General features: G+C 40.4%; 2 protein-coding genes across 8 annotated transcripts; one reads left to right on the top strand and one right to left on the bottom strand.

Annotated features, from left to right (window-relative positions):
- Window positions 1-46,290: 46,290 nt before the first annotated feature.
- Window positions 46,291-208,448, bottom strand: LOC139462289 (tRNA (guanine-N(7)-)-methyltransferase non-catalytic subunit wdr4-like). 3 transcript variants are annotated; one of them, XM_071243909.1, is made up of 11 exons: window positions 208,363-208,448; window positions 203,501-203,592; window positions 188,429-188,503; window positions 164,487-164,621; window positions 68,051-68,207; window positions 60,999-61,111; window positions 57,388-57,445; window positions 51,956-52,125; window positions 50,486-50,684; window positions 47,694-47,772; window positions 46,291-46,484 (listed from the first exon to the last, which is right to left on the bottom strand). In XM_071243909.1, exons 2-11 carry the CDS (start codon window positions 203,572-203,574, stop codon window positions 46,321-46,323), a joined length of 1,224 nt encoding a protein of 407 aa, XP_071100010.1. In that variant the 5' UTR covers window positions 203,575-203,592; window positions 208,363-208,448; the 3' UTR covers window positions 46,291-46,320. The 3 variants fall into 3 exon arrangements, with proteins under 3 accessions (XP_071100010.1, XP_071100008.1, XP_071100011.1); XM_071243907.1 differs by lacking the exon at window positions 208,363-208,448 and adding an exon at window positions 205,921-206,099; XM_071243910.1 differs by lacking the exons at window positions 203,501-203,592; window positions 208,363-208,448 and adding an exon at window positions 205,921-206,099.
- Window positions 208,449-208,598: 150 nt separating this feature from the next.
- LOC139462287 (one cut domain family member 2-like) lies at window positions 208,599-245,286 on the top strand. Of its 5 annotated transcripts, none has more exons than XM_071243904.1 (5): window positions 208,599-209,780; window positions 232,102-232,191; window positions 239,630-239,707; window positions 240,896-240,941; window positions 241,288-241,494. In XM_071243904.1, exons 1-5 carry the CDS (start codon window positions 208,757-208,759, stop codon window positions 241,400-241,402), a joined length of 1,353 nt encoding a protein of 450 aa, XP_071100005.1. In that variant the 5' UTR covers window positions 208,599-208,756; the 3' UTR covers window positions 241,403-241,494. The 5 variants fall into 5 exon arrangements, with proteins under 5 accessions (XP_071100005.1, XP_071100003.1, XP_071100004.1 ...); XM_071243906.1 differs by lacking the exon at window positions 232,102-232,191 and adding an exon at window positions 218,855-218,927 and having other exon boundaries at window positions 209,552-209,780; window positions 241,288-245,286; XM_071243902.1 differs by lacking the exon at window positions 240,896-240,941 and having other exon boundaries at window positions 241,288-245,286.
- The last annotated feature ends 7,072 nt before the right edge of the window (window positions 245,287-252,358 follow it).

The raw sequence follows: 252,358 nt of genomic DNA, 5'->3' as shown, positions 1-252,358 counted from the left end.
AATGTGTTCACAGCCTGAAGTTACTTGTTGAAGAACTGAGGGTGAATACAGAACAAAAATGAAAATGACATATAAATTGAAAAAAATGTATTGTGCTTGTTCGTTTGCTTTTTCTTTTTGCCAGTTTGTTGAGTATACGAGTGGATATGTTGGTTGGACGGTTTGTTTGTTGTTTAACGCCAAACTCAGCTATATTACAGCTACATGACGGCGGTCTGTAAATAATCGAGTCTTGAAAAGACAATCCAGTTATTGAAATCATATACATTGATCTACGCAATGGGGATACGATGACATGCATCAACCAAGTCAGCGAGCCTGACCACCTGATCCCGTTAGTCGCCTCTTACGACAACCATGGGTTGCTGAAGACCTATTTTTATCCGGATCTTCAGGAATAAACAAACTGAAGTGAGTGAGTGAGTGAGTTGGGTTTAACGCCTCTTTGAAAAGTATTTCAGTTATATCAGGGCGTGTCATGGTACAGGCGAGTGATTCTAATTTAAGCTGCTTGTAATAGTATTTCAGTTTCACGGCGTTTCAGACAGGTGGAGGAAACGCCGAAGTGATTAAGTTCTTAGAAATTTATGTCTGCACGGGTATGGTGCCGACAAACCAAAGACCCTTATAATTAGGGTTACAAATCAAAATATTATGCAGCTAGGGACATGTTTACGTCAGTCAGTGGATGAACTCGATTTACTGCTTTTTTGGCGGCCATATTGGAAATCAGATTCGACCTCTTCGATACAGCAGGGTGCCATCAATGGCGGAAGCAAGCATGTGATGCTGCAGCTTCATTGGTCCAGAGATTACAGATGAGGCCATGAGCGCATACAGCGGCGACGGCCGCCATACAAGCAGGACATGACACAAGTGCACTTGACTTTCAGTCAGGTGAGCTAATACGAAGATTCCTGACAGTAACTGTACAATCTCGTAAAACCTCACTCATTCACATTTCATGGAATTGCCATAATTGTATCACAGAAAAAACAATGTTCTGTAAACAAAACAATAAACTGTATATTATTCGACTTTATTATGTTTCGGCATTCTATGTGACTTTTGTTTGCTTACCTTAAGCACCAGTCGTGTGTGTGTTTATACCTTAATGTAAACATCGGCTGTAAATGAAGGACATGTTAGTGTTAACTTAAAAAGGAATGTTGAAATAAATAACATATTTATGAACGTTTCCGCGCAATAACGGGGCGGTGGCGTAGCCTTGTGGTTAAAGTGTTTTCTCGTCACGCCGACGATTTGGGTTCAATTCCTCACATGGGTCCCATGTGTGAAGCCCATTTCTGTTGTCCCCCGCCGTGATATTGCTAAAAGCGACATAAACGTGTACTCACTCGCTCACTCCAAGCAATAACGTGTACCTAATTGTGGTAAAACACTCCTCTATCGCAGTTAACATAATATAAATTTTGGTGGTTCGAGTACAAATCATCAAAGAAAGCATTTTTGCCGGAAACATTTTTATGCTTTTTTTACGTGTGTGAATTGCATAGGTTTACTCTTTATATAGCGTGTTTGCGTTTCATGTTTTATTGACTACACAGGTCACCATGGTTACAGTATCATATCATGTTGTCATGGTGACAAGGCAACCTGAACACTTGGGGGAATGTTGATTTAAGAGGACAATCATTTAAACAAGCATCAACCGTTACTCAGCAAATCCGTCCTTAAATGTTGTCGAAGCTGATTGTTTTCCGGAGATGCTTTTGACGAAGCTACTTTAACGCTTTTCTGCCACCGGTGATAGAGAACAAACAGTAGATAAGAAAAAGACGTTCCACCGTTCCAATTAATTATAAATCTGCCAACGATCACTGTAAACATTAGACTGCTGTTTGATGACTACAAGTCACAAAAACTGAACTGTCATTATTTTTACCGTGCTGGTTTCAAGGACGACATTGCTAGGAACAACTTTGATGGTTTCGATAATCACGATAACAACGATAATCAATACCGTTTTTTACAATGACATGTCGATTGACTCTACCTTTATTGACACAACGCTGATATGCCAAATTTAAATATTGATGGATTCGATTAAGCTCGACAGATATCTGATGAAAACATAACAGTGTGCTCTTCTACTGTTAAGGACCATATTCATTCAACTGTCGTCATCCCAAAATAAAATAACGTTTGTATTGTTAAAATTATGGGGGACATGTGTCGGTAGCGTTTGTATTTGAGACAAAGTTTGTTTGTTTCTTTGTTTGTTTGTTGTTTAACGCCGTGACATAGAAGAAAGATTATATATCCAATGCGGGAACCTTGCTTAGAAAGAATCCTCAAGATGAAATTATTTTGAAACAAATTACAGCATATATAATATAATACAACATATTTGTAATTCCAAGCTAAACTGTCGGGCAAAGTACTGGTATATACACTTGAAAATTTGACTTGACAAAATAATTACAACGTTATCAAAACGCTTCTAGGCTTAAACAGTCGCCGAAACACATCTTCCCGAGGCAAGGGAGTTAAATGACTATAAAAGTCCATTCGTCACCACTGGTCCCTTTTCGTAACCTGCAAGAAGACTCGTCCCCCCTATCGATGAACGTTATGTGCGAAAATACGACAAACCAATCAGAATGCGCGCATAATGTCAAGTTTTTCGTCAACGAATCCCTCAGAAATAATTGTTGATTTTACATACATGTATGTCTTGCATTAAAAATATACCCAAGACACAGTTACATGTGTTCAATCATACTGTATAGTTCTGCACGTCCCGATGTGCTTTGAATTGCATCTGTTATATATATAACACATGGGGAAATATATGTAAACCATTACGCAACGAGTTGACAATTGTTTTAGGTATGTCCATTTGCGCAAAGACGGAACCCGGTCGCAAAATTGGCCATGAGAGGGGCACGAGTCTCTATTCGGCTTGTCCCGGAATAACACGAGTTGGTCACGAATGTATAAAAGTCCAGTCGGTAAACTCTCGTGCCTCGGGAAAATGCTGAAACGTTGCAAACCTAAGGTCTAAAACACAACTGGGGTACCTGTATCAAATAATCATTTCTTGCTGCGGCCGAACTTTGGTTGCTGGCGATCTATAACCCGTTTTTATATTGTTTTGTTGAATTGTTCCATTGTTCTTTTATATACTCTCAAACTAGTTTTAACTAAAATCTGTGATACTCTAGTTATTGTACTGTCCTTTGTCGACAGGTTTTATAGTTCATTTTTTGTGTTTCATGACTATATAACTTGATTTAGTCACGATATGGCTGAAATATTGCCGATGTGACTATAAACCATAACTCACTCACTCACTCACTCACTCACTCACTCTTGCTGGCCTCCTTTTCAGCCGCTATCAAACATGGGTGTGTACTCTCGTTTGACCGGCAGCTACACTGACCATGTAATGCCAACATGAACCATATTTTCTACTTTGATAGCTTAGTTATATATTAGCTACTTTCACTAAACATACATCCCGAATTTCGACATGTATATGTGGTTGTACGTGGTCCTGCGTACAGTGTACAGATTCAGACCAAGCTAAGCAACGATGGCTCGGCAGCTTGACCCCAGATAGTTTCTGAGGCTTCGGTCCTGTCCCACACTGAATCATGGGTTACCTGTTGTGTCTCCCTAGGCTTGTGCTTTTGTTCGAAATATGCCATCCAGCAGTGTGTCTGTGGGTGGGTGTCTGTGTGTGTGTGTCTGTGTGTGTCTGTGTGCATGTGTGTCTGTGTGCATGGGTGTGTCTCTCCCTCACAGAATATCTGATTTTAACCCATTAGATGATCCCCTCTTAACGGAGTCCTTTGACAGTGTTTGGTTCATGGTGAACCTCTCTCTCTCTCTCTCTCTCTCTCTCTCTCTCTCTCTCTCTCTCTCTCTCTCTCTCTCCCCTCTCTCTCTCTCTCTCTCTCTCTCTCAGGAGCGACAGAACTGTGTTAAATTAGTGATAAGTGAGTTGGAGTTGGTGACGTCACTTCCGTAGCAACATTATGGTGGCGAATGGGCGTATTTATCATACAAAGAAGGGAGATAACACAATATGATAATCGAGGATGCTGACGACATTGCAAGGGAGGTGAGAGGAGCCGTTTAATACATTTTACGGGCGCTTCTTTAAACATACTCTTTCCGTTTCATTTTGTTGTTTATGATTATATATATGAAAATATGGTCAAAGATTAGGGAATAAACCCAAGATCAAGGGACAGTTCCGTATGTTTCAGTGTATGATTCGTAACTCTGTCTGTGATATTTGTGCCGTATGTTTCAGTGTATGATTGGTAACTCTGTGATGTTTGTGTCGTATGTTTCAGTGTATGATTGGTAACTCTGTCTGTGATGTTTGTGTCGTATGTTTCAGTGTATGATTGGTAACTCTGTCTGTGATGTTTGTGTCGTATGTTTCAGTGTATGATTGGTAACTCTGTGATGTTTGTGTCGTATGTTTCAGTGTATGATTGGTAACTCTGTCTGTGATGTTTGTGTCGCATGTTTCAGTGTATGATTGGTAACTCTGTGATGTTAATGTCGTATGTTTCAGTGTATGATTGGTAACTCTGTGATGTTTGTGTCGTATGTTTCAGTGTATGATTGGTAACTCTGTCTGTGATGTTTGTGTCGCATGTTTCAGTGTATGATTGGTAACTCTGTGATGTTAATGTCGTATGTTTCAGTGTATGATTGGTAACTCTGTGATGTTTGTGTCGTATGTTTCAGTGTATGATTGGTAACTCTGTCTGTGATGTTTGTGTCGTATGTTTCAGTGTATGATTGGTAACTCTGTGATGTTAATGTCGTATGTTTCAGTGTATGAATGGTAACTCTGTGATATTTGTACCGTATGTTTCAGTGTATGATTGGTAACTCTGTGATGTGTGGATTTCATACAATGTATATCGTCTTGTACATATTGTATTGCTTAAGAGGTGTTAGATTAATGCAAAAGTAAAGTAGTTATTTCAACTATCAGTACAGTTTGTTGTATGTGGAATTTAATTCATTTAAATCTAAATTGTATCGTATTGTATCTATACAATATGTTATCTAGTTAATACTGCATTACCAGTACACACTAAATTATTATTTAAACATTTTCTAAACCTATAACTGTCTGAATGCGGTATGGAATAAGAACGTATGTATGGGACATCTGTTGTTTTTATATCTTTTTTTATATGGCCATTATAAGTATTGTCAAGGTTTTATTTCAAGTTTTTATAGAATGACGTGACCTCAATCAACCTTGAACGTGACTGCGTGTCTAGAGTTAAGCTCATTGCCACACAGTGCAGGTAAGTGGGGAACATAATTGTATATTTGCAATTATATTTATTCATATCTCATATCTACTATTTGTCTTGGTATTGGGATAATTATGGGTAATCAGGGAATTGATTCATTTGTAACTTCATGGTCATAATTATCCTCCTAAATCCTTCTAAATCAATGTTTTTTGTATGAATGTATTGTATTCACAGCGTATTTACAAATGGAAATTTTATAAAGTTATTCAGAAATAGTTACCAACCTGCTATTTATATTTAAGGATTTACTCATGCTACTGCTTATGCGCTAGCTGATAAGATGAAGTCATATAGTTGTGTGTAATCCCTACGAAAGCTATATTATGGGGTTTTTTTCAAAATTACTTATGATGTTTATATTATATTTTCAGGGTTTATTATTATTACGATTATTATCATTATAATGCATGTAATGAACGTGCAGCACGCTTTCTTCAAGAAATAAATATACGTCACATGGGCAAATGATGATCTTTCATTGGACAAGAGATGCAGCTGTGCGAATGTTGTTTCAGATTAACGACAAGTTATGTTTTGTTCTAGAACTTAAGTTAGTGAGTAAGTTGAGTATTACGCCGCTTTTAACAATATTCCAGCTATATTACGGCGGGTGATACTAGAAATGTTTATTCTTGGAAGAAAGGCTCATTTATAAAAAGAAATTGGTTTCTTGTTGACGTTTCAAAATAACGGTAGTGTTTATTTTTTATATAAGATGAGCCTCAAACGAAAAATGACATTTAACCTCTAATGTTACACAACTGACGCATAAACCTACTTTTCATTGGAAATAATACCTCAAATACAATTTGTTAGATTGGCAGTGTATGGGACTCGAACACCATCTGGCAGTGTCACGACTGTGAGTGTTTTATGAAGCTGACAGAGTTACGTCCCTTTGACTAGAAACGTTCAACTGTCGGCAAAACCTTTCAACTTAACACTTTTAAGATTGACTGTGCATGATAATCATCAACCAAGCACATTGATTGTGAGAGAGATGCACACGCGCGCGCACACACACACACACACACACACACACACACACACACATGACAAGCATATTGAAAATGACAGTGTCAGGTGCCATTTATGAAATTGTTATATTTCATGACAAAAATCGAAATTGATCACGAACATTTAGTCTTTTTTAACTAAATACAGTTAAGAGACAAAGAACATGTAGCTTTTTAAGAAAAAAACATCCGATTTTTATAACGCTTCTCGTTCTGCACAGTTAGAATACGGGCAGTGGGGACACCATGACGTATGATATGGATGTGCGGTCACGTGCCGACGGCCTAAACGATTCAAAAAGCGTGTATACAGTCAGCAGGCCGTTTTGGTCGTGTGGCTTCGCGTCGCTGTTTTTAAGTCTGGGATAAATGGGATCAAATCTGTTTTTGTGGCTAGTGAAACATATGGCACTGCATGCATGATGCATTGTGCATTATTGAGCAATAAACTTCTGTTTAAACTTTTGATTTTGATCGAGTGAACGCTGGATGCATATTCCAAATGGCATTATTTTCAAAATGGCTGATTGATGTTAGAGATATATATACACTATGATTTTACCTCATTAAAACGTCGGCCGGGTTTACTTGATCGAGGTTTATTTTGCTACATGCACTTAGTAATATTCCAGTTATATCACGGCAGCCTGTAGGTGGGTCGGTGTTAACAGTGCATCAAAATTTATTGCACCTATATCGCCACGAGCACGCGTGTGTGTGTAATGTCTATTTGAGCGTGTCACATACCATACCGCAGTTTAACACCGCTACCCAATTCAAACACAGTATACTGACTCCGAGCAGACCAGTCCTTGTTTTTTCGAGCCCCGAGCAGGGTAGCAAGTACCATCTTTCAACGTATTTTGGTATGATCGGGGATCGAACCGCCGATCAGTTCTCCGGAAAGACGCTCTATCCACTATACCACAGAGGCAAACAATAAAACAGTATCAGTCCGGACTTGTACAAATACAAAGACGCACGCACGCATGCACATACAAGTCGCCGTGTATATGCAATATATTTTTATTTATTTTTGGAGTACACAAACAGTGTACTTACAGAATATAGTTCACACGCAATCTTAACTACATACAAGTTACAAAGTATGTCTATGGTTAATGATAAACAAAACTTTTCTAGTGTCCGGATGGCAAGAAAGCATTGTTATTGTATAAGATTGGGGGTTAATCGAATAAATAGTAACATAGATAACGAATTACATGAACTGTGTGTATTCACATACGGAATATGATACAATTCTGTCGATGTATGAGCTGGTTATTTCTTCTTTGGTTGGGATTCGGAAATGTTTGGTTTGAATAGGTTTTGTTTATTTATAGTAATGATGCGAATTAAAACACCATTTCTTTTTTTCTTGATATCCGAATAAAATTGTCAATTTTTAAAATTATAATTCTATTCTATTTCTGTCTTGAATCCATTTTGCAAGGTTGTTCCAAATATGTTTTACGATTTCGCACTATACCACAGAGGCAAACACTATAAAACCGGCATCAGTCCGGACAAACACACATGCAAGTCGCAGTACATATGCGTAGCGTTGCTTGTTTGTTTGTTTGTTTGTTGTTTAACGCTGCTCTATTCCAGCTATATGACGGTGGTCTGTAACTAATCGAGTCTGGACCAGACAATCCAGCGATTGACATCATGAGCATCGAGCCAGGTCAGCGAGCCTGACCACCCGATCCTGTCAGTCGCCTCTTACGACAAGCACCGTCACCTTCTACAGCAAGCATGGGTTGTATTCTATCCCGGATCTTCTCGGGTCCGTAGCGTTGCTAACCACTATAATTTATTTTTAGATAAAACACTGCAAAATGAACAAAGGTTTAAAAATATATATTTAATCCATTCCAAATTTGAGCAAGTCGGTCGTGTATAAGCGTTGGATATATTGCATCGGCTACACACGGAAGTACAAATGACATGGGGACAAAATGATTGGTGACGCTAACACGGATCCGGGTCGAAATTGATGCTGTTAATAAACCCACGTTGTAAAATATAGCAGCATCATTCTGGGCGTTACCAATCTGTTTCAAAACACGTGATGCAGCAGCACATGTTTCGTTTTCGTTTTTACAATAAACACTTTCCGCTGAATAAAAAATCAAACTTGTTGATATATTTTTCATCAAAAGTCAACACTATCCCAATACCATCAATAGTCTCAAGAATGTGATCTGGAGGTTGGATTGTTAATTGGGATATGGTGTTTCACATGTTTATTATACTCTCAACATGCGCTAAAACGATGTGCCAATTCATGGAGAGATCAGGCGCGAGGCGTCTCAATGTCATAACGTAAATGAATTTGAAATATGCCATTGATCGAGGTCAGAATAGCAAGGCTGTCACTGTAACTTGAGTAGCGATACAAGCACTGTGTTGTCGTCAATATTCCGCCCTGTCACCTCTCGCATCTCAACACGCAATAAAAAATAGTTCTCATTCATACTGCTAGGTATGTGACGCCCGAGCCGAAGGAAAGTCGACCGAAGATAATGCCTAAGAAATTGAGCTCGTAAATATCTTGCACGGCACAAATGACCAAGAAATAGAGACGAATTGTCGCCATAAATTAATCCTGCTTTTCCCCGTCAGGACCAGCTGGGGTGCGTGCTCCACGTGCAACATGACGTCAGTCGCGTGCTCCGCGCGAGACCACTTTACTGTAGTCGGGCGTGTCGTCTGCAACTCGTTTAATCTTTTAAGTAAAATAGAAGAATTATGGCCCGAATGTTTTCAATGAAAAATATTGCCCAAGAAGATTTAATTTCTCGTTTCTTTTACACAAGGGAATTTAATCTAACTCTTTCCCCGTATAACACCTTTCTCGATTTTTTTTCAATTCTTCGTCTCACGTGTCCAACCTTATTTTAATTTCCACTCCCATCTGAGCTGAATAAGTGACGAATTATCAACATCCCAATGTAATTCCAATCAGATATTGTAATTTGTTTAGAAACAAACAACACACAGCGACATTGACAGTGGGGTGTACTGCTTTTATTGAAGCGTAACCAATTTTCTAATACAGTTTAATAGTCACTGAAAAAAATTATCCACTTGCCATCCTGGCCCCCATATGTTTGCCGTCGTGAAAAGTTCCATTTTGAAGCGTGAGTTCGGGATGTGGATTTGAATTAGGAACCCGTGTTCAAAACAAACACAGGATACTCTTGAAATATTCTTGCCACCAAAATTCTTCGAGGAAATGTTCAACTTGTATCCTGAACCACGTTTGGGTATTTTCATTGCATTAATTAAATCCAGTTGAATTTGTTAAAATGGAATTAACCACTTTAAATATATAGACGTACCCAGTCTGGTCCTAAAAATTAAAAATATTTTATGATCAACATTTTGGAGGGATAAACTTTGATAACTCGTTTGTGCGGACTTGTTAATAAGGACACCTCACATTCCGAACATAACAAATAGGAACATGATTCGTTAACTCGATAATCCAGACCTATTTATCGGGACACCTCACATTCCGAACATAACAAATGGGAACATGATTCGTTAACTCGATAATCCAGACCTATTAATCAGGACACCCAACCTTCCGAACATAACAAATGGGAACATGATTCGTTAATTCGATAATTCAGACCTATTAATCTGGACACCCCACCTTCCGAACATAACTACTGCGAACATGATTTGTTAACTCGATAATCCAGACCTAATAATCTGGAAACCTCACATTCCGAACATAACTACTGGAAAAGATGATTCGTTAACTCGATTGTACGCCCCCGTTAATCCGGACACCCCGCATTCGTTCATTATGAAGTTTGTCAATCAGGATGTAATGCTACCTTTCGTATTAAGGGGGCTTGCACTGTACACACAATTCTAAATAACTTTTTTTCTCCCTATTTCATTTTGATTCTGAACTTTAGATTTCGGTAAGTCCACAATTACTTGCACCGCAAACCTCTAGTCGATTGTACGTGTGTACACTTTCGCGAGATAAACCAGCTGTTTCTAAGCTAGTCACTGCAGTTCAATAACCTGCGATTGCGGAACACTGCGATTTACGTGTGTTCGTCGTATACTTAACGATTATGACTGAAATCGTTTTCTGCTTATTATAACTTGTCGATTATTAAACATGCATGAGATATTCTGAAGGTCGATGTTAAATTAACTTGATACTTTTTTAATAACGCAAAATACAGATATGGATCGCAAAGGTGTGCATACGGTCGCATCGGTGCGAGACTGTGACGTCATGTAGTAATAATGTTTACAGTTCAGGGACAGGTACAAATAACGTTGTATACAGTTTGTATGATTCATACGAGCCAAAACAATAAAGGCAAATATTATAATATCGACATATTTGCACCGAAACTACGGATCATTCGGAAATAAACCTCGTGGGTTCGAATCCCGTTTCTAGGTTTGTCAGCACCATACCAGCGGTAAACGTCTGAAACCTGCATCACTTCAGGCTTTCCTCCCACATTATACTGACACACCGTGATATAACTGGAATACTGTTCAAAGCGGCGTTAAACCTCACTCACTAACTCATTTGGAAAATACATCGCTCGTATAAAAAAGACATATTGCGTATATTTCAATCAAAGAAATTGTATACATGACGTCATTTGGTTGTGCAAGTGAAGTATCAAAATCAATTTTTGGACCTTGCCAATATGGTGTGAGGTGTAAAAAATATGCAGATGGCTGGTAGCGTTGCTGTCTCTCTACACATTGTTGTTTAAAACTCACTCACTCACACATATTTACTCACACTGAATAATGCGTCATTTTCAATGCATTGTTACATTATTTGCACATATCATGGTCGTATAGTTTTATTTGAATAAGTATTTATTTCGGTGTTTATTAAATAAAAATTTAATTACACAAATTACAAAATAATGTTGGTCAAATGTCCCGTGCTATATTTTTCAATAATTATAATTATTTATACCAGTTTTTCACAACACATACTTTTCAATTTATATGTCATTTTCATATTTCTCCTCTGTATTAATTTTCAGGGATGGTCCTGCGGTATAGCCGGGGGTGTCTATATACCCACTTAAAAACGCGTGTTTCAACATTGTCGAATTGTAAATCAAGTTGAGAATTACTGACACGCTTCAACAATTAAGCGATACGAGCATTCTCAAGTATTGACAAACTTTCAGAAATGATTGATGGCGGTGTGGATTTTTACATATTTCAGTAACATGTCAAGCTCACACGGCCGGCGGGTATTTAACCGCGACGCTAAAGTAACCACAAATTTATACGGGACAGGATATATATGTCAATATTTGTGAACATTATTTACACGTCCAGAGACAAAAACTATGTGTCACGTGATGAGCTATGTAAACGTGTATAGTACACGGAACACCAGAGTTTCAACAGGGTTAATGTACATGCAGTGTTGCCTTGCCGGAAACATGCTTGGTAGATTCTGCCAAACAATCACACACACCAGGAAATATTTTATTCATAACTACACGAATATGCAGTTATTGTACTATTGAGAACTGATTGTTTCAATGGCAAATGGTGGGCTGAATAAAATGATCCTTTTCGTTACAGTCCATGGCCAAGTGACAAACGGGTCAGTGAAAATTAATTCGTATAGCTTTTCTTACAATGTATAACACGGGACTCATACCGTATGTCTGTTCAAAGGTGTTGTGTTAGTTGTGTTGTGCTGTGCGACGCCTGTTATTTCTTTGACTTCACTGAATGGAGAAAATGGCAAAATATCGTAGAGTCGCATGTTCATGATAAAATATCGCCCGTGTTAGAATTTGTCTTCAGCAACCCGTGCATGTCTTAAGAGGCGACTAACAGGATGGTGGTCAGGCTCGCTGAATTGGTTGGTGCATGTCATCGTATCCCATTTGCGTAGATTGATGTACATTATGTCAATCACTGGGTTTCCTCGCGCAGATTCCATTATTAACAGACCGCCGTCATACAGCTGGAATATTGCTGAGTGCGGTGTTAAACATCAAACAAACTAAGTAAGGATAAGAATTTATGGATGAACAACTTCTTATTACAATTTCATCCATAAATTCTTATCCTCACTTAGTACTACAACTTCTAAATGCCTATCAAAGAAGTTAAACAAACAAACATTCACAAGAGGCTTGCTATGTTCCTGTCGATCTACAGATTCCCAAAGGGATAGACAATGGTGTTAAATTGTCAACATTGAACCAGGCCATAGAAGCGTGTCCTCCACAACAGATCTGAGCTGGATCTTGCTTTCTCTCATGCATCCACCAGTGCTCACAGATCAAAGCAAAATATACATTGATATGCAAGAATTGTGATAGAAGGACTTCATGTAAACTCTTCTCAAAAGACATAAATGCATCGGTCTCGGTGACCAGAACAAAATAACAACCAAATACCGAGCGATTGTATTTAAAGTACCTATTAAAACACACCCTGTACAACTCGACAACGGAGAAATAGAGGACACTGGTGACTGCAGCGTAAAATAACACCCACCCACTGAGGCTTTGGTTTGGTTGGTTGGTTTGTTGTTTAGCACCGCGTTCAGCAATATTCCAGCTATATGACGGCGGTCTGTAAATAATCGAGTCTGGACCAGACAATCCAGTGATTGATATCATGAGCATCGTTCCACGCAATTTGGATCAATGACATGCATTAACCAAGCCTGACCACCCGATCCCGTTAGTCGCCTTTTACGACAAGCATAGTCACCTTTTACGGCAAGCATGGGTTGCTGAAGACCTATTCTACCCCGGAATCTTCACGGGTCTCCACTGAGGCGATCATTCTCTGAAATATCTAATTTCTATGATGACTACCGTGGTCTGATGGTACAGCTTCTGCCCAGAGCGTGGGAGGTCCGCCTTATACCAAAAAAGTCAATTACCCTGCCTTTGCGCTTGGCATTAAGGGGCTAAAACAAGGACTGGTCGGCTCGTAGTCAATATACTGTGTCGGAGTGGGGTATCCATGTGAAAACTGCGGCATGATATCTCAGTGGGCTTGCAATATAAAAACGGCATTACTCCGGACTAGTACAAGCACACACACACACACACACACACACACACACACACACACACAAACCCCATTTCACCTCACCTCGCATTCCTGTGAGCATGGTCAAAAGGACAGAACTTTATACTGTTCAAATCGGCGTTAAACCAGACTTACTCTAACGATATTGTGGCTTGTGGTTAAAGCGTTTACTCGTCACTCCTAGAGTCCGGTTTCGACTCCCATATGGGTTCAATGTGTGAAGTCCATTTTGGGTGTCCACGGCAGTGATGTTGAAATGACTGAAGCCGACGTAAAACTCGCTCGATCCAAAACGGGGCAAATCTATACTGCCCATATGCTACAGGCTGTGGTATCAAATCGTTTGTTGTCAATCGAACTTCGTGTGGATCACATTAGCACAGTGCCCCTCCCCAAAGCCCCAACCCGGACAACGTCGTCAGTGTGAGCGAGTGGGTTGGGTTTAACGCTGCTTTTCAGTCTTATCGCATGTTTTCTATTAATGTGACGAAAGTGATGAAGCCAATAGCAGTGGCGTTATGCAAACAAACCCAGGACCACAATCAGGGCCGATCTGAGATTCGAACCTGCTGTCAGCGGATTCTGGCAAAACAAAGGGACACAACTCTATATAGCGAATCGCGATGCCTTAGACCGCTGTGATTCTACTGCCACCAGAACAGAATTCGCGAAGGGATTTTGACATACACAAACTCACAGAACCGAAAAGGGGAAATTACATGTAAGTATGTTTTAAATAAAAACTACATATACTGAAACACTACAAAAATGTTAATTACGATTGTTCAGAATTGATTTTGATCTCTGATTCTCTGTCGCGCATCTGTATCGTAACGTCATATTGAGGAGTCTGAATGCTGTCACGTGAGCAAACACAATAGCAAAAGTCCCTGTTTTTCCTTGTTGCTATAAACAACTACCTATGGAAATCGTCAATGTTTCAAACAATTTTCCTCAACTTGCTTTGTTTTCATAAAAAAAAACAGTGAATCCATCCATATATTGCCAGAGCTGTGTGAATGAATCTACGTTTATTCAATATAGATAATCATTGAATTATTGAAACAGATTTTTTCAACGCCGCGTGTGTGTCTTTGTTTTTTTATGTAATGCAGTTAAACAGCCTTTGATATCACAGGATCAGCACATATGTTACTTGTCAAGTACAAAAGCATCCATCTGACGCAAATCGATGCATCATGCTGTACCTATCTGAAAGCTTAATACCTGCTCCGTACTGTTCTTCCATGGGGCCAATGTGCAAAACATATTAACAGTACAATTGGCTTAAATACAAATCATCGACCCCTTTACCAAATGAGTAGAGAAATATATTAAGTTCAGTTTCGCCCCGAGTTATATTTCTGTAAGGAACCTTTCGATATATATGACAGAAAAAAACGTACATAACATTGAAATGTTTATGCGAATGCTCCTTTCAAGGAGAGCCCTTAGGACAAATTGAATTTCCGCGAACAGTGTGTGCACACTTAAGAAAACACAACAAAAGCTTTCGGCAAATACATCCCCGATCACTTCTTTGAAAACATATCGATGCGAAGTGTCTGTTAAGTATTTTTACCCAATTTCGTTGTGCAGGGCCATCCATGAAATGGGTGTTAATTTGGCGCTAATCAAATAGCTGTAGAAAAAAAGAAGTAAATATTTACGATTTGGAGAGTACTGAAAATCAACAAATTATTGATTACCACCCGCTGCTCGTTGATTTTACTTTATAAAGAATAGATCAATGTATCGACAGCTTCATAAAACGTCCCAAAACGCAAATATGATTATTGACAGATGATTGGAAAGAGAATAGGGACCGTCTCCTTCTGCGGCATAGGGCGTCATCATGACATCGCGTCACAACAGCGTCACATCGATAGCACGTAGACGCTCAGCGTTAACTGCTCATTAGGAATACGAAAGAAGTCTGAACTGTTTAACCACAATCCATATACCGATAACAGGGTAAATGATGTACACACAAGGAACACCTGAGCCGCGAATTATGAACAGAAGTAATACCATGGACGTACATTTCTTATCTGAACGCGTCCTTGGTTTGAAGGGGGCACGGGTGGCCGGCCCAGTCGTCTAAGGCGCCGCGATTCGCTGTGCAGAGTTGCGTCCCCTGGACACGCCAGAAACCTATGATTGTGGGTTCGAATCCCGGTTCGCCCCGATTATGTTTCTCGGTTTGTCAGCACCATACCCGTGCTCGTGGGTTTCATCGAAGTGGTAAACGTCTGAGACCTGCATCACTTCGGGCTTTCCTCCCACATTAAGCTGACACGCCGCGGTATGACTGGAATACTGTTAAAAGCGGTGTTAAACACAACTCACTCACTCACTTGGTTTGAAGGGGGTTCATTCAACACGTTGAACCGTTATTGGGTTTTTTAAACCTAAAACGAAGGTAATTATTAGATATGTTAATTAGGCTGGTCAGTTTGGTTTTAATACATGTATCATGAGGTATATATTTATTTGTTATTGGAGTGACATGTGAACATGAATACCTGAACGGGCTGTATAGCCATATCTAAAACTATATTTTAAACTATATACGTGGCCTTTCCTTATTCTAACAGCATCGTTTGTTAGATTGGTGGGGCGGTCGGGTAGCCTAGTAGTAAAAGCGTTAGCTCGTCACGCCGAAGGTCCGGGTTCGATTCCCGACATGGGTACAATGTGTGAAACCCATTTCTGGTGTCCCCCGCCGTGATATTGCTGAAATATTGCTTAAAGCGGCGTAAAAACGAACTCACTCAATCAATCAATGTTAGATTGGTTCCTTCCTAACCAAGGGATAAAGGCAGGGGATTATGTGAATGAGTTTATTTGTTTGTTTGTTGTTTAACGCTCACTCGGCAATATTTCAGCTATATGACGGCGGTCTTTAAGTAATCCAGTCTGGACCAGACAATCCAGTGATTGACACCATGAACATCGATCCACGCAACTGCGAAACGATGACATGCATCAACCAAGTCAGGGAGGACACATAATTAACCTGTGTCTAGGAGAACCATTTTATCAACCAGTGTCATGTGGGTTAATTAGAATTTGAGTTTGTGTTCCTATGTAGCTGTCTTCATTTATTGAGTTTAATATTAAAATAACATGGCTAATGTCAAGATAAATATCGTGTTCATTAATACTTCTTGTTTTGCAAAAAATGTTTTGTTGTAAAAGTATTTCAAATAATAAATAATTGAGTAATTGGTTCCCAAAACTGCAACGTCATTTATGCTTTTTTGTAATGTAGAAGGCATATTTACTGGAAATAATTTTAATAATAATTTTATTATTTGTTATATTATTACAAGTGTCACCAGCGTCATCGTTGTCTTCATCATCAATATAAGTATTATCATTAACGTCATCGTCGTCGTCATCATTCTCATCATTAGCGTCATCGCCGACGTCATCATCAATATAAGTATTATCATTAGCGTCATCGTCGTCGTCATCATCCTCATTTATTAGCGTCATCGTCGTCATCATTTGCGTCATTATCAGCGTCACCATCATCATCATTATCATCTTCGTCATCATAAGCGTCATCGTCATCATTATCAGGTCATCGTCGCCATCATCATTAACGTCATCCCCGTCGTCATCTTCATTATAAGCGTCATCATTCGAGTCGTCATCGTCGTCGTCTTCATCATCAACTTCATCATCTTTATCATTATTAACGTAATAATTTTAATAGGATGGTTACAATGTGTGACATAGTATATTGCGTGTCAGAGAGTCCCGACACCGTTGATCGTTCACTGATTTGCTGGTCGCGGTGACATTGCAAGAATATTGCGCATTGCGGCGTAAAACGACAATCACCCATTATCTCCCATCTGTTAATGGTAGTGATTCCTTAACCGTCTTTGAGTAGGCCATGTAGATTCGATAGGATGGAAATGATCCACACATGGTACTACAGACAGGAGTGTTAAACGCCTTTATAAAACGTTGACACAGATTACATAATAATGACGTGATAATAAAATCTTCATTTGAAACATCATTTGCTTCAGGATGTTGTGTTCTGTTCGTCCATCTACAAACCATTGGCCCGTCTCCCCCGACCCACATTTGAAAATAACAACCGTGAACAAAGAAAGATGGTTAAATTGTACTTTTTAAATCCTTTTCCCCGGAATTACCTTTATCAAAATGTGGACAGCTGTTTTAAAAACTGACGCTAAGGCTTGTTAATGTTGGTAAAGGAAGTAGGGAGAAATACGATCATAAAACTCCATTCACTGAATGTGAGATAAGCAGGAATGCCTAAAAAACTGAACCCATATAGCTTTATCTAAAACGAACGATGTGTGACTATTACCACAAGGTCACAAGAAGTTCTTGTCGGTGTGAAAAGGCTTTCATAAATTCGAAATATGATAGTTCGCCAGCCGGTGTTCACGTAACGCAAAAACCCACCGCTAGGCGGATTAGCGAATACAGTAAACCCGCCTCATATTGTTAACACCTAATTACTGAAAGGTGGATTATATATGACGAGCGTCGCGAGCTGTCATTAATAATATAGCACTTCCGAAATATTCAACAATGGCTGCTTATTTTCGGCTGATCGGTACTCTCAAGTGCTTCCTTTTTCGTCATTGATGAAAAGGACCTTTTATTATCCTGACCTGGTCCTTTATTGTCCCCCTGTGTTCTGAAGGGCCATTTTTCACTTGGCAATTATGCGCACACAACCTATTAAAAGGCAGTGCATGTTTTAACGTCATTCTCGTCGGATGGGTGACTTGCCGGAGAGAAAGCCTAAAACAAGGGAAGTACGAGGCAGGAAGTCTTAATCGGGGTCTCGGAAATTCGGATTGTTGGGTACATCCGGAAAACACTGGCTCCGGTCGTTAACGAACCCCGGGCTACTCTAAAACGGCAGTGTGTAACTAAGACGGAATGCAATGAAACTGGTAAGACGAAAATCCTAGCTAAGGTAATTGAAAAGCGCGTTCAACAGTGTCTTTCGGGAGAGGCAGCATCTCACGTTTGAAACTCATTGATTTCTGATAAAACTTGGGGCTAATTAGAAGCAGAACATTTAACACTTAATACAGGATCGACCCGACAACCACTTGTAGTGGGGTGAAAAGTATTCCGAGTTCGGTCGATACCCAGGAACGATTTTTACTGCTCCCCTCATCCGCCATCTTACCAGCTGAGGGTTTACAGCTACTAATCGCCATATTAACACCGCGGCACAAAGATGGGTCACACTTAGAACATCAGGGTGTCTTCTAGTGTCTGCAAAGATTGGAAAGTGTCTCTCAACCCAAATATGGAATCTGGATGAATGTCCATTAAAAGACACTAACAAATCGCACAGGGGATTTATAGCCCCGCCATCTCGCCATAAAAATCCCATAGAGAACTGCGATTCTAATTCTCCTCGGAGAAAGTCTTGTTAAGAAATCTGTTTTAACAAAACGCCACAAATAGGCTTTAATAAACCGAATTGTATCATTACGAGTTTTAAAACCGATGCTATATTTTTTGTTTGATTCTATGTGTCATCTTGAAGTTGGACAGATATCCTCCGAGTTGATAACAGTAGAAGACAAGGCGCTCTTCTCTGGGGCCATTAAATTGTTGGATTAAGAAACGCTAAGGGTCTTACCGCATTCCTCACGTATCACCACAAAGCCACCACCAGCTCTGACGCTCTCCCCGCACAGATGCTGGGTGTCACACATTAACGTTTTGTTCAAACGGAGCAAATGGCTTCCTAAATATCATTTAAACTCGCATAAACATTTAAAAAATCCACCAGAACTAGATCTTTATTGCGTGAGTACAACACTATAAAAAATTTCACCGGATGCTTATAATGTGAATAATGTGTAGAAATCTTGACGAGAGGCATTTTATGTCACGTGGATTGTGTTTGGATCACACACTAGTTTACGACAATACTCTCGACTGTTAAACCCCTTTTCACCTCATCAGAACTAAACGTATGAAAATGCCTGGGCCATATCTAACAATGATCGATCATTAACCATGTGGCACCGCGGCACAATCGTTTGCTCATGACGTCGAGAGACCGGGTTCGGTACTCCACATGTAGGGCGTAGTGTGTCACGTACCCTGGGGAGACTCCCTTGGTTAAGTGGTGTGTTGGTGTAATAAAGAATTACCCATGTAGACAAACACTTAACGTATAAACTCGCGAAGATATATCAATACAATGTATATAAGGGTCCCTAAGGATTACCAGAAATCTTAAAGATCCTGGTTCGAATCCCAGATTCGTCTTATTATGTGTCCAGGTTTGTCAGCATAATACCCGTGCTCATCTAAGACCTGCATCACTTTCGCCTCTCCCTGACCCACCCCCACCCCATCCCATCCCATCCCCCACCCCAACCCAACATCAATCCGTCTGATGTACGAAATACTGCTCAAAGCGGCGTAAAACACAACCCATTCACTGCTTTGTTTACAGGAAAACAGCGCGTTACAGTCCCCCAGAATCTCACAAGGTAATTTAGAGAATCGGAGAACTCCGCTGACCAGCTTGTTCGGTCGTTCGTTTCAGTCCACCAGCAAACACTGATAATCTGTAATCGTATCCTATTCTCACAGACTGAAAAGTTCTATAAAATATTTAAAAACGAAGCCAATCTTCAGTGTGGGCAATTACCCAGAAGCATATGCCATTGGTGTTCGGGTTTTATAGGGAAATAATTCCAGTATTTTCGAAAAATGTCTCCCTTTTCATAAAGACCATCAAGTAAGACTGATTTGAAATGTGATGGTTTTTCACAGGATGAAACGATTTTACCACTGTCATCGTTTATGAATTTAAGTTCAATATGGAATCTTTGAAATTACGACTTGTTAGTGGCTAACCGCATCTCGTCCTGATCATCCAAGTGGATGCTGCTGCTGATGCTGATGGTGATGCTGCCGTTGCCTGTGCGTTAACAGTTTCAGAACTCTGGCGTCCACCACGTGAAGCCGTGCTCAAGGCTAGTCGTTCTAGCGTTGCCGTTACGTTAGACCAAGTACAAGGAACGGTAACGTTTCATTAAGCGGGGAATTAAGACGAGCACTGGGAACAGAAGCTGGACTGAGTGAATTGTCACTGGTGCAGTTCTAAATGGCAGAACGGCGAACTACACTTCCAGGGACCGACCTTGGACTTTTTGGGGAAGTTTGAAAACAAGGCTTTGTTAAAAAGATACTGTCTCTCGCTCATGGGTGTAATATGATTGGACGACTATTTTTCGCGTCAAGTTTTGTTTCGGAGCTGTAACGTTTCTATGCTGTCAAATGGATCCTGGGTATTTATCATTTTTGTGTCTTCGTTGTTTAACGCCTCACTCAACAACATTCCAGCTGTTAATAATCAAATCTAGACAAGACAGTTTAGTGAGTGAGTGAGTTTGGTTTAACGCCGCTTTTAAAAGTGGTCTAGTTATATCACGGCGTGTCAGCTTAATGTGGGAGGAAAGCCCGAAGTGATGCAGGTCTCAGATGATTACCACTTCGGTGAAACCCACAAGCATGGGTATGGTGCTGACAAACCTAGAAACATAATCGGGGCGAACCGGGATTCGAACCCACAATCATAGGTTTCTGGCGTGCCCAAGGGACGCAACTCTGCACAGCGAATCGCGGCGCCTTAGACGACTGGGCCACCCGTGCCACCGACAGTTTAGTGACTGATATTATTAACAACGATCCATCCTGTCGGAGCACGATGATACGTGGACAACCGAGCCAACGAACCTGATCATCTGATCAATGTCGACTCCTCTCACGACAGGTATAGGCTGCTGGGGGCCTATATTCATACTCGGAATCCCCAGAGGATATAAACCAAATAGAAATATGTAAATCCCTGGACATTAGAGGATGGCATGGGAGATGACGCTCGCGTTCAGGTCGAAAACCGATCTTGTGCTGTCGCCATGCACTCATATCGAAAACATTAGGTAATTTTGTACCCGGACCAAGGGCGGGTAACTCTAAACATATATACATACATATTTAAGCCATTTCTTATAACATATTTAAAGAAAGCTGTTATCGTGCGATTTTTTTCATACCAAACAACGAACAAGCAAATGACTTTATTCCTGGTATTAGGGACCAGACGAATTTTCAAAGCAGTAAAAACAAACTTAACTTACTGTATGAGGCTAGTCAAGAACTAGGTTTTGCTGTCATTTGCTGAGTCGATAAAATAAATGGAAATAGGAAAAAGTGCCCATATATAGATCCTAATTTGCATCAAAATATATAACTGGCAGCATAAATAGATACTAGGTAATCGATCAGTTTTATGACCCAGAATCGTCACCTACAAACCCTCCCCGCCATCATTCCCCAGCAGCTCAATATCCACATCAAACACGATGTTCCTGGTTTGAATCAATTGAAACAGCATTGATGCTAAAGTAGAAATGAAAACCTTTTTCAAAAATTGGAAAACGTTTCTTGTTTCTCATCCCTTTTTGAAAAAAAGTGTAGGCAGGTCGAATTTTAATTTTTAATTTTAATCTCCCAACCACTCCAAGCTAATTTCATTATTTTGCCAGAACGCCTCCAAGGCTTGAAAACCATGCAGCCTTTGCCTTATTTCCATAATGACGATCATGAATGACGCTGCTTGACGTCAGAACTCGTTAGAATAGGTGCCCAGCACCCTATGCTCGGCTTGTCGTCAGAACTCACCGTAGGGATTCCTGGCTAGAATAGGTCCCTAGCAACCTGTGCTCGGCTTGTCGTCAGAACTCACCGTAGGGATTCTTGGTCAGAATAGGTCCCCAGCACCCTATGCTCGGCTTGTCGTCAGAACTCCTCGTTAGAATAGGTCCCTAGCAACCTATGCTCGGCTTGTCGTCAGAACTCACCGTAGGGATTCTTGGTCAGAATAGGTCCCCAGCACCCTATGCTCGGCTTGTCGTCAGAACTCACTGTAGGGATTTCTGGCTAGAATAGATCCCCAACAACCTCTGCTCGGCTTGTCGTCAGAACTCACCGTAGAGTTTCCTGGCTAGAATAGGTCACCAGCATCCTGTGCTCGGCTTGTCGACAGAACTCACAGTAGGGATTTCTGGCTAGAATAGGTCACCAGCAACCTCTGCTCGGCTTGTCGTCAGAACTCACCGTAGGGATTCCTGGCTAGAATAGGTCCCCAGCAACCTATGCTCGGCTTGTCGTCAGAACTCACCGTAGGGATTCCTGGTTAGAATAGGTCCCCATCAACCTACGCTCGGCTTGTCGTCAGAACTCACCGTAGGGATTCCTGGTTAGAATAGGTCCCCATCAACCTACGCTCGGCTTGTCGTCAGAAGCGACTGAATGAATCGTGAGGTCAGGCTTTGTGGCTTTTGTGTCATCGTACCCGACGGGTAAATCGTTGCTCATAATATCAATCACCAGATTTTCTGGACAAGACTCAATTATTGAAAGACAGCTTATATAGCTGGAATATTGCTGAGTGCGACGTTAAACAATGAACAAACAAACAAACAATTGCCATCGTTAAATAAAACTATACTTTTGAATGAAACAAAACCCAGTTAAGGGTAGGGTCGATTTTAAGAATCGATCATGGGAAACATTTTTTACGTGTCGTTCTTCAAATAAACTCACTCAACAATACAGTTATGTATCGACCTCAACACGTATTTCGTTGACATCACAGGTGTTGCCCACATCGACCCTTCCCGAAGTAGGTTAATTCTAGGTTGTGTTTCTGAGACCATATTTGATCTCATCGCTTGACATATCTATTACGGGTAGAAACATCTGAAGCAAAGACCGAAGGCCATGCTCGTAATTATCATTATCCGAGGAGACAGAACACACGCTAATAACAGCACAAGCATGACGGTAGTCCTGAAAGGGCCATTTGTTCATCTGACACCAAACATGCAATTATAATTAGCGGAATGGAGCAAAACACCCAACTGCGAAGAAGCCTATGACGGAAGGAACGGTCGGGGCACCCGAGTACCGGTTGGCCTGCCACAATTACACGCTTACTTTAAATCTGCCAGCTTTTCTCTCAAATTATCGACGAAAATCAAGGAAAATTAGTGATGCTCAGCTGAAACCTAATGTTGCCTGTCGTGGGAGATAATTTCTCATAATTAGGTTTCCGTCGCTTTATATGCCTACAAATAGCACCCACATACAGAAGGAATTCATCAGTTGCTTCTAATGCCCCATTAGCTGAGGAATACCATGCTTCACGCGCCGTATTCAGTCTTTACTCGACCCCAATCCACGATAAAGCACCATGTGCGAGTTTTTTAATACATCGGTCGAGATGAAAAGAAAACACGTTTTTTGCGCTGTGGAACAGTGTATTTCCTGTGAACAGCTTATTGCAACCGGGGCGACTGCTTGCCATGTTCTTACAAACCTTTATGAAACAGAGCAAACGACGGCGAAGGAATTGGACGTCATTTAAACCGTCAGATTTAGGTGAATTTATTACAACAGGCGAAGATGTATGAATTTCATCTAGTTCAGATCCCCGGTCTCTGATAGCTACCAGATGTTCCCCCGACCATTCTCCGCGTCCATTATCTCTTATGAGTTTTATACTTTTCAGTGATTAGAGACATGTGTTCTAGCCGGATCGGGAGGGATAACGGTAGATTTTCCTTCGTCAAGTCAACTCGGGGACCCTCGGTGAGTAGGCAGGCCGACCTTCTCGACAGCTTGTTCACAATCGCCCCTTCATCGATCACTTACGGTTCCTATCAGAAGATACCTTCTAACTTATTAGCATCATCCGATAAGCTCCGATATATGCTATATGCTCCGTCTGTGGCAGACGTGTACTGCTTATGATATGAGACGATGGAGTAGTCTAGTGGGTAGAGTGTTCACTCGTCATGCAGAGCGTCTGTGTTTAATTCTCGATGTCGGTACAATGTGTGAAGCCCAATTTTTTTGTGTCCCCGCCGATATATTGCTGGAATATTGCTGAAAGCGGCGTTAAACCACATTCATTCTCTTCATTCTCCTATGGGCCAGCCAAACAAGGTCCTGAAGAGCACTTGACATAGTTGCTTCCCTTAGTTGCCGCGTGAGTGTGCGTGTGTGTGCGTGCGTGCTCGTGCGTGCGTGCGTGCGTGCGAGCGTGTGTGTGTGTCATTGAAAAACACGCAATGGTACGATTTGTTTTACTTTCTGAAAATCAACGACATTCTGTTATCACATTTGTCGCAATTAACTTTAAGCGGTGCTGGGTCGTGTCCCAAAACGTTAGGAATTATTTTTTCATCCGAAATAGAAAGGTTGAACTGCTCCCTAATAATTCGTGGTTTTCACCAAAGTGGTTAATGTAAATGGCCTGCGTTACGCTCCTCTAACGTCAAGCTGACACGGCGTGACATGGCTGCACTGCTGCTAAAAGCAGCGTTAAACACAAAGCTGTTAATTAAATCAATCAATCCCTTGATTATCATGGGTAAACCTTTGAAGACAGTAAATTATCTGTGTCCCTCTGCATGATTGTGAATATTAATATTTGAGTGAGTGAGTGTGGTTCACGGCGCCTTGTACGGTTTTACAGATGTATCACGGCGTGTCAGCTCAATGTGGGAGGCTAGCCCCAGGTACTGACGTTTGCACGGGAACCAGGTAATGACGTTTGCACGGGATTGGTGTTGACAAACCTAGAAATAATTGGGGTGCATCTGGGATTCGAGCCCACGATCGCAACTAAGGAGCCCTCCTCCCACGTATGATTTGAGTGTGTGTGTGTGTGTGGGGGGGGGGGGGGGGGGGGATGTAACCCGTTGGTTGAAAGCCCAGGTCAGATGCAAGATTGACGACGTGAGGTTAAACCGCAGTGTAGTGAATTGAACGTCTGCCTGGAGAGCGAAGGGTCGGTGGTTCGATCCTGGACCACGTCATATCGAAAGGCGCTAAAAATGGTACTTGTTTCCCCGCGGTTATGGCCCGGGAAGGCGAAAATCAATCCCTCAGAGTTAGAAATTACGTTCGCCCTCCCGGTCATCACAAAAATTCTTATTATGGCAGATGATCGCCTTCCCGGTACTTGTTAATTACAAAGAAAACACCAATGGAATGAGGACACTATTTAATCTGGGCAACAAAGTCAATATATAACAAGTATAGTATAGCATATCATATATCATGCATGTATTTGAAGATGTATATAGACATACATTTGATCATTTATGTAATAATTCAGTTCATTCCCAGTGCAGTAGATCTGCCACATCGTCGGTGTAGTCCATTGTTGTCGTCAATTGGTTCAACAGATCTTCTTTCAAGGCACGGAGTCTAGAGTCAATCACTCGGTATTTTCTCTTCCGAGCAGGTGCTCTTGGGTGAGCGCCTAGCTGCTCAACCCTCACTTCTGTTAGAGATTGTTCAGAAGATTCACTACCTCGAAGATGTTAGGGTGAGTCTTCTGGGCGCTCTTGTTCAGGTGATGATGCCATCCTTCAAGGTTGTTGTTTGTTCTGCGTCCCTGGTTTCCGAAGTGATTCCACAGGTCCTTGCTCCAAGATCCTTCTACCCATGTAGTGGTAACATAGCCCACGAAGTGCAGGCGTGGAACAGTCTTGTGACGCTGGCGGTAAAGGATAGTCTTCATCGCTGCAAAGGTCGGGATCTCAGCCAGCACACCTACAGGTACAACGTCATGGTTCTTCCTCAGGTTGGCGATCCTATCATCGTAGATCCTGGGTATAGGAGTCACCTCGGTCTTGGTACGATGAACTAGTTTCGATTTGGAGGCATCAACGTTGTAAACATAACGAGGGTACACATCACTGATCTTTTCATTCGCCTTCCCGGTCCCCAGTCCCTTACCCCTCCATTCGCCTTTCCGGTACTACTGGTAAATAGATTTTCGACTTCCCGGCCCGACACCCTCCCCGCCTTCCGCTCAGCATGAATGACATAAAAGAACCGGTCAGCTCAGAGTCAGCATAGTGTGTCTCAGTGGGGTATCGATGTTAAACTATGGCATGGTATCTCAGTGGGCTAGCACTATAAAGCACACACACGTGCATGCACGTCGCTTTAATAGTGCAATAATATTGAACGTGACGTTAATTCCATTTTACCTCACTTCTCCCATTGCAATATGAAAAGACCCGTGAAGATCCGAGTTAGAATTTATCTTCATCAACCCAGTGGCCGTAAAGAGGCAACCAACCGAATTTTGTGGTCAAGATCGCTGACTTGGTTGATGCGTGTCATCGTATCCGAATTGCGTGTCTCATGGTGTCACTCACTGGATTGTCTGGTCCAGACTCGATTATTTACAGACTGTCGTCATATAGCTGGAATATTCCTGAGTGCGGCGTTTCCAACAATGTCACGGTGGGGGCCTCAGAAATGGGCTTCACACATTATACCCTTGTGGGTATCGAACCCGGGTCTTCGTAAGTAAGAGGACTTAATGGATCCGGTGGTCAGGCTCGGGGTCTTGGTTGATTCCGTGTCATTGTACCCCGAGGCATAGTTGTTCACAATATCAATCACTGGATTGTCTGAATGCGGCGTAAAACAACAAACACTCGAATACTGGATTTATCCTGATAATGTTTCTTGGTTCGTCGGCTCCATACCCGAATATAATATATAATAGTTTTAGACCTGCATCACTCCGGGTTTTTGTCCTACAAGAAGCAGACACTGTGACATAGTCGAAAATTGTTCAAAGCTTCTGCAAACCCAATTCGGGGACACGGGTGGCCCAGTCGTCTAAGGCGCCGCGATTCGCTGTGCAGAGTTGCGTCCCTAAGGGCACGCCAGAAACCAATGATTGTGGGTTCGAATCCCGATTCGCCCCGATTATGTTTCTATAGGTTTGTCAGCACCACACCCCTGCTCGTTAGTTTCACCGAAGTGGTAAACGTCTGAGACCTGCATCACTTCGGGCTTTCCTCCCACATTAAGCTGGCACGCCGTGATATGACTGGAATACTGTTAAAAGCGGCGTTAAACACAACTCACTCACTCACTCACGGGTATGATACAGCAGACCACTGTCGTAAAATGACAAATGCATCTGAGACATGTCGCTTTGGATTTCCCTCTAACATGAATGTAGCATGGCCCGGTGCTGTTAAAGAGGTGCTATGCCCGGCCAAATTGCATTCCGAGCAAGCTTGAATCAGGTCATCCCAACACCTCTTTACTCATCTGTTAACTGAGTTTTATATCCAGTTTAACAATAACTGATCACCCTAATTACGTGGAGAAAATGTCTCAATTGCAGTCGGGGCACGAATTACTGTCTGGGTCTACCATGGAGCTGAGGATCTATGCTGAACACCGGACTATGGAGCCGAGGGTCTATGCTAAACACCAGATCGTGTAGCCGAGGAGCTATGCTAAACACCAGACTATGGAGCCGAGGGTCTATGCTAAACACCAGATCGTGTAGCCGTGGAGCTATGCCAAACATCAGACCGTGTAGCCGAGGGTCTATGCTAAACACCAGATCGTGGAGCCGACGGCTATGCTGAACACCAGACCGTGGAGCCGAGGATCTATACTGACCTCGAGACCGGCATCAGTCCGTAGTCCCGACAGAATCTTCCGGCCATGGGTTCGAATCCCAGGTAAACACTGATTTTGATTGTTGGTTTGTCAGCATCATACCCTCATTTTGCACGACTGGAGCACGTCCACTGTACATTCTGCAGACGCGCCTTGATGGAAATGCAATGAAAGCTGGTTGGTCCGGACCCCGTTATTTCGGAAACCCCGCTCACCGGAACGTTTACGTGTATATCCAAATGGAAATACTATATAATAACGGTGTCATAAGAGTGACGGGCGACTAATTGGATCAGGTGGTCAGGCTCGTTGACTTGGTTGTCTGTGTCATCGTGCTCCGACGACGTGGATCGTTGCTAATAATATCAATCACTAAATTGTCTGGTCCAGATTTTATCATAAACTGGCCGCCGCCACAAAGCGGGTTGTCGTTTAAGATGCCGCTGTGTGGAGTTGCTCCCCTTGTCACACCAGGATCCGCTGGTTTATATCCATGATTAGCAATATTTAGGATCCTAACGTTGTCGGCACCATACCCGTGCTCACCAATTTCACAGTGGTAATATGTCAGACATGTAATTAATGTACGTTAAACTATTAACTTCATTAATTATATTCCTTATATATAATTAACCGATGTATGGTGATTAACCTCAGCTGGCCATTACATAATTACAAACATATCCCGCAAGACAGGATAACTGCTTTCTCCAATGATTTGCAGCAGATTGACACACAAATTCCCCTTTTATTTGAACGTAAATCTGGAATTTATACCTTTCAGGCATTAACTCCTCATAAAATTCGAGATACGTTGTGGTGATCAATCTTGCTCGTGTCAAGAGATATAAAGACTGAAACCACAGATTGTTTCGGTGTTTAAAAAATCAGGTACAACGACGTGGCGACACTGGAAGCCAGCAGCAGCTGATACGTGGGAGTATCACCTCTCGGATTGGAAATACATGCACAGTGGTTCGAAACGTTCGCGTGCCTCTCCCATAACGACATCCCAATATATCACTCCCTGCCTCAGGTCGGGACACCGCTAATACCCTTAAATGCCATTCGCCAGCACACGTCAACTGCATGCCAGCAGGTTATACCGGCCAGCTGGCACAGAAATAAAAAAAATCCGGGCCCAAAATGACAAATATCACGTGACTTCGGAGCGTGGCAGACGACACAACCTGGCGCGTGCCAGTAGGTTTAAGTCCGTTTACGTAGGTTTGGTTTGTCTGCAATGACACGCATGCACCGTGACAAATACGAAGTTAAGTACCGTATGCCCGCTTTAACCCACGGGTGGATAAAAGACGGAAACCTGTTGACTGACAATACGTTTGAAGACGCTGGGCTCAGGCGCGTGTGGCTATAGAGCTGTCAGGGAGGACGGACTGTTTAATGAGGCTGTGGACACGGAACTGGTGGAGTTATAGCCCAGGAGAGTATTGTTAGCTCGTAATAGTCATGTTAGCGTCACGAATGTGGGGAAAGAAGCGTTTAAAGTGATGCAAACTCTAACACAGGAAAGATACTAGCTCGAATAAACTGTTTTACATAACCAGGCCAATTTCACAAAGTTATCTTAGTGCTGCGATTGTCGTCGACAATAAAGGATAGGAGTTGCGACACGTGAAGCACTAAGACCGCTTTGTGAAACGGCGATCTGGATGAGTTATTTGTTAAAGTTAGTAAAGTTAACAATAGGGTCCATGAACGATTCATGAAAATATCATTTGTCGTAAGGTTTTGTGAAAGGAAAGAAATGGCCTACTGAAGATGTTGTGGCATTTTGGAGCTCCTTACAAGTCAGAAAAGCATCGTATTTCACCCCACCACCCACCCACACGCACACACTACCCATGATGAATATGGCCTCTCAGTTTGACGGGGGCGATCGGGTAGCCTAGTGGTTAAAGCGTTCGCTCGTCACGCCGAAGACCCGGGTTCGATTCCCGACATGGGTACAATGTGTGAAACCCATTTCTTCTGTCCTCCGCCGTGATATTGCTGGAATATTGCTAAAAGCGGCGTAAAACCATACTGACTCACCCACTCTTAGTTTGACGTTTTACGTAACGTCACACACGTGTGCGTAAGCAGGTGCACACTTGTGGACCTCTCTCGGGACAATTTGTACCTCCACTTCCTGTATCTTATCTTCTTGTCACCCTACTCTGCACCCAGACACCCGAGGGTATCCAAAGCTTGCCGAAAGGCTACAATTCGTGAAGGGTTATTGCAGCGTCCCCTTCTTCCCTGTGTATCAATTGTGTCGTAAGTGTGCTGCAATTGTGCAAAAATTCTTACTCCTTCGTGTAACAAGGGGCGGTCGGGTAGCCTGGTGGTTAAAGCGTTCGCTCGTCACGCCGAAGACCCGGGTTCGATTCCCGACATGGGTACAATGTGTGAAGCCCATTTCTGGTGTCCCCCGCCGTGATATTGTTTGAATATTGCTAAAAGCGGCGTAAAACCACTCACTCACTCACTCACTCACTCGTTTAACAACATTAGTATTCTTCCCAACGTCTTTCAACGTCACCGTGAGACTTGAACTTTGACAACATATCAGGAGTTGTTTGCCATCTACGAGTCCATAGCACCGAACGTTTCTAAACGTGACACAAAGCCATTGAAATCTAGGAACATTAATAAATGTGTCAAGTCCTGCAGGATAGACCCATCAAATAGTCTTAAATCTTAATCGCCTCCATGCCACTGCTCGGCCTGCCTGTCTTGGGTGAAGGGACTATTCACCTGCATGTATTGTAGCTAAATGACTGACTGACATCTGACGGCAGGCCAACATTGTTTTGTCAGCCGCCATTTTACATGCTTAAAGGCATTTAAGGATTTATCTTGCAGCAGATAATCGTCCTCGGCCGGCACGTGGCGTGTTACCTTGCCATGAGCGTGACTCCTGGCGATTTGGATTTTATCTGCAATCGCAGACCCCGTTAAATCAGGCATGGAAATCGGACAGATCTAGGGGATAACCCTCAGCACAATATGAATGCTATTTAACAGAGTGGAACCAATCAAGAAATCCAAATGACCATGCGCGAGTGTCAGAGTTATCCCCCTTTGTATGTTATAGCTTCTATTGTCGTGATCGTACGGACCGATAACCAAAAATAACCGACAGCAAGATCATTATTTCGCCAATTATCCAATGATAATTTTCTTCGTTGAAATACTTTTCTCACGTTTTAATTTCAAGGTCAATTAAGCCAACTTGCATTGTGGGAAGCCTGGTGCCATTTTCTGTCGGCCTTAACCCGTGAACCCTTTCCAGAACATGGCAATACAGGTGAGATACGCATGCACGTGCGCACGTGACGTAGGCAGACGACATAGCTTGCTTGCGCCTGGCCTGCTCTCAATAACTCATTTAACAATCTCGTAAGCTCATTTCGATCTGGCTATTTATAAAAGGCATTCAGAAATGGATGTGAAATTATCCACATTCTCCAAAGCGCGGACGAACGGGTGCTCGGATCACGGTATGAAAAATGGCCGGCACGCGACTTGAGCGTCTGTTGTGTTCGCGATCTCCATTCAAACAACGTTGAACACTACCGCGTGACATTCATGGGCTGGGTTGTCGCATCAGAAACGAAGTGAATGCTGCGTGAATCGTTCCACCTGTATTTTAGTGCAAAATGACAGGTAACTTACCTGTGCGCACAACTGTCGTTAGATATCGCGCGTGTGTGAATACACATTGAATTACGGTGTTAAAATCAATTATTTGTGCGCGTGAATTTGTGTATAAAAAATGAAACTCGTGAATTGAGCTGATGTAAACCCTTGATTCACCATATTGATTTCGCGAGTCATTTTACGGCTGGAGGCAGAATTAAGTTTCAATGCACACGTATCCTCATGAACTGAAATAAAGTACCTTTCTAATGTTTGACCCATGCCGTTGAAATAAACGTTGATTCTGTTTCAAAAGCCAACTGCCTGTATACAAAGTGCATTTCTGAAAAAAACATCCTTTATACAATATCTAATTTGTTTCTATTTATAACCATACATTTCTCTATAACAAAGTGAAGTGATCTGATCATCACACAAAGACTTCGAAATATTTGTATTTAGTTCGTTTCCTGAAACCAATCTACGTTTTCATTTAGAGATATTTTAGCGGTTCAATTTCACCTCTAAAACGTATCCATGTGTAACAAAAAGAAAGGACATAAAGAAGGGTAAAAAGAACAAAATTCACCAATTTCATTTAGTCTCCTTTCAGACACAGGAATTGTGCTGACGGATTAGGCGGCATTTGTATTGATGCAGAGATTAGTGTGACGTTCGTCCAGCTGAGTGCAAAATAAAAACTATGAGGAATTGTGGTCATGCTTTTATCTACGATATTGCCATATTCAGATAACTCACATATTTATTTGAATATTCAAATTCTACTGTTAGAAGGTAGGATATATTTGCAAATTTGTAAATAATGGTTTTAATAAATTCTTAATTTCTATTTAAAATTCAACACTTTTTGTGTTTTTTACCCAAGTCATGTTGAGATTGTGTTTATTGTCACACCCCCAAAACAGAAGTTTGAAACGGAAAGATGTTTTAAGGCTCTTCGCTTTTTTATCCATATTCACACTGGTCTGTCATATACTTTGTAACTGTACTAAAAAAGATAGACGGATCTGTTGGTTGGTTGGTTGGTTGGTTGTTTAACGCCGCGCTCAGACGGCTGTCTGTAAATAATCGAGTCTGGACCAGATAATCCAGTGACGGATCTGTAAAGGTATTTTGTCCGCATAATAATTATCATGCATGTTCAGTTATTGATTAATTAATATAATCACGGTAACGTCAATTTGCTTTTGTGCTCATGTATATGTGTATATATGTAGTGTTTAAATGTATGTATTTATGTACATGTATATATGTGTATGTATGTGTAATTATATATGTAGGTTTGCATGTGTATTTGTACTTATGCATATTTGTATTTATGTGTGTATACAAGTAAAATGTGTTTTATGTAGGCATTTTATGTAAGTTTATGTTCTTGCAACCTTATGTTAAAAAACATGTTTATGCTTTTCATGTAAATATATTTCTCTTCGTTACTTTGACATATTATATATTTATATATATTTAGAATACTCAATGTCTGTAAATATACATTAGGGAAAGGGCCACCTAATTTGGATAACTTTTGCCCAATCCCGTCGACCATATTTGTCAATAAAATATGTTTAAAACAAACAAACAAGCACATAAAGGGGCTATAGTGTAGTCTAGTAGTTAAAGAGAACGATCGTCCCTCCGAAGTTACGACGAGTGAGTGAGTGTATTAGTGAGTAACCGGCTTCACATATTGTACCCTTGTCGGGAATCGAGCCCGGGTCTTTGGCGAGATGAACGAACGCCTTAACCACTCGGCTACCCGACCGCCCCTCGAAGTTACGGGCTCGATTCTACACATGGGTAAAATGCGTGAAGTCGTCCCCCGCTGTCATATTGCTGGAATATTGCAAAGAGCGGCGTAATATTCTACTCACTCACTCACTCCAAGCACATAAGAACCGTCTCCGTGGATTGAGCGTGTGCTCGGAGAGCGGAAGGTCATTGGTTCGATCCCCGGCCCCGGCATATCAAAATCCGTTAAAAGATGGTAATTGTTGTTACCATGCCTGGCACTCTGCATTACTGGGATAAAACAAGGACTTGTCGACTCGGAGTCGGGATATGTGTCCGAGTGGGGTATTCATGCAAAACTGCGACATGGTATCTCAGACGACCAGCACTATAAAACCGGCATTAGCTCGAACTAGTACAAGCAGCCACACGTGGTTATATAAGTGCAAGAACGCGACGTATACCCCATTTTGCCACATCTCACCCTACACAAATCTTGAAAACTTAATGTGGTTACTATCCCCACGTCGGTATATAAGTGCAAGAATCTTGAACCCCACCCCACCTCACCTCACCTCACCTCACCTCACCTCACCTCAAATCTTGAAAACTGAATGTGGTCACTATCCTTCCGAAATATAAACTAACATTGTGTTCTGAGAGTTCTCCAAGATCACTAGTTATATTTTGTTCTCTCAACAACAAAATGTCCAGATAAGTAGTGAGGGATATGTTTGTTAGTATGATTACGCCGCACTCAGAAATAGTCCAGCTGTATAACGGCGGTCGTAAATAACACAGCCTGGACCAAACAATCCAGTGATTGACATCGTGATCATCGATCCACGATGAGATACGATGGCTTGCACTCAACAAAGTCAATGAGCCTAATCACCCGATCCCTTTAATCGCCTCTTGCGAAAAGCATGGGTTGCTGGGGATCTTTTTGTTGTCTGCCATACAGACCCTGAAACAAATGTATATCAAATACAGCCCCCGCAAGTCAAAATAGTGGAAACACTAGACTACTGCAGTTTCTGAAAATGAATCATAATTCATAAAATGTTCATTTCAGAGTATAAATGTTAGTCTGGGGACCTATAGTCTTTCCCGGGATCTACCCGTGAAGATCCGGGGTAGAATAGGTCTTCAGCAACCCATTCTTGCCGTAAAAGGCGACTATGCTTGTCGTAAGAGACGACTAACGGGATCGGGTGGTCAGGCTCGCTGACTTGGTTGAAGCATGTCATCGATCCCAATTGCGTGGATCGATGCTCATGATATCAATCACTGGATTGTCTGGTCCAGACTCGATTATTTACAGACCGCCATCATATAGCTGGAATATTGCTGAGCGCGGCGCAAAACAACAAACCAAACCAAACCTAAAAAAACAAAGTGATGACTAATATTACTGGTTTACTTGACATAAGTAGACTAAAGGTCAATAACCTCCCAATTGAAATAAAATGATAGTTTTCAATACCTCGAAAAGTCATAAAGAAACTTATCGATGTTTGAATTAAACACACGAACGGTACTTCTTCGCGTAGTCGTGTTGAGGTGCTCTACAAAAACCAACATAAACGGCTCTTTGATCTACATATAAGAAGACCGCCTCCGTGGCCTAGTGGTCGAGCGGTCGAGCGTCCACCCGGAGAGCAGAAGGTCTGGGGTTTGCGTCATACCAAAAGACGTTAAAATATTGTACTTGTTGTTATCCTGTCTGGCACGGCAATAAGGGGCTAAAACAAGGACTGGTCGGCTCGGAGTCAGTATACTGTGTCTGAGTGGGGTGTTCATGTTAAACTGCGGCATGGTATCTCAGTGTGCTAGCACTATAAATCGGCATTAGTCCGGTCTAGTACAAGCAGCCGCTATATAAATGCAATAACCTTGGACGCGACGTTAAACCCCATTTCACCTCACCCAAATGTGAGTAATACACCCAGTGTTGTTTTACGCCGCAGGAGCACTGTTCCACCTACATCATGGCTGGGACATTCTTGACTTGATGTAATCTGTTCCATCTCTATTCGCCTACCGGGTCGAGCGACTACAGTAAAGCTGTTTTTAGTGCAGATTGGCTACACTATGAAAAATGCACCCCTTACATTGTGGACCAGTCCACCTACACTATGAAAAATGCACCCCTAACATTGTGGACCAGTCCAACGTATTTTGCATGTTATTATTTCCTCGCTCTCTATTGACAAGCCTGTGAGTTGCTTTGAAACATGTTTATGTATTTCCTGTCAACAACCCATAGGTTTAAGGGGAACTCGATGCGTTTATTAATCCTTTATATAATGAAAAGGTTGTGTGTTCATAGTTAACATGTTGTTACTTAATAAGTGTGGTCTGTTCTATGTATTTTATGACCCACAAAGCGTTTCCAACCAGTGGCTAACTGCTCATATAGAAAAAAAACTTTGAAAGATCAGTTTTATCAAAATTGGAGATCTGACGTCGAGAGAAGTTCAAAATGGGAATATTATAAATGTGAATGTGAATGTGAATGTCAAAAGGCCGAGAATAGCTGAATGTGATAAAAATGCTATTTATCTTGTTATGAATTAGGAAAGAAAATGGCAAAAGAATATAACATCTTGAAGACAATTACATTGTTTATCCAAATTTAAACAATTACATTGTTTATCCAAATTTAAACAATAACATTGTTTATCCAAATTTAAACAATTACATTGTTTATCAAAATTTAAACAATTACATTGTTTATCCAAATTTAAACAATAACATTTTTTATCCAAATTTAAACAATTACATTGTTTATCCAAATTTAAACAATTACATTGTTTATCCAAATTTAAACAATAACATTTTTTATCAAAATTTAAACAATTACATTGTTTATCCAAATTTAAACAATTACAACGAAAACAAGCTTGCTCAGTACCCCAACGCCCAACTCCCACCTCGAAAGTAGATCTACCTTGAACTGGATAAGTGTCAAATATTTATTATCAATTTTTCACCGTGTTGATATATATACAAAAAACTACAAGTATAAAAAGTATTCTTTGTTTGCTAGCAATGGCATTGCATGGATAAGTTCATTACGATGTAGGGATGAAGGCTTTGCAATTGTGTGCCTTGAACCATGACGTTGTTTCGATAACACTGTAGACAAGGTGCACGGTGAGCAATAACAGAAGTTGCCATTTAATCGTGTCTTTTCACAAGTGTCTTCAGAAGCGACCGTTATTCGATGACAATAACATTCCTTTTCGGGTTTTCCACACCTCGCGGTGCTTCAAAGACCACCTGGTTAATGAAATCATATCGCTGCCACGCCAAATAACATCAAATTACCGTTATATAAAACAATCATGTGTAACATTCAAGGAAACGCCCTGAATCTATTGTATAGCCCATTTCAGCCAATCAGCGGGGCTGCTGGGACCATATGTCGCGTGCCGTGACGTCACAATAGAAAGATCAACACCTTGAGGACATCTCGGCAAGAGCAGGTGTTCATCAAGTCAGCAAGTCACTCCTCTAATTGTTGACAGGGCGGTTGTCAACACAAACATGCGTTACATTTATTTATGCATTATGCATTTGGTTACGATTTGTTGAAACAAACTGTTACATCTATTTAGGTATTAACACGTTGTTCTTTCATAGCCCAATTCAATAGCTTAGCTTGACTTTTCATAACATGTGTTGAAATTTGGTCTCGTGATTTCATTGGTAAAAGGGGTTGTGAATACAATGCATTTAAAGAATCAAATAGATTTAATTCAAGATAATTATCAACGTAATTTTTTGTTAGAGATTTTGGCTTTGTGTCGAGACGTAGAGTTTAACCGGAATGATATGTATATCTATGTTATTGCTATTGTCAGTCAATTTTTATTTCTAAATAGACTGCCAGGGTTGAACATGAGTAGATGTATAACAAACAGTATAATGTATATGCGAGGCTTATCGTGTAGCATAAGGCCAGTTTTCGTGATTATGTTTGAACACGCTTTTGGAAGAAAAATGCTAAGATTTCTGAGGATAGATTAATATATTTGCCATATCGGTGTTTTTACCAAAAAAAGTACGAATGCCGCTGTCACTTGTATTAAGTGAATTACCAGAGCATCCGTAGCGCGGAGTTGATGTCAGTATGACGACATTGAATTGATTGTTTATTAAGAAGCGTCACACATTGTGTACAAAGAAGATACATATCTACATACACACAGCAAACACACGGGTCGTACAAGGTTGTTTCTTGAGGATGAGACACCTTATTACTATTACAAAGGATAATATAATAATATAATAACTTATAAACTTATAATGTAATAACTATTACGTGCATGCATAAAAGCAAGATAGATATATGTGTATTTAATTATGTATATATGTATACAGCCCATCCTCGCATCGAGCACATATTTATATATGTAAAAACGCCTCCGTGGCCTAGTGGATAGTGCGCCTTCCCAGAGAGCAGGAGGTCGGTGGTTCGATCCCCGGCCGCGGCATACCAAAAGACGTTTAAATATGGTACTTTATGTTACCCTGCCTGGCGCTCTGCATACGCGCCCACACACTCGCATACGCACACGTACACTCACATGTACATACTCACATACAAGCACACATATACACACACGAATATGCACGCACATACACACACATGACATTGATCTTCATATAATAAAAGCGCGGTCTCCGTGGTGTGGTGGATAGTGTACGTGTAGTTAAAATATGGTACTTTATGTTACCCTGCCTGGCGCTCTGCATTAAGTGGATGAAACAAGGACTGGTCGGCACATAGTTACACAATGGTGACATTTAGTTACTCCTGAATATTGCGGGATGTGACGTATACTCTTAGGTCATGTGTATCACGTTAGCTTGAGCTAGTTTCGAGTCTTCTCGTGATAGGAATAATGCAAATGTGGCGAGTTGATGTAAAGCATATCTTGGAGTTAGTTGCTCAATATGTTCTGATTATTACAAGAGAGTGTGCATTTACGACGATAGATGTCGTGTTTACAACGCGAGTTTGGTACTGTCTGGAAATGGTTAAAGTATCGTTATCGTTATTAGTCCGTTGGTGTCGATGAATTGTACAGTGTGAGAGTAAAGAGGAACTTTGGGGCAGCCTAATGGTTAAAGCGTTCGCTCGTGACGCCGAATTCCCGTGTTCGATTCCCCACATGGGTACAAAGTGTGACGCCTACTTCTGGTGTCCCCTGCCGTGATATTACTGGAATATTGCTAAATGCGGCGTATAACTATATTCAGTCACTCACTCACTTGAGCACAGCGTTCCCCAATGACCCGTCCAAGGACCACTCACTTGACAAGAATCGGTGTACTGACGACTAGAGACGATATACTGACAAGAGACAGTGTATTGACGACTAGAGTCGGTGTATTGACGACTAGAGACGATATACTGACAAGAGACAGTGTATTGACGACTAAAGTCCATATACTTACAGGAGACCGTGTATTGGCGACTAGAGTCGGTGTATTGACGGTATACTTACAAATGACAGTGTATTGACGACTAGAGACGGCGTACGTACAAAAGACGGTGTATTAACGTCGAGCGATTGTGTATTGACGACTGCATGGAGACTGTGTACTTACAAGAAACATGGATTTACGCCGAGAGATGATGTACTTACAAGAGACAGTACATTAACGAATAGAGGTGGTGTATTGACGACTAGAGACGGTGTATTGACGACTAGAGACGGTTTATTGACGACGAGAGTCGGTGTATTGACAACTAGAGACGGTGTATTGACGACTAGAGACGGTATACTGACAAGAGACAGTGTACTAACGTCGAGCGATTGTGTATTGAAGACTAGAGAAAGAAACATTGGATTTACGTCGAGTGATGATGTACTAACAAGAGACAGTACATTAACGACTAGAGACGGTGTATTGACGACTAGAGACGGTGAACCTACAAGAAACAGTGTATTAACGTCGAGAGATGGTATACTTACAAGAAACAGTGGATTTACGACTAGAGACGGTGTACTTACAATTAAGAGAGTATTAACGTCGAGAGATGTTGTATTGACGAGAGACGATGCACTCGCAACTAGAGACGGTGTACTTGCAACTAGAGACGGTGTACTTACAAGAGATAGTATATTCACGATTAGAGACGATGCACTTACAAGAAACAATGGATGTGTGACTAGAGACGGTGTATTTACTAGATACCGTGTATCTATGACGAGAGACAGTGTATTTATGACCAGGACTGACACAAACTTAATCGCGGGCGTGAGATGTATTTTTCTAGAGCCGCGTCCAAACGACGACAGTGGATGTAATAATCACGAAAGCAGATGTCACAATAACGATCTCTTACAATACTATCAAGTTTAATTAAAAATAAGTTTCATTTAAAAGATAACATAATTTCCAACAATGGCTGGTAGTAATTTGAATGCAGTCTCAATTTCATAATAGCACATTTATCATTATCGCCATCAGATATAATTACAGAGGACTAAACCATGTTCAGGATGCCTCCGTATGAAACATGACCAACGCTGCTGTGCATCACCCGTGACCCCGCTGACCTCTGACCTGGCCCTGGTGTCTGGTATCGTGCATGTCCAGTCTCTCCGACCACCAAGGCGACCTGGTGGTCAAGGGTGACAGAAGCTGATCACATCCCGAGGGTGCTTGCAATCAAAGCCACGGACCATACACTGAATACAGGGTTACTCGACCATCACAAGGCTTCAAGGACTCCGCCATACTTCAATAAACCCTTGTTAGTTAACCGTGCTTGGCATTATATTTTTGGAATTTTGTTGGAAGGGGGTAAAACCTTTTTCGGTCGCTGCCACAAAGCCTACAAGTTTTCCTCTGAAAGTAGGAACCGATCAATTATTATTATTTTTATTTATTAACTAATGTTCTGTAATTTAAAAAAAATGCGGCAAAGTATTTTTCAATTTTATTTCTGGAACACATTCATTAAAAAATATAAATATTAATTGAAACCAACGAGCAACGGTATGTCTCATGAATGCAACTCACGTCTCGAATGATTTTGTAAGTCTAGATTGCTAAAAAAACAACATCAGTATCTTTCTGGGCTCCATTTTGATTCGATTTTGTATTTTGTAGATATAAATTTTAACTAAGATAACTTGATTTCTGGGACTAAATGTTATTCTTGGGACTTATCCTAAACCACAATTTTCACAGAAACAACATACTCTGCTATGACCGTTTCTCTTTGAAGACTGAAACGTGAAAATACTTGGATTGGAACTTCATAGCACAGCTTGAGCCGAATCCTCATACATATATTTGGAACGTTTCGGACAGACATAAAAATGACGTTAGCATTATATATAACCAATCTATGACATTTAGCTTCCTTCATCAAGCTGACATGCCGTGATATAACTGAAAAACTGTTCAAAGCGACGTTAAACTCACTCACTCATTTATAACCACCCTGAAATATTCAAGTCTCGACTGCATCAACATTTCCACATGAGATCGATAGACATCACTTACTTTTACATACACTTGTGAAATAACATCAAAAGTGACTCCGTAATATTTGCTCATCCCTAATAAGGAACTAACCGCTGTTTTTCTGATCCTCCGTATATATTTGCCAAGATATCATCAGAACCATGCATGATTATGATTACTACTGGTGAAGATAATTACCGGCCGGAATGACTTCGGCCACATGGCTGTAATATGAGCAAACATGAGTCGAATGGTGACCGCTGGTGTGGTGCTGTAAGGCCCTCCCTGGTCAGGGTTGAGGGTGTTAAATCTGTGTGGTCGAGTGTCTGGCCGACTGGGCTTCATTAATTAGTAGTGGCGAGTCTAACACGATTCGAGACCCAACCTGTCAGAAAACATCGAGACCCAGACGCATCGGGCTAACTCGCGCTGGCATCAGCAGGCATCGACGGAGCAGACCTGATCGCTCGCTACCCACATTACGTGGTCGATAATGACTATTGTCTTTCCTGATGGGCGGTCAGCAGTTTTCATTATGACTTGGACCCTGCGCGGTTACGATCTTACGTACTCTCACTTGCCCAAGGGAGTTAAAGAGGTGTTGATGGGGGGCGAGAGGCGACTGGTGTCGATCCGCTTTGGTTTACCAACAGAACGTAAATCTAACTGAGCAAAAGTTTTTAAAGTGGGTCAACTTTGCTGACTACTGATCAGTATGGACGCGACGTAAAACCCCATCTCACCTCACTGATTTGCATCACGACATATTATAAAGCGTCATGGTCAGGACTGCCTTTTGACTGAGTCATTATCAAACATTCGTATGTGTATTTGCTTCAGATAGAATGTTAAAATGCATCAGTTATTAAGTAAGGATAAGATATATGGATGAACAACTTGTTGGCTCTAACGCCGTTATCAAGCAAAGGAAAGCGTTTGATAAAGGTGTTAGAAGCTACAACAAAACGTCGCACCTTATAGTAATAAAGAAGTTGTTCATCCATATATCTTATCCCTACTTAGTACTTCTACTTCTAAATGCCTCTCAAAGAAGGTATCAGTTATTCTTTAAGACGCAACCTACGAACTGGCAATTATGAACACAAACTTTCCAGAGGATTCTGCTCTGTTATCTGTCTTTTTCTGTATCAAATGTTAAGAGGTGAGTGAGTGAGTATGGTTTTACGCCGCTTTTAGCAATATTCCAGCAACATCACGGCGGGGGACACCAGAAATGGGCTTCACACATTGTGCCCATGTGGGGAATCGAACCCGGGTCTTCGGCGTGACGAGCAAAGGCTTTAACAACTAGGCTACCCGACCGCTGTAAATTATGGATGTCAACTTCTTTAATATAAGGAACGCAACCTTTCGGAGAATATATATATACTTACTCCTTCAATAGGTGAAATACACTCTGAAACGCTGTGTTCCCCCAAAGACGTACATACGTCTACAGACGTACAAAGACGTACCTACGTCTTTGGTTCCTCATAATAAAAAAGTTGACATCCATAAATTCTCTTCCTAATGTGTTCCACTTCTTAATGCCATTCAAAGACAAATCATGATATTAGGTCTGTCAGCATCATTCGGCTGCTCGTAGGTTTCATAAAGTAAATGCATATGCGATGGGATTTCTCCCTTTTTGAGATAACAGCCGTGGTATTTTTAAACTACAGTCCAAATCAGCGTTACACGCAACTGGCTCACCTATATATTATGGTTTGTTCGTAGTCTTCCCTTATTTTTTAAAGGTAGTCTTCGACCGCCAAAAGCACGCGCTGATTATAACACTAATCGGGTGGCGCTTAGTCCACCAGTGTAATATGTCACCATCTAATTACGACAGCCCTGGTGTTTGTTTGTTTGTTTGTTTGTATTTAACGCCGCACTCGGCAATATTCCAGCTATATGATGGCGGTGACAATCCAATGATTGATATCATGAGCATTGATCCACGCAATTGGGATACGATGACATGCATAAACCAAGCCTGACGACCCGATCTCATAGTCGATGTTAGTCGCCTCTTACACAGCCCTGGTGAGGAAGATAGCACCTCCTTCTTCCGTGGGTCACTAAACACCCTCACACACATCCTCCCCGACACGTTATCCGTGAGACGGAGAGCGGAAGGTCAAAAAGACGTCAAAAGATGGTACTTGTTGTTACCCTGCCTGGCGCTCGGCTTTAAGGGGCTAAAACAAGGACTGGTCGGCTCGGAGTCAGTATACTGTGTCTGAGTGGGGTAATAGTATTCATGTTAAACTGCGGCATGGTATCTCAGTAGGCTAGCACCATACAATCGGCATCAGTCCGGACTAGTACAAGCAACCACACACACATACGTACATGCACGTCTCTATATAAGTACAATTATCTTCGACGCGACGTTAAACACAATTTCTCCTCACCTCACGTGTGTCAAAGCCCCTTACCCAGACAAACCACTGTGTTATTTAACAACTTGTTTCCACACACATGTAGTTTGTAGTTTACAATGTGTCTCAAAATGTCATGTTTGTTCTTATTACAGCCGTGTGGTCGAAGTCATTCTGGCCGGTAATTATCTTCCAGCCTTCAGATAATAGCCATGACAGATTCTGGGTTCGATCCATTATAAGTCTGTTTATGTTCCTTGGTTTGTCAGCACCATAATCCCGCTTGTGGGTCTCTAACTTCAAGCCCTGGGGATTGCGGATAAAATTGGTCCCCAGCAACCTATGCTGGTCCCGCAGCCGATGGAAGGTGACCAAATGTATAAGGCTTCGTGACTTGGATGAAAGTCAAACTCGACAGTATGTCAAGATTTGGTAAATGGCAGATCACAATACCGACCAATGGCTTATCGCTGGAATATTGCCGATTGAGGTGTTACACAACTAACACTAAATTGACGAACATCTGACGCCATGGGATTTTCCCAGTATCCAGCTGCCACAGTGACATAACTGTTTTGTAGAACTTGTTAAACTCACTCCAAACTCTGTGTCTTCTGTTCACTTAACTTAAGTCCCCTACAACACACATGTGCAGTACAGCTGTTAATAATTGCTCCTAAACGAACTACGACACATTACGGTTTGATCTCCACCGTGGTCTAGTAGATAGAGCGTCTGCACCGAGTGTGGAAGGTCCATGGTTCGATCCTGGTCGTGTCACGCGATAAGATGCTAAAATATGGTACTTTATGTTACCCTGCCTGGCGCTGAGCATTGAGGGGATAAAACAAGAACTGGTCAGCTCGGAGGCAGAGTACTGTGTCTGAGTTGAATATCATTACTGATAAAGCAATGTATCCGAAACATATGTACTGTTCCTGTCATATATACTGGTTGTAAGTGTCAAGTCATCATTTTGACATGACGTGCGAGTGAGTGAGTTGGGTTTAACGCCGCTTTCAACAGTATTCCAGTTATATCACGGGGTGTCAGTTGAATGTGAACAGATGATGGACTGAGCGTTTTGTCAATGGTGCAGTTCTAAATGGCAGAGCGACGAACTACACTTTCAGGGACCGACCTTGGACTTTTTGGGGGAAGTTTGAAAACAAGGCTTTGTTAAAAAGATACCGTCTCTCGCTCATGGGTTGATTATGATAGGACGAGTATTTTTCGCGTCAAGTTTAGTTTCGGGGTTGTAACGTTTCTATGCTGTCAAATGGATCCTGGGTTTTTATCATTTTTGTGTCTACGTTGTTTAACGCCTCACTCAACAACATTCCAGCTGTTAATAAGCAAGTCTGGACCAGACAGTTTAGTGAGTGAGTGAGTTGGGTTTAACGTCGTTTTTAACAGTGTTCAGTTATTTCTCGGCGTGTCAGCTGAATGTGGAATGTGGAAAGCCTGAAGTGATGCAGGTCTTAGACGTTTACCACTTCGGTGAAACCCACGAGCACGGGTATGGTGCTGACAAACCTAGAAACATAATCGGGGCGAATCGGGATTCGAACCCACAATCATAGGTTTCTGGCGTGCCCAAGGGACGCAACTCTGCTTAGACGACTAAAGGCCACCCGGCGCCCCCGACATGACGTGCGATAAAGATACCAAATAGTGTAAATTTTTCGGCATATGGTGCCTTTAGTTGCTGTATATATGGTAATATACTAGGTTAGCAAAGAATACTGAGCTCTGGCCTCACCCAATATGTTTTCTGCTAACCTAATGACAATGGGTAAAATGTGCGAAGCCCATTTCTGGTGTCCCCACGGTGATATTGCTTGAATATTGGTAAAAGCACGTAAGACCATACCCACTCACTCACTCAATCTTACTTGACAATGGTTTGTTTGTTTATTTGTTTGCTTGTTGTTTAACGCTGCATTCAGCAATATTCCAGCTGAATTCCGCACACACGCTGAATATAACACTAATCGGGTGGCGCTAAGTCCACCAGTGTAATATGTCACCATCTAATTAACGAAAACCCTGGTGTTTGTTTGTTTGTTTGTTTGTTTATTTGATTGTTATTTAACGCCGCACACAGCAATATTCCAGCTGTATGATGGTGGTCTGCAAATAATCGAGCCTGGACCAGATAATCCAGTGATTGACCTGAGCATCGATCCTTGCAATTGGGATAGGATGACATGCAGCAACCAAGTCAGCAAGCCTGACCATCCGATCCCATTACTACATGCATTAGTTGCTGAAGACCAATTCTACCCAGATCTTCACAGGACAATTGACAATGGTATATGTTTAAGGATCCATATCGCTAGAACAGTATATCAAAGAGGTTGTAATCCATTAATTGTGTCCACATGTCACATTAATAATGATGACAATGAGTATAATATAACATAGATGTGTATCTAGCAAATCTGACAATTACAATCAAATCCTACCGGGTACCCATCAACTGCTGGCTGAACACAGACACATTTCATGAATGACACTTTTTCTTTGTGTAATAAAACTGCTCTTGCCAAAATTAACATTTGCAGAGCAGTTTCTTTCAATTTTCAAATTTTTCAAACTTCAGGGGTTTAGACAATGTCTCAGCGTTATTTAATTTGTAATTAGGATGCTACTCATGTCTATTACTTGATATGGAACATCCTCACGCCAAAGACCTGGGTTCGATTCCCGACATCGGTACATTGTGTGAAGCCCATTTCTGGTGTCCCCCACCGTGATATTGCTGGAATATTGCTAAAAGCGGCGTAAAACCATACCTACTCACTTACTCACTGATGTGGAACAAATTGCACAACATTTCTTTAAAAGATGCATGAACCAACAGTGGCACCACTTTAAATGAAGATTTAATTATATTGCTCATTGTACCAGTTTTACCACAGTGCTGCAAATACCTGGGGAATAGCTGACACGGCGTAAAGCAATATTTATTCATTCATTCTACCTCGAAATTGGAAAAAACATGCAAAACATGTTATTGAAATTATTTATTTTATTGTATGTGAATATCTCAGTATATTATATACACATCAGTCAACATCATGAGGCTTTTGTAGCTTTTTCAGGAGGAGAGTCTGTGTTGGAGTTATCTCCCCCTTCTTTGTCCCCCATCAGCCGTTGTTGCTTACGCTTCAAGTACTCGGACATATTATCAACACGTTGTTTCCAGAGAGTGGGAATAGTGCTGGGGGTTGCCAGGCAACCTGAAAATAGAAATAAAAACAATTCAAAACAAATTTACAGGATTGAAGTGAGGAGGTTGAAGCAACTTCCTGTAGAGTTCCCTCCCCTTGCTGGTTGTACTGGTTGTAGGGTTGTGTTGTTGGTGTTGTTTGTTTAGTGTACATCTCTCATTAAAACAGATCTTTCACACCTACATGATACACTCTCTGTGTACTGTGGAGGTTCTGGGTTAGAACTGGTCCCCAGCAGCCTGTGCCGGTCGTAAGGAGGCATTGTACCCTAACGGCATTGAATGTTGCTCATATTATCAATCACTGGATTGGTCTAGACTTTATAACAGCTGGATTATTGCACAGTGTGGCATTGAATAAACCTCTCTGTGTGTAGATCTGAGAACACCTCAGGAGATTGCTGTTTTGTTTGTATTATACCTACTCAAGAAACCTGTCTGGACTCTAGTAAGAATATAGGTCCCCAGACTTACATCTAGTCTCCAAAATGAACATATTTTACACCAAAAAAAAAAGTTGTTAAATTATAGTTACATAACATAATAAAAAGGAGCCAAGAGCCTTTTTTTTCATTTTCAGATACTGCAGTAATCTAGACTTGCCAAATATTATAGACTTGCATGGGCTTTATTGGATATATTTGTTTCAGGGTCTGTATGACATCGTATCCAAATAGCATGGGTCGATTAACATGTGTGTGTGTGTGGCTGCTTGTACTAGTCCAGACTAATGCCGACTAATATTCCGCACTTCAGACAGACACTCTACCCACTACACCATGGTTTTATCCAGATCAGATCAGTGTCATGTGTGAGTGAGTGAGTTGGGTTTAACGCCGCTTTTAACAGTATCCAGTCATATCACATCATTAATGAGAAAGGAAAGCCTGAAGTCATGCAGGTGTCAGACGTTTACCACTTCGATGAAACCAATGAGCACGGGTATGGTGCTGACAAACCTAGAAACATAATCGGGGCGAACCGGGATTTGAACCAGCGATCATGGGTTTCTACTAAGCCCAAGGGACGCAACTCTGCACAGCAAATTGTGGCACCTTCTATGACTAGGCCACCTGTGCCCCTACTGTTACATGCAGATACATCCAAAAGATACATCGAAGTTCAGAATGTTTGAAAATAAAGTCACACTTAACATTTCAATTTTTCTTAAGTTTGTTCAGCAGCACTGCTGCAGACAAGAGTCTGTGTGAACACCTACCTGAAAACATGTGCCACTTGGAGTTGACGTCCGTCTGTATCTGGTAAAGTGTCTTCTCACTCTCACTGATTTCACTCAGCTGGAACAATGGATAAATAAACAATTCCAAAGACTCTCCGCTTCATACGAAATAAAAACAAGACGACAAAGTCATCCATATCCACCATCCTTTTAACGCGAGAATTTCATGTTGACATAGAATTGTCAAACAAAAACAAATATGACTTTTAACGAGTCAAAGTATGTCATTTATGATATATGTATCCATTCTCTGTCAACTAAAGTTCGTTTCAAGGCGTCACCGCGGTATTCTGAACGTGGTTGCTGTTAATAACGGTGAGTTGTGCGATCTTCCGATCGCTTCACACACGATTTCGCCGAAATTAATAAAAACAATATTATAAGGAATTTTGAATAAAATTAATGAAATAAGTTACAAACATAAGTCCAGATATACAAAGAACACTTTTTATAGCCAGACAGTGTAATTACATGATTATTTTGCATACTTCAGTATGGATTTGTTGACATGGTTATTTCCGGTGTTTCGTGCTCACGGTAATGTCTTTCCATGGGGGAAAAAAACATCCAAACTCATAATTCGTGTATAATGCGCACCCCCTTCTACACAGCTGTGTTTTTTTCGAAAAAAAGTGCGCACTATACTCAAGAAAATGCAGTACTGAACAAAACAAGTATGGGGTCATGAATATTTTGAGGATATTTTATGAAAGTCTTCACTACAAAAAATATCCCCAATATTCATGGTGTACATGTTCAACACATGCCTGATGTGCATACCAAGTTTCATGAATAAATATTGAACGATTCTTGAATAATACTCTGGAAAACAACCCATGACAGATGGCTGGACAGAGCTGTTTCGATATGCCCTGCAAAATTACATTTGGGCAGGAAATAAGCCATTTTTTTCACTATGCATAGTGAAGTCTCCAACTGATGCTGGTATGCTGGAACTCTGCAACCTAAGTCATACTCCCCAGGGAGCTGAGAATTTTATATAACTGCAAACTGATCCATTGGTCAGGGGAATAGTGATGTCTCATTGGGAGCAAGCTGTTGGGAGTTCATACTGTCCAATATATATACCGTATTCGACGTAATAAGCGCCCCACTCTAATAAGCGCCCACGGCAATATTTGCTAATATATTGGCTAGTGAACAATCCCAATTAGCACCCTTCGTGTGATATATGCACCCTTAATTACGGGAAATTAAATTCTGGAAAAATATATCTGGCGTGTCTAATACGCAGAGACTTTTCTTTTGTATCATTTCAGGCTGTCAGCCTAAGCAACAAAATTTACGATCTTTCAACTCTTTCACCAAAATTACATTCTAATAAGAGTCCCCTCTTTGTAAATTTGAGAGCGCCCTGGGCGCTTATTACGTCGAATACGGTATGCATTTATTACTTATCATCTTTAAGCCATAGACCCAAACCCAGTCTTGCCAAATGTCCTTCTGTTCAGCAGGATCTTCTAGGTAATAGTCCATATATTAAGACCAAGTTGAAAATGATCCCCCCCAAAAGGTTGAGCTAATAGTAAACATTAATGTTTTTGTACAGCAGCTATCAAAGACTTCAGTGATCCAATCCTATACATTTCTGACATTTATAGAACAGGTTAATATAAACTGAGGGTTGCCATATTCAAATGCATAATGTACATGAGACTCTATATTGTGTGATTTTAGATAAAGATAAAAACAGGTCACCAATGTTTATAAAATTCTTTATTCTCGCCATTCTCTCCCATGACGTTTTCGCACTGACTAACCTCCATTTAACATGTCACGAGATACTATACATGAATCAAACCTGGAATTCACACTTGAAAAATGTCACGGATCATAGACTGCGTTTTTTGAGCATTTGAAAGGTCTATTCCAATTCTAGAACCTGAATGTCAAGTGGCAAATTTGAAAAGCTCAAAAAGCAAGTTATCTCTGGTTGAACTAACACAGCTGCTCATAAAAGTTTGTAATCAGAAATTCTTTTCTTAGAATCAACCTTTTGGGCAAAAAACAGTGCCCGGCCATCATACCTGATGTTGGTCAAATATCATGAAAATATAACTTACATTAGAATATACTTACATTAGAAGACACTGCGTATCAAAGGTTTGGTTCAAGATCATGACGGTGGAGACGGAGGAGTTTGAGATGGAGGAGTTTGAGATGGAGCAGTTTCAGCTTGAGGAGTTTGAGATAGAGGAGTTTGAGATGGAGCAGTTTGAGATAGAGGAGTTTGAGATTGAGCAGTTTCAGCTTGAGGAGTTTGAGATAGAGGAGTTTGAGATGGAGCAGTTTGAGACTGAGGAGTTTGAGATAGAGGAGTTTGAGATTAAGGAGTTTGAGATAGAGGATTTTGAGATAGAGGAGTTTGAGATGGAGCAGTTTGAGATTGTGTAGTTATAGTAAACATACTTTAGTTTAAACAGAACAAACATTTACATTCTGCCGCTCAAACGACAAAGCAATTTTATTCCATAGTATACAAAAACACATCGAGCGATACTAATTTGTTTTAATGTTTCTTTCAAACCACCCAAGTGAATCTGTATCCCTCAAATAAAGACAAGGTCTTCCTTCCCCAAAAGCCAAACAAAAAACTAATAAAAAACTGCCCCAAATTTACAATTCTCATCCATGCATCATGTCAAAGTGACACACCAGCCTGCACAGAAGCCAGGACAACAAAACCAAGAGGCCAGTCATTTCTGACACATCAAGCCAGCTTGAAAAGAAAACTGCATATTACTGTTTACCTTGACAGAATGGCCACCATCTGGGAGGGAGCGGTACACCTGTAGCGTGCTGCCCTCTACTGGCTGGACCAGCCACAAGTTGCCATCACCATCAAAACTAATGTCCCAGGGGTCAACAGTCAATGAGATGCTTTGCTGCAGGGTCAGGGAACAGCCCTCACTCCGGGCCGCCAATCTGTAGACTTCCACACTGGGGTACCTGGAGCGCAACATCACACAGTCCAAATACCGTATTTGCAGCAATAAGCACCTTGGGAGCTTAGAAAATTAACAACGGCTGGGGGCTTATTAGAACCATACATGAGTTAATTTTGATGTCTGAGATCGAACAGGAGAAAACAAGAGTCATTTGAACATGACTAATCCACCCTGCCCCTACAAAATCGAAAAATAACCAAATCATCAGGCTGTTACTTTAAGTACAACTTGGTACTTGTCCATGGTGAGAGAATTTCTATCTCATCTGTCTGTTCATATACAAGAGCAGTTATTGAGCTATCGAAACAATACCATGGAATTGGAATTTGGAACTTTGTACAGTAAACTACGTTTATAATGAACACGCTTATAACAAACTTAGCGATATAACGAACATATTTTTTTAGTTCCAGCTATTTGTTGCATATATGCTGGATATATGCATATAACTACGGTTATTAAGAACTAAAATTAGTGATCCCTTTGAGTTCGTTATAACGGTAGTTTAATGTATTTCTATTTCAGCTACACACCATTATGGATAGAGTCAAATTCAATCTTGCTGCCACTGAAACGTCCAAAATGAATTTTGTTAAAATACCTTAATAGCAAAAGGCACCTGTTGACAAACTGGTCTTTGTGTGTGCAAAGTTTCATGAAAGAGTACTCATTAGTTTAAGAGATATGGTCCAGACAAACACACCACTATGAACAGAATCAAATTTAAACTTTTTGCCATGGGAACAAAGAAAATAAATGATAAAAATCCCCCAAATAGCAAAAGGCACCTGTTGACAACCTGGTCTTTGTGTGTGCAAAGTTTCATGAAAAAATACTCATTAGAGATAGAGATCTTGGCCAGACAAACACCCAACGATGAACAGAATCAAATTCAAACTTTTTGCCATGGAAACAAAAAAAATAGCACCAGTTGACAACCTGGTCTTTGTGTGTGCAGAATGAGTAGCTATTAGTCTTAGAGATATGATCTGGACAAACACACCATTTTGAACAGAGTAAAAGTCAAACTTGTTTCCATGGAAACAGGGAAAAATAAAATTTTTAAAACTTCCTTGACAGCAAAAGGCACCATTTCAGTGCCTGGTTGATATATGTACCAAGTCGGGATGAAACTTTTTCACGTTTTTCATGTTTTGCTCTGGAAACGAAATATGGATGGACGGACAGGTGGCCACGACACAGGTTCACTCGGGTGAGCTAAACATTAATCAAACAAAGAAATATAAATTAATTCCTAATGGCAACACATACCCATAGAAAGCCACAGCAAGCAGTCTGTGTTTAGGGCAGTAGGACATCTTCTGGACTGCAGGTCGCGTGGTTGTGTCCGGTGCCTGGTCAGTGTCGGGAGGCTGGATGGCACCGGTCTTCGTACAATTCAGCTGTTTCCCCTCCAGACTCCATGCACGGATGGTTGTGTCCTGGAGAAGACAGTGAGTGAGTGAGTGAGTGAGTGAGTGAGTGTGTGTGAGTGGATGAGTGTATGTGAGTGAGTGAGTGAGTGGAAAGGGAGATGACTTCAGTAACCAGTCACAAACTACTTCAGTGACATGTCACATTACTTCAGTGACAGGTCACACTAATTCAGTGACAGAACACATTCTTTCAGTGCCAGGTGTCACATTAATTCAGTGACAGGTCACATAACTTCAATGGCAGGTCACATTACTTCAATGACAGGTCACATTACTTCAGTGACAGGTCACATTACTTCAGTGACAGGTCACATTACTTCAATGATAGGTCACATTTATTCAGTGACAGAACACATTACTTCAGTGACAGGTCACATTACTTCAGTGACAGGTCACATTACTTCAGTGACAGAACACATTAATTCAGTGACAGGTCACATTACTTCAGTGACAGAACACATTAATTCAGTGACAGGTCACATTACTTCAGTGACAGAACACATTAATTCAGTGACAGGTCACATAACTTCAGTGACAGAACACATTAATTCAGTGACAGGTCACATTACTTCAGTGACAGAACACATTAATTCAGGGACACGTCATATTACTTCAGTGACAGGTCACATTACTTCAGTGACAGGTCACATTAATTCAGTGACATGTCACATTAACTGGGTGACAGGTCACATTTATTTTGTGACATGTCACATTAATTCAGTGACAGGTCACATTACTTCAGTGACAGAACACATTAATTCAGTGACAGGTCACATTACTTCAGTGACAGAACACATTAATTCAGTGACAGGTCACATTACTTCAGTGACAGAACACATTAATTCAGTGACAGGTCACACTAATTCAGTGACAGAACACATTCTTTCAGTGACAGGTGTCACATTAATTCAGTGACAGGTCACATAACTTCAATGGCAGGTCACATTACTTCAATGACAGGTCACATTACTTCAGTGACAGGTCACATTACTTCAATGATAGGTCACATTTATTCAGTGACAGAACACATTACTTCAGTGACAGGTCACATTACTTCAGTGACAGGTCACATTACTTCAGTGACAGAACACATTAATTCAGTGACAGGTCACATTACTTCAGTGACAGAACACATTAATTCAGTGACAGGTCACATTACTTCAGTGACAGAACACATAAATTCAGTGACAGGTCACATTACTTCAGTGACAGAACACATTAATTCAGTGACAGGTCACATTACTTCAGTGACAGAACACATTAATTCAGGGACACGTCATATAACTTCAGTGACAGGTCACATTACTTCAGTGACAGGTCACATTAATTCAGTGACATGTCACATTAACTGAGTGACAGGTCACATTTATTTTGTGACATGTCACATTAATTCAGTGACAGGTCACATTACTTCAGTGACAGAACACATTAATTCAGTGACAGGTCACATTACTTCAGTGACAGAACACATTAATTCAGTGACAGGTCACATTACTTCAGTGACAGAACACATTAATTCAGTGACAGGTCACATTACTTCAGTGACAGAACACATTAATTCAGGGACACGTCATATTACTTCAGTGACAGGTCACATTACTTCAGTGACAGGTCACATTAATTCAGTGACATGTCACATTAACTGAGTGACAGGTCACATTTATTTTGTGACATGTCACATTAATTCAGTGACAGGTCACATTACTTCAGTGACAGAACACATTAATTCAGTGACAGGTCACATTACTTCAGTGACAGGTCACATTACTTCAGTGACAGGTCACATTAATTCAGTGACAGGTCACATTACTTCAGTGACAGGACACATTACTTCAGTGACATGTCACATTACTTCAGTGACAGGTCACAATACTTCAGTGACAGGTCACATTACTTCAGTGACAGGTCACATTACTTCAGTGACAGGTCACACTAATCCAATATCAGCTACATAAGTCAGCGTTAAGATTCCAGCCAAGCTGCCTGAGTAGCCAAGGTAGTTAAAATGTTGCAAGATCAGGTTTCTTGTCACACTGGACCACAATGAAGACAAAGAAGTACAGTTGAGAATAATTTATACACCTGCTATAAGCTCATAATATTTATAAGTTCAGCCTTTTAAGTTAGTAACTTAATCTCCAAAACTGATTCAGACAGACTCAACATGCATGTTCTAAAAGTTGACTCTCGGAGACAAAAACACGGCCGGTTGGGCAAGCAGGATTCTTAAACACTGCACAAATTCAGGAAATCATCCCTTCTACATCAGTACCAGGCCACAGCAACTCAGAATCAACTAACTGGCAGGCAGTCAATACACAGCGCAATAACTGCATGCTCATTTCAAAGTGTTCATCCATCTTAAGTTCCAGAACTGACTATTTCTATCAATTCTGGTCATTGTTTTCATAACCTATTTATTATCTAGATGTCATGTAAAAGATCTCTATTATCTTTGCAACTGCAATGTAGATGTAACCATGCACAACCTGTACAAACATGCAACAAAAATATACAAAAAATAAATAATAATTTGTGCCAGCAGATAACCAATGTGGCTCTCAAACATTCATGTCCCAGTCTAAGGTGGGGAAAACATGGAATGAACATGAAACACAATACTGAGATATGACAATAATGGACGAGTTTCTGGGTGAGAATTATATACCCGATAATTGAGAAAGGGGTTAGAAATGGTCTTCAGCAACCCATGGTTGTCGTAAGAGGCGACAAACGGGATCGGGTGGTGGGGCTCGCTGACTTGGTTGATGCCTGTCATCGAACCCCAATTGTGTGGATCCATGCTTATGATGTCAATCACTGGACTGTCTGGTCCAGACTTGATTATTTACAGACTGTCCTCATATAGCTGGAATATTACTGAGTGCAGCATTAAACAACAAACAAACAAAAAGAGAAAGGAAACACATTTTCTGTATTCATGAAAAAAACACACACAATAACTGAGGACAGCTTTGGATAGAATCCACTGATGCTTGATATTGAGTCGCATTTTGGGCTAGGGTCCAGTGGTCGCATTCTTTTGGAGACGCATTAATTTCACGATTTACAGTATAGCCTATCAAACTGGCATCAAACCTACATAAAAACTAAAACTGTAGCGCTTTTGTTAAAGGGGTTATCAGGTGTGCTTATTTGTGCTTAAAAGCTCTAAAACTTATTGCAAACATACTACACAAGTTAACATTAAATGGCAATATATAACCAAACAGTACTAGAGACGCAATATAAAAATAAATTTATAAATTTAAAAAAAGGTTTTCATGTTAAAAGTTTCAGTTCTTTTAAATTTAACAACACAGAATTAATACTATGTACACCCCTTAGAGACTTATGAAAACCTGTACCCATATAATATTCAAATGTCCACCGAGGAGATAAGCGTTTTTCAATTAAACAGCAAATAATTTTCTATAATTGTAAGTATTTTTTTTTTAGATTTATCTTTTCAGTGGACAGCTGTTATTCAACAAAGACCAAAATGTTCCATATACGTAATGCTGAACTATTACTCGCACATGTTTATGATATGTAATTGTGTTGATGAATGCCTGCAAGTGTGACATGCCGTTCCTGTCTCCTGCGTTCTTGAGCTGGAACAGCAGAAGCAGTCAACCCTCACGATGGCCTTGATGTTCCACATAGAATCACGCTTGTCAAATGCAGCTGTTGCACAAATGGTGACGTCACCAGATGTGGTTGTGAAAAAGTCTTTAAGGTTCAAGTGTGTCCCTGTCAAGCTTGGCTGCTATATGCTCACGGTCACACATAGATTTCCTATGTTTCATAATCCATGCTACCAACCATTCCAATGGTTATGAAAAGATTAACCACTTGCTCGACTGTCAGTCACAATTTAATATTAACTGCAAACTGCTGACATGATTCAGAGTGTGGGTGACAAGTCATGGGTTGTGGGATGTGGGGTGGACATTCAGAGTGTGGGTGACAAGTCATGGGTTGTGGGATGTGGGGTGGACATTCAGAGTGTGGGTGACAAGTCATGGGTTGTGGGATGTGGGGTGGACATTCAGAGTGTGGGTGACAAGTCATGGGTTGTGGGATGTGGGATGTGGGATGTGGGGTGGACATTCAGAGTGTGGGTGACAAGTCATGGGTTGTGGGATGTGGGGTGGACATTCAGGGTGTGGTTGACAAGTCATGGGTTTTGGGGTGTTGTTTGTGGGATGTGGGGTGGACATTCAGAGTGGGTGACAAGTCACAGGTTGTGGGATGTGGGGTGGACATTCAGAGTGGGTGACACGTCTTGGTTTGTGGGATGTGGTTTGTGGGATGTGGGGTGGACATTCAGAGTGTGGGTGACACGTCTTGGTTTGTGGGATGTGGGGTGGACATTCAGAGTGTGGGTGACAAGTCATGGGTTGTGGGATGTGGGGTGGACATTCAGAGTGTGGGTGACACGTCATGGGTTGTGGGATGTGGGGTGGGCATTAAGAGTGTGGGTGACCAGTCATGGGATGTGGGGTGGACATTCAGGGTGTGGGTCACAAGTAGTGGGATGTGGGATGTGGGGTGGACATTCAGGGTGTGGGTCACAAGTCATGGGATGTGGGATGTGGTTTGTGGGATGTGGGGTTGACATTCAGAGTGTGGGTGACAAGTCATGGGTTGTGGGATGTGGGGTGGACATTCAGGGTGTGGGTGACACGTCATGGGTTGTGGGATGTGGGGTGGGCATTAAGAGTGTGGGTGACCAGTCATGGGTTGTGGGATGTGGGGTGAGTCAGTCACTGAGAGGCAGGGTGAGTCAGTCACTAAACGGCAGGGTGAGTGAATCACAGAGGCAGAGTGAGTCAGTCACTAAAAGGCAGGGTGAGTCAGTCACTGAGAGGGAGAGGGAGTCAGTCACTTAGTGGCAGGGTGAGTCAGTCACTGAGTGGCAGGGTGAGTCAGTCACTAAGTGGCAGGGTGAGTCAGTCACTGAGAGGGAGGGTGAGTCAGTCACTGAGATGGACAGGAGTCAGTCACTGAGATGGAGAGGGAGTCAGTCACTGAGTGGCAGCATCACTCTTCCACCATTTTGACCTGATCCCCAATATAACTATATCTCCATCTACAACACAGGGACTATTCTGCCCAAGCTGTGATCACCACAGGTGACCAACTAATAAGCAAACATTTTCTCAGGCAACTGTGTAACAGAAATCACATCAAAACAGCCAATCTTTAAAACAAACATTTAAAAAAATGAAAACATTCAAAGTAAATGCAAAATAAACAACATACCCCTGACCCTGACAGCAGAACATCGTCTTCTTCAACGTAACCGAGGCAGGTGACGAAGCTATAACAAGAAACAATTCCATCCAATGAAAACAAGAATTACAAACCACATCGACAGATCAAGACCTCCTCTGATCATGACAAATCATGTGGTATTATTGTAAGATTATCGTGCAAGCTCCATCAGGTGAGGCTATTTGCTTCACCGAGTTGGCTTTACCAGATAATGAGATTAACCTTTCATCAAAATTCATGATTATTTGAATGGCATCCTATTTCAAAAGATTTTCGGTCCTCTGGATTAAAATGATATGAGAGGGACTTTCAAAGTAATAGGCATTTTGAAAGTGGTTAATGGTGCAGATTCTCACCTTACACCTGTAATCCTTAGACAGACAAAAACAAGTAAGAACAGCATTAATATAAATAAAAAAATGACAAAAGCATTTCTTTCCATTGGCATTCAGAGCATTGTTATGACAGAGACATACAATGTTAGTTAATATTATCTGTAGGCAACACTTAATCTATTTGATCCACCATGTAATGACAATATTCAGTTCTTTCTTAACAAGATTATTAACATCAGGCACTGGGACAGACCATTTGATATTCTGGGTGAAACCTGCTACAGCTGCAAAATGTGATATTTTTTTAATTAAAACTGTGACCCAAAAAATATTTGTTTGGTTGAAGTGAGTGAGTGAGTGAGTGAGTATGGTTTTACGCCGCTTTTAGCAACATTCCACCAATATCACAGCGAGGGGCACCAGAAATGGGCTTCACACTTTGTACCCATGTCGGGAATCGAACCCGGGTCTTCGGCGTGACGAGCGAACGATTTAACCACTGGGCTACCCGACCGCCCCCTTGTTTGGTTAAAACACCTTGCAACAATGTATATTTGTGGCAGACACTCTATTTCGTTGCAATTGTCTGAAGCATGATTATTGTTTTCAAAACATTCTAGGACAATTTGTTTTCTTTCAATAAAATTCTAGCCCCCTACCAAATATCAAATGGTCAGTCCCTTACCTCCTCATTGCTTACCAAGAGAGTGCCTCATTTTCACGCTCACATTCTAAGCTGAAGTGTGTTAAAAGCTAGGCTTATGCAAAGGGCAGGGTAGGTTATGGTAGGCAGAATAACTAATAATAAGATACTTTTTTAAAACAAGATCCAAGACCCCCACCAAGTCTTAAGCATCACATAAGATTTTTGAGCATGTAAAGTTCAAACAAAATTTAGTTTCAAATATAAATTAAAATAAAATTTACAATGTGGAAATATTCCCGTGTTTTTCCCTCGTAGTTGTACCGGACACATGCGGGGACTTTAAGTAGGTGGCAGCAGATTCGCACAATAGATGACTCGTTTTCCCAGTTGCACTTGCAGGCATGGCATATTTCACTCCTCATTTAACACTTTTACATTGTCATATTGATTTCAACAATTGTTGAACTTTTGCCTTGATATGGGTTATATGGGCCACACTTGTTGAGCTTTAAACATCTAGACTCGCTGCCCCCAAAGTGGGTGGGGGCAAGCAGCCACTCCAGTTGGTTCACTCACATGCAGTATCAAGTTAATCATTGAATTAGGACTAAGGGGACTGACTTACTCAGGTTACTGAGACTGACTTACTCTGGTGACTGAGACTGTCTTACTCAGGTGACGGAGGCTGACTTACTCTGGTGACTAACACTGACTTACTCAGGTGACTGAGACTGACTTACTCTGGTGACTGACACTGACTTACTCGGATGATGGAGACTGACTTACTCTGGAGATTGAGACTGACTTACTTAGGTGACTGAGACTGACTTACTTAGGTGACTGAGACTGACTTACTCTGGTGACTGAGACTGACTTACTCAGGTGACTGAGACTGACTTACTTAGGTGACTCAGACTGACTTACTCGGGTGACTGAGACTGACTTACTTTTTAGACTTACTCAGTGTGTCCTAGACTTATTCAGTGATCAAGACTTACTCAGTGTGTCCTAGACTTACTCAGTGTATTCTAGACTTACTCTGTGACTCCTAGACTTCCTCTGTGTGTCCTAGACTTACTCTGTGTGTCTTAGACTTACTCGGTGTGTTCTAGACTTACTTAGTGTATTCTAGACTTACTCAGTGTGACCTAGACTTACTCTGTGTGTCCTAGACTTACTCAGTGTGACCTAAACTTACTCATTGTGTCCTAGACTTACTCTGTGTGTCCTAGACTTACTCAGTGTGTCCTAGACTTACACATTGTGACCTAGACTTACTCTGTGTGACCTAGACTTACTCAGTGTGACCTAGACTTACTCAGTGTGACCTAGACTTACTCAGTGTGTTCTCGACTTACTCAGTGTGACCTCGACTTACTCAGTGTGACCTAGACTTACTCTGTGTGACCTAGACTTACTTTGTGTGTCCTAGACTTACTCATTGTGACCTAAACTTACTCAGTGTGTCCTAGACTTACACAGTGTTACCTAGACTTACTCAGTGTGTCCTAGACTTACACATTGTGACCTAGACTTACTCTGTGTGTCCTAGACTTACTCAGTGTGACCTAAACTTACTCAGTGTGTCCTAGACTTACTCTGTGTGTCCTAGACTTACTCATTGTGACCTAAACTTACTCTGTGTGACCTAGACTTACTCAGTGTGTCCTAGACTTACTCACTGTGTCCTAGACTTACTCATTGTGACCTAAACTTACTCAGTGTGATCTAGACTTACTCATTGTGACCTAGACTTACTCTGTGTGACCTAGACTTACTCTGTGTGTCCTAGACTTACTCAGTGTGACCTATACTAACTCAGTGTGTCCTATACTTACTCACTGTGTCCTAGACTTACTCAGTGTGACCTAGACTTACTCAGTGTGTCCTAGACTTACTCAGTGTGACCTCGACTTACTCAGTGTGACCTTGACTTACTCAGTGTGACCTAGACTTACTCTGTGTGTCGTAGACTTACTCAGTGTGACCTATACTTACTCAGTGTGTCCTAGACTTACTCATTGTGTCCTAGACTTACTCTGTGTGCCCTAGACTTACTCAGTGTGACCTAAACTTACTCAGTGTGTCCTAGACTTACTCTGTGTGTCCTAGACTTACTCATTGTGACCTAAACTTACTCAGTGTGATCTAGACTTACTCATTGTGACCTAGACTTACTCTGTGTGACCTAGACTTACTCAGTGTGTCCTAGACTTACTCACTGTGTCCTAGACTTACTCATTGTGACCTAAACTTACTCAGTGTGATCTAGACTTACTCATTGTGACCTAGACTTACTCTGTGTGACCTAGACTTACTCTGTGTGTCCTAGACTTACTCAGTGTGACCTATACTAACTCAGTGTGTCCTATACTTACTCACTGTGTCCTAGACTTACTCAGTGTGACCTAGACTTACTCAGTGTGTCCTAGACTTACTCAGTGTGACCTCGACTTACTCAGTGTGACCTTGACTTACTCAGTGTGACCTAGACTTACTCTGTGTGTCGTAGACTTACTCAGTGTGACCTATACTTACTCAGTGTGTCCTAGACTTACTCATTGTGTCCTAGACTTACTCTGTGTGCCCTAGAGTTACTCAGTGTGTCCTAGACTTACTCAGTGTGTCCCAGGCAGAAGCTGTAGATGTTGTAGGAGTTGGGGAAGTTGCTGACTCGGATCTTCTCATCACGGTCACATGTCACCACATACTGGTCATCCCTTGCCAGCACCTGCAAGTAGCAACATACTGCATCATGCACTTCGAATGCATCGGTTAAGTGCGATTTTTTACTTCTTGATACAAGTATCCATCAGAGTCACACACTGAGTAAAAAATATCGATTCTGACCTTAAATGTTTGCTTTAATAACTGTTCCACTAAACACTAATCAGTAGTGCAAGTTAATAGTGAAAACATAAATATTTTCATCCATTGCGCCAAACTTGACACTGCCAAACCTGACACTGTAAATCATCATTCTACCATGAATTTGGAATTTACTCGATTCTGATTGGTCAATCAGAGGCTATTAAATCACAATAAACCCCCTCTGATTGAAACAGCTGGTTTGATGGCCGCATCACCACGGAAGCTAATATTCATAGAATAGTACTATTTTCAGTCATTGTCGGTAGGTATTTAGCCATCCTGTCTATGAAAAAGATAAGATAAGATAAGATAAGATAAGATAAGATAAGATAAGATAAGATAAGATAAGATAAGATAAGATAAGATAAGATAAGATAAGATAAGAGCACATGCAAGTATCATGATACATATCGGATTGTGAGTAACGTATCTTGATACGCATCAGATCGCACGCTTGGTGTATTGATCCAATCCCTTAAGTGCAATGATTATCATGACTCCTTGTCAGAAAACACAATTCGTCACAATATGGCTGATATATTGCCGATGTGACGTTAAATTTTAACTCATTCACTCATTCAGAAAATACAATGCACACAGGTTTTTACAGTGTTCGTTATGGGGAATGAGCCACTGGAGTGAGTGAGTGAGTGAGTTTGGTTTTACGCTGCTTTTAGCAATATTCCAGCAATATCACGGCGGGAGACACCAGAAATGGTAACTTGTGTCTTTGGCGTGACGAGCGAACGCTTTAACCACTAGGCTACTCAACCGCCCATCCACTGGAATGATACAGAATTCAGAATGTCGGACTATTCTGAACTCATCTGGACTGCGCGAGTATGGTTGTATCTCGTTTTTAGCAATACCCTAGCAATATCATGACAAGGATACACATTTTACTCATGTGGGGAATCGACCCCAGGTTTTCCGCATGATGAGCGAACGCTCAAACCACTAGGCTACCCCACCATCCCTGATCTGGACTGAAACAGATCTGAAAGTGACAAATATTTTCAGTCAGCTGTTCTAGAAAGGGAAGCCACACAATCTATTTTTTTAGCCAACGCATTATTTTTCAGAACATCCATCATGTCCAGTGGATGAGCTAATTCATATATATTTTCCGGAAAAAATGAGTGAGTATGGTTTTATGCCACTTTTAGCAATATTTCAGCAATATCACCGCATGGGGACACCAGAAATGGGCTTCACACATTATACCCATGTCGGGAATCGAACCCGGGTCTTTGGCGTGACGAGCGAACGCTTTAACCACTAGACTACCCGACAGCCCCTTTTCCACAAGGGCAAGCTGACATGCCTTATTATAAACTGAAATACTATTCAAAGGTGTGTTCAACCAAAGTAATTAATTCACTCATTTTATTAGGTGTTTTGGAGAGATTTATATGTAAATCTCATTTGATCAGATATCATTCAAAAAAAGATGTTACTTGTATTTATATACAACTACTCATTAGATACACAGTGAAGAGGACATTTGTTGAAAAATCTAAAGATTTGAATTGTGTGAGAGGAGCCCAAAAACATAGCTATGATGTAATAGAGGTAAGGCTTTCGAAGGAATTTGATATTTAAAATATATTTTTTAATCTATAAAAGATGGAGCAGTCAGGCAAATAAGTAAATTTGAACAATTTTTCAAATATTTTTATAGCTGATTTTGGGCTTTAGTGAGTGGGATCGGTAAAGTGATATTAAAAAAAACTATATAGAGTTCAGCTTCAGACTGCTTTGGACAGTATTTCAGTTACATTACAACATGTCGGCTTGATGTGGGAGGAAAGCCCAAGTGTAAAAAAAGTGAACGAGTGAGTATGGTTTTACGCCACTTTATGAATATTCCAGCAATATCACAGCGGAAGACACCAGAAATGGGCTTCACACATTGTACCCATGTCAGGAATTGAATCGGGTCTTCGGCGTGATGAGCGAACGCTTTAACCACCAGGCTACCCGACCACCCCTGTCAGGAATTGAATCGTGTCTTCGGCATGATGCGCGAACGCTTTAACCACCAGGCTACCCGATCGCCTCTGTCAGGAATTGAATTGGGTCTTCGGCGTGATGAGCGAACGCTTTAACCACCAGGCTACCCGATCGCCTCTGTCAGGAATTGAATTGGGTCTTCGGCGTGATGAGCGAACACTTTAACCACCAGGCTACCCGACCGCTCTTGTCAGGAATTGAATCGGGTCTTCGGCGTGATGAGCGAACGCTTTAACCACCAGCCTACCCGACCTCCCATGTCAGGAATTGAATCGGGTCTTCGGCGTGATGAGCGAACGCTTTAACCACCAGGCTACCCGACCACCCCTGATGTGTAACAAAAACAGTTATACATGACTTATTGCATTCTGAGCATTTGTCATGTGTATCCCATAAAACTAACCCTTATCTCCCAAGTATTCATTTAATTCAGAATTGTACTTACTGTTTCACAGACTGCATTTCAACAAGAAATTATAGGCAATTAATGGTTGGATAAACAGATGTTTAACCTATACCGAGTGAGATTGGCACATAAAACTAATAAAACTTATGTTTGATCTCTCTCTAAATAATGCGGAAATATATTATATCATATCATATAAGAACAGCCCTTTTCAACATTAATGTAACATTATGTGTTTATGGACATTAAGAATATAGCTTCAATCCAAGGTTCATAAACCATTTGATCAATGAAACCCCATTGCTCATCAAAACAATGGTGGAGCTGACACCCTGGGTAAAAACATTCAATTTACAGAAGATTAACTGCCTGATATTTCTGGCTACATTCACATCCAAAAAATAAGCTTTTATTGTGTCATACAGTGAGTTAAAACAACACAATATTTTAGAATATTTTATACAAGATCACACAAAAATTGCCATGAATAAAACTGTATGAAGACATGTACGAGGCATGATCCGAAATTGATTTTGGGAAGTATTTGTTTGCTCAAACCCACACGAAAATGTAGTTGTAAAACTATCCTGTGTTTGCCTGTTGAATTATTGATATGACATGAGCTCCCACAGTTGAACATGATCAAACAACCACTATTTATCTACCAGTGTTAATGAAGCCTGTCAAACGACTACAACAGTGATAACAAAGGAGGCAGCGCATCACCTTGTCGGATCACACGCACACACCTGGCTGAGGTAGGAAGCATTCCTGGTTTGGGGGGGTTGGGGGGTGGTGAAAGTGAAAGAAGTGAAAGAACTGGATATTCTAAGTTCTCAAAAGAAAAACAGTAGTTACCTCATGGCTTTATACAATTAAAATTTATCATCCAAAACTGGCTCCCACAGGAGATATCACTTGGGTGAGAGCAAGCGATATCTACACTGTAGATATCGCTGCAATGAAATTGCATCACAATACTTTGCAGACCATTGTGACATCATTGGTTACCATGACGTTACAATCAAATGACATCACTAATGGCTCTGCTACTGAAGCTGTAAGCAGTACTTTTTACACTTAAGACACTGCTTATTACTGTCTACAAACTGAAAAAGTTGGAAGAATGATGGTGGATGATAAATCAAATCTCACCCTCGTGTCTTTTGATATCAAATATATCAACACTCGTTGATAAAAGTGGAAAAAAGCCTCGGAGTTTTCCCACTGTTATCAACTCGTGTTGATATATTTGATATCAAAAGACAATCGGGTGAATGTCTGTATATTGTATCATATATCTCCCCAAAGTAAATGAATAATTGTAAATTATATATTGTAAATAAATATTGTAATTATGTTTGTATAATGAGTTATTTTTTTGTCATTAATTAATTAATCTGTGTACAGTGAAACCCTTACACAACATACAGCATTGGCTAAGAACTGTTAATGATGAGAATTACCCTCAACTCTACATGGGGCCCCAGCACTTATAAGCATGTTTGTTATAAACATTGTTTACTGTATTGTGTTTTCGATGTAGAACTAGGCTACCTACAGATTTAATCACGATACATTGAGCTGAGCATTGAGGTTTCAAATGTTTAATTTAGTGAAGCTAAATCAATGTGTAACCTAGCTGTAAATTGAAAACACAGTATGTTTGTAAGTGGCATTGTATGTGTTCAGTGTTTTGAGTTTGTTTTCAAACTGAAATAAAGAAACACCGATACTAGCCATTAAATAAAGTATGGCGTTTGTATCTAAAAAAAATATGTTTCATATCATTATATAGAGAATCTCACCCGAGTGTCTTTTGATATCAAATATATCAACACGAGTTGATAAAAGTGGGAAAACTCTGAGGCTTGCCAAGGATTTTTTCCACTTTTATCAATGAGTGTTGATATATTTGATATCAAAAGACACGAGAGTAAGATTATATTTATCATCCAACATCTGTCTTCCAACTTTTTCAGTTTGTAGACAGTAATAAGCAGTGTCTTAAGTGTAAAAAGTACTGCTTACAGCTTCAGTAGCAGAGCCATTAGTGATGTCATTTGATTGTGACATCATGGTAACCAATGACGTCACAATTATCTACAAAGCATTGTGATGCAATTTCATTGCAGCGATATCTACAGTGTAGATATCGCTTGCTCTCACCAAAGCGATATCTCCTGTCGGAGCCAGTTTTGGATGATAACATTTACTCTCAGATATTTCATGCACTGAAAGTGTGTAGCATCCTTATAATGAAGCAAGCCTTGCCAGGTTCAGTTTCACACCCGAGGTCTCTATTGTGATGTCACGCCGCACTCATTAAATCACAAAGGATATGACATCAGAGTCCGCTTTGGGAGGGGCCAAATTTCAACTCACTGTTGTCCCCCAAACTTGAAATACTCTACCTCAATTAATCTCTATTACCATATTCGACGTAATAAGCGCCCCGCTCTAATAAGCGTCCACGGCGATATTTGCTAATATACTGGCTAGTGAACAATCCCAATTAGCACCCCTTCCGATTGATCAATGTACACTAGACTTATAAATTCGTGTATAATACGCACTCGTGTGTTATATGCACCCTTAATTATGGGCTATTAAATTCTGGAAAAATATATCTGTCGTATATAAACATTTCAGGCTGTCAGCATAAACCACGAAATTTATCTTTCAACTCCGTTTTTTTCCAACCAAAATACTATTCTAATAAGAGCCCCTTATTGCTAATTTTGAGAGCTTATTACGTCAAATATGGTATGATTTATTTCAAACATCCATTGCCACAAATACTGTATGACAATGTCGCATAAATTCAGAACAGATAAACATGACTAATTCCCAATAAGAAATACACATTACTTTTTCACTGCAGTAGAGTTCATATAGGTGTGATGCTTGCTCCGGATCAGAAGAAAAACATATAAAACCTTCACTGGGAAATTTCACAGTGTTGTTGTACAATTGGTATTGTAAATAGTACACGTATATTTGTATGCGCAAAAATTATGTTGTGTATTTTACGTTAACCTGCAGTCAATCTGGAGCACTGCCTGTGTGCTCCTCTCAATCACACAGCTGATGGTGGTGAGGGTGAGGGTGAAATGGGGATTAACGTCGCATCCAAGATTATGGCACTTATATAGCGACGTACATGCACGTGTATATGTGTGTGTGACTGCTTGTACTAGTCCGGACTGATGCCGATTAATAGTGCTAGCTCACTGAGATACCATGCCGCAGTTTAACATGAATACCCCACTCAGACACACTATACTGACTCCGAGCCGACCAGTCCTTGTTTTAGCCCCTTAATGCCGAGCGCCAGACAGGGTAACAACAAGTACCATCTTTTAACGTCTTTTGGTATGACGCGGTCGTGGATCGAACCTCGGACCTTCCGCTCTCCGGGCGGACGCTCTACCATTAGACCACGGAGGTGGTCTCACAGCTGATAGAGCAAGGCACAACATAGCCATCCATAAATATACATGTATGTGCATTTTAAAAATTGTATTTAAGACATCAAGACAAATGGCACAATTGAGCCTAAAGGTTTATCATAATCCTAAATCCTAAAATGATAATTCCCCCAAAAGAATAAGAATAACCAAAAATAGATAATGAATAATAAATAAAGGAATTATCAAAGAATCTTTTTTAACTTACAATCAGAGTAAAATATTTCAAAACATCTTTATCTTTCTCTTTCTCTTACTGCCAAAAGTGGGTGGTCAGGTAGCCTTGTGGTTAAAGCGTTCGCTCGTCACGCCGAAGACCCGGGTTCAATTCCCGACATGGGCACAATGTGTGAAGCCCATTTCCGGTGTCCCCCACCATGATATTGCTGGAATATTGCTAAAAGCGGCGTAAAACCATACTCAATCACTCAATTGGTACTGCCAAAAGTCAAAGAACGAACTTACTCTCACAAAGTTTAAAACCGGAATTTGTCCCACATTTTTACAAAACAACCAAAGCAGGCAAATTGGTGAAAAACATAATTTTCTATGCAAAATGCATTTTTAAAATTCCTTATTATCTTCAATTCAGAGATATTTTAACATTGTTTAAACAATATTATAAACTAAGGATAAAAACCTTTTTCTCTATATTACCGGCAGTAGTATTCAGTGAAATTAAGTCATCATTACGAAGATGCACATTTTTAATATCATAACTACACTTGGAAAACATATATTTCCAAATTGAGATTATTTTCCTGACATTTGCTGTAGATTCAAGACCAAATACCAGCATCTAAGACCTAGGGATACATCCCTGCAATATGTATGTCAGAATAACACAAGCCTCCAGCCGTGTTACTGGAGATGAATTGAACTTGCATCGAATCAAGATAATGCCTCTCACCATATCCAGCACCATGGAAAGGTGGCCATGAGTTAGCTCCCCTTGGCTGTCAGGCTGGGATACTGAGAAGCTGTAGACATCGCCAGACTTGTCCGACAAGATGACGCTCTCCTCATCGTGGGTGAATGCCACGCTCTTTCCTCGCTTCACCACACTCCTGTAATCAACGATTGTCATACGATGATACTCATGATGATGACTACATAACTATCACTGGATGCACCATATATTCATAATCATGGGTGAAGCACATTTATGGCACTCTAGCTGTGAGGTATTGCTGGAACATTGCTGGAACATTGCTGGAACATTGCTGGAACATTGCTAGAACATTGCTGGAATATTGCTGGAATATTGCTGGAATATTGCTGGAACATTGCTGGAACATTGCTGGAACATTGCTAGAACATTGCTGGAACATTGCTGGAATATTGCTGGAATATTGCTGGAACATTGCTGGAACATTGCTAGAACATTGCTGGAATATTGCTGGAACATTGCTGGAATATTGCTGGAACATTGCTGGAACATTGCTGGAATATTGCTGGAATATTGCTGGAACATTGCTGGAACATTGCTAAAAGGGCATCAAACCATACTCAATACATGCACAGAATGGGGTGGTTGGGTAGCCTAGTGGTTAAAGTGTTCGCACGTCACGCCGAAGACCCTGGTTCGATTCCCAACATGGGTATGATGTGTGAAGCTAATTTCTGGTTCCCCCCGCCGTGATATTGCTGGAATATTGCTAAAAGCGGCGTAAAACAATACTCACTCACTTACTTACATGTACAGTAAACTACATTCATAACAAACTGACAGATATAACATACTATTATCCCGGCCATTTTCTGTATTTATCCTGTATATATGCTTATAATGAACTACGGTTTTATTAACTAAAATTTGTAGTCCCTTTCAGTTCATTATAACCCTAGTTTACTGTACTAGGAGTTGTCAATGTATTTAGTTTACTGTACAAGGAGTTGTCAATGATTTTAGTTTACTGTACTAGGTGTTGTCAATGTTTTTAGTTTACCCTACTAGGAGTTGTCAATGTTTTTAGTTTACCCTACTAGGAGTAGTCAATGTATTTAGTTTACTGTTGAAGGAGTTGTCAATGTATTTAGTTTACTGTTGAAGGAGTTGTCAATGTTTTTAGTTTACTGTACTGGGTGTTGTCAATGTTTTTAGTTTACTGTACTAGGAGTAGTCAATGTATTTAGTTTACTGTACTAGAAGTTGTCAATGTTTTTAGTTTACCCTACTAGGAGTAGTCAATGTATTTAGTTTACTGTTGAAGGAGTTGTCAATGTATTTAGTTTACTGTACTAGGAGTTGTCAATGTTTTTAGTTTACTGTACTAGGAGTTGTCAATGTTTTTAGTTTACTGTTAAAGGAGTTGTCAATGTATTTAGTTTACTGTTGAAGGAGTTGTCAATGTATTTAGTTTACTGTACTAGGAGTTGTCAATGTTTTTAGTTTACTGTACTAGAAGTTGTCAATGTATTTAGTTTACCTTACAAGGAGTTGTCAATGTATTTAGTTTACCGTACTAGGAGTTGTCAATGTTTTTAGTTTACCGTACAAGGAGTTGTCAATGTTTTTAGTTTACTGTACAAGGAGTTGTCAATGTTTTTAATTTACTGTACTAGGAGTTGTCAATGTTTTTAGTTTACCGTACAAGGAGTTGTCAATGTATTTAGTTTACTGTACTAGGAGTTGTCAATGTTTTTAGTTTACTGTAATAGGAGTTGTCAATGTATTTAGTTTACTGTACTAGGAGTTGTCAATGTTTTTAGTTTACTGTACAAGGAGTAGTCAATGTATTTAGTTTACTGTAATAGGAGTTGTCAATGTTTTTAGTTTACTGTAATAGGAGTTGTCAATGTTTTTAGTTTACTGTACTAGGAGTTGTCAATGTTTTTAGTTTACTGTAATAGGAGTTGTCAATGTTTTTAGTTTACTGTATTAGGAGTTGTCAATGTACTTAGTTTACCGTACTAGGAGTTGTCAATGTTTTTAGTTTACCGTACAAGGAGTTGTCAATGATTTTAGTTTACTGTACTAGGAGTTGTCAATGTTTTTAGTTTACTGTACTAGGAGTTGTCAATGTTTTTAGTTTACTGTACAAGGAGTTGTCAATGTTTTTAGTTTACCGTACAAGGAGTTGTCAATGATTTTAGTTTACTGTACTAGGAGTTGTCAATGTTTTTAGTTTACTGTACTAGGAGTTGTCAATGTTTTTAGTTTACTGTACTAGGAGTTGTCAATGTTTTTAGTTTACTGTACTAGGTGTTGTCAATGTATTTAGTTTACCCTACTAGGAGTTGTCAATGTTTTTAGTTTACCCTACTAGGAGTTGTCAATGTTTTTAGTTTACTGTACTAGGTGTTGTCAATGTATTTAGTTTACTGTTGAAGGAGTTGTCAATGTTTTTAATTTACTGTACTAGGAGTTGTCAATGTTTTTAGTTTACTGTTGAAGGAGTTGTCAATGTATTTAGTTTACTGTACTAGGAGTAGTCAATGTTTTTAGTTTACTGTACTAGGAGTTGTCAATGATTTTAGTTTACTGTTGAAGGAGTTGTCAATGTATTTAGTTTACTGTAATAGGAGTTGTCAATGTTTTTAGTTTACTGTACTAGGACATGTCAATGATTTTAGTTTACTGTTGAAGGAGTTGTCAATGTATTTAGTTTACTGTACTAGGTGTTGTCAATGTATTTAGTTTACTGTACTAGGACATGTCAATGTTTTTAGTTTACTGTACTAGGAGTTGTCATTGATTTTAGTTTACTGTACTAGGAGTTGTCAATGTTTTAAGACTTGTACTCATGCTTGTTAAATGGGACTTATCAGTTTGTCAATCGACCAAACATTGAATCCATGAATTAAAACTGAATTACCATATCATGATAAGAGTAAATACATATACTTACAGGAATTATGAAATAATAAGAAGAAGAATTATTATCAAACTGAAATCACCTATTATTACACTCAATAACAATGCCCTTGTTTGAATGTAGCAATGAGAAGAAATCCCCTGACCCCTTCCTCACTCACTCCATCAAGAAATGAACACTATCACTTCAATCTTTCCCCAACTTGACAAAATAATGTGGTTCTGCAAAACTCATTTTGTCTTATCAAAATTAATTTCGAAAAATAAAAGTGAAATTTTATTTTAACCGCTGCTTCTAATATCTTGTGATGAAAAAACAATCAAAAAGATTAAAAGAGAATGTCAGACCTTATATAATTATATTTCTTGAAACGATCACTTCAAATTTAAACTTTAACAGGGCTATTTTCTTGCTGCAGAAACACTCTTGATGCTTAAACCCATTACCCTGTTCCGTGATTCTGACTCAATAAACATCTACAAAGACAGCTCTTAATTAAAGAGTAATTGTAATTTTTATTTTTAAATAAGGAATCAATTTAACACATTACAAGAACTTGAAATTCGAAAAACAAAAAACAAAATTTAATTGCTTGAAATATTGTTAAAATTATGCTTAATTAAACCATTAACATAGAGCTTTGTATCAATTTAAATAATCCTTGTTGATCTAATTCCAATTCAGTGCCCCTTAAACTCAAGGATGTGAATATGAAAAGAAAACAATACGTCGTCCTCCCTTAAATTGGTCACAGGTTTTGAATGAGTGAACACAGTGACAACTATAGTAAACCAATTGCCGAGCATATCATTTCCCCAACTTCAGTCCTGCTTGACTGACAACTTTCTACCTTCAAACAGTTCCATGTAATTATTACTGCCTTGACAAACCTGTTTTTCTACTTGATGATATATTCCTCTCAATTATTCATTATTCCTTTCAAATGCCTCTTTTGTCATGATAAACTATGATTAAAATTTGATACAGACCCGTCTCAGCTATTCTATATATGTGTCCTGGTTTATGGGAGGTTTTGTTCCAGATGGGGTGTGATTCTAAGAAAATGTTTTCCTTCTGATATGTCTGATTAAAAGCATCAATAATTAGTTGCAGGAAAACAGTGTCGAAGCAGTATTTGTGTTCACCCAAGTAAAGGAGTGGTTTTTAAAAGAGAAACCTGAATATTTCCAAATGCTATTTCACAAGTCACAGAACCCGTGTTAGCATATGTTACCAGTCACAGAGTTGGGACTTAATGAACTGCCTGTTTGAATGGCATATTAAATACAGGCACATTTCAACTGTTTGTGTTAATTGGAAGGGTTTGTATGGAAAGAATATTTATCCAAATATTTGTTTTAAGACGGTTTTAAAATCAGAAAATGGTTTTTGAGGCTAGGCGCTGTGGTATTTGAATTCTTAAAATCAGGGATCCCTGTACATTCATGCTCAGTTTCAGACATCTTCAGGAATCGACAGAAATCTTCCAGAATTTTTAGCAATCTTCCGCAATGACTGATGAATACAACCCAAGTCAGTTGGTTGGTTTGTTGTTTAACACCACACTCAGCAATATTCCAGCTATATGACGGCAGTCTGTAAATAATTGAGTCTGGACAAGACAACCCAGTGATTGATATGATGAGCATCTATCCATGCAATTTGGATTGATGACATGCATCAACCAAGTCAGCGAGCTTGACCACCCAGTCCCGTTGGTCGCCTTTTACGACAAGCATAGCCACCTTTTATGGCAAGCATGGGTTGCTGAGGACCTATTCTACCCCGGAATCTTCATGGTCCTACCGTAAATGTAACCAAAGACATAACAGTCAGAATATAGCAGGAGGAATGTGTGGGGCAGTTCATTTCATGCCTGGTAGATGAATACAGAATAATGTCTGAAAATTTTATTAATACAGGGGAAATACTAGACTAAGATCTAGTCTCTGAAATGAACATATTTTACAGAAAAAACAGTTGTCAATTTATAGTTATAAAATATAATATAAAGGAGCCCAGTGACTTTCTTCATTTTCAGACTGCAGTAATCTAGACTTGCCAAACATTATAGACTTGCATGGGCTGTTTTGGATATATTTGTTTCAGGGTCTGTATGACAGACTAGGAAAATACCAAAGAGTCAGTGAGTGAGTGGGCGGGTGAGCAAGCGAGTGTGGTCGTCATTAGAAACATGTTTAAATTATTCACAGAGCTCCAGATAAGCCGCGTATCTGCGTGAAATACCCATCAGAAATGCAGAAATACGCAGTAAAATATAATCCAAGCGTATCAAATACGCAACGAACATTACAGATACGCTACAAAAATAAAACTTGTGCGTATCATCAAAATATTGTGAAGTAACCCTGCGTTTTCGATTAGCATATCAGCAACATATTTTGAAATTATAAACGGGCATTCCGTCAACCTTGCCAAACTCCACGATGACAGTCACATCATAATCATTTGCTATCACACTTTTTTGTGGAAGTATCGTGGAATTTTTGAGTCCTATAAAGCTCTTGAACCCACACGACACCAGTTTGCAGGGACTAGATGAATAGTGTTTTTAAATATTTAACTTAAATACCCACATGTGTAAAAACTAGTGGGTAACAGAAATTTGAATACGCAGATAGAATTACTGATACCCAATGATTTTAAAATGCATGGGTAAAATACCCACAACACCAAAAGCTTATCTGGAGCTCTGATTCACTTTGTGCCAATTTGGTATAATAATCTAAGTCATATCTCGGACTTTAAATCCGTATTTCTTTATTAAGAAACAAGTATTGATTATAGTGAGTGAGTGAGTATGGTTTTACGCCGCTTTTAGCAATATTCCAGCAATATCACGGCGGGGGACACCACAAATGGGCTTCACACATTGTACCCATGTCGGGAATCGAACCCGGGTCTTCGGCGTGACGAGCAAACGCTTTAACCACTAGGCTACCCAACCGCCCCTAGTATTGATTATAAGTACCCTGGCATGTAAACAATTGCAAAATTGTGACAAGAGAATTTTTTTATATTTTTGTTGACATGTAAATAGATAAAATGAGAATATCATATTTTAATAAAATTGTGTGGGAATACAATGGTCGTTTGTTGTTTAATGCTGCACTTTGCAATATTCAAACTATAAAATGTCGACAGGGAGATGGATGCCCTTTCTGAACTTGTTTGGGTATGAAACATGGCAATTATCTAAAAAAAAGAATCAGCAAGTCTATGATACAATTAATTTGATAGCAGATTTTCCGCCATCCTTTCAGATGCAAACAAACATTTACTAAACTTTGACTGTCTGGAATGACCTACTGTATGTTTGACTATTGGATGCCTCTCTTGCAGGATCTCGAACCTCACCACCAAGGACCACAGCTGTGATTATTGGCCAGTACAAACACACGTGTGTCACTTCTACAGTATACTTAAACTTCATGGGTCATGGAGGGTTTGAAATTTGTATGATTGTATGTTTGTATGTTATATGTAAAAAAACCAACATTGAAATGATTCTACTGCTTTCTTCATATTAAAACTGTTCAGTTATGCTAAAGCATGTTCAGCTATGCTTAGAATGCTCAGGATCACAGGATGCTCACTTGTGCTCAGAACCCATTGGACCCACAGGTTGCTCACTTATGCTTAGGACCCACAGGATGCTCAGTTATGCTAATGCTCAGAACCCATAGGATGCTCACTTATGCTCAGGACCAACAAGATGCTCACTTATGCTCAGAACCCAAAAGATGCTCACATATGCTCAGGACCCACAGGATGCTCACATATGCTCAGGACCCATAGGATGCTCACATATGCTCAGGACCCATAGGATGGTCATAGGTGTGAGTGAGTGAGTGAGTGAGTGGTTGAGTGAGGTTTTACTGCTCTTGGCAATATCTTAGCAATATTTCAGCAATATCATGGTAAGGAACACACAAAATTAGCTTCACACATGGTACCTATGTGGGGAATCAAACCCAGGCCTTCAGCCCCTCAGTATGTGGTCAAGGCTCTGTTGCTCACCCGCTTTAACAGAATCAGTACATAATGTTTAGTCACATTTGACAGACAAGTATCGCATTCAAGAACTATTAAATAAATGATTTCCAGGATATTTTTTTCAACATTTAATCAAAACAAATTATCATAAAAATAAACAACTTTTTCTCTCAAATTTCAGGAAAGCCTAAAATTGATATATTTACAAGTTTAAAAATTCCATTACAATAAAATGTATTACCGTATTTGACATAATAAGCGCCCAGGGCGCTCTCAAAATTAGAAATAGGGGGCTCTTATTAGAATATTATTTTGGTTGAAAGATAAGTTTCGTAGTTTATGCTGATAGCCTGAAATGTTATATATAACAGATATATTTTTCCACAATTTAATTGCCCATAATTAATGGTGCATATAACATATAGCGTATTGTATGCGAATAAATAAGTCTTTTGTAGATTGATCAATCGGAAGGGGTGCTAATTGGGATTGTTCATTAGCAAATATATTAGCAAATATCGCTGTGGGCGCTTATTACGTCGAATACGGTACTTCATTTAAATAATTTCTCAACATTCATTTCAACATTAAGTTCAGCAGGACTTATCTCATTTACGACATCTATTCAAGTAGCAATAATTGAAGGAAAAGGGACCATAAATCATTTCATCGTCCAAACTTAACTTTGCTTCATTTTCACCCCTAGCTAAACAACATTACCTATTTTCGTAATTAACCGTGATCCTAATTCGTCAGCCGCCATTCAGTATCGTACACAGTTAGACCCCACTAAACTCATCATACTGGAAAATTAGCCCTTTGATGGCTTGTTAATCAGGGATAATTATCAACTAAGACCAAATTGTGTGAGAAGCATCTTCCTGTCAGCTTCTTCTGGGTATTAAAACAGGCCAAAAACTTGCCTTCTTCTCACAACCATCCACAAGAGACGATGGCCGAATGACTCATTTTCTTCAAAGCCCAAGCAACACATGGGTTTGAACCTTATTTCTTTATTGGCACTTAAAGAGAAATGTCTCTCCAGTCATTTTGTTAGGAAACAAATTTCTTGTCGGCATCAAAGCTGAAACCGCAACCCCAAGTTCATTAACGGGAAGAAACGTCAGGCAAACGAGCGCTAACGTGACCAGTAAACTGAGGATAAATGCACAGATGAGCCATTCTGCTTAATTTTGATGCTTATCTGATTTCGTCCACTGATCAGCACTAGTTGTGATTGATTGATTGATTCGTCTGGAGAGATGTCCATTTTCCCGGCTTTGCTGTTTCACAGGAGTAAACCTTCTTTAATACAGAAGCACTTTGCTTGATGATATGCCTGGCTTTGGGGGATGGACAAGAAAAACAATGATTGTCCAGCTCGCCCTTGTGACAGACGACAAATTAGAAATCTTGTTAACAGCGATCATTGCTGAGATTTGGTCTCTTTAGCAAGGTTTCAGATTCAGGAGGTTGGGTGACAGGGTGTTTGTTTGTAGTTCTAGACTGCTGTGCTTGCTTACGGCAGCCTGTAAATAGTGACGTCTGGCCAGACTATCCAGTGATTGATATAATGAGCATCGACAGTACATGCAAACAACCTATAGTCACCAAGTCTGACCACTCAGATGCTCAAACTGAAATCCCCATGGCATGACCAGCATAGGTGTCTGGAACCTATTCTAACCTGAAATCCCCATGGCAAGACCAGCATAGGTGGCTGGGGACCTATTTTAACCTGAAATCCCCATGGCAAGACCAGCACAGGTGGCTGGAACCCATTCTAACCTGAAATCCCCATGGCAAGACCAGCATAGGTAGCTGGGACCTATTCTAACCTGAAATCCCCATGGCAAGACCAGCATTGGTGGCTGGGGACCTATTCTAACCTGAAATCCCCATGGCAAGACCAGCATAAGTGGCTGGGGACCTATTCTAACCTGAAATCCCCATGGCAAGACCAGCATAGGTGGCTGGGGACCTATTTTATTCCTGAATCCCCACTGTGTGACCAGCATAGGTTGATGAGACCTATTCTAACCTGAAATCCCCATGGTACAACCAGCACAGGTGGCTGGGGACCTATTCTTACCTGAAATCCCCATGGTACAACCAGTATAGGTTGATGGGACCTATTCTAACCTGAAATCCCCTTGGTACGACCAGCGTAGGTGGCTGGGGGCCTATTTTAACCTAAAATCCCCATGGTACAACCATCATATGTGGCTGGGGACCTATTCTTACCTGAAATCCCCGTGGTACAACCAACATAGGTTGCTGGGGACCTATTCTTACCTGAAATCCCCATGGTACAACCAGCATAGGTTGCTGGGACCTATTCTAACCTGAAATCCATGGCACGACCAGCACAGGTGGCTGGGACCTATTCTAACCTGAAATCCATGGCAAGACCAGCACAGGTGGCTGGGGACCTATTCTTACCTGAAATCCCCATGGTACAATCAGCATAGGTGGCTGGGACCTATTTTATTCCTGAATCCCCACTGTGTGACCAGCATAGGTTGATGAGACCTATTCTTACCTGAAATCCCCATGGTACAATCAGCATAGGTGGCTGGGACCTATTTTATTCCTGAATCCCCACTGTGTGACCAGCATAGGTTGATGAGACCTATTCTTACCTGAAATCCCCATGGTACAATCAGCATAGGTGGCTGGGACCTATTCTAACCTGAAATCCCCATAGTACAATCAGCATATGTGGCTGGGACCTATTTTATTCCTGAATCCCCACCTTGTGACTAGCATAGGTTGCCCTGGAATTCCCATGGGTATTAATGTACAGGAAGAGGTAGATGAGTAGCAGATGCTCTTGCTCTGAGGTGATATCTATTGACAGGTTTCATATTCTAGTTCTTTCATATTCTTGTGATATTATTTAGGTGGTGGGATAGCCTAGTGGTTGACGTGTTGGCTCTTCAAACTAAAGTCCCGGGCTTGATCCCAGATGTGGTAAAAATGTATGACACACATTTCTACAATGTGTGAAGACCTTGATTAGACAATGTGTGAAGTGCACGGAGGACCTAGAATCGATATGGGTACAATGTGTGGAGTGCACAGAAGACCTAGAACCGACATGGGTACAATGTGTGAAGTGCACGGAAGACCTAGAATCGACATGGGTACAATGTGTGAAGCACACGGAAGAGCTGCCTTCGACAAGTGTACAATGTGTGAAGGATGCAGAATCAAAAAAGGCTTCTTTTGGGAATAAAAAGCATCATAGTAAAACTACCTAATTTTCTAGGGCACACCTGACCCAGTGATCTCAGGTGATGCTATTCGCTGTTCAGAATTGTGTCCCTTGGGCATGCCAGGAAGCTATGATCGTGGGTTTCAAAATCTCGATTGGCCCCATTTGGTTTCTATGTCTGTCAGGACCATACCCGTGCTCGTTGGTTTCACCAAAAAGTGGAAAAGGTTTGAGACACTTTACTCCAAAAAATATAACTGGAATACTGACTCACTCAATTTAATTACCACTTGTTTTGATATAGTTTGTACATCATTTTATGTATCTTCAACCGCACCGTGTTTCTGTATTGCTTTAATAGTTCTAATTGTGAAACTAAAATAATTACACAGATTCTGTGATCTCCAAACCAAATCTAAGATAATTTAAATCATCTTACCCCTTCAGAAGTCATATCCAATAAACATTTACAGAAAAAATAACAATTCCAGTTGCACATATGGCTCATGTAATGTGCAGAAATAAATTTGCTTTGAAAAATTATGGCAAAAGTCAAAAGATCGCAAAATTAAAAATCGACTTTAAACCTTCAAACAATTCAAATTTTCAGCTCGATTTCTTTAGCATTCTTTAAAAGCAGTCATCGGTTACAGAATTATAACCACAAACCTCAGGCAAATTAATATGTTACATTCATGAATCCGCACCTGTACAGAATGCAATAAACCTATCGCATATTACACCTCCATACTATCAAATATCTCAAGAACAAAGTGCTTCAATGTTGCATCATCAAGCGTCAGCTTCAATTTCCTAAAGGAGCATTCACCTGGAGAAATGGACGCAATCCACACGAAATGAACGTGATCGTCGTGGTAACCTGAATCCAGGGCAGGTGTGATACCTGGATTGGCCACTCTATAAATGGTGCCTGGTCACCCGTAACCATGGTTACGCAGTCCTGGGGTTCTCAGGTAAAGGCTGTTTAAAAATTAGGAGGTTTTTTTAACATCCACAGAAATAGACACTTATAAAATGTTGATCCGAAACAGGTGTTACAAGATTTGGATATAAATTTTGGGATTGCAATATGGCGTGAGAGAGATAGTCATCTTCTGTGAATGGAATGGAATATATTATTTGGCAAGTTTAAGAATAAAAGAGTTATCAGGTTGCAGAATACTGTGAATAGAGCCATAAACATGACATGGTTTCAGTATGGTAGGCTGTTTGTTAACTGAGCATATGAGTGATTAAGAATCCTGAGGATTTGTTTCCTCTTCCTGATACTTAATTGGTAACTGAAGACGCAGGCACAAAACGGATACAGTCAACTGGACAAAAGAGTGGAGTGTTGGTAAAGGCAGGATTAAGTTTATAGTCCTGAAAACTGGGCTGCATAGCTGATTACATCTATCCTCAATTTGATTGAGATATTCTTTCAGGATGTAGAGATTTTGAGATAATATCAAAATGAACAATAGATGAACGTTAGATGAACAATAGAATGAACAATAGAATTTCAGATGAACAATAGAATTTTAAGTTGAAGTTAAAAGTTAAAATACAAATTAAAATTAAAAGACTAAAATCTATTTCAATTACTTGTTTTTACAAAAATATTGTCAAACATCCAAGGTCAATTTAGAGAAAAAGGAAAAAAATAAATTAAAAATCCATGAAATATTAGCAAGATTATAAACAAACATGAACATAAGAAAAGGTTCAATTTGTCAAAAACTTCAAAAATAAAATTCCTCTTATTATGTACAATTACAAGAAACAGTAAATGGCAAATATTATCGGGGTACACCGACAGAATTCCTGGTTCCAGCAGAACATGTTTACATTGCACAATAAGCTCGGCATGATGCTGTGTCAGGCAGCATGGACATGGACAGCTTATTGAAACCCACGACAACGCTACCTAGCAGGTAACAGTCCATAGTACCAGTCAGCACACAGTTTGCGTAAGATGTTCAAATGACCAGAAAAAGCATAAATCACACAAAAACAGAATTCTTCATTTAAAAGCTGTAAATTACTCATATTGACATAAGAACAATTGAGCTATCCTACGCTGAGTGTAGCCCTTGGCAATTCATCCCTGTGAACAATAGAATCAGTTTCAGCCCATTTCAGTTCCCAAATGACAACATGTGAAGACCCCCATAGCGTCATCGCTGGCCATTACACAACGGTACAAACAAATCCCAGATTTGTTCCACCTCAGAACACAGAGTTGCTTGCGAATCTTGGCAAAGGTCTGGAAAACTAACGTAAATTTTGTTTCCCAATGACCATAAATTTCTTGAAACTGAGAGACTGCTTTTGGAAATAAAGCAAGAATAAATGGCTTAGGATTTATTGCACGCCAATAAAATTTATTGATCTGAGGGTAAAAAATAATTTGATGTTGAGGTTGAGAGAAGCTGTCGACGTACTGTTTACATTCAAGATGACAGAAATTAACAAGGGGAAAATAACACAGGTACATTTTCCGAACGTGCCAATCAAATGTCAACATGTATTTCTTTTGATCTGAGCCATATACGAAAACTCGCATTTCAATAATTGCCAGAAATTGTTCCAGATGGAGTGAGTTCAGTCTCCCAGCAGGGTGGCCGCCAGGCTTCAGGTGTCTCTTTGCTGAGGTGTTTTTTCTATCTCTTCCCAACATAAAATTCTGTTTTCCTTAAGTCCCTATCTTGATGAATGTTTTTCAACATTCTAACCTTGGTGCCTAGGCATTAAATTCTGCCTCCATTAAACTCTGCATGCAACAGGATTGCTTTGTAAATGTTGGAAGGATAAAAATTGTGGAAGAGAGACGATTAAATTGTCAAAATTAGATCCGGATTATAGCCTGCATTGTATGTTTACATTAGTCAGCATTTATAAATATATTTCAAGGGACCAACCACGTAACATTTGAGGGAGTTTTGAGATAGATTATGTTTTTAGACACAACTTGAAGACATACAAACGAACAATTTATTAATTTTACACAATTTTTGTTTCAGGACATCCAGCTAATTAGGGGTTAGGTGTTCAAACCATCATGATGACGTCACTCTTGTTGCTGCAGCTGAGTCTGAGCCAGGAATTAACTGTCCATTCTGAATGTGCATAAAACTGATGCAACTATAGATCATTACGCAAACTTACAGGAGTGAGTGAGTGAGTGAGTGAGTGAGTGAGTGAGTGAGTGAGTGAGTGAGTGAGTGAGTGTGATTTTACGCTGCTTTAAGGAAACCACCGGCAATACCATGACGGGGGACACATTTTACCCATGTGGGAAATTGAACCCAGACCTTCGGCATGACGAGTGAAAGCTTTAACTACTAGGCTACCCCACCGCCCCAATTAAAGAGAAGGTAGCGTGTACTTATTACTGTTAACATAATTCCCATCTGACTCTTCATACAGATTCAGCATTAATTTTTCCCTCACTAAGAAGTTACATAAACCACTTAACGTCAATAACACAAAAATGAAAGAGTTATTTTATTGATATTGATTTCACCTACCCAAGCAACAGTGTCAGTAAATAATCAATATTAAATACACTAACAAAGTGTTGCCACAAACATTCCTTTTAGGAAGGACAGAAAAATACAAACTCTCATCAGACAAATGAATGTGTTTGTTATTGTTATTACTGGAAAATCAGATTTTCCCTGGTCTGAATTCTTGAATTCTCTGAAGGGACTGATTCAAAAGTCATACAAAACAGAAGCAGGTCAAGAGATTCAATGAATCAACAGAATCTGACAGACATAAAGAAGTAAGTATCCCTAATGATATAAGTATACTTACATTTATATATATTTGAATATAAACATTTTTTTTTATCTTGTATTTTACAAATTTTACAATATGTAATATAAATTGTCGGTAAAATAAATCTGTCAAAACAAAAGAAAAGTGTTGAATGAAAATTCTTTAAACGAAAAGACACAAAATTCCCCAATTTTTATGAGAAAAATGAAGTTTTTATGATCTGACCAAAATATAAATTACTCAAAAAACAAAAATATTTCAGGTTTATGCGAAAATATATAAGACAAAAAAATCAGTACTATGATTTAAACGTGAGATTGTTAAACCTTAATTACAATCATCCCCCAAATTCTAAGCAACAAAGGAAGTACTACTCCCCACACAACTATTTACAGAATCTTCCTTATCTTGCTCCACAATCAAAATATTGTCTTCGTCATCATTCATTCTACTTCCTAAGACGTTTCTCGGCCATTCGAAGACAAAATAATCTGTATACTTTGCACTTGGGGCTCAATTGCCCTCCACTAAAACTTACCTAACAAATATTGACGGAAACGAAAAGCATATATTATCTTGCGTTGGGGGTCATGTGTTGTATTTAGAAAACATGCCTAACTCGACAACAGTCGAGCTGGGCTGGGGTTTACATTTCCATTACTAGTGCTGGTGGGTGGAAGCTGATCATCTGGGGCCACTTTACAGGGCTGCATGATCAAATAATGCTGTATTTTACCTGCGCAAACAGTCAGAGGAAAATGAAACAATGCTTCGTCCCGAGCAGCTTCATGGCCGATGATGTCATCTACGATGAAGACTCAGCGGTTGATACTTAGCTAAAAAAAGTTTTTCAGAAGTAACTAATGTCAAGTGTGGAAAAGGAGGGTTCTTTTGGTGATTTTGCAATCGTGTAATTGTATTAAAAAAATGAGTTTACCCTAGGGTTGTTAAATTTCTCAAATGTAGAAATGTTGAAATGTTTATGCAGGGGTCCAGTGGATAAAGTGTCTGCCTGGGAAGAGGAGGGTTGGTGGTTTGATCCCCAGCTAAAAGATATTAAGAGATGGTACTTGTTGTTTCCCTGCCTAAGGGCATTAAACAAGGACTGGTTGGCTTGGAGTGAGTATACTGTGTCTGAGTTGTGTATTCATGTTATAATGTGGCATGGTATTGCAGTGGGCTACCCCACCCACACACCCACACCCACCCACACACCCACACCCACCCACCCACGCGCGCGCGCACGCACACACACACACACACACACACGCATGCATGTCTATATGTAAGTCCAATAATCTTGAACACAACGTTAAACCCCATTTCATCTGACCTCCAAAGAAGGGGGGTGGGGTAGCCTAGTGGTTTAAGCATTCACTCGACATGCTGAAGACCTGAGTTCGATTCCGCACATTGGTACAATGTGTGAAGCCCATTTTCTGGTGTGCCCTGCCGTGATATTGCTGGAATATTGCTAAAAGTGGCGTAAAACAATATTCACTCACTCACTTCGGGGGGACTTGCACACCCATACTCCTTGGACCACATACATGACGCTGGCCTGTAAATAACTGATTCTGGACCAGACCAGATATATCCAGTCATTGTGAGCAGTGATCCGAATCGTCTCGTCAGGTACAATCACACCAATCAACCAAGTCGCTGACTTCCCGATCTACTTGGTCACCCCTTACAAGCATTTTTCGATAAGAAGATCAATTCCATCCCAGAATCCCCACAGTGGCGATAATGTTGAGAACCGATAACATTACATGAGGTGTTTAGTTTGTCCATAATGGACAATTCAACGCACCACAGCAGTAAACACCAATTCTAAAATATGTCATTAATATAAGTTATTTCCTACCAGTACATGAATCAGTAAAAACAACATATATCTACTTGAGCAAGCTAGTGAGTGAGATGTGTTTAATTCCATGTAGCACAAGATTTCAGCCATATCACACGGTGCGTCAGCTTTATTACGAAGAACACTCGATGTAATGGAGCAAGTTGTAGATTTTATCGAAGGGTAGGATGATACTGACAAATCAAGAATCATATTCAGGAAGAATAAGACATTCAAACCATGACGGTGGGGCACAGTGGGACGGGGTGGGGTGGGTCGGGGCATGACGGGGCAGGGACAGGTGTGTGGGGGGGGTGAGGCGAGGCGAGGCGAGGACTAAATGGGGGGTGACAGTTAATGGATACCATGCCGCAAGTTAAACAAAAATTCTCAACTCAGACATAGTATATTGACTCAGACCAGACCTCATTTTATTCCCCTAATGCTCAGTGCCCACCAGGGTAACAACAAGTACCATCTTTTAACATCTCTTGGCAAGCCGTGGCCTCAGGAATAATGTTTGATTTTACAGATATCTTGCATCTAAAATATACCCAAGAGAGTTAAATGTGTTCAATCATAATGTATAATACTGCATATGAAATACAAATAATATATGGGGACATATATGTGAATCATTACACAACGAGTTGACAATTCTTTTAGCTTTGCCCTTTGCGTTTAGACGGAACATGCCCTTTGCGTTTAGACGGAACATGCCCTTTGCGTTTAGACGGAACATGCCCTTTGCGTTTAGACGGAACATGGTCGCAAAAAAGTCCACGATAGAGGCATGCGTCGCTATTCGGCTTGTTCCGAAATAACACAAGTTGGTCACGAATACTGCATTATGGCCACAGTCAAAGCATCGCACTAGGCAGCAACAAGTCGTAATGTGACATATCAAAATAATATATTTAAATTCCCCTAAACATTTTAAGAAAAGAAACCATCAAAACGTAATGATTTCTGTATAGAAACTGATTTAATATGACATGGAAAGGTGTATCAAGTATACATTGGCAAAAAGGTAAATAACATTAAGAATCCCATACACTATACATTTATAATAAACAATTCACTGTTTATAGATAGGAAGACTACCGGGTAGTCATTAGAGAATTAAGATCACTACTGTGTGTTCCAAGGTACCTGACAAATTCCTATATATATGACAATCAAAATGCTAATTGATTGCCAGAATCAAGATTACCTAACTGGATTTTGATCCTAATAGAGTAATAAGTCTTCTTTAATAGGTCATTAATACAAAGCCATTCATACAGGGCAAGACGCAGTTATTAAAACATTAAGCTGACAGATTGGTAAAAAAAATATCAAACTTAAAAAAAAAAATCGCCGAAACTTTTTACATTCCAAATCTTATTGCAAAATAAAAGCTCAATAAAAGTGACATTACTATTTCAACCAAGTGTTAAGTAACGCTTTAATCAATTCGAAAAGATATAAAATACAAGCCCAACCATTACATGAAATCACTTCGATATAGAACGGCATTGAGCAACACTCAACCTTCTCCTAAAAAAATCCCAACTTCATTAGCAACAACAAAATCACACCGAAGCCTGACTGAACTTTCAAAGCAATTGAACAAAAAGAAGAAACAGTCAGTCACAGGACTGTGATTAGAGAAATGCTGGCTTAAAGAACACCAGGCTTCTGCTTAGCTCCGAGTCGCAAGAGAAAAGTCACATTATCCACCTGACTGCTTGCACTATTCACAACACTGGGGAGGCATGGGTAGGAGTGTTGAGAGAGGCAAATTGAAAACACATGTAGCGAGCCAACAGGGCATACATTAAAACAGGTAGATACAGTCAGCCACCATGGCTGCCACCCTGCTAGGCTTTGTCTTTGCAAATGGCAAATCGCATTACCTTGAAAAAAGGCATCTGGTTCCATCTTTGATAATGGCTAAAAATGTGAAAATGCACAATGAATGAGAAAGGGTGGTATTATTCCATTCATACCGACATTGTTCCCGAATTATTGATGGATTCACCATGGCAAAAAAGAGCTTGGATGTAATGGCATATTCTAAGATGGGCCTGAATACCTGCTTCCAGACTCGTATTGTTTGACCAACTTCTGTGCTTGTGTTTCTATTAAACCAGAATCAAGGCTCTTATTTCTGCCAAGTTTCGCCCTTTATGACAGGTGCGAGGGACGTATATTTACTACTGGCCATGCAAGACACTCAAAGACATGAACAGAAGTGCCGGCATTTCAGGTGTTGGGTCTCAGGTGTGTGCGAGACCTGCGGACACGCAGTGCCAACAACGCGACCCGCAGACGTAAAAGCACAATTGTTCTGTCAACGAGGCTGATGAGAGAAGAAGCAATGGGAAATTGCATTAATTGAGGCATATTCTATGAAGCTTTTAGATTGTCGCATCTTCATCGAGACCTCCACCTAGGGGTATTGATCCTGACGCGAAGAAAGACGGGAATTTCAAAAGATGATATTACGACAAACATTTGTCAATAAAACAATTCAAAATTAGTCATTTACACACTTGAAGCAGGAGCCAGCAGAACCGAGATCTGGGCTTCCTCTGAGTTCAATTATGACATACGTCCCACGCCACAGATCCCCGATTAAACAAGACTAAAACATTTGTGTATGAAACTGCATACTTATGAGTGATGTTTGGTAGGATAATGGGAAGTGCACACAAGATGATAATGGGGGGAAATAAATTACAGAAAGCTTTTAACCATCTCTTACAGTGCATATCTATTCATTCTGAACTTGTATACATAGATATCTCTTGGAAACGCTATTTGCATTTTTGAAAAATAATATGATGAAAATTAGTGTCCTGTTCTCAACGACATGCTTTTACCCTGTGTTTAGAAACAACTTGTGATTAACACTACATACATAAAAACATTAGAACAACAGAATGAGTAAGCCAGGTCAGTGAGTCAGGTGAGTCAGTGAGTCAGTGAGTCAGGTGAGTCAGTGAGTCAGGTGACACATCTTATGTATCAAGCTGCTAGTGAATTTCCACATCTACCTGTGTCTACCGATACTATACCTCTAATACATCTAACAGTGTCTACCAATCCCATACCTCCTCTATCACATGTACCTGTGTCTACCGATACTATACCTCTAATACATCTAACGGTGTCTACCAATTCCATACCTCCTCTATCACATGTACCTGTGTCTACCGATACTATACCTCTAATACATCTAACGGTGTCTACCAATCTCATACCTCCTCTATCACATGTACCTGTGTCTACCGATACTATACCTCTAATACATCTAACAGTGTCTACCAATCCCATACCTTCTCTATCACATCTACCTGTGTTTAACGATACTATACCTCTATCACATCTACCTGTGTCTACAGATCCTATACATGTATCACATCTACCTGTGTCTACCGACCCTACACCTGCATCCCATCTACCTGTGTCTACCGACCCTACACCTGCATCCCATCTACCTGTGTCTACCGACCCTACACCTGCATCCCATCTACCTGTGTCTACCGACCCTACACCTGCATCCCATCTACCTGTGTCTACAGACCCTACACCTGCATCCCATCTACCTGTGTCTACCGACCCTACACCTGCATCCCATCTACCTGTGTCTACAGACCCTACACCTGCATCCCATCTACCTGTGTCTACAGACCCTACACCTGCATCCCATCTACCTGTGTCTACAGACCCTACACCTGCATCCCATCTACCTGTGTCTACAGACCCTACACCTGCATCCCATCTACCTGTGTCTACAGACCCTACACCTGCATCCCATCTACCTGTGTCTACAGACCCTACACCTGCATCACATCTACCTGTGTCTACCGACCCTACACCTGCATCCCATCTACCTGTGTCTGATTCCACTCTGAGATATAACGAGCTTCCAATACAGTAATGATACAATAAATAATTCATGTCTCTTTGCAAACTCGAACAATCAGTGGATCTGTCAGGCTCAATTAAATCAGTTAGATTCTGAACAATGGCTTCAGGACAATGATCCTAATCACATATTCCTTGTAGCACTGAACTATAAAGGCTGACCTGGTTAATCCAGTCACCTCATATTCTGGACAATTGAGTTACAGGATATATCATAACATTCATGAAACTTTGTGCTTTTATTGTCTCCAAGCTGTTTGAATAGGATATCTAACTGTCTAGATCATTGAGGTTTTATTGAATGGATTGTTTGGTAGCTGCACTCACCAATGTTCCATTGGTCTGTAAATAACTGAATGGAAAAATTTATTTTATAATGCACCTGATTCCATTCATTCAGTCATTAAATGAGTTTGCACCCACATTTTCTTCTCAGCTTGCTTGGGAGTATACAACCAAAGCTGCCGAATGAGGCTTACAGTCACATGACCATCTCATCCTACCGGGTACCCATTCACTGCTGGGTGAACGAAGCATATTTCACACAAAGTCTTTTGTCTATCGATGTATCAACAACGAAAACTAATACACTGTTCTGGAACAAATCTGAAAGATATTAACTACAATTCTGGTTCAGTATTAATACATGATCCTCACAACTTGAACATTTCTAATCTAATCTACATGGTAAGAGTAAGTGGGTAAGAAAACTTTCCTTTCACTACAAATGACATCATAATAATAATAATAATAATAATAATAATAATAATAATAATAATAGCTCGACTCCCCATTGTTCTCGATGCCTTAGGTTTGGTACTTCCCAATCTGTTGACTGGCATTGGGAGAGTACCAGGGTTTGCTACCAGGAATACAGCCCTTCTGACATTCTGGGTGATGAAGAAGGCTGCAGTGTTGGGGAGTCTTAATTTTCTCCGAAAAGTTCTGGTTGGGTTTGACTAGGCAGCGCTTCCTGGGAGAAGTCCCATTTGCTGTCTGGGGCCATTTATATTGCGAATATTTCCACACCACGAAATGCACAAGGTGCTATTTAATTACCCCGGTCACTGGATCAGTGTGCACTCAAGAATCATTCTCAGCTCCCTAGGGAGTGTACAACCCAAGCTGCGTGTTAGGCGCTAGAAGGTTAACAACCACATTGCCATCTCATCCTACCGGGTACCCATTCACTGCTGGGTGAACAGAGGCACATTTCGAACAAAGTCACTTGGCCAAGGAGACGCCACAAGCGCTACATGTGCTACAGTGTGGGGCAGGACCGAACCCCTAGAAACTCTCAGGAGCCAAGCTGCCGAAACTGTCACCCATCCAAGGACTCTCTGCGACCGACGTTCCAAACTTCACCTGATTTGTGACCTGTGCACAGGACCATGTGCCACTACTGAAAGTGGACCTTCAAACCTGTGGTCGATAGTCTGAGCAACAATCAACTGAGGCACAATGACGGTTACACATGGAAGATGGCATTTGGTGGACGGTCACCCTTACATAACTCTTTACACCTGTCAGCCATCATGACAACCCTTCCCGATGTTGGTTTTTGACAAGGCATACAGGGTATTTAAAAGCATGGAGACCCGTGAAGATCCAGTGTAGAATAGGTCTTCAGCAACCCATGCTTGCCGTTAAAGGCGACTATGCTTGTCGTAAGAGGCGATTAACGGGATCGGGTGGTCAGGCTCGCTGACTTGGTTGATGCATGTCATCGATCCCAATTGCGCGGATCGATGCTCATGATGTCAGTCACTGGATTGTCTGGTTCAGACTCGATTATTTACAGACTGCCGTCATATAGCTGGAATATTGCTGAGTGTGGCGTTGAACAACAAACAAACAAAATAAAAGCATGGACCGATAAAGACAAAACAGTTTGTGATATATATTATCACTTCTGAAATATATGAACACTAGCCGAATGTATCAACACTTGCCAAATATATCGAAAATGTGATAAATACATCAATATTTTTGGCTAACTATATCAAGACTTGCCAAATATATCACCAATTGTTAAATACATCAATATTTTTGGCAAAATATAACAAGACCTGCAAAATATATCAATATTTTCTTAAATATATCAACATTTTCAAATTCATGAACGTTTGTCAAATATATCAAAATTCAAGCAAGAACATTAACCATGTACTTTTAAGGTACATTTTGTTCCTCTAACCATCTCATTGTCGTACAAAAATTTCATAATCTCAGCTGACAGAAAAGAAAAACCCTGAATATCTATTTCCCACAGCAAGCAACTATATGTACATCCGAAAATATAAATACATAAATTAATATCCAACATAATAATTTTACCATGACGTTTTTATTTCTTACACTACCATCAAGTAAATATGACAGAAACCTCAGTGACTAACCTTCTCTAAGATGTAGCCATAAACAGAGCTGTTTTGACAGACTCGACGAAACAAGATCGCACTTCATAGAGCGAGGAACCCTGGGTAATGCATAGCGTACTTTCAGATAACTTTAGCTATATCATAAATATGGACAAAAATCAATAATACCGATATCAGTTTCTGCCTCCAAATTTACGTAAATGGTTAAAATGAATTCCACATTCTTAAAAGAAAATTAACTGCTTATGGGTTGATTACTGTCTTCCTATGTAAGAATTATATTCATTGTATCAAACTCCAATGTCCTATTATCGTTAAATTAGGTCGTTACGAGAAGACAAACTGTTTTTAATGTAGTTAGGTGGTGATGTATTTAGGAGATTTAGCGGGAAGGAAAAAAAGGAATAATGAAAAAATGTGTGTCACTCGTCAATCCATCATCATCATCATCATCATCATCATCATCATCATAATTCATAAGAAATGTGAGTGAGAGAGTGAGTTGGGTTTAACACGGCTTTTAATCATAGGTTTCTGGCGTGCTCAAGGAACGCAACTCTACACAGCAAATCTTGCCACCTTAGACGACTGAGCAGCCTGTGCTTAAGTGGTTATATTATTATTGCAATGGATGTATCACCATCATCATCATCATCATCATCATGGCAATGAATGGAACAGTGTGTATCCAAATATAATTCTCTTCTCTTCTCCATATCAGATGTTTGACAGTCTAAATTTTAAATTCAGAGTACATCCTACATGGTACCCATTCACTGCATTCACATTGAGAGCTCATCCTACATGGTACGCATTCACTGCATTCACATTGAGAGCTCATCCTACATGGTACCCATTCACTGCATTCACATTGAGAGCTCATCCTACATGGTACCCATTCACTGCATTCACATTGAGAGCTCATCCTTCCAGGTACCTATTCACTGCATTCACATTGAGAGCTCAACCTACATGGTACCCATTCACTGCATTCACATTGAGAGCTCATCCTACATGGTACCCATTCACTGCATTCACATTGAGAGCTCATCCTACATGGTACCCATTCACTGCATTCACATTGAGAGCTCAACCTACATGGTACCCATTCACTGCATTCACATTGAGAGCTCATCCTACATGGTACCCATTCAATGCATTCACATTGAGAGCTCATCCTACATGGTACCCATTCACTGCATTCACATTGAGAGCTCAACCTACATGGTACCCATTCACTGCATTCACATTGAGAGCTCATCCTACCAGGTACCCATTCACTGCATTCACATTGAGAGCTCATCCTACATGGTACCCATTCACTGCATTCACATTGAGAGCTCAACCTACATGGTACCCATTCACTGCATTCACATTGAGAGCTCATCCTACATGGTACCCATTCACTGCATTCACATTGAGAGCTCATCCTACATGGTACCCATTCACTGCATTCACATTGAGAGCTCAACCTACATGGTACCCATTCACTGCATTCACATTGAGAGCTCAACCTACCAGGTACCCATTCACTGCATTCACATTGAGAGCTCATCCTACATGGTACCCATTCACTGCATTCACATTGAGAGCTCATCCTACATGGTACCCATTCACTGCATTCACATTGAGAGCTCAACCTACATGGTACCCATTCACTGCATTCACATTGAGAGCTCAACCTACCAGGTACCCATTCACTGCATTCACATTGAGAGCTCATCCTACATGGTACCCATTCACTGCATTCACATTGAGAGCTCATCCCACATGGTACCCATTCACTGCATTCACATTGAGAGCTCAACGTACCAGGTACCCATTCACTGCATTCACAAGAAGTGAATCTAGATTAGACTGCCTGGAATATCTCCACTGATGATGTCTGTCCTTAATGCATACCATATAACAAATCGCTTTTCTGCGACACTGGGCGACAAATTAGCCTAATGTTTAAAGCACTCACCACATTGTTTGATTCCCCACACAGGTACAGTGAAGCCCAATGGGGTCCACCCTCCTTCATACAGCTGTAATGTTGCAAAGAGCAGCATAAAATCCGACTCACTCACTCGCTGTATAATACTAGCACAGTTACGCCCCACTCCGTGACTCCAGTGAGTGAGTGAGTGAGCGAGTTTTTACATCACGTTCAGCAAAATTCCTGGGACACCAAGAATGAGCTTCACACATTGTACCCATGATGGGAATTGAACCTGGGTTTTCAACATGAGAAACCAACACCTTAACCACTGGACTACCCCACCGCCCGAATCCCTGCAAGGCTTGAGATGACACAAAGTGTCAGTAATGGTGAACCTTTAGAAAACTTAACCCCAAGCAAGAATTAACAAGAAAAGACAAAAAAATCTTGAACTTCCAAAAATTGAATATATCACCACACTGTTTTCAAACCAAAATCTTGATGTTCCCCATAAACACCGGCCTCATTTGTTTCCTTGCAGGAGGCCGCAATACGCACCCAATACACACGAATGATGGACATTTAAAGAGACCATTTAAGGATTGGGCCTTTGCAATTGGTGCCAAAACAGTTCACCGATATGACCACCATGCAGCGCTGGCATTGGCGCCATCGTCCATAACACAGCTATATCCCATTCATGATCAGCGATAGAGTAGGGGGACAGTTTGTTTTACATCTTCTATAATAGCCAGATCACAGGCAGATGGACACTGCCATGAACGGGCTTAGATTAATGCCACGTTCGTGCAAGGCCGTCTTGGGTATCATTCCCACAATCCACTGCAGTTCCTTTGCCTCTGTCCAAACCAGGCTCAGTGTAATCCACCACTCTCTTTAAACCAGACACTATTTGTCTAATTTACCAACTCGACTTAAATGGACACTTAAAGAAATGGTTCAGTTGTTCTGTGTTGTTTTAACTACCATGTTACCATGGTAACAATATGATCAGTTTTGTAGTTGTTTTTTGTATCCTGTGTTTGATATATATATAGACAATATTTCTGGAACATGCTCAGTTATTGTAATTATTCATTAGGTATAGGTATTGAAGGTATAAAGTGTATCACAATATTTTGGGATCCACAAGGCAGTATTGCGATACGCATCAAGATATATTGTATGATTATAAATTTGAATTCAGCAGCGATCTGATACATTAAGGTATGAATTGATGTTCATAAATGAAACAAAACAAGATGCTGGTACAACATGATGTTTACTCAGTCAATAAATACATAGCAATCTTGCCCCCACCCCAATCAATGAAAAATCTGTCGCCAAGAACAAGAACATTTCAACAGGAACAAGAACATTTCAGCATGACACAGAATCAAGTCCCAATTAAGTCCATGAACAGTTAATTCGAAACTATTATGCAAATATGACTGAAACAAATTCACATTCGCAAACAAAACCAGGACAGTTTATAACTAAAAAATATATAGACATGCCAGACGACATTGTATAAAATCTATTTTCCTGAAAGACTCCACTATAATTAGATATCAACAATATCTGGATCTTTTTAGGAAAAGAAAGTCTCATTATCTCCAACCTCAGTTCCTGACATTATAAGAATACATGCCAGTCTAATTACGTCAGCAGGACGATCACATAGCTCACAAATGTTTCATAATTCCACAGTTTTTTACCTTGATGTCAACATGTTACTGTGAGGACGCTGTCTGCCTAACATTGTCATGCATGACTAAGCACTACGCTAATTTCACCGAACAAACAAAAACTCCAATGGTTGAATAATATCCATGCTTTCAAAATCCATTATTTATCTCAATGAATAAACCGTGTTGTTTCTGACCCGAAATACATCCCAACTATGAAAAGAAGTCTCTTTGTGTTCTCTCAATGGCTGCTTTAGATACCAAACTCGTGATTAAATTTTCATGTGCAATCTTGTCAAAACATAAAGCATTTCTCTACACTTAAGAAAGTAGCTTCACTGTCAGTTTGTTAGCAAGTTATAATTATAAATCATTTCTCCCATTACGCTCGTCCATAAAGACGGCATAGCATAAAACACCAGTCATCGCCAGCATGATGAAAACATCGCGATGGTCTCCGTATAGTAATCTCCACAGGAAGGACTTATGTCCTGGTCCAATCTTATGAGGGAATTGCTTGAAAGCTTTTATTGTGGAACCAAATACAACAATAGAAAACAATATGTTATCGCTATATACACGATACAAGATGCTGTTATCATATCATCATCTTCTCGCTCCTTTAGATACCCCATCGCTATGGCAACTGCATTAGGTCCTAGGCTCCGAAAATAGCAATTTGAGATAAATTCGTGGATATTCTCGTATTTGTCCAGTGCCATGATTCCCAGGCAATTACAGTGGAACGGTTGCCTCTTCTTCCTCTAGCAGACCGCCATGGTGGAGCGCAGTGTGAGTGACTCGGACAAGCGTTTGTAGGAAATTGCATTAATCTGATGTCAAAAACCTTCATTACACGTGGCTGTCGGGCTGTAGGACACTGTGTAGTTCACTGACAGCAACGACTCCTTCAGTAAATGTGCTGTAACAGTAAAGACTATTGGAGTTCCTGCCAGCCTGCATTGTTCCCTGGGGTCTCGTGCCGGCTGACATTACACTTAGATACCTAATGATGTGTTGGTAAATAGCGGGCCGTGCACCCAGTACTTGCACGGTGTGGACAGGGTCTCACAGCACTGGCAGGGGAAAGTATGGTGTCTCACAGTACTGTCAGGAGAAAGTATGGTGTCTCACAGTACTGGCAGGGGAAAGTATGGTGTCTCCCAATACTGGCAGAGGAAAGTATTGTGTCTCACAGTACTGGCAGGAGAAAGTATAGTGTCTCACAGTACTGTCAGGAGAAAGTATGGTGTCTCACAGTACTGGCAGGGGAAAGTATGGTGTCTCCCAATACTGGCAGAGGAAAGTATTGTGTCTCACAGTACTGGCAGGAGAACGTATAGTGTCTCACAGTACTGACAGGAGAAAGTATGGTGTGTCACAGTACTGGGAGGGGAAAGTATGGTGTCTCACAGTACTGGCAGGAGAAAGTAAAGTGTCTCACAGTGCTGACAGAGGAAAGTTTAGTGTCTCACAGTGCTGACAGGGGAAAGTATGGTGTCTCACAGTGCTGACAGGGGAAAGTATAGTATCTCACAGTACTGGCAGGGGAAAGTATAGTGTCTCACAGTGCTGACAGGGGAAAGTATGGTGTCTCACAGTGCTGACAGGGGAAAGTATAGTATCTCAAAGTACTGGCAGGGGAAAGTTTAGTGTCTCACAGTGCTGACAGGGGAAAGTATGGTGTCTCACAGTGCTGACAGGGGAAAGTATGGTGTCTCACAGTACTGACAGGGGAAAGTATGGTGTCTCAAAGTACTGGCAGGGGAAAGTATAGTGTCTCACAGTGCTGACAGAGGAAAGTTTAGTGTCTCACAGTGCTGACAGGGGAAAGTATAGTGTCTCACAGTGCTGACAGAGGAAAGTTAGTGTCTCACAGTGCTGACAGGGGAAAGTATAGTGTCTCACAGTGCTGACAGAAGAAAGTTTAGTGTCTCACAGTGCTGACAGGGGAAAGTATGGTGTCTCGCAGTACTGGCAAGGGAAAGTATGGTGTCTCCTAATACTGGCAGGCGAAAGTATGGTGTCTCACAGTACTGGCAGGGGAATGTGGTGTTTCACAGTACTGGCAGGGGAAAGTATGGTGTTTCACAGTACTGGCAGAGGAAAGTATAGTGTCTCACAGTACTGGCAGGGGAAAGTATGGTGTCTCAGTACTGGCAGAGGAAAGTATAGTGTCTCACAGTACTGGCAGGGGAAAGTATAGTGTCTCACAGTACTGGCAGGGGAAAGTATAGTGTCTCACAGTACGGGCAGAGGAAAGTATAGTGTCTCACAGTGCTGGGAGGGGAAAGTATGGTGTTTCACAGTACTGACAGGGGAAAGTATAGTGTCACACAGTACTGGCAGGGGAAAGTATGGTGTCTCACAGTACTGGCAGGGGAAAGTATAGTGACTCATAGTATGGGCAGAGGAATGTATGGTGTCTCACAGTGCTGGGAGGGGAAAGTATAGTGTCTCACAGTACTGGCAGGAGAAAGTATAGTGTCTCACAGTACTGGCAGGAGAAAGTATAGTGTCTCACAGTACTGGCAGGGGATGGTGTCTCACAGTACTGGAAGAGGAAAGTATGGTGTCTCACAGTGCTGACAAGGGAAAGTATAGTGTCTCACAGTACTGGCAGGGGAAAGTATAGTGTCTCACAGTACTGGCAGGGGAAAGTATAGTGTCTCACAGTACTGGCAGGGGAAAGTACAGTGTCTCACAGCGCTGACAGGGGAAAGTATAGTGTCTCACAGTACTGGCAGGGGAAAGTATAGTGTCTCACAGTGCTGACAGGGTTTGTCAGAAACAATGGTCCTCCAGGTCAAGAACTATCTCCATTTCGGAATAAAAAACAGTAATAATTTGCTACCAGCATCTTTTCCAGCTACGATTAGTGTGATCAAAATCTAAACATGCCAAAACACATTTATAAAATACAACTACTAACTCAACACCACCATTAAATACGAGCACTGTTTAGACTGTACCTCCTGATTAACACTGAACTCATACCAGTGAAGACAAAAACACACGCAGCGGGATGATCACTTTACACAAATGTGTGTCTGGACCAGAAGTCTGCTGCCATATAATTTTCAGATAGCAAAACAGATTTGTAGATAATTGCTAGTGCCTCCATTACCTTTGTTCCCTGTGTTTTTCCATTGGTGGAAGAATGGACGGCCATTCCGAGAAGGGGAAGCTACTTCTCAGGACAGGAAATTCAAAATGGGGCACCTGACACAGAATATATTATTGATGGGGTATACAGCCAGGAGCATTACCTGCTTACATGAGATCCATACACATGATATCCTACAACGAGATCATTGTCAACAAGTTTGCAGGACATTGTATGATGGATTCAGTCAGTATAACTCATCTTGTACAGTGTTTCAGTTGTGTCATGATAAGGAACCACTTATTTATTACAGGGTGGGTGGGTCAGTGGATGTTGATCACTAATGTACTGAAAATAATGACCCTCCTCAATCCTTGTCATAGTTTTGGCTGAGTGAGTGAGTGATTGAGTTGGATTTAAAGCAGCCTGAAGTGATGCAGGTCTCAGACGTTTACCACTTCGGTGAAACCCACAAGCACAGGTATGGTCCGTACAAATCTAGAAACATAATCGGTGCGTACCCGCCCCATATATAAATGACCAATCTCTCATGATGGAAGGAAAGTCTGAAGTGTCATGAAGATCGAAGGTGTTTACAGCTTCGTGAAATACATAATGTGATGAGATAAAGAGATAATTATGAGATTCCAACCCATTTGTCACACCAAAGGGACACAACTCTGCCCCTATGGCAGTGTCGCCTGAGATAACCAAACCCATAGGTGCCCCTCTGTAGGAAGGTCATTCCCTTATTGCTTCATTAACACAAAATTAATTCTTACAAACTGAGTAGAATTATGGCAACCGAGTCTCTAGGACTGCAATCACTGTTGATGTCAGTCAACTAGCTGATCTTAAGTCAACTGACTACAAGCGGTCAATTCATGACATCCACTCATTGATGACATTGATTCAATGCATGACAGACATCAACCCATGACAGTCAGATAGTCAGTCAGCTCACTACATAGTCAACTTACGACATTCATTAAATTCAGTCGTCATTAAGTCGTCATGACATTTCGTTAACCCACGACAGTTAGATAGCTCTTGACATACAATTAACACCTGACAGTCAGTCAGCTCACTACATAGTCAACTTACGACATTCATTGAATTCAGTCGTCATTAAGTCGTCATGACATTCAGTCAACCCACGACAGTCAGCCTGCTTTTACATCGTCAAATCACTACATTCAGCCAATTCATAAAATTCAGTCAACTTACAACATTAAGTCAAGTCACGACATTCAGTCAACTCGACACTAAGTCATGTCGCAACAGTTTTCTAATTCACGACATACAGTCAATTAATGATATTCCCCATGATGCAACTATATGTACCCACCACTGACAACAATTACCACAAACCTGTACCTCAACAATCTGCTTTTATTCCCACAATATCATCACAAATCAAACCCCTATAGAACCACCAAAACAATTCTCCCATCACAGAAACAGCAAATCCAATTATCGATGACTTATCTCACCCCCACCCCCACAGACAATAAGTAAGTGAACCGTTAACCTTGTTATGAGCATCCTACCATGGAGCCTGCATAAAACAGACCAACAAATATGTCCGCTTCCATTTTCCTCTGTTGAAGAAAGCATAGACAAACTACAGCAATTGCACTTAGGTCAGCACAGCTGAGTAGTGGCAAATATCCTACTGGGCGGTCAGCTGTGTCCATAAAAGCAGGCAAATGGCAGCTCCGACGAACGGCAGAAGCTGACACCGCCCTGAAAGAATCCACTCCAGATCAGGAAATTGCAAAAGCAAACCCATGTTCTCATGTGTTAATTGTTTTACCACCAATGTGGCTAAAAGGTTTGTTTTAGTCAAGTGGACAAGCGCAGGGATGGGAAGACTCATTTGATGAGTCCTCCACTGATGAATTCATATGAAACCAGTGGTGTGGAAGATACTACATCTGCTCCATAAAAATTAGTTGTTATACCAGTAGCATGAAAAATGATTTCCATGTACCTCTGGTCTGTTTTCAAGCGTATGTATCTATGCCGCCATTATCCCGGTGGGAGAGATAGGAATTGTGTTGCCGACTTGTTTACTTAAATACTTGTCATGGCAACGGGTTTTTTCAGGTCTAGTTCTGTATCATATTTAATCATGGTAATAGACAGCGTGTTGGAGTTTAACTTGTGCATGGTGTTTGAGTTCACACAGGCAATGATACAATTGATGGCACCCTGTCACCTTGTACCACTCTGACAGATACAAGTCCCATGGCGATTGTTTTCTGTTTGCAACACTGTACGACGTACAGATCACCAGTTAACAATATGTACAGAGATTAACTAAATTGCAAATACATGTATAGTACCGAGTAGCATGTCTCCAATGCTTAATACCTCGTGCTACAATACAACATTTTCGGCCATGTTGTATGTGGACCGATGCATGAGTTAGAGGATTCCATTCATTTCAAATTGAGCTTGCAATTCTCTCACTTGCCTAGAATCTCTTCTATCAGGACCATCTTGACCAGTTGGCTACAATCATACTCCATCATCAATCATTAATTTTACCCCGTACCGATCCATCCCCTGAAAAGAATCTGTGACTCTCCGCCTTCCCCACCCCTCAATTTGTGACCACCACCGGTTGTCACCCCACACTGCCTATTGACAGTAAAGTCAAACCCTACCTTTGACTATGCAGTGACCACCAGACCAATCCTTCAGTCTGTGACAAACACCCGCAACCCCTCAATCTCTGAACCGACCCACCCCAGCCCTCTCTTCATATCTGTGATACACTCATCCCACACCCATCCCAGCCAAACTACACCCATCCTGACCCAACTATGGCCAGTGACACTAACCTAAATACATCCCAACCCCTTCTTTATGGCCAGTGGTTACCCCACACTCAATCTGTGATAAACAGCCCTTTCCACCCCATGACACATGGTCCCCAACAACACCTCCCCACCCCACAGCCCCTCACTCCTCCACCCCACCCCACAGCCACTCCCTTCACTAACTTCACTGCCCCTGCTCCACAGCCTCTACCCCACCCCACCCCACAGCCCCTCCCTCTTCCGTCCCACAGGCCCTACCTCATCTACCACGACCACACAGCCACTCCCTTCTCTACCCCCACCCCACACTCCTCTACCCCCACCCCACAGCCCCTAACTCCTCTACCCTACAGCCAATCCCTTCTTCACCTCCCTCCTCCTCCCCACCCCACAGCCCCTCCCTCCTCCACTCCTCTACCCCCACCCCACAGCCCCTCCCCACCCCACAACCCCTCTCTCCTCTACCTAGACCCAACAGCCACTCCCTTCTTCACCTTCCTCCTCCTCCTCCTCCACTGCACAGCCCCTCCCTCCTCCACCCCCACCAGACAGCCCCTCTCCACCCCACAACCCCTCCCTCCTCTACCCAGACCCAACAGCCACTCCCTTCTTCACCTCCCTCCTCCTCCCCACCCCACAGCCCCTCCTTCATCCACCCCACAGTCCCTCCCTCATCCACCCCACAGCCCCACCCCCTCCTCCATCCCACCCCACAGCCCCTCCCTCCTTCACTCAACCCTACAACCATTTTCCCTTCCCGTCCACACAGTGATATCAAGGCATCACACCATCCACTCCCCCGATCTGCATGATCTAGAACAAAGACACTGTCAAAGAAAGCCTTCACTTAGAATTCTTTTACACAATTTTCTTAACTCTTTTTAAAAACTCTTTTCCAACTTACAAGTAAATTACATTCCGTCAAACCACTAAAGACACAAATGGGACATAAATGACAGCGCCACATAAAACAAGCGCAATGAAAAACTTATCCAATATATTTCATTACCTCTCTATAGACGTTGGCAGCTGGCAATTTTTTACGAAATCGTATCACAAATTAGTAAATTACCTGAAAACTGAGCCCAGGCAAGGCCGTGCAACCACCATGTTGGATATCTTCCTCACTAATACAAACGAGTATGAAAACACAAATTAATCTCACTATGATATTAGAAATCTCCGGTGGGGGTCGGGGAAACATCATTGCTGCTCGGACGCCCCTTCCTCTCATTCGTCGCCGCGGCAACAAGACGCTACGTCCAACTGCACGAAAACATAAAGTTAGAATCAGGGCTCGGGAAAGATTAGAAGCCAGCGTTTTGATGTCATCATTTATATCACGAGGGACAAAGGTTATGACTAGATTGTCAAATGTCCACCACGGTTAGAAGCTGAGCAATGTCTCACGACCATGTTCATGCTATTAATACTCCCACCCCCTCGAATAATCCTTCCAAGTCATCAAATGCCAAACCAGAGACAATAACTGTCAAAATATATGAAACCTACCGGCTTCTAAAGAACCTGTGTCTTAATACAATGTTATCTCGTGAGCAAATCACACGGATCATTCTTCGGTTGACGGTTGGACAAGTATTTCTAACCCTGGCAATGGTTTCTCAAGAGATAAAGATAAAATCTCATCTCATTTCAAGTTCAGATCATAATATTTTTTCAGAGGGAAACTTTTCTGATTTCAGTGTTTCATAAAAGCTTAAGCTTATTAGTTAAATATGATTTTTTTTTTCAAAGCCTTGACAACTATGACATAAATACACAATTAAAATCTCTCAGTTGATACTAGAGATTACTACATGTAAAATATGTAAAAAATATGTTTTTATATGACCTCTTCGCACAATTTGTGTTCAAACAAATAAAAATTATTCATTTATCTTCAAAACATTAACCAATGTTCACTAAACGAAAAATGAAATTAATGGAAAAAAATATTTCTTTATGTATTTCAGCTTGGAATCAATATAAATCATTTCACAATACATGAATGGCAATCACTCATTTCCAATAATAATGCTTATAAATATCATTACAATTTGTCTTTAGTTCGGACATAAAGAATTCTTTTCCTGTATTTAGCTCCAAATTCATTTTTCAGTTTCTAAGGTCCAATTCCTTGAGAAAATTGATGCCAGCAAAAAGTGGAATCGGTGAATGAGATTATTTTGTCCTGGGACGAAGCTGCCGGAGGGAGAAGATGCTTCAGGCGGCGCACGAAGCCACGTATGATATCAGAAACCTCCATCGAGTGATGGAGCATAAATAGGTCCGAGGAGAACTCTGCCTGCAGCCGGACTAAACAAACAGTTCCGCTATACGCATGTTTGAGGGGGCCTGTTTAATCATAAAACACTGGCTGACAGAAGGGTGTTTGTTCCTATGAAATAGGCTACTTGTATTGCCATGTCGTCCACAAGTTTGTCAGTTCAAATATTATCACGAAGCCGGCTATTCCCTGCTATAATCTGTTAAAATATGGACATTTGAAACAGCTTTTGTCGACGTGGATTTAATTCTCCACTCTCCATTTCAGATTGTATAAAGCAGTATGGTGATGTCGGCCCCGATCTAGCAAGACGACTGAGATATGATTTACCGTTTGCCCTTCCTACACTGTCGAGTGCCAGCATAATCATTTTGTTTTGTGACATTGCGGGCTTCAAAAGACAAACAGTGCTTCAGCATTACCATTTTAATCACTGCATTTGAATAATTACCCTTCAAACTTTCTTAAATCTGGTTTTATAATGAACACATTTGAATACATACAATATTGTTTGTCGAAATGGTAGCAAATACATGTTGATAAATTATTCACGCTGTTATTCAACTGATGAATGATGTCATATTATTTGTATTTTTTTGCTGGCTGAACTCGGACTTTGTGTTTGACGACACCTGCAAATTATCACGGCATTCAACATACGCCCCTTGCCCTCTGGCTGGTCAAGTTTTTACATAATTCACACTGCACTATTTCATGTCCGTTTTTGAAAATTATGCTTTAAAATGGAAATAGGATTTCAAGGATTTCCTTGCATATAAAACCATAATTTCAAGATCAGATATCAGACGTGTGTGTTTTTTAAAGACATGTTAAAACATTATGTCACTGCCGTCTATCCCAATAAATCCATTATAAGTCAAGTCGTTATATCTCCACTAAGCTAAGTCAATGACAATAGTTTATTATTTCTCTTGAATGAGATCACCTTTCGATTTGTTAACTGGATACGATGCCATATTTGTCAAGAGACAATACATAAACCACAAAACAGAAAGATCTCTCTCTCTCTCTCTCTCTCTCTGTCACTCTGTCTCTTTCTGTCTTTCTCTCTGTCTTTCTCTCTGTCTCTCTCTCTCTCTCTCTCTCTCTCTCTCTCTCTCTCTCTCTCTCTCTCTCTCTCTCTCTCATACACTAAGCAGACTGACTGTTTTTCTACTCCTTGTCAAAATCTAAACCTCTAAGCCTTCTACATCTGACCTCGGAGGAGTTTTCACATACACATTCTTTATTGGGATTTCATTCTTTTGCTGCCAATCATTTCAGTAATGATAAAAAAAATAATGTTCCTGTCTTGGTAATTTGCAGCAGAAACCTGATGAACCTTGTTGTTTTTAGAAGCATGATCTCATGGGCATAACACTGACTTGGACAAATCTTTCTGTAAAAAAGGTGTGCTACTGTATTGACGAATCGTTTAGAATGGTTTACGCTTTTATCAACAGCTTTGCAATCAACTCGGAGCCCCACTTACTCCACATGGAGCCTCACTCACTCACTCCACATGGAGTCTCACTCACTCCACATGGAGTCTCACTCACTCCACATGGAGCCCCACTCACTCCACATGGAGCCTCACTCACTCCACATGGAGCCCCACTCACTCCACATGGAGCCCCACTCACTCCACATGGAGCCCTCTCACTCCACATGGAGACCCACTCACTCCACATGGAGCCCCACTCTCCCCACATGGAGCCTCACTCACTCCACATGGAGCCCCACTCACTCCACATGGAGCCCCACTCACTCCACATGGAGTCTCACTCACTCCACATGGAGACCCACTCACTCCACATGGAGCCCCACTCTCCCCACATGGAGCCTCACTCTCCCCACATGGAGACCCACTCACTCCACATGGAGCCCCACTCACTGCACATGGAGCCTCACTCACTCCACATGGAGCCCACTGACTCCACATGGAGCCTACCTCACTGCACATGGAGCCCACTCACTGCACATGGAGCCTCACTCACTCCACATGGAGCCTCACTCACTCCACATGGAGCCCCACTCACTCCACATGGAGCCTCACTCACTCCACATGGAGCCCACTCACTGCACATGGAGCCTCACTCACTCCACATGGAGCCTCACTTACTGCACATGGAGCCTCACTCACTCCACATGGAGCCCCACTCACTCCACATGGAGCCTCACTCACTCCACATGGAGCCCACTCACTGCACATGGAGCCTCACTCACTCCACATGGAGCCCCACTCACTCCACATGGAGCCCACTCACTCCACATGGAGCCCACTCACTCCACATGGAGCCTCACTCACTCCACATGGAGCCCCACTCACTCCACATGGAGCCTCACTCACTCCACATGGAGCCTCACTCACTGCACATGGAGCCCCACTCACTCCACATGGAGACCCACTCACTCCACATGGAGCCCCACTCACTCCACATGGAGACCCACTCACTGCACATGGAGCCTCACTCACTCCACATGGAGACCCACTCACTCCACATGGAGCCCACTCACTCCACATGGAGCCCCACTCACTCCACATGGAGCCCACTCACTCCACATGGAGCCCACTCACTCCACATGGAGCCCCACTCACTCCACATGGAGCCTCACTCACTCCACATGGAGCCTCACTCACTCCACATGGAGCCCACTCACTCCACATGGAGCCCACTCACTCCACATGGAGCCCACTCACTCCACATGGAGCCCTCTCACTCCACATGGAGACCCACTCACTCCACATGGAGACCCACTCACTCCACATGGAGCCCCACTCACTCCACATGGAGCCTCACTCACTCCACATGGAGCCTCACTCACTCCACATGGAGCCCACTCACTCCACATGGAGCCCACTCACTCCACATGGAGCCCACTCACTCCACATGGAGCCCACTCACTCCACATGGAGCCCACTCACTCCACATGGAGCCTCACTCACTCCACATGGAGCCCACTCACTGCACATGGAGCCTCACTCACTCCACATGGAGCCTCACTTACTGCACATGGAGCCTCACTCACTCCACATGGAGCCCCACTCACTCCACATGGAGCCTCACTCACTCCACATGGAGCCCACTCACTGCACATGGAGCCTCACTCACTCCACATGGAGCCCCACTCACTCCACATGGAGCCCACTCACTCCACATGGAGCCCCACTCACTCCACATGGAGCCCACTCACTCCACATGGAGCCCCACTCACTCCACATGGAGCCCACTCACTCCACATGGAGCCCACTCACTCCACATGGAGCCCCACTCACTCCACATGGAGCCTCACTCACTCCACATGGAGCCTCACTCACTCCACATGGAGCCCACTCACTCCACATGGAGCCCACTCACTCCACATGGAGCCCACTCACTCCACATGGAGCCCTCTCACTCCACATGGAGACCCACTCACTCCACATGGAGACCCACTCACTCCACATGGAGCCCCACTCACTCCACATGGAGCCTCACTCACTCCACATGGAGCCTCACTCACTCCACATGGAGCCCACTCACTCCACATGGAGCCCACTCACTCCACATGGAGCCCACTCACTCCACATGGAGCCTCACTCACTCCACATGGAGCCCCACTCACTCCACATGGAGACCCACTCACTCCACATGGAGACCCACTCACTCCACATGGAGACCCACTCACTCCACATGGAGCCCCACTCACTCCACATGGAGCCTCACTCACTCCACATGGAGCCTCACTCACTCCACATGGAGCCCACTCACTCCACATGGAGCCCACTCACTCCACATGGAGCCCTCTCACTCCACATGGAGACCCACTCACTCCACATGGAGCCCACTCACTCTACATGGAGCCTCACTCTCCCCACATGGAGCCCCACTCATTCCACAGGGAGCCCACTCACTCCACATGGAGACCCACTCACTCCACATGGAGCCCTCTCACTCCACATGGAGACCCACTCACTCCACATAGAGACCCATTCACTCCACATAGAGACCCATTCACTCCACAGGGAGACCCACTCACTCCACATGGAGACCCACTCACTCCACATGGAGCCCTCTCACTCCACATGGAGACCCACTCACTCCACATGGAGCCCTCTCACTCCACATGGAGACCCACTCACTCCACATGGAGCCCTCTCACTCCACATGGAGACCCACTCACTCCACATGGAGCCCACTCACTCTACATGGAGCCTCACTCTCCCCACATGGAGCCCCACTCATTCCACAGGGAGCCCACTCACTCCACATGGAGACCCACTCACTCCACATGGAGCCCTCTCACTCCACATGGAGACCCACTCACTCCACATGGAGCCCACTCACTCTACATGGAGCCTCACTCTCCCCACAGGGAGTCCCACTCATTCCACAGGGAGCCCACTCACTCCACATGGAGACCCACTCACTCCACATGGAGACCCACTCACTCCACATGGAGACCCACTCACTGCACATGGAGCCCCACTCACTCCACATGGAGCCTCACTCACTCCACATGGAGCCTCACTCACTCCACATGGAGACTCACTCACTCCACATGGAGCCCACTCACTCCACATGGAGACCCACTCACTCCACATGGAGCCCCACTCACTCCACATGGAGACCCACTCACTCCACATGGAGACCCACTCACTCCACATGGAGACCCACTCACTGCACATGGAGCCCCACTCACTCCACATGGAGCCCCACTCACTCCACATGGAGCCTCACTCCACATGGAGCCTCACTCACTGCACATGGAGCCCCACTCACTCCACATGGAGCCTCACTCCACATGGAGCCTCACTCACTGCACATGGAGCCTCACTCACTGCACATGGAGCCTCACTCACTCCACATGGAGACTCACTCACTCCACATGGAGCCCACTCACTCCACATGGAGTCCCACTCACTCCACATGGAGACCCACTCACTCCACATGGAGACCCACTCACTCCACATGGAGCCCCACTCACTCCACATGGAGACCCACTGACTCCACATGGAGACCCACTCACTCCACATGGAGACCCATTGACTCCACATGGAGCCCCACTCTCTCCACATGGAGTCTCACTCTCTCCACGTGGAACCTCACTCACTCCACATGGAGACTCACTCACTCCACATGGAGCCTCACTCCACATGGAGCCTCACTCACTGCACATGGAGCCTCACTCACTGCACATGGAGCCTCACTCACTCCACATGGAGACTCACTCACTCCACATGGAGACCCACTCACTCCACATGGAGTCCCACTCACTCCACATGGAGACCCACTCACTCCACATGGAGACCCACTCACTCCACATGGAGCCCCACTGACTCCACATGGAGCCCCACTCACTCCACATGGAGACCCACTCATTCCACATGGAGTCCCACTCTCTCCACATGGAGTCCCACTCTCTCCACATGGAGCCTCACTCACTGCACATGGAGCCTCACTCACTCCACATGGAGACCCACTCACTCCACATGGAGCCCCACTCACTCCACATGGAGCCCACTCACTCCACATGGAGCCTCACTCACTGCACATGGAGCCTCACTCACTCCACATGGAGACTCACTCACTCCACATGGAGACCCACTCACTCCACATGGAGTCCCACTCTCTCCACATGGAGTCCCACTCTCTCCACATGGAGCCTCACTCACTGCACATGGAGCCTCACTCACTCCACATGGAGACTCACTCACTCCACATGGAGACCCACTCACTCCACATGGAGTCCCACTCACTCCACATGGAGACCCACTCACTCCACATGGAGACCCACTCACTCCACATGGAGCCCCACTGACTCCACATGGAGCCCCACTCTCTCCACATGGAGCCTCACTCACTGCACATGGAGCCTCACTCACTCCACATGGAGACTCACTCACTCCACATGGAGACCCACTCACTCCACATGGAGTCCCACTCACTCCACATGGAGACCCACTCACTCCACATGGAGACCCACTCACTCCACATGGAGACCCACTCACTCCACATGGAGCCCCACTCACTCCACATGGAGACCCACTCACTCCACATGGAGACCCACTCACTCCACATGGAGCCCCACTGACTCCACATGGAGACCCACTCACTCCACATGGAGACCCACTCACTCCACATGGAGCCCCACTCACTCCACATGGAGCCTCACTCACTCCACAGGGAGCCTCACTCACTCCACATGGAGCCTCACTCACTCCACAGGGAGCCTCACTCACTCCACATGGAGCCTCACTCACTCCACAGGGAGTCCCACTCACTCCACATGGAGACCCACTCACTCCACATGGAGCCTCACTGACTCCACATGGAGACCCACTCACTCCACATGGAGACCCACTCACTCCACATGGAGCCCCACTCACTCCACATGGAGCCTCACTCACTCCACAGGGAGCCTCACTCACTCCACATGGAGCCTCACTCACTCCACATGGAGACCCACTCACTCCACATGGAGCCTCACTCACTCCACATGGAGACCCACTCACTCCACATGGAGCCCCACTCACTGCACATGGAGACCCACTCATTCCACATGGAGCCTACCTCACTGCACATGGAGCCTCACTCACTCCACATGGAGCCCACTCACTCCACATGGAGCCTCACTCACTCTTCATGGTCTCTCACTCCACATGGAGACCCACTCACTGCACATGGAGCCCCACTCACTCCACATGGAGCCTCACTCACTCCACATGGAGCCCCACTCACTCCACATGGAGCCTCACTCACTCCACATGGAGCCCCACTCACTCCACATGGAGCCCCACTCACTCCACATGGAGCCCCACTCACTCCACATGGAGTCCCACTCACTCCACATGGAGCCTCACTCACTCCACATGGAGCCCCACTCACTCCACATGGAGCCCTCTCACTCCACATGGAGCCCCACTCACTCCACATGGAGCCTCACTCACTCCACATGGAGCCCACTCACTCCACATGGAGCCCCACTCACTGCACATGGAGACCCACTCATTCCACATGGAGCCTACCTCACTGCACATGGAGCCTCACTCACTCCACATGGAGCCCACTCATTCCACAGGGAGCCCCACTCACTCTTCATGGTCTCTCACTCCCCATTACTCCAGCCATGTGACAGACATTCCAGAGATTGATATAATGAGCAACAAACCATGGCGTCAGGGTACACACTCTCAACCCAGTAGCCAAGCCTGGCCACCCGATCCATTCAGCCTCCTCATACAACAAGGATAGGTTGATAGGACCAAATTCTAATCAAGGAATTCCACAGTGGAATCTAAGGATGGGTACAGCTGTGTAGTGCAGTCACATATGCATCTTGACACAGGATCACTGTCCAAAATAACTGCCTGCCTGCCGGTGGCTGATAACTTTTCTGTCAGGCTGCATGAAATTTTCTCCGTCTGCCCGACTGCCTGGCAGATAATTTTAAGACTACTTACATATATAGTTTTATTATAACGCCTTGTAGATTCTCAATTAATTGTTTGCATTATTTCAAACAATTTTCTCTTCTTCTTTTTGTGGCGAGGATTCAAGGGCAGAGGGTCCCCAGCCAATCAGAACTGTGTTGTGCCATCTCATATACATCCTGACCAGGATTCCAGAGTAGAGAATCCCCAGCCAATCAGAACTGTGTTGTGCCATCGCATATACATCCTGACCAGGATTCCAGAGCAGAGGGTCCCGAGCAAATCTGAACTGTGTTGTGCCATCGCATATACAGCCTGACCAGGATTCCAGAGTAGAGAATCCCCAGCAAATCAGAACTGTGTTGTGCCATCCCATAATCATCCTGACCAGGATTCCAGAGCAGAGGGTCCCGAGCAAATCAGAACTGTGTTGTGCCATCACATATACATCCTGACCAGGATTCTAGAGTAGAGAATCCCCAGCCAACCAGAACTGTGTTGTGCCATTGCATATACATCCTGACCTGGATTCCAGAGCAGAGGGTCCTGAGCAAATGAGAACTGTGTTGTGCCATCGCATATACATCCTGACCAGGATTCCAGTGCAGAGAATCCCGAGCAAACCAGAACTGTGTTGTGCCATTGCATATACATCCTGACCTGGATTCCAGAGTAGAGGGTCCCCAGCCATCAGAACTGTGTTGTGCCATCTCATATACATCCTGACCAGGATTCCAGAGTAGAGAATGCCCAGCCAATCAGAACTGTGTTGTGCCATCGCATATACATCCTGACCAGGATTCCAGAGTAGAGAATCCCTAGCCAATCAGAACTGTGTTGTGCCATCGCATATACATCCTAACCAGGATTCCAGAGCAGAGGGTCCCCAGCCAATCAGAACTGTGTTGTGCCATCGCATATACATCCTGACCAGGATTCCAGAGTAGAGAATCCCCAGCCAATCAGAACTGTGTTGTGCCATCGCATATACATCCTGACCAGGATTCCAGAGCAGAGGGTCCCCAGCAAATCAGAACTGTGTTGTGCCATCGCATATACATCCTGACCAGGATTCCAGAGCAGAGGGTCTTCAGCAAATCAGAACTGTGTTGTGCCATCACTTATACATCCTAACCAGGATTCGAGAGCAGAGGGTCCCCAGCAAATCAGAACTGTGTTGTGCCATCGCATATACATCCTGACCAGGATTCCACAGCAGAGAATCCTCAGGAAATCAGAACTGTGTTGTGCCATCGCATATACATCCTGACCAGGATTCCAGAGCAGAGGATCCTCAGCAAATCAGAACTGTGTTGTGCCATCGCATATACATCCTGACCAGGATTCCAGTGCAGAGAATCCTCAGCAAATGAGAACTGTGTTGTGCCATCGCATATACATCCTGACCAGGATTCCAGAGCAGAGAATCGAAAGCAAACCAGAACTGTGTTGTGCCATCGCATATACATCCTGACCAGGATTCCAGTGCAGAGAATCCCGAGCAAACCAGAACTGTGTTGTGCCATCGCATATACATCCTGACCTGGATTCCAGAGCAGAGAATACTCATCATTGCTGTAAGAGCTGATACACACAAGGTCCTGTTGGTGCCACCTTATAGGGCAAGTGGGGGATTGTGTGGTTTGTTGGGTGTTTGGTGCACTACCAGTATATTGGTAAGTGGCTTTGTGGGTAGGGTGTTAAATTCACAACCACAATGATATTGTTGTAAAATATAATAACAGCATTACCCATTAAACCCCTACATTCATCAATTAAACCCAACACTTGCCAAATAACCCCCCTCACTCACCTATTAAACCCCCTCACTCACCTACTAAATCCCCACTCATCCATTAAACCCCCTCACTCACCTACTAAACCCTCACTCACATACTTAACCCCTTCACTCACCTACTAAACCCCCACACTCATCTACTAAAACCCTACACTCATCTACTAAAACCCTACACTCACCTACTAAACCCCTTCACTCACCTACTAAACCCCCACACTCATCTACTAAAACCCTACACTCACCTACTAAACCCCTTCACTCACCTATTAAACCCCCTCACTCACCTATTAAACCCCCTCACTCACCTACTAAACCCCTACACTCACCTACTAAACCCCTTCACTCACCTATTAAACCCCCTCACCCACCTACTTAACCCCAACACTCATCCATTAAACTCCCTCACTCACCTATTAAACCCCTTCACTCACATACTAAACCACCATACTCATCCATTAAACTCCCACACTAACCACCCTTACTCACCTACTAAATCCCTCACTCACCTACTAAACCCCATCACTTACCTACTAAACCCCCTCTCTCACATTCTAAACCCATTCACTCACCTACTAAACACCTCACTCACATACTAAACCCCCACACTCACCTACTAAACCCCCCCCACACACACACACTCACCCATTAAACCCCATCACTTACCTACTAAACCCCCTCTCTCCCATTCTAAACCCATTCACTCACCTACTAAACACCTCACTCACATACTAAACCCCCACACTCACCCACTAACCCCCCCCACACACACACACTCACCCATTAAACCCCATCACTTACCTACTAAACCCCATCTCTCCCATTCTAAATCCATTCACTCACCTACTAAACACCTCACTCACATACTAAACCCCCACACTCACCCACTAAACCCCCCCCCACACACACACTCACCCATTAAACCCCATCACTTACCTACTAAACCCATTCACTCACCTACTAAACACCTCACTCACATACTACACCCCCACACTCAACCACTAAACCCCCCCACACACACACTCACCCACTAAACCCCCACACTCACCTATTAAACCCCTTCACTCTCCTACTAAACCTCCTCACCCTTCAAAACATGCTTACAAACATAAAAATGAAACAACCTGAACAAATAAACAACATATAAAATAAATACCCCAAAACACTACAAAACACATAAACTCATCCAAAAACACAATCAAATGTCCAACCATCTTTTTCAAAGGACTCATGTTTCATTTGAAACAAACCTCAACCAGATCCCACAAAGATTCATCAAATTCAAGAAACTCCTCCAACAAACACCCACACAGAACAACGGATGTTTGAAGCCGATTCATCCCCGAACCACCTGTCAGTTCAAACCGAGAATATATTGCTGCCAAAAGAAAGGTTATACCGTAATCTGCACAAGTTGGCTACGACGCAGACTTTGCAGCAAGACCGGACGGGTTGTAGCAAACATGGCCGCCATAGCATCACTGCACAATCAGGAATCTAAGAGTGGAATTTTCCGGCTGAGAACACATAATAACGCAGCTATTCTGGACCCAACAAGACAGCTCTACGATAGCGCAATCATGTGTGTATTTCTACGGCGAAGCTTGTCAGTCAGTGACAGTAGTGTTGCTATCGCATGCATCTAGTTATTGTGCTATCTTGCTGGACTTGACAGCGCCACCTAACAGGCCCACAAGATACAATTCTTTTCGGTTCAGTGAGCGTCTTATCCACATTGAAAAGCATTGGCAGGATGAGCACTTGGGTTCAGACCGGCTACAGAGTGGGGATGAGCCACAGGACAGGTTCAGTTCGGATGTAGGAGGCAGTGGATATAGCTCCTTATGTTATGACAGTATTTATAAATAGACACGTAGTCAGTCGGAATCACAGCACCCACAAATTACCTCAATCTAATCAACTAAGATTTTTGCTCTGAGCAAAACAATACGTGGTGGGACAGAAATGGGCCAATTTCATCTGACATCTGCTCCTGTGTCTGTTTATATGTCTGGGCATCCATGTACAAATGGGTTTGTTCCGATCTGTTCCAATTATATATCAGTATGAATCATATAAAATATTTAGATATAAATTGTTACATATCTGTTTGAATGAATCCGTAAAAATGGAGATCTTGATATATATTACATCATACTTTACTTGTTTGAATACAAATATCAGGTAAAACAGTAAACTGTTTATAACAAACATGCTTATAACAAAAAAGAGGGATATTACAAACTTAGTTTTTGTCCCAGCCATTTGCTCTATACATGCTTATAATAAACTATGGTTATAACGAACTAAAATTAGTGTTCCTTTTGAGTTCGTTATAACCATAGTTTTATCTTTAAATGAATTTATATCTGTGTGAATATATATTTACAGGAATTTTATATACAATATTGTACATGTATAGTATTTTGTAATGTATAGTATATTGTATAGATTGTACATCTTTGTGTGTTCCTCTATAATTGCATGTCTGTGTGAATTATATTTTTATCAGCAACAGTGCTCATCAAGTTCCGGTTACCCTGGTAATGATTAATTCTGTATGTCTATATATATCTTCATAACTGTATATCTGAATAAATATAGTCTTTAGGACTGTATATATCTGTATAAATGTCATCAGAATATGTGTACCATATTCAACATAATAAGCACCCAGGGTACTCTCAAAATTAGAAAGAGGGGCTCTTTTTTATTATTTTGGTGAAGAAGAACAGAGTTGAAAGATGGTAAATATCGTGCTGACAGCCTGAAATGTTTAAATACGACAGATATATTTTTCGAGAATATAATTTCCCATAATTAAGGGTTCATATAACATTAATTGTTAATTGTGATTGTTCACAAGCCAATATATTAGCAAATATTGCCGTGGGCGCTCATTATGTCAAATATGGTATATCTGAAAAAATGAATATCTACATGACGATACATATGCATGAAAATATATCAATATAACCGTATACAGACATGATGAAGCATGTTACAAAAATAGAACATAATGTTTTTTTCTAGTATACGACATCCGAGCTACAGGCAAACTTATGAGGATAGTAAACATGAGACACATATTCAATTAGTGAAGCGACATTAGACAACGTATATGAGTGAGTGAGTTGGGTTTTAACTATTCCAGTTATATCACGGTGTGTCAGCTTAATGTGGGAGGAAAGCCTGAAACGATGCAGGTCTCAGACGTTTACCATTTCGGTGAAACCAATGAGCACGAGTATGCTGCTGACAAACCTAGAAACATAATCTGGGCGAACCGAGATTCGAACCCACAATCATAGGTTTCTGGCGTGACCAAGGGACGCAACTCTGCACAGTGAATTGCGGCGCCTTAGACAACTGGGCCACCTGTGCCCCCCAACGCATATAAAAAAAATACTTCTGAGTGAGTTTCGTGTAACATCGCTTTCAATTTCAGTTATGTCATGGCGTGTCAGCTTGATGTGGGAGGAAAGCCCGAAGTGATGCTGCAGGACTGGACAGCCTCATTTATTACCTAATCCCGAATGATGAGCAGCCAAGTTCCTGTACACCCGAACTAACACATCAGGGAACTTCTATCTAATCTTGTGGAGATCTTATGCAATCATCTTCCCAGCAAATCAGTATCGCGTCGATGTATTGAGCCTATTAAAAGTTGTCACTAACACCTGGTGTCATCACTGACTCTCCGTGATCAGGGAGCGGTCGGGTAGCCCAGTGGCTAAAGCATTGGCTCGTCACGCCGAAGACCCGGGTTCGATTCCCAACATGGGTACAATGTGTGAAGCCCATTTCTGGTGTCCCCAGCCGTGATATTGCTGGAATATTGCTAAAAGCGGCGTAAAACTATACTCACTCACTCACTCACTCATTCACTCACTGAGTGATCAATTCACATAGGTCTCACCACTGTTATGCCAAAGGAATCCGTTTCAGCAGACAATCGAGGCTGGCTACTTTCTGGCATTGACGTTACACATTTTCTGCAACGTGATCCAGTTACATGACCTATCATATCATGATTCCAGTTCATTGACTGGTTTACCACGCAGTTGGGATTGATGACATGCATCAACCAAGTCAGCGAGTCTGACCACCCGATCCTGTTAGTAGCCTCTTAAAACAAGTATAGTCGCCTTTTATAGCAAGGATGGGTTGCTGAAGATCTACTCTACCCTGGACCTTCACAGGTGTCTATCTGTATGAATATATATATTGATATAAATCATCTGCATAATATATATGTGTCAGAACATAGCTATATATGTATCAAGTCATGAGACTGTTCTGCATTAAACCCTTCCGACGCTTCTACTTAAGGGACTGGTCATTTATTATAGAGGGGGTGGGGGGTGGGGCCAGTGAGATGAGGAGTGGGGTCATGCATGAAAGAATGACACAACAAATAAAGGAGGGGAGAGAGAGTTTGGAGGCAGGGGAGTCGCCAAAATTTATATAAAAAATTGCCACTGTGAAAGTTTATCAAATATTTTTTTTAGTAAATTGAACATTGTTTAGGGAATGGTCGTTTATCATATGGAGGGGGGTCATCATACAGTCGTAAGGCTAGACTATCATGTAGTCTATGAAATCTTTCGTTACACAGTTCATTTCTCTCATCTGTATGGACCCCTAATGCTGACTAGACTTGCTCTTATATAAATGTAGATCAATTTCGTTGACATCATAAACATATATTCCATAGTCCTAGTCCTGGACATTCCTAACACCAATCTCACCAGCCCCTGCACCCCAGGCCTCTGCCCCCTAGACCCCCTCCCCACCCCCCAAACCAAATAATAAATGACCAGTCCCTCACCCCACATCTGTGATGGAACACTTTGCGACTACGGAAAAGAGACTTCCAAATGTAAATGAATTCTTTATTAAGCATGAGTAGCAAATGTTCATTTGACTATTCAAATAATCATAAAACTGAAGTCTGAAAACCATCCTCGAGATATGTTTATTGAACCCAAACAGCATTGTTTTCAAAACCAGGGAGTTCTGGCATCAAATCTGGTCAATATCAGTCTTAACAACCTAACCACTTTTTTCTACAGCAGTTGTCAAAGGGTATCTTCAACACCTCTCCAACCAAGTCTGTCTTTATCCAAGTATCTGACCGGCTACATTCACCTCCATTCAATCTAAACTGACAGCCCATGATATTTCTATAGAAGATGGGCCAATCCATTACGTCAAATCCTTCTCTCTTTATCCTCGACCCCTTCTTCTGAAATGAGCCAGACTGGCATCATGGTCCACGATTCAAAATGGTCAAACTCGTCCGTTTAGTAAGCACAACAAACCTGCTTAACTGTAGGCCACTTGCCTGTTAATTACAAGCACAGAGAACTACTAATCCAATAAGACACTGGCCATTCGTCCTGCATCGTTTCTCTGGCTGCCTCATTCAAGTCTTGATAACAGCACAGTAATTCTGACTTTGAAAAGGAAGCTAAATATTTTTCTTGTCCTCGTCCTGGCGCAATGGGCAGGATGGTAGTGTGTACTCAGTCTTAGATACCATGGCAACAGGAAAAAACAGCCTGTTTGGGGTAACAGGAGACGAGAAGGGCTTGGGATGGAAGTATTGCGGAGTGGCAAGAACGGGTTAAATACCTCCGCACTGCCACCAGCTGTTCACTTCAGTGATCGCGTATTGATTTCTATTCATCTTTCTGATCTCCGATATTAGTGATGAATTTGTTTTACTAATAGCTTATCCTTGTCATAACCGAAGCCTAAATAAAGAATAGGAGCTACTTCCTATCTAGCAGACGGCAATTGTTCCCCAGCAGCAGACGAGCAGGTACCAACGTCCCCACCCAGTGCTGAGCAGGTGAGAATCGGGGAAAAAGTCGGCAGCAGGAAAATAAACTCCCCGAGATGAAAGACGCACCAGAAATTGCTCAATTATTGTTAACATGCTTGGATGTGACAGCTAATGGTTTGCAAACATTAGACTACTTTGAGATAATTTCTGCTCCTGTTTGTTGATATTGTGATGGAAGTTGTTGGTGTTGGTCAGACAATGCGCGGGGTTGGTCGATGACAGTTAAAGGTGCGCTGACATTTCACACACAGATGAAATCTTGGGAACTTTCAAAGGAAAACATTCACAGCATTTGTTCCATGTGAGGTGAAAAATTCTTCCCTTGCATGGAAATCACTGAAGACCAATGCATTAATGGCCCTCCTTGTCATTTTAAAGGAGAAAAACATGTTCGCTTTTCAACTGTAAAATGTTGTTTTCGACTGTAATATGTTCAGATCTCAAGGCTAAAAAAAGCACCACAAAAAGGCTTGAATCTGGAGGGGCATTTTTTTCAAGGGGTTAGTGGAGGAGGAAAACGGGAATTGAATACGATATTTTTGGGACCTGAAAAAATATTGAAAATATTAGATCTTCATTATAACTACATTGGCAATTTTGCATATTGGTACGAGGGTAATGAAAAAAAGGATTTGGGTAATATCACAAACAAATGACATATAATACAGAAAAAAGATTTTAAAATATCTCAGCATCTATATAAACAACATCTATTTGCAAACATATCACTCGCATCACTCTCATCATATCATCGTAGCACAGCGTTGGGTATGCTACTTCCTCGTCACCTATCTCCAGGGTTCTGTCTACTCCATCTTCGGTAGACGACAAAAATATAAAGCTTCGGCACCAGCTGTGAAAGTGAAGGTCAGTATGTAATATGCTATTGAATATGTTCCACCTCAATCATTTCCAAATCTACAATTCATCCAGTGCCAGATCCATCCCTGTGTTTTATAAAAAGTATGAAGAAAAACAGGAATTTGAGGCCTGATACTTTTCACTGTGTATGAATACATTTCTTGATAATGATAATATTCATTTCTCAGTTTTTAACTCCAAGAAAATTCCATCCACAAAGCAACATGGAATGAATTGTCTATTTTTAGCTTCATTTATATGTCAGTAGAACAAATTACTCCCTTCTACTAACAAGGTAGTTCAGTTGTCATGGAAACATATGACCTACATGGTGAGTGCTACAAGAATTAATGATACTACTTTCCTATTTACAATGTTTGTTTGTTTGCTTGGTGTTTAACACCACACTCAGCAATATTCCAGCTGTATGCTGGCAGTCTGTAAATAATCAAGTCTGAGCCAGACAATCCAGTGATGGACATCATGAGCATCGATCTCACAATTGGGATATGATGGCATGCATCAACCAGGTCAACGGGTCTGACCACCCGGTCCCGATAGTCGCCTCTTATGACAAGTGTAGTAGCCTGTTGTGGAAAGCATGGGTGGCTGAAGACCTATTCTAACTTATCTTCACTGGTCTATTTACAATGTAGAAAAATCATTGCTCATTATATCAGACTCAATTATATACAGGCAAACATTATAATAAGCTGGAATATAACTGAGTGAGGCACTAGATAAACAAACAAATCAACACCGCAAGGTTACAGCCAGGGTTTTCCACGATGAGTGAGTGAGTGAGTGAGTGAGTGAGTGAGTGAGTGAGTTGGGCTTAACGCCGCTTTTATTTCCACGATGAAGAAATGTGCATCCAGTTCTCATAAACGAAAGGAAGGACTCAGAAAAAAATATATTGCACCTTAAACCAAATTGTTGACCAAAAACAACGGTAATTAAAGTACTTATCAAATATAGCAGTAATGGACTCCATACATTTACTTTACAAGACTCCATACATTTACTTTACAAGACTCGCATATTTCCTGTGGGGACCTTAAAAGTAATTATTGGGGGTCCCCTGTATCCATGAAGGGGATTCAGTGTAAGATGTTTCCAAAGAACTTCACGCCACAGTTATACCTAAAGGTCCAAACATGTGGTTACATGAAGCTTGAACCTCGACAACAACACTAAATTACGCTAATGAAATTAAAGTTCATAAAGCATGTTAACAGGACGCCAGTATTGTCATGGAAATTAGGCCATTGTTAAGTGCTACTCCCAATTAAGAACTATAAAAAGGCCAGCATTTTTTGCAAAAGTAGCCACTTCCTGCGTGAACATACGAAGCAAATACTGACAAAGATGTAATCGTTCTGCCATCAAACCTCATGTAGGATTGTAACGTCCAACAATACTCAATCTTACATGAAGGGTTCTCTCTCACACACCTCATCCACCGCCAACCACAAAACTTATGCATTGGGACCGTTTCAAGAGCCTTGGGAGATAAAAATTCTGGACCGGCATAGAACCTCAGTTCATTTTCCGAGCTGGGCGATGTTTCCAAAAGCAACGGACTATCTTCATTAGATGTCCGTTGCTGATTGTCCAATTATAGCCGGCAGACAAGGGTCTCAGCAAGTGTATCTGTGCGACTCCTCGCATTAAACAATGTTTTCCTTTCATCTTACGAAGAGGCCAAAATGTAATTACGAACCAGTCAATCTCGCCAAGTTGCCAGCTATCACAGTTTGGTGCTGGAGTGTGCTTTTCTCCAACAATCCACCAGAATTCATATCTTTTGTGCTGCATTCTTTAATATCACTTTGCTAGTCCAGCAAAACTGTTTACAGTGAGGCATGTTATGGCACGTTACTAGGTACTGCATTCTATCCCGCGATGTCGGTACCGTCGAGACAAGATGCTGCTGCGGACAACAGGCCGCTCGGCTTAATTAATCGGTTATGGGGATTTTATGTCAACATGTTCCTGGAGTTGGACGGAGTAATCTCGTATTGACTGATTACGGCTGCCTGATAGCGCAAAATATTTAATTTTGTAATTAACGAACCCATTCAATGGTACAATGTCTCTGAAGGATTTAGGATCATGGATGGCGTCATTATTTAGTCTTAAAGCTTTCTATCAATGTTGGATGGATAAAAAAACATCAGGATAAAAATGTCAGGATAATATCTGGGTGCTGGGAATATTCATAATATTACTAATCATATGTGATTTGATGTAAATATTTAAATATATAAGTTTGATGTATGATCATCTCACAGCATTCAAAAAATACAACCATGAACAGAATATGTTGAAAGGTTACAGTGACCAAATCAGTTTTGCAAGGACCAAGTTATGGAAATTGTTTAATAATCTTAAAGTATTTTTTAATTGATAGGAATAATAAAAATAACATTAAATGCTAGGGCTGGCTATCGATACAGATCATAGAGATTGATAATCGATTAACTAAATATCGATCAATTATAAATAAACATCGAAGAAGTATCTTTGAGTAAATACGCAAAACAAATTCCTAAAGAGTTCAACATATTTCAGTGAGTGGTGGCAGCACATTCATGCAGTGATTACTTTGTGGACATTTGAGATGTATCAAAAACAGTTGCTTTCCGTCTTCAACAATTAACATGACTGACAATAACATGTCTGTTTTGGTAAATCTAAACTTAATTTCAATACAATATTATCGATGACACACTTTTTGTATCGATGATTGTTAACATTTCTTCCCATTGATGATTATTCTGATTTTAGATTTTTCTCCCAGTCCAAAATGCCCGAGAAAATAATTGGTCAGTACCAGCTAATGAACCTATCTCATAATATGATTTATATTCCACACTCAACACATTTCATCTTTCATGATCAGTTACATCCTATATATACAAATTTACAAATATTGTCAATATTTCAAACAATATCATCTCCATTATGAAGATCAAGTTACAAAACATCATGTAATACACAATGACCATATCCATGTCTCATTCACTCCATATGAACAGGACAGCCTCCGTGGTCTAGTGGTAGAGCATCCGCCCAGAGAGCGGAAGGTCCGGGGTTCCATCCCCGACCGCGTCATACCAAAAGACGTTAAAATATGGTACTTGTTGTTACCCTGTCTGGCGCTCGGCATTAAGGGGCTAAAACAAGGACTGGTCGGCTCGGAGTCAGTATAGTGTGTCTGAGTGGGGTATTCATGTTAAACTGCGGCATGGTATCTCAGTGAGCTAGCACTATATAACGCCGCTTTTAACAGTATTCCAGTTATATCACAGCGTGTCAGCTTAATGTGGGAGGAAAGCCCGAAGTGATGCAGGTCTCAGACGTTAACCACTTCGGTGAAACCCAAGAGCACGGGTATGGTGCTGACAAACCTAGAAACATAATCTGGGCGAACCGGGATTCGAACCCACAATCATAGGTTTCTGGCGTAGCCAAGGGACGCAACTCTGCACAGCGAATCGCGGCGCCTTAGACGACTCGGCCACCCATGCCACCTCAGGATAGTAAAGTTCTGTTTTATCTTGTTTCATCTTAATCCTAATGTTGACATTTTCAGTGAAAATTTTTTTCAATGTCATTTTTCTCGATCGTCCTCGGTAATACAGGGTCTTTTATCTTCTTTCCATTAATGACAAATACTATGGACCCATCCACCACCACAGCTTCAAGTCAGATGTGACATCACTATTTGTAACTTAACTAACATGACAGAGTTTCTCTTGCGCATGAGTGTAAATTGATTGATGGCTACTTTTGGCATCGTGTCATACCAATCAGACACTTGACAAAGCTGTGGGAGAGTGGGTCCAGGGTATTTATCAGTAATTAATGGAGACAGAATACCCTGGACAATCATGGATAAGTCCAGGCTTAATCCTATCCTACACCACTCATCCCTAATACTGCCACAGTGGTGAGTGAGTGAGTGAGTGAGTGAGTGAGTGAGTGAGTGAGTGAGTGAGTGAGTGGGTCACTGAGTGAGTGAGTGGGTCACTGAGTGAGTGAGTGAGTGAGTGAGTGAGTGAGTGGGTCACTGAGTGAGTGAGTGAGTGAGTGAGTGGGTCACTGAGTGAGTGAGTGAGTGAGTGAGTGAGTGAGTGAGTGAGTGAGTGGGTCACTGAGTGAGTGAGTGGGTGAGTGGGTCACTGAGTGAGTGAGTGAGTGAGTGAGTGAGTGAGTGAGTGAGTGAGTGGGTCACTGAGTGAGTGAGTGAGTGAGTGAGTGAGTGAGTGAGTGAGTGAGTGGGTGGGCGGGCGGGCGGGCGGGTGAGCAAGTGAGCGAGTGGGTGGGTGAGAGAGGGAGGGAGGGAGGGAGTGGTGGTTCACTGAATGAGTGAGTGAGTGAGTGAGTGAGTGAGTGAGTGAGTGAGTGAGTGAGTGAGTGAGTGAGTGAGTGGGTGGGCGGGTGGGCGGGCGGGCGAGCAAGTGAGCGAGTGGGTGGGTGAGAGAGGGAGGGAGGGAGGGAGTGGGTGGGCGGGCGGGCGGGGCGGGTGAGTGAGTGAGTGAGTGGGTGGGTGAGAGAGGGAGGGAGGGAGGGAGTGGGTGGGCGGGTGGGCGGGCGGGCGAGCAAGTGAGCGAGTGAGTGAGTGAGTGAGTGAGGGAGGGAGGGAGGGAGTGGTGGTTCACTGAATGAGTGAGTGAGATTCTGATTCCCCTTCAGCCAATCAGAATCATTGAAAATAGGATAACACACACACAACACACAACACACAACACACAACACACACACATATTATGTGTAAACAGTGACACACCTATAAGTAGATAAGTACTTGTCACAAAGCTCAAAAACTATTATTGTTCATTTGAAAAAAATAAATCCCCCATAGCAAATATATTCCTTTTCGCCTTTTAAGATCAATTAGGAAACACTTCCATAAAAAAAACACATCTCATTTGTCAAATTCTCAAATTAGAAATTCCGTCAAAAACACATTTCCCATTAATGGACCCCACACCTTTGCCACACAGTCAGACATTCATAAGTTCATCTCACATATCATAACGTAAACTACGTGGGACACGCTAAAAATTATCCACAATACGACCAATTTACATAAGCTGTCACAGCGGAATGTTACCTCCGCTCAAGCAAACAACATATGGTCAATGCATGCGCAAATATATTCAGCTTTTACATCACCCATTATCTTGAGGGGCGTAAACTGAATTGTTCCAAGTTGACAGTTTAACCAGGATTCCTGTCAAGACAATCTGTCTTCTCTAATCAAGGCTAATTACAGTAAAGATTGTGTCAAAGGTACAATGTTTGCTATAATAAATAGGCCTTTTAAACCACAGGATCAAATCTTTTTTTAATTATTTATAAACAAAATCTTTATGATAACCATGTGCCATATGTTGATTGGCTTTTCTTTATAAGTGCTTTATATGTTTGAAACCATGTGGGTTTTACTTTTAGTTTATAAGGGTAATGGAGATTGCAGTTTCTAAAATTTTTTAGGCAATTGAAATTGAAGAACTTGATTTGCGGTTCTATATTTAGGAGATAAACACTAAGTGTTTTCAAATTTGAGGTGTTATTCAAAATATGATGCTTCAAAATCGCATTTTCAACTAACCTAATTAGCATGTTTTAAACGTTTAAATGTCCAGGTTTACTGGAAATACTTCATTTTAGTTCCCACATCTGGATAATGTATAGCTAACATATATATACAATATCCCAACCCAAAGTGAGTGATTTTAGTTTAACGCCACTTTGAATACTATTCTTGTTATATCACGACGTGTCAGCTTGATGTGGGAGGAAGGCCTCAAATGATGCAGGTCTTGGACGTTCATCATTTTGGTGAAACCCACAGGTATGGCGCTGGCAAACCCAGAAACCTAACTCTACCCAAAGAATATCTCGACCAATGATAACCATTTCCGTGAACACAATTAAAAAAACTTCACCAGACTTTCCAGTTGAGATAATAAATATTTAAATCAGACGCCATATCCAATACCCTTAGTGGACAGTATCATATCAATAAAGTATTAAAAAATGATACGCCATAAAATAATTCACTTATGGCGACTTATGAATATAATTCTAAAAGTTGAAGCAGAAAATAAAACCAATGGATGACTACACATAAGCTGAACTTCTTTCAAAGTTTAATCGTGGAGAAACGTCACACATGACAGAATTCAAAGTCACAATGTGAAACCTGCACTAACATCCACCTTGATGACAGGTGCCAGTTGTTTACTAACTGTATTCCATCCCCAGTGACCACTGGCGTGGCCAGGGGGGAGGAGTCTTATGCTAATGAGTTCCGTCACATACAGAACGTTGTTGAGTAACTCTTGCCATGCCTCCCTCCCCAAGACAATGAACAAGGGCAATATTGGCAACAGCTGAGAATGACTAAGTAATTAAGCCGTGTGCATTTTGTAAGGGCACCTGTTACACGCTGCAGTATTTCTGCACATAATGCTTGTGCACAATGCGCCAGTGCAGCAAGTGTTAATTAATGAAAGGATGGCTATCATTCTTGAATTGTGCTGTTTTTAGATTTTTATTAATCAAATTTTGACTTGTCAGAAATTGTTTGAGAATCACTAGGCGTATAAACTCTGCTGTGGAACAAAATGAACGTTAGGTTTTTAAAATTTACCATTGATTGGTCTTCATTGTGAATGATTGACTTTGGAAAAATCAATTGACTTTTTTATATATATATGCACTTTCAGTTTTTGTTGGGGCCAACGTTTATTTATAACTTGATCAGTATATGATTGAAGAGATAAAATAATGTTTTTGAACATTTGCACACAAAATTAGATATTGCTTATCGATGTTTTAACAACAAAAACAGAATCTTTTTACTATCAAAATTTACATTACAGCTCTTCCTTGCCAGTCAGTTTTATACACTGTGAATGAGTGGGTTTCGGGTGGGTGGGTGGGTGAGTGAGTGAGTGAGTGAGTGGGTGGGTGGGTGGGTGGGTGGGTGGGTGAGTGAGTGAGTGAGTGAGTGAGTGAGTGAGTGAGTGAGTGAGTGAGAGTGAGTGAGTGAGTGAGTGAGTGAGTGAGGTTTTAGCAATATTCCAGCACCACAAATGGGCTTCACACATTGTCCCCATGTGGACAAATGAACACAGGCATTTGGCATGACACGAGAGCGGTTTAACCACAAGGCTGCCCCGCTGCCCCTAGTCACTGACAGTTATAACTGTTTATAAGGTGAGCAGCAGCAAACAAGAAACACATATTTTCATAACTGTCTGTCAAGTTTTATGAAAAGTTAAACGGGTAGATCCCTGATACAAATAGTAAATTAAGTATACTCCTATACATTCACTTTACAGCTTTTAGATGGATGTTCCCCTTACAGCATTTACATGTAAGTTCCCTTTACAGCATCTACATGTAAGTTCCCTTTACAGCATTTACAGCACTTACATGTAAGTTCCCTTTACAGCATTTACATGTAAGTTCCCCTTACAGAATTTACATGTAAGTTCCCTTTACAGCATTTAATGTAAGTTCCCTTTACAGCATTAACATGTAAGTTCCCTTTACAGCATTTACAGCACTTACATGTAAGTTCCCTTTACAGCATTTACATGTAAGTTCCCCTTACAGAATTTACATGTAAGTTCCCTTTACAGCATTTACATGTAAGTTCCCTTTACAGCATTAACATGTAAGTTCCCTTTACAGCATTTACATGTAAGTTCCCTTTACAGCATTAACATGTAAGTTCCCTTTACAGCATTTACATGTAAGTTCCCTTTACAGCATCTACATGTAAGTTCCCTTTACAGCATTTACAGCACTTACATGTAAGCTCCCTTTACAGCATTTACATGTAAGTTCCCCTTACAGAATTTACATGTAAGTTCCCTTTACAGCATTTACATGTAAGTTCCCTTTACAGCATTAACATGTAAGTTCCCTTTACAGCATTTACATGTAAGTTCCCTTTACAGCATTAACATGTAAGTTCCCTTTACAGCATGTACATGTAAGTTCCCTTTACAGCATTTACATGTAAGTTCCCTTTACAACACTTGCAGCATTTACATGTAAGTTCCCTTTACAACACTTGCAGCATTTACATGTAAGTTCCCTTTACAGCATTTACATGTAAGTTCCCTTTACAGCATTTACATGTAAGTTCCCTTTACAGAATTTACATGTAAGTTCCCTTTACAGCATTTACATGTAAGTTCCCTTTACAGCATTAACATGTAAGTTCCCTTTACAACACTTGCAGCATTTACATGTTAGTTCCCTTTACAACACTTGCAGCATTCACATGTAAGTTCCCTTTACAGCATTTAAGATGTATTAGGTTCATTAATACATCAACTAAACACACACAAAATAAAACATTTTGTTACAGCATTGCACAATCAGCATGACAAGTCAGGGTTAAGTCCTAACATGAATGTGTGAAGCCCATCTCTTGTGTTCCCAGTCATAACATGGTTGGCATACTGATAGTTGAGGTGAAATGGTGTTTAACATCGCGTCCAAGATTATTGCACTTATATAGCGATGTGCATGTACGTGTGTGTGTTTGTGTGGCTGCTTGTACTAGTCCAGACTGATGCCGATTTATAGTGCTAGCTCACTGAGATAACATGGCACAGTTTAACATGAATACCCTACTCAGACACAGTATACTGACTCTGAGCCGACCAGTCCTTGTTTTAGCCCCTTAATGCCGAGCGCCAGACAGGGTAACAACAAGTACCATCTTTTAACGTCATTTGGTATGACGCGGCCGGGGATCGAACCTCGGACCTTCCGCTCTCGTGGCGGACGCTCTACCACTTGACCACAGAGGAGGCCTGGAATACTGATAAACCCCTTATTGTGTTGAATCAGGGAACTCCTATTCAATCATTATATTTCCAATACATACAGGTCACAGGCCTTTGTGTACAAAAGTTGAGGACAGACAGGTTTTAAACATTCAGTTTCGGATGTCTGACTTCATTTGCATAATATAGATATTTTGCTAGATTTGTAATAATATATGTGATGACGTAAACATATTAAATTTATGAACGTTAGGATGACAATAGAACTTTGCTTTGAGATAAAGTTGCCGTAACTTGACATACGATGAACAAATAAGCAGGAAGTGGTACTCGGTTTCAACACAGTCTAATTTACATAGTTTGCATTTTCTTAAATTTCTAGGAATTTTATAATGACGTCCATTCTCAATTTCCAAAGTATGACAACTCAGTCTGAATCTCGTGAGGGTTGTTTTCATATTTTGTGAATTTAAGAATGACAGATAAGGTTCACATTTAACACAAGTTTTAAAACAAGCATAATATGACATTTTTTAACTTGCAAGAAGTTCGCTATGCCAGATCTGCTGAAAATTACCTTTTAAACATTGTTGAAACATATTAAGAAAAACCTTTTGGTTTCCAGACATTTGGAACCTCCATACATCTCCGACATCGATACATCTACGGAGATGTACGGAACGCTTATTTCATTGTCTAGGCTTACATCTTAAATGAGTAAATGCAGATTATGGTCTTACATATAACTATCCCATGCATTTCTTTTTTTGCATTAATCAGAGTCACCGAAAAACTCATTATTGGAACGAGTTTCAAGCATCTCCTTTCCACTCCCTGTCCTTAATTTCATTTCCTAACTGAACTACTGACAAGTTGTTGTCAATAACGGCTTCTAATGACAAAATGGTTGTACATGTCTCATTAGCTATGTTTGTTAATAAAAATTCCAAAAGTGTGCTTCATTGACGTTTCATTGGAACTCATTTTGGGTCAAAACCACAGAGAGATACATGGTGTAACCGGTGGTGAGGAACAGACTGCTAATTAAATGAGGAACATAATTCTCCAAATCACGCTCTTTAACAATGACAAACATAATTCTCCAAATCACGCTCTTCATCTATCAACTATGACAAACATAATTCACCAAACAATGCTCTTCAACAATGACAAACATAATTCTCCAAACAACACTCTTCAACAATGACAAACATAATTCTCAGAACAACGGTCTTCAACAATGACAAACATAATTCTCAGAACAACGCTCATCAACAATGACAAACATAATTCTCCAAACAACGCTCTTTAACAATGACAAACATAATTCTCCAAACAACACTCTTCAACAATGACAAACATAATTCTCAGAACAACGGTCTTCAACAATGACAAACATAATTCTCAGAACAACGCTCTTTAACAATGACAAACATAATTCTCCAAACAACACTCTTCAACAATGACAAACATAATTCTCAGAATAACGCTCATCAACAATGACAAACATAATTCTCCAAACAACGCTCTTTAACAATGACAAACATAATTCTCCAAACAACACTCTTCAACAATGACAAATATCCTGTATTCATCTCTGACAAAACACATCTGTTTGTGTTTGTGATTTTGTATTGACATGCTGTGTTACTGTTCCATGGCAATACGGGGCGGTGGGACAGCCACGTGGTTTAAGCATTGGCTCGTCACGCCAAAGACCTGGGTTCGATTCCCCACATGGGTACAATGTGTGAAGCAGCCATGATACTACTGGAATATTACCCAATGCGGCGTAAAACCTCACTCACTCCAAGGCAATAGGCATCTGATTGCCCTTAGAGTTGCTTCCCCTTCTTCTTAGTATCATAGGAGGTCGAGTAGCCTTGTAGTTAAAGCGTTCATTCGTCACGCCGAAGACCCGGGTTCAATTCCCCACATGGGTACAATGTGTGATTGGTTGGTTGGATGGTTTGTTGTTTAACGCCACACTCAGCAATATTCCAGCTATATGACGGTGGTCGGTAAATAATCGAGTCTGGACCAGACAATCCAATGATTGATATCATGAGCATCAATTCACGCAATTGGGATCGCGTTGGATAAGTGATTGGGATAAGCGTCAGCAGGTATTTCCAAAAATACACTGAAGTTGAGGACATATACTGAACAAAAAAAGTTAGTGATCATTTTTTAGTTGTTTTTTTATGAAATTGTATGCTCACTACAAAAGAAATATCATCAAAAATATTCATAACTAACTTTTCTTGTTGAGTATATGAAAAAAATAGAAGGGATGGAGTTTCAACTTTTTCAAGATGTCTGTATGAAGTGTTTTTTAATCACCAGATTATAGTGGTGGGTATTGGCCTCAGTTTCGTATTGCAATTCATTGCAATCATTATTCATGTATTGTGATACATACCGCAATATTGCGAGTGTCCTTTCATCTGCAACTTGTTATGAGTGAGTGAGTGAGTATGGTTTTACATCGCTCTTAGCAGTATTCCAGCAATATCATAGTGGGGGACACCAGAAATAGGCTTCACACATTGTACCCATGTAGGGAATTGAGCCCGAGCCTTCACCATGACAAGTGAACGCTTTAACCACTTGGCTACTCCATCGATCCAACATATAAGTTCAAAACATGTAAGCTAACTTTTTACATGAAAAGAATCCATTAAGTATTTCTGTATTTAGGACGAACAAATGTTGAAGTAAAATATCTTATTTATTTCAGAAAATACACACGTCAAAAATAAACTTTCCACTGCACCTCTGCTATTTGTATAGAAACTGTTCCCTAAATTTGAAAAGAATACATGCAGTAATTTATAGGTCACACAAATGTTTAAGTAAAAAAAATATAAAAAAGAAAGCTCTATTTTTTCAGAAAAAACAAATATCAAACTTCGCCCTGCACCTCCGCTGCTGGTATAGAAAGTGTTCACCAAGAATCTTTGCAGAAAGTTTTCAAGTTATGGATTGCACAAAAAATGTCCTCAGACGGACAGACGAGTGAAATTCCTTGGTATAACTGTATAATAATAGTCCATATATTATGCACCGGATTCAATTGACCAAGTAATGTTCGTGATGCTTCATCCTAATTACCCAGAGTTTTAGACCAGTGTGCAGTCAAATTTCATTCTCAGCTCCCTGGAGAGTATACAAACCATGACAGGAATATTATACTGACATTTTGGCCAGATTGTGATTAAAAATATTTTAATGAATTCATGTCCCACAAGATCTTACATTTATTTAAGACCATGGTTATTTTCTGACAGTATCGTCACAACAACAATGAACCAAACTCGCAATCTCCGTCATAACATCATCATCAATCATTACGGACCTAAAAATAGAAATTTCATAACAATGCTCCTCTCATGTCCATAACAATGCTTCCACATTCACAACATTGAGACAATAGGAGTTAATTGAAACTCATAGGTTAACGTGACACTACGCCCGACCCGTTTGCCATTGGGACCAGCCTTAATATGCAATGACCTGATTAACTAGGGCCCTTCAGCCCAGTTGCTTCAACGACATCAAGAAGCTAACAGCCGCAAAACAGCACTCATGCTGCATGCCAGACAACTGATAATATGCTTCGACAGTCATTAACAAGAAGCCTAGGTTGGAAATTGGTATGGAATTTTTTATGCAGTGCCAATTTTGGGAAGAATTATGTCTGTGTTTAATAATGACTTTCCTTTGTCTCCTGGGTCACGGGGAGTCTTTACTTAAATGGAAGTATGTTACTGAAGGTGATAAGCTCACATACCAACATACGCCTGAGTAGAAGTTACGTATCAGTGACCTCCAACCTATATCCCCTGTGACAGTGACCTTCCACCTATATCCCCTGTGACAGTGACCTCCCACCTATTCCCCCCCCCCCCCCACCACTATCAGTGACCTCCCACCTATATCCCCTGTCCCAGTGGCCTCCCACCTATATCCCCCCCCCCCCCCCCCAGCCCATCAGTGACCTCCCACCTATATCCCCTGTGACAGTGACCTCCCACCTATATCCCCTGTGACAGTGACCTCCCACCTATATCCCCTGTGACAGTGACCTCCCACCTATATCCCCTGTGACAGTGACCTCCTCCCACCTATTCCCCCTCCCCCCCACTATCAGTGACCTCCCACCTATATCCCCTGTCCCAGTGGCCTCCCACCTATACCCCCACCCACCGCCCCCCACCCCCAACCCCATCAGTGACCTCCCACCTATATCCCCTGTCCCAATGGCCTTCCACCTATACCCCCCCCCCATCCCCCACCCCATCAGTGACCTCCCACCTATATCCTCTGTCCCAGAGGCCTCCCACCTATACCCGCCCCCCACCCCATCAGTGACCTCCCACCTATATCCCCCCTGTCACAGTGGCCTCTCACCTATATCCCCTGTAGCAGTGGCCTCCCACCTATAACCCCTGTCCCAGTGGCCTCCCCCACCCACCCACCCACCCAAATGGATCCCCTTTCTCTCCCAGATGGATTCCCTTTCTCTCCCAGATTAACAAGACTGTAAGTGTCCACAGATGCCTTGAACAGTTTGATTAAAACAATTTAAATGAAAAAAATACAATACATGAAAAATTTGGATGAAAATCTAATAATTGATTTATTCAGGCCTAACAGTGATTGCTGTGAATGGAGTTTGATCTGAGTAATTTGGAGATAGTGATTTGAATGATTTGGCATTGTAATATCATGATGTCAGTTTCAACATGTGAGGCCATTACCATTGTTGAACTATAATAAAGGAAGCCATCAAGCAATACCCACGGGCTAGAAGACCTGAAGGAACATTTGACCTAAATATGTCACAATAGCATTCCCTGGATGATACTAACACTTTGGACTTGCAGGTAGTAGATGCTTTAAAAAATCATGATAATGTATTTGAACAAGGATGCAAGATAAAAAACTAACACGTCAGACCAACAGACACAGTACAAGTACAGACACCCCTAGGAGACAGACAGACATACACAGACAGACAGACAGACAGACATACATAGACAGACAGACACACACACACATCCAGCAGACAGACACTGCACACAGACACCCCTAGGAGACAGACAGACAGACAGACAACACAGACAGACACAGCAGACGGAAACAGCAGGCAGATGTACACATGCACTGGGCCACAACCTCTTCATCACCAATCTAGTGCACTTTCCTTGCTGGGATATACATTAGCCGGCCTCGAACACCAACCACACATACACAGCCAGCAGGCAGACAGACACTGCAGTCAGACAGACACACACAGCAGACACACAGACAGACAGACAGACAGACAGACAGACAGACACCCCCAGGAGGCAGACATAGATGCACACCCAGAAGACAGAGGGACACATCCAGCAGACAGGACACATTCAGCAGACAGACAGACAGACAGACAGACAGACAGACAGACAAACACACACACAACACAGACAGACACACAGACAGACAGACAGACACCCCCAGGAGGCAGATGTAGATGCACACCCAGAAGACAGAGGGACACATCCGACAGACTGACAGACAGACAGACGGAGAGACGGAGACGCGCACCAGGCTGCACCCCCTGTCCTGCCAGTGTAGTGCACTCTCCCGGCAGCAGTGTGTACGTTGGCCGGCCTCCAACACCGAGGAACCTTGGAAGGAGAATACGGGGTATAAATACATCTAAATTAACCGACACTAGTATTTACACACTAGTTCTCCAGTCTGAGTAAATTTGGTCCAGTCCCCATTCAAGTGCTTCATCTGCATATCCCTTCTGGGAGTTGCCATGGAAACATATTAATGACTAACCCCAAAATGAAGGGTCCACGAGTGTAGGAATCTGGAGTTGAATCTGTGTCCGTTGTGAACCATGCTTTCCGCTTCCGTGCTCCGAAATTCTCCGGCAGATTTTTCAGAGGCATTTGAAGTGCTCCCCAAGTAAATGAAGGGAGCTCCACTAGGCGAACCTGGGCTGTGTCTGTTAATGCACACACCACTCAAGCCAAGAAAAAGGGGAGGAAATATAAAAAAAAATGGAGGGGCCCTAATGGAGACTTCTTTAATAGAGTTTATTAGTTTTTCTCCCGTTTTTGTAACGGGCATTCATTTAAAGTTGGGCTACACTGTATGATCGTATTATTTAATGGTAAAGCTTTCTGGAAGCCGAGAGCGCCGTGGCTTAAATCGCCGTGGCAACTAGATGCCACGATACGAACACGGCCTACCCTGTCATAATTGAATCAACTTGTTCTGCAAATTATTTAGCTTTTTGAAACTCTTTATGGCTGATTAGATAACATACATACCCTAATCATATCATGTTGAAACACTAAAAGGTACAAAGCCTTGGTTGACTTATCCAGTCACATCTTAAAGAGTGACAATTAATGCTGATAATTCGGCTGGATTGGCTCTATAGTGTTTCCTGTGAAATACTCAACAGAATTCTGTGCCCAGTACAAGAACATTAAAACATTCAAATTACAGTTCAAAAAGGAAAATATGATTTTTATAGCTGTTTTATTAAGTCACATCCATACCACTCGATAAATGTTTCTGAAGCTGTCTAGTATGAATGCCATAAAGGAGATTGCCACAGTTTTTATCAGTTAGTATGCTTCATAAAAACTTATTCACATCTGCAATGAATATTTCATGGGAAAAAAACTCTCAGTGGTTATCAGAAGAATGATCGTTTTGTTTTTACAACGACTCCGACTACTCAGTCAGCGATGATGTTCCAGGTCCATCACATCAGGAGAGGCCAAGAACATGCTTCACACTCTGAACCTTGGACAGGCAAACCAGTGACTGATAGCATGAGCAGTGATCAACACCATCTGGCCATGTTGACACATAATCTACTAAGTCCAAGAGCATGTCCACCCAATCAGTTTTAGTTGACTTCCCGATACAAGCATAGGTAAATGAGGGTCCATTCATCTTTGGAATCCCCATTTGGTAGAGTCTGCTGATAGGACACAATGTTTGTTTGCTTGTTTGTTTGTTGTTTAACGCCGCACTCAGCAATATTATAGCTATATGGCAGCAGTCTGTAAATAATCAAGTCTGGACCAGAAAATCCAGTGATTGATATCACGAGCATCGATCTACACAATTGGGACCGATGACATGCATCAACCAAGTCAGTGAGCCTGACTACCCTATCTCATTTGTTGCCTCTTACGACAAACATAGTTTCCTTTTATGGCAAACATGGGTTGCTGAAGACCTATTTTACCACGGGTCTTCACGGGTCGATAGAACACAAAGACACACGGATTGACGATGTGACAACAACAGACAACACAATCTACCTATGAGACAAAGTCAATCAATGAAAACTGCTAGTATTTTTCTGCAAACACAAGTCTTCATACACTTTTTAAAACACTCATCTTATCAATGTTTTGTTATATGTCCAATATATTTTGTTGTGCTATATAATCAAATTTCATGTCAGTTCACAAGAGATCAAGACGATTTCCATCATTGATCCTGCCACAATATTAAGTGTATTAGACTATCAATCAATTGACACACTCATTTGGATGATATTTTAAGATACAGTTTCTCTCAAACAATTTTTTTTTTTCTAAATCAAAATTAATACCAGAATCATGAAAATTTCAACTTCAACACACAGTCAATAAATTCAAGAATAATGTCATGTGAATGAAATGACATTATGTCAGATTGACATTAAGATGGACACTTGTATGGTAGATATCACACCCTGTTACCATCACTGTTATTCCAAGCCTCATATATAGAGGTACCAGTCCTTATGATATGCCCATATTCTGTGAGTGAGTGAGTGAGTGAGTGAGTTGGGTTTAACGCCGCTTTTAACAGTATTACAGTTATATCACGGCGTGTCAGCTTAATGTGGAAGGCCATATTCTGTAATCATCATGATAAACCCATATTTTGTCCAATCACGATATACCAATATTCTGTCCTAATCATAATATACCCATTTTCTAAGCAATCCTGATATATCCACATTTATACTAATCATGATATACCCATATTTTGTATCAATCATGATGTACCCATATTTGTATCAATCATGATATAACCATATTTTGTATCATTCATGATGTACCCATATTTGTACTTATGATGTACCCATATTTGTATCAATCATGATATAACCATATTTTGTATCATTCATGATGTACCCATATTTGTACTTATCATGATGTACCCATATTTTGTATCAGTCGTGATGTACCCATATTTGTATCATTCATGATGTACCCATATTTGTACTAATCATGATGTACCAATATTTGTATCAATCATGATGTACCCATATTTCTATTAATCATGATGTACCCATATTTTGTATCAATAATGATGTACCCATATTTGTATCAGTCATGATGTACCCATATTTTGTATCAATCATGATACATCCACATCTGCACTAATCATGATATACCCATATTTTGTATCAATCACGATGTACCCATAGTTTGCATCAATCATGATGTATCCATATTTTGTATCATTCATGATGTTCCCATATTTTGCATCAATCATGATGTATCCATATTTTGTATCAATCATGATGTACCCATATTTTGTATCAATCATGATATATCCACATCTGTACTAATCATGATATACCCATATTTTGTATCAATCACGATGTACCCATAGTTTGTATCAATCATGATGTACCCATATTTTGTATCAATAATGATGTACCCATATTTTGTATCAGTCATGATGTACCCATATTTTGTATCAATCATGATTTACCCATATTCTGTACTAATCATGATATACCCATATTTTGTCCTAATCATGAGACTGCTCTATCATATTAATGATATACTCATATAGAGAATCTCACCCAAGTGTCTTTTTTTTATCACCCCACATCATTCTTCCAACTTCAGTTTGTTGACAGTAATAAGCAGTATCTTAAGTGTAAAAAGTACTGCTAACAGCTTCAGAGCCAATTAGTGATGTCATTTGATTGTGACATCATGGAAATCAATGACATCACAATGGTCTGCAAAGCTCTTTATGGCAATTTCATTGATCTCACCCAAGCGATATCATCTCCTGTGGGAGCCAGTTTGGATGATAAATCCATATTTTGTCCTTGCCATTGCATACCTATATTTTATCAAAATCATGATATACCAATTTTCATTACTCATCATAATCTAAATATTTTGTACTAATCATGATATATCCAGATTCTGTCCTAATCATGACACACCTATATGCTATTAATAATATACTCACATAAACTTACTTCTCTTGATAAACCCTTATGATATACCGTATTCGACATAATAAGCGCCCAGGGCGCTCTCAAAATTAGAAATAGGGTGCTCTTATTAGAATATTATTTTGGTGGAAAAAAGAGAGTTGAAAGATAAATTTTGTGGTTTATGCTGACACACTGAACTGTTTATATGCGACAGATACATTTTTCCAGAATTTAATTGCCCATAATTAAGAATGCATATAACACACGACTGCGTATTTTATCCGAATAAATAAGTCTTGTGTACATTGATCAATCGGAAGGGGTGCTACTTGGGATTGTTCACTAGCCAATATATTAGCAAATATCCCCGTGGCCGCTTATTAGAGCGGGACGCTTATTTTATCGAATACGGTACCCACAACAGGCCACCTAAACAATGAAATTCTATAGCATAGCAAGCATGACATCCCTCTAACCCATTAAACCATTGTTGATTTCTTCTACATACCTTGCATATTCCTGTTATTTACCTATTTCTTGTGACTTACTCTGTGTGTTTGGTTCATTTTTTATTCATTCTTTTAGAAATAGGATTATAGGAAACATATATGATGCCTATACGCACCTTGGAAGTTACAGATCACTGTCGCTTAAAAACAATGTCGATCTCTGCTACAAATAGTCCATTGTACGATTCTGACTAAATCATGAAAATGTGTGTATGAATGAGTGTGAGTGAGTATGGTTTTATGCCGCTTTTAGCAATATTCCAGCAATATCACGGTGGGGGACACCAGAAATGGACTTCACACACTGTACATATGTCGGGAATCAAACCCGGGTCCTCGGCATGACTTTAACCACTAGGCTACCCCACTGTCCCACTGCCCTGCCTGTGTGAATGAATCGCTATCAAATAATGTTTACTCCAGTGATGATACCAGGTTTCGTGAAAAGGTGAGCGTATCCTGCCCCACCAGTGGCAACCATCACAAACACATGCAAAGGCAAGTCAAATGTTTACAAGAAAAATCACTGGAACATTTGGTACAAGTCAAAATAGGGAATTGCATCAGGAATCCGTTTTGTCACAAAGGATCAAATTTTAAAATGTCTTCCACATGTCAACCCTAACACTTTACTGAGCTCTTGAATGTTGAAACTCTGATCAAACAACTTTTGATCAAGAGTCGCGTGACACTCCTTGAAATATTCATGAAAAGAGCATCCTCAATTGTACCTCAAAATTTGTAAAACATGGACACCAAAGACTGCAGCTCCAGGAATATTACTCAACATTAAGGAAAAGTTGAGTATTGGTAAGTTAAAGTCATCCCTCTTGTCATAGTCTTGTGACACACCAAAACAGCCTGGCTGAACAGTGTGCAAAACGATGTTAGCTAGAACCAGTCCCCAGAAGTAGCAACTATGTCATTTATTTGTCCAGGAAGTGAAGCTGATCTAATTAAGACTTCAAACCCAATTGCCTGAGTCCAACCGCCTTAATTCCTGCTGCGTAAACAATCCATATATGAGTAGAACAACTAACAACACAGAAAGATTCTGAGTCTGCACAGTCCATTTTATTGTTCGCTGTGGCCATCATCATCGTTATGTCTGAGAAAAAGACCAAGGGCCCACAAGACTGACAATAGTCACTACTAATTAAGGCCATTATAAAATAATAATAAGATTTTCATTACGACCCTCTCTCTACCAAACACCCAACCTTCTGTCATTCTATTGTCTCCAAATACCTACATCGCCTCCTTTGTCTTGTGGACAGAGAATGCCCCGAGAAAGGCCAGTGGTTCAAGCCCCGGGCCGTGACATACCACAAGATGTCAAAAGATGGTACTTGTTGTTACTCTGCCTGGTGCTGACGGTTTAGCATGAACACACTACCCAGGGCTGGGCAGGGTAACAAAAAGTATACCATCTTTCAACATCTTTTGGTAATCGAACCACCAACCTCAACCAGATGATCTCCACCCACTCCATCACAGTGGCAGTCAATACATTAACAGACAACTGATGTTTATATGACCTTATGGAGGAGCCCTAAAGATTGAATGTCATCACAAACGTTAAAATTTGTAAGAATCAATCACTTAATGATAGTTGTCACATATGTACATACACTAATTAATCAATCACATTGATGAATGATTGGATTCAGTCTCAAAACAAAAAATCTTTGATCAATGGATTTTCCATAATAGTTCAATGCAACACAGGACAGGATAGGATAAAAACCTATTCATCCACTAGCTCAGCATAATTTCAGAAGGAATAAAAAACGTTCAGAAATGATGCATCAACCAAGTCAGCAGCCTGACCACCCAATCCCGTTAATCGCCTTTTACGACAAGCATAGTCGCCTTTTACGGCAAGCATGGGTTGCTGAAGACCTATTCTACCCCGGATCTTCACAGGTCTTATTATGTGAATGAGAAACAGTCTTTGTTATTTTCAACACATGCACACTTTGGACTTATAACAACTCAAAATTTGCATGAAACATTTTAAGCAAAACAGCTGAAACTTAAAGATTTTTCTATTCTCGTTCATGAGTGATAATTTATTGATCTTTTTTTTTTTAAATCAAAGAACAATCTAAATGTTATAAGACTTTTTCTAGTTTCAGAAATAATGACAAATCAGAAGTTGAGATATCCAAGCTGATGACAGGTTAAGTAAGACGAGTTCTATGGATGAACAACTTCTTTATTACAATTAGTGCGACGTTTCGGTGTAGATCCTAACACCTTTATCAAGCAATAGATGGATAGGGCTAAACAACATAGGTATATATACACTTATTGACATCTAAGTTGTTACAGTGACTAGTTGATGGACTTCCATCATCTCCATCTGTCTGCTTGTTTACTCTGTGTTCATTAGTCATCCACTGGCTTCCAATTAGCTTCATCACCTCTCTGTGTCCATCAACTAGTCACTGTAACAACTTAGATGTCAATAAGTGTATATATACCTATGTTGTTTAGCCCTATCCATCTATTGCTTGATACCGAAACGCCGCACTAATTGTAATAAAGAAGTTGTTCATCCATAGAACTCGTCTTACTTCATCACTCCAACTTCTAAAAGCCACTGAAAGAAGTGATGACAGGTTTTCAAAAATTTACTTATTTTCAAAAAATTATTTTTAATTTTGGCAATTATGCAAAATATGGAGAAGACTTATCCAGCATAAGAAAGTAAAAGGGATCCTGGAGTCTCTAAAGCTTGTATTGTATTTTCCCCCACAACTCACTAATTTTCAGAACTTCCATCATGTGCAATGTACAATATATTATTTGTAAAACCGGAGGGCATATTATCATTTTTCTAGCAATTTAAATAACATATTATTTTTTTAACCCAAGATCCCCTTAAATATAAACATGTTTGGCATACATTTTCCAACACTGATCTGTAGAACTACTTTGGTCTTAGCTCAGTAAAACATGTCAAACTAAAAAATTAACATCAAGTATTGACAAATATCGGAAATCAGTAGAATTACCATTATTAACCCAACATGAACCGAATAAAAAACCCACAATTCTTTTTCCTGAGTTCCAAAGATCATATTCATCTGATTGCAGTTTCTAAATAGCTTAGTTCAAATCAGCTAAATTTCAGAATTACAGAAATGAACACAACTTATACAAGAAACACATTAGAGTGACCGTATGAAAACCAAAGCAACTGAAGACATAACGACCATTTCAGACTACTAATTTCTTTGATCTTGTGGCCAACCTGTATTATATTAGCGTTAATGTGTATATAATTTCTCTTAATAAGAATGATTACATAGCTACCTTAGCCCGCCCTCGCTCAAAGACCATTTCTTCGGCGTAATTAGCTTTGTTACGATCACAGTCTTTAAGTACTTAAAACTCTGTGTGTGCAGATCTCGTCATGACGTATGCCAACCTGATCAAGATATGGCTCTCTTTCCCAATAATTTTGGAAAATACCTGTATTTCGTTTCTGTAATTTGTCCAAAGGCAGCCATGTTACTGCTGGGTCAACTATTAAACCTATATTTGGCCTCGATAAAATCAGCATCAACGTTGAGAGAAACAAAGAAACTGTCCTTTAGTATTCGGATATTATGTTGTCACAATTAACATGGGCTGTAAATTGGTTTTAATGATAAAAACCACATGTGCAACGTTCTAGCAAGGGTCACAAATGGGAGATAATACTCCCTCATGGGCAGTGAGATATTCGGCATAGAAACAATATTATCATTATAAAAAGATTCCGGTTTCATTGTCTTTTAAAGATGGAGCTTATGTATTCTTTTGCCGTACAACATTGTCAAACCTGACAGACAGGAACCATTCCATGGAAGGATCATACATCTCTACATCATTATTTGTTTGTTTGTTGTTTACATTGTCAGAATATGATACACACTCTCCACCATGTCACCGAACCTGACCACCTGGTCCATTAAGTCGCCTCTTACGACTTGCGCTGGTTGCTGGGTACAAATTCTAACCCAGAATCCCCACAAATATCCAGGGTTCTCCCGAATTTTAAACATCTATTCTTCTAGACAATGTTTAAAGTAACTTAAATCAAGAATAGATTGGTTTTTTTTAAACCAAATCAATGCAATAAACCTACATACAAAATGGCCAATACTCTTACCCAGAATCCCGGGCCACCTGAGTCTTGGATTCGAACCCAGGACGATAGGTTATATTGATGAGGACTTATCACAACACGGCATCCCACAGGGATGAAGACATTGGAGAATCCCCAAAATTATCAATGGTTCTCCCCAATCTTAAACATCTACTCTTATATACAATCTTTAAAAAAACATAAATCAAGAATAGATTGGGTTTTTTCAAACCAAGGCAATGCCATAAACTTACAGACAAAATGAAATAAAATGATACATTAAGTGTTTCTTCCTTTAAGAGTGTGTCACGCCGCCTCCTGCGGAGATTCCCCAGTACACCAGTAACCTTGGCTTTCATCAGTGGGGCGACTATATGGATCGGTGGTCAGGCTTAGTGACTTGGCTGATTGCATGTCACATGACACCGACAGGGTGGGACAGTACCAATAATATCACTGGTTCATCTGGTCCCGACTCAATTATTTATAGGACACCAACATCATATTGCTGTGTGAGGGACTAAATAATAAACAACAATCTTTTTGCTGTCATCTTTCTGTCATTCTACACTCAAACATTCTGAAATGTCTGGTCCAGACTAGTTTGTTTAACGGGCTGGCATGACGTAGCTGGAATATTGTTGATTGTTGTTAATCAAACAAACAAAGAAACTTTCAATGGCCAGCATGGTCCAGCTATCAGAATTACAGTTACATTTGTTGTAGTGAACAGGAGTGAGTGAGTGAGTGAGTGAGTGAGTGAGTGAGTGAGTGAGTGAGTGAGTGAGTGAGTGAGTGAGTGAGTGAGTGAGTGAGTCAGTGAGTGAGTGAGTGAGCAAGCGAGCATGCTTTTACGCCGCTTTTATCAATATTCCAGCAATAAGATGGTGAGAACACAAGAAATGAGCTTCACACAATGTACCCATGTGGGGAATCGAAACCTGTCTTCGGCATGACGAGGTACCGCTCCACCTTGTATCATATATTCTCCTCATCTCATTGTGGATGTGAAGTATTTCTCACTAGGTACCATGGCTTCACTTGGGGAGAAGCAAGTGGTACTCATGTGTTTCACTTGTCTTGTTTGTTTGTTGTGTAATGTCCCACACAGCAATATTTCAGTATTTCTGTAAATAATCGATTACGATACAATGAGATGCCATCAACCAAGTCAAAGAGCTGCCCATGCTATATACATAGTCCCCTCTTACAAAAAACATAGGTTATTGGGTAAAGGATGGTGAAATTGGCAGACAGGATGCTGGAAATGGTGTAAAAGATAGGTGCAGGTGATATAAAGGATGGTGAAAGTGGTATAAAGGATGGGCATGGTGGTATAAAGGATGGTGAAAATGGTATAAAGGTTATGTGGAGGTGATATAAAGGATATGTGCAGGTGGTATAAAGAATGATGAATATGGTATAAACGATAGGTGCAGGTTGTATAAAGGATGGTGAAAATGGTATACAATATAGTTGCAGGTGGTATAAAGGATGGTGAAAATGGTATACAATATAGGTGCAGGTGGTATAAAGGATGGTGAAAATGGTATAAAGGATATGTGCAGGTGATATAAAGGATATGTGCAGGTTGTATAAAGGATGGTGAAAATGGTATACAATATAGTTGCAGGTGGTATAATGGATGGTGAAAATGATGTAAAGGATAGGTGCAGGTTGTATAAGGGATGGTGAAAATGGTATACAATATAGTTGCAGGTGGTATAATGGATGGTGAAAATGGTATACAATATAGTTGCAGGTGGTATAATGGATGGTGAAAATGATGTAAAGGATAGGTGCAGGTGGTATAATGGATGGTGAAAATGATGTAAAGGATAGGTGCAGGTGGTATAATGGATGGTGAAAATGGTGTAAAGGATAGGTGCAGGTGGTATAATGGATGGTGAAAATGATGTAAAGGATAGGTGCAGGTGGTATAATGGATGGTGAAAATGATGTAAAGGATAGGTGCAGGTTGTATAATGGATGGTGAAAATGGTGTAAAGGATGGGTGTGGGTGGTATAAAGGATAGGTGCAGGTTGTATAATGGATGGTGAAAATGATGTAAAGGATAGGTGCAGGTGGTATAATGGATGGTGAAAATGATGTAAAGGATAGGTGCAGGTTGTATAATGGATGGTGAAAATGATGTAAAGGATAGGTGCAGGTTGTATAATGGATGGTGAAAATGGTGTAAAGGATAGGTGCAGGTTGTATAATGGATGGTGAAAATGGTGTAAAGGATAGGTGCAGGTTGTATAATGGATGGTGAAAATGGTGTAAAGGATAGGTGCAGGTTGTATAATGGATGGTGAAAATGATGTAAAGGATAGTTGCAGGTTGTATAATAGATGGTGAAAATGGTGTAAAGGATATGTGCAGGTTGTATAAAGGATGGTGAAAATGGTGTAAAGGATGGGTGTGGGTGGTATAAAGGATGGTGAAAATGGGATGGACAAACTGGAGGAAGGCGTCAAGGATCGGCATGGGAGGATGCACCACTGGACAGCAGACGGATGAACAGGGAGATGACTTCTCAGTTACAGAGATAAAGCGCTGTGCGACAGAAGAGAAATTCAACACTGATGCTTAATATGTGGGAGACGTTACCAAACGCAGCCATTGCAGCCTTACTTTGGACCACACATGGTGCTGAACAATGATTAAGAGATGCTGCATCAGCTTGAAACTTCTATAACACTCTTCAAACACATATCATTTTCACAAACAGATCAAATTCTGCCCTTTTCAGGCTCGAAAAAAACTCCCAGCAAGCTGCTGTGCATTACATTTCCTATCGAGGCGATTTGTGGAAATTACAGGAATTTTGTCAACATTTGACTTTAACCATTCCGCTAGCAAGCTGTTACTACAAGTCCACACAGGCACTGGGAAATGTCGTCCACAACCGGCCTATCGCTGGGAACACCTTCATTTATTAAATAAACTAAAGTTGCCCTTATTTCCAAATCCAAATAAAATTCAATTTCCTCGAGGTGTCTTCTATAATGATCAATTTCCTCTGTCTGCCAGCTATAGCGGGGCTCGGGTGTAAATGAACAGCGCCGTAACGAGCTGGAAGCTCGGGGTGAAACATCGGCGAACATCAAGAGACTAACGGTGGATATTCTTAAAGACGAAGGAGCCACAACAAGAGTTAGCCTCGTAACCAAAACCTCTACTGTCAGGATGTTTCCGTTCCCCGACCAAAATTCTGCAACATTTGACGCCCTTGCTCGCCCCGACGCTTAACACAATTTGTGATTTTGCTGGCCTGATTCGGAGACGGGAAGGGGGATAATCATGGATGGAGACAAACTGCTGGTGTTTACAGGCAACTTTGATCAATCGCCTAGACGATACCAAGCGACATTACCTGACGTGCTTAACAGTAATTTTTCAGTAATTACACGGGCCAAGATCGTTGACCTTAAGTTAAAGAACACCTAAAAACACTTTTTGGTCATCGGTAGTGGAATTACCTATATTCCTGCGCAAAGTTGATAGATGGAAGAATCTGTTTCCACTAAATCAAAGAGAGTTTGTGTGGCTACAGTTACCTAAGTATTAGGTTTTTTTCTGCAGGCTTCTTTTATATAAATCAGACCACATTTGTAATTTACTAAATCAAATTATAAATTAAACAATTTTATCATAAAATAAAATTCCAGTTTCATTGTCTTCATTCTAATTAGCTTTGTTATGATCACAGTCTTTAAGTACTTAAAACACTATGTATGCTGGTCTCGTCATGATGTATGCCAACCTGATCAAGATATAAATACCTGTATTTCGTTTCTGTAATTTGTCCAAAGGCAGCCATGTTACTGCTAGGTCAACTATTAAACCTATATTTGGCCTCGATAAAATCAGCATCAACGTTGAGAGAAACAAAGAAAATGTCCTTTAGTATTCGGATATTAAATTGTCACAATTAACGTGGGCCGTAAACTGATTTTAATGATAAAAACCACATGTGCTACGTTCTAGCAAGGGTCACAAATGGGAGATAATACTCCCTCATGGGCATAGAAACAATATTATCATTATAAAAAGATTCTGGTTTCATTGTCTTGGAAAGATGGAGCTTATGTATTCTTTTGCCGTACAACATTGTCAAACCTGACAGACAGGAACCATTCCATGGAAGGATCATACATCCCTACATCATTATTTGTTTGTTTGTTGTTTACATTGTCAGAATATGATACACAGTCTCCTTCATGTCACCGAGCCTGACCACCTGGTCCATTAAGTCACCTCTTACGACTTGCGCTGGTTGCTGGGTACAAATTCTAACCCAGAATCCCCACAAATATCCAGGGTTCTCCCCAATCTTAAACATCTACTCTTCTATACAATGTTTACAAAAACGTAATCAAGAATAGATTGAGGGTTTTTTTCAAACCAAGGCAGTCCTATAAACCTACAGACAAAATGACCTATTATCTCACCAATTATCCCAACTAGCCAGGCCACCCAATTCATTCAGTCCATCATATGACAAGCATTATGTTGGGGACCTATACTCTTACCAAGAATCCCCACTAGTCAGACCACCCAATTCATTCAGTCCATCATATGACAAGCATTATGCTGGGGACCTATACTCTTACCCAGAATCCCACCAGTCAGATCACCCGATTCATTCAGTCCATCATATGACAAGCATTATGCTGGGGACCTATACTCTTACCCAGAATCCCACCAGTCAGACCAACCGATTCAATCAGTCCATCATATGACAAGCATTATGTTGGGGACCTATACTCTTACCCAGAATCCCACTAGTCAGACCAACCGATTCATTCAGTCCATCATATGACAAGCATTGTGTTGGGGACCTATACTCTTACCCAGAATCCCCACTAGTTAGACCACCCAATTCATTCAGTCCATCATATGACAAGCATTATGTTGGGGACCTATACTCTTACCAAGAATCCCACTAGTCAGACCAACCGATTCATTCAGTCCATCATATGACAAGCATTATGCTGGGAACCTATACTCTTACCTAGAATCCCCACTAGTCAGACCACCCGAGTCTGGGATTCAAACCCAGAATTACAGATTATATTGATGAGGACTAATCCCAACAATGCATCCCACAGGGAAGAAGACTTTGAATAAAGCAGATTAATTAAACCTCAATGCCTTGGAGATATTTTTATTCATCACTGTCACGTGACCCAGGTCTGAAACACAATGGAACTGACAAATTCTGTAAAGACAAGATTGATTGAAAACTTAAAACAATTTGTTTATGAAATAGGTGCGTCCTTTAGTCTGGTGAGAAAGAATGAGTGTGTGAGTTGAGTTAAACACTGCTTTGAACAGTATTTTAATGATGTCATGACACATCATGACATGTCAGTTTGATGTAAGAGGATAGCCTGAAGTGATGCAGGTCTGAAACATTTACCGCTTTGCTGAAAAATATGACCATGAGAACATTGGTTGGTTTGTTGTTTAACGCAACACTCAGCAATATTCCAGCTATATGACGGCGGTCTGTAGATAATCGAGTCTGGACCAGCCAATCCAGTGATTGATATCATGAGCATTAATCCATGCAATTGGGATCTATGACATGCATCAACCAAGTCAGCGAGCCTGACCACCCGTTCCTTTAAGTCTCCTCTTACGACAAGCATTATGAGTCGCCTTTTACCCCAAGCATGGGTTGCTGAAGAGCTATCTACCCCGGCTCTTCACGGGTGCTGAGAAAGCAAGAATAACAATCAGGTCAAATCTGGGATTCAAACCCATGACTGTGGTGCTCTAAGGTACCCAACTCTTAAACTCATTAGTAATTCTACCTTCCACCCCAAGTGGATTCCAGGTTAGAATAGATGTCTAGCAACCTATGCTTGTCATATGAGGCAGTTACATGTATCAGGTCAGGTCAGGCTCGGTCACTTCATTGATAGCTCGTCATCTTAATGGCACAGGATAATGCTCACACTGTCAATCACTGGTTTGTCTGGTTAAGCCTCAATTACTAGGCCGCCATCATAAAGGGTGAAAAGTGTCCAGAGTGCGCTGAGTGCAGTATTAGTGAGTGAGTATTGTTTTACGCCGCTTTTAGCAATATTCCAGCAATATCACGGCGGGGGACACCAGAAATGGGCTTCACACATTGTACCCATGTCAGGAATGGAACCCGGGTCTTCGGCATGACGAGCAAACGCTTTAACCACTAGGCTACCCGACCGCCCCTGAGTGCAGCATTAAACAACAAACAATTCTTAATTTTCAATAATATATAAATGTATATGATCACAGTTATTTTGCCTACATTATCCAAATCTCTGTCATATGTCAAGATACTTCTAAAGAACAATTTCTATCTGAATTTTCAAAATTGTTACGAAATTTTAACAAAAATCATTGAATTCAAACAGACAAATCTACAAGGTCTTATCTGAAATGGTTAATTCCTTCACAAAATAGTGTTGATCTTCAAATGTCCACTATTAAGGGGACCATATACTAAAATATCGATTCCCAAAACAGCTTTAATTGGTAACCTAAATAATGCAATTACATTCAAAACAGGTCACGGAAGAAAGGTTAAACTGCACCCATTCATTTTCTCTCTCCCTCAAACGGGAAATGATGTCAACTACAACAACTAGTAAATGAATTGGTTATGAAAATATCTCATAAATTATTCACTTAGCGAACACAAGCATGTCTACAGTGCATCAAAGCAGAGAGATCAAATGAAAGATTGACTCTGTCAAACATGAAACAATTAGCTGGGAGCAGACCAGTGTTACTGGAAGACCGAGATGATCCAATTAGCAAGGGGCCCCTTGTTAAGAGGAACTGAAGATTAGGCAAACAATACACATCAGCTCCTGCCGACTATAAATGTTCTTAGCTTAAGGGGCAAAACGTCGAGAAATCTTGGTTTAACTTCCATCTTGAATGCTTAGATATATCTTGGTTCTGGTTCTACTAGAAATGTTCACCAACCTTGTCTTTGCCTGAGGGATTTAAAGGTTTAGAGATATTTGTATTTAGGTTTGAATAGGCATCTTGGTGTAGTTTCAGGAACTAGAAATGTTTAGTAATCTTGGTGTAGTTCCAAGAACTAATAATGTTCAGTTATCTTGGTTTAGTTTCAGGAACAAGAAATGTTTAGTAATCTTGGCTTAGTTTCAGGAACTAGAAATGTTTAGTAATCTTGGTTTAGTTTCAGGAACTAGAAATGTTTAGTAATCTTGGTTTAGTTTCAGGAACTAGAAATGTTTAGTAATCATGGTTTAGTTTCAGGAACTAATAATGTTCAGTTATCTTGATTTAGTTTCAGGAACAAGAAATGTTTAGTAATCTTGGTTTAGTTTCAGGAACTAGAAATGTTCAGTAATCTTGGTTTAGTTTCAGGAACAAGAAATGTTTAATAATCTTGGTTTAGTTTCAGGAACAAGAAATGTTTAATAATCTTGGTTTAGTTTCAAGAACTAATAATGTTCAGTTATCTTGGTTTAGTTTCAGGAACAAGAAATGTTTAGTAATCTTGGTTTAGTTTCAGGAACTAGAAATGTTTAGTAATCTTGGTTTAGTTTCAAGAACTAGAAATGTTTAGTAATCTTGGTTTAGTTTCAGGAACTAGAAATATTTAATAATCTTGGTTTAGTTTCAGGAACTCGAAATGTTTAATAATCTTGGTTTAGTTTCAGGAACTCGAAATGTTTAATAATCTTGGTTTAGTTTCAGGAACTCGAAATGTTTAGTAATGTTGGTTTAGTTTCAGGAACTAGAAATGTTTAGTAATCTTGGTATAGTTTCAGGAACTCGAAATGTTTAGTTATCTTGGTTTAGTTTCAGGAACAAGAGTGAGTGAGTTGGGTTTAACGCCGCTTTTAACAGTATTCAAGTTATATTGCGGCGTGTCAGCTTCATGTGGGAAGAAAGACCCCGAAGTGATGCAGGTCTCAGATGTTTACCACTTCGGTGAAACCCACGAGCACAGGGTATGGTGCTGACAAACCTAGAAACATAATCGGGGCGAACCGGCATTCGAACCCACAATCATAGGTTTCTGGTGTGCCCAAGGGACGCAACTCTGCACAGCGAATCGCGGTGCCTTAGACGACTGGGCCACCCCTGCCCCCCTTTCAGGAACAAGAAATGTTTGGTAATCTTGGTTTAGTTTCAGGAACAACAAATGTTTAGTAATCTTGGTTTTGTTTCAAGAATTATAAATGTTTAGTAATCTTGGTTTAGTTTCAGGAACTAATAACGTTCAGTAATCTTGGTATAGTTTCAGGAACTAGAAATGTTTAGTAATCTTGGTTTAGTTTCAGGAACAAGAAATGTTTAGTAATCTTGGTTTTGTTTCAAGAATTATAAATGTTTATTAATCTTGGTTTAGTTTCAGGAACTAATAATGTTTAGTAATCTTGGTTTAGTTTCAGGAACTAGAAATGTTTAGTAATCTTGGTTTAGTTTCAGGAACTAATAATGTTAAGTAATCTTGGTTTAGTATCAGGAACTAGAAATGTTTAGTAATCTTGGTTTAGTTTCAGGAACAAGAAATGTTTAGTAATCTTGGTATAGTTTCAGGAGCAAGAAATGTTTAGTAATCTTGGTTTAGTTTCAGGAACTAGAAATGTTTAGTAATCTGGGTTTAGTTTCAAGAATTAGAAATGTTTAGTTATCTTGGTTTAGTTTCAAGAATTATAAATGTTAAGTAATCGCTGACTTGGTTGATGCATGTCATCATATCCCAATTGCATTGATAGATGCTTATGATGTCAATGACTGGATTGTCTGGTCTAGACTGGATTGTCTGGTCTGGACTGGATTATTTACAGACCGCCGTCATATAGCTGGAATATTGCTGAGTGTGGCATTAAACAAACAAACAAACAAACCAGAGTGATGCGTAGGCGAGAAGTTTAACGAACCACAAACAGCTTTAACGTCAGAGCAGTGTTGGTCTACCTGCAAGTCTTACCCAGTCTCTGACAAGAGATTTTGAGTCAGCTCAAAGAAATTAGTCATGTGTCATCATTTTGAGGTGTGGTGATGTACAGACTATCATTGGCTGAATTTACTTGGCAGAAGCCAAGTCAAGATGACCCTGCCACCAGAGTCTGGTGACCAGACTAGTGTCAAGTTGGTAACTGGTAAAGAATGAAGCAAGTAAGTGGGTTATACATGAGTCTGTCACAGAGACAGGCAGCACTGGACATTGCTGATCAGTTTCATTTCAATCTTGTCCACTTTTATTTAATACAGTTCCGTTTTTTTTTAGAAATATACGCTGAAAGGGATGTCTGTGTTCTGCCGGTTGTCATATTCTCGAATCATGTCATACGAAAAATGTCGACATGTTAGGCCCAATCACATTGTCTTAGGCTTCTGAGTGAGTATTGTTTTACACCAACTTTAGCAAAATCCAGGCAGTATCACAGCAGGGCATATCACAAATGGCCTCACATATTGTACGTATGTGGGAAATCGAACCCGGGACTTTGTCGTGATGAGCAAACACTGTAACCACTGGGCTACCCAACTGCCCTGTTTGATGCCTATGAGTGAGTGAGTATGGTTTTACGCCACTTTTAGCAATATTCCAGCAACATCACGGCTGGGGACACCAGAAATGGGCTTCACACATTGCACCCATTGATGCCTATGAGGAGTGCAGAGTGGGCGAGTGGGGTTTACACAGTAAACAGTGTTCCAGTAACATCACAGAACATACCTGTCAGATTATTGTGGGAGGGAAGCCTGAAGTGATGCAGGTCTCAGACGTTTACCACTTTGGTGAAACCCCTGAGCATTGGTATGGTCATGACAAACCTAGAAACATAATCGGTTCAAACACAATCCATATGTTTCTGGCGTGTATGCTGCAGGAATCATGCAATTACATGTATTCCCAGGTAAAAAGTTTACCATATTTCTACCTGCCACAGGTACTGACAGTCCTTGAGTATAACTGTCTAAGCCATATTAACCGGTCAATATCTGGTATAGGGAACGAAAACGCTGTATACTCCAGTTATTTAGATAATTGCTATTTTCATAGCTTTTTGTTGTTGTTTAATGCCACATTCAGCAATATTACAGCAATATGACGGCAGCTTTTTAATCTGGACGAGGCAAACCAGTGATTGATATTATGAGCAACATCCCATGATGACACATAGTTATCCAAGTTACAGAACTTGACCATTAAGTGAGTGAGTGAGTGAGTATGATTTTACGCCGCTTTTAGCAATATTCCAGCAGTATCACGGCGGGGAACACCAGAAATGGGCTTGACACATTGTACCCATGTGGGGAATCGAACCCGGGTCTTCGGCGTGACGATCGAACGCTTTAACCACTAGGCTACCGGACCGCCCCTACTTGACAATTAAACAATAACAACAAGCATAGGCTGCTGGGAACCCATCTAACCCAGAATGCCCACAATCAATACTACTTCTAACTAGTGCAGCCTTTATTTATTTACACCAAACCATAAAGCAAGAAAAACAAGCATAAAACAATATGTTCACAATTTCATTCAAATACATAAAATTGTTTCACATATCATGAATATATCAAAATACCTTCTGAAAAGCTACCCCAGAACAAATACTAGATTTACACTAAACTTCGCGGAATATTAATTACAATTATTAATTAATTATAAAGTAAAATGTTTAACATTTACAATATCTCATCATCACAATATATTTATTGTTGACTTCTTTGTTCATAAACCCATGCATATATATCATTGGTTAGTTTGATCTGCTTTAAGAAATAATAACAACAGATTTCTATTTTTTTAACTTAATGAATAATTCTCCAAAAAAGATTATTTGTTAATCTTGGTACTGTTTGGTCAGAATCTAAAAAATCAATTGCACTACTTTTAAAGTAAAACATTTAAAAGTCATAAGCAAGGATATTTTCAGACTGAGAATGTATAACAATCAATCAAATTTGGAAAAAGCATAAACATAGCAATTTAAAAACAAAACAATTCCAATCAAATTTAAACCACATTGATTAAGAAACACTCTCTCTAGAATGTCATTATCAATGAATTAAATTTTTAATTTAAGATGTGAGTGAAAGTGTAAAGTTTGAGAACTCAATCCGATTAGCACTCTTATTTTAGCAACGTGTGTATTTGATTAACCAACACGACACAAAAACAACCACAAACAGAACAAAACCATATTTCAGGATAACGATTTAATTGGTAGTTTTTTAACCATTCCATAATCGCATTTGGTGAAAAAAGCCCATTTATGTGGCTGTCAATCAAATGAAGATAATCAGCAAATTTGTCGTAATTTTGGCGTAAGTTTGCGTCGATTGTGTAGCAACGGTGATATAAACAACAAACGAGGAGTCCTATCTCCATCACCGCGTGGGTATCACCGCGCAGTCACTGCAAAGACAGCACAAGGACAATTACCAAACTCACTCGACTGGAATAACACAGATTACACAATAACGGATCGATATTTCTCCATTCATAACTCCAAAGAGTGTCACCACAGTCTAATGTAACGCTGGGCTCCATGTTCCTGCAATATTTGCGACAATTTCCAAAGCTAACGATCCTGTCGAAGAGTTCACCCCGACATCGCATTGCATTAGATTTACAGACTTGGTCTGGAGTGTGAATCTCGAAAGTTCCCTAGGGGCCTAATACAAAATACTGGCTGAGATCGTGATTACATACGTGATTACATTTGATTTGATATACTCATCTGCTTTTTGTGGTCGTACATGTCACTTTGTTTAACCACACACAAGAGATTCTATGTAATCACTGGGACTGGACCAAACTCCAAACATCATTGGATTAGTTGCTTGTTGTGTGTGGAGCTCTTCAGGGGCTATGTAAAACACGGACCTCCTAATTCTGACAATTCAATTCATGTCATGACTGAATAAGCATTAACTGCTTACAGTTTCGAATTATTTCAGTTAAAACGCCCTGTCAGGGAGTTAACAGAACAGGTCGAGGTGTTTGGATTTCTTACACTTTATTTAAAGAATAACTGGATAAGGAGGGTGTTATCCAGACAGATCTAGTTTGAGATTGTTTGTCTTATTTTATGTGTACTAAATCAGGAAATAATGTGTCAACAAATGAATGTGAGTGTCCACCCTTGGTCTAAAATGTGTCTAAAATTATTGCAAGTAGTCCTGCCTTTCAACTTTAAAAACTAATCAGCAAATGATAGCTCCAAGACTGTAGACTTAGAATTCCGTGATACTGTATGGTTTGTTTGTTTGTTTGTTTGTTTGTTTGTTTGTTGTTTAACGCCGCACTCAACAATATTCCAGCTATATGACGGTGGTCTGTAAATAATAGAGTCTTGATCAGACAATCCAGTGATTGATATGATGAGCATCGATCTACGCAATTGAGATCGATGACATGCATCAACCAAGTCAGCGAGCCTGACCACCCGATCCCCTTAGTCGCCTCTTACGACAAGCATAGTTGCTTTTTACAGAAAGCATGGGTTGCTGCAGACCTATTCTACCCCGGATCTTCAGGGGTAGGCATTGTACGGGGTGATAGCAGTTTGATTGAATAATATCATACGAAACTTAACTTCAACTGCATAACATGTGATCTAACTTCCATGAAATCAAAAGCAGTTACCGGTCATTCCCAAGAAGGCATATTTAAATGACATTGGCCAGGTTACCGAGCAAGATTGTACAGATTTCAAGTGTTGTCAGTCTTTGAACGTAATGAGACGTTGGTGAATGTATTCACCATGAGTGCTGTTACCGTACTGGACACGGGTGTGCAGTGTTTTGCTTGGAATCCTAAGGTTATTTAACAAGGATACCAAAAACAAAGATGCTTATATATGGTTGGCAATTGCCATAACTGCTGGATGAATTTGTGAAAACAAACTGGCCACACTTGAGCCTAACCTTGGTGAGAAGCACTTAATCCTGCTCTCAACTGCATTGGTTATTGGAAGCTTTCAGGTCTTTGAAAGGCATTTAGAAGTGATTCACATAAGGAAGAGAATATGTGGATGTCAATTTCTTTATTATGAGGAACACAACAGGTGAAGGAGTAAGCATATACTCCGTAACATTGTGTTCCTCATAATAAAGAAGTTGACATCAATCTTTTCTCTTCCCTATTGGAAGCTTTGTTAAATATGTCATTGTTCCCATTCATGTGCAGTGAACTTGACACAACCATATACTCCAATATGTCCAGATAAAAATGTCACCTAATGGTAATTCAGTTTGAATCCCCTTACATGGTTCATCTGGTCCAATTTTCCTTTTTCTGTTGATGTCAAGAGTTGATGCTGCTGGCTGTACGTAATCAGGCTGGCCTTGCCAAAATATCCACAATCTGCTTGTTTACTTGTCACGCCGAAGGCCTGGGTTCGATTGCCCACATGGGTATAATGTGTGAAGCCCATTTCTGGTGACCCCTGTTATGATATCGCTGGAATATTGCTAAAACCATACTCACTCACTCACTCACTCACTCACTCACTCACTCATACAAGTTAAGCATAATATGAGGTAAGGAAAATAGCATAAATGAAGCAAGGTGATGGATCTAGCATTGAAAAGAGAAGCATTATATAACGAGGCACAATTCCAATTTGAAATTTCTTTTTCTTGGTATATATCAACACATCTAAAATAAAACTAGCACAAGAATTACACTCCCGCTACATAACATATTATTTCATCCAAAACATCCCATCAGTACCATACAAACAAATGTATTTACATTCAATTATCAATATTCCGTCATCCAAATCAAATATTTACATACTCGGTTGAAGGGATAATTTGCAGCGTACACCTGATATCATGCCCCTAATGAGACCAATGCGGACGTCGTAATTAGTCAAATCAAAAAACACTGGGGGTTCTAATTTCACAAGACCTTTTCTGGGCCCCTCCCGAAATGTTATCGGCAATTCGTCGAAAAACCACCGACAATGTTTTCTCGAACCTCACAAATTCCCATGCATCGTAAGCAGACATCGCCATGTCCTGGTCCATATTTATCACAAATATGACAGGTCGTGGAGAATTGAAATGAAACATGACAAAGTGGCCTGAAAATGATCATACAGTGTTGACCACCGAGTTCGCCGCCATGGATATCAAGCCATCTCGGCATGCCTTCGCTAAACAAGCATGATACTAATCACTAAGATGTCTTATTAATATTTTTTCTGTAATTTCAAATGAAAAATGGCAGTATTTTTCCATTATGGGCTGGCGCTGACATGATATGATATTATCCCCTCTGACTTGGCCTGCGGAGCCGACAGCGTCAATGGCACGGGGCAGCTTTTGCCAAGGTTATATATTTCAAATTTAAATATCATCTGCTGATTATGCAAACTATTCAGACAACTGGAGCTAATTACCTGTCAAGGAAAGAAATATGAAATATGTGTGTTGCAGGCTTATTGGAGAGATAACATCAATTATATAGTCCTTCGGAAAGACTTTGGTGGGTGGGTGCGGTTGCTTCAGAGACATATTGAACAGAGTGCTTGGTTTTCGTTTGGGAACTGGACATGAGGTGTGTTTCATTGTAAGTTTTCAGAAAGGATGGGTCTGAATATCATATTACTGTGAATATAGGAGGTTTTGAATAACGTTGGGGCAGAATACTAGACAGGATTTGAAGACAGAAAGATCTTGTTTAAGAATGCTTGAGTGGGTTGTTTGGACAGGAAGAAACCAGATGTGAGGGTAGAGCCTCCCAAAAGCCCATCACACATACACACAAACATACGTAAATTGAATTTGTCAATGAATGTTCCCAGAATAAGATATTACATACATTGGAAAATTTTATTAGGACACCCCTACTCTAAATTATTCTTGGATCGTTTCCTGAGATTATATCCTGTAGAACAATGCTTGACAGTGTTTGGATATGGAAAGATCGTGTGTAAGTATGCTGACTGACTTTGAGCGTTTGCATATGGAAGTATTTTGAATAAGATTGCTTGACAGTGTTGCCATAAGGAAAGATCCTGTACAAGAATGCTTGACAGTGGTTTGCATATGGGGAAAAACGATGTAACGAAGCTTGATAGTGTTTGCATATGAGAAGATCCTGTAAAAGAATTCCTGATAGTGTTTCCACATGTAAGATGCTGTGCAAAAATGCTTGACAATATTTGCATCTGGAAAGGTCATGTGTGACAATGCTTGACAATATTTGCATCTGGAAAGATCCTGTGTGACAATGCTTGACAATATTTGCATCTGGAAAGATCATGTGTGACAATGCTTGACAATATTTGCATCTGGAAAGATCATGTGTGACAATGCTTGACAATATTTGCATCTGGAAAGATCCTGTGTGACAATGCTTGACAATATTTGCATCTGGAAAGATCCTGTGTGACAATGCTTGACAATATTTGCATCTGGAAAGATCCTGTGTGACAATGCTTGACAATATTTGCATCTGGAAAGATCATGTGTGACAATGCTTGACAATATTTGCATCTGGAAAGATCCTGTGTAAGATTGCTTGATAGTGTTTGTGTGAGGATAGTGAGAGGTTAGTGAGAGGATAGTGTGAGGATAGTGAGAGGATAGTGTGAGGATAGTGTGAGGATAGATAGTGTGAGGATAGTGTGAGGATAGTGTGAGGATAGTGTGAGGATAGATAGTGAGAGGATAGTGAGAGGATAGTGTGAGGATAGTGTGAGGATAGTGAGAGAATGAGTGAGTGTTGTTTTACGCCGACTAGGACATGACAAATGGACTGCACACATGTGGAGAAATACTGTAAATCGTGAAATGAATGCGTCTCCAAAAGAATGCAACCGCTGGCCCTAGCCAAAAATGCGACTCAAAATGAATGCGACACCCCCTCCTCCCAAGCATCAGTGGATTTATATCTAAACAAAATGTCTGTCAGGTTTACAGGAGAATCCTCAACTTAATCCAACCTTACATTAATCCAATCACACACCAAATAGCACCACTTATTAGCGCTGAGTAGAGTACTTCGGCTGAAACAATACGTGCGCGCTGGCTCGTGTCGGCCTTTGATGCGGCCTTTGATGCAGTCGCAAAGAGCGTCTGTCTGGACTTGAAGGTGTGATCAGTGATGACATGAGTGAGTAGAACACTTGTATTGGCCCCAGCAATGACAATTCACAGGATGTAATTAGTGTTTGAATGACATTGTTTATATACTTGTAACAAGTGCTGCTCAATAAACAGTGATGTGGAATACATAGTTGTTTGTTTCCAGCGTATGTCTAAGTTGGTATTTCTGCTATCCAAAATGTCTTATTGTTGATATAAATGCGATGTTTAATAATGCGAGCAAAGACCACTCGCATTTTTCGCATTTAATTCACGCTCGTGTTAATATCAAGATTTACAGTAAGCATTTCATAATTAATGATGTTGTCTTGACTATTTATCGCAAACTACCAAACAGATGTGTCATCAAGAGAGTCCATGTATTTCAACATATTAAAGCTGGATCTCAGCATCCTGTCACACAGCTGTGTCTGGACAAGGCAAACTGGCGGTCGAGAGAATGAGCTCAACTCAACATCACAGGGAGAGCCAGGTCACAATCACTGCTGCATGCTCTTCCCCTTCACCCGTCCAAGTATTGGCCAGTATTAATACTCCACAAACAGTGTACACCTCAATAAAAAAAACACCCATACAAGTACTGGCCAGTATTAATACTCAGCAACCAGTGTACACCCCAATAAAATAACCACCAATACAAGTACTGGTCAGTATTAATACTCTGCAACCTGTGTACACCTCAATAAAATAACCATCCATACAAGTACTGGCCAGTATTAATACTCAGCAACCTGTGTACACCTCAATAAAATAACCATCCATACAAGTACTGGCCAGTATTAATACTCAGCAACCAGTGTACACCCCAATAAAATAACCACCCATCCAAGTACTGGCCAGTATTAATACTCAGCAACCAGTGTACACCCCATTAAAATAACCACCCATCCAAGTACTGGCCGGTATTAATACTCAGCAACTAGTGTACACCCCAATAAAATAACCACCCATCCAAGTTCTGACCAGTATTAATACTCAGCAACTAGTGTACACCCCAATAAAATAACCACCCATCCAAGTACTGGCCAGTATTGATACTCAGCAACCAGTGTACACCCCATTAAAATAACCACCCATCCAAGTTCTGACCAGTATTAATACTCAACAACCAGTGTACCAAATGACCCCCTAAAAAATAACCATCCCATTCATTGGTGACATGCATGGTTTGCACAAATAAATTTCAACCAAAATTATTCGAACCAGATGCAAAATAATATTAAATAATCATTTGACAGTTATCCGGCTGCTGTGTCACCATGTGAATAAACCTATCCAGTATATATTTCAATAAACTGTATGACATGACCTAAATAAAGTGCATTAATTTCAGGCCCACCCTGACCAACGAATTATTCCCGCACTCACACAATACACTCACAAGCGGTAAGAGATTCATATTTCATGGTTTACAGCCAAAACCAATAACTGTAGAAAACAATAATGCATGTTTTTTCCCATTAATATAACTCATAACTGTTATGAATTTCAACTGTCAGTTGTCATTACAGACACGCACATCAGACAAATTGTGCTGAAGCATAGCAGAGGAGCGAACAATGAGCGTCTGCCAGGCTGCATCAAACACACTGTATTCCGCATCCAGTCTTACACTGTTGGATTTGTTTATCGCATTCATGGACAAATGGAAGTCGCTGGAACTTGAGCCATATCTACAGGTGTAAATGTTGGCTGGTCGACACCTGTGTGTGAGTGAGCTGATGCGGGGGAAGTGTACTCAGTTGGCGGGGGAAGTGTACACAGTTGGTGTACTGTGTGGGTACTATGTGAGTACTGGCTAAGTACTGTGCAGAGTTGAGTAATGTTTGAGAGTTGAGTACTGTGCAAGAGCATAGTATTGTGTGAGAGCTGAGTACTGTGTGTCAGAGCTGAGTAATGTGTTAGAGTTGAGTACTGTGAGAGTCACTGTGTGAGAGTTGAGTACTGTGTGAGAGCTGAGTACTGTGTGTCAGAGTTGAGTTCTGTGAGAGTTGAGTACTGTGTGAGAGTTGAGTACTGTGTGAGAGTTGAGTACTTTGTGAGAGTTGAGTTCTGTGAGAGTCACTGTGTGAGAGGTGAGTAATGTATGAGAGTTGAGTTCTGTGAGAGTTGAGTACTGTATGAGAGTTGGTCATTCATTGAGAGGTGAAGTGAATTGAAATGGGGTTTAACGTTGCTTCCAAGATTATTGCACTTATATAGCGACGTGCATGCATGTGTATGTGTGTGTGTGGCTGCTTGTCCTAGTCCGGACTGATGCCTATTTATAGTGCTAGCTCACTGAGATACCACGCCGCAGCTTAACATGAATACCCCACTCAGACACAGTATACTGACTCTGAGCCGACCAGTCCTTGTTTTAGCCCCTTAATGCCAAGCGTCAGACAGGGTAACAACAAGTACCATCTTTTAACGTCTCTTGGTATGACGCGGCCGGGGATGGAACCCCGGACCTTCTGCTCTCGGGGCGGACACTCTACCATTAGACCACGGAGGCGGTCGCATTCATTGAGAGAGTGACTGAGGATCTGTACCACTGCTCCGAGTGTGTGAGGAGCGGCACTATGGTGCCAGAGTGTCAGGAACCACTGACCAACTACACTCCACACCTCAACAACAACGACCAGTTAACTAACCACCCATACACTTACACTTCATGTTCGTGAAAAGTATGGCATAAAACTAAACACAGCTAAACCCTTCATCTTCCAAAACCAAACATCACGCCGATCAGAAATAATCATCTAAAAATACTTCCTCTCGTCACAGACACTAACATTACCAGGAATAAACATTGCTTTTACAAATTCAGTTTCTGACTCGTTGGCAATAATCATATACAATCTTTGGATACAGTCACTTCATATTTGGCATCACCATGACAACACCATGTACACCCTGATACGGTACAAATGACCATACATGGGTCAAAACACTGCAACGCAATCTTCGCCAACATTTTCTCTGCTCGTCAATCGCCACATATTTCCATATCAATTTTCATGGAGCATCGTGAGAACGAAGAATAACGTCAGCCCAACAGGAAATAGAGCGCCCACCACTCACTCAGAGATCTGAGCCGTAACAGCACCGCGCCAAACGACAATGGACGCAACAATGCAACAATATGAAATCTCTCCCTCTGAAAACTTCCGTAGGTCTTATTACACTAGCTCCTGCACATAGTCGACAGCTCAGGATTAATGCATGCATAATGCTGTTAAAAATAGCGCATTTCAGCAACCCATGGAAATGGTCTTGTTTCAATTAAACTATCAGGATGTGCTTTAGAGCTGCCTGCGAATAATAAGAGAAAGCCCGCAATTTAATTAATCCGCCTAAAAAAAATTGCCAAAAGATTTAATGTATCCATCAAATGGCTGCTTGGAAAGTAGTTTTGGTTGATGGGAAAGGCGGGTCACGGGAATAAGAATGGTCAATCTCAGAAATGTATATTTTGTTGGGGGTCTAAGGAAATGAGCTATACAAGAGCTGCTTTTTCCAAATAGTGAGGAATACATTTTGATGAAGCGGAACTTTTTATTTGCAAAGCAGAGTCTCTGTTTCTCTGGTACTGTTCGTAAGATGTGTTTCCAGAGAAACATTTTTCACGTCACCGAACAAAAACATTCAAATAGCAATTTCATAGTGAACTTTGTATGTTAAAAATATCTTTCGGAATTGGTTAATTATATTTTTGAAAACAGAAAAAAGGACTTAAATAATAATAATTCATGTTATTTAAGAGAAGACTCATTTTGAAAACATTGGGTTCTTTATATACAAGAGAAATGATCAAAGTCTGATACAAGGTTTCATTGCGTGTCAGGCCAAGTAAATCTCTTAACTTTCATATCCACAAACACTTGTCAACGTCACTCGGACAATTCCTGGCTACCATTTCGTAGGCAGCAGTAAATTACCCAGCATTCCTCATAGCTTGACCTTCGAAAACAAAACATTGCTAAACCCTTCAGAATTGATACGACCACGTCAAAACTAATCCTGTTGCTCAACAATCATGGCAATATCGTCAATAACTCGTCTATAACAATGGCCACGTAAGTGACGCCGCTACATCAAACACGGCTCAGTATACAGCTTCCTTGTCCCTTAATGCCAATATGGAATCAAGAGCAGTATACACTCGCCACTCAATCCCACGGCTGGGGACCTTTTATCACTGAACTCAGTTACCTGTAAAGCTTTCAGGGCTGTGGAGTTTAACCCTATGGATTCACGCAAGAGCGAAATTCGAGCCTCCAAAGTCTCACAGCCATGTGAGAAATGACAGGCGGGTCTGAGTCGATGTACATTTCTCCCAGGAATAATTGAGTATTTATGGACACAAATATTGGAAATGGACTTGGGATATACTTTGATATCAAACCAAATCTTTTTTCTTGCTTCCAGAGAGGAACAGGACTTGCAGTGTGTGGGGATCATGCTGCTGAAAGAGTGAACGTATTGCATGAAGTATCCACCAGAATTACACAGGCATAAAACTGCTTGAGTCTTGTCATCTAATTCCGGTGCTGAAAATACAGCCAGTTGTGAAGAAATAATCTATTTTCTGTAGACACCTGTGTTAGGGAGACCATTTTATCTATTGACACCTGTGCAAGAGCAATGAAGTCAGGCCATTTTATCTGTAGACACCTGTGCAAAAGAGACATTTTAACTAGACACATGTAAAATAAGAATAAAAAGATTAGATTCCTGAGAGAATTCAGTGCTTTTACAAACAATAAAACCTGCCATTTTATCTTTAGACACCAATGCAAGAAACACCAGATACTATGCAAACCTTGTATTTTATCTGTAGTTTTACAACAATCTTACTCTTACCATCTCACTGTATTAGATTGTCTTGAATAATTTTTCTTTTTCCTTCAATCTTACTCTTACAATCTCTCTGTCCTAGATTGTCTTGAAGAATTTTTCTTATTCCTTCAATCTTACTCTTACCATCTCTCTATTCTAGATTGCTTAAGGCATGTTTCTTATTCCTTCAATATTACTTTTACCACTGTCTAGTAGGATCCTGTCTAGTAGGACCCTGTCTAGTAGGATCCTGTCTAGTAGGACCCTGTCTAGTAGGATCCTGTCTAGTTGGATCCTGTCTAGTAGGACCCTGTCTAGTAGGATCCTGTCTAGTAGGATCCTGTCTAGTAGGACCCTGTCTAGTAGGATCCTGTCTAGTAGGACCCTGTCTAATAGCATCCAGTCACACTGTCTAAAAGCACTCTGTCTAGAAGCATTCTGTCACACTGTCTCGAAGCACTCTGTCTAGTAGGACCCTGTCTGATAGGACCGTCTCTACTGGGATTAACCGTGTTGATCACGTCCTCGTCCAGCGCAGGCAGCAGCAGCAACTTCATCACACGTCTATACAAAGTGAGTCACAACGACAACAATAAAACTCATCATAAAAGCAGACGAGAAATAACGACACTATAAAAGACTTGGTAACACCTGTGTGGTGCATTGTCTCAAAAGTTATCTTCATTGATTTGTTGGTAATTTCCTCTACCCTCACCACCACATCCCGCCACCATGCAATCAGGAAAACTGTGCAGTGGCAACACAAACAAAACATACACAACTTGTAATTTCCCTCCAAATTAGAAAATCATGACTGTAAGCCTTTCGATCTCCACCTTTAAAGATGGGAGGGTGAGTTTTTAAAACTCAATGTGAATCTCTCCTGATCAATTGATTATAAAGGGCCTTCCTATCAGATGTCAGCAGTGGGGAACTTAAATTACTTCATGTCGCTCACAAGGTTTAACATCGCTCCACAATAGATGCTTTGCATTTTTACAGGAAAGCATTCAATCACAAAAGTTGTTTACCAATTTGGCCCCATTTGACAACCAGGCTATAAGAAGTCAAGTGAAACGGCTCCAGATTGATTACATTTTAAAGCACTGTTTAATTTCTATCAAATGAAGTTCCCAAAACTCATTTCATTGGGTATACTTAGATTGTCCATGGACAGTTCTAATTGATCTAAAATATCATGTGTTTCTATTTCTTTACTGAGCCCCAGGGACAGGATGATCCGGTCATCTGAAGTGCTGCGTGTCGCTGTGCAGAGTTCCTAAGGCCAGAGACATATGATCCTAGGTTCGAGTCCCAGGTTCGTTCTGATTGTTTCTAGGTTTGTCAGGACCATTCCGTCTTGTTGGTTTGCCAAAGTGGTAAACATCTCAGACCTGCATCTGGTTTGCCTGGCACTTGATTATTTACAGACTGTCACGGTGTAGCTTAAGAATTGCCTTCTGTGGCGTAAACAAACATACGCTCACTTTTGGCCATAGTGTGCTATTTGTAATATTGCTGACTTCAGTGTAAAAGCTGTTTATTCACTTGCACATGTATGTCAACAAAGTGCAGTTTGGGTAACAAGAATGAACAGTATTTCAGTTATACCACAGCGTGTCAGCTTAATGTGGGAAGAAAGCCCGAAGTGATGCAGGTCTCAGATGTTTACCAATTTTGGGAAAACCTTGAGGCACGGGTATGGTGCTGACAAACGAACCAGGATTCGAACCCACAATAATACATTTGGGGCATGCCCAAGGGACATAACTCTGCACAACAAATTGCAGCAACTTAGATGAGTGAGTGAATGAGTTGGGTTTAACACCGCTTTTAACAGTATTCCAGTCATATCACGGCGTGTCAGCTTAATGTGGGAGGAAAGCCCGAAGTGATGCAGGTCTCAAACGTTTACCACTTCGGTGAAACCCACGAGCACGGATATGGTGCTGACAAACCTAGAAACATAATCGGGCCGAACCGGGATTCGAACCCACAATCATAGGTTACTGACATGCCTAAGGGACGCAACTTTGCACAGGGAATCGCGGCGCCTTAGACGACTGGGCCACCTGTGCCCCCGCAACTTAGATGAAGGGGCCACCCTTGGCCCGTTGTTATTTAAAAAACACAAAGTAATTACACTTCACAGAATTACCATCAAAACAAAATACAAAAAACACAAACCCATAACTAATAATTCATAATCAAAAATCTATCCTACCCTTCATCCTTCAAACTTCAAATCAATTTGTTTCAACATGATTAAAATAAAATCTCACTTCATATTCTGCCAAAAAATCTGGCAATCCTATTAAAGCCATTAACACCAAGAGACAGTACAATTATCAGTATAAATAGGGGAGAAAACTAATTCCAACGGCACTTTTTATCCGTGTTAAAGTGAAAGTACTTGGAGTCCTCATGTAACCCAGTCTGCCCAACACCTGGACAGCTCTCCACACACTTCAACCAGGGAGCTTTTCATTTCGTACACATTCTAATTACTGGCGGGGACCAGAACAAGGTTCTGGTCGCGTTCTGCCTCGTCAGCTCAGAGCAGCCCTGAGCTGTGTAATTCTAGCATTGGATCAGCTGACGAACCCATCCCCACTTCACATGCTCCACAAAATATTCCTCTGCACATAGTTGGCCTACCATCTGGTGGGATCTCATTGATCTCTTCTTGGGTGGGGGAGATCTTAAGGGGGAGGGAGATCTCAGTCTTGGAAGCTTAAGCTAACAAAAGCTTCCAGCTTGCAAATTTTTCTTCAGTTTACTCGAATCATGCATGCATTCTCGGAACTGCCTGCGGAAAACACGCGCATGAACTGCGGCCCTTGTTTGACGCAAGTCTGCATCTGGTCATGTGATTTCACTGCCGTCTTGGTTGTAGAATTCCTCTGTAAACACAAACATATCTTGCTGGCTTACCTTGTGCTGACCAGTGTCCACTCCTGTCCAGTCTTGTACAGATGGAGCTGTTTCTGGTTGTCGCAGACGCCAAAGTACTGTCCACTCGGGGAAAAGGCCGAAGCCAGGATACGATTTCCCCCATTCTCAGTCAGTCTGGAACAGACGGAATAAACTGGAGAAAACAGCCGAGGAATCCATCAATAAAATTGACTGCCAAAACGTGGCTTCCAGAACATCATCAGGCCCTTACAATGTCGAGCAAAGTCAATATCCACCACAAAATATTGACAAGCTTTCGCTCCAGTTTCCACCATGGGATTATACAATTATATAGATTTATTTGTCAAACAGGAATTAATTTGGTTCATTTCTGCCAAAATCTATACCAGCTTCACTGATAAGGAGATATCACACCAGCGAGGATTACAGCTGCCTGTGACACTAATAAAATGATTTAAACATACAGGGACAACACTGTACGTCTCCTGACATACAGAGGACGTACTTAAAGAGATGGATTAAAGTCTGCATCGCTCCTCCACCTTGCATCATTAATAAAAATACATTCTGACACTTGAGACGGAGGCACAGACTCACCTAAACACTTGTCTCATCTATCTTATGTAGAAATACTAAAAACGTTCGTTTCCCACTTGGGGAAAATGGGAGATTTGGATGTGAGTAACCTCAAAAGTCTCTTCTCTGCAAATACCAAGTTCTTGAATATGCACATCACTGGCAGTGGGGTGTTGAAATTGTTACCTTGAATCTTTGTTTTTTTATCAAAAAAAGTGATCTGTTGGGTTTTGATGTGCAATGAAATGGGTTTTACAAAAATATCTCAATATCGGAATGACTTACAAGGGCCGTATTCCCCTCACAGCATCACCTACACTAAAAGGCTGACGCAAACAAACAGCTCCACAAAAACTCTTGACGAAACTGCCTTGGGAGTTCTGAGTTAATGTTTGTCCCTTGTTTCAAAAAGCTTCCAGGGCAGAACAGGTCTACAGTATAACATACTTGTCTCCCCATAGGAAGTCCGGAGCAGGTCTACTGTATCACATACTTGTCTCCCCATGGGGAGTACGGGACAGGTCTAATGTATGACATACTTGTCTCCCCATGGGGAGTCCGGGACAGGTCTACAGTATCACATACTTGTCTCCCCATGGGGAGTCCGGGACAGGAGAGATCTACAGTATCACATACTTGTCTCCCCATGGGGAGTCCAGGACAGGTCTACTGTATGACATACTTGTCTCCCCATGGGGAGTCCGGGACAGGTCTACTGTATCACATACTTGTCTCCCCATGGGGAGTCCGGGACAGGACAGATCTACAGTATCACATACTTGTCTACCCCCATGGGGAGTCTGGGGCAGGTCTACTGTATCACATACTTGTCTACCCCCATGGGGAGTCCGGGACAGGTCTACTGTATCACATACTTGTCTACCCCCATGGGGAGTCAGGGGCAGGTCTACTGTATCACATACTTGTCTCCCCATGGGGAGTCCGGGACAGGACAGATCTACAGTATCACATACTTGTCTTAGGGGACACCAGAGCTCATCCTTATGGGACATCAGAGCTCATCCTTATGGGACACCAGAACTCATCCTTATGGGACATCAGAGCTCATCCTTATGGGACACCAGAACTCATCCTTATAACACCAGAACTCATCCTTATGGGACACCAGAACTCATCCTTATGGGGAACACCAGAACTCATCCTTAAGGGGAACACCAGAACTCATCCTTATGGGACACCAGAACTCATCCTCATGACACCAGAGCTCGTCCTTATGGGACACCAGAGCTCATCCTTATGGGACACCATAGCTCATCCTTATGGGACAACAGAAATCAGGTCACGCGGTGTGACTGAGTAATGAACAAGCAACTACGCTACCATGCAAACAACAATTCAGAACATGAGTTTCAAGTTTGAAAAGAATACCACAATTTTTGTTAAAAACATATCAAGAAGTTTATCAACTACGCCAATGTGCAAACGAGGCTGAACTTGAACTGTATGTTTGAAAAGCACATCACGACCAAAGAAGAAATAGGCAAGTTTATCAGTAAGTCGTGTGACCTATCATGCTGTGGATATTAATCAACAATTTAAGTGCAAGCAACGATGATATAATGAGAAACAGCGGCATATTGACTCTATGTCCAGAGATATGCAGCACAGGGTACAGGAGAAGGCAGCGAGCAGTCCACACATCACAGCTTCATAACCGCCACGTGTTGACATATTTATCTTAATGATGATGTTTGTATTTGCAACCACTACCCTGGTACTCCATGCGCTGTCCCATCACGGTCACAATAACAACCAAGCACAGAGACTTTTATACAAGCATGTGTGTCATACTTCGCCCTCACTCAGGAAATACAGGAGCTCTTATACGAGTTTTGTAAAATCTCCCTATAGGGAGTCCGTGACAGGACAGGTCTACAGTATCACATACTTGTCTCCCATTGGGACACCAGAATTCATCCTTATGGGACACCAGAGCTCATCCTTATGGGACACCAGAGCTCATCCTTATGAGACACCAGAACTCCTCCTTATGGGACATCAGAGCTCATCCTTATGGGACATCAGAGCTCATCCTTATGAGACACCAGAGCTCATCCTTATGAGACACCAGAGCTCATCCTTATGAGACACCAGAGCTCATCCTTATGAGACACCAGAGCTCATCCTTATGGGACACCAGAGCTCATCCTTAAGGGACACCAGAACTCATCCTTATGGGACACCATAAAATCAGTTGTGAGACACATGCGAGTGTAATAATTTCTTTATTACCCATTATTTCTTATCCCCTTTGGAATAAATACACTAATCACAACTGCCTCCTTAGAACACCACAAATGTCGATCGACATATATAATCCTCAGCAATGATGTGTTTCTGTTGTAATGTCATTCCAACCTTCCATCACAATAAAATTTCAATGATGTCAACAATGCTCTGGTAATCATGAGGTGAGGTGAAATGGGGTTTAACGTTGCGTCCAAGATTATTGCACTTATATAGCGACGTGCATGCACGTGTGTGTGTGTGTGTGTGTGTGGCTACTTGTACTAGTCCGGACTGATGCCGATTTATAGTGCTAGCTCACTGAGATACCACGCCGCAGTTTAACAATGAATACCCCACTCAGACACACTATACTGACTCCGAGCCGACCAGTCCTTGTTTTAGCCCCTTAATGCCGAGCGCCAGACAGGGTAACAACAAGTACCATCTTTTAACGTCTTTTGGTATGACGCGGTCGGGGATCGGACCTTCCGCTCTCCGGGCGGACGCTCTACAACGAGGCCACGGAGGCTGTCTTGGTAATCATGAAATATTTACCCTACTGCACATACAATTTTTATTAACTCGGTTATTTTTAACCCTATGAGTAATAAAAGATTTTATTTAAAAAATCTTGACTGCTTCCACCATTCCTACAATACCGAAAAGACGATGAAATATATTTTGATAAACGCTAAATTTTTATTCCACACAATGCAAACTCCACATGTGTTTTCCACATGACAAACTGTGAAAACAAAAGATTAAAGTGCAAGAATAAGATGGGTTGATCGCTGCTTTTAACAGTATTCCAGTTATATCGCGGCGTGTCAGCTGAATGTGGGAGGAAAGCCCGAAGTGATGCAGGTCTCAGACGTTTACCACTTTGGTGAAACCCACGAGCACGGGTATGGTGCTGACAAACCTAGAAACATAAACAGGGCCAAATGGGATTCAAAATCATGATCATAGGTTTCCTGAGTGTCCAAGGGACGCAACTCTGCATGGTGAATTGCAGCGCCTTTGTCCACTGGGCCTCCTGTGCCCCCTAAACTGCAAGAACTGCTGAACTATTTTGCACAGATGACAAAACAGTAAGAATAATAACCTATATTGCACATATTTCCACACCAATCAGGAGCATGCTCAAAGCACTATCATTACGACGGTCACTGGATCAGCGTGCGCTCAAGAATCATTCTCAGCTCCCTGGGGAGTATACAATCCAAGCTGCCTGTTAGGCATCAGAACAGGGAAGTGTTGGTTATCAAGGTACAGTGTTTCACAGGGTTTTACAGGGTTTCACTGTTTTACCCAGTATACACTGTTACCCATATTCACTCTCAGAAAAAAATTGCATTGCAAACGTCCATTTATGAGGCAGACTGTTATCTTAAAATACTGTTTTCCCTACCTTCTTCAGCATGATACCAAACTACCTGCCTTGAATATACATTGGGTTAACCATCAGATTGAAAGATACATATAAATTACAGGTATCTGTTTCACAGATTTTTACCTGAACAAATAATCCGTTTATCCCAACCAAATGTTCCTTTTTCAAACCTGTTAGTGTTAGATCAAGGCTTAGTTTCAGTAACTCACTTGGTGATTGCTTGGAAAAAAACTTGATACAAATTCTTTTCTGAAAACAAGAAATGCCTGTCACAAAAAAACGTCAGGTCTGAGGACCTTCCAAAAATAAACTCTTGGCACTTATGAAAGATTCATATCCCATATAAAAAGGAAAAAAAAAAAATACTTGTGTCTCATTATGATTCTTTCAAAAAAAACACATGTGAAGAACCAAGTTAGCAACTTCAGCAACCTCTGCTTGTTATAATTGAGTGAGTGAATGAGTATGGTTTTACGCCGCTTTTAGCAATATTCCAGCAACATCACGGCAGGGGACACCAGAAATGGGCTTCACACATTGTACCCATGTCAAGATTCGAACCCGGGTCTTCGGCGTGACGAGTGAACACTTTAACCACTAGGCTACCCGACCGCCCCGCTTGTTATAAGAGGTGACTTACAGGATCGGTTGTCAGTCTCGCTGACTGGGTTCATGCATGTCATCATATCTTAATTGTGCATATCAGTGCTCATGATGTCAATCACTGGATTGACTGATCCAAACTTGATAACTTTCAGACTACCGTCATATAGCTGGAACCACAAACAAATAAAATTCAAAAGGGTAGCTAAGTTAGATTATTATTTATTGTTTATTTTGATTGCCCAACCATTCAAACCTAAATTGTATTTAAAGAAAACATTGATACAAAGAGTAGATAGCATGTTAATATCTTAGGAATGCAATATACGTGGTCCTGTGCACAGGTCACAAATCAGGTGAAGCTAAGCAACGTCGGTCGCGGAGGGTCCTTGGATGGTGACAGTTTCGGCAGCTTGGCTCCTGAGAGTTTCTAGGGCTTCGGTCCTGCCCCACACTGAAGCACATGTAACACATGTGGCGTCTCCTTTGCCCAAGTGACTTTGTTCAAAATGTGCCTCTGTTCACCCAGCAGTGAATGGGTACCCAGTAGGATGAGATGGCAAAGTGGTTGTTAACCTTCGAGTGCCTAACAGGCAGCATGGGTTGAATACTCCCCATGGAGCTGAGAATGATTCTTGAGTGCACATCGATCCAGTGACCGGGGTATTAATAGCCCTTTGAGCATGCCCCTGAGTGGTGTGGAAATATGCAAAATATAAATAGCCTATTATTATTATTATTACATAATGAAAATAACTAAAAAAAATGTGTTCCTGGAACTGAATTTAGCGAGCAAAGATTTAATACAACTTTACGATTGGCCAAATTTTAAGGTTGATGAGAAACAATCTTTTCGTACGTTGCCAAACCTGTCTCACCCAGATGTCACAGCATAATCCAGCTATAGCCATTACCTATACTGTCACTCCAGACACATCAATCCCAATGATTAATTTACTTATCTAAAATCTTTAAAATCAAAGCTAAAACATCACAATGTACTGAAGAATGGGCCTGTGCTATAGATTTACCATCCCATTGCCACAGATGGTGAGATAAAATATGATTTATTTACATTTCCTTAAAAAAACTGGCTTATAATTAATAAATGGGAAAACAAACACCTGCCGCAGTCCAACGAAAATATCTCTTGTAAGTTTTCCAAACCTTAATGTTTTAGAAAGCGAATTAGACGTTATAAGCACCTGTTGTCAACGAGCTTATGTTGAACAGGTGCTTGGCGTACAAGCTTGGATAAACCGCCCCCTGTTGTGTGTTAAAACACTGGGCAGGTGAGATGTTTGTCTTTCAAGCTTACCTGTATGATATCACCTGGAAAGACATCCAGGTAGCTTGATTAGCACGTGCCATGTAAAAAATATGAAATAGGAATTTAGGTTTTCAGTTTTGCTTTGGAAATCATTCCATATGGAAAATAAATAAAGCTTTGCAGAATAATTGGGTTGATGGGCTCAGATATTGTTTGCATTGTAAATGTCATATAAGATCAGGATTTCAGCTTATTACAGAACGTGAAACGGGAATGATCATTCCGATAGAGTATATTTCTATTTGTCCAGTTTTGAGAAAAATATTTAATATGCCACTTGTAAAGATGAAGACACAGAGGAATATGCTCAGTGTTCATTGAAATAGCAGTCTCAGCTCCATGGCGAATACAGAGAAGATACGTGTGATTTTTAGAATTTTAGAATGAATGAAATGGGGTTTAAAGTCGCTTTCAGAATTATTGCACTTATATAGCGATGTGTGTGCACGTATGTGTGTGTGTCTGTCTGTCTGTCTGCTTGTACTACTCCAGACTATGGCGATTTTTTTCTCAAGCCCACTGATATACCATGCCGCAGATGAACATGAATACAGCCCCAGCCCAGCCCAGCCCAGCCCAGCCCAGCCCAGCCCAGCCCAGCCCAGCCCAGCCCAGCCCCAGACCTGCCCTCTCCCACCCCCACCCCACCCCACCCAACCCAAGCCCCAGAACCCCGCCCAGGCCCAGCCCCAGCCAAGATGGAGCCAAGAACAAACCTTAATTTCCTAGACTGAGACAATCTAGACTTGCTAAACCATTCTAGTCTTGAGTTGGACTCTTCAAATTTATTCTCTAGGGTCTGGGAGACCAACTACCCCACCCTTCCTTTTCAGGAACAAATTACTTTTCATCTCATAATTTTGTTTTTGTTTATTTTGCAACTTGAATTTGGTTTCAGAGGCCGATATCAAACCAAAGTCTAATGCAAATGTCAATAAATATCCCAATCACATTTGTATAGTTACAATTACAGTAACTGGTATATGTAGTGGTGACTTGTATTTCACTAATAACAGGACCAATATAGAGGAAAACAGGAAGAGCCTTAATCTGACATTAATTCACAGAACGCAATTTTAAAACACTATGTTAAAATTGCTCGGAATCTAAGAACATTTATAAGAATATTATTATTTTTTCCAAATTTGCCAGAAAACATTACCCTTTTTTATGGATAACATCTTCTTTAGGGAACTTAGTTTGAAATACTGGATAAATCCTTGTACAAAGTCTTTTCAAAATCTAGGATCGGCCCTGGCACACCAAGAAAGGGCTTGACACTTCCTACCCATGAGGACTCAAACCCGCATCTTTGGGGTGATTAGTCAGTGCTTGAATCACTAGGCCCTGATGATGACGATGACGATGATGATGATGATGATGATGGTGGTGGTGGTGGTGATGATGATCATGATATGATCATGATGATGTTGTTGTTGTTGATGGTGATGATAGTGATGATAGTGATAATGATGAAGTAACTCATAACGCTGGCATTCACATTTTCCCCCTCCTCCAATGTCAAGCACTGTTCTATTAACAAGCTATAAAGTCCTCACGTACACTCTCTGGATACACGGTCATGTGTATGTCAGAATTTTGAAATTTACCTCAAACAATATGTCACACAATGACACCATATTTTCTTGTCAGCACGGAAATAAATATCTTAAATGATTTGACTAGTCTTCAATATTTGGAGGTTTAATTGTCCACATATTGATTATAATGCGATGTAAGTTGTTAAAGCATACAATTACACAGCTGTTTGGACACTAAAACAAGCCGCCACATCGCCTAGCCTGAACTTCCGGCTAGGTGGTCCAAGGTAATTGAAGGATCAACCAGCCTGGCAAAATGAAGACAAACCAATGGATTCGTTTTGAAATTATTTTGTCCTTTGCACTACAGGTTACAATAAAAGTAACTGACAAAGTATTAAGCATCCATAATACCTTAAGGGACCAACAGACTCTATCCGTGGCTTAGTGGATAGAGTGTCTGCTGACTCTATCCGTGGCTTAGTGGATAGAGTGTCTGCTGACTCTATCCGTGGCTTAGTGGATAGAGTGTCTGCTGACTCTATCCGTGGCTTAGTGGATAGAGTGTCTGCTGACTCTATCCGTGGCTTAGTGGATAGAGTGTCTGCTGACTCTATCCGTGGTTTAGTGGATAGAGTGTCTGCTGACTCTATCCGTGGTGTAGTGGATAGAGTGTCTGCCCAGAGAGCAGAAGGTTAGGGGTTCTATCCCCAGACGTGTCATGCCAAAAGACATTGGCTAGGAGTCGGTATGCTATGTCTAAGTGCGGTGTCCATGTTAAACTGCGGCATGATATCTCAGTGGGCAGTCCAGACAGACAGACAGACAGACAGACAGACAGACAGACAGCGCTACATCAAACATCATTTCAACTTATCCTGCTCACCCTACCTTAAGGGACCAACGTTTTGATATTCAGAGGGAGGAACTCCTATATTTTTTTAAAGAAAATGATACTTTGTTAACAATTGTTTTGCTTCAGGGCACTGCCAAAAGATCGTTTCTGATAAGTTACAAAAACACAGAACCACCAAGACTAATATATTAAAAAAATTTATAGGGTAGGTGGGGGTGTCCCATTTTATTTTCTACAACTTACCAATATACAAGAGTATTTCAACAACAAGAAAGGTTTATATTTTGTGTTCATGCGGCTGGTATGATTCCTGGGAGTATATAATCAATTTGCAAGAAATCTGTAGCTGATGTAACGTGTGGTGGCTCGAGGGTCACTCTGCAGAAAGTGTGAAGGGTCAAATGCCACCTGGAGGTGGACGTGTAGGAATCAATGGTCAAGCTGCAGGCCACATGTGATCACGGCCATATAACTATTGACCAGTCTCTCCTCATCATAAACACTTGTGAACACAGGTTTTACAGATATACACTGATCAACAACAAGGTTTTGTTTGTTTGTTTGTTTGTTGTATAACGCCAGCAATATTTCAGCTATATGACGGCTGTCTGTAAATAATCAAGTCCGGACAATCCAGTGATCAACACAATCCTGTTAGTCGCCTCTTACAAGCATAGTCACCTTTTACGGCAAGCATGGGTTGCTGAAGACCTATTCTGGATCTTCAAGGGACCTATAACAAGGTGGTATATGTAGGCTTACACAGAACATGGGGGACGTATGTCTCCTTGTTTAACACCACACTCAGCAATATTTCACCATGACAAAAGCCTGTAAATAAAGCAAAGTCTGGACAAGACAACCCAGTGATTGATATAGTGAGCAATGCTCCATGTCGTAGGGGTACGATGACATACAATCAAGTAGGGCTGGGACGGGTAACTCGGGTACCCGGGTCGGGTGGGAACTGAGTAGGACCCGGGTACCCACAGGACTACCCGGACCCATGATATATTATTTAATGACAAAACTTATCTGGAACTCTATGGTTACACTACAATTCACAAATGTTCGCATTTCTTTCTGACTATGCCCCCATTCCTTCTGACTTTTCACATCTTTGAATAAAGATATAACTTGAGTCAACTTCAGTGTATGCAAAAATAGATTGTTTAATATATGTATCTAAATACGTTTTGCCAATGCTATGGTAAGAAAATGCCCAAACGGACATTTTGTACCCATCTCTTGAGACATACAGAGGGTCCCCAGGTAGGGTCGGGTAGTAGGGGGCTGGGTACCTGGGTAGTAAATTCGGACTCGCTCCAGCCCTACAATCAACCACGTCACCAAACATGACTACCTGAGTCATTAAGCAGCACCTCCCAACCAGCAGTGTTGACCACTTTGAAACCAGTGAGCATGTATGGTTTTACGCCGCTTTTAGCAATATTCCAACAATATCACGGCGGGGGACACCAGAAATGGACTTCACACATTGTATCCATGTGGGGAATCAAACCCGGGTCTTCGGCATGACAAGCGAACGCTTTAACTAGTAGGCTACCCGACCGCCCCTATTTCCAACCAGAATCCCCAAGCACTGACCCGTTTTAGTTTGTTTGTTTGTTTGTTTGTTGACGGCTGTCTGTAAAATAATCGAGTCTGGACCAGACAATCCAGTGATTGACATCATGAGCATCGATCCACGCAATTGGGATCGATGACATGTATTAACCAAGTCAGCGAGCCTGACCACCCGATCCAGTTTTCTAGCCTTTTACGTCAAGCATGGGTTGCTGAAGACCTATTCTACCCCGGAATCTTCACGGGTCCTGACCCATTGTAAGATCAAACGGGTATTTCTATGGCACCAGTTCTTCCATTACTCAATTCACTGGAGCATGGTAGGCCACGAAGTGCAAGGCTAAAACTCCCTGCAGAGTTGAGTCCCTTAGCCATGCTAGGATAAGCTGATGTTTGAATCACAAATCTTGCCTTGACTTTGATTCCAGGGCTGTAACCACCCTACCCATTCTCATGGTTTCATAAAGCAGTAAATGTTGACAAGATGGTTCAAAGGCTTCATAAAATTTAAAGTGCTTTCGGTAAAACAAAACGAATGATTACTCTCGACGAGGTAAATATGTGAAAAACAAGGACCCAAAGACCCGACCCCTGAGGTGGTGTGACCTGACCGAGGCCGCAACATTGACTTTGACCTCGCCAAGAGTAATTAATTGTTTATTGTTTCCCACCACTTAGTAATATTGCGTGAAGATCCGGGGTAGAATAGGTCTTCAGACCCGTGGAGATCCAGGGTAGAATAGGTCTTTATACCCCTGAAGATCTGGGGTAGAATAGGTCTTCAGACCCATGAAGATCAGGGTTAGAATAGGTCTTTAGACCCGCGAAGATCTGGGGTAGAATAGGTCTTCAGACCCATGAAGATCCGGGGTAGAATAGGTCTTTAGACCCATGAAGATCCGGTGCAGAATAGGTCTTCAGACCCGTGAAGATCCGGGGTAGAAGGGGTCTTCAGACCCATGAAGATTCCGGGTAGAATAGGTCTTCAGACCCGTGAAGATCCGGGGTAGAATAGGTCTTCAGCAACCCATGCTTGCCGTAAAAGGCGACTATGCTTGTCGTAAGAGGCGACTAACGGGATAGTTTGGTCAGGCTCGCTGACTTGGTAAAAGAATGTCATCGATCCCAATTGCGTAGATCGATGCTCATGATATCAGTCACTGGATTGTCTGGTCCAGACTTGATTATTTACAGACCACCATCATATAGCTGGAATATTGCTGAGAGCGGTGTCAAACAACAAACCAACAAGTAATGTTGCAACATCACAAGGACACAAGAAAAGGGTTTTGTGCCTGAAGGTATTATTCAAACCCAGGCCTTTCTTGCGGCCATCACATGCTTCAACTAGAGCCTATCTCACCGCACCTTAACAAAACATGTCAAGCATGTCCTCTCCACACCAACATAGTCATCCTGTCATGAAAATTAACTAGTCAAAGATTTGACATTAAAGTACTTGTGACACCCAACACCTCACAGCAGAAACTCAAAGTGTGCAAATTGTCAGCACCATCTGGTGCACAATGCATCTCAGAAGTGCACCCTTCCCACGTGGCAAACAACCCATCTGATTACATGACTGACGTAATGTGATCTTGTTAACAAAGCCACACATGGTAATGCAGGTCCTCGCTGCAACAGATACAGGATGTGGATAAAAATAATGTAAAATACATTTCATAGCTGCATAGTTGTCTTCCTGGTGTGCCGCCAGGACTGAATAAATATACTGCACAGTCCACGGTCCACTGACTTCGCGATAACAGTAAACTGCAACATGTTTTTCATGGGCGGATTCAGAGGGGGTTCCAGGAGGTCCAGACCCCCTTTTGAAAACCAAGTGTAGGCAGTTTGTTGTGGGCAGTAAACTTGACTGAGATAGGATTACGATATTTAGGAAACCTCCCTCTTAAAATTCTGTGTGCGTATTTTTCATACAAAACATAATGCAATGTTATCTATGTTAATTGGCATACTGCCAAATAAATCAGCACATAATGGGAATTAAAATGATGTCAGATTAGTTACAATTTAAGTCATACTGATTTGTCGTTGAAATATTAAAGCATTAATTACACAGATTTTGCCGTTTCTTTCAGATTGAATGAGGTATGAATGCCATTTTGAACAGTACCTAAGCTATATCACGGCGTGTCAGCTTAATGAGGGAGGAAAGCCCGAAGTGATGCAGGTCTCAGACGTTTACCACAATAGTGAAGCCCACAAGCACGGGTATGGTGCTGCCAAACCTAGAAACAGAATCGGGGATTCAAACCATGATCATAGATTTCTGGCACACCGAAGTGACACAGCTCTGCACAGCTATTGTGCCACTTTAGATAACTGGGCCATCCGTGCACCAGGTCTTGTGTAAAGTTAGCAGCAGTAGCAACATGCGTAGTAGTATCAGCAGGTATACTGACAAGTCATTGTTAGTCATTTCTGGTCATTTGTTATACCCTTGTTAGTCATTTCTGTTCATTTGTTACATCCTTGTTAGTCATTTCTGTTCATTTGTTACATCCTTGTTAGTCATTTCTATTCATTTGTTATACCCTTGTTGGTCATTTCTGTTCATTTGTTACATCCTTGTTAGTCATTTCTATTCATTTGTTATACCCTTGTTAGTCATGTCTGTTCATTTGTTATATCCTTGTTAGTCATTTCTGGTCATTTGTTACATCCTTGTTAGTCATTTCTGATCATTTGTTACATCCTTGTTAGTCATGTCTGGTCATTTATTATATCCTTGTTAGTCATTTCTGTTCATTTGTTATATCCTTGTTAGTCATTTCTGATCATTTGTTACACCCTTGGTAGTCATGTCTGTTCATTTGTTACAACCTTGTTAGTCAGTTCTGTTCATTTCTTATATCCTTGTTAGTCATTTCTGTTCATCTGTTACATCCTTGTTAGTCATATCTGTTCATGTGTTACAACCTTGTTAGTCATTTCTGTTCATTTATTATATCCTTGTTAGTCATTTCTGTTCATTTGTTACAACCTTGTTAGTTATTTCTATTCATTTATTATATCCTTGTTAGTCATTTCTGTTCATTTGTTACATCCTTGTTAGTCATTTCTGTTCATTTGTTACATCCTTGTTAGTCATTTCTGTTCATTTGTTATACCCTTGTTAGTCATTTCTGTTCATTTGTTACATCCTTGTTAGTCATTTCTGTTCATTTGTTACAACCTTGTTAGTCATTTCTGTTCATTTATTATATCCTTGTTAGTCATTTCTGTTCATTTGTTACAACCTTGTTAGTTATTTCTATTCATTTATTATATCCTTGTTAGTCATTTCTGTTCATTTGTTACATCCTTGTTAGTCATTTCTGTTCATTTGTTACAACCTTGTTAGTCATTTCTGTTCATTTATTATATCCTTGTTAGTCATTTCTGTTCATTTGTTACAACCTTGTTAGTTATTTCTATTCATTTATTATATCCTTGTTAGTCATTTCTGTTCATTTGTTACAACCTTGTTAGTCATTTCTGGTCATTTATTACATCCTTGTTAGTCATTTCTGGTCATTTGTTACATCCTTGTTAGTCATTTCTGTTCATTTGTTACATCCTTGTTAGTCATTTCTGTTCATTTATTATATCCTTGTTAGTCATTTCTGTTCATTTGTTACATCCTTGTTAGTCATTTCTGTTCATTTGTTACATCCTTGTTAGTCATTTCTGTTCATTTGTTATACCCTTGTTGGTCATTTCTGTTCATTTGTTATATCCTTGTTAGTCATTTCTGTTCATTTGTTACATCCTTGTTAGTCATTTCTGTTCATTTGTTACATCCTTGTTAGTCATTTCTGTTCATTTGTTATATCCTTGTTAGTCATTTCTGTTCATTTATTACATCCTTGTTAGTCATTTCTGTTCATTTGTTACATCCTTGTTAGTCATTTCTGTTCATTTGTTATACCCTTGTTGGTCATTTCTGTTCATTTGTTATACCCTTGTTAGTCATTTCTGTTCATTTGTTATACCCTTGTTAGTCATTTCTGTTCATTTGTTACATCCTTGTTAGTCATTTCTGGTCATTTGTTACATCCTTGTTAGTCATTTCTGTTCATTTGTTATACCCTTGTTAGTCATTTCTGTTCATTTGTTATACCCTTGTTAGTCATTTCTGTTCATTTGTTACATCCTTGTTAGTCATTTCTGTTCATTTGTTACATCCTTGTTAGTTATATCTGTTCATTTGTTACATCCTTGTTAGTTATTTCTGTTCATTTGTTACATCCTTGTTAGTCATTTCTGTTCATTTGTTACATCCTTGTTAGTCATTTCTGTTCATTTGTTACATCCTTGTTAGTCATTTCTGTTCATTTGTTACATCCTTGTTAGTCATTTCTGTTCATTTGTTACATCCTTGTTAGTCATTTCTGGTCATTTGTTCGATATTCCTTTATTCATTTCGCACTGTAGGCCATCGGCCCATTGTACATTTAGATAGTCAGGTCCACAATGGACTTTAATAAGCTTCTGATATTCATGGCATGGAATATATATAATGAGAGGTTTATCATGGTTTCAGCATGGCATGATGACAACAATATGTTAAATTTATGTAATGTAGGATGAACATAATATTTTCCCGGAATATATTTGTTTCTAAGATTGTTATATGTTTTACAAATTAACAGAAAATGATATTTGTCTTCGATAAGACCAATGTTACAGAGGTTACAAAGTCTTTGGTCTCTTGGGACATTATGATATCTCCCCACTTCAATATGGAGTGTATGAGAAATACAACAATAGCGGGAAAGCGCAGTACCACATTTATCAATACTGATATTTAGAAGATACGGTTCAACACAAAAATTTGATTTAAATATAGAATATGTATGCATTTTCGGACTACTAGCAATATCTGAATGTCATTCTTGTTCATGGATATATTTTAACCGTGATACAAATTCAAATATAAATAGTTTTGGATAAGAAACTGATTGGTTTCCCCAAACATAGCCGAAACCAAATTTATATAAGGTATTTTTAACCTTGGATACCCAATTAATCGTGCCATTTACAGCTTCAGTAAACAACAGATAATAGCTCTTTCTTGGGTAACGACTATTAGGCATAGATATAACCTTACACCAGTAAGTAATACAATGCTTATATGCTGAAATGTACAAAGGTTATTGACCACATTCGCTTCTTACGACATGTGGGGGGCGCGGGTGGCCCAGTCGTCTAAGGCGCCGCGATTCTCTGTGCAGAGTTGCGTCCCTTGGGCACGCCAGTAACCTATGATTGTGGGTTCGAATCCCGGTTCGCCCCGATTATGTTTCTAGGTTTGTCAGCACCATACCCGTGCTCGTGGGTTTCATCGAAGTGGTAAACGTCTGAGACCTGCATCACTTCAGGCTTTCCTCCCACATTAAGCTGACACGCCACGATATAACTGGAATACTGTTAAAAGCGGCATTAAACCAAACTCACTCACTCACTCACTCTTACGACATGACAGGGTGTTGAAGACTTAATGCCTAAAAATTGTTTGCATGCTAATAAATGGATCTGTTCAATTTCTTTGTATTAAGCCCCAAATTTCAGCTCCATATAACAATACTGGTGCTACTTTGATATCATATATTTTGAAAAATACTTTGTAATCAAATGGTTTTACATTCCTGAGTGATTTTAAAATACCAAACAATGCTTTTTTTGGTCTGAAGTGCAGCATTGCATACATGGTTAGACCAATTTAAAGTTTTTGAGAATGATACACCCAAATATTTATAAGAAGAAACACATTCCAATCTGACATCTCCATAATACAATTTTTCATTTTTAGACAACATTCCTCCTTTACTGAACACCATTACTTTAGTTTTATCAAAGTTAACAGTTAATGAATATCAATGGCAAAAATCTTTCAGAACATTAATGCTCTTCTGTAGGCCAAATACAATATCAGCAATTAGAGTTACATCGTCCGCAAACAATAATAAAAACAGCTGAAGAAGTTCTGGATGGAACTGGATTCGTGGTTCACATTTGGATTCAATATCTAGAGCCAAGACATTATTGAACATATTAAACAGAAAGGGGCTTAGTATACAGCCTTGACGGACTCCAATATTACACGGAAAAAAATCTGAAAGTTGGTTTTCATGTTTAACACAGGAGATAACATATTCATAAATAGATTGGATATTTTTATACATCTTTGGCGAGACTCTGTGTACGTTTCATACGCGCCACAATTTTGATCTATCAATAGAGTTGAAAGCCTTGAAGAAGTCTTCAAATAGTGTATACACTTTACTTCTCTTTTTACCGAAATATCGCCGAATGATAGATTGCAATATAAAAATATTGTCAACTGTAGAGTAGCCCTGATGAAAGCCAGCCTGAGATTCGACAAATCTATCACATGATTCACCCCAAAACAGTAACCTCTTATTTAATGTTATTGTAGACTTTACTAGAATTACTCAGTATTATTATACCTCTGTAGTTGGCTGGTATTTAAGTATCACCCTTTTTGTGGAGGGGAACAATAACTCCATGTGTCCACACAGAAGGAAAGTATGCAGTATTATTATACCTCTGTAGTTGGCTGGTATTTTAGTATCACCCTTTTTGTGGAGAGAAACAATAACTCCATGTGTCCACATAGAAGGAACGTATGCAGTATTATTATACCTCTGTAGTTGGCTGGTATTTAAGTATCACCCTTTTTGTGGAGGGGAACAATAACTCCATGTGTCCACACAGAAGGAAAGTATGCAGTATTATTATACCTCTGTAGTTGGCTGGTATTTTAGTATCACCCTTTTTGTGGAGAGAAACAATAACTCCATGTGTCCACATAGAAGGAAAGTATGCAGTATTGTTATACCTCTGTAGTTGGCTGGTATTTTAGTATCACCCTTTTTGTGGAGGGGAATAATAACTCCATGTGTCCACATAGAAGGAACGTATGCAGTATTATTATACCTCTGTAGTTGGCTGGTATTTTAGTATCACCCTTTTTGTGGAGGGGAATAATAACTCCATGTGTCCACACAGAAGGAAAGTATGCAGTATTATTATACCTCTGTAGTTGGCTGGTATTTTAGTATCACCCTTGTTGTGGAGGGGAATAATAACTCCATGTGTCCACATAGAAGGAACGTATGCAGTATTATTATACCTCTGTAGTTGGCTGGTATTTTAGTATCACCCTTTTTGTGGAGGGGAACAATAACTCCATGTGTCCACACAGAAGGAAAGTATGCAGTATTATTATACCTCTGTAGTTGGCTGGTATTTTAGTATCACCCTTGTTGTGGAGAGAAACAATAACTCCATGTGTCCACATAGAAGGAAAGTATGCAGTATTGTTATACCTCTGTAGTTGGCTGGTATTTTAGTATCACCCTTTTTGTGGAGGGGAACAATAACTCCATGTGTCCACATAGAAGGACAGTATGCAGTATTATTATACCTCTGTAGTTGGCTGGTATTTTAGTATCACCCTTTTTGTGGAGGGGAACAATAACTCCATGTGTCCACATAGAAGGAAAGTATGCAGTATTGTTATACCTCTGTAGTTGGCTGGTATTTTAGTATCACCCTTTTTGTGGAGGGAAACAATAACTCCATGTGTCCACATAGAAGGAAAGTATGCAGTATCAAACATTGCAGTAAATAATAAAGTCAAGATTGGACATAGTATATCCTGGGCATATTTAAACATTTCAGTTATAAGTTTGTCTGCACCAGCTGATTTACCTATTTTGATGAATTAATAGAATTAATAACTTCCTCTTGAAGTGAGTGAGTGAGTGAGTATGGTTTTACGCCGCTTTTAGCAATATTCCAGCAATATCACGGCGGGGGACACCACAAATGGGCTTCACACATTGTACCCATGTCGGGAATCGAACCCAGGTCTTCGGCGTGATGAGCGAACGCTTTTACCACTAGGCTACCCGACCGCCTACTTCCTCTTGGAAATGGGAGAGTCAAGAATAGACTCTGCAAGCTGATCGGTGTTCGTATTTAAACATTCATCTTCTTGTATCAGATTTAGTTTTAAGCATACCATGAAAGTACTTGAACCACTGGTTTATGTTAATGTCCAGTTTTAGAGTAGGCTGAGTGTTAGATAAACGCTTCAACGAAAGGCCAGAACAATTTACCATTATGTATGTTACATGTATTAACAATTGCGCTTTTGATGTCTCCTTGATACTATTTCTTTTTTTCACAAGTAACATTTTTATATTGATTTCTTTGACGTATAAAATTATCTAAGGATGACAAATCTTTTTGTCGTTTAAAGGATTTAAATAGTCTAAGTCTAAGGAGTTTTTTCCCCAGAACATATTTATTCTCATAGTTTTGATTTAAAAAATATCTGATTTTGCAGGTGTGAAGGAAAAAATATCATCTCAATCCTGTGCTATAACTGACTGACTGTTTAAAGCATTTTGTCATATTTCACACACAAAATTTGGTGCAAAAGAATCATAAGGTTTGCTATTAGATCACAAGAAAACATTTAGTGAAACTGTGTAAAGTTATGATAGGACCTGTGGCATATACAATATTTACTACCATTTTTCATTAACATAAAAACAAATCACCATTCCACACAGAGTTGATGGGAATATTTACTGGTTAATAGTTACATATATCCAGCCATCAATATGCCACGTTTGTGGTTTAACGCCGGCTCAGCAATATTCCAGCTATACAAGGCAAGCCTGTAAATAATCAGGACCAGACAATACAGTGATTGACATCATGAACTATAATCCACCTAAATGGGACACGATGACAGGGTTAAAACTAAACTCAAAAGTTTTACTAGCCCGGGGAAAGATAAATTGACCTTGTAATGCTGAAACAATGGGAAAATTTGGAAATTTGTACAAGTTCAACAAGAATTTGTGCTAGCCCCTGCAGTAGCTGATGAATATCATTATCTATTTAAATGTGAATTCTTTGCTCTCTACAGAATTCTACACATACCCGAATATTTTTATTAGATCCCAAATACCCATAAATTAGCAAGACTATTTTCCCAACAACAGCACTAAAAACTTGCAAAATGTATGTATATTTACCTCTAAAACCCTTCATCCTGATGTTAATTTAAACCTGCAAACTATGTATACAATGTCTTAAATTGTTTCATGTACATGTATCTAATGTTTATGATATATTGTGCTCATTTACCACCATGGGTGGTTTCAGGTAAATGAATGAATCTGAATCTGAATGTGTTAGCACGCTAGTGTTAATTTCTAACCCCCCCATGACATGCATCAACAAAGTCACACAATCCATTAAGTCGCTTCTAACAACCAGAAAAGGTTGCAGGGGACCTATATTCTTAGCCGGAATCCCCACGAGTCCATCAAACAGCAATATAAAAACACAGAATTATTCAACGTTACATACAATATGACAGTCTGGAGCAGTCTCTGTTTTATTATCATCATGTCTAAGGTTACCTTAAATAACTAAAAGCAGACAAACTTCATAGTAATGAAATAGTCTGTTTCCATAAACTTGTTATGCATTTGGAACACACCACCAAAGACTTCTCTTTCCCTTAATGAATAACACCATGAAATTGTAATTATCAGATTTGAATAATCCCCCATGCAGGTTATGATCGTGAAATATACGTTGTCTCGCTGAAAATAATCTGATTAGGCCTTCTCAAAACTAGTCACACATATCAACCTCTTATGACATGGCATGAAGCCTTTGCTTGAGGTTCACTAATTAGAGCTTCCCAGCCAGGAATAAAATCTCATCAAACCGTATCACTGAACACGACAACATTGTCAGCATCTTCCATCTAGGCCAAGCTAAGAAGCATGCGTTCCATGCGTTCCGACTTACAGATGAAGTAAGGAAAGACAGAAGTGCCACACCCTTTCCTCGGTAGGAGGCGTATCTGTGTTTCAGACATATGGGCCAAATGAAATTAACATTGAAATTGACGAGCATTATAATGTGTGTTTCTACCATGTCATCCTTTACTGTCAACAGTAATAGAAACTAATGGACTAGCGTCTTTCAGCTGACAAATCTTTTTGTTAATTATTGAAACTTATACATATGTGTAATTAATCACCAATGCATCTTTTTAAGGTTTGGTCTTATTGATGACAAATTAATTTGTCTTTGTAGGTAAATATATTTAATGCTTATCATGTTTATTGTGGAAATAATGTGATTTATCATTTTTTTTTACAAATATGGATTTTAAACTTATTGATGTCAAATAGTACATTGATTTGATCCTTTGAATGCTGCAAAAGGGCTCCTCAAATCCTTGAGGTTTGATAATAGAAATTGAATCCTTGGCCACCTTTAATCTTTAGACATTTAATTTCATTATTATGTGAAGGATCTTTGACATAGCTTTCAATGCAGACCTACACACATTACTTGTCAGGTTTTCAATCACTAAACACAAAATGATCAGTAAATTATCAGACAGCTACAAAAGAAATCAATTAAACCAATAATTACACAACCATAAACCAAATATTTAAAATTAAAATTTTCAAAACATCAGGCAACTAAGAATTCAAATTTGAAAAGATACTGTTACATCAAAAATTTATCACTCAAAATATATTTCTCTAAAAGCTCCAATCTCAAAGATGTGACGACCCAGTTTGATTCTAATTATACACCAGGGCAGCAACAATTGTCAAATGTCAGCCGCCGAGTTTAAGTTATTCCCAGTTTACAATTGTAGGTAATAATATTATCCACAAAGTCTTGAGAAAAGTCGATGAGAATAAAGATGAAATTATCCCCCCTGTCGCAGCTGGGCGACTTGAAGTAGACTACAGGCACGGGGACAATGTGATCCCCGCAACATATGGACGAGCACTGTCACAGGTGGGAGGCCCTGAACAGTGCTTGGCCTCTCGGTAAAGAAATACAACCATTCTCATTCAATAGGCTTCCAACAGCAGTTAAGGACCCAACTCCGTCTTGACCAGTTTTAGTCCATTAATACCTTGGAGTATTTGCATTCTTTTATCCCCAGTCCCACTCTCAAACTTTATATGTACATTTCTAGGTTATTGATCGACCACAGCTTGATAATGGTTTGTGACGCATGTTTTGCATCGTGCACGCGCCTGACTAACGGACGCAGAATCTACACCAAATACGCGAGCAAATATGCCTCATGTGGCTGATGTTTGCCGAGTTCATAATTGTGAAAGTACCATAAACTGTCGACAAACTGCACGAGTATGGTGTACAGGTTTATCGTCCATTTCCATCTTTGATCCCATTAAGTCCTTTGAAATGTACAAGATACATTTCATTTAAACAGCCACGAAAGCGACAATGGTCTCGAGGTTTCAATATCTTGTTAAATGTCACTCTCTTGCAACGCGTCGCAAGTCCTAATGTCATGCTTTTGTGACATGATTTTATGGACTTGCATCCATGAAAAGCATAAGTGAAAACTTTATTGCCAAGTTTATTCAGTGCTATTAAGAATTCGATCATTAGAGAAAGCAAAACATTTAACCTTCGTGAGTCAAAGGGTTCTACGGTACGTCGGTAATACTGTCTTTGACAGACAGTCATAATCAGAAGAACACCAATATGTGTTTTCACAGTATGGGATAATTAGGCCATATATCATATGAGTGAGTGAGTTTTTAACAGTATTCCAGTTATATCACGGCATATCAGCTTCATGTGGGAGGAAAGCCAGATGTGATGCAGGTCTCAGACGTTTACCACTTTGGTGAAACCCATGAGCACGGGTATGGTGCTGACAAACCTAGAAACATAATTGGGGCAAACCGGGATTCGAACCGACAATCATAGTTTTCTGGTGCGCTCAAAGACACAAGTCTGCACAGTGAATCACGACACCTTAAACGACTGGGCCACCCATGCCCCAATATATCATATGAAGATACCACCATATAGAATATGATAATCGCATCAATTCCTGCTATCAAATAGTTTGGGGCAAAACTTGGGGACACATTTTATTCTTCAACCCCTTATGGAACACATTTTTGTTTTTAACTCTCCCACCTCCAAGAATGACAAAAGCTCGGCCCCTTAGTCATTTGAACATGTCACCATTAGAATGATAATCACATGAATATACCATCATGAAAAAATAATACCAAAATGGACCGACACCTAATTTTTGTAAGTGACAAATATATTGTCAGTAAGTACTTCAAGGCATACAATGTTTTTGTCTTTGAAAGGAGTGCTATACTTTGGGGAGCCTTACCACACATCATGTCTAAGAACATCCAGCATGTCAGAGAACCATTTTTTTTATTTCAGGAAAAGCTCGGGACAAGTTATTTTTTTCAAGCATTTTCAGGAATGGATATAAAAATCTCTATCTCTAGTACAAACTTAGACAGAATTTCTCTTGAGCTTCAAATCAACAACCAATCAAAGTTACGTGAAGATCCGCAGTACAATAAGTCTTCAGCAACCCATATTTGCCTTAAAACCAGACCCTGCTTGTGGTAAGAGGCGACTAACGGGATCGGGTGGTCAGGCTCGCTGACTTGGTTGATGCATGTCAATCCAATATCAGCCTGAATATTGTTAAGCGCTGCATTAAACAACAATCAAACAAACAAACAAATCATGGTTCCTCTTCTGAATGCGAGTCAGGCATAGATCTACATTCAAAATCACTGTTGTTGCCTGAGGGAGCCTTCAGATATTTAAGTGAATCAGGAGACCCTTAGATTTGTTATCTGGGTACTCAGACGGGGGAGTAGAGTTCTTAAGCTACAAGACGCAAAGATGAGTCAAATACCGTGACAGTGCTATGTTCAATCATGAAAAAAATTTGGCTGGCTATTTTTAGCATTTGAACACAATGGTGGGAAATAGGCCGAGGATTTTATTGGAATGGGAATTTAATACACAGGATAATCAACAATATGAGATCCCAGCCATTATCGCAAGCAACTATTTAACTCATCCCCAGGATCACCATCCACAACCACCATACCACGTCATAGACATTAAGAGTAAGTGAGTGAGTATGGTTTTACGCCGCTTTAAGCAATATTCCAGCAATATCATGGCGGGGGACACCAGAAATGGGCTTCACACATTGTACCCATGTCGGGAATCGAACCCGGGTCTTCGGCGTGACGAGCGAACGCTTTAACCACCAGGCTACCCAACCGCCCCATAGACATTAAGAGATGGTACATGTTGTTACCCTGCCTGGTGCTCAGCAGTAAGGAGATAAAACAAGGACTGGTCAGCTCAAAATCAGTAGAATGTCGGAGTACAGTACTCATGTTAAACTGTGGCTTGGTACCTCAGGATAGGACTATAAACCTCACATCATACAAGTACCCACACACTTACATGCATGCATACATAAATTAAAATTGAACACAACCTTAAATCTCATTGCACCAGGTGTTAGGACACAACCTAAAGACGACCTGTATGTGTTTGGGGACAGGTAAGGTATTATACGAGAGGGAGGACTGATGAGATTAAGGGGGGGAGGGGGGACATGAAAAATTGATACAGAACAAGTGGGGTGTCGCGCCAAAATATATCACACCTATATGGGTGGGAATTGAAAAAAGATTATGGTTTTTTTCAAATAAAAATGTTATATACTTGAACATTATTTAGAGACTGGTCATTTATCATAGGAAGGGTGGGTCATGAGAAAATGTTCATGTATGTCAAGGGCATAAAAAATGTTAAATAAAATGGGAGGGAAGGCAAATTTGATACAGACATTTCTCATCAGACACCTCCACCCCCCAAAATATATGACAGCCATTATTTCCACACCGGACCTACCTCTCCTCCTCTTCCTCCTTCTTTCCTTCCATCTGTCCCTCGGGGAGCGTCACGGTTCCCCATCCCTCATACGTCCTGCAGGTACAGAGAGACGAGTACAGACAGAGCACATCTTTTGTTTGTTTGTTTGTTTGTTCGTTTGTTGTTTAACGCTGCACTCAGCAATATTCCAGCTATATGACAGGGGTCTGTAAACAATCGAGTCTGGACCAGGCAATCCAGTGATTGATATCATGAGCATTGATCTATGCAATTGGGATCGATGACATTCTTCAACCAAGTCAGCGAGCCTGATCACCTGATCCCGTTAGTCGCCTCTTACGACAAGTATAGTCGCCTCTTAGGGAAAGCATGGGTTGCTAAAGGCCTGTTCTACCCCGGATCTTCACGGATACAGAGCACATGTCAATCATAATATGCCCCCCCAGATACCACTATACTTGAGTCATGTTCGTTTGTTTGTATGTTTGCTGTTTGACAATGCATTGAGCAATATTCCAGTATATGACAGCGACCTGTAAATAATCAAGTCTGGACCACACATCGTAATTGTGAGCAATGATCCAAGCTGTGGGGTACGAGGACATGCTATCAATCAAGTCACTGATCCATTCCGTCACATTTTATGACCAGCATGAGTTGCTAGGAACCATTTCTAACCCAGAATCCCCACAAGTAGTCAAGAGGATTATGAAAATGAAAATGTGTCGTTTTTTAGCAGGAGAAAACACACACAAAAAACACTTCAGACAAGTGAATGTGATGCCACCACTAACCTTCTGTCATGATAACAACAGCAACAACGACAAGTGTCTCAATAACTGCCACGTCCCACACTGAACTCTCAAGACAAGTACCTGGAGAGCGGAAGGTCCGGAGTTCGATCCCCGGCCGCGTCATACCAAAAGACGTTAAAAGATGGTACTTGTTGTTACCCTGTCTGGCACTCGGCGTTAAGGGGCTAAAACAAGGACTGGTCGGCTCGGAGTCAGTATAGTGTGTCTGAGTGGGGTATTCATGTTAAACTGCGGCATGATATCTCAGTGGACTAGCACTATAAATCGGCATCAGTCCGGACTAGTACAAGCAGCCACAAAAACACACATGCATGCCCGTCGCTATATAAGTGCAATAATCTTGGACGCGACGATAAACCAAATTTCACCTCACCTCACCCCAAGTGAGTGAGTAAGTCGGGTTTAACAACACTTTCATCAGTTTTCAGTTACAGTATGTATACAGATAACCCAACTTTTGAGGACCAGAAAATGACTCTATATAAAGGGGTCAGCCAATGCAAAGGCTACTCTTTCATCAAAATATTTCTGTTGGTAAAAAAGGTACATTGTATCGCTTCAGGTGAATGAACAACGCATTAAAAAACTTTGTCAATAAAAATGTGAGTGAGTGAGTTCTGTTTTACGCCGCTTTTAGCAATATTCCAACAATATCACCGTGGGGGACACCAGAAATGGGCTTCACACATTGTACACATGTTGGGAATCAAACCCGGGTCTTCGGCGTGACGAGCTAACGCTTTAACCACTAGGCTACCCCCAATAAAATGTGAAATTTGCGATAAAACATCACAAGACATGATGATTTACCCTTGAATTGTAATTCTTGCAATGCTTGGCATTGTTTTATATGGATTAAGATTACCATCTTTATTTTCTCATAAACTAAGCCAGAAATAGCAATAAGCTGTACACATGTTTTCTCCAAACCTACCAGTGATTCAGTTTAACCAAACCCAATAAAATCTTGATGCCATGATTGGAAAAAATTATATCTGAAACTATTGTTTTAATAGGATTAACATATTCTAAACGTTTTACTATATATAATTTAATAATGTAGGTGTCGGTGTCTGCTTAATGTCTGCAACTTGAAGGCCTTCAGGGGGTGGTCGGGTAGCCTAGTGGTTAAAGCGTTCGCTCGTCATGCTGAAGACCCGGGTTCGATTCCCGACATGGGTACAATGTGTGAAGCCCATTTCCGGTGATATTGCTGGAATATTGCTAAAAGCGGCGTAAAACCATACTCACTCACTCACTCACTGAAGGCCTTCATTGAAGTATCAAACAAATTTGTTATTAGAAAGTAATAAATATTTCTTGGTTCTTTCATGCAAAATTTCAGACCTTATTGTTCTATAAGATCAATAATAAAGAGATCACAGACATTACATCTTAACAAAGCTCACTTTACCCTTCCGTGCAGGTGAGCTAAATAAAATTCCTTCAAACTTGCTGCCATAATTTCAGCTTGCTCCAACCCTGAAGCAATCATGGTGAGATTTTATGACTTTTCAAAAGCACTGTATATGTAGATCAGGTTACCATGGTTACAGGATAAATATCATATGCTAATGGAAGTAGCTCTGTTGTGCCTGAATAAGTTCTATATCCCTAAAGAGTTAACCATGTCAACTGAACCTGACCCAATCTTCGCTTCCTTCACTCAAATCACTATCATGCTACACCAACCTTGTCAAATTTCAAAAATGGGCCCAGAGGAGAGATTGAGACAAACATCAGACCACCGTATATCGTGGCAATGCATGAATATTGATGATCTATGCCAGATCTTTATTAATCTTTAGCCAATGAACCTCAATCCATTTCAAAATGACCTTAATAATTAAATATTTACTGTCTTGTTTTGTTTGTAAATAGCAGAACCTGTTACACAACATAGGTTTCTGCCCCGGGTACCAGAATGAGTGAGTGAGTATGGTTTTACACTACTTTTAGCAATATTCCAGCAATATCATGGCGGGGGACACCAGAAATAAGCTTCACACATTGTACCCATGTCGGGAATTGAACCCGGACCTTCGGCATGGTGAGCAAATGCTTTAACCACTAGGCTACCAAACCGCCCCTCGGGTAGCAGAAAGCCCCTGACCTGAAATGAATATTTCACAAAGTATTGATACATCTTATATTTTTAACAGAAATTAGCATACTTCTCACCCATGAATTCACTCTATTAATACAAACATACTTTATATATCATGTATGCATGAACTATTAAAGCTTATTTATTACCCATTGGGTTAGAAATAACAGTTCCTAAAACATTTACGTTCACAAGTGCAAATATCACTTCAAGCATACCAGAATATTGTCAACTTCATTCAGATTGTATCATATACGTCATTCGAATCTTATGGTAAGGTCGCATTCATGTCACATGACAATTGTGGTTTTCTAAGGAGGCAGTAGTGATCTGTGTATGTTTTCTTAAGAGGAGCTCAAAAGTTGGTTGGTTGGTTTCTTGTTTAACGCCGCACTCAGCAATATTCCAGCTATATGACGGATGTCTGTAAATAATTGAGTCTGGACCAGACAATCCAGTGATTAATATCATGAGCATCGATCCAATGCATCAACCAAGTCAGCGAGCCTGACCACCCGATCCCGTTAGTCGCCTTTTACGACAAGCATGGTCACCTTTTACGGCAAGGATGGGTTGCTGAAGACCTATTTTATCCCGGAATCTTCACGGGTCAGAAGTATTAAGAAATAATGGGTAATAAAGAAATTTTTTCAATCGCATGTGTGTCATACTGATTTTTAGAAACCCAGCACAGATTTTACATATTTTTGCAAAATTCATGGTTGTCTCATCTGTGATGATGAAATAAAGTTGGGCTCATAGAAAAAGGATGAACGTTTTATGTTCTCTCCAGCAGAACTCAATTCCAATTTTCCCCTGACTTGCACCAAGTGAAACCCACTGAATATTATTATGACAGAACCCTAACTTCTATGTCAGTATGCTTTCTGTAAACATTTACACACTTCAAATGATTTGTTTGTTTGTTTGTTGTATAAGGCCGCACTCAGCAAAATTTCAGCCATATAACGGTGGTCTGTAAATAATCAAGTCTGGACCAGACAATCCAGTGATTGACATCATGAGCATCGATCCACGCAATTCGGATCAATGACATGCATCAACCAAGTCAGCGAGCCTGACCACCCGATCCCGTTAGTCGCCTTTTACGACAAGCATAGTCGCCTTTTACGGCAAGCATGGGCTGCTGAAGACCTATTCTACCCCGCATCTTCACGGGTAAAGGCAAGCATGGGCTGCTGAAGACCTATTCTACCCCGGATCTTCATGGGTCACGGCAAGCATGGGCTGATGAAGACCTGTTCTATCCCAGATCTTCACGGGTCACGGCAAGCATGGGCTGCTGAAGACCTATTCTACCCCGGATCTTCACGGGTCACGGCAAGCATGGGCTGCTGAAGACCTATACTACCCCGGATCTTCACGGGTCACGGCAAGCATGGGCTGCTGAAGACCTATTCTACCCCGGATCTTCACGGGTCACGGCAAGCATGGGCTGCTGAAGACCTATTCTACCCCGGATCTTCACGGGTCACGGCAAGCATGGGCTGCTGAAGACCTATTCTACCCCAGACCTTCACGGGTCACGGCAAGCATGGGCTGCTGAAGACCTATTCTACCCCAGACCTTCACGGGTCACGGCAAGCATGGGCTGCTGAAGACCTATTCTACCCCGGATCTTCACGGGTCACGGCAAGCATGGGCTGCTGAAGACCTATTCTACCCCAGACCTTCACGGGTCACGGCAAGCATGGGCTGCTGAAGACCTATTCTACCCCAGACCTTCACGGGTCACGGCAAGCATGGGCTGCTGAAGACCTATTCTACCCCTGATCTTCACGGGTCATGGCAAGCATGGGCTGCTGAAGACCTATTCTACCCCGCATCTTCACGGGTCACGGCAAGCATGGGCTGCTGAAGACCTATTCTACCCCGGATCTTCACGGGTCATGGCAAGCATGGGCTGCTGAAGACCAGTTCTACCCCGGATCTTCATGGGTCACGGCAAGCATGGGCTGCTGAAGACCTATTCTACCCCAGACCTTCACGGGTCACGGCAAGCATGGGCTGCTGAAGACCTATTCTACCCCAGACCTTCACGGGTCACGGCAAGCATGGGCTGCTGAAGACCTATTCTACCCCGGATCTTCATGGGTCACGGCAAGCATGGGCTGCTGAAGACCTATTCTACCCCGGATCTTCACGGGTCACGGCAAGCATGGGCTGCTGAAGACCTATTCTACCCCGGATCTTCACGGGTCACGGCAAGCATGGGCTGCTGAAGACCTGGTCTATCCCGGATCTTCACGGGTCGAACAGCATGTAAGTAGGTAAGTGAGTAACAAGGAGTTTAGTTTTTTAGCAACATTCCATCAATATCATGGCAGAGCATATGACATATGTAGCAATAAAAAGGCTATTAGACATTTGCCACTTTGGCGACACCCGTGAGCACGGTGACAAACGCTGACAAACAGAAAGAAACAATTCAAAGCAATAATCTCTGGTAAGGGACATACTGGTTACTGAAACAAATGGGCCACCCATGGAATAAATCACTCCTGTCATATTTTAAGAATTAATAATGTATACATATGGAAAATGAGAGTAAACCGTTACTTTTATTGCCCATCTCTCTCCTTGTGTCTCTTTAAAGGAATTCATTATTTCCTTTAACTAAAAATGTCAGCTTTTTTAAGAGAACTAAATAGCTGTGTCAGCTAATGCCTTTGAATAATTTCCAAAAAGCTTTCCATTTGACAGAAGGAGATTTATGAAAATGACTTATTTGTGCTTAAGGTGTGAAATCAGATTGCTTTGTGATCTCATCTTTGTTTGTTGTTGTGAACATGTGTACGTAAACACTGCTCCGAAATTCACCTTTGGGTCGGTCTTTTCCAAACACGAAGAACATTTTACCTAATGCCAAACCAGCCTCTGTCCAACTTCTTGACCAATCTGTAAGGGATCTTTACAAAGCACCCCTCTTATAAAACCATATTTTTACAAAGCGCCCCTATATAACACCATAACTTTACAAAGCGCCGCCTATATAACACCATAACTTTGCAAAGCGCCCCCCTTATAAAACCTTAACTTTACAAAACAGTCCACATTTTCTTGTTCATAATTCACATGTTTTTGCAGATAACAGCAGCACAAAAAGGGTTATCTAATCGACACGTGACTATTAACAAAAGCGTTTTAGTGTCAACAACATTTAAACAATTTGGCCACTACTGTGTGTCCTCTGAAAACATATTTAACTTGTGTGTAGTTTTAAAAGCTCCCCACACATAAACTAATTACGAGACCGACCATATAATATCCTTGTGAGGGAGTGCCACTTTTGTCTGAGAAAAATAGGAGCCAAGCACAGTTTTTACAACACAAGCATGTCCTGTAAATAAATTTTCCACTATAGGACCTCTTTAATATATGCACGAGCATATGTGCAACGGGAGCATCACAATTACAATGGACCCGTGAAGATCCGGGTTTGAATAGGTCTTCAGCAACCTGCTGTATCCCAACTACGTGGATCGATGCTCATGATGTCAATAACTGGATTGTCTGGTCCAGACTCGATTTTTTACAGACCGCCGTCATATAGCTGGAATATTGCCGAGCGCGGTGTTAAACAAACAAACATAATGACAATGACTTTCATCATAATCATCCACTTTTATTTACTTTCTTATAAAAGATAGAATATCACAGCACAGTCTATACTGCCTCTGGGGTTCAATCCTATTCCAACAATAAAGAGATTTCACATGTGTCAAAATATAGCTTTAATGTGATACTATGTGAAAGATGCCCTCCTTGCACCAGCCTGGCACCAGTACTTGGCAGCCTTGGCAAGTTTGGACTTAATCTAGGAGATTGTCTGTTTTGTGCTCATGATGTCAATAACTGGATTGTCTGGTCCAGACTCGATTTTTTACAGACCGCCGTCATATAGCTGGAATATTGCCGAGCGCGGTGTTAAACAAACAAACATAATGACAATGACTTTCATCATAATCATCCACTTTTATTTACTTATTTACAGCCTGGCACCAGTACCATGATGTCAATAACTGGATTGTCTGGTCCAGACTCGATTTTTTACAGACCGCCGTCATATAGCTGGAATATTGCCGAGCGCGGTGTTAAACAAACAAACATAATGACAATGACTTTCATCATAATCATCCACTTTTATTTACTTATTTACAGCCTTGCACCAGTACCATGATGTCAATAACTGGATTGTCTGGTCCAGACTCGATTTTTTACAGACCGCCGTCATATAGCTGGAATATTGCCGAGCGCGGTGTTAAACAAACAAACATAATGACAATGACTTTCATCATAATCATCCACTTTTATTTACTTATTTACAGCCTGGCACCAGTACCATGATGTCAATAACTGGATTGTCTGGTCCAGACTCGATTTTTTACAGACCGCCGTCATATAGCTGGAATATTGCCGAGCGCGGTGTTAAACAAACAAACATAATGACAATGACTTTCATCATAATCATCCACTTTTATTTACTTATTTACAGCCTGGCACCAGTACCATGATGTCAATAACTGGATTGTCTGGTCCAGACTCGATTTTTTACAGACCGCCGTCATATAGCTGGAATATTGCCGAGCGCGGTGTTAAACAAACAAACATAATGACAATGACTTTCATCATAATCATCCACTTTTATTTACTTATTTACAGCCTTGCACCAGTACCATGATGTCTATAACTGGATTGTCTGGTCCAGACTCGATTTTTTACAGACCGCCGTCATATAGCTGGAATATTGCCGAGCGCGGTGTTAAACAAACAAACATAATGACAATGACTTTCATCATAATCATCCACTTTTATTTACTTATTTACAGCCTGGCACCAGTACTTGGCAGCCTTGGCAAGTTTGGACTTAATCTAGGAGATTGTCTGTTTTGTGCTCATGATGTCAATAACTGGATTGTCTGGTCCAGACTCGATTTTTTACAGACCGCCGTCATATAGCTGGAATATTGCCGAGCGCGGTGTTAAACAAACAAACATAATGACAATGACTTTCATCATAATCATCCACTTTTATTTACTTATTTACAGCCTGGCACCAGTACCATGATGTCAATAACTGGATTGTCTGGTCCAGACTCGATTTTTTACAGACCGCCGTCATATAGCTGGAATATTGCCGAGCGCGGTTTATTATATGTTTTGTGCCAAGTGCCATGAATGTTGCCAACAGTTCTTGTACACCAGCAGGGTATTTCCATCCATTACTGTGTCAATACTGTAGAATGCTGAGTCAATAAAATATCAATTTGACCGACAGACAATTAATTCACTATAAGGACAATTTGATCATTTTATTTTATGATTCATTCGTCTCAGGTTTGTTGAACCAATGCACTGAAAAGTAAATAAGTGTCACCTTGTATTTACATATATTATTGAGTGAGTGAGGGAAACTTGGTTAATGCTGTGTCAGCAATATTTTAATTTAATAATCCAATTAAAAATGATTTAGTTATCAAACATTAAAACTCATTTGACAGGCTATTAAGACACTGTTTGAAAGCTATGTATAATTGATAGGACTATTTGCTTCAAATTTACAGTAAAACTTTTATATTTCTGTCATGTAGCAGGTTTCACCGAAGTGGTAAACGTCTGAGACCTGCATCACTTCGGGCTTTCCTCCCACATTAAGCTGACATGCTGTGATATAACTGGAATACAGTTAAAAGCGGCGTTAAACCCAACTCACTCACTCACTCACTGTCATGTAGCAGACTGCACTTATTCACGAATACTCTTTCAAACTAAACAGGAAGACATTAAAATCTACAATCTTGTGGAAGCTGAGAAAACAGGATTCAGTCTTATTCTTCCTTCTTAGATATGGACCGTCTCCGTGGTCTAGTGGTAGAGCGTCCGCCCGGAGAGCGGAAGGCCCTGGGTTCGATCCCCGACCGCGTCATACCAAAAGACGTTAAAAGATGGTACTTGTTGTTACCCTGTCTGGCGCTCAGCATTAGGGGCCTTAAAAAAGGACTGGTCTGCTCAGAGTCAGTATACTGTGTCTGAGTGGTGTATTCATGTTAAACTGCGGCATGGTATCTCAGTGAGCTAGCACTATAAATCGGCATCAGTCCGGGCTAGTACAAGCAGCCACACACACACACACACACACACACACACACGTGCATGCATGTCGCTATATAAGTGCAATAATCTTCTTGGACGCGACGTTAAACCCCATTTCACCTCACCACCTCCTTCTTAGATATATGTGTACTGAATATGCATATTTGAATATCAATCTTGCATATCTACAATTAGCAGAGTTTCAGAGTAACTGCATATTTGCAGATAATATGCACAATAAATCACCATAACCCAATTGATTTCGAGTTGTGTGCGCACAAATATGCATGAAAAGAATATCTACCCAATAGTATAACGACGGTGTGCACTGACTATTCAGCTTGAATACTGTATACCATCTAAACAGACCTTTATTAACTGATCATGATCGCAGGCATAACATGTATATGATCTTTACTACATTGAATAATGCAATAAAGTGCAGCGTCTCAATTATTGCAACTTAGACATGCATCGATGTTGTGAGCTGATGCAATACGTGACACACTTGGGGCTGCATATGGACAGGTATAAATTAGATGTCACTTGAAGCCACATTTTTAGCAGAATTACGTTTAAAAAAGGTTTATTCATTGATTTACAAATACCCAATAGACTGGACCCAAAGGACTGGACCCAACAGACTGGATAGACTGGACCCAATAGACTAGACCCAACAGACTGGATAGACTGGACCCAATAGACTAGACCCAACAGACTGGACAGACTGGACCCAAAGGACTGGACCCAACAGACTGGATAGACTGGACCCGATAGACTATACCTAACAGACTGGATAGACTGGACCTAACAGACTGGATAGACTGGACCCAATAGACTGGACCCTAGGGAGTAAAACCATGTTGAATACCCAGGGAGAAAACTATATGAGTGAATGAGTTTTTACGCTTTTAGCAATATTCCAGCAATATCACCACAGGGGACAGCAGACATGGGCTTCACACATCGTACCCATGTCGGGAAACGAACCCGTGTCTTTGGCTTGACGAGCGAACGCTTAGGCTATCCAACTGCCAAGAAAACAAAACTAATGATAACATGTGTGTAAATACTAAATACCTAACAATTATCTAAAGCCATGACTTAGAATTTACATCAAAGTCACCATCTTTATACAAATGTTCAGCGCAACCTCTCACCTGGACCCTGCTAACCCAGTTATTATTGTTGACGTATTTATTTATTTAAGATACTACGCAATAAATCGCAAAGAACAGTGAAGTACAAAGCTTGCTTTATTTCACAATAAAACATTGCTCTATCATGACGTCATGTGTGAAGGTTCGAATATGAGCTCGCAACTTGATGATGTCATATGTTAGGAAACATTATTTTTTAGAGGGAAGTGTTTTGGGAGTTGTTCCATATAGATGTAGCTGTGGTACGCAGGAAAACGTGGTGGGCGAACAATCGCTTCCAAAAGTGGGAGAGATGTGACAATCAGTATTAGGAGAAAAGGTACAGGTAATAGACATGCATCTTCCCGAGGCAAGTTAACTCTCTTGCCTTGGGAAGATAATCAACGCGAGGATTGTGAGGATATGCAGGAAATACCAAACTTAACCCACCTATTCATAAAATGGGCTTGGCCGATATTGCTGAGGTCGGACTCTATTCAGGGAGTCATCATTATTAAAATGAGGGTAAATATTTTTAAAGCCTGTACATTTTATCAACATCCTTAAAGAGGCTGTACATAATGTTGATATCTCATGGGGATGCATCCCTCCTGGTTTATTCTCCCTACCGTGTTTTCTTGTACATTAAAAAACTCCCATATGATGTTTATTTCTTAAATAAGAATTGACATAAATAAGTTTTGCATTTATGGAGGTAAAGAGTGAGTGAGTGAGTTGGATTTAACCCCGCTTTTAACAGTATTCCAGTTATATCGCGACGTGTCAGCTTAATGTGAGAGGAAAGCCTAAAGTGATGCAGGTCTCAGACATTTACCACTTCAGTGAAACCCACAAGCAAGGGTATGGTTCTGACAAACCTAGAAACATAATCGGGGTGAACTGGGATTCGAACCCACAATCATAGGTTTCTGGCGTGCCCAAGGGATGCAACTCTGCACAGCGAATCGAGGCACCTTAGACGACTGGGCCACCCATGATCCCTAAACACAAAAGAAACAGCGTGCATACTGTGTAAATCCGCACGTTCACACCAGTTTTGTATGTTATACCTCCAGTAATTCACAAGCATATTAGATATAAATTCTTCAAAAATCTAAACAATTTTTTTTTAAATAAAGACACAAGGGACAATAAAGTGCACTGGACAACATAGTCAGCTGACCATCAAAACAAAAACCACGAAAAACAAACTGAACATGAAGTAAATATTATCCTGGCCATGTTTGTTTATCTGTCTTAATCAAATCATGGCAATAATTGTCCAATGTAACACTTATCCTAATAAGATTGAGTAGCCACAGAATTACTTAATTGCCATTAATTATACAGCCAGGTGCTAATCCCTACATAAGCCTGCTTTGATTAATCCTGATCTGAATTGTCCTGCTCCTCTATGGTCAGCCATCCTAAACAAGCTTAGCAACTATTGTTAGAAGTGTGTATGTTAATGATCAAATCCCTGTCATGTGACCCTAGCTATATAAACTTGATCAGATGAAGACGCCTAGAGACTGAATGCAGTCTTACCCATAGGTTAGCCAAGGTCAGACCAGGTGCTCTGGGGCACTCATAGCAGTGAGTGAGTGAGTGAGTGAGTGAGTGAGTGAGTGAGTGAGTGAGTGAGTGATAAAGTGAGTGAGTGAGTGAGTGAGTGAGTGAGTGAGTGTATCTCAGGTGTACCTCATGGGTTTCACTTTATCAGCTGTAGATCAGCTGTACCTCATGGGTTTCCCATTACCAGCTGTGGAACAGCTGTACCTCATGGGTTTCACTTTATCAGCTGTACCTCATGGGTTTCACTTTATCAGCTGTGGATTTAGCTGTACCTCATGGGTTTCACATTACCAGCTGTGGATCAGCTGTACCTCATGGGTTTCACTCAATCTGCTGTGGATCAGCTGTACCTCATGGGTTTCACTTTATCAGCTGTAGATAAGCTGTGGATCAGCTGTACCTCATGGGTTTCATTTTATCAGCTGTGGAGCAGCTGTACCTCAGAGGCTGATTATTTGTTGACCACTAGTCTTATGTAATCACCTCACGCTTTATTTTAAAATGTGTCATTTTCTGATTGAGAACAAGCTGTTGTATTGAGCTACTTGAACACTTACTGCCTCCAGCATCTGTGTCAGTAGCTTTTCACATATTGACTGTTATTCAACAATTTATCTTGGAGCCTTAGATATTGATATTCCAACCCCAGGTCTACATAACATAACAGTAAAAATTCCAAATTTGAACTAAAAATACCCCAATCCAGGTTATAACACTTGAAAGTAGTTTTAGATAATTTGTATTTTAATGAATTGTTGGACCAATAGAGATATATAAAAAGACATTAATACTCTGTATTAAATTATTTCATTCAATGCAAAGTAAAGGTACTGTGAATTTATAAAAATAAAGACCTTTAAAAATCCCAATGTAGTAAAAAATACTACTTTAATTTATTACTTAGTTTAAAACCCATGCTAAATCTCTGTCATTCGCTGGGCCTACCTCACTCAAACCTAGATTACTACATTCTTGGTTCAGTCTAACAGCTAAAGGTCCAGATTCCCTGCATTGCCAAAACTATACCAACAACACTTGCTGCCACCCTGACACATTTCATGCTTCTTTCATACCAGGCAAAACTTGAAATGGACTCATGACAAGCCAAACATGGCTAGCTGTAAATAATCAAGTCTGAACCGACAATCCAGTGATTGACACCGAGTTTGACGAATTCACTAAATTGCCACTTACAACCAGCATTGGTTGCCAGGCACCTTTCCTAACTCAGAGTACCCATAGGGCTTTGATTGGATTAGATGACTATTTTTAGCCCTGCCTATATTTTGTATCAGACTGAAGGATGCAATCTTCCCAATGGCTGGGATTAGAGACAAAAGTGCCATCTCTTAAAGCATAACAGCCTAAACACTAAAATTTATATTACAGTATTACATGAAATGTTAACATCTTAAAAAGAAGAGTATTAATAATTTAGACAAAAATTAAAACAAGACTTTTAGTATACCTTGGAGAAAAAATAAAAAATATATTTCAGATTTCTTTTTTGTTCTTCAAGAAGTTATTTGACTATGTTACCATGTTTGCTGTGTTTAACAAGCCAATCTTGTGGTTTATATAATGTGTTATATGAGCAGTTATTGTGTGTTAAGTTTGCATTCAGCAGAAAAATAAATAGTGTTATCCGATTATAGCCTTTTGTCCACTTTCAGATTCATTAATCAACTATTTTAAAAGCATCACCAAATGTCATTGCAAAGGAAATTCTTTCCCTGTATGTCCACATAGAAGTGTGAACCGCTAAAGGTAAAAATCTGAAAAACAGATAAACATTCTGTCATAGCGCTACAATAACCATTAGAAGATCTTCAATACGGAAAAACATGAACCATGAATCCTCTTCAGTTCAAACATTTAGCTTTCAATGCTGACAATAAATTCACGTAAAACTCACAGACTGTCTTATCTTGCTGCTGTGACAGAAAAGTAAGATTCAATAATGACTCATTGATGTGTTACTACATACATGTAATACATACTGCAAATAACAGAATATTCCATTGTGCACTGATATTCAATGTTTAAATGTATCTTCACTTATACTGAAAACAATCATTTTTCTCAATTAAACCTTAAAAGCAAACTCTTAGGTGTAGCAATCAATCAGTTGAGACGGGTTTGTTTCTAATAATTCATTATTATTGATACAAATATTAGTATAAAATTACACAAGAGAGCACAATGCCCAAGATTTCATCAGCAAATTCTCAGCATCTGTGGTAAGATTACCTCATGGTAAAACCACTAATGTAATACAATCTGTATCAGGACATAAGGCTGTTATGCTATACATTGATTTGCAAGGGCCACAAACAAAGTCAACAATGTCTTTTAAATTAAAAAGAAAATCATAAAAATAAATATTATATTAGTTTCATTAAATCTTACAATCCAGAAAAGAAATCTGTAGACTTTACTACATTCAATACATGATTGGAATGTAACTATATCGTTCTGAAGAAACTCGAAAGTCGAGTTATCGGGTCTCATTCAGACAGAAAAAAAGGATATTATGAAACAATGTGAACATGATTAGTACACGGAACCCTAATACTATAATATATACCATATCAATTACACACCATATCAATAAACCTCCAGTAAAGTACTTGTGCAAAGATCATAGAATTTGTCAATAAACCCTGCATATAGGTAGGTATCAGACTTTCTCCTTAAGTAATTATTGGGTAGGGTTAAGGGCTCAATTATTTCAATAAAACCTGTGTGTCTCCATCTCTAGAGAGGCTATTGATGACTGATGACACAGATATTGCTCCAACAATGAACCAAACATGGATAAATTGATGACACAGCAATAATGAGATTCACCCCTAGTTCATGAAGCTATCAATAGTATTATTGAAGAAACTAATTCAAACTACCTTAACAAACAACAGTGACATTGTAACCTAATAAACATGTAACAATGCATGTTTGCAGTGTTCTGATATTCGATTGACAGGATCATTTTAACCTGATTCCTAACTGCAGCAAGTCAGACAAGGAATATTGACAACGAGAATAAGGTGGAATCGAATATTTCATACTGGGATCGTGCCGTTGACGAAAACCCGTCAATAGCTATAAATTAATCGAGGATTGTAGTAAACGTAGTAAATTCCCTCACTGGGTGATTCCCCAAAGTCTGTTTCATTGATAGAATGTATCGATTCGCAAGGGATCGATCCCGCATAGGCACGAGCTGGTTTGTTAACCACGTGTTGACAGATTGAGGGCTGATTTCGACTAATATACAGATATAAACGGTTATCGAAATTGTTGTTATAAATCCAAGACGAATCAATGATAAGTGAATTACCCAGTGTCACAAAACAACACCGTGGCTGAACTTGCCAAAGCGACTTTCCCATGCTTCCTTCTAATTGCCGCCATGATAAATCCTTCAGTCCCCTACAACAAATCAAAACGTAAACAATGCATTTATTGTCAATTCAGTTGAACACATTTTCACGTAACAGGTATCATAATAGTTAAGAAGGAATCAACGTAAGTCTGAAATCTAAATCCCCAGTGTAATCGTTTTATAAACCCGCACCGCACTGTTCATTGACGATATGAGCGACAGGGCGGTTTGTAACGAGCGCGCTGATTGGTCTGATGTGGCATCGGGATATTGACAAGTTTACGTCAATATAACGGGACTTGGTTCATGAATATGCATCGCTGAGAACAAAGGCCCGCCCCTTTGAGGTGTTTGTTTTGATTGAAAAGAGGCGGCACTTCTGAGCCCTGTGTGCTCGGCACATCGGAACGTGCCACTGTGACTCGTGTGACATGAGAATCAATTCTAGGAGAGTCGTATCCACTCGACTACCTGAGTGTTCTACAGCCTCAGAAATTTTATCAACTTTCAAAGACGAAATTTACTTCATACTCCCTGCCTTTAGAAGGAAAACGGTCTCAGATTTTAAAAAAAGAAAAGAATGTTTTACATGCATTAATGATATGTAACAATGGGCTTAGCGAACACACACTATCTTATCCTCGCAACATACATTGTATCTATGTCGGTGTGGAATGGACAATTCGCAAAAGCTGTTGTGACAGATATACGAATAAATGTTAATACGAATGACCATACATTTACACATTCATAGTTTGACATTTTGCACATTTTGTAATAACATATATAAAATATAACATTTATACGCTACTGAATGTAAGCAATATTACATCGAGATGTAATAGCTTTGAAAGGATGCTTGAAGCATTGCTGTTGTCTAATATGTTATTGTTAGTCATCGCAAGCTCTCAAGGTGCATGTATCGTCAATACTTCACCATCATTTGATCGAGAAGGTATTACAATAAATAGGTTTCTGTAAAATAAATGACAATCACTAACGAATGTTTTTAACACATGTTGTGTGTTAAATACAAACAAAAAATATTCACGTAATGAGATATCCGCTATAAATTGATCATTACGCATATGGCTTATTGCTTATTTGAGACATTTGCAAAGAACTGAGCAAATAAGTAAAATTGTAGTTTGGAGGAATGCAAGCCTGAAACAGTTTACATTTCCACGGGCGAATAGATGCGCCTGGAATAGTAAATAGAGAAATTGATAGAATGTATTCTTCGTCTTTGTCCTGTACCATCAGGGGCGTATGTCTATAATCGCATCAACTTAGTCTGGTAATTGTGTAACTGCACGCGATTAATCTATTAACATCACGTCTTCCATACGAATGTGTATGACAACGCTACTGGTATATTTCATAACAGTCATTGCAGATATGCGGAGGCTACATTCATTGGAAAACGCAATAGAAATAGCCCTGTTTTCATTAAAAAGGAAACCATAAATGGTTTTAATGCATATGGTCTACGTTATAAATGCAATAAATCATTTTCGTATATTTTCCTGTTGTGTTTTAGCATGAGGCTGTATTGTGTTGGGAGCGCTACACAAAGTGAATGAATTACGAGAAAAGGTAATTGTTTCTGTCGACATGAATAGGACTTTTTTCAACACGGTTATCACACAATGACGGGTTTGGAAGATGGAAAAATAGGAAATTAGGACTCTAACATGCAGCGGTTTTCATATGCACATATAAGCTTTTGTTAGCGTCCAGGTGATAGCCTCGGGGGTCTATGAATGGCGCTTTTACACCTAATGTTTTGTTATCTGCCACATGTCCACTGTGATAAACAACACGACTTATATCACTGACTCTCCTTATATACATGATTCTCGTGAGCACATTAAATTTCAAAGCTAGATGCTCTACAGAAAGTTTATAATCCTTACGTGCGCTCCCAAATAGCAAAAACTGTTTTCAGAATTTCGAATGGTTGTACTTTTGTGATGAAATTCAACAAAAAAATTGACAAATATATGTATCAGTGTGAAGTACTTTAAGATCGTGAGTACATACGTTTTGTCCCGAAGGGTTGGCTATTGATAAACCCGATGGTTCAAATGTTTGTGAACTATATACACACACATACACACAATTACTTTAATGTAAACTTGACATTACGCTTATAAAAGATGCTTTTGAACCAGCTGACTTGATTGACAGGTGTGCATTGCTAGTCCGAGACTTCTACTCCGCTGTGTGGTTGTATCTGTGCATGAAACCCGTACGACTATCTGGAAATTAACTACACCCGTCTTTCTTCCAGCTGCACTCACTCACCATGTCACTCATCTCAAATATATAATCTTAAACACCATCATCCAACCTCCACAAAACCGTCCACTTACCTATCGCAATTAACGAGTTTTGCCAGACGTATAACAGAAATCCACATCGTCTATGCATATCCGTAAACAAGAAGTATAGTATCCGAAGTGAAATTGACATAAATCCATCTCAAAAGTGACTTTAAAACACAAAATTCTTCCCAAAGCAGCAGCAAAGGAAGGCGTTTGGATGATGCAACGGGAATTACCCCTCTGAAGCGCTTTATTATTTTGCATTGATATAAGGCCTCCATGCAAGGAGAGTTATTGAAAATCAGTATTTTGGCCATTTCTGCCTTTGATCGCCTCGAAGCTGAGGTAAACCGACAAGTAACTATTGAACAAAACGCTCGATGAATCGAAAGTCACCGTTTCAGTTACCTGTTGTTCCGATAGTGAGATTTACGTGTGGACAGATCCGTCAACATGTTTCATGGAAGAAAACAATGACTTTATAGGTTTTATGTTAAGTTTCCTCCTTGTTTCACTCCCTTAGCTAGATGTAAAGCTTTAGTGCTAAGTCCAGGGCCTAGATACCGTGGAGTCGTGGTTGGGGGAGCATATACGAAGAGAATTTACTGTTATAACCGCGGCACGTGTTTTCAGATAAATACTTATCTTTGAGTATAATTCTCTCTACTCTCTGCTCGTGCTTTGCTCCCGTAACATGTATTAAGTGTCTTGGTTTATTTATTTCGGAGGGAATCTGTAATTATAATAATGTGTGTTGCTTGTTATTGTGAGACTTTGGAAGAGTGTATTAAAATCTACTTTTTGTGTGAATTCATTCTTTACTGAATTTTTTATATACATTATTTTCAATGTAGGGCGAGAAGACGTTCTTTACAAGCATGTCCTTAAGACGTTATATAAGTGAAGTTAATTATCTAGGCTTTTTGACTTTTACATTCACTTATATCTCCAGATCCAACCATAAGATTACTGTCGACGATCTCCGTATAAACCAATATACATAATAACACATGCTTTAAAAAAACACATGTTGAAACTTCTCCATCTTTTACCTGAACCGGTATAACGGTAATTTCACCGACATTTCAAACTTGTCCACTCACAATCTTTGATGGACGAGCCACTTGACGATGATTGTACACACGCGCGCTTTTAATGTAAAACTACTTCACACATGCATCGTGCATGACTTGTTTATTTGTGGTCCCTTTTGAATCAGCTGTGGTCAGTAGTTAAGCAGTTGTTATGTATGTTTATCTCTTGCTATTACCCTTGTACGATGCTGTAGAAACGCTCCTAATAAACACGTCAATCTTTCACAGTTTCAAGAAGCTCTGTGATAATTTCAGTATATACAAGATATTATTTGTTTTTGTGATACTGTCACAATTAGTTGGTTCCATGTTATGAAACGTATGCATCGACACGGTACATATAACATATTTGATTACATATTACATACACTATGTAGACAGAAATTCTGCAACTATCCTTGTCAAAAGTTAAATATATCAAAACCGATTTTATTCATTTTTATGGTTGAAACACCCTTACACATTAAGATGCTATTGTGTCAGTGACTTTAAAACATTCGCGATGTATAAAATGCGATAGATAACAAAAACTGGTTAAAAACATTCAGTGATTAAAGGCATGGATTGTAAAGAATATATACAACTTTAATTGGTATAAGTCAAATACAGCCTCAATTCCCATCGGTCCAAGTCTGATTTGCATACAGCGTATGTCTGGAGGTTCCGCCAACCGTTTTCAAGTCTATGAACCTCAGATCGCAATCGTCTTGTCTGTGCAATGCGATTTCACACTCAGATGCCAGTCTTAATTATCAATCTTTACAACAAGAACCCTGTCAATTATTCATAACCCGGCGAATATGCTTGTAAATTGTGTTCGCAAGCGCATGTGATAAACAAACAGGCTCGGCATACTGATTGTGATACTTTTGTTTTCTGTCGACAATAAACAATGTTTAAGTGAGCTCCACTGTTTGGTAACTTTCCGTACCCAGTGCCGTTCTTTGACTAACCAAGCGTTGACAACTAATTAAAAATGTTAAATTTGTACTCCGTCGAACCCTTGTGTGTAACCACACACAGTGTAGGTATTGCGTGAGTGATTAATTTTAATAACGTTAAATCAACGTGCACAAATTAACAAGTCGTATTAAGTATATATGTATTACTTACTGTTTGGCTAAAACGCAAACTATCGGTGCTACTGTTAAACAATATAAGTAAGTTTTACTTACAGTTGAAGAAACGTCAAGCTTTCATTAGTTAGATGTTATATAGGACATCTTGAAACATAATCCTATATCAACATTTCAACACAAGTATAACTGATGCATTCGAAAACAAGCATGAAACTTTTTAGAAGTCGGTGGAAAAAGTTTTGAGAAGAAAGCCCTTGATGTAGAAAATGAGAAAATAAACTTTACCTGTTCATTTATTCATGCACAAGAATATTTACCTATGTGAAATAATGCTATCACTTCTCCAAAATGGAACTAGCACAAACAGGTGATCATCAAATCACATGTAATACCCGGTAGGTCTTAAGTGTGTTGGTTGCACACCAAGACCAAACTAAAGGTAACTCGCTAAACGTATGCGAACCCCGAACGCTTAATTATTTGCGCACGCGTATTGTGGTTTTTGAAATGCGCAGTGCGTTTGTGCGCAGGTCGTTGGGTTACAGCTGTCTAAACATGGCGGATCGACCAAGGCTTGGAGATTATTGTCAGTTCCCCAGCGTACGTAAATAGCCCCCTAAACAGACCAGCCAACCAGCAGATCGCTAGCAAAGGTTACAATAAGTGACAGTTTATCATTCTTTATTGTTCGATCGGTTGTTGATCGTAGGAATGACGATGGAAAACATGGGGGAGCTCCCAACGAGTGATCAACAAATCAGCGATTCGTCGTCTGTCAGCACAACCGCGGCGCCCGCCAGTAGTAGCACAGCCAGCGAGACCGAGTACGTGAGTAACCCCGAGTTGTCCGTCTCGCCTACTAGTATATCCCGGGCAGACGCCATTCCAGTCAGTGTCAGCGGCATGATAGACAGCAGTGAGTTCCGCTCCCAAATGGGGGAGGCTACCTACCATACCCTCAATGGTAGGATGTCCCCCAACTATAGTCCTACCAACAGCTACGCAACGCTCACCCCTCTTCAGCCGCTACCGCCGATCTCAACTGTTTCAGACAAATTCAGTCATGTTCCTTCGTCAAATGTCAGTGGAAGTTTTACCTTGATGCCTCAGAATAATGGGATCGGGATGGACATGAGCCCATACCGCTACGACAAGATCAGTATGGGCATGAACATGGGCCCATCTCTTGGTGCCACGCCAATGACCATGATGAGCAATAACTACCAACAAGGTCTTGGATACGGGTATGGACAAAACGGCATTGGTTCGCCTAAACCCGAAAGCAAAATGCATGTTTCGCCTACTTTTGATTCACCGTATTCCTCCACACCAATTCGGATTGACCCTGTGTCTGCCCGTCTTCATTCTCCAAATCCAATGATGTCCCCCATGAATGGTCTGCATGGGTCAGCACCAACTCCTTCTCCACACAGTGAAAGTCCACAGCGAGACCGACTGGGGCCAGGATGTGAATCTCCTAATAAGCAACAAGAAGTTGAAGAAATAAACACAAAAGAGTTGGCACAAAGAATAAGTAGCGAATTGAAGCGCTACAGCATACCACAAGCAGTTTTTGCACAGAGGGTACTATGTCGGAGTCAAGGGACTTTGAGCGACTTGTTGAGAAACCCCAAACCTTGGAGCAAACTCAAGTCTGGACGGGAAACATTCAGAAGGATGTGGAAATGGTTACAAGAACCCGAATTTCAAAGAATGTCAGCTCTTCGGTTAGCAGGTAATATTCCTCTCTGCGCTTTCCATTCTTTGTTCCAGTATTAGTATCCTTGTTTTCGTTACGTCGTTTACACTACTGCTTGTACGGAATAGCTACACACTCACACATCATTCTTTCAGTCTTGTATCTGTCATATTAGCAGTGTGAAAAGTGAAACACATTCCTGCAGATTTATCACTTAAACGATCACAAGTTGCTATATAATGTTGGATTTTATCTCTTACATTGGAGAAATAGCCTAAGACACGTGTTGTATGTTTTGACTCAAGTTGATCAATAAATTGATGTGGAGGAGTCAGCCAAATTGATCCTAAAACAAATTATTTGGATCATTTAGATCAGAGTGACAGAGCGATATACGTTTCATACCACCCTCTTCTGTAAGGTCTCTATGGTAACAATGTGTAACATTTTAGCACCTAGTAGCATGATTCATGCACTTATACTTCACAGAAATAGTGACATTCTATTACACTGTGGCTTAATGTTGTACAGTGTTATTATTTGTTTTTAGCTGATTGTAGAATTTGTAATGAAGAGTGTCAATTGTGTGTCTTTGTACAACAATGTTCAACATTATTCCCTGATAACAGTTCCATGCTGCAAGATGATGTTTGTCCTCTTGGGAAAAAACACAGGTCTAGACAATATGTCAGGATTCTCTTTTGTGTAATTACTTTTGGACAACACTGAGCCTCCAAAACTATTTTTAGCAGATCTTAAAAGTACCACTCAACAGCCAACTGAAACGAAAAATACAAATACCTTTTTTTCTGACAGAAACATTGATAAAACAATCTTCATCAGCAAATGCAAAAATATTTCAAAGTTGTTTTTAATTTAGTTTTGTTTGTTCTGTGGATGCTGGGCACATTAATATTCGATGACAATTCATCCTCTTTTCTCTCTACTACCGGAGGTTATTAATGGCTTCAGAGCCTTGTACCAAGACAATAATCTTGGGAACAAAGGCTGAATACTGTCAGCTACAATGGCACACAGACTCGTGCTAATTTAAAGTGAAGCCCTATAAGGGATGTAGCTACATATAATTGACCAGCGGTTCACTGTGAGGAGCCCCAGGGACTGATGGCCCCCACTGCATGCAGGGCAGGCAGTCCAGCTCTCCCTCCTGCCAGCTGGGCTTGTAGAGATATTTCACAGATACCTGGCATTACCCACACCACTCAAATCAACCACTATGCTTCTGTGGCCAATTTAGATAAAACATTACCCATGGCAATCTCATTAAGAATAACTAAGGCTCTGTTTAGTGACAATTTACCAAGCATTTTATAAGATTTAAGCTTTTTATTTCATGAATATTCAAAATCAAGGTCAGAATTAGTGTATATGATCATTTTTTCATAAAGCTCTTTACCATGATGTAGTGACCCAAGATACTAGGTTTGACTTTGTTACTAAGCTCTATAACAAGTGGGGTTCAAAATCCCCATTTCCTTGGCAGCTCTCTCGGAGCAATCTGGTTGCCTAGTTACCACTTTTGTTTCAGAGCAAGTTCAGAGTGTTCCTGTTTGGCGCAGTCGCTATGACATTTTTTCAGTTGCAGTTCACTGCTTCATAATAGTGCCATGACAGCGCAGTGGCAGTCACGCGTTGCCAAGCTATTTTCTCATTGCTGTACAAAGCCAGCCAAATAGGATGAAGGGAAGTAGTGGTAGACAAGCTCTATTCAAGGCTCGCGGTGCCATTTCTACCATTGTTTTATTCTATGTTGCCCAAGTCTGTGACTGGTCTGTAATTTGATGAACTAGATTCTCTTAATTAAGATATTGTACCGGGGCACCATGTGTTAAATTGGATTTAACGTTTTGTTTTTAAGGGTTATTCTCAAGCACCAGGTGATACTAGAGAAGTTACTTCTACAGCATGCTTTCAGCGATGAGTTGAATTTTCTAAAACACAGTCTTTGCGGATGTAGACTTTCAATTTATCAAGAATTCTGGTTCTTATGTGTCAAAAAAGGAACATTGTCATCAAAATGTATTTTCCAATTTTTCAAAAAAGGCAATGCTTCAACAGATTTCTTCAAGTCCATTTTTTTAATCAATATTCATTCTAATATTTTGTTTCATCCGCAAAACAGACATATATGATATAACAGTAAAAGTCACACAAGCATTTGACTTTGTTGTTTTATGTACCATTGTAGTATTTGGTGCAGTTACGAAAATCTTGATGTATAACACCTGATAGTTTTTAAACAAGATCTTTACCTACAGTGAAAGATCTAATTTTAACTGGATTCTTTTTATTGACAAGAAACTCCCTGAAGAAAATAAGCTAATTGGCTCGGCTGACATCTGCGAACTATTGATCAAAAGCAATGGCGTAGAGAGTGAACAGGCATTCTGATGGATAGAGGCAGCACGAATTTAGTTTTACACCAGTAACGTGTAGCAATGAGCCCATGCAATTTCATCTGCAGTTACCACATTATAACAATAAATAACAAGGAATTTGGCCAAATTATTTTCTGAGATACCACATTGTTGGCAGGTGCCATTTCTGTGTGAGGGTAAGTGTCCCATTAGGTACTGTTATCAAATACAGCATGAACATGAATTGGTTAAAAAAATTATTACTTCTGAAAGAATAGATGTTTATAATGTTAAAATTAATACAATTTTCATTGAATCCACTTTAATGATTTCTCTCTTTAAATTTACCGTACGCATCTCGCAGAACATAAATTAATCAACCAATATCAACCAGTGTCTGTAATTAATAAATAATATTTTTCATATTGTCTGAACTTTAAATTTAGGAGTTAAAATTACATTGGTGGTTTGCCTTGTCAAGCATGGTGAATAATATTTATATATCCTGGAGTAGGCCAGCTGTAGCTGTGACATCACACCAACCTCTGTCTCTCACGATGACAGGTGGAGAATGGCCGAGTCTCTCACCCATATCCACAGTCTAGGTGCAAGCAACTCCGTGAAACAAAGAGACTTGCATTTAGGGAATAACCCTTGCCCAGAGGGACTATCCTAGGCTTGAGGTTTCATTATCAAAGTGGTGTTTAGACCATAGCACAGCTATTGTTTCTTTTGATGTTATGGAAAAAAGTGAAATTTGTGTTTTATGCTTGGATGAAATTTATGGTCACGAATTGTAATATCCAAATGTATGAGATGTTTTCAAGCTGAGCGCTTGGAGACACAGGTAGTTGGTTATGAAAAAAGAGATTAAGAAATCTATCAAGTTTGAATCTGATAATGTAATTGTTTTTATCATAATTTATGGCAATGAGATTTCCTTGAAGAATAATGACTCGAAATGTCAAATGGTAGAATAATGAACATTTCTTCATGTTTGTGACATTGAGAGTTATAAATACATCGCAGTTATCACATTTATATGGCAAAGTTGAGAGCAGTCCTGTCTTTGAGTGTGAACATTATTGTATTGCCCCAAATTCAGTGTGTTATTATGTTTAAATCAATGTCCAATATGGGGATCAATAAGCCAGTTATACACTTTGGATGCATGTTTCTGAAACAGATATACAGAAAGAATGATCACAATTTGTTTGTTCAATCCTACATTTTATAACCTGTGTCACAAACAAGCAATCACACAAATGTCTTCAAACTTGACAATCATGCTAATTGAGATGTAAATTTCAAAATTACTTTAATCATTGACATGTGATGGAGTGGTTTTTGTCTGTCCCCAAAGCCAAGGCATCAGCAGGCGATCTTTTGTTCATGCCTCGTGCCTCCTGTCTTGTTGAGATAAGCTCCTTTGTGTGAGCTAGGTGTAAATCATAGGTGTGACCGACTACAGCCAAATCTGCTGTCGGCCCACTGCCTGCTGGCAGGGGTACAATGACAGAGGTGTAGAAACAGATGTGACGTTGTCCGTCCTGGCTCAAGGAACTTAATAATCTACTGACTGTCCAGTATAGCATGGTTTGGGTTGTGATGAAATAATCTTCTGACCCCCATAAGCAGATTGGGCCCGCTGACCAGTAGTATGGCAATAGTTCAGGTTGTGATGAAATTAATCCCTTACTGACCCCCATGAGCAGATTTGTTGGTCCCTCTGACCAATATTGGATGTTAATACTGTTAGAATAGGATATGGGGTCATTCTTAGATTCCAACAGATATTATTTGTTGGTCAGTATTTGAAGAAAGTATTTGAAGAAAGTAATTGCTCTCTCAGATATGAATGTTAATGATCCTGTATATTCCAACACAGACCACTTTTTACTTCCTTTACCACCAACATATTTCTATGGGTTTTATTTGATGAGTAATGTATGGTTATGAATATATGAGTCAGGATGTAATGTATATAGACAGGTGTTTTCTAATTGAATCGTGCGATGGGTGTGTCCATTATCTTCGTCATGCAGCCTGTTTCTTCAAAACGCTCAGCTGTGTCATGGAGTGGGTTTAATATGTAATGTTGCCTCAGCATTATTTTGACCGTAGAACTAGGAGAACAAATTCTGGATAAAACTAACTGAAAATATTATATTTGATAAATTCAACCACGTTTTTATTTGAGTTATCGAGTGAATACAAACTGTATTATGTCAATTTTGTCAAAGATGTTTGGCATTTACAGATATAAGTAATTTCATTTCTTGATTATTTCAAGATATAACTCAATTCAATAGCATAAAGATCAGAATTAAAATTTATGACCATTCACAAAAGTCAGCAATTACTGTTTAAGATACCAGTACGTATGAATGCTGTTAAATACAATACGCATGCTTCATCTACACATAAACATTTATAAATAATTTTACTTTGGTGATTTTGGCAAAAAATGTTTTATATGCCAGGACATATTGTGATTGAATCGATAGCAAGTTCGTTTCCTACTTTCCCATGTTTACCTACAGACCCAATAAGATTTATACATAAGGAAACAGACAAAAATATCCTGTTAGTAAACCCGCCATGGTTGCCATGGAGACACACGGATTGTATTACCATCTGAAAGAGATTCACCTTCTGGGGACTGGCTGTGGATTGTTACATATCTCTATTTCCCATCCTGTTGGACTCAAATTCACATCAACAGAAAAATGTCTGCATGTGACATTGGTTAATTTGACAAGTTCAATATGCCTCCCGGTTTTGAAGGTATTATAATCTTTCATGATTTGCACGCACACGCTATTGAGGGGTGCTCTCAAGTCACAACATTTGGGACAGGAATTTCGTTTATCTTTCAGTTATGACTTCACATGTTAGTGTTGACACAATGAGATCTTTTTAATCCTTTGTCAAAGTTTCCTCCAAATGTTATCAATGTCATGTAATTTGCTGTGAAGTTGAAATAGGAAATGTTTCCTTCCAGAGTACCTCGTTCACCTAGTTGGTCGTAATATTCGAGAATAATCATGCCATCTGTGGATTTGTAGGGATACTGACTATAGGCTTCTCTTCATTTGTTAAGTAAGAGTATTTGGCATAGATCTCTCTGACAGGCAATAAAGCGGATCTGGGCTTGTAATTGACTAGACTCAACTCAATAAGAGAAATTGGAATTGCTGAATACTTTTGTACATTGGTTCATCTGGTTGTAGTAACTCAAATCATTCGGCATCATGTTCTTTGTGTAATGTTTACTGCTTGATGAATGTATATTTTCATGGCATCGTTCTAGGCAATAGGAAAACAGCCAGCCCAAACAATCTGTTTTTAGGGTGGATAGTTTTCAGAATAAATTATGTTGCAGTCACATAGAATTATGACATTTCTGCTTGAACTGATAGTGCCCAAACAATCTGTTTTTAGGGTGGATAGTTTTCAGAATAAATTATGTTGCAGTCACATAGAATTATGACATTTCTGCTTGAACTGATAGTGTCAGTCATTTATTCTATAAATAACTGTATGTTCATCTCCATGACAATGAAAGCTGCTGTACAGAAGCTGGTGGGCCCAGGTGTATCAGGAAATACAAGCTTAAATGCATATTCATGTTTGCTTTTAGTCTTCAGGTAGTCGAGCCACGGAACTAGGATATCGCATCAGGCTGCAACTCGGCGTATAATGTTAGTGAAAGTGATGTAAATGTAAGCTTTCAAGGGATTGACAGAATTTGAAATTTACTTTTTATGTGATGATATCTTGGTAATATTTTATTTTATTAATTTTCAGTCCATTATAATGACAGTTCACAAAGTGTGTTTCTGGGCGATTATACAAGGTGGCATTATTCCATCCCTCCTGAAAATTTCTCGTTTCCGCCTAATAATTTTGAACAACATGCAGGAATAACATTACAGAGTGCTACATTTCTATAGATTGTCATAAATCCCATTCAGCTTGAAGCCCATGCATTTATTGCCTCTGACACGGGTCAAACTTCCATTTTGAAAAATATAAAGCTTGATTTGAAAGCCCCATTTCCATAATTCATTATGCAAATGAAGCAAGTAGTGGAGAAAGACAGTCTAAATGTGGTGCCGAGAAAATATATTTGCTAATTAACGCCAGGTAACCCCACAATGAACGTGGAGATGAAAGGCCCGCAGTGAATATGTTAATTAAGCTAGCTCCACTAACAAACTGTTTCGCAGAGCTCTGAGCAACAAACTCGGAGCATAGAGTCTACGGAATACAATTATGCTCCAGTGTATGTGCAGGGAAATTAATTGTTCTACGGTGACAAGTTTCTCTGAAGTCGGATGCAAACTGATGGTTTGCAGATGCGGTTTTGTGTACACATTGTAGTACAATTAAAACAATTATGCTGATAGGCTACCTGGATGGTAGAAAACTCAGCAAATGAGGTCACTGTTGTTTAGTTGAAAAAGGAAATTGTGTTATTATGATAATTAGGCTGAGCGATTATGTCTCGGGCGTAGTGAAATGAATTTTATAGTATGCTCAGCCCTTAATATGGAGCATGATTGATTGAGTATGTTGTGATGTTTTTAAGATAAAAGCTTCTGTCAATTGAGGAACCCGTTTTGCATGTAAATAAGACGTTTGAAACATCGTTGCCCACAGACAAAAACATTAGGGAAATAGCTTACAGGGTGAAATGTTACTAATGTAGGGTAAATGCCAAAGTTGAAAAGTACATTGTTATTATTTTTTAAAGAAGAAATATTTATTTGAACCAAAGTAGTCTGTTTAATAATGTTCACAGTTTTCAAGATGTCATAACAGTAAATATTCATTATTGCAATAATTCACATACACCCAAAGTACCATGACATATGTAACTGAAAGTATTAATTGAGTTGAAGATGTTCTCAGATGATAAATCAAGCTAAGCTGGTAATATGTACATTAATACCAAGCATACAGTCAAGTTAGGACTTTGTCATTAACCAGCTGTTACGGTACATCTGTGCCGAACTCAGCGGGTAGGTGGTGTCCAAGCAGGCGACGGGAGGGGGTGGGGGGGGATGTGTTGAGGTGTTCGGGTCTTTCTCCATCTTCTCTTTGTCTGATAACAAAGCCAAGGGGAGAGAGCTTGTCACAAATAACCTGTAGGTGGAGGTTGCTGGGTACGTGGCTCTCTCTGTTTCCAGGATGCTGGACTAGTGTTATTAAAAATTTAGGCATTATGCCCACTGAGGTATGGCTTTTGGGAATAATAGGTCTGTGTTTGGAAATAGTGGGAAATGAACCATTGTTTGTAAAAACAATTTAGGACACCCATTAAACATGACTATTTTATATATATTATTTTTCTCAACATAGTAATGAAGCCGTTTCAAATGAAATTTGTAAGTTTCATTGTTTATATATTTTAAAAAGATGTGTTTGATGTTAGTGGATAATTCAAACTGGACATGATCATAAATAAGCCAGACTTTAAATTGGAGCAGGATTCGTGTCCCTTGATGTTGCTCAATAGATTACTCTTGCAATGCCAGCTACATCTGTAACAACACAACCTGGTCACAGTGAGCATGGTTGACAAGTATGGAATTAAAACCGACGCTATCGTCTGGGCAGAAAGTTTCCACTAACTTGAAACAATTGCAAGTGACAGTATCACTTGCATGAGGTGAGAGCAATGTGATTGACGGTTGCCTGTGTCTCTGGGAGTGACGCCTCGCATCAAGTGGCAACTATCGATGAAGACAACCGCTACATCATGTGTCCATTGATTATCTATTATACACATGCCAGTCGAGGTAATTTTAGGTTAGGGGTTTCCCCAACTACAAAGGATTGAAAGTAGGCCAACTAGGTCACTCCAACACCCGTCAATTGTTGAGCAAATGGAGCAGGAGCCGTATATAGGCCTCCTAGTTTTTGCCCACTGGTATGTACATGTTGGCACTCACTCACTCACTCGCCTCAATATCACAGCGACGAATATCATGTCGGTATCAACACACATTCACACAAATTTGAAACCAAACACATACAATAAAACAGACGATACATGCATTCAGTTATTAAGACTCTCACTAGCTTGAAACCTTAAGATTTAAAGATGTTTAATAAAAATTCAACTCGTCACTTGTTACAACTGCTAGTATGCACACAATCAGTTTTAGCTTAATTCTACCCGGGGAATAAAAGATTTGAATGTGATCTCTGTCTGAATGTTTTTTATGGTGTCGTTGTCGAGCTCAATAAAGTAATCTGGAACACCTGCAGATGTTCATCTGACAGTTGTGTCACAGAACCCTAAAAACTCACAGCTTGAAGGACAGCCTGCTACACTCTGGCATTTTGTGTTCAACCAGATCCACTGGCAAAAAACAGGAGTGTTTACAGTCGCCATAGCTACAGGGGTCATTCTTTCAATTGACACAGATAAGCTGTTCTCTTTTCAAGTAAAACAAGCATTTCTTTTATCTGGAATGTAAGAATATAGCATCGCCATGGTAACAGAGTGCAGAGATGCAGGGACAACTATTTCCTACTCTGTCATCTTTTTCCTTCACACGATGTCGTCTTTATTTGTGTTCAAATCTGTCTTATTCACATGTTTTATTTGATTCTGATACCTATCTTTTTGTTTACCTTTGTTTTGATTTTGTTCTATTTCTTGCCTTTGTTTCTTTTTCTTCCTTTTTCAGATTTTAATTTTCGTTTCCTATTTTACAGTGTGGTGCTTTCAGGGGAGTCCACTTCTCCTCTCCCACTGAAGCTGATTAATTTGAAACAGCGTAAAATTCAGGTACATCTTAGTTTTCTGGGATGACCTTGACCTTTCTAACCCTTCTAAAACAAATTAATTCATTTGCCTACTAATTTCCTTTCATTCATTTAGCATGGGATGCTTTTCACCATCCTCATTGCATCGGAAGAACCTATCCTCCCTCAACTCACAACATGGAACAATCCATTTAGTGTTTAGGAGCATTCCAAAATCATGTTGAGGGCGGATAGGTTGTAGAAAACCTCATCTCCATAGCATGAGACAGCTATAACCTTCATGTTATTGCTATCATCTTCCCCTTATTTATTCATTAGCAACTTTTGTATCTTTCTTCCTAGTCGACTAACATGGATGAATGAATGAATGAGCACACTGGACTCATTAACATGATTGCCCTAACACTTTATCCATGAATAACAACGTTCAACAATATCCCCATCAATAACATTCAACACTATTACCCTCAAATAAAATTCAACCATGATGCCATGCATGTATCCTTATAATAAAACATTTTGTGATTTTTTGGATTGCTGTGAAATAAAATCTTCATATGTAATCCACTTTTATTCCAGGGATGTTTACATGTATTTGTGACATCAAGTATGTAAAGTCACCGTTAGGCATATAACCTTGGTTTCGGGTCATAATACCATGCTATATATTCTATATTCACCATTTGCCACCCACTTTAACCAAAATAACAACGTAATGGCCAGAATGCTTCTCTTTGACCTTGACTGTGTTATAGGTTTGCTTGTTCTCATAAAATTAACAACTTGTGTATTTTGTAATATTTGTAGAATTTATATCCCGTATGGTTCATAGCTGTCAGAATCGGTACCCAGAGAAAAGCAATATCCGAAATGCCATAGTTATTGTACCAATTTACTCTTTCCATCTTTGATATTCAATATGTAGTCACCACTTACGTTTTTTTGGTAGTATTTGAGTCATCCTTTTTTGTAATTCCTAGATGATGTGTTGTGTGATATCATTCTGTAACAAGTAGTAAAGGACTTATATTTATATATATGTAGATCTAGTTGCAATGTTACATATTTTACTTATTCAAAGCTTGCAATTAATTTTGCTCATTTATTTCTTCAATATTGGCATAGTTATGTTATAGCTTCATCTTCTCCTACGAGGTATGTCAGGCTGACCTTTCAGGGGAAAAAAACCTCTCTGAAATATAAATTTGACATTTAGTTTTGGGATAAGTTATTAACGATGTAGATAGCCTAGCCAAGATGATTATTTTATATATTTGGGGCTTCTTCCCTCCCCCAGCGTGCTGGCCATGAATAGTTAAGTTATCCGACAATATTTGTTATTGACCAGGAATGTAGATTGTCGTCCCCTGTCTAGACAATGCTAATTGAGGGACGTTCATTTTCTCCCCCGTTTCCATGTAAATACAGATATTTGTAGAAATCTAATTTCTTTGAATCATACTCAGTTGGATTGGTTTGACATGGGCAAATCTGATCAAAATAGGTCATTGTATACTAATCAAAAGAAGTTAAAGAACACCCGATTCTTTCATATTACTATAGTTAATCTGTCATGGCATGATAAACTATAGTAATAAGAAAGAATTGGGTGTTCTTAAACTTCTTTTGAGTAGTATATATAACTTCAAATAGGATTAATCTGTAATTCCATTTTGCAAGAGGGTGGCCTTGTGTTATGTGTTCAAGGATTTTGAACAATTTGGTCATCGGACAGGCTTCTTGTCTTCGTTCAAATCACAGTAATTTTTTCATATAAAAAGGTTACGGTCTTGAATTGGTTTGCTATTTTTTTCTGACAGTGTTCTCATGATTTGGGAGATGTGTTAAGTGAGATATGTGAAGTATTATGGCTGAAGGAATGTACTGAACAGTTTACATAAATCTGAAGCTCTCGTATTTCACCAGTTGATCTTTATTGATCTAGCTTTGAATTGATGTGATTTCGTATTATGTTCAAGTGAGCAGATGTCGACAGACTCGCTAACTGATGAACACCACCGATCAGCATCAATTGTCTCTACACAGTGTGAAAGATCGGCCTGTCTTTCAACTTTGGACTTAAAGGAACATGGTCATATGCCATGAATATTGGCCACTTCTCTCTATTATTGATATCACATTGGAAATTTGGTCACTGTTGTTATTAGTTGTAATGACTTTGTATAGTTAGGTGTTATTTGCAATAAAGTACATGTGGCTATGGAAATATTGTTGCAGTTAATAGTGAGCAGGGGGACTTATAGGGTGTTAATGTTGAGGAGGTGTCAAGTTATCCTGAATAAATGGTAGGTATGCTGTTGTGCAAATGTGAATAGCTGTAGTCAATAGGAGATAATGATGCAGTGAATAGGAGATAGTGGAATGGGGAATAGGAGATAGTGATACAGTGAATAGGAAATAGTTATATGGCAAATAGGAGATAGTGGTGCAGTCAGTAGGCGATAGTGATACAGTGAATAGGAGATAGTGGTGCAGTCAGTAGGCAATAGTGATACAGTGAATAGGAGATAGTGGTGCAGTCAGTAGGCGATAGTGATACAGTGAATAGGAGATAGTGGTGCAGTCAGTAGGCGATAGTGATACAGTGAATAGGAGATAGTGGTGCAGTCAGTAGGCGATAGTGATACAGTGAATAGGAGATAGTGGTGCAGTCAGTAGGCGATAGTGATACAGTGAATAGGAGATAGTGGTGCAGTCAGTAGGAGATAGTGATACAGTGAATAGGAGATGGTGATACAGAAAATAGCAGTTAGAATTATGTGAATAGGTGATAGTGATAAGGCAAATAGGAGATAGTGATACAGTGAATAGGGGCTAATGATAGTCAACAGGTGATAGTGATCCGGTCAGTAGGCGACAGTGATTCAAGTGGGATGGTGACACAGTCAATAGGGATTATGATGTTTTGATCAAGATGTAGTGGTGAAGTGAGTGTTGGATGATGATAGTTATTTATGGCCAGTAGACCTTTGTATGTAGAATATTCAAGTATCTTTCTTAATGTATTGAAAATCAGTTAGACGTAAAACCTTTTGACTTAAACTAAACCCGCTCAGCCCCGAGAAAGATCGTGAACAGGAATTGTTATAACGATGTTAAACGTGGCTGAGAATTGATGAGGGATTAAGCTCATGGTTTAAAACCCGGAACATTTATCCTCGTGGAAAGCATCGCAAGCCTGCACATGGAGTAAAACAAAGATGGCGCAAAATCACCTCGCCAATTCATATTACCAGGCTCAAGGGGATGATTGAGTAATTTATTTTCTTATAGCGGCTTTCGTTGGGTTGAGAACATAGCATGACTAAGGCGAGAATTGTATAGCATCAAGCATGTTCTTTGTTGGGCCAGCCTGGGGAAGCTGGTGCCGTGCAGTGGTATGGTCCCTACATTGGGTCGAGTCAGGCCTTGCTCCTGACCTATTAATTATGCATGCCACCTCACCCTACCGCTACAGCCTACAGCCTACAGATGTAATTTTTGGCAATGTGAGCGTTGAGTTAATTTCCTTCCCCGAGTCGGTTATCAGCTGGTTCTGACCCAAGAAGGAGGCCCGACTGCCTGAAAGGAGCCCAGGAATAGCTTTCTGTTAGAGGAGCTGACTTTTACCGAGGGTCTCGCTAATTTCTTGTGTCAGTTGCCCCATACAGGTGCTAATTTCATACCAACACTTGCTTGTTTGGCTGAACAGGGAAAAAACGTGTCAAATTGTCTATTTATTGCCCATTCAGTATTTGAATTGAAGAAGCTTGTAGATTTGTGTATACATTTGTCCTGTGACCTATTGGGAATGTAGAGGTTCTTGAAGCCTCTCCTCCCCTGGCCTCACAGGGTCCCCCTGCTGTGCCCACCAGTGTGTCTAACTGAAATGGGAAATTTGAAACCTCCAGGAAAGCATGGCATTTGATTATTTGTCATTTAATACCACAATTTTCTATCCAAACAAGGCACAAACATACCCATTTTATGTAGTTTTTTTTCCCATTTTTGTTTTGATTTCATTTCTTGGTCATGTTTTGTGGTATTAATCCCTAAGACAGCTGTATATGACTGTTTCACAGAAGTAATTCACAAAGTGTTGATGCAGGTCTGGGTTCTTTGTCAACTTCGAATAAAAATTCCGAATTTTATCCCATATTTTATTGAATAATATGAAAGATTTGACACAATCAATTCCATGGTAGTCCTTCGAATTTAGCAGCTAATACATCGCAGTACCTTTTCCGTAATCCAAATTTATACAATTACCCCCAATAATACAAGAATTGAATTGCACGTTTATGTTGCATAATTAAATGCATATGGAATATGAAAAAGTCTCTGAAATGAAAGCAGAATATTAGATATAATATAAACGTTATTGGATAAAACCTTCCCTGTTATCTCTCAAAGCTTCAAATGATGGCCATTGTGGGGCTATCAAGGGACTCCCTTTGTCATGGTAGAACAGAACCATATTGAATATTTTAGTACTTCCAGTGTGGTCAGATTAATCCCAACTTACTAAGGTCATTCAATTAAAGCCTGGTTACTTTGTAAAGGTGTGTTAGCCTCTCACTGGACATCGAGTAAACCAACACCCAAATGGGTAATGCTGTTTTAAGATAAATGAAACAAAAATGGGTATATTTAATACAATTTCCATAAAAATAGTGTCACTATGTATATATGTATGTCTCTTCTCCTCAAATGTTAGCACAATAGATTAGTTTTGGGTTTAAATGTATCTGGGTCTTTTTTCAAGTTTATTCGCAGAATTTCTGCCCTTGATCGTATCTTGAGAGAAGATGGTGAAATGATGAGGTACATGGTAGCATTAGTTGAGGTTAATAATCCATTTTTATGGGCAACGTTTTCTGATTTCTTGTTTTGAAATTCAGTGATAAACTTTTAAAGGATATCCCCAATTTGTTTTTAAAATATGAATAATTTATGAGTTTCGTACTGTCTATTGTTTATTGACAATTGCCCTATCCTGCCTCAAAAGCACTACCTGAACCTCACACAGATGTTTGTTTCTCTGTAGTTTCATATACCCAGTCATAAATTATACTTGTCCCTGTTCAGCCAGGGGTGGTATATCTCACTGTTGGTTTAAGCCCTTTGTTTCAGTAATTTCCTTACTAAAATATCTTATCTGTAATGTGAAAGGAAAACTTGTATGTATAATAGGAAGCACACACACCATAGGAATAGGTGGTAATTCTAAAAAATGAATTTGTATATCCACCCCTGTAGAGCCTCATTCTTTGAATGCGTAGCGTGGTGTTTTTCACCTGTCGTCACCAATCTAGTGTTTGTCAGCCCGAGGGGCTAGAGGGACCCTTCCCGATCTGGTACAGAGATCCAGCCTTGATAAATGTATTAGTGCTTCAGACAAAGGGCGTCGTCATTAACTCTCAGCTACTGACGAGACTGTGTCAACATGCGACAATTGTCGTTAATTGCGTGATGTTGGTGCTGGACAGGTGACGAACAGCCAGGTTGAAGTAGAGAGAAAAATCCAAGCAAGTCCAAAATTTGATATGTTAAAATTACCTCAGCATGTAGAAGGCTACTGTATAAATATTTTTGTAGCAACATATCTGTTGATGAATTTTTCATCACCTAATTTTGATCTAGATCAGGGTTACCATAGAAACAGTGACAGAATAATCTTAACAAATGTTTTGATTCACAACATTTCTTATTGATGAATTCCTCATCACCTGTGATATACAAAATTTGAACGATTAGAATAACCAAAGCAACAGTGACAGCATAACCTTTTCACATATTTTGATCCACATTATTTCTGTTGGTTTAATTCTCATCACCTGTGAAATCAAAAATTTGAAAGATTAGAATTACCATGGCAACAGTGACAGGGACAGCCTGTACAGATATTTTGAACCATAACACAGTCATCATCCCCAGGATGCCTTGTAGTATGAAGATACTAATGTTCAAATTTCAAATAGGTTCCCTTGTATGGCACTCCTAAACAGTATTTGGACCATATGTCAAAATGTTAAACACTACTTAATTATTCAAGGCCACGTATAATAAAGCTACACCTAGCCTCTTTCATACCAGAAGGGAAATGCCCTGAACTGTGACAGACCTGGTGAGCCCAAAGGTTTAAACCATCTTTAAATATTTGATGCTTTCAATTATTTATCCTTAGGGGGGGTTGCCTCTCTGGGGATCTTTATGATGGGAATGGAAAATATGTTACTAAGATAACATGAATTTTAATCTGCGTATGACAGACAATGTCACATGCAGTATGTGTTAATATTAATTTGCATTTCTCATTTAAATTTAAAAAATACCCGCATATGTAATGATTTTAATATGCTCTGGCCAACGATCCAATTAATCCTGCATAGAATGGGGTTGTCTGAACTAAACCCTATCTTATGGCTGGCAAATAGTGAGTTTGGTTGGTAAATGATGAAAAACATCTTGTATTTAACTTGCCAGATTGCCTGGATTAAATGATGTAAAATTGGACGCATGTGAGTGGACTTGATTCCCCCAATACCTGTCAGGTTGATTCAATGGTGATTTATTATTAGTGTATATATATCTTAAACAATATCTGTTAAATAATGTCTTTTGTACATTCAACAAAACCCGAAGTAGATACTGTTTGAATTGATTGGGTATGTAAGTTTTAATAGAAGCATGTTGCACTGGCATGTCAAAATTTCTTAAAATATTAAGATATGTGTACTTGTTACTGCAGTGGGAGTTTATTACCAATTATCTTACACTAATTTATTTCAATGTTGGATTTTTTTGTGGCCATCTTCACTGGATAGTACTTCATTTGTTTGTTTATGCTTACCGTTGCTGACTTCCACCAAACTGTTTCAGATAGTGTTCGGGATGGTTGTGTGATGTTTTCATAAAGCTTGTTGATCATCTTCTCATTTCGCCATCTTAAGTTGAATTTATGGTGTGTGTCCAACTGCATTTTCATACAAGTCCATGTACATGATTTAACTTGTCAAGTTTCTGAATTGATGTACAAAAGTTTTACAGATGCTCCATTTTTTCTTGGTGATTGAAGATAAGTGAATCTAAATTAATTACTGTTTATGTGACTGTTTCAATGGGCTCTTAATGGCGTAGGTTTATTGTCACATGGTTTCTGCACATATATCCATTAAGGAACAAAGTCAGCTATCCCTTCCCACTGTTTAAAAATCAATTTGGGAGCATAAAAAAAGTTCAAAAATGATTTTCTTCATGAAAATTCTCTTTATCTCTGAAGATAAGAGTGGAGCTATTGTCATTTTTTGTCACATCTTAGGAATTCCACGTAATACCATGAAATTGAACAAACAGAACATGTGATTTAGGTGCCGGGAACAGGATTACATGCGAAATTGCAATGCCTAGAAAAGAAGAAAAAGTTCCTTATTTTAATTTAGAGGTTTTGTTCTCTACTTTTCTGGAAAACTACAAGTTAGACTTTAAGATGCAATGATGAATTTGTAATCGCTCATTGCAATATTGAAAATTTCATTGCACTGGTCAGCCAAATATTACATCGTTTCGTTTTGAATGAAAACGCCTTAGTAGTGTGAAGTGTTCTAAACTAGCATGATTATCTGTTAGCAGTAAGCATACAGCAAGGGATTAGTGTGTGTTATTTTCACAGTGCCATTTAATGAAGAGGGCTTTAGACCGAATCCGGCAAAAGAAAAATGTTTGTTCGGAGAGTAAACAGAATTTTGTGGCTAATGTAAGCAAGTGAAAGGGAACCATGGCGTCTGTTGGGCCCGAACTCTTGCGGTCCGTTTCCGCACAACGTGTGTGCTTGGAGCACATTATACAATGTAATATGCATCGAGAGAATATCTGGCATTTTCTGAAGTCATCAAGGATTCTCTCTGCCAGATCAGTTTGAGTATATGAGGATGCTATAACACGTTGCCGCCGAGCTTCTGTTTGTTTCCGTTCTAGACAAGACGCGTTAGCTAACGTTAAATACTACTTTCCAACCAGCATATTATCATCTTCCTTTCTTATTGTAGCGTGATATTATGCAATGACAAGTGCTAGTATTTTGAGAGGTTGCAGCAAGCATTATTTATGGTCCTATTTATTCCATGTAAAAATCTCGAAAAGATGCAAGAGCCACATTTGTCAACACAATGATGTGACTTTGGTGAGAAATATTTATAGCTGTTTGATGAAACCTAAATTTGCCTCCTGCATACAACCAAACCTAAGTATTATTGTAGAACTATGTTCTGAATGGCCACAACTTCAAAGGAACTTATCATATGGAATAGAAAGCAGAACACATTCTTCAACTTGTGTATTTGCTTTGCCACTCTAAACGAAGGTGCAGCCACACATGACAGCATGGTGGATGATACTTACGGACATTGCAGCAAGTAATTAAGCAAATCCCACAAGATAGTCTATTGTAAACAGCGAGCGTGATGCCAGGGTTAGTGACGCAGAATGTCATCATTAAGCCTTGTTGTCTCGGTGCGAGGCTACCTGCCGTTAGACTCACAAGCATTGTCTCAGTCCTGTCCCGTCTCATGCACAAAGCCAGTGAACGAGATGAGAACTCGCATAGCATTTCAAACAGTGAATTTGATATGGAGAGCTACATAGTTGGATAGATGAGACGTCATGCTTTGTTGATTTGGTATCCAGAAGCCATTAGGCAGCACTGAGCGGGCTGTTGGGGCAAGATGCTGGTTTGTTTTAGAGGCAGCGAAGAATATTGACAATGACAGAAAAGCTTTGGTGGTCTTTTTCAACAATTTATCATTAAGTGTTAAATTTGAAGTATTAATAGAAATTAGGAATGAACGCATTTGACACCTCAGCAGAATTTTTACCAAAAAGCCTTTCTTTTAGTTCTCTGTTCTTAAACTATTTTTAAAAGGGACCCCATGTAGGGTAATTATATTGTTTGAGTTTCTTTTCCCATTAAAGTTGGACAATTCTTTTTATGAGAGTTTTTTCAATTTTCTAAGATACACAAGCTCGTATTGAAAATTGCAAAGTAGCTTGGGTCTGGCATTCAACTTGATGGTTGTGGGGAATGATGGTTAGCCAGCCTTGTGTAAGTGCATGGTTGTGGTGGTCACGTAAAGTCTTGGTAGCCGTGGTCATGTAAATGTTATTGTCCTGAACTTGTATGAAAATGTCAGCAGCAGTTTTCGCAAGCCTTATTCATCGTTCGTAAAGCTTTCAAGCCATTTCTATTGCCGTCTTTCTGCTTGATTTACAAATTCCCTTCATCTTAAAAAGCACATAGAACTTTTTAGCATTTTCCTCAATTTCTCCAAGAGAGTCCGATGTATGTGGTGAGATCCGTTTTACAGCCCCTTGGGGACAAGTAATATGTGCAAATACATTCACTCATTAATCACATCGGACAGCTCGTGATGAGTGATATCCAAACAACATCAAGAAAAAGACGGTAACAGGGTGTTATTTTGGGGCAGCTAACCTTGTAAGTGAAAAACTCTGTCCCCGAGGTGACGATGCCATCAGAGGGTCAGCCCTAAATTATGACTTATCTATGAGAGGGGATGCTGCATCGTACTCAAATGAATTGATGGCCGCTGTGCAAGAGGGAGTGTATGAAACACCGACATTCACTGAAATTTTCTCAAATGGAATTTTGCTGTAGTTTCTCAATGAGAGGGGCCAGGTCGGGACCTTAGGTAGGGGGCGCCATGTTTGGGCTTTGTCGACGCGCCAGCGTTATTATGGAGGCGAATATTGAATTAGGGGACCTTTATTACCATGCTTGATTGTCAAAATATGTAGCATTTCGGTTGGCGATGGCACTAAAGCTGAGGCGGCACTCAAGTATATTTGAAGCCTAATTCTCTTCGTTATAGTCAGTGTGATCCCATTGAAAGTGTCTCGGACACAGAAATTGCCAATGGATTTATTGCCTGATGTAAATCACACAGTTAGACGATCAGATTTATTTCTTTTGCTACAGACTTGCTCCTAAATATAACAACTTGTAGTATATTGGATATCTCTGATTTATATATTTCTACACAAAGTTAAAAAAACTGTTATTATTTTTTTCGGAGTTAAGTTTTGATTGACAGGAAAATGGAAAGTTACTTAAGAAAAAAAGTAAGGGTTTGACTTGGTGTCTCTCTTTTTTTGCTTGTCACTGTGTTTCGTGTCAAACCAATTTTTGTCTGCTATAACTCACAAGTAACATTTCTGATTAAACCCTCGGATATGTGGGCTTGAAACCGTTGGAGGATATAAAATCTGACCCTTTCTCTTGCAACGGGAAACCTCGAGGCAAGTTTCTACTCAAATATAACCCTGAAAAATTCAAGATTAAATTCTCAAATTCCCTTCACATGTTTATTTTATCCCACTTCATTAGACAGGCTTGACAAAGTTCTGTCTCATTCCTCATTATCCTCTAACGAAGCGAAGGTTGGGAATTAGACCGTCTGTCCTTTTGTCCATGGTGTCCATGTTTACTTAATGGGGCTATTTCAAGCTGCTTTTAACAAGCCCTAGCAAATACCATCCACCCTCCTATTTGTGTTACTCAACTTAGAACCATATGTGGAAACAGCCAAGCATATTTATTAAACAAAACTTGCAGGAAACCAGTGCAACTACCAAGAGCCTTTGTACCTGAATGAATTCCTTTATTCAAATGAAGGCGTTGTCTCTTATGGACATGCTTTTGGACAACATATTCTCCTCAGTGCTTACAACGTAAGATTAAATATTAACGTTTGTATCACAGATTTGTCAGATGTTTATTCATCGTGAAGTAGTGTCCCAGTGTATTAATTATGAAAATAGAAACAGGTTTAAGAGGGGAATTTTGATCACTGTGCTCAGGATAAAAGGTATTTTCAATCAACTTAAAACAAAACTTTCAATGCAAGGAAGGAATGTTTAGCTCTTTCAAAGCAGACCTCCAGATCAGGCCAGTGTCTTAGTCATTCCAAAGCTTTCCTATTGCAAAACTTGCCACTTGAAAGGAATTACTGTAAGTTTGTATTCAGCCTGATCGCTTTATGGTAGCTCAGACAGCTTTTTTGTACCCAGTGTTGAAGGAAGTGGACAAGATATCGTCAGCCGGTGACAAGAGATAACGTTAGTCAGATAGTCTGCGTTGTTCATGTATTAAAGATTCCCTATTACACCACAGCTTCCCTGTACATCTAGTTTTGCTGTGAACCCATTTCTGGAGGACCTGGTGTGACATTGGTGGAATATGGTTAAAAGTGGAATAAAGCCTCACTCACTCACTCACTCTCTCACTCCGTTCTTGCATCATTGATCCTACTGTTTATTGGGACATAACTCGGCTTTATTTGAAGTCGGAAGTAGAATGTAATTATCTTCATGCATGTGTAACTATGTAGATTTGGACTGACCTTTGTTTAGTCATCTAAGGCTATCTCACAGTCTTGTGTTTGAAAAGTTCACATTTCCAATGGTTGATTCCCAGGTTCTTTTGAGTTATTTATGATCAATTGCCCTGATATAGTGAAATCGCAAGGATTAATTCAGGTTAAATGTTCATTTTCTTCATTTTACAAAGACAATTAATTGCTTTGTACTGCTAGGGAAGAGAAAGATTCCTTTGCTACGGGTTTATGAAGAGAATGAAAGTGAAGTTTTTGTATTCCCTTCAGTGTTATTTTGGATAGGGATGGTTCATGATAACTAACGAATCTTGTGATGAGAGTAATAGGCGATGTTCTATTCACAATCAAAGCAAATATAGCTGAATACCGAGAGTACTTGAAGCATTTAAACACAGCAATAACACACCATGTCAATGCGTCCTTAAGCCAGCATAGGCCTTTCATTTTGCAGGAAAATTGGACGGGAACATGCATTAGTGGTTATGCGTTCTGAAGACTTCGTTGAATTAGCTTTCTCTTTGCAAATAAATTCTGAAAGGCTCGGTGCTGCCTGGGAAAATACAGGACATACCATATCCAAAGTTGAGCATTTTCAACTAGGAGCAATTACTATGTCTCATCTGGTGCTCAACCCTTTTCCTGTTCATGACCTGGTTGAGAAAGATCCTGCCATGTTGTTTATAATAACCCAGGCTCCATAGCTAAGTATTGTTTCACCGTTTCCATAGCAAGAAAGAAGCTTTGTAAGCAACGACCTGAATAAGCCTTCGTTTGTGCTAGCCGTTCACCATTCTCTAGCCAGTTTCCCCATCGAAGGTTGTCTTCCAGCTAATATGTCTCCTAGCCTTTAAATCACACCCTGGTAAAGGAAGGCTGGTCTAAGATAAATGCACAGCTTTATGAGGCGTACGAAAATGCAGTCCAGCCAGGAACCGGTTTGAAGAGAAGGATGGTTGAAACTTGCCTCTTGCAGTAATGACGAGATTAAGCTTCCCTGCCTGGCTCGGTGTGCCAACTGAAACCATTCAAGTGTTAGAAACAATGCAAGCTCATGCACTTCGCCTTTCCACTCCACTGATGATTCGGTCGGTGCCTAGCAGTACTCAAGAAAAATGTTTTATGCCAAGAGATTTGCTGGGGCAGGGTGTATGCTGATTTCATCCATTTATTGCAGCAATACGACTGTCTTCATTGGTTATTCAACTATTGCTTGACACAGTGGTTTCGTTGACATACATCGCAGCCCCTTGTCGAATATAGTGAAATGTTTTTTGTTTTGAAGCTTAGACATGAAAGAATGTCGAGAAAACTGATGCTATTCCCCTGGCAAATTTACTTGATGGTAGCTGATGTGACACATCATTAAATTTTGAAAGAGCTGTAGTAAATGTAACCACTTTAAACCTAACTCATCAGGGGAATATGTGTTGCAAAGGTCTACTTCGATGTTGTTGCACAGCGACCTCCTGAGGTCAGACCTCAAATGGGGTTGATTAGAAAATTTTGAGGCATTTCTTTTGTCTGTCTGTATGGTTGTTCTGATGTGTGAGGCAAGAAGTGTGTTGTTGTTTAATTGAAAAATTGTGTTGTAAAATGGTACGATGTTGTGTAAAGAAAAAGAGTTTGATTAATTTATAGGAAAGCTAGTGCTTCAGTACTTTTATAAAATATGTTGATAACATTTGAATGTAAACACACAGCCAAATTATGAGTTGGTCTATTTATAATCACATTTGTAACAATTGTCTGAAAGCGCGTAAATACAGTTATTTCGTCTGTCCAAAGTGCAATGGCAGGAACCATTCCCAGTGATTGATGTGAAAAAGAATCATTTTGAAGATTGGAGGCCGGACGTTCCCTTGAGCAGTCGGCCAGGCACGTATCAAATTATGTTGTCAATATTCCAATAAATGCAACACTTGTTAAAATGAAATCAAGATTGATAAAGGGGCCTTTACTAAGACCACTTGTTGCCTTTTTGAGGAATATGTGCATGGGTGTGACATTCTTAGTTTGACTTTTCCTTGTTTCGGGCATTTCAGTGCATTGATTTTCCAATAAGCCCAAGGGGATGGCAGTTAAGGAAATGATTTAATGAATTCTGCAAAATACATTTTTATAAGGGAATTATTAAGTTACATTTATTTTTGTTGTTTAGAATTTATCTGCACACAGAATAACTGGCCTCTTTTCTAGCTCCTGTATCACATACATGCCTATGTTCCATGGCAGATGTATTTCAACGAACATCTAATATTATAACTCCTGTCAGGAAATGTTGAGAATATAAACCCTGGAATATAAAGCCGATTTAATACAAATTCTCGAAAAATTATTCTACCAAAGTAAATTAGCATGAACATTGGCTGTTATAAAAACCAAGCCACTGCCGTGCTGGGACGTAGCAAAATGATTTAATTACGAGTTGGGCATATGGCTTGTACATGCCATTATTAAAGCTCTAATAGTAGTAGTCATATCGGCCACACCCACGATGCATTACTATATCTGCTCCTTTGAGTATATGATGTCCGGGCAGAATCTTCTTATACAGCATCTCTTACAATTCCATGTGACTTGCTGGTTGTATACTGCACCGTGTACAAGTCTCATGATTTATTGTAAACTAAGACTGGATATTGATTCCATCAGCCATGTTTCCCTATGCTTTTAAGTGTTAGTTTTTGAAAGGCCTTGGATATATAAACAGGCTTATTAATATTGTTGGGTTCTTTATTGGAAGAATGTTTTGAATTTAATGAAGCTATAAATAGGCATCAGACCGATATGGTGTCTGGTGTTGCAAATTGATGAGAGCCTGCGTTGTAATTTATCTTGGAGAGCTGTTGGTTAGTTGAAGACGAACCATTGTGGCTGGCGGTGATCATTGTAGTATTAATTTGTTAACCAGGGATATTTTTTGTTCAAGCATCTATTCACTGCTTCATGGCTTGTGCGTTTGCAAGGTGTTTGTAGTGTTTTATTCATGCTAACCTAAGCTGGAGAAAATAGTGAATATCATCGCCAACGTAGATACAAAATAGAAACCAGTTCTCTTTAAACATTGACACAGTAAGCAGACAAAGAGGATGGCTTAGTGTGCGGGGCTCATTTCTAATTTCCATCCATTGTCCAGACTTGCATGCAGCATAGTTGGCAATGGAGCCAACCATTGGCCCTGGTTGAAGTTTATTTATGTCTCTGATGCTTGATGTGAGTGACTTAACACAGCAACACAATAGAAACTGTGTTGACAAGAAGGTAACGGAACAAAATTAAAAGAGACAGATTTAGACTTCATTTTCTCCATTGAAGTGTTTCAACAATTCTTTCCTTTGCTGAAGATTTTGCTCTTGAGAATTGTTGAGGAGAATTTATAGAGCACATATTTGACGAGCGGACCGTTATCGCAGCAGGCCGCAGCCAAGGAACAATTCTGGTTGACGTAATGCTGGGGGAACCCGTCACCTGGTGCGGGAGGTGCCTCGTCATGCTATTCACGCGCATGCTCCGGGATGAAAGCCTCTGTTTTTACTGCCTGCAAGGTCGCACAGAGTCAGCAAAGAGCAAACAAAAATCGGCAAGTTTTTCCTTCTAGATGAATGAAATCAGTTATTGATCGCACAAGTTCTTAAGTATCTCCCCCGATCTCCCCGAGTTGAGAGAAAAATCCATAAATCCATCGGCCGAAAGAAAAGGCACAAACAGAGGATGGGAGGGAGATCTTGTTTGCTATTGTCTTAAGCCTGGGAGATACTCAGCTGTTCTAGCAGTCTCTGCTTGAGGCGAGATCGCTTAGCCCGTCCTGGACCTCAGCCCCTGCCCAACGCGCTGCCAGCACAACACAGACCTCTCACATGTCACGCAGTCCACCCCTCGGTAAATTGCATTGGTATGGTCAGAGTTTGCGCAGAGAAACCCGATCACTCAGCTCGAAGCTGAGCAAATTGATCCAGTGTTTAATTGTTCCGAGCCCCTCCTCTAAACTCGCTGATAAAATACAATAAGTATTAATCATTAATGATGAGAATGTCGAACGCATAAAACTTGAACGTAATTAAGCTTAATCCTACTTCCAGATTGATCTCGAGTGCTAAACGATGAGAGATAAACAAATAGTCACAGACCAATCCTCACCTTCATCTAATAACTTTTTTACCTCAACTGTGATAACTGCCAACAAATGATTCGCACATTTCTTCCGAAATTCGACTTACCAAAGTGATATGTTTAGATGTCATGTAAAACCCATCATTGTTGGAGCTGTGGTTGTCAATTGACATGAATCTCTTGGCCAGGATTAACTTGGCTGATTGTAATCACTGATTATTGACAAACCGCACATGGCAGGGAGGCTATTGAGTTGTATGGGAATTTCCCCTTCAATGGAGAGAATATGATTGACTTTGCCAATAATGTAATCCGAGAATCTGGAAATTAGCATGAGGTCCTTAAACCACCAAGTAACATACTATATGGATGAAAACTGTCTTTGGATATGACCAATACCACATCCCATTCCAAGAATCATCTTGGTATCACGCTTCTGAAAATTTGAGACCATTGTGCTGTTGTTCAAAGTGCTCTAAAGGCTATAGGGGTGGTCGGGTAGCCAAGTGGTTAAAGCATTCGCTCGTCACGCAGAAGACCTGGGTTCGACTCCCGACATGGGTACAATGTGTGAAGCCCATTTCTGGTGTCCCCCGCCGTTATATTGCTGGAATAGTGCTAAAAGCGGCGTAAAACCAAACACACTCACTCACTCTAAAGGCTATGGTGATTGTAACTTCGATAACATAGCCTGCTTGTTGTGTGTACAAGAGCAGACCACCTCCGTGGTCTAGTGTTCACTCAGAGAGCGGAACGTCCGGGGTTTGATCCGCATCATACCAAAAGGGGTTAAAAGATGGTACTTGTTGTTACCCTGTCTGGCGCTCGGCATTAAGGGGCTTAAACAAGGACTGGTCGGCTCGGAGTCAGTTTCCTGCGTCTGAGTGGGGTATTTATGTTAAACTGCAGCATGGTAGCCCAGTGTGCTGGCACTATGAATCGACAACAGCCCGGACTAGTACAAGCAGCCACACACACACGTGCATGCATGTCTCTATATAAGTGCAATAATCTTGGATGCAACTTTAAACCCAATTTACACCTCACTTGTACAAGAGCACCAAAGATTGATGTTGCGACTATAAAATAAACTGAGAAAAACGAAGTGTGCCAGAATCAAGTGTCGCTATAGGGCATATGTTATGTATAAAAGCTCCCATGAAGGCATAATGAAATTGAGCATACTAACCATTTGTTACCTTCGTCTGTGACAGGTTTATAATGGTAAGTGTGTTGATTTATTTCATCAGAAACAGATGGGTCGCTGTGTATATAATTACGCTGATATGATTACAAGGCTATTTTCATAACTTCCAATAAATCTTTTCAATGTTTTTTTTCAATATTCTGGTAGGGAAATAGCAGTCGCGTGGTCTAAAAGTGCTCATGAATGTCAGGCATGTATTCAGTTTTTGCAGGCATGAGGTTATTGTCTGTTGATGAAATGGAAACAGCGTGAGAGATGCAAATATGTCTTGTCCATATGGAGATTATCACTGGAATGATAAGTCAGCTGTTGAGACTTGTAATGCCAAGTGCCTTCTTGTTTATTTGGTTGGACAGATAGACATGTGCTGCACAATAACATGTCGTCCTCAATTTCCCGTAAAAATACTCACTATTGTTTCTTGCCTGCATCTGACTAGACATCAATTAAGCTTCTATTGAGAGAGCTTTGAAATTTATTTCATTTTGTGATTGACATTACTTTTGTGAAAGCTTGGTATTGAACATTAGCCTTTTTAATGAAATGGCATAAAATGTTCCGTTAATCTATATTGAGAAGGCAATTTCTGTTTAAGATGCTTCCATGGAGAATTGTTTTAAAAATAGTGGGTAGGGAGGGTGCCAGAAGACACGTTTTGCTTGTAGCTCCGACTTGTTAAGATGATTAAGTCATTCTTCGTCTTCCCAGTTTTGTTTAGGGATGTCATAATGAATTTGAAATTCCCAGTTGTGCTATTGAAAAACGTCTTTTATACCAATTTTTAAAATTCTTTTCCATTAGAAAAAAGGCACTTTACATCAATGATGATAACGTGGGTTATTTTCCATGGAATCTGTCATAACTGGTTGAAATGTCATCATTTAAGAGGCAATTTTTGCATGTTCCGTCAAGGCCAGTATTGTTTCGCCTTCCTGGGAGCAGCCATGTTGCCTACCGTTGAGCTTCTTTCAGAAATTGTTACCATGACAACGGTCCATTCAGGACTGACAGCTGTGTGTGCGCACTGAAGGAACTTGCTTCATTAAAAGAGCTTGTCGTTGCTTGTAAGAGCCCAGAGAACCTGTTTTTGTCTCGAGGAAATGAAGTGAAAAAAATCAACGTTAAATTTAACCAGAGTGACCGGGACTTGATCCGTACAATTTCGCCAGGAGCTCGTCAGCTAATAGCCAAGCTTACGTTAACCTCGTACAAAATGCCCACTTTTTCCCCCCATCTCCATTTTGTTCATCCTTCCAAGATTTCCCCTCTTTCATGTAATTACAAGAGACAGACCTGACTAGGCATATCGTTAACAGGGCTGTTTGAATAGGAATATTATTTTATTGTCTCCACGACCCAATGCAATTACTGTGTAGTGCATTGCTATCTGGTCTCTTTGTCCAAGCGTGAATTATTTACTTCAATATATCGCTTTCTTTTAACCTTGCACACGGGTGGACCATTTATTTCGGTTTGAGTTAGGCCTGCAATTGCTGTCTCCTCGCCTGTTTGGTGATGCCTTGTTGTAAATGGAACACAGCGTTTGCCATCAATAAAACACCAGATTTTATCACATTACTCCTGCGAATTTGTCAAGCTTCTGCTGATGCATTGGAGATTAGTCTGTGTGTATTATCTTCAGAGCTAATGATTGTTTGAAAGTTTCATCGAAAAAATATCATCAAGGCTATTATCAAACCAGTATTTTCGGGCAACAATTTCAATAGGAGTTTGTAGCAGTTATTACGTTTTTTTAGGCCAGACGGTAAACATGTGGCGATAGATATCTGTACAATGGGGTCTAAGTGTGTTTATCTTAATGATACTTAATGTAAACAGTGTGAGAAAGGCCGTGGTATATGTCATTCACAAGGAACTAGATACTACTTCCCACACAGCTACAGATGTTTTCTCACTCTCCTCGACACAAAGATCAGGAACATGACAATTTTATGTCCTTCTAAACAGGTGTGGCTATTTGCTCTCACATTGCCAACATTAATTAGTTAGGCCCACACGGCACATTTTCTCAATTTCATAGCAAAACTTTCTATGGTTATGAATTCATGGCAGAAGATGCCGGCGTTACCAGGATGACATGGCATCCTTCGTTGTTGGAACATGTCCTAGCGACCGAAGCTCTCGTCCTAGGAGCAGGACGAGAAACATGACAGATAACTTTGTGGTCTATTTGTCTCCCAGTCTGTCTAGATGGCTTTGATTTTAGATTTGAGACACTTTGATGGTTTGGTTTAAGTCGGAGCTGTGGGTGGTAGGGTTAGATGGCTAAGTCCTGGTTTATCAAGACACTTCTTGCAATGAGATCACACCATGATATTGCATCAATTGGACAGTGTCACTGACACAGTGTTGATGAATAACGCATTGTACTTTGAAATTCTTTTCAAGGATCAGACAAAATGTAATTGTTAGGCTAAATATACACAGAGTTGTAAACATTGACTCACACATACTTACGTTTAAATGGAAGCTATCTACAAGTGATTTGTTATCCTGGGTATTGCCCATTTTTAGAATGCCATGACCATCCTTGTTGATACAATCTCGTCTTATTTTTTATTCTTGCTCTTAGATAAATGAACACTTTACATTGCACTAAAAAATTCAACTGGCCATGCAGATACAACTTTTCTGATTAAATGAACTTCCATGGTATATTCATGATCCAGACCAGATAAATATGGACAAAAAAAAGGTCGAAGATGTAATAATTTCCCATTTATTAAGATTTTTTCAATGCATGAAGATAAGGGAATGACAGTGTTTTGTAAGCTTAAGTGACATACTAGTTATTTCATTATAAATAAGGCAGTTGATTAATAATGCAGGCTTTGACCCACGAGGGCAACCCTGTCATAAATGTACGAAGATGAGTTTAAAGTCCGCCAACGGTGAGAAAATTCCATGAGAGTTGACGTTGCTAGGTAAGGCTACATGTTATTAAGTGCCCGGTCAAACAATAGACAGTGTTTATTTTCCTGCTGAAAAACAAGGAAAATTGAGTAATACTTTTACGACTTTGACAAGATTCATGTAGCATGGTTTGCCCAAATCGCAATGTTCCCATTTATCAATATTGGCAGATCAAAAGCGGATGTTGTACATGACGTTTTCATTTCGTTGATGTCACTTTGTGGTCAGTTGCATGATACTTGTGATGGTGATTAGTTGTGTATTTATGAAGCTGTATCTAACAAGACTCACGTCTTCCTTCCTCCTTCCTTCATCTTCATCTTCATCTGTATCTTCATCTTCATCAACATGCATGATACATACAGGGTAATTAGCAAACATGCTTATGTTTTCAGCACAGAGATCATTTTGACTGCTCCAATTGTTAGAGTTTTGAATTTTGATTTATCGCACATTTTATGTTCAATAGATATTTTGCGATATTGATTTAATGCATTTATTTCATGATTTGCTGATCACTATTTTGCGTTGATGACTATCCCATTTATGATAAACAGGTAACAGTGTGGAAAAAACTGCAATGGAAAATGTGTTTAGTTAAGAAAATTGATTCCAGACTGACATTGTGATCCACCTTGGGTTCCTCATGTGGTGCCATGCATCGTGCCCCTATTGGCTTGTGTGCTTATTACATAGCCTGCTCATCTTTCCTTGGTCTCAGTGCAATCAGTTACCGCATTCCTCAGTTGTATAGGGCTGTTTTCATCTGTAGTAATACCTATGATCTTTTTCACCGAACTGAAATCAGTCCAACTGACATGATTCATCATTACATCACCGTCCTGATTTTCATGGATGTGTAATATCAAAATTTAAATACATGGTTTGAAAGTTTGAATTCCAATACTGGAAATGAAATATAGCAAAAGAAGGTTTAATTCCAACACTGGGGGGGAAAATGGAAGGGACATTATGAGCCAAGAAATGGTGAGCAAGTCCTTCCCTTAACCACCCACCTCATTGGGAGTGAGCTCTTAGACACGTCCTCCTCTATTTCAACAGGTACAGCCTCCTCACAGCCCTATCACACCCAAACTTACCCCGGCCAAGGTCCTGGCCAGCAGCCACGCTTCTCGCAAGGTGAGTAGGGAGGTCCCCGGAACAGCCACTGCAACTGCTGTTACCTGCTACCCACCCTGAAAACATCTCAAATTTTGTGCATGATGGTATTTATTCTCACTGGTGCAAAGCTAACTTGGAGTTTGTGAATTCTGTGAAGTTTTTAGATGATTAATTGAAGCTGCACTTTGTTTTTGATTTCTGTTCTTGATTTTTTGCTGAAGTGCCGCGTTTTCACGCTTTTGCCTCCTATTTTGCATGCATCTTAGAATTGTTTTGGTCAATAAGCTCAATGTCTCATAATAAGTCATTTCTAGCATACCTGACTAGACATAAAAATAAGGTAACCAGATAAGTTAGATTGACATTATCATAGTAGTAGCATCTAAAATATATTGAGTTTCTTAACAAATGTGTAATTGATTTACAAAAACATAGATTTTAAGCAGTTTCATCATGACATTGATACTATGACAGAGGCTATGTTTAAAGAGTAATTTGTAACTAAGTATGGGTTCCTGTTTCCATGGAAATGTAAGTGTCATGATTTGACCATGTGACAGCAGCACCAGGATAGAAGGATGTGAGGGTTTAGCACTATGTAACAGCTGGTTACAGTTACCACAACGCTAGGAAATAACAGTCTCATTACCATGACGCTGATCCCGCCAACTTTTATGCATTTCTTAGAAAGATTCATGCAATTTCTCATAAGAAAATGAAAATGTCACTCCATTCTTCCCAAAGGATTGAATATGCTGATCACAGAAATATTTTTTAACATTTTGAAAAATTCAATCCTAACTGTTTATAAACAAAATATCAGTTTTCCTGCTAATGCTGTCATGTTTTGTTATGGAAATAAAGTTGATATGACATGTTTTATCTTCCTTACTGAGAATTAACACCTGGTCGTCATTATTCATAAAGTGTATTTCATTGGTGATAGACTTCCCTCTGTAATTTCTGTGGCTATAAATCGTAGCTGTATCCTAGAAACGGTGGAGCTAACTAACAAAGTGCAGTCACAAAAGGGAGGTAACTCTGGCAAAGTAACAGTATTCCATGAAGCAGCTTGCCTTGTAGCACCAAAGGGAGAAAGAAACATGACTATAGAAAATATTGAATGTGACATTTTTAGTAAGATATGATACCCAATATCTGATTATTGGAACTGTTAAGGCTATTCTCAGCCTGTTATATTTTCAGTCATGGAAAGGTGGACTTGCAAAGACGAAGCCTTTCCATGCTCGAGGTACTGTGTAATTAAGTGGCCTCTTATAAAATAGATGTCTTCTGATAAACTAATTAATAGAGAAATAATCACTCAGGATTAAATATAGTCTAGGCAGGTACCATAGTGAGGGTATATTTCATTTGAAAAATGACGAATAAATTTTGTTCTTAAATCCAAAGCCATTCTGAGCTAATAATTATATGAATTTTCCCCTACCTTGGTTATCTCCCTTGATCTTTATTCTAGACTTGAAAAATATGTATCTGTTCATTTATTGATGCATCTAATTTCTTCCCAAATGTCATTTCTTATTTTCATATTAGTGAGGATTTCTCTAATTATGATTTTGGAAATTTTCTTCCAGCATGCAAGAGGAAAGAGGCAGAGCAAGAAAAGCCCCCAGAGGAAAATCGACCTCCAAAAAAACCTCGACTGGTGTTCACAGATATTCAACGCCGTACGCTTCATGCAATATTTAAGGAAACAAAACGTCCGTCGAAGGAGATGCAAGCTACTATTGCACAGCAACTTGGACTTGAAGTGAGCACAGTAGCCAACTTCTTCATGAATGCCCGACGCAGGTCTTTGGATAAGTGGCAAGACGATAACGGGAACAACAACCGTGAAAGTGCGAGTTCGTGTACGAAGAGTTAACCATGTATGTCACAATTGTGGATCTCCTTGCTCGCTCTCATAGATTCATACATCAGAGCCGGGACTACTTTTCTCGTCATCATGACCTCAGAAGTGTCATTGTCGTTGTCCTATAGCCATGCTCGATGCAATCCAAAGACCAACCGACATGTTTAGTTTGTTATTGCTATTTAAGTTGTATTTTTGCTTCGTTTTCAACATTCCATCAGCTGTTGATTATGTAAATTATTTAATTTAATATTGACCTTAATTTAAATTATTGTTTCTCTTAACAAATCAGGTATTGCAGACTCTAAGTCCTAGCCAAATTTTTATATTTATTTATTTATCATATACCGAAAGGTATCTGGTTTTAACCTCTGATTTAAAAAAAAGACATGGTCCAAGACCATACACATTATTACCACTGAAGATCCATCCTGTGTGCTTCATATTTTGTTTTGGCTATTGCTAATCTATTTACCAATCGCTTTACTATTATCGTTTGCAAGTTGTTTTGGATGACAAATCAGTTATTATGCCCATGGAGTTGATACATATTGCGACGTATAGGTCATTCGGAGACATATCATATCTCAATTCATATTTGTATGGAGCCAAGAGAGGTTTTATACCCATTTTCATCATTCCATTGAACTAGTCATTTCATTGCGCCTCCCTATTACCTGTCTGATTGTATAGTTCGTTAGTGTCTAACGAGCTCTGTGGAAACAAAGACTTTTTGCGGAATCGCAAGGAGGTTCAGATAATGTGCAATATTTTTCACATTTATAGTGTAGATAATCATGATAAATTAATTTTTTAGTTATTTTTTTTGTGGTTGATTTTGTTGAAATTGTGTTCTGATTTTCAGTATTTGTCAGATTGTGCTCATTGTATTGTTATGATCATCAAAGTATTTTTTGGTCATTTTGATCAAGATGATAATGTGCGAGTGGAATCTTATATATCATTTATGTTTTATAGACATTTTATGAAATCCATGACCAAGGTTTGCGTATTACGAAAAAATCTCAGTCCAGCGATGGTTACTTCGAGTGTTAAGCGAAATAGGGACAAAATAACACCATGGTGCTAAATCTAGATCATTTCTTTTCTCTCTAAGCAATAGGAAGAATCTTGTGACAGTTTCATGCAAATGAAAATGATATCGGTTCAAAACAATTAAGCTCATGTATCTTATAAAATCCATTCCATGACTTTTTCCATTCCACCTATATATTTACTGAGACTCGAAGCAATCATCTCAACAGTATAGAACATTGTTAATTTCATGTACAGTGTATTTGAAGTTATGTAAAAAAAATCTGCACCAGTTTCGGTGAAAATTTGAATCCCCAGAGGGCCGAGGTGTATTTCTTTGTTGTATACTAAGTTATTTATTTATTTATTCCATGTCACATGATCGTTTGTCAGCTGGAAACTACGTGATAGGTGTTTCCAAGGTCCATGCAATAAATATACATATTCATCGATTCAACCCCACTATTCAGGGTCCAATATGTACATAGAAAGCGTCTCAGTTTCTATTAAGTGTATGTTTTCTGTACGGTTGTTTTGATGCATTTATAAATAAATATATAATATATAAACTGTCTCGTGCTGTTCTAGCCCGCTGCTGTAGCTAATAACTGCACCAGTAGAAACCATTGAGATGTGTACATTGGTATGAATCTCCATGTAATTGTCTCTCTGTAGTTCATGAGAACATGTATGTTTGACCCTTTGTATAGCTGGAAATCTGATAGTTAGACGATCTGATGCCATCTGAATTCACTCAGATGCCAATACTATCATGAATGAACAAAAAACATTTTTTGTAATAAAACGTTTTTTTCAACAAGAAAAATATAAGATACGTCCTTACGAGGATGCGTCCATTGTGTTGTCATGGCAACGAGGAGGCATGCCCCGTTGAGAGGGTCTCCCTGCCTGCGTCTGAGTTGTGTTAGCTGTAGCGGTGTTTGTTTTGTGTGAGACTGGGCCTGCTCTGGCAACTATGGAAAGGGGACAAAAGGACACATTATATCGGTGGAACATCACACCAGGCAGTGTGGGAACATACCAGATGCTGGTGTACGTACATGTGGAACTCGTAATGGCTGGGTCCTTGCACAGTGCCGCGGTGCGACTCGACAGTGCTTGAGTATTCGCCGCAGAGTTCCATCTGTGAGGGTGTCCACTGCGCCATCTTGACAAACTTTGGCATCGCCAGAAAACATATCGCCTTCCTGTGGTATTTATTTGCTATGTGTAGCAGCTTTAGTTTGCTGATTGTTTGTCCATGACAAATCCATTTACCATATCATCCTGTCCTAAATGATATAGGGTATTACTCTGGGTTCATATATTTTAATGTGAAATTGTTATATTTTTGTGGATAGGGCACGAACATGTTTAATGTTAATGAATGTTTGATTTATTGTTAAAAGAACATTTTATCAAATTGGTTTATGAAGTTGGTTCAGATGAAGATGCTTTAGAATCTCATTAAGTGAAGATCTGAGATTTCTTTAAACGTATGATGAACAAAGTTATATTTATTTCATAACTTATACGCTATAAGTGCTACTTCTTGAATCAAGAATTCTGAAGCTTTTGTATCTCTTCTGTGCAAAGGTCACATATGATTTGAAACTATGTCATGAGGCCTTTTTTTCCAAATTTACCATTCAGCGTTCATATCATGCCCCTTAGTGTTAATACCGTAGACCATAAGGCAGCATTTAAATAGTGGACGGTTTTCTCTGCAATGTCGGTATAGGTTTGTATAACTCATATGGAAGCAGTGTTACTTAAGTGTACATGACTCTCAATTTTGTGTTGATTATTTAGAAGGGAGTCATTACGAAGAAAAAACATCGGAACTTGTACATATTCAAACATTCCGCAATCTGAAAAAATAATTAAAAAAATATTTTTCATTTAATCGTAATTGTTTTTATGAAAACTGAGCAACATTTTTTTTTATTGGAAATGCTCAAAATTGGTGTTAAGATATTAATTTCTTGAGTTTGAATATGGACATGTAATTTGATGTTTTTTGGCAATATATGCAATGTCTCCCTTACGTGATGTGTGTAAACAATTCAACTGGTGCATTACGAATTTCATACCGTACTGGTTGTCAAGCTGTGTGTGCTAAGTTCTAATTTATCATTTATGATGTATAGGGAATTTAATGTAACATGAATTAGCCAATCAAGTTTAAATTAAGCCGCAGACAACTGCAGCAACTAGTCATGAACCTTGATTTTTGTCAAAACAATGGATTATTGTGCAATACAATCGTTTGTCCGTCGTTTGTATTTCTACATAAAGCGTGTGAACTTTTGTGGTGCAATTTAACCTCTCAAGCAAAACCAGCTGCGACAATTTTAGATGGGTTGAGTAGTTTATCCAACCTTATTTTTAGACTGTTTTTGTTAAGCTTTTTTGCTTTGTAGTATAGACCATGACTCGTCAACCATTTTGAGACGAAGTCGTAGCATGCAGCAGCGTTCTGATTGGTCAATCAGAGGCAGCAGTGCAGCAGCAATTTGTAAGCGAAGGTAGCCCATGTTTGGTATATAACTACCTTTCCCCAAACCACTGTACTATAGTATGTTGTTATTGTGCTGATCAATGTGACCATCTCACAGATATGCAACAGGACCTAGAAACTACTGTCTGTATGATAATACAAATAATAAAATAGGCACCAAGCTCACATTCTTGTTTGTTTTTAAAGTTTCGATGTGTGAGCATGTGATGGATGTTGTAGGCATGGTGATGAGGTAGAGTATGCCTGGACCATGAGCAATAATACTCTTTGTGCAATGAATCAGTATTTCTGTGGAGTGAACGAGAACATGTTGATATTGTGTACATAAGGGGATCAAGGGGATCCAGGGGGTCTAGACCCCCACTCTTTGAAAACCAAATGTATGTCTCATGCAGTAAAATTATCTGAGAAAAGATTTTGATATTTTGAACTCCTCCTTTTTAAAAATGCTAGATCTGCCCTTGGTGTAGAGAAAAGCTTCCAGGAAGGCATAAATAGAAGGAAAATTTAAGGATTCTATTTGGGGAATAGGCTATGAGGAATTGTAGGTTATCTGTCCAGAGTGAATTAATTTTTCAACATTAAATCAGCAGGGACAGATAATTCATGATTCCCAAAGTTTAAATGTGGGTTGTTTAATGTTACCGATAGTCTATTTTTCTGAGAAAATGTAGAAAAATGTGGGTTTCCTGATACCAAATCGAGACATAAGCTCAGTTTGTCTTTTGGTGGAAAGATGTAACGTAATATTCCCTAAATGTCATCCGTGCATTCAATGACGTCATGTTGCCATGAACGCCATCACAAACAATGAAAATTAAAGAAACTAGCCAGTCCAGTTGAAGCAAATACTATGCTCAGTTAGAATTATTGAAAATAGTTTCACTAGTATCTGGGCCCCCACGGATAAGGTACCTTTTTATTGGAAGAATGTTTTCGACAGATGCAAGCAAAGTGTTGTTCATGAAGCCAACAAGTCTGCTTGACACCGATGGATCCTGATGACCTTAAGTGGCTTCTGGCCAACTGCATGGCATTGTACTTTCCCATGTTGACACTCCGTCATGTTCCAATGGAACAAGTGACATATTTGTCCCAACATTGTAACGGCACGTAATTACTGCATCTCAATGACAACTCTGTTACCATTGTACTAGACCCTGTGATTGCCACATTGTGATGGCAGCATTGTTAGACTAGTACGAGCGCACACTACATGCAACATTGTAATTGTTACATTGTGATGGCAGCTTGGTTACAATAGTACAACAGGATTAGGTGGTCGGACTCGCTGACTTGGTTGATGCATGTCATCGTATCCCAATTGCGTAGATCGATGTTCATGATTGCTTAAGCACTGGATTGTATGGTCCAGACTTGATAATTTAGAGACTGCCGTCATACAGCTTGAATATTGCTGAATGCGGTGTTAACCAACCAATAAACAACAGTACAAGAGCACACTACATGCAACATTGTGATGACATCTTGGTTACAATAGCACAAGAGCACACTTCAAGCAACATCGTGATGACATCTTGGTTACAATAGTACAAGAGCATGCTACCAGCAACATCGTGATGACATCTTGGTTTCAATAGTACAAGAGCACACTTCAAGCAACATTGTGATGACATCTTGGTTACAATAGTACAAGAACACACTTCAAGCAACATTGTGATGACATCTTGGTTACAATAGTACAAGAACACACTTCAAGCAACATTGTGATGACATCTTCGTTACAATAGTACAAGAACACACTTCAAGCAACATTGTGATGACATCTTGGTTACAATAGTACAAGAACACACTTCAAGCAACATTGTGATGACATCTTGGTTACAATAGTACAAGAGCACACTTCAAGCAACATTCTGATGACATCTTGGTTTCAATAGTACAAGAGCACACTTCAAGCAACATTGTGATGACATCTTGGTTACAATAGCACAAGAGCACACTACATTGAACATTGTGATGACATCATGGTTTCAATAGTACAAGAGCACACTTCAAGCAACATTGCGATGACATCTTGGTTACAATAGCACAAGAGCACACTTCAAGCAACATTGTGATGACATCTCGGTTTCTATAGCACAAGAGCACACTTCAAGCAACATTGTGATCACATCTTGGTTTCTATAGTACAAGAGCACACTTCAAGCAACATTGTGATGACATCTTGGTTTCAATAGTACAAGAGCACACTTCAAGCAACATTGTGATGACATCTTGGTTACAATAGTACAAGAGCACACTTCAAGCAACATTGTGATGACACCTTGGTTACAATAGTACAAGAGCACACTTCAAGCAACATTGTGATGGCATCATGGTTTCAATAGTACAAGAGCACACTTCAAGCAACATTGTGATGACATCATGGTTTCAATAGTACAAGAGCAAACTTCAAGCAACATTGTGATGACATCATGGTTTCAATAGTACAAGAGCAAACTTCAAGCAACATTGTGATGACATCATGGTTTCAATAGAACAAGAGTACACTTCAAGCAACATTGTGATGACATCTTTGTTACAATAGCACAAGAGCACACTTCAAGCAACATTGTGATGACACCTTGGTTACAATAGTACAAGAACACACTTCAAGCAACATTGTGATGACACCTTGGTTACAATAGTACAAGAGCCCACTGCATGCAACATTGTGATGACATCTTTGTTACAATAGTACAAGAACACACTTCAAGCAACATTGTGATGACACCTTGGTTACAATAGTACAAGAACACACTTCAAGCAACATTGTGATGACACCTTGGTTACAATAGTACAAGAACACACTTCAAGCAACATTGTGATGACACCTTGGTTACAATAGTACAAGAGCCCACTGCATGCAACATTGTGATGACACCTTGGTTACAATAGTACAAGAACACACTTCAAGCAACATTGTGATGACACCTTGGTTACAATAGCACAAGAGCCCACTGCATGCAACATTGTGATGACATCTTGGTTACAATAGTACAAGAACACACTTCAAGCAACATTGTGATGACACCTTGGTTACAATAGTACAAGAGCCCACTGCATGCAACATTGTGATGACAGCTTGGTTACAACAGCACAAGAGCACACTTCAAGCAACATTGTGATGACATCTTGGTTACAATAGTACAAGAGCACACTTCAAGCAACCATTGTGATGACATCTTGGTTACAATAGCACAAGAGCACGCTACATGCAACATATATTTGTGTCCATGCAGGGGTATATGCAGGGTACATACAGGATACATGCAGGGTACATACAGGATACATGCAAGGTACATACAGGGTACATGCAGGGTACATACAGGTTACATGCAGGGCGTATACATGGTATATGTCGGGTACATGCAGGGTGCATACAGGACATATGCAGGGTACATGCAGGGTAGATGTAGGGTACATATATTGTTGATGTAGGGTACATGCAGGGTACATACAGGGTGCATGCATGGTAGATGTAGGGTACATATATTGTTGATGTAGGGTACATGCAGGGTACATACAGGGTACATGCAGGGTAGATGTAGGGTACATATATTGTTGATGTAGGGTACATGCAGGGTACATACAGGGTACATGCAGGGCGTATACATGGTATATGTCGGGTACATGCAGGGTACATACAGGGTATATGCAGGGTACATACAGGGTAGATGTAGGGTACATACAATGTAGATGTAGGGTACATGCAGGGTACATACAAGGTACATACATGGTACATACAGGGTACATGCAGGGTGTATACAGGGTATATGTTGGGTACATACAGGGTACATGCAGGGTGCATACAGGACACATGCAGGGTACATACAGGGTAGATGTAGGGTACATATATTGTTGATGTAGGGTACATGCAGGGTACATACAGGGTACATGCAGGGCGTGTACATGGTATATGTCGGGTACATGCAGGGTGCATACAGGATAAGTGCAGGGTACATACAGGATAAGTGCAGGGTACATACAGGATAAGTGCAGGGTACATACAGGATAAGTGCAGGGTACATACAGGATAAGTGCAGGGTACATACAGGGTAGATGTTGGGTACATACATTGTAGATGTAGGGTACATACATGGTATATACAGGGTACATGCAGGGTGTATACAGGGTATATATTGGGTACATGCATGGTAGATGTAGGGTACATGCAGGGTAGGTGTAGGGTACTTGCTGGGTACATACAGGGTACATGCAGGGTGTGTACAGGGTAGATGTAGGGTACATACATGGTGCATACAGGGTACACACATGGTACATACAGGGTACTTACAGGGTACATACAGGGTGCATACATGGTATATGCAGGGTAGATGCAGGGTACATGCAGGGTACATGTAGGGTGTATACAGGGTGAATCCAGGGTACATACAGGGTACATGCAGGGTACTTACAGGGTACATACAGGGTGCATACATGGTATATGCAGGGTAGATGCAGGGTACATGTAGGGTGTATACAGGGTATATGTTGGGTACAAAAATGGTAGATGTAGGGTACATGCAGGGTACATACAGGGTACATGCAGGGTATATACAGGGTACATGCAGTGTGCATACAGGGTACGTGTTGGGTACATGCAGGGTACATGCATGGTAGATGTAGGGTACTTGCAGGGTACATGCAGGGTAAATACAGGGTGTATACAGGGTATATGTTGGGTACATACATGGTAGATGTAGGGTGCATGCAGGGTACATACAGGGTACATACAGGGTACATCCAGGGTACATGCAGGGTGTATACAGGGTATATGTTGGGTACATACATGGTAGATGTAGGGTGCATGCAGGGTACATACAGGGTACATCCAGGGTACATGCAGGGTGCATACACGGTATATGTTGGGTACATACATGGTAGATGTAGGGTGCATGCAGGGTACATACAGGGTACATCCAGGGTACATGCAGGGTGCATACACGGTATATGTTGGGTACATACATGGTAGATGCAGGGTACATACAGGGTACATACAGGGTACATGCAGGGTGTATACAGGGTACATACAGGGTACATACAGGGTACATACAGGGTACATGCAGGGTGTATACAGGGTACATACAGGGTACATACAGGGTACATACAGGGTACATCCAGGGTACATGCAGGGTGCATACACGGTATATGTTGGGTACATACATGGTAGATGCAGGGTACATACAGGGTACATACAGGGTACATACAGGGTACATGCAGGGTGTATACAGGGTATATGTTGGGTACATACATGGTAGATGTAGGGTGCATGCAGGGTACATACAGGGTACATCCAGGGTACATGCAGGGTGCATACACGGTATATGTTGGGTACATACATGGTAGATGTAGGGTGCATGCAGGGTACATACAGGGTACATACAGGGTACATCCAGGGTACATGCAGTGCGCATACAGGGTATGTGTTGGGTACATGCAGGGTAGATGCAGGGTGCATACAGGGTACATGCAGGGTGCATACAGGGTAGATGTAGGGTACATACATGGTAGATGTAGGGTACATACAGGGTACATGCATGGTAGATGTAGGGTACTTGCAGGGTGCATACAGGGTACATGCAGGGTGCATACAGTGTACATACAGGGTACATGCATGGTACATGCATTGTAGATGTAGGGCACTTGCAGGGTGCATACAGGGTACATACAAGTACATGTAGGATACATACAATTACCATTGAAACAATACACTCAGCTGGACAATGATGTTTTCATATGTTAAAGGCTTATGTTATGTATTAGGCTCTATTAGATGAGTGAACAGATATATGTTTATCCTTTTATCTTTAGCTCCGAAGTAATCAAACGTTACACTGGTACTGGTTCATTTAAAGTGAAACATCCACATAAACAATCCACATTGGTTGCCACAGAAGCAATGACACTTTGGTTGACACGAAAGTACTGATGCATTGGTTGACACGGAAGCACTGATATATTGGTTTTACACAGAAGTACTGACACATTGGTTGACACAGAAGCACTTGGACATTGGTTGACACAGATGCGCTTGGACATTGGTTGACACAAAAGAACTGGGACATTGGCTGACACAAAATCAGTCACACATTGGTTGACATAGAAGCACTTGGACATTGGTTGACACAAAAGCAATCACACATTGGTTGACACTGAAGCACTTGAATATTGGTTGACACAGAAGCAATTACACATTGGTTGACCCAGAAGCAATCACACACTGGTTGACACGGAAGCAATCACACATTGGTTGACACAGACGCACTGGGACATTGATTTAACAAAAGTAATCACAGATTGGTTGACACAGAAGCACTTGAATATTGGTTGACACAGAAGCAATTACACATTGGTTGACCCAGAAGCAATCACACATTGGTTGACACAGAAGCACTGAAACATTAGTTGACACAGAAGCAATCACACATTGGTTGACACAGAAGCACTGAGACATTAGTTGACACAGAAGCAATCACACATTAGTTGACACAGAAGCAATCACACATTAGTTGGCACAGAAGCAATCACACATTGGTTGGCACAGAAGCACTTGGACATTGGTTGACAAGGAAGCAATCACACACTGGTTGACACAGAAGCAATCACACATTGGTTGACCCAGAAGCAATCACACATTGGTTGACACAGAAGCAATCACACATTGGTTGATACAGAAGCACTTGAACATTGGTTGACACAGAAGCAATCACACATTGGTTGACACAGAAGCAATCACACATTGGTTGACACAGAAGCAATCACACATTGGTTGGTACAGAAGCAATCACACATTGATTGACACAAAAGCACTTGAACATTGGTTGACACAGAAGCATTCACACATTGGTTGACACAGAAGCAATCACACATTGGTTGGCACAGAAGCAATCACGCATTGGTTGACACAGAAGCAATCACACATTGGTTGACACAGAAGCACTGGGACATTGGTTGACACAGAAGCAATTACACATTGGTTGACCCAGAAGCAATCACACATTGGTTGACACAGAAGCACTGAAACATTAGTTGACACAGAAGCAATCACACATTGGTTGACACAGAAGCACTGAGACATTAGTTGACACAGAAGCAATCACACATTAGTTGACACAGAAGCAATCACACATTAGTTGGCACAGAAGCAATCACACATTGGTTGACACAGAAGCACTTGGACATTGGTTGACAAGGAAGCAATCACACACTGGTTGACACAGAAGCAATCACA

The sequence above is a fragment of the Haliotis cracherodii genome, unplaced genomic scaffold, assembly GCF_022045235.1.
Source record: "Haliotis cracherodii isolate W230 unplaced genomic scaffold, xgHalCrac1.p SCAF_15, whole genome shotgun sequence".
Taxonomy (NCBI): Eukaryota; Metazoa; Mollusca; class Gastropoda; order Lepetellida; family Haliotidae; genus Haliotis; species Haliotis cracherodii.
The sequence above is the reverse complement of the archived record's forward strand: the minus strand, read 5'-3'. Positions and strand labels throughout refer to the sequence as shown.

What these genes read in the sequence shown, in the direction of transcription:
- LOC139462289 (XM_071243909.1), bottom strand. Translation starts at nt 203,574, where the DNA reads ATGGCGGCAATTAGAAGGAAGCATGGGAAAGTCGCTTTGGCAAGTTCA. An exon ending in TGGACACTGGTCAGCACAAG is followed by an intron (nt 68,208 to 164,486) that starts GTAAGCCAGCAA and finishes CGTTGATTACAG; the next exon opens with GAGTGTGGTGAAGCGAGGAA. An exon ending in TTTCCATGGTGCTGGATATG is followed by an intron (nt 61,112 to 68,050) that starts GTGAGAGGCATT and finishes TGCTACTTGCAG; the next exon opens with GTGCTGGCAAGGGATGACCA.
- LOC139462287 (XM_071243902.1), top strand. Translation starts at nt 208,757, where the DNA reads ATGACGATGGAAAACATGGGGGAGCTCCCAACGAGTGATCAACAAATC. An exon ending in GTCAGCTCTTCGGTTAGCAG is followed by an intron (nt 209,781 to 232,101) that starts GTAATATTCCTC and finishes GTCTGTCCAAAG; the next exon opens with TGCAATGGCAGGAACCATTC. An exon ending in GCAGCCACGCTTCTCGCAAG is followed by an intron (nt 239,708 to 241,287) that starts GTGAGTAGGGAG and finishes ATTTTCTTCCAG; the next exon opens with CATGCAAGAGGAAAGAGGCA.